At 38.6% G+C, this 288,358-nt stretch overlaps 3 protein-coding genes across 3 annotated transcripts; 2 read left to right on the top strand and 1 right to left on the bottom strand.

Moving 5' to 3' along the window:
• Positions 1 to 6,342: 6,342 nt before the first annotated feature.
• On the bottom strand, positions 6,343 to 178,611 carry MYOM1 (myomesin 1). Its single transcript, XM_078153487.1, is given in 39 exon segments — positions 6,343 to 7,188; positions 9,792 to 9,847; positions 12,502 to 12,524; positions 12,781 to 12,817; positions 16,034 to 16,197; positions 21,001 to 21,106; positions 21,205 to 21,243; positions 22,692 to 22,779; positions 26,316 to 26,429; positions 27,505 to 27,572; positions 27,860 to 27,919; positions 29,119 to 29,263; positions 31,142 to 31,278; positions 38,395 to 38,439; positions 39,157 to 39,263; positions 40,551 to 40,707; positions 60,407 to 60,521; positions 65,200 to 65,384; positions 67,607 to 67,733; positions 70,584 to 70,780; positions 73,502 to 73,909; positions 75,626 to 75,747; positions 77,874 to 78,048; positions 78,388 to 78,571; positions 91,146 to 91,270; positions 102,056 to 102,112; positions 103,373 to 103,572; positions 110,742 to 110,883; positions 123,100 to 123,149; positions 123,151 to 123,259; positions 126,705 to 126,869; positions 128,115 to 128,177; positions 128,355 to 128,443; positions 134,150 to 134,242; positions 145,529 to 145,686; positions 146,310 to 146,523; positions 152,998 to 153,138; positions 168,613 to 168,981; positions 178,272 to 178,611. Coding segments are annotated over 38 exon segments (5,058 nt in total). The 5' UTR covers positions 168,912 to 168,981; positions 178,272 to 178,611; the 3' UTR covers positions 6,343 to 6,894.
• Positions 178,612 to 221,166: 42,555 nt separating this feature from the next.
• Positions 221,167 to 233,226, top strand: MYL12B (myosin light chain 12B). Its single transcript, XM_020970696.2, has 4 exons — positions 221,167 to 221,340; positions 229,259 to 229,457; positions 230,185 to 230,346; positions 231,523 to 233,226. Exons 2-4 carry the CDS (start codon positions 229,274 to 229,276, stop codon positions 231,693 to 231,695), a joined length of 519 nt encoding a protein of 172 aa, XP_020826355.1. The 5' UTR covers positions 221,167 to 221,340; positions 229,259 to 229,273; the 3' UTR covers positions 231,696 to 233,226.
• A 10,781-nt stretch (positions 233,227 to 244,007) lies between these two features.
• On the top strand, positions 244,008 to 274,366 carry LOC110197071 (myosin regulatory light chain 12B-like). Its single transcript, XM_020970672.2, has 4 exons — positions 244,008 to 244,161; positions 256,285 to 256,480; positions 260,201 to 260,362; positions 272,086 to 274,366. Exons 2-4 carry the CDS (start codon positions 256,300 to 256,302, stop codon positions 272,256 to 272,258), a joined length of 516 nt encoding a protein of 171 aa, XP_020826331.1. The 5' UTR covers positions 244,008 to 244,161; positions 256,285 to 256,299; the 3' UTR covers positions 272,259 to 274,366.
• Positions 274,367 to 288,358: the final 13,992 nt, after the last annotated feature.

The raw sequence follows: 288,358 nt of genomic DNA on the forward strand, positions 1-288,358 counted from the left end.
AAAATCCATCATTGACTTTGTTGAGGTATATGCCTTGCAATGGGATTTCTCAATCAAAGGATATAAGCAGTTTAGCAATTTTTCTCTTAAAATTCCATTCCATCCAGAATGGTTGGATCCATTTACAGCCAACAGGTAGACTTCTTTGCTGTTGTTGTTTTTTTTTTTTTTTAACAGAGGACCATATCCTTATAGTCACACAATTGATGCTGAGATCTTGGGAATGTAAAATCCTGCTGTGTTTGTTGTTAATTTATTTTGAGAAAGAATCTGGCTCAGAACATCCTCCTCGGAAAAGCGTTTTAAAATCTGCACAACTGTGACAGGCAATGATCCGCTAAGTATTGATACCAAGCAAGGAATTAAACAGGGAGATAATATAACGTATTTGCTGTACCTGTTTGTTAGGTGTTGGTGGAAGATATTTTGTACAAGGCACAGACAAAGGATGATGACCTTCTCTGCTGTTATTTACAATGATAATTTCCAGGAAAACTCCAAAACCTCCTTGGAGAAATCCATAGTAACACAAAAGGGATTGGTCCAGCCACTCACAGTAGAAAATAAACTAGATGAAAAACATTTACGTGGCCAGGTTTGGCTGGATGAATAATGGGTTAAATTAGCTCATCAATATGTATGTCTTAGAGAGACACTGAAAATGGATAATTATCTGCACTCAGAATTGAGTAGGTGGAGAAGATTGGTCTGGATTACATTTAGGAGAATGGTAGGCACTGTCAATGATTCTCCTTCCTCAAATTTTCCTACAGAATTCTTGGCTGGATTTTTCCTAATATTTGTAAAGCACAGTGCTGCCATATAGTAAATAGTAAATACTTATTCCCTTCCCTTTTCTCTTTGCCCTTCCCAATGGGCTATATACTACATATCATTCATCTGTGTGTTCCTCCTATCTCCCTAAGGAGAAGGTAAACTCTCTGATGGCAGGAATGGTGTGGATTTTTAAAAATCTTTTTAGGCAATTGAGGTCAAGTGATTTGCCCAGGGTCACATATCTAGTAAGTGTCAAGTGTTTGGTCTGAGCCTAGATTTGAACTCAGGTCCTCCTGACTTCAGGGCCAGTGCTCTATCCACTGCTGTCACCTAGCTGCCCCAAGAACTGTGTTTTGTTTCTTCATATTCCTGGGGCTTAGCACAGGGCCTGGCACATTGCAAACACTTAAATGTTTGTAGAATTGAGCTGTTCTTTGCTGCAAACTCTGCCCCTACCCTTTTATACCAGTATTTTCTTGTTGGTGCATTAAGTCTGTGAATCAGAGGAAGTCACAGTATCAAAAGAATGAAAACGGTTCTAATAAAATGACCCACTTAAAGATGCATGTTAGGACCAATGATAACAGATTTGGGAGAAGGCTTTAAAAAAATAGTCAAGGATGTATTTGAGTGGAGAATGAGTCATAACAAGAATGAGAAGATGTAAGAGGAATCTAGATCCTCTATGGGGAAAGCCTGGACAAGAATCTCACAGGAGAAGGCATGGCTTTCATTTTGCATCAGAGACTGGAGTACCCATTACTGATGAAATCACTGATTCAGCAAAACAAAGCATAGTTGTGCTTAGGAGACAAATAGTTCACACTAGCAATCCTCAGAAAATCATCTGCATCTATGCCTAGATATGGTATATATGATTTCTGTAATTAATGCTGGTTTGATGTTTTCACAGTTGAATGTATCTGCCTTATCCATTACTCCTCTTCAAGCACAAGTATGATCCAGTCAAAATGATTTTATGGCTCTTCATCACAAATGATACTCATCTCTCATCTCAGGGCCTTTGCACTAGCTGTGCTCTATCCAGGAATGCACTCTCTCTTCATCTTTTAGAATCCTTTCTAGCACCTAGTAGGTGCCTAATAAATACTTATTGATTGATTGTATGTTTTGTATTTCTCTGTATTTGTGTACCTTTTATATTGCACATCCCCCTAAAACTGAGAGAACTTTAATTCTAAAGGCAATTAACTCTAAGGCAATTGATAATTTGATTTCCTATCTCCTGTTTCCGTATCTCTCTTTCTCCAATACATTCTCCAATACAAGTCAGTTTGGTGGACTATGTGTTAAATATTAGTGTTTCCATAAGGGAAGAATCTGGGGCATAGGGAAGTAAACAGTAATGTTTGTGATCACATAGAAAATCAATAGCGATCCCAGGACTAGAATCACAGAGCTGGAAAGGACCTCACTGAGAGGCCATATAGTCCAAATTCCTCATTTTACATATGAGGAAACTGAGGCCCAGAGAAGTTCAGTGTCTTGCCTACAACTGGTCACACAAGCAGTAAGTATCATAGCCAGAATTTGAACTCAGGTCTTCTGACTTCAAAGCCAGAACTCTCCTGCTATATACCCCACCCCCCACCATATATATGCTGTTTCAATCTGTTTCTGAGTCTACTCTAGCCATTAGACATGGATGAGAATAGCTTCAAGAATTTTATGGAAAAAAACCTAGTAAACTAAAATGTCAAGATACCTCCACCTCCATAGCCCCCCTAAGAGCTGACAATTCATCATTAGACATTCCTCTTACTGTGTGCATTTTCACTGGCTATTCCTTCATACTGAAATTCTCTCCTTCCTCATTGCCTCCTCCTGGGCCCCCTGGCTTCTCTGGCTTCCTTCAGGTCCTAGCAAAGTCCCACCTTCTACCATCTGTCCCAGTCCTTAGTGCTTATGCCTTCCCTCTGTTGATTATTTCCAGTTTATCCTGGGTGGATCTCATCTGTTCAGAGGTGTTACATGTTGTTTCCGCAATAAGACGTGAGCTCCCTGACAGCAGAGCTGGTTTTTGCCTTTTGATGTATCCCCCACACTTAGCACAGTGTCTGACACTTACTAATGGAACTCAAAGTCCTCCACTACCATCTTAAATTATGGCCAGCAGGTGCCAATCCTGAAGGTATTTTTTAAAAAGTTAATGAAATAAAGCAGCTTGAGGATTCTGGGTAAGAGTGAACATTTACCTCTTAGTTCTTCCTTCACATAGAAAGACAGACTCATCTAGAACATAAGCTGAGTGCTTAACCCAACTATCAACTATTAACAACCCTTTTCTTCATCTACTATTTCAACAATAATTTTTGGGAAATTTTGTATATAGAGTGACATATTTTCCCCACTCTCCCTATCTATAATTTTTGATAAAATCTATTTTTCAGCCCTCCATGACATCTTGATGATGATGATGGAATACCTGTTTATGTGAAATAAGAATAGGTGCTGGACTTGTGATTTTGTTGGCCTATGGAACTCCTCAAAGAGGAAACTCCCTTTACCAATGTAGGTCAGTACCTTCTATGAAGCTTATAGTCTTAGGGAGTTGCCTAGAGCACTGAAAGGGTCAAGTGACTTGTCCAGGGTCACATAGCCAGTATGATTCAGAAGCAGGATTTGAACCCAGGGCTTCTATGGCACCAAGGCTGATTTTATATCCAACTGTCATGCTGCCAATGAATGAAACTAAATGAGATGTTAATTTTTTTTTTTTTAGGCAATTGGGGTAAAGTGACTTGCCCAGGGTCACACAGCTAGTAGGTGTCAAGTGTTTGGTCTGAGGCCAGATTTGGGATGTTAATTCTTATAACAAATTGATGTCACAATAGGGCTTTGGTTACCTATAAAATGAAGGGGTTGGATTAGATGATCTTGAAGATACCTCCTCATTCTAAATCCATGATTCAAGAAGGTGCATGAATAATGTGAAGTGGTTCACTTCTATGGACTCACAAAATCAAATTTTGCCTTGACTTGAGTGTAATCCACTGATCCTTCTGCATCACAAAGGTGGTATAAGCTATGTTCCTATAAAGAGTCAGTAAATATTTTTTAACCTGTTCCTTGTAAAATTTGCAAAAATTTTGAATGCTGAGCATAATTAATTGAAGGGATGCACACAGTCAGGGGTACGTTGGATCTATATATGGGCTCAGGAGAGTCAATTATAAAATGTTCAAGTATGAGCATTTATACCTTGAATATCATTGCTATGAGTCAGGCCTTGATTTATTGTTTTTATGGTTATCTAGACTTAAGAAAGTGATGGAATAAATGTTTAAAATGAAGATTAAATTTAAAAGTGGGTCTTACATATGTTTTTTTCTTCTAGAGAGCTGGTGGTTTAAATATGTACCAGCACTCTGCTGTGACATAGCTCACTACTATTTCTAGGTTCTTTTCTTTTCTTTATTTGAGGCAAGGTGCAAATGATCATTAACTTCCAGAAACGGTTGAGTGTGTATGAGCATCAGTGATTAAAATACCTGATTGGCAAGCCCCTTCAGGAATGAGTCATGGGTTAGAAAGACAACTAATGTTGAACACACACCTGATTAGGACCTATAGGCCAGAACAATTTCCTTCTTAATCCTGAGGGACACAATAAAGACTACCACTTCAGGTCAGGTCAAATTATTTTTATTTTTAGTTGATATTGTTGACAGATTTCTACTTAGTGAATACTCTTTGAAATGGAAAGTGAGGAGAATGGAAAAGGATGAGATCTTCTATGTTGTGAGTTTAAATTGCACATCCCCAAGCAGAAGGGTCCCCCAACACCTCACAGCCTTGGCAGTGTGGATGGGACACTTTCATGGACTGCTCTGCAATTCTGGGGCCATTCGGTGTGTCCTTTAATCTGTGAATCTTATACCACAGCCTTAGGTTCGTTCTGTATACCTCGTAGAATGTTTGAATAGGAAAGAAACCTAGCAGAGAGCTAAACTAAGCTCTTCATTTTACAGATGATATAACTGAAGCTAAGAAAGGTAAGCTACTTTGCTCAGGGTCACAGAGCAAATTACTGGCCAAGCTAAGCTCCTAAGTCTCCAGACTTCCATTCTAGTACTTTATCCAACACACCACAGTGCAGTGCCTACAACTTGGGATTTAAAAAAAAATTTTATATAGGGCTATATAATTACAAAGCACAAAGCAAACATTTCACTTGAGTTTTACAACCCTGAGAGGAAAGTTGTACCATGTAAAATGCTAAATGTTAGCTATTAATAAAAGCAGCATAGTATAGAACATTGGACTTTGTTAATTCACTTGGGGTTAAGCTCAAGCCCTGACTCTTCCTACATATATGACCTCTATGAGCCCCAGCTTCTTCATCTGTAAAATGGGGATAATAATTCTTCTACCATTATTATCCCCACTTTATAGATGATGAAAACTAAGGGATGATAACACTTACATTATGGGTTTTATTGTTCAGTCATGTCCGACTCTTTATGACCCCATTTGGGGTTTCCTTGGCAAAAGCACTAGAGTGGTGTGCCATTTCCTTTTCCAGATCATTTTATAGATGAGGAAACTGAGGCAAACAGGGTTAAGTGACTTGCCCAGGGTCACACAGCTAGTAAGTATCTGGAGCCAAATTTCAGTTCAGGTCTTTCTGACTCTAGGTTTGGCTGTATCCACTGTGCTACCCAACTTCCTGCTTTATGGGTAGCATGGTGTCGTAGACAGGGACCTGAGCTTGGAATCAATGACATGAGCCCATATCCAGCCTCTGAAATTTACTACATCTGAAAACCTGAACAAGTGATTTAATCTCTAAGCACTTCAGGCAACTTTCTAGTATTTAAATACCAAGTCAGAGGGGAGTTGAAATCTGCACTGAGGCAGGCAGTTCCAAAGAGGGAGCTCTCTAGGCTGAGTAAATCACAGCTCCTTCCAGTATTCACACAACACTTGCATTACCTACTTCACAGGGTCATTGTAAGTTAAACACATTTCAAATCTTAAACTGCTATTTACATGTAAGTTGTTAAGTACAGGTGTTATTGCTATTTTTCATAACATCAGGTCCCTGAAGTTCAGAGACTAATTGACAAGCAATGGAACTAGGCCTCAGCTCTGTTTTCTGACTCCCAGGCAGTGCAGTGTGATGTTAACCAGTCATTCTACTGTTTGGAACACAGCTGATGTCCCTTCTCTGATCTGATGATCATTGCAAAGCAGATACAATTTGTCCACTAAAATGACCAAAATGACCTAATTGTCTACATTGTGGTTCAATTATTATAGATGCCTTATCAAGTGAATGAGTTTGACAGTGTGGTAAGTGGATGACTGTGTGGTGATTGGCCATTTCTGCTCCATCCATTTGCCTGCGAATGATGGAATTAGTTATTTCTCAAAGACACTGCCTTTAGTTGTATAATAAACCTCATGAGAACAATTATGAAGAGTGTTACTATATCATTAAAAGTCTTGAAGAATGAATTTTTATAAAAGAGATTATGTTGGATAAGTTCTATCATGGCCAACAAAACTAAGAAGGAATATTTCAAGAATCAGGGAAACAAATTGATGGTTAAAAAGAAAGGTACGTGAGCCTTTATTTGCCAGTGAGGAGGAGGTTTCAACATCAAAACAGTATTGACACAACTTACAAATCTCTACTAGGGCCACACATTGAAAACACCAGTTGGCTTAACACCTTATCTCAGTGAGCCATGCTATGCTACACTATGTTCTAATGGCACTCTCTAACACCTTCTGGGCTAATGACTCTCTCCAGATTCTCTAATGCTCTAGAAAGCATCTCTTTGACCCTGGCTTTTCTTCCCAACAAGCTCATCTTGTTTTTTCCTTAAAACTATATCTTGCTATTTATTTCCCGGGTCATCTGCTTAGGAAATTGTATTATGTGAAGGAAAACTGTGAGGATGGCCCTTGTCAGTAGGTTTTGTGGACACAGGGGAGATTTTACAATTATGCCTGTAGGGACAGCGCTGACATAAGAACTCAGTGGACAGTACAAAGACTGCTTCTTATCTTCGAATCAAACCACTTTCATTCCACCTATCACGGGCCATCTCATCTTCGCTCATATACCATTCTTCCTTAGTCTAAAGTTTACTTTGTCTTCCTAGTTTGTTTTGAGGTCTCAGAGGGAGCTTTTGCTGCCTCTTCCTCAGGGATGAACACACTGACAGTAAAGTCACTTGTCTCCGAGCCATATTTGTTTTTCACCACCAGGCTGTACTTTCCAGAGTCATTCGTTTGGACTGCAGTAATGGTGAAGTAGGCTGTCTTCCCAGCCTCTAGCTTCAGGATACAATGCTCATCTGAGGCCAACAGCTTTTCATTCTTCAGCCAGGAGATCTCGGGACTGGGATCACCCCAGAGGTTGCAAGTAAGATTCAAAGCCTAAAAAAGCCAATTGATGGAGGAGAGAAGGCATGAAAGAGATGATAATCTTAGTTAAATAATAATTTCCAGAAAAATCCATTGAGCCCTCTGTCATGGTCAGATGGGAAAGATAAGAATAGACATTGTGGACCAGTGGCTGTTGGCTGCTATGTACTTGTCTGAGTGCTGGATTTGGTTTTGAGTTAAACTTTTCACCCTAAGAATCCACTAAACAAATTAGGTTCTTGAGGACTGAAATCTGACTTTGGAAGATTTGGAGACTAACGGTTACCATTAGCTTCAAATGTCACAAGGAAGAATGGCTACTTCCACTCATACTCATCACCCTTTCTTTCATAAATGCCAACCGATCACATTTGCTGTAATGTAAAATTCTAATCCTGCCACAGTAGTGAAATCTCATTGCCACCATAACCCCCTCTGTACTTTTTCATCATATTCTCTGAATGGCAGGCAGCTGCTTTGGACAATCTAATTTATTTTCAATTTTATTTTCCTTTGTTTTCTACTTTTCCCCAAGCTTTACTCAATCTGTAAAAGTCACAAGGCTGTCCTGGCAAAATTGTTTCTAATTAGAACATTTCCCATTTGCTGCTTGCCATCTGTATCAAAACAGGTCTGCTGCTACATTGTATCCTAGGATTTTGAGTGCATAGAAGCCTTCAAGGTCATTTAGTCCACCCTTGTCCCCATTTTACAGATGAGCAAATTGAGGGTCAGAGAGGTTAAGTAATTTGTACTAAGTACCAGAACCAGGATTAGAGCCCTGATCTCCCAATTGGGTTCAGAAAATTAAGACCGGATCAAAAAGACCAGTCTCTTAGATGAAAATGTCACTATGCCTAACATTTCAAATTCTATTCCACCACTTTTCTTACCGATGTCCTGAATCAAAGACAAAGGAGCTACTTTGAGGGTAAAGGCTATTTTCCATTTTCTTCTCATATCCCTAGTGTCCAGTGCTGTGCATTATACACAATCAGCACTTAATAAATGTTTGTTGGTTTGTGTTGAATTAGATTGGGCTGAAAAGACCTTTGATCTTGTTCCACCTATGGAGAGACTAGCTACTATATCAAACCTCCCTCACACTAGAATGTTTAATTTGCCTTATTATAAATTGTTATGTATTATAAATCATTATTATAATAATTATTATATTATTATAAATTACATGTCATAGTGCTGTCTTGATTGTCCTTGAGGTGTTTCTATTGATATGGGAGTTTCCAGAAGCAACAGGAATGGCCTTGCTAATTTTGATTTTAGTGACACACCGATAGAAGTATATGTGGTCAAAGATGCCTATTCTTTGGTTTGATGATAGACTTGTAAAAAGCCTAAACATCTCCACATCCTGGCTTGCCTCTGTTTCTTCTAGTCCCAGCTAAAATTCTCCCTTGTACAGGAAGGCTTTCCTATTCCCTCTTAATCCTGGTGCCTTCTCTATTTTGATTATCTCCAATAATAATCCAATAATACTCTTTAGCCTATATATATAGCATGTTTGTGCATAGTGGTTTACACAATGCCTTTCCATCTTAGACTGTGAATTCCTTGAGACCAGCATCTGCTTTTTTTTCTTTTTATTGTATCCTACCTTTATTGTAAGCCCACCTCAGTTTCAAATACAACTTCAGTATGATTGAATAGAGGCAGAATAGTGGATAGAGATCTGGCTCTGGAGTCAGAAAAACTCAGGTTCAAGACCTACCCCTGACACATACTATGTGATATGTAGGAAGTCACTTTTAATGGTCCAGCCTATAGTCTAAGACCACATGTTATGAAAAGTTGTGGCTTTGCACTGGTGGAAGGAGTTCCCTAAACTGATGAAATCCCAAGTCTGGACCAAGAGGTGAAAGAGAGGAAACACTGAATGCTTTTGAACAGAGGGGTGACATGCACATAAAGAAGATTCATCTTGCAGTGGTGTGAGGGATGGATTGGAGGTGGAGATTGTGCGGGGGAGGGGGGGACCCTTTACAAGGTTACTGTACTAATACAAGTGGCTACCTATAGTAGAATGGTGACAGTGGAGATATATAGTAGGAGTTGGATCTGAAAAAAGGTTAGGAGGTAGAAATTGGCAGGACTTGAAAAGTGTCCTATAGTTGCTGTCGGACTGTGGAATTTCCCTCAGGGCCTCCTCACCTTGGAACACAGCTTTTCCAAGTGGGTCCCCTTCTCCCATTGATGAATTCATCCGAGGGCCTCTATTTTGGGGAAGGGCCTTTGTTGGCCAACCTGTAAACTCCTCATTATATTGTAAGGTCCTTGAAGACAGGTACAGGTACTGTCTTTTGCCTCTTTTTGTGTCCTCAGTGCTTAACCCAGAGCCTGGCACATAGCATATGCTTCATAAATGTTTATTGATTATTGATTGATTTTTCTTCTGGCTCAGCTTCTGACTCACTTTCCAATGTACATACCATGTCCCTGTGCACACCTTTCCCCATTCCCCCACCTGTTTTCAACTCCCTTTCATGTCTTGTCTTTCCCTGTTAGAAAGTAAGCTTTTTGAGGACAGCGACTGTCTATTTTTTGCTTGTATTTGAATTCCCAGTGCTTAGCACAGTACCTGGTGTTCTGTGACATACCTTGCCTTCCTGTATGGTGACCACATCTGGCAAACCTCCCAATACACGGGCACGGTCTGAAAACATACATATTTCTATTAAGTATCTGCAAAGTTATAAATGCTTATACTATAGCTAAAATCATGTCTATTAAATAATTTTCAGATTTCATTTCCCTCTCTCTTTTTAAAAATTACTTTTAAAAATCCACTCATTTCCAATATATGTAACAAAAAAATGATGTAGCTGGTGGTTTTGGACTTTCGCTTGCTAATACAAACACACACACACACACACACACACACACACACACATATTTTCCACCTCTCACAAACATCTTTGATGATTTTGCCCCAAATGAAACCCATTCTTGGCTTGACACTGTTCTCCTATATCAGAGAACTTTTGTCTGGAGCTGTCTGGCTCAGACAACTCCGGAGCTGAATGAACTTGCATCTGGAGTTTCATATGGCAGAGAGGGTTCATTTAAATGCCTTCCAGGGCCATCTGAAACTAATTTCTGGGCTTTCCCAGGATTAAAAATAGTTGAGTCATACAGGGGAATGTGTATCAGCCAGGCCTGGAGGCTAGCAACATATTGAACTTCTTTATAAACTTCTCTAAAGACATTGTCCATAGTTCCCCAGGAGCTGGCTAACAAGGCCCTGGCAGATGATTCCAACTCAAGCCTCACCCAGCCCCCAACTCCACTACATTTAGATGCACCTTCCATTTTCTATAGACTGCTTTCTGGACTTTGCACACATTCCCCCTCATTTTCCCTGAGTCAGGCTGTAAACATAAACAGGCACTTGCAGATAATACAATTTGGTCCTGTTCAAACTGTACCTTCATTTTTGTCCTGTGACCTAGTTCTAGATCCCTCTTTCCACATAGGGAATCATACCCTTTCCTGCTCTGCCCAGAGGGTGCTTGGGTGCTCTGCTCAAAGGAATATAAATTTTTATAACCTTGCAAGATATCTTGGGGTTTATAGGCTAGATTTCTTTTTTAAGGATCATGCCTTAAACCCAAACTACTCTGGCTCTCATTGATTGGCCAACACTAGGTCCCAGCCCAAGCTTCACTTTGGTCATTAGATTGGTGAAGTATTTCTGGAATGGATAATGTCTTTTTACACCTAAACAATCCATATTTATGCATACAGTTGATAGCTTTACAGATGGGGCTTGGACATCCCTAAAACGGGGGCAAACTCTTGCTAGGACCAAATATAGCTGGCCAGGTGAGGCTGGATTTGTCCTGGGGGTTGGGGTGGAGGTGGTAGTTTGTTAATTCTTGCTCTAAAGCACCAATGCTCCAATGCCCCTCCCACCTCCACACAACTCTCCCTTCCCTTTCTTTGATTAGGGCCCCTGCTTAGATAGAGGGAGGATTCTGAGCTCTCACCTCTCCTGGTAGGAGAACTAAATATAGCTCTCTAGAGTCTACGTGCCCTGAGACATCACCTAGAATGTTTGGGGATAGTGGTCAATCCCTTGTGAAGCATGGACAATTTGATTGTCCAGTGACTAAAAATTGGGAGACAATTGAGGGACCCTGCTAACCCCTGGGCAAACAGGTCAGAGTCCAGTTCTGCTAAAGGGAGGTTGGAGGGATGACAGGACTAGGAGTGGTTTTAGTTCCCCTACCTAAGAATGGAGCCAGTGCTAAGACTTAGAAAGCACAGAGCAGAAGGTACACACCAAAAGAAGGAGGGGAGACCATGTGCCTTTGGGAAGAGAAAGAATGACCAGACTTCTGGGTAATCCTTTGGCATTTATAGACAGCTAAATTTTACAATATCCAACACAGGAGAGACAAGTACCTCAAGAGGAGGGAGTCCTTGGCCTGCCTGCCACCTTTCTGCCAGAGCGGTGTGCTCTCTTAAAAGTTAAAATTACTAGCTAAATCAATGTCTAGAGTGCCCATGAAGAGCTGGAGGATGTTAGAGGCCCTCTAGGTTCTCAACTGTCAATCAAACTGAAGTTTGGATTCAGTCAAAGGGCTGTACTTGAGGATCTAGAGGGCCACATATGGCCTCAAGGCCATAGGTTCCCCACCCCTGGACTAGGAGAAGACCCCTGAATGGGAGGCAGGTAACCCCACTGGCAGAGAGACCAGAGGCTAACAACCTCAATATCACAGTACCTAAATTTTAGCTACAAGACAGCAGAGGTGACCCAATGGTCACTCCAGATGAGAGACAGCAGATGACACCTATACAGCGCCCATACCACTCAAGAGCAGACTATACCAGAAGAAAATGGTATATCCCAGTATCAAAAGATAAATCAAGAACTACAGGTAATTCCAGGTAACACTTCTTGTGGTCCATGGTGGGATTGTGGGAATTTAGGTTACTATGATTTGCCTAATGAAGAAGAATTTACAAGATTTTACCCCTCTTTTAAAAAAAATTAGAATTCCCTTCTAATAAATGCCTGCAAGTTGGCGTCAAATTACTAGCTTTTCCAGTAGAGAGATTCCTCTAGCTTTCTGGTTAGGATCTCTTCTTAGAGTACAACAATTCTCTAAAGTAACCTGGGTCCTTTCTTCATGCCATGCATGTCTGTGACACACAGATGGTAACAAGTACTTAAGACAAATAAGTCTGGGCAAAATGTCTGTTCAGACTATGCATTCTTTCTTCACAGACACGACAGTGAAGTAAAAGGTTATTCCAACTCTAAACTTTTTCTGCAGTCAAACGTGAAAGTTGTTCACTTACTTTTCTCTGCAATAGCAGCTTGTCTGGATTTGGAGGAACAAAAGAAAAAAGAAGAAGAAGAAGAAGAAGAATACATGTTAGTATTGATTCAAGGTAGCTAGCCGGGCCTGCCTCTAATTGCTTCAGAAAACCCTTGCTGCGCAATGCAGCAGCTGGAAGTCCTACTTTGTACGTGCAAAAAGACCCTTTTTAAAAAAGTGAAGATCAGCAGAAATAGTACACTGTGTTCCCATTTCAATTAGGGCACTTAAAATGATACTTGCAAGGACAAGGACTTACTTTAACCTCTGGAATTCAGCAAAAGCTTCATCGTAGGCTGCCAACAGAAGAAAAAAAAATGATAGTGTTTTCTCATGGAAAATCACGACCCACAGAGTTCCATTATAAAAGTTACCTTTACCTATGCTTTGCCTAGGACTGTGTCTTTGTCAGCCCTAAAACTTGAATTTACTTTAAAATGGAAAAAAAAAAGCTTTTGCTCCTCAGGTGGCAAATAGGAAATGTTAAATTTTCAGGTCTTTTGTGTAGGGAGACAGACATGTGCCAGGTGAAGAGAAAAGCAGTAACTAGTCTGTTAAAGGCAGCCAGTGTAAAAGTTGGGTGTGAGGTTCAGCAGTGGTGCTCGTTGTTGTCTAGGGAGGCTGAGGCTGGAGAATCTTGAGCTCAAGAATTCTGAGCTGCAGGGGGCTATGCCAGATGGATGTTTACAATAAATCTGACTTCTGGCGGGCAGAGTCTAGTAGGAAACTGAGCAGGTCAAAACTCCTGAGCCAATCAGAATGTGACTGGTCTGTGAGTAGCCCTTGTACTTCTAGCTTGAGAGAGACAGAGAGACCCAAGTCTCTAAAAACAACAAAAACTTACACAAAAACCCCCCAAACCCTGGTATCCCAACCTATAAGAGTTTCTAAAAAACCAACAAAAGTTTGGATCCCCATAATGAACTATCTTAGAACCCACATTCATCCAGTCTCCTTTATGTATAGTTTCCATGTGCTGGCCTGTGACAGAAAAGCACATTTGATTAATTTCCACGTATGCTTGGCTTGAACCAATATTTCCCAGGGGACTGGGACCTTGAGGAGGACTGGAGGTAGGGAGGCTGGAACAGAGGAGGTTAGTTCTGAGTGTAACTGTAAGGAAGGCAAATTTTAGTCTGCATAAGAAGGATTTTGTTATTCCTTTTTAGATAATATCTCCCGGATCTTAGATAATATTTCCCACAAATTATGGTTGAAAGCATCTCCACCACACTTGCGTGGTGAGATACAGGGATGACATAATGGACACCTGCACTGTACTAAGTCGCGACAATATTGCTAAAGTTAACCTGTGAGCTTAATGTCGGCAAGATGCCTTCTTTGTCTGTTGCCCTATAAAGCAAGTGGGCACTGGTCAGTGAGTGGGAAACCCATTTTGGGGATTTGGATAAGGCATAGAAGAATGCACATACCTGCCTTGATCAGCCCTCATCAAGGCTTAGGGGATCTTGAAGGAGTTATACTCCTATTCTCCCCCGCCTCTGTGAGTACTGTCATTAGGGAATGCTGTAGGAGTTGGTGCGCCCATTATCAGCAACCCTTTTAGAAGACCAGACTAGAATAAAGTAAGCTTATTTAACCTCTTCGAAGCTGTCTTCCTGTCTGACTGAATCAAAAGTGAATCTGCTAGAATACCTGTTAGTGTTAGGAGCTCTCCTGTGTTCTACTGCCCAACAAATGGTGTTACCTGTGTATTTACCTGTGAAACAGGAACCCAGGCTTCTCTGGGCATGCCCAGTTTGTCTGAGATGGAGGTGGCCCTGATCACCTAACACTGAGGCCTTTATCTGCTGCCACATGGATTGGAGTATTCTTTGATTGTCTACTTGTATCTTGAAAACTGGTGAGACTGAGCTGATCTCTTCCCACCATACTCTTTCTGCCAAGCCCTTTTTGGCAACTCTTTCAATGTTATAGCCAGTGCTTGGCAGTTGAAGGTACTAAAGCTGCCTCATTTTTTCTGGAGCTACCAACACTTTCTAATAAATGCAACAAACAGTGGCAGTTGCCAGGTATCAGGTACTCACAGAAGCATGAACCTGGAAGTTTGCTTAGAGAGAATCTCATTTACCAACCTTTCCTGTTCCCCTTCATTTTACAGATGAAGGGACAGAATTTCAAAAGGAAGGAGACCTAACTTGCCCAGGATCACCAGCCTAGTAACATGACCGACACTGAGAGTCTTCTGATGCAGACAAGTGTTCTCTCACTAGGCCAAGTGTCATTAATGCTACCTTCTGGGTAGGCTTGACTTCTCCCTTCTTATTCTTTAAGATCTTCTGTGATATTAGAATCATTGCATTTTAGAGTATACAGTGTTTATAGGGGAAACTGAATCATTGGAGCTGAATGAATGGGCTGGAGTCATAATGTGTATTTATGGAGTCATAGATCTAGAGATGAAAAGGTTCTCAAAGGCCCTATAGTCCAACTCCTCCATTTTATACATGAGGAAACTAAGGCCCAGGGAAGTTGTGTCTTGTCTAAGGTCATACAGATAACAAGCATCACAGATGTGTGGATGACTTTTTTTCAGAAATAGAAGTAATTAGCAGTCATTATGAACATGGGATTATATTTTTAAAAGTTTTTTTTTAATCCAGCATCAATAATTTTTAACAGTTTAGTCTGGAATAATATAGATATAAATAATAATTACTGGAATAATATAGATACAAACAAGACCATTTTGAAGACAGCTGTGTGGCACAGTGGATAGAGTACCAGAGTTGGAGTCAGGAAGACCTGAGTTCAAATCTAGCCTCAGAAACCTACTTAGCTGTCTAACCCAGGGCAAGTCATTTAACCTGTCTGCCTCTGTTTCCTCATCTATAAATTGGGGGTAATGATAGCACCTACCTTCCAAGATTATTGTGAGGATCAGATGACATAATAATTGTCAGGCAATTTATAATGTGCTGTATAAATGTGTGCCAGTATTATTATTTTTAGGCAAAACTCCTTCATTTAGTTATTAAGTCCTACCTGAAATACTTAGCTGAGTGACCCTAGGCAAGTAATTCAGTTTCTCATCTGCAAAGGGAGGGGGTTGGACTTAATGACCTTTGAGATTTCTTCCAGATCTAAATTTATGATTCTCTAAAGTGGAGGAGAATTTAGTGTTTTTAATTGCTGACCCTGAAACATAAAGGGAGGTAGATGGGAATGACTCAAGATGGAAAGGATTTTGGAGAAATAATAATGATGATGATGATAGAAGATGATGTTTATCACAACCACCCAGCAAGATTAGTAAGAGTATTTTACACCTACTTTAAGGTTTACAAATTACTTTTTCTTGCAACCCACCCTGTGAGGTAGGTAAGGGAAGAATTATTACCTCCATTTTGCAAATGAGGAAATTGAGATTTGGAGTAGTTAGATGACTTGGCTTGGATCACACGATTGATCAGCACCAGAGATGAGTCTTGAACCCAGGTCTCAAGGTTTCAAGTCTAATGCTTCCCCACCTCCCCCAGTACATTCCTTACCTTGTCCAGAAAGATCCAGTTTCCTCTCATGGTTAGTTTTGCCATCAAAGAGTTCCATTACATATTTTCCTTTGTCATTTGGAGTAGGCTCATTGATTTGTAACCAAATCTGCTCTCCAGTGACACCGGTCTTAACTCTGTCGCTATACCTAATAGCAGTTCCGCTTTGGGAAACAAAGGAAACATCATTAGTGCTTTCTTTGGGTTAGGAGTTCTTCTTCTCTTGAACTCTTCTTGCTAAGAAGAGGCCAACATAAAAGCACTAAAAGACTTTCAAAGGGCTGTTGGCCTTGCAGCAATTTTTCCTGTGTTTCAGTGAATATTTCCGGCTGTTGAAATAAGGCTCTACAATGAATGATCAGTCAGGGAAAGAACTTGACAAGAAGGTATGGGACTGTGTTTTAGGGTATGTCACCCCATGCAAACCTCTGACCTAACATGTCACCCCAAATAGTAGTCTGGAGGTCAGAAAGAAAAGCAACTATTTCAATTAGACCTACTCTGTACTCTCCCTAGTCCCCACTATGTGTTGTGATATTAATTATCATTATTTTTGCCATTCAGTCATTTTCAGTTGTGTCCAACTCTTCATGACCCCATTTAGGGATTTTCATGGCAAACATACTGGAGTGGTTCACCATTTCCTTCTCAGCTCATTTTACAGAAGAGGCAACTGAGGCAAACAGGGTTAAGTGACTTACTCCAGGTCACATAGCTAACAAGTGTCTGAAGCAGGATTTGAACTCAGGAAGATGAGTCTTCCTGACTCCAGACCTGGCACTCTATCCATTGCAACACCAAGCTGCCCATCAATCATAATTTTTAGTTGCAGACTTAGAAGGAATCACTAAGGCTAAAAGACCAAACTATAGGTTAGTTTATATTTCATCCTAGGGACAAAATGGTTGCTTCGTGGGTAGATTACACTTTGCAAGCTGGCAAAGGGCATGGGTTCATCTCTATGAGAAATCCATCTGTAAATGGTGTTGCCAAATAATCAGATACACGGGAGACTAGGGAAGCAGAGTAGGTGGGAGCAAGAACTAGAATCAGAGTTGTCTCAGAAATGAAGGAAGATTCTTCTGTACTAGGACACAATGTGCTCAATAGAATAATCAATCTCAAGGGCAAGGCCAGCATGAACAGCTACTGGTATTTATCTATCTGTAACAATGAGAATGTAGCAAGAATCATAATCCCTCATCTGGGATCTGCAAGTATAGAAATATTGTTTCTTTGGATAAATATGTGTTTGTGCAAGCCTTTTGAACATTACAACAGGGAAGAAAGCTACCAAAATGGAAGAATAGGAGGAAGCAGTACAGAGCTACATAGAAATTTTGAAATGCAAATGTTGGAGTAAAGAGAAACAAAAAAGTAAATACAAGCAAGTAATCAGTAAAGACTTCCTAAGTATTTTCATTCTAAAGGGGTGGGATGGAGGTAATATCAGCTAGATCCTAGAGGGAGTAAAGGAAATTGGAGGAGCTAGGAGTGATTTTTGTTATATTTGGGTGATCTTAAAAGATGAAAGAAATGGGGGTAGGGGGAAGATACACCAATGAAGAAAAGAGGAGAAATAAAAGGAGACTTTATATCTAATTATGTGAGATATGTAGAAGTCTCAAAGTCCTGTATAATCCTGACTTTAGTTCCACTATATTTGAACTGTTTCTTTCTGGCTGCTTGCAGGATTTTCTCCTTGACCTGATAATTCTATTATTTGGCTGCAATATTTCTTGGCATTTTCAATTTGGGATCTATTTCAGGAGATGATCCATGGATTCTTTTGATTACATAATTAGGGAGGAGGTGCAAAATCACCTTCAATTTACCTAGCATATATCTTGTTTATACATAATTGCTTGCGTGTCTCCTCTGTTAAGCTGTGAGCACCTTGAGGGCAAGGACTGTTTTTGCCGTTTTTAAGAATCCCAAGCACTTAACAAAGTGCCTGGTACATAGTAAGCACTTAATAAATGCTTGTTCATTGACTGACCTAACAATATACTCAGGACTTCCAATATTAGCCCCCTAGGAGAATAGGTTTTCCTTGATTTCCTATAATAATCACTTTAACTTTCCTGATGGTTTTAAAATAATGTCATGGCTTATGACAGCACTGAAGTCAGCCCTTTGACTTTGGAATTCCTAACAGGATCCAGAAATAAATGGAAAAATTTTTTATTTGAACAACTAGATAGAATCATTTAAGTGCTTGAGATTTACTAGCAAAATAGCCACAACAAAAAAAAGTTCAGCATTTAACAGGATTTCTCATGCTCCTTTGGTGGAAAAGACAGAGAGATGTGGGCTAGATGTTAAGTGGCTATGCAATTGTTTCAGTGGCCTTTAGTGCGATGCCCCAGGCATACGGTGCTTCACAAACAATTTCATCCTTTCTTCTTTCTTCCCCCCTTTCTTTTTTTCTCTCTCTTCCTTTCTTTCTTTTCCTTCCTCCCTTTTCTCCTTCCCTCCCTCCTTCCCTTCCATCCTTCCTTCTCCTTCCTTCCATCCTGCCTTCCTTTCTGATCCTTCCTTTCTTTCTTCTTTCATTTCTTTTTTCTTTCTTTCCAGATCAAATAGTAATTCATTGTTCTCTAACACCTTGGGAGGAGGTCTTTAGTAGAGTACCTCAGGAATCTGTGCTTGGCCTGTGCTGTTTACCATATTTGTCAATGATTAATGATTTGTATAAAGGGATAGATAGATAGATAGATAGCTGGCACCCTTAACAAGTTTTCAGAGTACACAAAGCTAAAAGAGAAGCTAACATCCTGACAGAGTCAGTGTTCAAAAGCGTCTTGATGGGCTACAACATTGAGTCAAATCTAATAAGGTGAAATTTAATAGAGGTAAATGGTAAAAAAGCATTTCATAAGAACAAGATGGGGCAGGCATGACAGGCAGCAGCGTATCTGAAAAAAAAATGGGTTTTTAGTGAATTAAAAGATTAATGATTAAGTAGTGTGATGTGGCAGCCCAGGGAGCTAATACAATCTTAGGCTGCATGAAGACAAGCATGGTGTCCAAGATGAGTTGATAGCTGTTTATTCCTGGCCAAACCATAGTATGGTGCCCATTCATCACTGGGTGGCACATTTTAGGAAGGACATTCTTTAAGGTGGAGAATATCCAGCAGAAGGCAATGAAAATAATATAGTGCATTGAAATCATGCCCTTTGAGGATCAAGGGAAGGACCTGGGCATGTTCAGCCTGGAGAAGAAGCTAGGAAGTTCTTTCACATGGGATTAAATTTGTTCTGCTTGGCTCCATAGATCAGAACAAGGAAGAGTGTGTGGACATTTCAAAGAAGCAAATTTTGGTTTAATGCAAAGAAGAACTTCTTAACAATTAAAAGTGCCCTCTAAGGCATTGAGCTGCCGTGGGATTCAGTGGATTCCCTTTCAGGGTGTTCAAGCAACAGCAAAGGCTGGACCTGCCTACGTTGTTTAGGTATATGTTGAATTAGGTGGCCACTTCTGTGTAACTTGGAAAGTTTGTGATTCACCGCCTTTCTCAAATAACATTCACATCCCCCAGCTTTCTTTCTTTCTTTTTTTAGGCATTTGGGGTTAAGTGACTTGCCCAGGGTCACACAGCTAGTGTCAAGTGTTTGGCCTGAGTCCAGATTTGAACTCAGGTCCTCCTGACTTCAGGGCCAGTGTTCTATCCACTGAGCCACCCAGCTGCCCCTCCCAGCTTTCTTGTTCAGCAGGTAACTATTATGCAGAAAACATAAAGCTGTCGGTTCCATAGCATATCCATTTGACTTATGTTTGCTTCTTACCACTTCCTTCAGGTTCATTCATTGGAAGGTACTAGATGTCACAGATAAGATTTCTGGAAACTTGGTGACCTAATTTTATCCATTTTAACTTAAAATAACTTCCAAAAATGTAGCCTGAGAGAAAAGTCAGAACAAAAGAAAGAAAAAAGCATTCTGTGCTGGCAGCCTGCTTTCTTTCATATTTGTTGTTGTGTTCAGTTGTTTCAGTTGTGTCCAACTCTTTGTAGCCCCATTTGGAGTTTTCTTGACAAAGATACTAGAGCGATTTGCCATTTCTTTCTTCAGCTCATTTTACAGATGAGGAAATTGAGAAAAACAGGCTTAGGTGACTTGCCTAGGCTCACACAGCCAGTAAGTGTCTGAGGCTGGATTTGAACTCAGGTCCTCTTGACCTCAGGCCTGGTGCTCTATCATGCCACTTAGCTGTCTTTCTTCCACATAAGACCCCTGGAAATCTTAACTAAACTAACAATTGAGGGAGCTGGGGAAGGGGGAAGAACTGGAGTAAATATTAGTACTGTAATTTATTAATATTACCTATTAAATTATTAATTAGTAATAATGGGGAAAAGTTTTAAAATATGAAATTAAGTTTTTATTTCTAAAAATAATTATAATAATAGTAATCACCAGAAGGCTAGGCTAGAGGTAGAATAAATTCCTTCAAGCTTGGATCAGTCCAAATTCATCCCCCAAACCTTAAAATCCTTCCTGAGATGTGGGCTGCAGGGTCTACAACATTTATTAGTGTGTAGTTTAGCCACAGTACACTTCAGAGGCTTATAGTTTCCTTGAAGAAAAAGACCATTAGTTCATATCTTGGGAAGTATAGGGCCCACTAAAAGATTTTGATTTGTTACAATATTAATCACTTACTTCTTCATCTTTCAATAATTTTTTTCTATATTTAAAGTTCAGACAGAATCAGAGGACCTTTGCCCAAATTCAGCCTCAACTACTACTTGGTATCTAATCCATTCCATCCCTGAAGGAAAAGTCTTTCTGAAAGAAGAGCCTGCCACAAATTCTTTGCTTCTGACTTCTAATCTTACATGTCCCAATCTGAGGGCCATTAATGTTGAAAGAAATCTCTACTTCCAAAAAGAATGTTGGGATTTTTGCTTTTCTTTAGGGAGGAAAAGTTCTCTGGAGGCCAGTAGGCTCCCATTTACTCACTTGTGGGTCCAGTTCACTTTCAGATCATCCAGGTAATAATTAACAAAGGAGTACAGCCTGATGCCCTCTGCTGTGCTCTGGATTTTCAGTTCTGTGGCAGACAAAGCTGAAAGGAGATGGCAGGTTATTTCATGCACATTTAAGTTCCTCCACAAAACAGAACAATGAGTGACTCATGCAGCTTCTGAAAAAATGAAAGCTTACCAATTGTCTTGCAGACTTCAGCCATCAGGTCTTTAAAAGCTGTGAAAATAGATGTAGAGAAAAAGTTCAGCAGAGAAAAAAACTGAAGTTTGCATTAAACGTAAAAACTTAGCTTCAAATTTCCCTGTTTGTTTGAGAGAATAAAAAAATTTAGATTTGGAAGTCTATTTTACAGATGAAGAAACTGAGATACACAAAGTTTAGATGATTTGTCCAAGGCAGCATAGGTAGCAAATGTCAGGATCAGGATTCAAACCCAGGTTTCCTGACTCCGTGCCCATTACACTATCCTTTGCCATACCCACCCGAGAGATCAAAGCCAAAATTCAAACCAATTACTTGTTAGTAATTCTGTTACAAGGTTTGGTGCAGGAAGAAGTTAAAGCATTGGGTATTGGCTTAATAATTATAATTTTGTTCATTTAATAATTACTGATAGCAATTATTAATTTAATACTGATAGCAATTAATAATAAAATCAAGATTTGCAAATTACTTTCTATAGATTATCTCATTTGATCCTCATAATAACCCTGCAAGATAAATAGAGAAAATATTCCTATTTTATAGATGAGGAAACTTAGGCTTAGGGAGTTTAACTGACCTCCCCACAGCCATATGAAGTTGGACCGAGGTCTCTCTTGACTGCAGGTCTGGTGCTACCATACCACAATATTTTATAAGTGACCAATATTACCAAGATATACCCATCCCCAAGAACCTCAGAGAAGCAAGGTTGCATTTAGGTGGGGCTTCTTACCTAGGTAGTATCTACATAGTTTGGAATTTCATACATAATCATCATAATCATTGTATTTGGGTGGGGTTTCTTACCCAGGTAATAGCTATATAGCTTAGAATTTCATACATAATCATCATAATCAATCACCATTTTTGTCTTCATTTGAGAATAGATTGGTTTTTCTAAACACATGTTTTATGTGTCTATATGTATATGTAAATATACATATATATGTATATATATATATATATACATATATATATATTTGGCATAATGGATAGAGTGCTGGACATGGAGTTAGGGATATCTGGGTTTAAATCCCACTTCTCTGAGCCTCAGTTCCATCAATGGTAAAATAGTGACAATCCTACCTGTGGTACCTATCTTATAGATTGTTGTAAGGATCAAATGAGATTGTCTGGGTATGGTTCTCTGAAAATCATATAGTTCCACATAAATGTCAATTCTAATAGTTAAGTTTTTGTACTAGGAAAATGTTTTAAAAGATAAAAATAATTATAGGAATTAGCCTATTAAACTTTCTATAAGTGTCTGAGAACACACATAGCTCAATTGGTATGTCTATGATTTCTAGGGAGATTTTCAAATAAAACAATCTCTCATCTACTGGAACTTCAGAGCAAATCTATGAATGGAGAGCCACGTGACTTCAGACACCATTCTGGTAACCTTACTATAGATTATATCAATGAACTGAAGCATGAACTCAGCAGGGAAGACTGACCTTCATCCACAAGCTTTAGTCTGCTCTTGTCTTTTCCTCGGTCATCTTTCAATATCACTTCGTAAAAACCAGCATCTTTCTTGGAAAACTAGAGGAAATGGGAAGGAAGAAAAAATACCCAACATCCCAATGAATAATAGTTTTGGTCAGGTTGAGAGAAGCTTTAAAAAGAAAAATTGGGTTTGAATTTTTAAGGCCCCATGACTTAATGTAAATCTGACATAAACGTAAGTTAAACAAGAAATTTCTTATCTGAGGGATGGAGGACAATTTCACAGAAGACCCTTCCCGTTATAATTTATCTAACCAGCAATCTTGGTTTGTCATCTTTGAGATACTTTAAATGATTTAAACAGTGAAGTCTGAGGCCCTTAGCTTGTACAATTTCATTATTAAAACCAAATTTCAAGACATTCAGAAGCATTGCTTTTTAAGCAGGATATACATTGAAAAATGTTTTTATAGTTTGATTTGCAGTATAGGGGGAAATGAGCTATCTTGAAGTTCAAATAAGGAAATCATAGAATCAACTGTCTTAACATGCCTCTCCCTCAATTTTGTCATGTATTCATAGAGTACAAAAACCGTGTTCCCTGCACTAGCCACTCTTCTTTTCCCCATCTTGACCCCTTGCTGAACCAATTCAATTCTACAATGTCCTCCTTTCTTGAATCCCAAACCCTCTAATCATTTTGGTGATTCCACCCTCCCAAACCTTGAATCATTCCCACCATTCCCCAACTTCATTCCTACTCACATGCTTCTGAAAGAAGGTGAGAAAAAAAAATCATGCAACCATTCTGGATCCACTGAATTCACTACAAATTTATGTTACCAACTTCAACTAGGCCCTCACTGATGCTAGGCAATTCTTCTATATCTGCCTCATTAACTTAGAAGTTGGTACACCAGGAATTCTTTTTAATTTCTCTACAAAACTCCTCTGGCTTCTCCTCCCTCCACTTTCTCAGTGGAGAACCTTGCCTTATATTTTGCAGAAATATTGAGTCTGTTTGCTATGAGCTCTTTCTTCTCCCCTTATTACCTCTTATCACTTGGATGCCTTCTGCCACTATGTCCTCCTTCACCCCTGTCTCTCATGATGAGATAGCATTACTCCTTACCAAGTATAATTCCCCTTAGGCAATCCTATTCCTTACCATCTCTCCCAACATATTGCCACCTCTATCATCCCTGCTTTAACACTTATTTCCAGTCTTTCCTTGTCTACTGACTGGTTCCCTACTGCCTACAAACATGCCTATGTCTCCCTTGTTCTGAAAAAACTATCATTTGCTCCTTCAGTCCCTACCATTGTTCTACATCTCTTCTCTGCTTTGGGGCTAAATTCCTTGAAAAGGTCACCTAGGTTAGGTGTCTCCACTGTCACTCCTTTCACTCCCTTCCTAACCCCTTATAATCTGGCTTCTGATCTTATTGGATCTAAATTGCTCTCTCCTTAAATACCAACAGTCTCTTAGTTGCCAAACCAATGGATCTTTTCTCCTCAACTTCTCTTCAGCTTTTGACACTGTTGATCACCCTTTCCTCCTCTATACTCTATTCGCTCTAGGTTTTTAGAACACCACTCTTTCCTGGCTCTCCTCCTCCCTATATGCTCCTTCTCAGTCTTCTTTGCTATATTCTCATTCAGATCATTCTCTGTAACTTTAGGCATCCCATAGGGCTCTGTCCTGGGTCCTCTTCTCTTCTCTCTCTATATGACTTCACTTAGTGATTTCATTGGCTTCCGTGGATTTAATTACCATCTCTGTGCTGATGATTCTCAAATATACCCTTCCTACCCCAATCTCTCTACTCATCTCCAATCACCAACTGCCTTTCAGATACCTCAAACTGGATGTCCAGTAGACATCTTAAACACATCATGTCTAAAATAGAACTTGTTATCTTTCCCCCTAAACCCTCTCCTCTTTTTATTTTCCCTATTATTGTAGAGGGCACAGTCCTTCCTGCCAGTTCCTCAGGTCCACAACCTAGGTATCATCCTGGATTCCGTACTATCTTTCACCCCATCACATCCTATTGATTGCTAAGGCCTGTTGATTTCCCTTTGCTACATCTTTTGCATATGCCCCCTTCTCTTCTTTGACACTGCCATCAGTCTACTTCAGGCCCTCAGCACTTCACATCTTGATTATTGTAATGGAATAATCCTGGAATAGTAACTTGCTGGTGGGTCTTCTTATTCAAGCCTCTCCCCATGTACATTGATGAATAAGTAAGACACATATAGAGTGAATACAAAGTAATTCCAGAGAGGTGGGGAGATCACTGCCAACCAAGCATCAGGAAAGGCTTTATGGAGGAGACAGAATATGAGCTGAGTATTGAAGGGAACTAACAAGTCTAATCCGTCTTCTACATGATAACCCTTCAAGCTCTTCATGTTTCCCATCTTCTCTTAACCAGGCTAAATATCTCCAGTTGCTTCCATTACTCCTTACATTAGATGACCTTGAGGTCTTCTTTTGACTTACTGGTTGACCTCTGTTGAGTGTTCTCCAGTTTATTCACGTCCATTAGACTGTAAACTCCTTGAGGTCAGGAACTGTCTTTTGCCTCTTTTTATATCTACCACACAGTGCCTGGCACATAAAAGGTATTTAATAAATGTTCATTGATTGATTAATTAATTGTTAAAACATAGTACTCAGAACTGAACACAATAGTCCAGATGTGGTCTGAGTACAGGCAGAGTACAGTGGGACTATGACCCCCCTAGTCCCTCTTAATTCAGCCTAAGATCTTTTTAGCTTATTTTGCTGCTGTGTCACACTGTTGACTCACACTGAGCTTGCATTTCCTTTAAACACTAATTCCTTATCAGAGTAACTGCTGTCTAGTCATCCCCCCTCTCCCCTACCCCGTTTAGCTTTGTGATGGAGAAGAGAGTCTATTCTTTTTTTATTTTTTATACCCCCTCCCCCACTGCAAGATGGCGTGCATTCTGAATACCCCTTCCCATAATCTGCCCTCCCTTCTATCACCCCCCCCTTCTCTTGTCCCCTTCCCCTTCTACTTTCCTGTGGAGCAGGATAGATTTCTATACCCCATTGCCTGTATATCTTATTTCCCAGTTGCATGTAGAAACAAATTTTAACATTTGTTTTTAAAACTTTGGGTTCCAAATTCTCTCCCTTCGTCCCTCCCCACCCACCTTCATGTTACACATGTGTAGTCATGCAAAACACTTCCATAGTAGTCATGTTGTGAAAAACTAACTATATTTCCCTTCATCCTATCCCACTCCGCATTTATCCTATTCTCTCTTTTGACCCTGTCCCTCCTTAGAAGTGTTTGCTTCTGATTACCCCTTCCCCCAATTTGCCCTCCCTTCTATCATTCCCCCCCTTCCTGCCCCACAGCCTATTCTAAGGGAACTGATATTTTCTTAAAAAGCATTTTTAGGGGAGAGCTAGGTGGAGCAGTGGACAGAGCACCAGCCCTGGAGTCAGGAGGACCTGAGTTCAAATCCAGCCTCAGACACACAACACTTACTAGCCATGTGACCCTGGGCAAGTCACTTAACCCCATTGCCTAGCCAAAAAAAACAAGCCCATATTTAACAGGTTAAGTTGTATATTTGTAAGAATTACCTACCTCTGTTATAAGCAGAGTACATATACCATCCTTAAAGTCATGCTTTTCATCCACTGTTATCTCCCTCTCATCTTTGTACCACACGATATGTGTTTCCTTCTTAATATTGGCCACCTAGCAAAGATGACAAAAGATAAGAGTAGTCAATGTTGGAGGAGTTATGGAAAGACAGGCATACTAATGCATTGTTGGTAGAGCTGCAAATTCTGCAAAACAGTTTGGAATTATGCAAATAAAGTGGCTAACAAATCCACACTTTTTTTACCTAGAGATTCTACTGCTAAGTATATACTCCCAAAGATATCACCGACAAAAAGAAAAGCCTCAGTCAACAAAATAGTGTTAATTAATAGTATTTGTAGATTTGAATTCTACTATTTATGGTGCAAAATACTATTTATGTATGTCATAGTCGCTATTCAGAACTAACCTGTGCTCCTCCCTCCTCCTTAGCACAAAATTCTGCACATAGTAGCTGTTAAATGAATATTTGGTGGAACATGTTTAGTTACTATCTCTAATTTATCTGCACACTCATTTATTTTTATAGGATGATAGGCAATGTTATTTATTTTTTTTGCAATAGGTTAGCCATTGTACCTACCTACCAAAGCAACAATACTCAGCAGCCTAATTGCAAAACTGTTCACTATTTGTGTGCAGGCACATCAGCTCAGCTGTTCCAGAGCCATCCCTCCTGTCCCAGTGGCATGACTGGCAGACAGTCAGAGGTGTAGAAGGTCATCATTATGTAAGCTGACCACAACTGACATGTTTAACTGCAAATTGTAGCACAGACAATTCCAGAATAGTCCTACAGCTAAGCCTGTAGATACAGCCTAAAACAAAGATAATACAAGACCCCCAGAGACTGAAAATGAATGAACCCACAGGTATAACTAAAGTAGGGGAAAATAACTAGTGTTTTTTCTCTTGGCAGCTTTATGTGATTTTATTTGAAGCATTTCACATTACTTAAGAGCTTAAATGTCATTCAACAGTTTATACATATACATAGATATACATACATCTTTGTATATGTATAAACTGTTGAATGACTTAAACATGTATATTCCATCACATTGGGTTCAACTTGAAGAGACGAATGCATTGATCTAATTTTTCATTTTCTGTCTGTCTTTATGTTTGATTCCTCTGCACTGTGTTTAAAAATTCAGATGTTTCTTACCTTGCATTTCAACAGCACATTGCATTCACCAGTCACTTCCCAGCTGAGATATTCAGCAAAATGAGGACCTGTAAAAATGATATTGGCCATGACCATATTCATCACAAGAGTAAAATTAAGTTTCATTTTCTTCACAAGGTGACAATATTGAATTAGATTTTGAAATGTTATATTTCTTCATTTAAAAATATTCCAAGTAGATATTTTTTTCAAATGTATATGCTGGACTGTAATATTTATTTAACATCACTTGAAAAAAAATGGTTTGTATTTTAAATCATTCTAGAAAAATCTATGTCCATATCTACTTAGAATTCAAAGAGATGGTACTTCTTTTCCTACTCTCTACTTTTACCTTGTTTCCTGATCCATTCTTGCCTCTGGAATTCAGCTTCTTTCTGAAGTTTTTTATAGACTAGGAACAAAATACAAAGAAGGCTATGAGATAAAACTGAGCACACAAGATGTGGCGATTGCAGTTACAGATACTTGACGTTCCCACCTTTCATTGTCTAATGCAAATATTCCATTCTAAAGATTTGTATTTTCCATGCTTACTTACATTGGCTGGATTAGCACTATCTAGATACAATTATTATTAATGTATTTCATATATGCCACAGTTTGCATTGATATCAACATGGCCTCCCCTATGCCCTATCATTGTTTTTAAGTGACACTGGGTTCTCAGAGCCTAAACTTGGGCAGTTCCAATCAGTGTGGAAAGACTTCCATGTACTATTTGTTGACCTGAGTACATTCAAGAAGCTCAATACTAGCAGGATAGCTGTCAAGTGATGAATTTTTCTGGCTCCTGCAACATATGAGACTTTGTACTCCTGCGTGGAATAGCCATGATCAACATGTGTCCGTGTCAGTGGAATTCCATGTTCTTTGAAGGACTGAAGCATATCACGGAATCACAGAATTCAAGTGTTAGAAGAGACGTTAGTAGCTATCCAATCCCACCCTTAAGAGACCCCCTCATAACACATGTGACAAATGGTTGTACAGCCTCTGCCTGAAGACTTTCAAGAAGGGGAGAACTTACAACCTCATGAGGCAGATATATCACTATGTAGAGAATTTTAAATTCTCTCAATTTAGCTTGTTTACAATAAATACCAATTAAAATATGGTGGAAATGTCAAGTTTTAGTTGGAAAACACTCGCACTCTTTTACCAAGGGAGGTTGTATAACAATGTCCTCTGGCAATTCTAGGAATAGGCTACTATGTTTATTGTGATAATTTAAGTGCATTTTTGCCTAGAGGAAGAAATATGGATTTAATGACCTCTTTAGAGTCCTGTCTGCCTTGTATTCCTATGGAAAGCATGAGTGTACACTCATATAGTGAATATGGAAAGCCGAGAAATCATTACTCTTACTTTTTTTTAAATAAATTTTTACTGCTATGTTTTGCTTTTACCTTGCCTAAATTTCTTCTTGTATTCCTCTCTCTCCCCTGTCCCAGACAGCCATTTCTTAGAACAAAGAATTCCATTCCCATTACTTCTAATAACATGTGGCTGGTTGCCTTTGTATTGTGGGATATTTTTGAGGAGAAAAGTAGGAAAACCTGAGGGCAAATTAAGACAAAGTGAAATTCTTACCATCCCCAATGAGAACGACAGTGGACTGGTTGGTTGCTTTCCCATCTTGGATCTGGAACGTATATGTTCCCTCATCCTCATCCTGAAGCTTCTCCATAATCATTTCAACTATTCCTGTGTTTCGGTCCATGTGCATCTTGTATTTCTTCAGCATGTATTGAAAAGCAGAGATGAAAAGAAGAATATGTTTAGCAGGGTCAATATAACTAAAGAAAATGATAATACTAAAATGAAAAAAAAAAGCTTGATTGAAATAGAGTAGTGATTTTAGTGAGATTTCTTTATAATTTTTTTTTCAGGTAATACTCTTCTAAGCATAAACCTAGGAAAATGGAATAGATTGTGGGGAATATAATAAACTTTCACTAATTCAGATGAATTGGTTAGAAAAGGCCAAACTGAATTAATAAAATGTCTGAATTTCAGAAATACAGCTTTATTACTTTCAAGCACATGCAGTCACAGGAATGAGGGGATAACAGGGTGTACTCAGTCCTTAACAGATAAGCATTATTTGTACTTAGCATATCATGTATACATTATAGCACATAGTGTCAAGGTTTGGTTGTATGATAGTTTCTGGACTTTGATCAGGTTATTGAAGGTCATTTTCTCAGCATAATTTTCTCAGTGATAGTCCTTGAAAATAGTTTGGTCTCTTAGATACTCATTAGTCTGTCAGATTTTTACATTATTGATTTGCTTAGGAAAGCTTTTTATTAAAAAAAATAGCACAAAGGTAAAATCTGGCCTATTTCCTGTCCAAATCATCATGAATTCCAAATCCGAAGGTCTGAAGAGGGAAGGCCAAGTGAGAAACAGTTTGTAGGAAGAACTAAGGAAGGCCTTTGGCACATTGGGTCAATCGTTTATGGAGAATTTATGAAAGAACACAGATAAGACTCACATAGGATGAGAAGGTACAGAGAGATGACTATCTGTACTGAGAAAGGGGGAACACCCATGTTGGTGAGAAATGGAGTCACTGAAGTAGATTCTTCATTATTTTTATGAGCCTTTATCATATCATGAAACTTTCTTCCACTGGGATTTTTTTTAAAGGAAATTATATATTAAATGAGGTGATGAGTTACTTTAATGATATTCCCTTGTGCAATCACATTCAAATGAACATATTCATAAATTTGAGATTGGCTTACAGCTAATTTCCACTAAACAAACCTAATTAGCATAAAATGTTAAATGCATGTGCAACATGTTAATTTTCTTTTTTTTATTTGAAGCAGTATAAGTCATGCGTGTATTCTTTGCTATACCCCTTCTTCATCTCTCTATCATCTTTATCCTCTTAAAAAAATCTTATCATTGCCACCATCTAGTCACTAGTGAGGTATATTGCCCACAAGTTGTCATGCTTGATGGCATCATCACATACTTATCCCCAGGGTGGTAGTTGGGTTGGAAAGGGTTGCTAGCAATAGTGGAAACTGGCCCTTCTTCCCTACTCTTTCTAAATCTGTTGGACTAGGGATGTGTGGTAGTAGACAGAAGTAGCTAACAGGGTAGTGGAGTTAGGCTAGGAGAACAAAACATGAATCCCCAACCCTTCCTCAGTCTCCCAAGTTTGCTCTGGTCTCAGTATGGATGATAACTGGGGTCACAAGAATGATAATTTTTAGAGGACAACACCTATATTCACCATTGTAATAGCTAATGGTAAAGAAAATGTGCCATAACTCCATTGTCATAAAATGATATTTTTCTGATGCGTGAAAGTCTGGGGAATTAGTTTTTCATAATTTGCAAAAGTCTCTATTCAATATTAAAAACTACTCATTTTAATTCATGTAATGATCCAGGTTCCCATAAGGCTTTCCCAGAAACAGGTCTTTTCTTTTCAATAGGGAAATTGTATTTTCCCAGCTCTTCCCTGTGTACATAACCTGAAATGTCCTCCCTCCATGATTTTGTAATAATTAATCCAGGTTACAATCAAACACCCTTCCCCACCACTTTCTGCTCTAATGACATCAAAAGAGACTAAAAAAAGAATGATACCTACCGGCCCATCAAAGATTTCCTTGTCATTAAATATGTAATTGGCCTTGGCATTGCCTGAGAGCTTTTCAGCCTGCATCCAGAACCGAACTTCCCCCTTCTCCATAATTTCTACAGCCAGCTCAGATTTAAGTGGGACGACTACAGAAGGAAAAAAATGACAATGGTAATAGTGATGACAACAAATTGAATTCATATAGTTTTTCTTCCAGTTGTTCCTTTCACAAAACACTACATCTCTTGATTCCACTGGCTATCCCCACGTCTGGAATGCTCTCACTCTCCATGACTCTCTTCAAGTCCTAGCCAACAACTCACCAGCCACAGGAAGCCTTTGTGGGTCCCCCTTAAAGCTAGTGCCTTCCCTCGGCGGATTATCTCCAGCTTATTTTGTCTGTGGCTTGTTTTCACAGAGTTCTTTGAATATTGTCTTCCATTAGAATGTGAACTCCTTGAGGGCAGGGACTGTGTTTTGTGATTTTTTTTTTGTATCCCCAGTGCTTTAATGTAGTGTGGGGCACATAGTTCAATTCAGTTGTTTTTCAGTTGCTCAGTTCTTCATGACCTCACATGGGATATTCTTGACAAAGATGCTGGAGTAGTTTGCCATTTCCTTCTCCAGCTCATTTTACAGATGAGGATACTGAGACAAACAGGTTTAAGTCACTTGCCCAAGGTCACACAGCTAATAAGTGTCTGAGGCCAGATTTGAACTCAGGAAGATGAGTCTTCCTGCCTCTAGGTCTGGTACTCTATCCACTGAGCCACTAGCTGTCCTGGCACAGAGTAGGCAATTATTAAATGTTTATTGACTATAAACTGTTGACAGCAAGTAGATAATGTTAAATGAAATGAAATTAGCTGGAATTTTTTTACTTCTTCATAGGTATGCATAAAATCTGAAGCAGCAGCTTGTGCCAAAAAAAAAAAAAAATTAAAAAACCAAGCCGGGGGGGTAGAAAACTTAGGTTCTAGTTTCAGTTCTGCCACTAAGTAACTATGTGATCTTGAGCAAGTCCTTTGACTTTACTGGGCTTAAACTTTCTTATCTCCAGTCTGAATGCAGATCGAAGCATACCATTTTTACCCTTCTTTTGTTTGTTTTTTCTTTCTCTTGGTTTTTGACTTTTGTTCTGATTCTTCTTTCACACCATGACTAATGTGGAATTACGTTTAATATGATTGTATATGTATAACCTATATCAGATTGCTTGACGTCTTGGGGAGTGGGGAAAGCAAGAAGGGAAGGGAAAAAAAGTTTGGAACTCAAAATCTTATAAAAGCACATGCTGAAAACTATCTTTACATGTAATTTCAAAAGGATAAAATATTATAAATTCTTTTCTCATCTCCAAAATTTTGGGGTTGAAATAGTTGCTCTCCTTTCCTGATCTAAATTTGTGATCCTCTGAGTTTAAAATTATACAGTTCTCTATTATTGTCTTTGCTTAAGGCTATGCTAGGAAAATACTGTTATTTCATGATTCTTTGAAAGAAGGTAAATTCTGCTCCCAGCTGTGCTTCTGATTCTAACGATTTTGCCACCATTTTGTTTTTGTTGTTCAGTTGTCTACAGTCATGTCCTACTCTTCCTGACCCCATTTGGGGTTTTCTTGGCAAAGGTACTGGAGTGGTTTGCCATTTCCTTCTCTAGCTCATTTTAAAGATGAGGAAACTGAGGTAAACAGATTAAGTGACTTACCCAGAGTCACACAGCTATTAAGTGTCTGAGGCCAGATTTGAACTCATGAAGATGAGTCTTCCAGACTCTAGGTCCTGCACTCTATCCACTGCACCCCCTAGCTGCCCCTTTTGTCGCTATTACCCAGCTGCTTTTTCAACCTGGAACATCCCTGACAGCCTGGGGCCTTCACACCCTGCAGTATCCTTTCACCCTGACAGCCCCCTTCTCATGTTAGTGAATTACTTTTTGGACTTTCATTTTGGAGAGTGGTCCAGACTTTCATTCCTCTCCCAGCAGAGCTTCTGACTCTAAGTATTTTGCCACCAGGCACCTATCCAGATATTCCTTATTACTACACACACACACACACACACACACACACACACACACACACATGTCATCTTCCCTAATTAGAATGTAAGGTCCTGGAGGGCAGGGAATATTTTTCTTCTTGCTTGTATTTGTATTTCCAGTGCTTAGGACAGGGCCTGGCACATACTAAACACTTAATAAATGCTGTGACAGCCTCAATTTCCATTAACAAGCTAAATTGTAGTGGCACATAGACTTTTTCTCCATGATCTTTTGTTTATATAAGGAAACAATTTTTTTCTTGAGCTGTATCTATGTACTTTACAGAAGAATTGTTCAACTGCTCTAGTGGAGAGAATCTCTACAGTGGGAGTTCCTGACATCAGTAAAATCAAGGGTTTATATTGAACTAAAAATCCAAAAATCTACACATATCATCTTTGATTTGCAACTGGGCTGGTTGACCGCTTCAGTTTCAGAGTGAAAGTTAAAGTGATCCCAGCTGGAGGAAAGATAACTTCAGGAGCTGTGATTGTAGGGTGAGGTCTCCTTGCTGTGTCACTGACAGATTCTCTCTGTTCCTTTGGTAGCTTATGGTATAAGACAAATGCGTGATTGTGGGAGAAGGGGAGGAAGGGAGGAAGAGGTGTATATGTGGCGGTGGTGGAGTTAGTGGTCAGGAAGACCACTTTGTAGAATTGCAGAGACTCCAGAGAAGTAAGGCTCCATAAGTCATAATGCTCACTCTAGGAAGTATACACAATTTCTCTTTTCCAGATACCCGAGTTCTATCATTACTAGGACAGTAGAGGTTGATGGGAAACACTATCATCTAGCAGCTATTGGGTGGGCAGCTAGGTGGCACAGTGGATAGAGTGCTGGGTCTGGAGTCAGGAAGACTCATCTTCCTGAGTTCTAATCAGGCTTCAGATATTTATTGGCTGTGTGATCCTGGACAAATCACTTAACCCTGTTTGCCTCAGTTTCCTCATCTGTAAAATAAGCTAGAGAAGGAAATGGCAAACCATTCCAGTATCTTTGCCAAGGAAACTCTGAATGGAGCCATGAAGAGTTATACACAACTGAAAATACTGAACAACAAGCATGGATTCATAGGATCATTGGGTTGTAGATTTATAGCTGTCAAATGTCACCTAGTTCAATCCCTTCATTTTACAGATGAATCACCTGAAGTCCAGATAGGTGAACTGATTTGCCCAAGATTACCCAGTCTGCAAGTGGTGGAGTCCAGATTTGAACTCTGATTCTAAATCCAGCATCTTTTCCACTGGGGTTACAATTTGTCTAATTTTATCCTTACAGGTTTGTTTTTTCCAGCTTGCTCTCAGCCCTACTTTTTCTAGCAACTCAGGCAGATTCTAATTTGGTCCACCACCACATCTGTTTGGCGACTGGCCAATGAGAGGGCATCAGTGTCTACAACTGCTCTATAGTTAGGCACTGACCACCAGTTCCACTTTCTGGGCTCCAGAATTCTTGTAAATGACACTGCTTTTACTTTCACTTCAGTGTTCTCAGCTTAAGGAGGAAGCACAAGCCTAAACTGAAAATAACATATTTTCCTAGGCTTTTCTACACATCTACATTCCCCAAGGATTGGTTTAGAGACTTCTGAATTGATTTAAAAATTTTTAGACTGAAGAATTTATTGAATAATTTCTTATCTTAGTGTAATGGAATGCTAGGCTTCATTAAACTCCAGGAGAAATGAAAACAACATCTAGCATTTAGATAATGCTTTAAGGTTTACAGAGTGTTTTACAAATATTATTTCATTTGATTCTCACATCAACCCTGGGAGGTAGATGCTATTATTATCCTCACTTTACAGATGAGGAAAGTGAGGCAAATAGTAGTCTAGTAACTTGTCCAGGGTCAAAAAGCTAATAAGTGTCTGAGGCAATACTCAAACTTAGACCTTCCTGATTCCAGACTCAGCATCTATCCACTGTGCCATCTATCTGCCATTTAACAACTAACCAAGTCTTTCTTTTTTTTTTTTTGCCAGGCAGTGGGGTGCAGTGACTTGCCCAGGGTCACACAGCCAATAACCAAATCTTTCAAAATAATTTAGTTACCACAAGTCAGCATTTGCAAGAGGAAGCAGATACAAACCAGGTGTGTCACTTATTCACTACCATCAGGTCTCTTGAAATACAAATGTATTAACCTAATTTCCATGCTCTAAGATTATTAAAGAAAGACTGTTATCCTAATATTAGAAACTAAAAAAAAAGCTTTCAAGCTTTTATGTAACAGAGGTTACTTTAAAAAGGGTTATCAAATAGTTTCCTTTGGATTGAGGAATTGGGGTTTGTCCTCCACAGATTTTTGGAGGGCCAGACCTGTGATTTCATTCTTATAGGGAGCTACAGATGAGGGCACTTCATTTACTATTGCAAATGGATGCATCCCTTGCAGCTTATATTCTTAGAGAGATGCATTAACTCTCCCTAGACTTAAAGATTAAAAATCATGATATTTAGTCCCCTGACCTATACAGTTTTCAAGTTCATTTCTTTGCCTACCCAAAACAACATATAAAAAGTAAAAAGTCACTTGAGCTCACTGCCTATTTTCTTAGAATCATAGGCCTCTTATCCATTCCTCCACAAAAAATAAAAACAAAAACCAAAACCTTGAGACCTCAAAATGACTTATTCCTTGATCAATTCTATTTTTAGTACCAATAATTGTAGTTGTGCTACCAAGTTCATCAGATGTATTTACAGATCCCTGACTCAGGACTGACTCTCTATTTGCTATGCCTTCGTTTTTGTTTTGTTTTTTTTTCTTTTCCATTGTAATAGTCAAATGTAAATGACATCACTATTCAGGAACTCAATCAGTGTTTATTGACTGATCATTTGGTTGACTGGTTGCTGCCCCCTCTGTTTCTACAAATAATTGAAAGTTCACTATCGCTATTTCTAGGGTTCTACTTCATTATTAACAAATTTAAGGTCTATTAGGATGGCTCATCCTCACTTGATTTAGTGTGAGATGGAAACCAAAGTACAAATTAACCATCTCCATGCATTTTCAGCCTTCCGACAAGGCTGCAGACTCCTGGGAATGAAAGAATGGGCTGGTAATAGCTATAGGGCTTTCTGACAGCTTTTCTCTCCCTAACAAGGGGAAGATTTGGATTCCTTTTCTTAAATTTACTCAGTATTTTTTTTAAACTAACAAACAATAGTGTGCTAATTCCTGTCAGGTCTTTATAAGGTATGTATGACCAATTATTATAAATCCTGCTTTGTAGACAAGGACACTCCGATGAAGAGAGGTCAGACGAGTTGCTTGATCCACCCTTGTTCATAGCGCTTTTCCTCTGTTGATTATCTCCATTGTATCCTGTAGATAGCTTTTCAATACCCAGTTTCTTTGAATGCTTTCTCCCCCATTAGACTGTGAGCTCCTCAAAAATGGGAACTGTCTTTTGCCTTTTTTTTGTATCCCGAACATAAGAGGTACTTAATAAATGCTTGTTTACTTGACTTAACCCAAGGTCACACAAGGAGTCAGTGGCAGAGGCCCAGTAAATAGTCTGACCCAATACTTTGAACTTCATTTGCAAACAAAAGGCAACTCTAAAACACTACTTTTTTTCTTTCAAATTTTACCTATGAAAAAACAGATAAGAAATTATTTTTCCAGTGGTTCATGGGAGGAGAATCAGAATTTCCTAAGTCTTGCTCATATTTTCTCACTATATAGTCATCTCACTGACATTAACGAAGCAGACAAATTGGAGTTCTTTAAGACTAGGCAGAGAGCTGGCCTTTAAAACGGGCAGCTATGATTTTAACATATGGAATTTAAAGAAACCTCTGAGTTATGCAAGGATCACATCTTTATAACAATATTGCATTAGTTCCTATTTTAGTGCTTTAAACACAGGCTGTGCGGGGGGGGGGGGGGGGACCTTTCCGCAGGTTTTTACTGTCTTAGCTAATGAATGTTAATGGCAAAAGATGCTTTCAGGTCAATGTAACTTCAGAGTCTCCTCACAGGCTTACACACTCCTAGCACTTAGCTGGGGCATCTCATCTTTCATGTAAGAGGGTTACTAGAGGAGAGTGCTAGAAAGCCCTAAAGGGGCTAGGTTATCTAGCAGATGAACCAACTGAATCTCTGCCCCTTTCCTTGACCAGTTCACCTTAATCAACTTTCCTTATCAGTAAGCTAGCAAAGACTAGTTTGAGCATCTGAAGTGATAAAACTCTTTCCCTGGGTTTGAATTTAGTACCACGGTCAGACTACTCAAAAAGAATTCAATTTGTTGTTTTGGCTCTGGCCTGTGATTTCATCAGCATGGGGAAATCCCAGCATGGAAACTTTCTCCTCTGATGAAACTTAGCAGTTCTATCTGTAAGCTATAGTTTGAAGAATTACCTGGGGCACTTAGGGTATAAGAAAATGATCATCTTCACATAGCTAGTTTGTGTTTCAGGTGGACTTGAAGGCAGGTCTTTCTTAAATTTATTTACTTTGTATACAGGGGAACAAGCCTTTATTAGGTGCTTAATAAAGATATGTGCCAGACACTGTGCTAAGTGCTTTATAATTACTATCTTACTTGATCCTCACAAAAACCCTGGGACGTTGATGCTATTATTATCCTCATTTTAGAGTTGAGGAAACTGAGGCAGAAAGCAGTTAAATGATTTGTCCAGGATCATAGACTAGTAAGTAGTTGAGTTAAATTTGAACCTAGGATCTACCTGAGTTCAGGCCTGGTGATCTATCCACTGGGCAACCTACCTGCTTGGCACACAGTAGGTATTGAATAAATGCTTACAGACCTACTGATTGCAGACTTCAAGGCCAGCCCTTTCACCATGACCTCATGCTGCCTCTCCATGGAAACATAAGAATGAATATATCTCAAGAAAGTATCAGAGACAGGACATCAAAATACTGAGATAAAAAAATTCATTCCATAATCTAGATCTTACAGTTCCATCAAAAAGAGCCACTTGGGTACTATGTAGACTAAAGGAAACTTTTACTACATCAACATCCTCAGTACATTTGGAGAACTAATTATGATAGTATCATATAAAAAAATGATAGCTTCATCTGATTTTGTAATTTACTAGGAAGTGCTACTAGAAAGACACAGGTTACTGCCAGAATGTGTGTTCCATCATGGTTCCTAAATTATCCATTTCTATCAGTGTCATCAATGTTACTAGCTCACCACACAGTGTGGTGACCATTTTTCTGATACTCACTTGGGAATTTGTGTTCTTGGCTGAGGGCGAGTAAACGTTTCATCTCTGGGAAAAGAAAGAAAAAAGAACTGTTAGTATTTAATAACAATATGAGTTAAAAGGTGTTTCACATACATTATCATAGAGCAAATTCTACTATATTCATTTTACAAATGATAGAATTTAGGTTTCAGAAAAGTTGCTTGTCCAGTCACACACAAAACAGCAGATATTGCTTAGGCCCAAGTGTACTGATTTTCCTTCCAGCATTCTTTTGTCTACATGAAATGTCTAATCTGGTCTTTCACATAATATAAAAATGGCAAATAATTATTAGAAACCATAGGATCTAGAACTGGAACAGACATTAGGGATCATTTAATCCAGGGGTATGCTGGTAAATGTTTAACAACCAGCTCTATGAAAAAAAATTATACTCACAACACACTTTTAAGCTCAATCTTCATTACTAACATTTATCCATCACTTTCTTAAGTCAAGACAATCAACAAAACAATAACTCAAGTTCTGTAGTGTCTGCCAATTTCTGAGGTACAAAGGATCATACCGAAAATTTAATAATCAGTTTTCTTACGCCAGTAGGAACAGTTTCCATCATGCCCCTGAATCCAACCCTGTCAATTTGCAATAAGACTCATAGAGCTTACATAACTTGCCAAGGTCACACATGGGTAGTAAATGGTAAAATTTCTTGAACTTCAAATCCAGCACTCTTTTCACTGTCTCATTTTTCCAGACATCAGTGGACTGACTTAAACTTACCCTCTTCGTCTATTAAATAGCTTGCAGCAATTCCGTCAGTGTCTGTGACATCACAGGAGTAAATTCCCAAGTCATCTATTCCAAGGTCTTTAAAAGTAGCTTTAGTCCTTGAAAATAAAATATTTGAATGGGAAAGGAAGTCATAAAAGCAGATCTTGAAAAATTAAGTACATTATATTTTCTAATTTTTAAAAAAGCCATAAATGTAAAATGTCATTGGGAATGTACACACACTTGGGGAAAAACATTTATAGTCAAATTAACTTTTTTTGGAAGATATATTGGGCTTTTTTCAAGTACTTTTAGATTTTATGATTGAAAAATATATTGCTGACCAGAGTGTATCATTTTGGCATCTCCCAACAAAAGGCCATGGGATACATATTTTAAAACTTGGATTTAGTTTTATTATTTTAAAAATCTAATTATATAATATTCATGGCCTCAAAGAATGTCAAAAGGTAGGCAAAATATAAAAAGCAAAATGGGAGATCATAGAATTTTAGACATGGAAAGGATCTTGGTGACTATCTTATTCAATCCACTCATTTTAAAGATTAAGAATTGAGGCCCAGAGAGTTTATGACTCGCTCAAGGTCACATAAAGAGTTATTGGGAGATTCAAGACCAATTATTCTACTATATTATGCTCTCCCTGATAGAGGATGGGGAAAATAGTCCCTTTCTGTCTCCTGAAATATTTATCTGCACCGAACTTTTTTATACTCAACATCCTTGGCATTAATGGGAGTCCTTAGAACCTCTTATTTAATAATAGCTGCCATTTATATAGCATTTTACAGTTGACAAGGTACCTTCTTCGCAATAATCTTGTGCAGTATTATTACCCTCATTTTACAGATAAGATAATGAAGTTTCAAAGAAATTAAGTGACTTATACATAGTACCACAGTTATTAAGTGGCAGTCGGGATTAGACTCCCAAGGCCACTGTTCTTTCAACACCAGTCAAAATTCTTCTGCTATCACTAATGAAAAAAAAATGTATATGGAAATACTTTGCAACACAAAAGCGAGCTATTTTTGTCATCAGCATCTTTCAGCATTTATTTTGGCTTTGAGCTCTTATGTTTTGAAACTCTTTGAGTTTCTTATGTTTTGAAAGGCTCATGACCAGAAAATGGCCAAGAGATGATGAATTTTTTCAGCCATAGCAACTCTGATAGAGTCTACTAAACTGTAGTCTATAGTAGTCTGAATTGGTGATGATTGTACCTAGGGCATTGAAATGATAAAATCCTTGAAATACTGAAGTATGAGCTTTGACAATTCTGTGAAAAGTGTATTGTCTCATATAAGTTTCAACCCTCCTGCCAAAGTCATCCCAATAGAAAGTAAAGAGGAAACTACTGCTGCTCATGAAACATTTCTTACTTATTGCCTTTGGTATCAACTTCTATTCGAGAAGAGTCTTCAACTGGTACGTAATCCTTTGACCAGATGAATTTAGAGTGTTTGGACATCTGATCACATTCGAAGTTCAGAGAAATGACTCCATCATCATCAACATTGATGACAATCTCTTTGGTTCCTGTAAGATAAAAAAAGGGGGAATACTGATACTTTCTAGTAGAATCAATCAAATGAGTGCCTTTTATTGTGAATTTGGGTTGGGGATGCCTCAGACTCTTTGATCATATGTAATAAAAGAGCCCCAACTTCTATTTCCTGCTGATTGGCTCTTCTGCTACCATCCCACCAAATTAAATTTAAGTAAATGCATTTTAAATAAACGTGTGTTTGTACTCTGAGATGACACTTCCAATAGTGGGGATGGTGGACTATCTATAATCTTACATTCAGGCCTCTTTGTGATCAACGTCATAGATTTACTTCTGGCCATGAAACAAAACAGAGCTGGTCTACAAAGGGACCAGATCTGTAACCTCAGTCTCATTAGCTTTGTGCTCTAATGAAAGAAAGAAAGAAAGAAGAAAGGAAGGAAAGAAGGAAGAAGGGAGAAAGAAGGAAAGATGGAAAGAAAAAGGAAAGATGGAAAGAAAGGAGAAAAGAAAAAAGAAGGAAGAAGGAAAGAAAGAAAAAGAAAAGATGGAAGAAAAGGAGGAAAGAAAGAAGGAAAGAAGAAAGGAAGGAAAGAAAGAAGCAAGGAAAGAAGGAAGAAAAAAGAAAGGAAAAAAGGAAGGAAAGAGAAAGATGGAAAGAATGAAAGAGGGAGCAAAGAAAAATGAAAGAAGGAAGGAAAGGAAGAAGAAAGGAAGGAAGAAAAGGAAAGAAAGAAAAGAAATATAAATAAGGGAACTAACTAGGAAATAAAAAAAAAACAGGAAAAAACTAGAGGTGAGTAGCAGGGGTGGAAAGAGGAGAGTCATAACGAGCTGTTCGGGCTCCAAGAGTGAGGACCATAAAATGCACATTTGGGCAAGGAGCAGGGAAAGTCCACTCAAATAAAATTTTTAAGAAAAATTCAGCTGAGGTTGAGAGAGAGAATATGGGCCTAAGGCTATAGAGAAAAAGAAGGGTGAAGCCATGCCGAGGAGGAGGGAGTGAGCTGTCTGTGTGCTTCCTATTTTAACTGATTATCTTCTTTAGCTAGTTTCTTCTTCTTCTTAACTAGTTCCTAAACTCAGTTATTTGTAGCTGGTGAAGAAGGACAAGTGCCATAACCATCCTCCAAATTTCAAGGTCCTGAGACAAACCACTGGTCACACCAACTCTTAGTTACAGTTTTGGGAGGGAGCTGTATTTTTATCTGTAACACCTTAAACAATTCAAGATCATAAAATATAGACAAACCTGTTCCGCTGATGGCTCAGACTTAAATAAACCATTTGGAAAAAAGCTTAGCTTCCAATTCTGAATTTACTATAGGAATAGTTCAGAGGAATGAAGAACCCAGATTTTGGGAGACTTCAAGCTCTATAGGTTCAACTATGCTATTTATTAGTTTGTAAATAGTTATAGCCTGAAATTTGATTTTTAAATTATCTAAATGCAATTAAAATATTTTAAAAATTTTAATCAGAGGTTTGGGGTGAAAGGAATAAAATTAGTTCGTGTTTGGAATTAGGTTTTTTTTTTAATACAATCAAATTCATTTGCCTCTAGAATGAACACAACATTTCAAGGAGATATATGTGCGATGTTTGTAGATCTGCGTCCACATTTTGGGGGGAAGTGAAAAAGTTATCCACACTAGGACACTGATTCAACAGCTAGAATAAGGCTATTTGAAAAACATATACCCAAGAATAAATTTAAGTCAAATGATTTAATCCTAGAAAGGTGCAATTCTATTGAAAGCATTGGAAACTTTCCTACACCTCATATTTTCCAAGGGGTTGAAAATTTTTCCTTTAGAGTGTTTTATAACAGGCAAGCATTTTGCTCGACTGTACAATAAAAGCCATTAACAGAAAGCAAATTGAAAAAGGGTACCCAGGGAAACGGCAGGAGGACATTAATATGAGGTTCATCATTCCTGGGGAGTGAAAGCAAAACAGGGGTCTTATTCAGGAATGTCCTTCCTGAGGCTGCTGTTGAGTAAGCACCAGAAACCTACAAACAATGGTTTTTGACACCTGCTAAAGCTTAGAGAAAGCCTGCAGCAGTGAGATGGGATGGAGAGAGGAGGGGTACAATCTTCTTTTTCTTCTTTTTTTAATAATTATTTTTGCAAACTAAAGTGAAGAATAATCAAGGTGGTGACTTAGTTTACTCCATTATACATTTGTTCCACATAGAATTTTTAAAAATAGCTCCAACCAGTGAGGCCAGCCTTCATTTTGTTCTTCATAGCTCACACTAACCCTCATCAGTAAACATTGGAACCTGCAACTAGAGCTTAAAGATTTTAAAATAGCTCACTCTTTGGCACACTGTGGTCCAGGAAGTGTTACCAGACACACTTAGCATGGTTAAGTCACAGAGCGAACGTACACTTTCATTCCACTGTACTCTGTGCTGTGAGATGATGGAAACAACAATGTCAAAAGCCAGACTAAATCCTTAATTAGCTATTTGTATATACTTCAGCTGGAAGCAGTGACAGCCTGTACATCCTAATCGCTTATTTGCTTAGCCAATATGTTGTGTAAGCCTATATAAGAAGGAACTAAATCAGTTGGATGTATCCTGCTTGTTACCCTAGGGGTTTGATTTAAAGTTTTAAAAGAAATACTGTTTAAGGTTCAGCAGCTTTTTTTTTTCTTTTTGGTAAGGCAATGGGGTTAAATGACTTTCTAGGAAGTGTCAAGTGTCTGAGGGCGCATTTGAACTCAGGTCCTCCTGACTCCAAGGTCAGAGCTCTATCTGAGAAGTGCCTGCTTATTCAACAACTAAGGGAGAACCACAACCAAAGGGATCAAAACATTCTAATTTACTTTCCTCCCTATTGACTAATTGTGTGTTTATTCTTTACCTGATCTATCTGGAACTGAGCTATTTGGCAATATCATCTACCTAGAACACAGTCAAGAAATAGGAAGTAAGAAAAATGGCCATTGAACGCTCAAGATAACACATTCGTGCTCCTAGGACCTCACCCAGAGGCATGTTATTCTTGATTTAGACACAATTCTGGAAGGTTTAGTCATTGGATTTCCAAGCCCACTAAAACCCAGAAACAGACAATTAGAAAAGGGCCTGCCTTAGGTAAGTATACCTTATAGCAGCAATAAAATGACAACTGACAAGGGAGGAAACAGGAAAAACAACCCACTACAAATCAAAATAACTCAAAAGTACAGCTATCTATGGCAATTTGATACAGATACAAGGAGCCCTACAACCTCAACTGGTCTCACAGCACAGAACAATAATTGGTGCCCATAATGATGCTATTGAGTCATAAGAAAAAGTTAAATCATGTTTTGTACTCTGTTTAAGAAGGCAGAAAAGTATAATACATTTTAAAGATGCTAACTTACATTCACAATGGTCAAAGTAAAAAAAAACAACTTTGGGTGCTTTAAGAGAACAGATAAATTCTCATCTCTGTAGAATACATAGCTATTCAGACTTTCTGGATACCTCCTCAACTCCCCCTTTCTTCCCCCCCCCCCGCACCACATGCTCTTTCTTGAAATTTCTTTATGTTTATTTTCTTTATGTTTTGTGTACATTTGTACAGGGCATGTTTTTTTTTCCTAATAGAATATAAGTTCCTGGAAGGCTGCTTCACTTTTGTTTTTGTATCCCTAGTGCCTAGCACAGTGCCTGGCACATAATAGCCCTCTAGTAAATGCTTCTTGGATGGTAGATTAACTTGTTTTTTTGAAATATGAAGATAGCTGAGATTTTACTGTATTAAAAAAAAAACTTTGAGAACTGTGTAGGAAAATACAAAGTTAAAAAAAAAACTGGGTTCTTATTGTAAGTCCCAATTATCATGTGCCTCTTTATCGTAACACAGGATGTCTTCCTCAAGAACATATAGAGAATTAATAATTATATAAAAAACATAGCCAGTATTAAAAAGCCTCTTAGAAAGTTAAACAAAATTTATTTTCATAGCAAATATGTCTGATAGTGTATGCAACCTTTCGCACTCATAGTCCTCCATCTCTCCACCAAGAAAAGGAAAAGCTACACTGTCATTTTGAAAAGGAAGCAAATGCAATAACAACTTTTAACTTTTGAAAAATTGTTCTGGCCAAAAATGTGCTAAACTTTAATCAGACATGGATAAATGCAAGCAAACAATTCTACATATTTTAGGGGAGACTTGTAAAGAATTTGAAACTCCAGTGTACAATCCTCCAATCAAGCTCATTACTGAATACTTCAAGTTGAGTGGAATGGGAAGCATCTACTTCAGGGACGTTATGAGTCATGGTATGTGCTGCGTCCTGAGGGACTAGTACTTAAAAAGAGGATAAGCTTGTTTCTTGGGTTATGTAGCCATCACAGCACTTTTGAGTTGCAATGGCTGAATACTAGCAATGTCTCAAAATCAACCCAAGTTCAGGTTTTGGTTAAAGAGTTTCAAATGTTGAATATGATAGGTTTCAACATATAAACTCTCTGTTCTGTGGGCTCCAGCACTGAAGCCTAACACTACAGAGTTCTTCATATTCATGCTTGTATCCTGCTGCTCCCTTCTTGAGTTTCTGTTTATTATTACAGGTAGTTTGGAGAGTGACATAGCTCATTAGAATATTTTACAGCAATTCTTGTCTTAATAGTGACAAATAAGCCAGGGAATATTTTATTTTTCAAATGTGACTCTAACCAATGTATTACACTGTCCTTTAGAAAGGAAGAAATAGTTTGACTAAATGCTTTGTGAAGGTAACTGGGAAAGCAACAGAGAGGATAGATCAACGAAAGTGGAATATTCTACTAAACTCTGAAGAAAAAGTCATCATTTCAGAGATGAAGTTCAAGCAAAATGGAATCAAGAAGTCTGGCTCTACTAAAAAATAATCCAAGAACTGAGAGAATAGCCAATTTACTCATGAGGGATGTCTGATCAGTGTTTAAAATCTTTACCATAGGCTAAAGAAGAAATCCCTCATTAGATAGTGCCCCTTAAGCTGAGCTTTGGCCATTCCATGTGACTAATCTAATAAGCCTCTCCACATTTAGCATGGAAGATCCTAGGAAAACAAACACACAGTATATTGCATTCAAAGTCTTTTCCAGCCTGGTAGAAACTATGGGAGTTTGGACTCTAGTGGTAGCTTTCTGGATCTTTTATATATCATTCTCCTCCTCATACTGTAAAATCCAGTAATGCTGGCCTCCTTACTCTTCCTTACACAGTACCCTCCATCTCTTGCCTTTTCACTGCATTTCTCCCATGCCTGGAATGCCTTCCCTCCTCACCTCTACCTCCTTGTCAGGCTTCTCTGACATCCTTCCATACTCAACCAAAAACCCATCTTCTTCGAGAGGTTTTTCCCAAATGATAAATGCTGGAAAAGGTGTGGGAAAATTGGAACACAGATGATTTGTTGATGGAGCTGTGAAATGATCTAACCATTCGGGAGAGCAATTTGGAACTATGCTCATATATAAAAATGTACATACTTCTTTGACCCAGCAATAGCACTTCTAGAGCTGAATCTTAAAGAGATCATACAAATGGGAAAAGGATCGATATGTACAAAAATATTTACAGCAGTTCTTTCTGTGGTGGCAAAGAAATGAAAATTGAGGGGATGCCCATTAATTGGGGAATGGTTGAACAAGTTGTAGTATAGGAAAGTAATGGAATACTATTGTGCTATAAGAAATGATGAGCAGGCAGACTACAGAAAAACCTGGAAAGACTTGTATGGTCTGATACTGAGTGAAGTGAGCAGGAGAACATTGTACACAGTAACAGCCATGTTGTGCAATGACTAACTTTGACAGACTTAGACCTTCTCAGCAATTCGAGGATCTAAGACATCTCCAAAAGTCTCATGATGGAAAATGCTATCCACATCCAGAGAAAGAACTATGGAGTTTGAATGCAGATGGAAGCACACTATTTGCTCTTTTTTTCTTCTGTATTGTTTTGTTTTTTTCTTTCTTGTAGTTCCTTCTATTGGTTCTAATTCTTCCTTACAACATGACTAATGTGAAAATATGTTTAATAGGAATGTATATGTAGAGCCTATATCAGATCGCACACCATCTTGGGGAGGGAGGGGGAGAAAAATGTAAAACTCAAAAGCATACGGAAGTGATTGTTGAAAACTAAAAATAGATAAGTAAATAAATAAATAAGTAAATAAATACATAAATAAATAAATGAACAAACAAATGAATGAATGAATAAAGAAACAAATAAACAAACAAATAAATGAATGAATAAGAGGTTTTTCCCAGTCCTCCTTAGATTTTAAAGCTTTCCATCTGAGATTATCTTGGCTTATGTTGTTGTTCAGTTCTGACCCCATTTGGGGTTTTCTTGGCAAAGATACTGGAGTGGTTTGTCATTTCCCTCTCCAGCTCATTACAGATGAGAAACTGAGGCAAACAGGGTTAAGCAATTTTGCCCAGGGTCACACAGCTAGTAAGTGTCTGGGACCATATTTGAACTCAGGAAGATGAATCTTCTTGGCTGCAGGCCTGGAGCTCTACCCACTGTACCACCTACATGCAGTAAATCTTACGGTTACTCTGTATACATCTTCTATGTACGTAGTTATTTACATGTTGTCTCCCCATTAAAACCGGAACTCCTTGAGGACATAGACTGTGACTTTGCCTTTCTTTATATTCCTAATTCTTGGTATGGTGCCTTTCACGTAGTAAAAGCTTTAATTAACACTTGTTCACTGACTCCCTGGTAGCTTTTGAGAATACATGGTGACACCAATAATGTGATGCAGTATCAGAATAGAACTTGAGTGGTAATCAGATATTTTTACTTCAACCTGGAAAGGCAAAGCAACAGGTTGGCAGAGTATGTTGGATTGTATGTACAGAAGTGACAAGAAGCTACTTTATGGTGTATTTTACCATAGTATGCTAAAGTATTAAGTATTGGCAATTTTTAAAAAATTGTAGTTTATATACCAGGATTAGTTGCTGAAGATGAAGTGGTGGAGAAATTCTACAAAGAACTTGATAAGATGCTACAGATCAAAACGGCATAAACTGATTCTTGGTGACATTAGTGCAAAGGTAGGAAAAGGTAAGAATAGAGAGGAGTATGGGAAAGTGTAGCTCAAAGAAGAAGGAATGAGAGAGGCCGAAGGCTTGTAGATTACACAGAAGCATCCTCAACATCATCATCATTGAAGGCATTTATATATTGTTTTATGGTTTGCAAAAAGCTTTATAAATATCATCTCATTTGATCCTCACAAGAAGTATGGGATGTAGGTGCTATTATTATTCCCATTTTGCAGATGAGGAAACCGAACCAGCAGTTAAGTGACTTGCCCAGTGTCACAGAGCTAGTAAGTATCTGAAACTGAATTTGAACTCAAGTGTTCTTAACACCAGGTCCAGTGCTCTATTCATTATATGTCCCAGCTGCCATCAAGAACATTATCTTTGAAAAAAGAAGTATTAGGTGGTGGACATGACAAGCACCAAACAACAGCATTAAGAACAAAACCGATTTGGTTTTAACTGATAGGAAAAGACTTTGTATTGATATAGGTCTTATCCCTTAGACAGTTGTATGCTTATAGTCAGACTCATCAGAGCTAAGATCAAAAGGTAAATAATGAGATAATAATAATGAGAAGAAAAAGACATAAGGGAAAAACAAAATGGCTTAACTCTGATACAAATAATTGAAAATTTAAAATGGAAAGTGGACAGCAGAAATAGCACTGACGTGGACCAGAATAATTTCATCCCAAAGTTTAGCCAATGTAAATTAGTTTCAAGGAACCCAGAAGTGTCAAACAACTGAAATACTTTAACAAAAGAGATGGTTGCCAAAGGTAACCCTGGGATAGGATACAAAATCATTTATAGGGGCAGCTAGGTGGTGCAGTGGATAGAGCACCAGCCCTGGAATCAGGAAGACCTGAGTTCAAATCTGGTCTAGACACATGATACTCATTAGCTGTGTGATCCTGGGCAAGTCACTTAACCCCAATTGCCTTGCAAAAGAAAAAAACAAAACAAAAAAAATCATTTGTAAAAATTTACAAAGAAAGATAATGGATGAATAGGAGCAATTTCAAGTTATAAAGCAGAGAGAAACAGTGGAGGCTAAAACTGGTTTTAAAAACATTCTTTTTTTTTTTGGTTTTGGCTAGGCAATGGGGTTAAGTGACTTGCTCAGGGTCACACAGCTAGTAGGTGTCAAGTGTCTGGTCTGAGACCGAATTTGAACTCAGGTCCTCCTGACTCCAGGGCCAGTGCTCTAATCCACTGCACCACCTACTTGCCCCTAAAAAAATTCCTTTCTTTATTAGGGATGATGTACCCATCACACTTGGACCGTAATATCACAATTTCAAATATGCTTGTAGAGGAGATTAAAATGACACAAAAACAAAAATAAAAACAGGAGAAGCAGCTGGAGTAGACCAAGTGAGTATAGAGGAGAGCCATGCCAGGTGATACAAGTTGTGGGGGAATTTAGAGATAGATACAAAAGATATCTGAAGGAAGGGGAAGATACCAAAAATATGAAAATAATTTTAGATCTCTTTAATAGTAAAAAAAAAAAAGATGACCAAGAGAATTTCTACAACTACTATATGCCTATTCTCTCATTTATACAAAATCTTTATGAGTCATTTATATATAATTTAAGGGCAACTTCAATGAGGCTATTAGTAGGGAACAAGTAGACTTTCCCAAATGATATTCAGCAATAGATCACATCTTTATCGTCTCAAAAATAAATGAAACAGGGAGAGAGTATAAGATACTATTGTGGTTATTGTTTGTTGATTTTTTTAAACATTTGATTTGGTAGACGAAAACTTACTTTTACAACAAGATGTTGTGCATCATGGGCAACTAGGTGGCACAGTGGATAGAGCACTGGACCTGGAGTTGGGAAGATCTGAGTTCAAATGTGACCTCAGACACTTACTAGTTGTGTGACCCTGGGCAAGTCACTTAATCCTGTTTGCCGCAGTTTCCTTATCTGTAAAATGAGCTGGAGAAGGAAATGGCAAACCACTCCAGTATCTTTGCCAAGAAAACCCCAAATGGGGTCACCAAGAGTTGGACATGATTGAAACGACTGAACAACAACAAGTCTCCCATCATATGTCAAGATCATTCAGATTCCTTGGAAGATGTATCAATAGAAATGCTTCTGTTCAATGACCCTGTGATAATAAATATTAAGTGAGGGATAAAACGGAGGCATAGATGATGATCCAGTGAAGGAGATGGAAAGCAGGAGTGATCAGACAGGTACAAGGAGGATCTAGAGAGCAGTCTTGGAAAAACCCTGAGAACAGAGGAGAGAGTCATCAGTAATGTCAAATGCTACAGAGAAGTCAAGAAGAGTGAAGACTGAGAAAAGGCCTCTGAATTTGGCTAATTAAGAGAGATCACTTGGTAACTTTGGAGAGAGCAGTTTCAATTGAGTGATGAGTTTGGAAGACAGATCGGAAAGCGCTGAGAAGTAAAAGAGAGGAGAAAGGGGAAGCAAGAAATGTAGATAGAGTTTGGCTATTATAGGGAGGAGAGATGTAGGATGAAAGTCTGAGGGGTTAGAAGAGCAAAGTAAGGAGGTTTTCAGTATAAAAGAGACCTGGACATCTTTGTAGGGAGCAGAGTACATAACAATAAATACCTAGAGAGATACTGAAGAGTATCAAGAAAGAGGAAATGATGGGTATGAAGAGAAGCGAAATCTAGCCTAAGAAGAAAGATAGGATCAAGGATAGGAATAAGAGGGTTGGTCCTAGTGAAGAAAAGAGCCACTTCTTCATCAGACTAGAATAACAAAAGAGAGAATGGGAGACGATGAAACATAGAATACATTAGATATAGTGTATTGAAATGTAGAATGTGGGAGAAGAAGAAATTTGTCCTGTCATTAGGATAAAGAGTATTTCTTTTCTCAGTAAAGCATAAGGCAGGTCCTCTGCTTTGAGGGTAGGGGGAGAGGTCATATGGGAAGCCTTGAGGAGAGAAGAAAAGGTTTGGCATAGACTCTGTGGAGAATACTATAGGGAATAAATTAGGGAAGAGTGAAAGGATTGTCCTGTGGCACCTATGGCCCAATTGAGATTAGAGAACATACATTTGCAGTGGACTCAGCAACCAAAGTTGTTTGGCTTTATCATGTAAATGTAGCATGTAAATAGGAGTGGAGGAGGTGAATAGTGGGTTGGGAATTGGCAAGGGACAAGTCCCAAACCAGGCACGTTTTGGTTTGTGAGCCATCATTATAACTCATCCAAGTGAAAAATCTAATCTTCCTTTTGACTACCTAAAATGACCTCTTAAACCACTCTCAGACCCCATACTCAGAGCCTTTTCATACACTTGTTGACTGATCAATCATTGACTGATTGGCTGATCAGGGGAGTTCTCTTATTAACCCAAGGAGATGCAGCATAGTAAGTCTTTGTTTGGGGCTTTTGATTGCATCCCATGGAGAGCATGGAGCTGCTTCCTAGAGGCTCCTGGAGAATAGGTCTTCATGTTCATGGATGAATTGATTGGTTCTGATGCCTTTGGTACAGAATGTATGTGTGTATGGAGCTGTCCCTTTGTTCTGGACTATAAAAAAAGGGTCCACTCAGAGATTCAGGTCTCTTTTCCCTTTCTGGGCATTATCATATTCCTGAGAGTAAGAGTAAGGGTATAATGGCTGCCTTGTGAAGCACACGAGAGATGTATATGCTCTGCTGGAACCATCTGAGTGAAGAATTCACAGACTCCATATTCCCGGAGAGGTACCAGTTTTGGGGAGGTAGTGGAGTAGCCTCTCAGTCCAATCAGTTGTAGAAAGGCGAACCACATGGCCAAGTGATAAGAGTTCCTGAATTCTAGCTTTACAAAAGATGCTCAAGAGCTCCTTATTTCAATCATCTGAGATAAAGGAGTGCTGAGTGCCCATCTCTTAAAGAACCATTACATGGCCCTTGAGGCTATAGAAACATCAGGGGAGCATAAACTGTGAGGAAAAGACCTGGAATTTGCCATACACTATTACCATAAGTTATTTGGACAGTAGAGGAACTGAAGAGACTCGTCTAGTAGTCCTAAATGTGTTTCCTTTCCAAAGGGAGTCTGAGCCCTTTAATGTAATGCCATAAGAATGTATGGGTTCCTGGGGTTTAAAGTAGGGCTCTCCAGAATGTCTGAGGGTTGCCAATCTAACAACCCCAAAGATAATTCCTCCCAGAAAATTCAAATCACTAGGTATGGATACCCCTATAGGTAAAGAAGGATTCACCAGAATGTCTTAGGAGCTGTACATAAGTAACTCAAAACTTTGTTTCCCGTCTACAGAAAACTCCAAACTATAGGGTAATGCAATGAATTTAGAATACCTTAAGATCCTTGGGGAAATTAGGTCTCAACCAGAGAAATAGAGGAATTGTATTGACCTGGGTTTCTGTTACTCTTTTTATGTGGATCTGCATTTTTGTGGGGTGGAATAAAGATTGTCTGTCCTATGCCTGATACATATTACACATTGTTACATTGAGTGCTTGCATGGGAAAGATGGACCCATTTACCCACATTTAAGAAGATTCAAGCATGAACCAAAGAGACTGAATGGTCTGGAGAGCAGTCCCAGAGAATGAACCTAGTCTACATAAAACAAACAAACAAAAATTAGAGCATGGGGTCCATGGGTTATACCCATTTTTAATGTACAGTTTCCCCAGCTGATTCAGCGCTTTCAATAAGTTTCTGCTTCTGTTTCATGTTCTGTAATCCTGTTGCTCACTTTATTTTTACTTCTTTATGCTGATTTTAAAGGCAATATAATAATATAGCTTTTAAAAAATTAATCATAAAGTAAACCATCTGTTTTATGTAAAGAGATCATGCTTGACAACTGTATAATATTTGTAACAGGCACTGATACTGCTTTTCTACTTTTATTTTTATGAACTCAGTAGCAAAGGAATGAATTAGAAAGTAAATTTACCTCCAAAATAATTTTAAAAATAAAGAAAATTCTGAATAAGGTATATGTTTAAATTGAATTGCTGGGCAGCCCAGTGTAGTGGCTAAAGAGTTAGCCTTAAAGAGAGCAAGGCATTCACTTCTCAGCTCTCTAGGCAAGGCTCTAAGACTATAATGTGCAGACAAGATGGCAGACCAGCACTGGCAGAAGGAGCATCCTCTTGCTCATACCAGTGAAATCCCAAGTCCAGTCTCTACTCCTTAAACTTAATTAACTTTCATGTACCTGTACTTTATGATTCTCATAAAGAATTATTTCTAATTTCTCTTTAAATTCAAAGAATTGTAAATTGTAAATCAATGGGACTATTGCTTCCCCCAAACCTTAGATTAGCATTTGCCTTTTTCCAGGGGAACTTTTGACAAATCTATAGAACTTTGGGGAAGGAAATCCTAACTGTAAAAACAAAATCTGAAAACAACTATCCAAAAGTGTGTGTATGTGTACACAGATGAAAAATTTTTTAAAAAATCTGAAAGAACATATGTGTATATGTATCCGTATATGTGTTTATATGTGTATGTGTGTATAAAGGACAGAGCTTGGTGGCTGATGCTGTGGAAATGGTACCCAGTGGGTAGGCACCAGAAAGTGGGGTATGTCCATATGGAGGAACACCTCTCACAATCTGGGAGAGACCAAAGCTTTGGCCACCCTACTCCCCAGCAAGTGGTTTTATAAATAACCTGTAGGATAGGTCCCTCTTTGCTGAGTACATTCTTGTCTGCTTGCTCCTGGCTTATTCTCCAGTGAACTGCATGGAACACTGACAGTATGGGTATTATTCATCCTATGGTACTCTCTCATCAAATGACTTGTTTTTTTTTCCATATATACATATACTATACAATATGCATATATATATATACATACACATACATACATATATGTGTACAGTTTATCTAATGGGTTGGCCCCTTTTCTCTAATGTACATGATCTTTAATGTCCAATCTAGGACTAAAGGCATTCCCTGGATGGGGATGCAATACTTTATGGGGCTCCATGGGTTTACTTCTAGTAAAAGGACAAGTAGATCAGTTCATTCAGAAACTTTGGAAACAGAACTCATGAATACCCATGAGTCTGGTGCTAGTACAGTGCCTGGCTCAAAGTTGGAGCTTAATAAATATTTATTGAATCATTCATTGGTACCTGATACCAACATCTGACGCACAGCCTCAGAAGGTTTCTTGGAATGTCTGAGTTTCACTGTAACAACCAGAGATGTTTATTGAGCTTCCCTACCACAGGTCCTCTGATATAGATACTACTACTGATTCATCATCACTAAGGGATACAAATCAAGCTGCAGAAAGAATACTGGATATATAATGAGATCAAATCCCATCTGTTTTACTTAATCAGTTGTGTTGTGTAACCTTAGGTATGTCATTTCATCTTTCTTGGTCTCAGTTTCCTCACCTGTAAAATCAAGGGGCTGGGCTCGATGATCTCCAGTTTCCTTGTTAGCTCTAAATCATTGGTCATGTTTTTCCCATAGTGGTCCATCCCTCTTCTTGGGCTCCAACAATGTCCTAATACCCAGTGGTATTAGGAGCCAGTAGGATCCCAAAGCCTGGGGTATGCTAAGTCACCACAAAATAGAGCAAACAAAGCTGGCCCACCCAGCAAGTCCAACTCAGGGTCATGTCTTAGACTCTCTGGGTTGTCCTATATCATGTGAGCTAATGAATGACAAATACTGTTTAAAAAAATCAGATAATAAGGGGCATTTCTGAAGCAGCACAAAATCATTTTTATCTTAGCTGTTGAATAATCTTTTCTAAGTAATACATTTCTTGCTAAAGCAGGACATTTTTCATCCTGCTATTTGGGATCTCCATTACTAGAATGATTAGTATCCATAGAAATGTTTGCGTTAAATCCTTTTGCACATTTCCTGACTAGACCAAAATCCAAAGTGCTACCAGCCACAACAGGTTCAGGTAACTTTCCACTTAATTAGAATTACAGTGTAGGTGTCATATGAGGTGTGTCTGAGGTTTGCTATTACATGATAAGGTTTGTTTTCAGTCTGAAATCTCAATAACAGTTCCCAAGAGACAATTCTTTTTAAATTGTAAAGTGAACTTTAAGGCAGGTCACTGACTTTCATTTTGGCATAGTCTTAAGATAAAATAACCAATTTATATATGAAAATTGTAGAATCAGGATCATGCCCCAAGAGATGGAAGGGGGAATGGCTGAACAAATTGTGGTATATGAATGTAATGGAGCTATAAGTAATGATGAGCAGGCAGACTTCAGAAAAACTTGCAAAGACTTGAATGAACTGATGCTAAGAGAAGTGAGCAGAACCAGGAGAACATTGTACACAGTAACAGCCACAATGTGCAGTGATTAACTTTGATAGACTCATCTCTTCTTAGCAATGCAAGGATCCAAGACAACTCCAAAGTACTCATGATGGAAAATGCTGTCCTCATCCAGAAAAAGAACTATGGAGTCTGAATGCAGATCAAAGCATATTATTTGCTTTCTCTCTTTTCTTTTTTTCTTTTTTTGTTTCTTCTTTCTCAGGATTTCTCCCATTGGTTCTAATTCTTCTTTACAACATGACTAATGTAAAAATAGGTTCGATATGAATATATATGTAGAGCCTGTATCAAATTTCATGCCATCTTGGGTTAGGGGGAGAGAGAGGGAGAAAATTTGGAACTCAAAATCTTCTGGAAGTGAATGTTGAAAACTAAAAATAAATAAACAAATTTTTAAAAAGATGATGCAAATAAGAAAAAAAAGAGATGGAAGGGAACTCAGAGGCCATCTACTCAGAGGCCAAGGATGCTAGAGATCATTGAACCCAGACCCCTTGATTTTACAGCTGAGGAAACTGAGGCCAAGAAAGATGAAATGACTTGTCCAAGATTACATAACTGGTTAAGTAAGGGATTTGATCCCAGGTCCTCTGATTATATAGCCAATATTCTTTGGCAGCTTAATATGTAAGTTCTCAAACTTTTTGGTCTCAGGACTTATTTATACTCTTAAAAATTATAGTTGTTGTTCAGTTGTTTCCAACTGTGACCCTATAGGGGATTTTCATGGCAAAGATATTGTAGTGGCTTGCCATTTCCTTCTCCAGCTCATTTTACAGATGAGGAAACTGAGGCAAACAGAGTTAAGTGACCTGCTCAGAGTCACACAGCTAGGAAGTGTCTTTGGCCAGATTTGAACCAGGAAGATGAGTTTTTCTGATTCCAGGTCTGGAGCTCTATGTGCCACCCAGCTGCCCTGAAAGAACTTTTATTTATATCTATGTATATATCTATTTATCAAATTAGAAAATCTAAATCCTAGTATTATTATGAAAACAGTTTTGACCTCATTGTCTCCTTGAAAGGGTCTGGGGAACTCTTAGGCATCCCCAGATTACTTTGATCACCATTCATATCTAATCTAATCCCTTCATTTTACAGATGAGGAAACTGAGGCCCAGAGAAGTCAAGTCACCTGACCAAGGCCACACAGACAACAAGAATAAGTGAGGAATCACTTTGTATTTCCCCAGTAAGATGAAGGCTAGGCTTCTACAACAGAAAATTTTTATACTAACTATAAGCTTCCTGCTTTGTAAATATCTTTGGAGTTAAAGCACTCCCTCCTCACCTTTGCATCTCACAATTACTTAACTTCTTTCCAGGCTCAATTCTGGAGCCACCTCCCATGGAAAATTTTTCCTGAGCCCCCTGAGAGGTTCAGTGATAGTCACAGAGCTGAATTCAAGTCTGACTCTTTATCCACTATGCACACTGCCCACATGTCAACGGTAACTCTTACCCAGAAGAAAGCTCCTAGCAGGCAGGGACCGTTTGTTTTATCTCCCTAACACAATATTTATCCATAGTAGGCACTTTACCAATGCTGTCATATTGAATTAAGTTGAATATAAATGGATCTTGCAACACACAATTCACAATTCCTTATGCCTATCCCATGTGGCTCTTGGAAGTCAGTGTGGTGTAATGAAAAGAGTGCTAAGTCTGGATTTAGACAACCTGGGTTCAAATCCTGGCTCTGCTACTCAATAACTGTGTGGCCCTGGGAAAGTTATTGCACCCCATGTGTCTCAGTTTCTTTATCTGTAAAATCGAAGGGTTGTACTGGATGACCTCAAAGATCCCTTCCAACTGCTTTTGTGAATCCCAGGGCCATTGTGTAGAGCAAGGGTTCTTAATCTGGGGTCTATGGCCCTCCCCCCAAGGATCTGTTGCTAGGCAATCTTTGAACTTGGTTGAGAAAAAAAATACATATTTATATCAGTATAATTAGTATCCTTTGTAATGTCTAGCATATAGCAAGTGCTTAATAGATGCTTGTTGACTTGTATTTTATTATATCAGTTAAATATTTTAAAACATTCTAAGAAAGGACTTCACCAGGTTGCCCAAGAGGACCATGATACGAAAAGACCAAGAACCCCTGAGTTCCAGTAAATTGTTTCTTGACAAAAACTAACACTTTAGTAAGCACTGTTAAAGGACTTTGGATCACAGATATTTAGAGCTGGAAGGGACCTTAGAGATTAACTAATCTAACTCTCTCATTTAACAGATGAAGAAGCAGGAATAAAGAGTTTACGTGACTTACCCAAAGTCACAGGGAGTTAAATGGCTGGGTTTGAATTTGAACTCAGACCTTCCGACTTCAAATTCAATATCTTTCCATGCACCGTCCAGTTTAGGAATTTTTTCTCTGTGTACCCTAACTTTCATTTCTAAGCTTTCAGTCAGGGGTAACCAAACAGGACTCTGTTGCCCTCTTTAGTGCTCCGTGATGTCTTCCCTCTATACTTTGTGAAACCATAGCTACAAACACTCTTGTGGAGTGGAGATATGGAGGAGACAAGAGATTCATCCATTTGCCAATGGGTGGATGCTGGTCCTGGAGTCAAGAAGACCTGATTTCAAATCCAGCTGTATGACCATGGGCAAGTATAACCCTGTTTGCCTGTTTCCTCATTTGTAAAATGAGCTGAAGAAGGAAATGGCAAACCACTCCACTATCTTTGCCAAGAAAACCCTAAATGGGAACACAAAGAGTTGGACACAACTGAAAGGACTGAACAATAACAAAAACTTGAGGGCAACCTCCTCCTTGTAATGAAGTGGCCTCAGGAAGGGCTTGGTTAGGTAATTTCAAAGTTGGGGCAACTCAAACCTTGCCAAGGAGCCTACTGGTGGTTGCCCCATTAAAAGGAGAGTTGCTACAGCGAGGAAGTCACTTGGGTCATCCTTAGCCTATATGCCATATAAGGGGACTGTGTAGCTAGCCAGCGGATTTCTCCTGCTGAATACATACATGAAAATGCATTTAGGCAATATTTACTATGCGCTGGGCACTATGCTAGGAGTACAAATAGAAAATGTGGGCTTTGATCTCAAGGAACACATGCTCTATGTGGAGGAGATAACAAATATTCAGCTGGGTGAGAAATTTTTAAAAATGCATTCTGATTATTCTTCAGATGAAAAAGTTTGGAACTCACTGCTCTAAGGAATTGTTTGCCTTATTGGATCATAGATTCAGTTTGCTTTTATTGGAATCTGTTGAAACCTTCAGTGATGGAATCTCTAACCTGATACCTTTGCTTTTAGATTTGACACCTAACTGTGTTCTGAGCATCTCTGGGGAGAAGAGACCTGATTAGTCAGAAAAGAGGAGGACGAAGTACTGGTCTACTGTCTGCAGTTGTTACCATTTGAACTTTTAGTAATGCTTGGTTTTGTTATATGTCAGGGAAATTTCATATTTGTTAGTCTCACAGTGGTATCATGTCCCCCTTTATCTCATACCATAATTCCATGGGGAATTAATTTACTTTTGGAGCAAAGCCACATCCAAGTTATACATCCGTATTAGAGAGCCATTTATGAAGGGGGTAGGAGAAAGAGGCAATTATTTCCCTGAAGGAGAAATTTCTTTATTCTACATTTTAATTTTTTTCTCAGGGAAAGGCAAAATGCATAGAGGCTAGAGAGCCAGGCTTGAAGTCAGGAAACTCTATGTTCATGTTGCCTCTGACAAAAACAGTGTGTATAATCCTGGGCAAATCCTTAACCTCACAGTGCTCTAGGCCAAAGGTGTCAAACCCACTATACCTACCAACACTCCAGAATATAGCAGGAACCAGGTTAAAATGTAACCGAGAAACATTTAACAAAATAAATGTAAGACATAGATAATGTTAACATGTGGTTTTCTTAGTATATTGGCAGCAGGGATCTTTATGTAAGATTTAGTGGCCTTGTTTCTGTCTGAGTTTTATAGCATTGCTCTAGGCAATTCTAAGAGTTCACTTCTAAGAGTTCACTTCTCCTAAGTTGTAGAGAAGGTGCCAACCTACAGGGGTGGAGGGAGCTTCCTTATCTGGAAAATCCATATACAGTACCAGTGAAATCACAGGTCCAGTTCCTAACTGATAAAACAGTTCATTTCAAAGAATACCTCTTGGTCTCTATCTCTCTTGTTGAGAAAGGCATTACATTGCATGTAAGCTCTGGAGTTTATATCTCAAGGACTGATAAACTTGTGTTCAGTCATTTTTCAGTTCTTGGCAAAGATGCTGTAGTGGTTTGCCATTTCCTTCTCCAGCTCATTTTACAGATGAGGAAATTGAGGCAAACAGGGTTAAGAGACTTGCTCAGGGTCATGTAGCTAATAAGTGTCTGAAGCCAGATTTAAACTCCGAAAGATGAATTTTCCTGACGCTAGGTACCCACTGCACCACCTAGCTGTCCCAGACTTGTACCATGGTTTAAAGTACACATAGGTTTAATGCAATTACCTGAATGCTGATTGTCTTGTTTTGTGGTGGTGGTTTTTTTCTATAATTTTATTTTATACTGTTAGGATGGCGAACAATATCTACTATTCTTCCAAAAATGTCTAGTTTGGGAGGGACTACTTAGGATTGTGTTTTTTACTCTACAATATTCAGTCTAAAAAAATGATAGCCAAATAAAACAAGAATGAAATACAAACCATGATTATATACTATTTAGAAGAAAAAGAAAAGCTTGATGTTTTCAAGTCCTGAACAGCTTCAAATGGCAAGAAAACACCCTTCTAATTGTCAAGCATTTATCTGGCAGAAACTGACCATATGTGCACTACAACAAATCTGTTGCTTTCACAGAATACCCAAAAAGGGAGATAATGTCTCTCCAGACTCTCCAAGGCATTACAATGACCTAGAGAATGAGTATTGCCTCAGCTCCTAGGTCGTTCATTGAGAGCAGCTGTTTGGAAAACTCAGCAGCTGCAAGTACTTAAACCCAGCTTTTCTGTATGGACTGGGCAGGCTATTTGGGCAGTCAGTTTGTCCTGTGATTGGGCAGGAATTTTGTGTGCCTTTGTGACCAGTTGGAGCATAGAACCTTCTGTGATGACAACAGCTGCTCCAGGGACCCTAAAAGGACCCCAGACTTTCCTTCAGGGAGATACAAACCCAGCACTGGGGCTTGGGACAGAGCCTCCCAAGCCTGGTTTGCACCTGCCCTGGGCAGAACTGTGTTCATGCATTTACTGACTTACAAGCAGACTTGTTAATTCTTCAATCAGCATTCATGCAACTAATAGTCATTATGGAGAGCACAGTAAGTTTTAAGTTCCCAATTATCTCATGCAAACATGGCTTTCTTAAAATTGGAAAAACAGAAAGAGCAGGTAGCAAACCTGGACGGGTTTCTGCCACAACGGGACCAGCAATATCAGAAGGTTTCCCGACACCTGCCTGGTTTAAGGCTCGGACACGGAATACATAACTGACACCTTCCTTGAGGTTTTTGACCTGGAAAAAAGCAAGAAGAGAAACAATATAAAATTTCATGCCATTTTAAATAACCTTTTCTCCATCCCTAGTAGTGATTCAAAGTCATTTGACTATTGATAGGTCCTCTTACTGTCTAGTAGCAGACTACTAAAGCCCCACTCCCTTCATTCTCCCCCACCCCCACCCCAACACACACTTGAGATCATAGATGTAGAGAACTGAACTTGGAGTCAGGAAAGTCTAAGTTCAAATCTGGACATAGTTTCTAGTTGTGTGACCTTAGGCAAGTCATTTAACCTTTCTCAGCCTGAGTTTCCTCATTTGTAAAATGCAGACAATAGCACCTATCTCCTAGGTTTGTCGTGAAGATAAAATGAGATAATATTTGTAAAGCGTATTGCAAACCTTAAAGTACTATATAAATGCAAGCTATTGTGATTGAACAAAGTCACATAAGTAATGTCACAGAGCTGTGATTAGAACTCAGATTCCCTGACTTCAGGGCAATGCTGTATCCACTGTACCACGTTGCTTCTTGCTTCCTTGTTAATCAAGGAGCAGTGGCAGCGATGATGGACAAATGTCTGCTTCCTTCTTCCTGAGTCATGAAGCCAAGGTACCATGTGGTTAGAGCGGCATTGATACTGGGTTTTCTTCCTACTTTTGAAATATTATGTGATTCATTTGTAAACTATTCTCAGCCAGCAAGGGAGAATTTAAAATGTAAGTATTTAATCTTTCCATTGTTTTACAAATTGTTGAATTAAAAACAAATGCTTTCATATTGATCCTTCAAAACTAATACAAATTCCCCTCTTTTAATCCACAAGGAGGATTATTCAGGCAGCAGCATGAAGAAGGGTGGATTAGAGGAGGGAAGAAGAGAGGAAGATTCACTGGAGACTACTGCACTAATCTAGGTGGAGGTTAAGAGGGGCCATGGGTGGTGGCAATGAGAGCCACGGGGGTAAGCGGAATTGTGAGAGAATGATGTCAAAATCAATGGGACCTGCTTAAATATGGAAGTGCAAGAATGCCAAATGTTTCAACTGCATGAATGATGGTGCCACAGAAATAAATTTGATGTTGGGTAGAAGGGCAGATTTTTAGAGGAAGGGAGATGATGAGCCTGGTTTGGGATATGATATGTTAGGTTTGAGTTGACAGTGAGACATCCAGGATCATAAATATACAGCTGGAAGCAACCTAAGAAGTCCACTCCCCTGGGTGCAATGAGGCAGTGCAATACATAGATTACTGGGCCTGGAGTCAGGAAGATCTAAGTTCAAATCCGGCCTCAGCCAGTTACTAGCTGTGTGACCCTGGGCAAGTCACTTAACACTGTTTGCCTCAGTTCTTAATCTGTAAAATGAGCTGGAGAAAGAAATGGCAAACCACTCTAGTATCTCTGCCAAGAAAACTCCAAAACAGGGTCACAAAGAATCGGACACGACTGAAAAATGACTCAACAATAACAAATAAAGCACTTTAAGGTAATATATCATCTCATTTGGTACAAACGACAACCCTGTATTATAGGTACTGCTATTATCATTTCCATTTTACAGATGAAATAATTGAGGTGGAGAGGCTAAGTTACTTACCCAGGGTCATATAGCTAGTAAGAGGGTGAGGCTGGATTTTAATTAAAATCTTCTGACTCCAGGTCCTACACTTTACCTACCGTGCTCCCCCACCCCCTGTTCCCAAGCTGCCCAAGAGATTGTGGTGTCTCTGACACCGAGAGAAGACAGAAGGGCGTGAATGCATGATAAATGTTGTGGAAAGGTTGAAGACTAAAAAGGATCTTTGAAGTGGATGATTAGGTGGTCATTGGTGACCTCTAAGAAGGCAATTTCAATAGAGCGGTAGTAGTTTCAGAAGACAGTTTGCAAGGGCTTGAGAGGGCAATTGGGTGGATGAGGAAGTGGACACAGATAAATTGTTCAAATAACTTAATAAAGAGGAGAATTATGAGCTGTTGGGTAGCTGAGGTCAAGGTCTTTGAGACTGAGGAGACTAGATCATGTTTGTGAGCAGATGTTAAGGAGCTAGAGTGAGAGACTGAAAATACATGAGGGTTGTATAACCTATATCAAATTGCTTACTGTCTAAGGGAAAGAGGAGGTAAGGAAGAGAGAAAATCTAGAACTCACTTTAAAAAAAATTGAATGTTAAAAATTGTGCTAAGTTCAAATCCAGCCTCAGACATGTACTAGCTGTATGATCCTAGCTAAGTCACTTAATCCTCTTTGCCTCAGTTCCTCAAAATGGCAAACCAGCCCAGTTATCTTTGCCGAGAAAATCCCAAATGGGATCACAAAGAGTTGGACACTACTGAACAACAAAGATAAGGAAAAAGCATTGTACATTCATGCTTAGGGTACTTAATGATATAAAAATTCATATATTTATATGGTGTTTTAAGGTTTATAAAGTACAGCACTCTGAGGTAGGTAGTCAGGAACTAAGTATTTTATGTAGCTCCTACTATGTGCCAGGCACTATCTTAAGCACTTTTGCAAATATTATCTTGTTTTATCATCACAACAACCCTGCTAGGTAGGTGCTTTTACTATCACCATTTTATAGTTGAAGAAACTGGGACCAAAAGGGTCAAGTGACTTGCCCAGGGACACACAACTAGTAAATATCTCTGGCTGGATTTGAACTTAGATCTTCCTGATTCCAGGCTCAGTGCTCCATCTACTCCACTACTTGGATACCCCATTTCCATATCATAGAAATCAATAGGAAAAAATAGAATTATTTATAAGGAATTTGTTTTAAAGAAAATATTCTTTAAAGTGTCCATTTGCTTAAGTGAAGACTACCATTAGCCACACACTTAAAAGTTTTTAAAATAAAATTACAATTTAAATTCTAACTTAAAATGTTCATTATGTGGTATAAACTGAATCAGGTTAGAACGGGTTTTAGCCCACCATTGAACCTGCATTTTGGTAGCGTTATATAAGTCAGTAAAAATGCCATAGAGATTTAATTCTCTATTTAGAAGAAATGCCAGCGAGCTATAGATTTACTTCACACAGTGCATAACAAACCAAAAAAGACCTGAAAGATTTCCTTGTTTGAGAAAAACAGACTTAAAATCACCTGATGCATCTGTGCCTGACACCTGAGTAATTTGTGGTTGATGCACCTCTTGGAGTCAGATTTTTACAACATGACCCATGAAGTATACATACATATAAATACATACAGCCTTGCATTTAGTCATGGAATAACAGACACACCCTCTTACGTTGAAGGTCAACAGCATGTCAATAACTACTCCGTTTAACAGTTCTAGAAATATTTATTTTCCCCTTTTGGATATTTCTCCTCCATAACTGTTTACAAAGCATTCACTTTTCTTCTTAAGAAACGTTTCTCCTATTAGGCAGCAGTATTTAATAACAGTATTTCTAAACCTCTGGTTGCTTGGCAAGGGCATTTGAGAAGCTTAAATGATTCTTGGTTAAACTCTGTTTGTTGAAAATAAATGGCAGAGTTAACCGGTAGCCAGCATTCCTTAACTATTCTTAACCAACACTCTTAAAGAGATTGCTGCTGTTTGTAGCTCTAGAAGTAGACTCAAGGAGACAATTATTCTCTGATAAAGCATTGGCTAGAGTTCACTAGTATTGGAGCATTATCATCACTTTCCCATATTACCACTACCAATCAACCAACTGATCAAGAAACAAGCAATTATAAAGCACTTTCTAGGTGCCAGGGACTATGCCAAAAAGTTTCTTTTCCCCCAAAAAGGAAAAAAAAATAGTTCCTGCCATCAAGGAGCTTACATTCTAATGGACTAAAATTTAGTGATAAAATATTCACAAAAGGGGATGACCCAATAAACTAAAATTCAGCAAGAAAAAAAAGGCCCTGCAGTATTCAATGCAAAGGAATAACTAACTGATGAAGAACTAAATATTAAATGAAATTAATCAGGGTTGACCCTAGGCATAATTGTGAATCAGGCAAAGTTTGCCTTTGGGATTCTATCAGTCTTTTGCCATTATCATCCTCCTTTGCCTTTTACTCTTCCTCTTTCTCCTCTCATATAAGGTTTTCAAAGATTACGGTCTCAGTGTCCTCCTTGGTACCTATGACAACCGCTCCTACTCTAGATTTTTCCTGATTTTTCTTATTCACCCCCATAAACACTTACTTGTCCTGTGTCCCACCCTTCAGGGCTTTGAGAGGAGGTGAATATCTAGATGGCTTTAAAGGCCAGGCAGAAGAGGCAATAGGGAGTATTCACAAATTTTTCCCCCAAATAGTGCTGTCACAATATTCTCTCCTTGGGGAAAAGCTATATGGTAAAACTCGAAAAGTCCTTTCTGAGAACCCCTATTAATATAAAGGGTTTGTTTGCATTTACTTATCCTTTTAAATGAAATTACATTTCATTCACAATTAATATCATTGGGGGCACTAGGTGGTGCAGCGGATAGAGAACCAACCCTGGATTCAGGAGGACCTGAGTTCAAATACGACCTCAGACGCATAACACTTTCTAGCTGTGTGACCCTAGGCAAGTCACTTAACCCCCACTGCACAACCAAAAAAAAAAAAAGGAAAAAAAATTAATATCATCATCAGAGCTTTTTAACATTTTAGATACCCTAAAAAAGAGGTAAAAAAAATAAAACAAAAGAAAATTAAAAAGTAGTAATGCTTATACCTTCAAGTATGCATTTGTTATTGGCTTCTCATTGATCCCTCGCCATTGATCGTCTTTAGCCTTTGTCTCTTTGATGTCAACAAAGAAACCAGTGACAGGAGTGCGACCAGAATGCACTGGGTGCTTCCAGTGGAGAACCAGGGAGGTTTTCCTGACTTCACTATACTTCAGATCCTGAGGTGGTCCTAGAGAAACCAAGAAATAAACGCTATGAGTACAGAGAAGATTAAATATGTACACAATCTTAAAACAACGTGCTTAAAGCTGTAGCAGTCACAGGAAAAATTCATATTTCTAAGCATATCATGCTCATTTTGAGGTCTCTTCCTGACAAACCTGACATGAATTATTAAGCCTCCCTTCACTGAGGCCACGAAACTAGGGCACCAGGAAGCTGTCTCTTGCTCAAGTCGACATGGTGGAGCTTACGTTAAGTGCTGTCTTTGGGCTAATTTTTGGTTCCTTGGCTGGTCTATCTCTTGCCAGAAAAATCTGATTTAGTTTTACTGGCTAATCATGTCTTAAATGCAAGTTGAAACTTCCCTCAAATCTCAGATAATAAGAAAACAACTGCCTTGACAGACCCATGAAGTGTGGTAGTTTAAAATGGGAAATGTGACTTTATAAGTATTTATATCTTTACACAATGGCAAAAATTGACCCTCAAGCTCTGTCCTGGTGAGTGTAGTTCCTTCAAAAGGCCACAGCAAGGCATGCTCCTCAGAAGAACATCACTAACTGGGCATTTGCTCATCTGTCCATGGTAGACTTTTGGATCCATGTATTTAATATGCTTGTTCTGACTACATCCTAGATGGGAGATGAGAGGACCTGGATTCAAATCCTAGTGCTTGACTCCTGTTGTTCTCAGTTTCCTCAGGTATAAAATAAGAGTGCTGGGTAGAATGCTGGGTCACCTCTTGATATACCTTCCAACTCCAAATCCATGATCCTGTGAATCAGGAACCCAGATGCTAATCCTGGCTCTGATATTCACTAGCTCTAAGACCCTAAACAAGTCACTTAATTCAACTCCATTCAAATTCAATAACTGTTCATTAAGTGTTTACCATGTGCCATGTTTCCTCACCAGTTAATATTTACCCATCTTCTCCAATTTTTTGTTTTAAGAAAAGTGCTCTGTAAACCTTAAATCCTTGTTCTCAGTATCATTTTGACATCATTAGCAAATTATTTCTCTTTCACTAATCAAATCAGCCTACAATGATGTGTATTAGCCTTGAAGAGAATTGCAAACAAAAAGTCAATCATGCTAGGCCATGGTGTTTCTCAATTGTTGCCAGAGCCTTTTATGGTTTATAAAGCACATTTCTAACAACCACCTGATGAGAAAGATAGTGCCAGTATTATCATTGTGGTCTTTTCAAATGAAGAAACACAGGGTCAGAACAGTGATGTAATTGGCCCTGAGTCACATGGTTAATCAATGTCAGAGCCTGGACTCAGACTCATGACTTCTGAGTCAAAGTCCAATAGGATTTCCGCATTATGCTGTCTCCAATATTTCTCTGATCTTAACAATTACAAACATGAATCATCCTTGCACACACACACACACACACACACACACACACACACACACACAGAGCACCTCATTCCTGAGGTTATTGCCTCTGTCCTCTATCTTTATGACCAACGAAGAAACAGAAAGTTGAAGTGGTAATGTGGTATTGGAGAAAAACACCAGCTGCGGACTCAGAAGACTTGGGTTCTAGGCTAGCGCCTGTATCTAAGTAATCCTATGACTTTGGTCAAGTCATGTCTCTTTAAGTGTCTTAATCAATAAAATGAGAAGTTGCATTGGATGATCTCTGAGGTGCCTTCCAAAGATGAGAATCTGTTCTCTATGACTATGTCATGTTGAACCAAGTCAAGAAGGGATAGGAGGGAGCAGGGGAATTTTCTTTCTCCCCTGTGTTACAGCATTTGCCCTACTGCCTCCTTCACCTACTCTCTCTACCTCTTTGCCCATATGAGAGTTCTAGGATTTTCCTGGTCCACCCCATTCTTTGGCTCTCTTCAGGGAATTGAAGTACTTGGTGACAGACTCACTGTTGTGTAATTAGCCAACAAATTCCTAAGTTGAAGGTCATTTCTATGCACAAGAGCACCTTCCACTGAAAGTCATACCAGGAGGCAGCTTCAGAACTAGCAACTGAAGATATAGAAAGTTACCGGTAAAGAAAGGTGAGCATGTTCTCTTGCTTGCTGGGTGTTTATGGATGGAAGTTGGTTTCACCTTGAGTTTCTTTTGTACCCTTTTATTTACTCTGCTTAAATTAATGATGAAACATTGAGCCAGGCTACAGATGCACTCCTGGCTACCAGATTACATGCATTTATAGAAGAAGCTAATCATGTAATGAATCTTAAATATTTTTTTTACCTGGAACAGCAATGGTCCATTCCTCACATTTAAAGGATGCACTAGCTTTAGAGGGAGTCCCCACCCCAGCAATGTTCACCGCAGCCACTTGGAACTGATAGACCACGTTTTCTTTCAAGTTGCTTATCTGCAAGAATAAGAAAATGATAGACCTCAAGTTTTTGTGGTTTAAAACTTTCATTTGACTATTGTGATAATAAACTGTGTAATCTAGGCAAACCACTTAATTTCTCTGAGCCTCAGTTCCCTCAACTGTAAAATGGGAGTAATAAGAGTACTTACCTCACAAAAGAGATAATGTGCTCACAAGGTTGTTGTGAGGAACAAATGAGATAATGTGGGTAAAGGGCTTTGCCAGCCTTTAAGGGCTAAAGGGTAAATATGAGTTATGATGATGATGATATCAGGCTGCTTCTTATTACTTGATTCTTACCTAAGAGTAATAATAATGAGCTAACATTTACATAGCACTTACTATGTGCCAGGCACTATGCTAAGCAATTTACTCATATCTCATCTGATCCTCAAAATAACCATATAAGGTAGGTGCTATTATAATCCCTACCTTACAGATGAGGAAACTGAGGTAGACAGAGGTGAAGCAACTTGCCCAGGGTCACACAGTTAGTAAGTGTCTGAGGTTGGGTTGGAACTCAGGTGTTCCTGACTCTAGCCCAGAATTCTATCCTTAGAGTTGCCTAGGTGCCTTAAAAATGGAAAGAATGCTAAAGTAAGATACAGAAGGCCCAGGCCAGAATCTCTAGGGTCGTTAAGAACACGAGATAATTTTGAGAAGGCACTTTGGAAAGAAAAGTGCTATAAATATGTCATTTATCAGAAAAGCCATGTAACATTAGTTACCTTGGACATAAAATAAATGGTTAATAAATGGAACACACTTAAGTATTTCTGATGATATTGAAGGAAATACTTAAGTTTAAAAGGTCCAGCTGCTTATGATATGCCTGGAAGCAATAAATGCACATCTATGATTTCAGTCCTCATTAGATTCAAATACCCTGGAAAGCAATAAGTGTATCTTGTGTAGGAAGTGGCTTGTAAGTAAGAAATAAGGGATACTGTATTCTAAATTAAATAGAGAGAATCTCAGTTTTCTCATCTGTAAAATGAAGGAGCTGGACTCAGTCATCTTCAAGGTACTCTTTAATGATAACGTGCTCAACATTATGATTCTCACCCTGTCGACCTACTCAAATAGCCAAAGGCAAACATTCCCAGTTCACTGGATCAGAGGATCATAGATTTAGAGCTGAAGAGGCCTTAGAAGACATCAAATTCAATCCCCTTATTTTACAGATGAGGAAATTGAGGTCCAGAGAGCTTAAGGTCACAGAATAGTAAGCATCAGAGCCATTATTCAAACTCAAGTCCTCTGACTCTAAATGCTGTCCTCATTTGAATAATGAGTAATATGAGAAACATTATACTGGTCAGTCATGATGATTGAACTTTAAATATATGTGGAGAAACACAAAGGCATAGAACTGATGAAATCCTGTGTCCTGGTATGTTCTGGTATGGAAGGATGTTACTAAACAACTTTGGTTGATTGCAGCCTTTATTCTTCAGGCCTCAAAACACATATGGGCGGAGGGGAGAAGGGAAACAGCAAAATGAAGGCAGTAAATTGCTTACTTGAGACAAGATATATTCACTCAGGCTGCTAGAATATAATACTAGAACCAAATTGTAAAAATATTTTCTAAATATCTGAAAGAAGTATCTTCTCTCAAAAGAAAGCAATGATCTTCCCTCTGAAGTACAGGAAACATTCTCCTCATCCTATAGAGACAAAGTGACCTGGTACGACATTATTCCATCTGTTCATTTCCCTGCACACATAATTCACCAAGAACCAATGACTTAAGAAGGAAGAGACAGCTAAAGTGGCTCCAGATGATGACTCAGTTTCCATAATCAGCAACCTAGCCCTCTGGGGAAGGGCACAGCCATGCTCAACTAAAAGTAGAGGTACTGGGTTGGTTGATTTGGTTTACCTGTTTTTATTTCTTAGTGGGAGAGTTGAATGGGAAAGGGAGGAGAGATCAGGAAATGACTGTGGCATGAGAAACCAATGTATGAATGAAACTTTAAAAAATAAATAAAATTAAGAACAGTAAGATTCCTTTCATGGCAGGGACATACATCTTAGTTTTTCACAGAATCACAGAATTCTAGGGTTGGGAGGGATTTCAGCAACCAAGTAGCCTAGTGCGTAGCCCAAAATCTCTATCTCTAATACAAAATACTTGTCAGTTAGACTGTGTTTGAAAACATCAGGAGAGAAGTAAACCATGACTTCCTAAGGCAACTCATTCTACTTTTTAACAGCACTAGTTGTTGGGAAGTTTTACCTTATATCAAGTCTAAATTTGTCTTACAAATATTTAAAGCAGTTATCACAACCCCTGAGTCTTCTCAAGGGATAAACTTCCCCGGTTCCTTCAAGTAATCCTTATATGGCATGGACTCTAGAACCTTCACCATGCTAGTTTCCTTGCAAACACTCTCCAGTTTTCTCCCAGAGAAGAGAATCTCAAAGGAAGAGGAAGAGAAAAGCTCTTCTTTCCTCTTTACCCAAGAAAGTTTATAGCTAGTACCCTTAGAAAACTGGGAGAGACTAGAGTTCCATGTGAATAGGGATTCCCATTAATATTTTGAGAACCAGCAAGCAGATATTAATTTGTACCTTATACATATAATTCACAATGGATGGTTTAATTAATGTAGCATTTTATGTATAAGTATATAAGAGGAAGTCGGAAAACAAAAGCAATTCCTGAATTTCCAAGCCACCTCTATTAAATTTGGTGCATTCCACACCATTCCTTCCAGTCATACTACAATACAATTCCTGGGCAATAATCCAAGGTTAGGAAAGGTACTGGATCATTAGAATATTGGGTAATTCTTATGACTAACTCCAAGTAAGATAATGTGAGATTGCCCTTCTTACCTTGTATGCCTGGTCACTGATGGCCTTAATGTTGGCCTCCTTCCATTTCCCAGGTACTCCACCAATAACCTCACGATAGTTCACATAATAGCCAGTAATTTCAGCTCCACCGGTCTTATCTGGTTGCTTCCATCCAAGAACCATTGAGTCACGGAAACTCTCAAGACAAGTGATGTCATAGGGTGGAGATGGAGTAGCTGTTGCAAGATGATGCCATATAAGTAGACAGAAATCAGTTTATTGGTCTATGGATATTGTATTTATTTAATTGGTGCTGTTCATAAAGACAATCAAGCCGGTAATATGAAATGTAAAATGTGATACATAAAAAAGTCATTTTTGTTTGGTTTAGTTTCCAGAAATCAAGCTGACACAATAGAAAACAGGTGTTGTAATTAGTTCTCAAAACAGAAAATCACTAATTTTTCTCTTCTCTGGATAGTGAAAACAGGCTAGGAACAGTAGGGGCAAAACAACAAAGCATTCTGAAAAATTGCTCAATTCTTCACCCTTAGGCTCATCATTTTTTGTCTGTTTTCATCTTTGTTAGAAATCAAACAAGAATAGGAGATAAACACCACCTTTCACCTCTAGTTGCTTATTTTGGTGTTCATGTATTTCCAAATGCATATTATTTCACTGTTCCATCATACTTACCTTTATGAAAGGTAGACATCACCATGGTGATCTGTCTGCAAGTAAAGGACAGCTGATACTAGAGCTTATTAAACCCTCATCAATAAGGTTTCCCCCTCTTCATGGGAAGCAACATTTTAAAACAAATATAATCACTGTAATTTCTTCGTGGCATGTAATGTTTCTTATAAAGGCAGCTAGGTTGTGCAGTGGATAGAGAGGGCTGGACCTATAGTCAGGAAGCCCTGAATTCAAATCTGGCCTTGTATACTTACTATCTGTGTGACCCTGGACAAGTCACTTAACCTCTGTGTGCCTCAGTTTCCTCAATTATAAAATGGAGATAATAATAGCACCTACCTCTCAGGGTTGCTGTGAGGAACAACATGAGTTAATACTTATAAAGTGCTTTTGCAAGCCTTAAAATGCTATAAGAACACTAGTGATTATAGTCTCTCTATCATAGTGGTGGAATCATTTTTAAATAGTTCCCATGATATTATTCAGCTGCTTGAACATACTTAATATTAAACCTGAATAAAATTCAGAGGGTATTTTAAGTCTTCCCTGATTCAGAGTGCCCTTTTCCATTAACTTATCAGTCAACGAAAATGTAATTTTAAATGATAGTACTTGAGGAAAAATCATCTAGATATGAAGGAGAATTTTCCTTATATTTAAAAGGACTATGGAAAGCACCCCCCACAAAAGTCTTATTCTGAATTCTAGAAGGCTGTAGCAGCAAAGCCCAAGTTCTTTCAGATTCTACAAGATGGGAAAAGTTTTCAACATACATCTAGCATCTACAATCCAAAGACCAGCCCATCTAAGTACGCAGAGGAACGCCACGAGTAACATAGTGATGTTGAATTTTCTGTTTGGCTACCATAACCCATGAAATTAACAAGAGCACCGAATGATCCTCATTCCTCCATGATGTGCCCCCTTCCACTTCTGCAGCGACGATGGTAAAGTAGCAGAGAATGGGATAGAAGGTCTTTAACACTACACAGTTCATCTACTGTTTATAAAGATTTATCTAACTATGGGTACTCTTAACGTGTGATCGCTGTCCAGTATCCCACAAGCTGACACCCTACTGAAACAACTGAATACATTGGCACCTCCTCGAGTATTCAAAGAACAAAGGAGAGGCCTCCATTGAGTAGAAGTGGATGGATCCTGTATGGGGGACTTCTGGAAAGACATGAATAAGAACTACACAAGATGAGATAGCGTGGAAGGGTTGTGACCTGCATCAGTGGAAAGTGTGTCCTCACTGGAGACATCACAAATCCACCAAAATTCTATAGTAGAGAAGGTAGAGGAGTAGGTCCATTTGGATAAAGCTTTTGGTATTCTGGGTAACTTTTGCCTAGCTAAACACCACATACTATTGAAATTTCCACTTTCTCCCAAGTACTATAAACAAACCAGTAGGATAATAACCAACTATTATAGCACTGGGATTTCAATTGCTAAAAAGTAGACTATCATATAAAGGGAAAACACATAAATTAAATGGGAAAATCATCTCATGTAACCCTTCTTTCTCAGTAGCTTTCCAGATTTTCAGCTTACTCTTCCAAGTTTAATACTGGAAAATGTCATATCACATCTTTGACATGATATAACAACATGACTGACTTTTAGCTGAAGTATGAGCATCAGTCATCAAAAGACAATTAATACCTAGGATGACAGGAAAACTTAATCTTATGTAATTATTCCTTTGTGAAAGCTTTCTCTTATACAATTAATAGAAATGTTATGTAAGAGCCCCATGTGGGCCATGAATGACAGTGAAGTAATTTCCATTAATGATCCCATAGAATACAAGGTTCTTGAGGGCAGAGACTGTTTTGATTTTGTCTCTTTGTACTCTAGTGCCCAGCATAGTGATTGACAGATAGGAGATATTTAATAAGTGCTTATTGAGTGACTCCTAATACAAATAAAGTTACCAAAGATGTTTCAAAACCACCAAATATTGGACAAAGAATTTATGTTGACCTCATTACCCAATGATATTAAATGTTTACTGTTAATAAATGTAATGCATAAGGTACAGGTGAAGGAAATGTATGAAATGGCTTTTCTGGCCCATGCATAAATGTGCTCTATATGGAGACCAAAAGATAGATAACCATCAGCCTGGAAGAAGAAATTAAACATCGATGAAAATGACACATGATTATGGCTCGAACAGTGAGATGAATAAACTGATGGAGACCACTGATGGATGGAGACTGGTGGAATGGCTTGACTTTATGGGCTCTCACCTACGGCCTTCTTCTTTTTCCCTTTTTCCAAAGTTGCAGGGGCTGCAGGATCAGACTTACTTTCCTCCTGGTCAGCCGCTTTCTCAGGTTCTGCTGATGGCATATGATCCTCCTGAACTGTTTCACTTACTTCTTTTACTTCTGGTTTCCCCTTAGCAGCTCCCTTCTTCGAGGCTGGAGCAGGTGCCTGATCATCCTGAACTTTTTCACTTACTTTACTGACTTCTGTTTTGTCCAGGCTATCAGAGCTACTGGGTGGTGGGTATTGGTTAAATGTATCACCGCTATCAAGCAAAGCAGCTTTCTTAAAGGTTGGCCGGGAGGCTTCATGCATGCCTCCCTTGGAGTCGGTTAGTCCGTCAGCTTTATCATTCAGTGCAGGCCACACACCTTGAGACACTCCTCCCCCTACAAGTGCCAGAAAACAACAGAAAACACTTTGAACCAGAAAAGGTTATGGATCTGTCATTCTGTAACAGACCGAAAAAGAAGAGCATTAATAACAGCAAGAGACAGAACAAGAGTAATCTCACTGTTACAGCAATCAGAATACATTTGGGCTGGCAAGAGATATGAATGCCATACGTCTCACACACTGTACACCAAAGAATATTCTAGCATCTCTATTAACCAAGCAAATGAAGAAATACAGAGAGAACCACAGACAGAACATGAACAATTTTGATTTTCCAAAAAACAAAGTGCTTTTTAAAATATGCAAAACATGTCTCATACATTACACGCAAGAAAACATTGAACTTTCTCTATTATTCAACAGGATGAAGAAATGAACATCAAGAACATAAGAGACAGAGCACAAGCAGAACTGTTTTATGGATGTTAGAATTCACATGTATGACAAAGAAGAGCACTTGGGTGTACCTCCCATTCTTAATGGGATCTAAAGAATGCAGTCTTGGGAGCTCACCAAAGGTAACTGATATTAAATAGGAGATAGGGACTGAACCTGTCATTTCATTGACATAGGGAACTCCCAGAAGAGGAAATTCTCTCTACCAATATGGCTGTCACTCTCTCAGCAACTTCAAGTCTTTGAGATTTGTCTGTAGCACTGAGACATTCAATGAATTGCCCAGGGTCACATAATAAGTATGTCAGAACATCAGAGGCCAGATCTTTAAAAGCTATACCATGCTGTCCATGATAATTAAATAATATTCCAAATATTTAATGCTTAGCTAGGTGGTATAGTGGATAGAGAGCACAGGAGTTAGAGTCAAAAAGAACCGTGTTTAAATCCTGACTGAGACACTTACTAGCTGTGTGGCCTTATGAGGTTAAATGAGACAACACGTATAGTATTTTTCAAACCTTCAAATGCTTTAGAAATGTAGACATTATTAATAACATACTAGCTAATATATCAATAACCAATAAGCATAAATATTTTGGTATAGCACCATAATATCCATTTTATATTCCTTTCACCTTTATAAAAATATATATAAGATTGGAGGTACATTCCAATAGGATTAGAATGAAGAAAGCATACTATGAGTGTCAGTAAACAGGTATTTTAGTTGCTTTAGACTAGAAATACAGATGGAGATGAAACAGGAATGAGCCAGTAGCTTTATATGACATGCGTGGAGTTTTAGAGGAGTTAGTGGAGATAACAGTATGTAAGATGAGTAGCATGGAACAAGATGTATGATGATAGTAGTAGGATAAGGGATGGAAACAGACCAGGATCTTGTGATGATGAAGTGATTTTTTTTAGGCAGCAAGGTGATGTGCATTATGGATGATATACCATGTCATGGAGTTTGACTGGCCCTCCACAGTTCCCAGGATGAGCATGAAGTTAGAATGGAGTTTCACACAAGGATTCATGAGAAACATCTTGGGGAAGCTTGGACTTGTCAAGATGAAAAGGCTACAGGTACATAGAAACTGGATAAGTGATGGAATGTCTGCTTAATGACAGCAATGAAGTGTTAGAAGTCACCTAGAACAAAGGATCCTCTGAGGGATGGTACCATTAGGCTATATAACAAGATTAAAACATCATTTCTGGAAGGGGAAAAAAAACACCTTACTTTATTCATTAGAAATACTGAAATTCATTTTTTCTACTGACTTAAACATGGATAGAAGACCTACCAATAGCAGCTTTCACTTCAATTGCTTCTGAAACCTGTGAATATTCACTAAGTCCAGCGGCATTCACAGCTCTGACTCGAAATATATAATTCTGACCATTAAGAAGTCCATGGCAGATAAACCTAAAAGAAGAAGCAACAAAAAAGAGGGATTTTTTTTTTTTTTTCCTCTAAGAAACTGATGGAGAAAAAAAGCTGAATTAGATGGGTTCCTAATCTAGCTTAATGCTTCTGATCTTGGGAAAAGTGTTATTTTTTTAACCAGGTTATGTTTGCGTTTGAGATACGGAGAAAATGAAGGCACTAGGTGGCACAGTGAATAGAGCACTGGGTCCAGCATCAAGAAGACCTGAGTTCAGAATCTGCCCTTAGACACTTAACTAGCCATGTGACCCTAGGCAAATCATTTAATCTCTGTTTGCTTCTCTTTCCCCATCTGCAAAATGGCAATAACAATAGCCCTTAAGCTGGGGGTTGTTGTAAGGATCACAACAGTGCCTAGCATATAGTATGTATTATAGAAATGTTAGTTATTATTATTATTAGTATCCTGACCCATTCAAAAACAAAGAAACCAACAGAAGATAGCAGCTGTTTGTTCATAACACTAAGGTACAGTATCTACATGTGAAGTCCAATAACCAGGGAAGTTACACTAAGGATTGAAAATATGATTTTAGAAAATGAATTCCAAAATGACAAGTTCTACTTTAGAGAAACATCTCTTGTGCTGACACTGTCTCAACTAAGGTAGAATAACAAGGGAAGCTCCACCAAGAAGTGAAAATAAGATGACCAAAAAATGGATTTCAGAATTGTAACTTTGACTTCACACTATCACTTTCTGTGACATTTAGATAAAGGAGTCAGTAATGAGCTACAAAGTCCTTGGGTAGCTTCACATTTATCACATTTCCACTCCATTAGGCTAGAAATAGTTATTCTATGAATCACTATAACATTCTATCCCATCGGTAAGGGCTGTCAAATCAGAGGAAATAACAGCTGTCTGCTAACAATCAGTACTATTAAGAATATCAGAGTTGTAAAATATTTATTACAAGAACCTAGAGCCTAGCCCTTGAGAGGCCAATGTGTCAAAATCTGACCAGGAATAGAATGCACCCAAAAAGGCACTGCCTGGGATGGTTATTTCAGCACAGATGCAGCAAAGTTTGGGAGAAGAGAATGAAAAAAACATAAGGAGGAAATAATGCCTTTGATCCAGGCTAAAGTGAATTCACTGCAAAAGTGTTAGTTAACAACTCTTGTCTTTTAACCCAATTTATTTCTATTCTCTAGTGCCTAGTGATCTGAAAAAGAACTAATCTATCCCTCCCTGATGGCACCCTCATTACTCAAAGCTGGTCCAAGACAGAAGTAGACCCTCTGAGAGAATGAAACATTTCTCAAGCCTATCTCAATTTAGCCCTGAACCTACAATTCTGATGGTTTTCTCTAGGAAACTGGAAGCATCGTTCATTGGTAAAACAGATGCAGTAATAATAGCTGATGGTAGTCTATTATAAACATTTTCTCATATGATTCTCAGAATAGTACTGTGAATAGGTCCCTCAGGTATCATCATCCTCATTCTACATATGGGTAAACTGAGGCTCGCAGCCGTTAAATAACTACCTAGAAAGTGTCAGAGGCAGGATTTGAACAAGCTCTCTTCTGACTAAAAATTGCTGTTCTCTTTCCACTACACCAACTGCCTCTGTAAGTCACAATAAAAAATATTTACACAGCACAGCAACTAACAAAAAGCTAAGTTATGCCATCCCAGTAGATGTTATTCCACTGGTTTTAATTGCTTTGATGTTTAGAATCTTAAAAATATTACTACTTTCCTTTTCTGTTCAAATTGTATATGTAATCCTGCATAATTTATATTATTTGGCACCAAATGTTCCAAAGACATATATTGGTTATTGTATAAAGCAATAGAATTTAAAAGGCAGATTAGAAGAGAGAGAGACAGAGAGACAGAGAGACAATTTTGATTGAGTCATCAGGCACTTGACGTTGTGGGTAAAAAAAGCATTGTTTACAACATTTCAAGGAGCCATAGTCCATTTATAAATAATTCATGATATTTTAAATATATTTTCTATTTCCCTTTGGATTTTTGTAGATGCCTAATAAGTTTAACAGTTTTATTTATTTTCCCCATTCTCACTTAGTGACAGAACTCTACTGCATGATCACTAGCGTCTGCTAGCACCCCACACCCTTTCTTCTGTTACCGTGAGCCTTTCACAGGGTTATTGTTGCAGGGTTCCCACTGATTAGATCCAACAATGCTCGACTCAATGTAGTACCCAACCAACTCTTTAGCATCTTTTGATTCCTCCCAAGAAACAACCACTGAAGTATCAGTATTCCTGCTGGGAATGATTCGGCCAGGGGCTTTGGGAATATCTGAGAAGAAGGAAAAATAGGTTATTGATTGTTTGAAATTAAGTCTATATTTCAGAAGCCAAAACAATGAAATACTTGTCTGATGCAGCGATAGGCATCATTTTGGATTTCATTTCATGAGAAATATGTGAATATCACTACCTCTGGTGAGTTAGAAATATCTTCTCAAATGACTCTTAAAATCAATGATCTGAACTCAAAATTTTAAAAAATGAATCTTAAAAAAATTGTATGTAATTTGGAAATATTTAATGAAATAAATAAAAAAATATATATTTTTTAAAAAATCAAATGCTATCTCGAAGTTGTCATAAAATGCATACTTGGCTTTGTACTTACCAAGTTTGTCCCCAACCACAGTAACATCAGTTGCCTCTGAGGGCTCACCAACTCCTGCTGAGTTAGAGCATCGAACTCGGAAACGGTAGGATTTCCCTTCAGCCAAATCAAACAGGGCAAAACGAGGAGATTTGACAGGGATCTCCGTGTTCACTCTCTGCCAGTTCTCCGTGTCTGCCACGCACTGCATTCAGAGGAACAAAAAGCCTTCAGAAAAAGGAAGATCTCAACTGAGACGCGAGGCCCAGGTTGGCTGTGCCACACAGCTTTACCATATGCTATTCATTGCTCATGGAAAATTGGAATAGGGATCTGGAAGGAGTGGATAGAACACTAGATTTGGAGTTACAAAGACCTGGGTCAGAATCCTGCTTCAGACAGTAACTGTGTTACCCCAAGAGGGTTTCTTATTCTCTAGGCCTATTTTCCTCACACCTGTAAAGTGAAGAGGTTGGATTTGATGAGCTCTTAGGTCCCTGGTAACTCTAAATTTGTGATCCTTTGATCCTCTGAAATGTCAGAGAGAGACAGAGGCAGAGACAGCGACAGAAAGAAACAGAGAGAGACACACAGAGGCAGAGAAACAGAGACAGCTGGATTGGAGGCAAACAAGGTCTTGACAGGCAGCATTCTTGACTTTGTTCTAGTAGCACAGTGCCCATCAGTAGGTACTTAATAAATACTTGTTGATTTGACTTCTTGACTGAAAAGATCACTATTAAACCTCTGGGATTCTGTAAGTCACTTCCTTGCTTCATAATGTCACAATAACTGGTACTCTCTCCATTGGCATAGATCATAAGATCCTTTGTCTTTTAATGGATGGTTTTATAAGTTGCTGTGGCTGGAAAAACTTGGTACCTCGAGGCCAGACTTGTTAGAATGAGCCTATTCCACCATACTTAGCTACATCAGCCCTTGGGTGACAATCATGAAATCCATTGCTGGGATTACAGCATACTTAAAGCCAGAGAAATAACTAAAGAATCCTAATACCTACATGCAGCTAGGTGGCTCAGTGGATAGAGTGTTGGGCCTGGAGTCAGGAAGGCCTGAAGTCAAATTTGTTCTCAGACACTTACTAGCTGTGTGACCCTGGGCAAGTCACTTAACCTCTGTTTGTCTCAGTTTCCTCAACTGTTAAATGGGAATAATAATAGCACCTACTTCCTAGGGTTGTGAGGCTTAAATAAGATAATAATTGTAAAACACTTTTTACCTAGCACAGTGCCTGGCACACAGTAAGCACTATATAAATGTTAGCTGTTATTATTAACATCTGAGCCAGATTTAGAGGCGGCTAGGTGGCTCAACAGAAAACAGCCCTGGGCTTGGAGTCAGGAAGACCTGAAGTCAAATCTAGTCTCAGACACTTAATGGCTGTGTGACCCTGAGCAAGTCGCTTAACCGCTGTTTGCCTTAATCCATTGAAAAAGGAAATGGCAAACCACTCCAGTATCTTTGTCGAGAAAATCCCATGGACAGTATTGGGCTGATATGGTCCGTGGGGTCACAAAGAGATGGACACGACTGAACAACTGAACAACAGGGCCAGATTCAGTTGGGGAGGCAGAGATAGCAAAGAGGACAGTCAAATTAGGGATACATGAGTGGGTGGTCCATCTCTCACAGAATCCAAGCATGGAAGACTGTGATGAAGGAAGAGGGATGGGTTCTTGGATGTTGGTGCTCTTTAAAGTAAATTAAAATAAAGCCCTGGTCATGTCATGTTTGTTATGGGTCTACCTGAAGCCTTTCTACTTCAGTAGGACTTACCAAAGCTTCTGCTCTACTGACATACTCTTTCACAACAATTATAAAATAACCTTAGGGAAGGTCTCTATGAATGTGTGTGTGTGTGTGTGTGTGTGTGTGTGTGTGTGTGTGTGTGTATTAGTATCTGTATCCTCATGAAGTGCTGAGATTTATTTTAAGGACAGAGCTGTGCTTTATACTTCCTTATATTCCCTTGGGCAACTAGGTGGTGCAGTGCATAGAGCACTGGGCCAGAATCAGGAAGACTCATGTTCATGAGTTAAAATGTGGCCTCAGGCACTTATAAGCAGTGATCCTGAGTAAGTCTCTTAACTTTGTTTCTCTCAGTTTCTCCTCTATAAAATAAGCTGGAGAAGGAAAATGAAAACCACTCCCCTATCTTTGACAAGAAAACCCAAATGGGATCACAAAGAACTGAATACCACTGAAAAATGACTGAACGACAACAAAATAGTCTCTTATTTTTCTCCAATCCCTACCCGTCCTCTAACATTTAACACAGTACTGAGCATGGATGGTTTATAATTATCTGTTGAATTGAATTGAACTGAACTGAATCATTAAGAATGTCCTACTTAAAGCAAGTTTCTATTAAGGATTCTATAGAAAGATTCTTAAGTTTCAGAATGAACCTAGGAGATTTAATGAGTGATTTTTATTTTAATCCTAGTTCACTTCGTTGTACTAAAAGAATGTTGAATGACCTAGAGATCTTTGGATGAAAAGTGCTGTATAAATTAAAAGAATTACCATTATTTATACTTTTATCAGTAATAAAAGGTACCTGAAAGGCTCACTATGCTCAGGTTTGCAAATACTAAAATTCAGTAAGATTTGGGTTTGGAATATTACAAGTAGTGTCAGTTTGATTCATAGGAAGAATGTATAACAATAAATAAGATGTGAGTTCAGACATCCCTATACCTTGAAAACTCTGGCCCCTAGTAGATGGTTGAGATCTAAAATTCTACACTTTAGAGCTTCTTATCGTCATTTTAAGCCTTTGATATCCCTGGGTAATATTTTATATTGTTATGAATCACTTATACCTTAGTGTGAATGGATGAGCTGAGCAAACATAGATTATAAAAAGTATGCTGCTTCATTGTACCTTTTGGGGGTTGGGATTATGATGGGGAGGTACAGACAGAGAAGCTGAGAAAATTAAGAGACTATTACAGAAAGCTTGGATATGTTAGCATTTACCTAGGACTTTTAGGTCGAAAAGCGCTTTAGACCCATTTAAACAGTTTGGCAATGGAAGAAACCTGTTTTTAAGATATAAATAACCCTTTCTGGAAAATTCTCAATTTCAATCAGTTCAAGAGTCTATAGTCAAAGCGTAGTGGATAAGCAGGTACCTGATTTGTGATCTTCTAGTAATGGCAAAGAAACAAAAGCTATTATTCTATGTACCTATTAAAAGTTCAGGTAAATGTTTGGCAGCTAGATGGTACAGTGGATAAAGTGCTATGCATGGAGTCAGGAAGACCAGAGTTCAAATCCAACCTTAGATATTTACTAGTTTTGTGACCTTAGGCAAGTCACCTCTCTGCCTCAGTTTCCTTATCTGTTAAATGAGCAGAAGAAGGAAATGGCAAATCACTCCAGTATCTTTGCCAAGAAAATCCCAAAGGGAGTCACAAAAAACTGGACATGACTAAAAATCACAACAACATGTTTTGTGAAGAAGATACGCAAATATGCTCAAGCTTTGTCCTATTCCTTAAAGAAGGGTCTGTGATCAAAACACTATACAGAGAAGTGAAATATGAGAGTTCATCTAGAAGACTCTTCCTCCCTCCCCCTAGCTTTTCACCTCCCATTCCTCCTAGTGAGTCAAGTTTACAAACAGAATATGTGTTGTAGAGCCTGAAGAACGTGCAGTTTCCTTTCCATTAAAAAAAAAAGTGTAGTCTAGTGTATGACAAAAACAAGTGAACTTGAAGTTAAGAGAAAAATGAGTTCAAATTCCATGTCTGACACTTATTAGTTGTGGGATCCTGGGCAAGTCTCTCTGGGCTTCAGTTTCCTCATCATTTGTAAAATGGAGGTAATAATAGTACTTACATTTTAGATTTGTTGTGCAAATCACAAATAGTGTGTAAATGAAGCACTTTATAAACCTCATAGCACTATATACATGTTAGCTATTATTATAAAATACATCTATATGCAATAACTAAAACGCAATACAACAGTAAGTCTATATATAGGGTGTTCTAAAAGATTCACTATTGTCTATTCACTCTTACACGCACTCTATCACTTGCTCACCAGAATGCAGTATGGCTACCCTGTGACCTTAAGCACTTATGCCCTATATCGATAACATCCTAGATCATCACCTCCATGACATCTTATTTGAATCTAGTCACCGGCCAGATAGTCTAGAGTCTTCTCCTATGACTTGTTGCCACTGCTGTGTGCTTTATTGCAATTTTATCTGTGATAGAAGAGCCGAATATTCTCTAGATGTCCCTAGATGTCTCTAGGCATTTATGAACCAAAATGTTGGGAGTAAGAGAAAGAGGGAAGGAAGAAGAATAATCTCTATTGATCAGATACAAAAACATTTTTCTTAAGAAAAGATCAAGAGTGTTCGTTGGAGCTGGTTTTAGACTCAGGGCTCAGGAAGATGAGCTGACATTTGGACAGTGCTAAGTAAACATACTCAAGAGCTATTCCTCTGTATTTTATCTCCCTTGATAAGTTATAAGAATCCTTAAAATTAGGGATCATCTCTTCTAATTCTGTTGCATTCTCCCCAAGACTAGTTCTGTGGCCATGATGTATTCCTCACAGATGTTGGTATTATCAACTGTCTTTTCTATCTCGATGTGTGTGTGGATAAAAGAACATTCTGATCTCCATCATGGGCTCAGCTATGTTTAGGCATTGGAAAATTATAAAACCAGATAGAGAAAATAGAGTAGATGTGGCCAAAGCTGATCAGAAGTCCAAGTTGAGTCACCTGAAAGAATGACTAAGTAGCAAATTAGTAACAGATTGTTACCAGCTTGCTCTTATAGAAAAAGAAGAAATGAAATATTGCTTTACCCATGGGTGTGTCAACAAGTGTGTCAGGGGTGCCAACTGATAACTTATCTCCAAAAAATTAATATTTTGTCTCATTTTTATTTGTATTTTAAAATAAAATGTAGTTGTTAATTTTAAAAATTGTTTAGTTAAGTTTTAGTGGGGCTTTTTTTTAGTTTAATGCGTAAAAATGACATCCTTTATGATTGAATAGCCTATAAATATTCACCTTTTAAAAATTCTCTTGGTTTATACTCTAATGAAATGTGCTTTCATGCCTATTACTATGCCATTAGAAACAATAAACACATTTTTGTACATTTAGAACTTTTTTCTCTTTGGTCTCTTTGGAGTAGAGTTCTGACAGAGATATAGCTGCATCAGAGGCTGTTCACTGTTTTGTAACTTTTTTGTGTATAATTCCAAATTGCTTTGCAGACTAGTTGGACCCATTCACAGCTTCACCAACAATGCATCAATGTACCTGTTTTCCCATAGCCCCTCCAACATTTGTCATTTTCTTTTTTTTTAAATTTTATCATATGAATGTAATAAAATACCATTGTGCTATAAGAAATGAGGAAAAAGATAGTTTCAAAGAGATGTGGAAAGACTTGTGTGAACTGATATAGAATGAAATGAGCAGAATCAAAAGAATTATTTAAATCATGACATCAATCTTACAAAAACAAACAATTTTGAAAGACCTAAGAACTCTGATCAACTAAATAATCAACCATGGTTCTAGAGTACTGATAAAGAATGATATACATCTCATGATAGAGAGATGATGGACTAATATTCAGAATAAGTAATATACTTTTGAACATGACCAATGTGGGAATATATTTTAACTATCTTTATGTTACAAGAGTCCCTTTCTCCCTTCCTTCCTTCCTTTTTTCCTTCCTTTCCTCTCTCCTTCCCTCCTTCCCTTCTTCCTTCTCTCCTTTCATTTCTCTTTTCTTCCTTCTTTTTTCCTTCCTTCTTTCCTTCCTTGTTTTCTTTTCAGTGGTTGAAAGGAGATGGGAGAGAAAAAAGGAATGCTTAATAATTGAAAAAATAATTTTAAAGGAAATAATCAGTATGAAAACTATAGCATTCAGAAAGTTTTATGTAAACTAATACAAAGTAAAGTAAACAGAATCAGAAAGACAATATTACATACAATATTACATACATATTGACTACAATCTCATAACTTACTCTCACAGAAATTTTCATCTAGTCTGTATATATCTTATTCCTAATAATTATTTACACATATTTCTTTGTATCACCAGTGCTTAGCATAGCGCCTAGCACATAGTAAGCACTTAATAAATGCTTGTTAACTGACTGAATATAAATTGAAAGAATAGAAAAGAAAGAAAGAAAGAAAGAAAGAAAGAAAGAAAGAAAGAAAGAAAGAAAGAAAGAAAGAAAGAAAGAAAGAAAGAAAGAAAGAAAGAAAGAAAGATGAGAAAGGATTAGGAGCTAAGCTTCCACAACAGAACAAGGGAATTCTGACAAGGACTTCTAAGATCTTGTAGATAGTCCCTCAACCAATCAGAAAGTGCCCCAAACATTCTGCAAACAACTAGCTCCTTAAGAGCCCGAGAAGTGTAATAAAGGCTTTCCTTCACTCACTCCTGTAGTAGATTTTTGTTTCAGATTTTTCTAACAGAGAGAAAGAAAGGAAGGAAGGAAGGAAGGAAGGAAGGAAGGAAGGAAGGAAGGAAGGAAGGAAGGAAGGAAGGAAGGAAGGAAGGAAGGAAGAAGAAAAGAAAAGCAAAGAAAGGCAAAGAAAAGCAAAGCAAAGAAAAGAAAAGAAAAGAAAAGCAAAGAAAAGAAAAGAAAGGAAGAAAGAAACTGAACTCTATATAAGTGTAATAATTAAGTCTGGCCCTGATGAAGACTTGAAAAGATGCACCGCTCTCTCTTCTTCACAAAGATGGGGGACTATGGATATGGACCATTACATATACTCTCCTGCTCTGTGATGTTTTGGATGATTTTGCTAGCCTGACTTTTTTTTTTCTTTTCTTCTCTGTATTGAGGTATGGCTTTCTGGAAAGGGGAGGAAGGAAAGGACATAGAGATATATTTGGAGGTGATTAAACACAAAAGATATCAATAATTACAAAAAAAAGATAGCAACGACCATCTTTGGGGTTTCTCAGAATTCTGTTCTTAAATAAAATTTGAAAGCAATTAGCAACTGATATCACTTGGAAGATGTATGTGATAGAGATCCCTCCCCACCATGGTTAAGGTAAAAGGAAGATGTACTTGCCAAAGAAAAGAGTTAATAAAGGGAAGCCTATGGCCCTAAAGTTTTATCTTCATTAACATGTGAAGGTGTATGGCAGTGAAGGACAGCTGAAAGAACATCTGTGTGTCAATAATGTATAATTGTCACCCAATTTGCATGTTTCCATACACCCATATAGACTGTTGCTACCCACTAGAGTTCTCACAGATTTAAATGACTGTGATAGATTCCTAAGAGCTGACTTGTGACTAGAGATGATAGTGGATAGAGTGCCAGGCCTGGAGTCAGGAAGACTCATCTTCCTGAGTTCAAATCCAGCCTCAGATACTTACTAGCTGTGTGACCCTGGGCAAGCCCTGTTTGCCTCAGTTTCCTCATATATAAAATGAGCTAGAGAAGGAAATAACAGACCACTGTCATATCTTTGCCATGAAAATTCCAGATAGGGTCACAAAGAGTTGGACACAACTAACTGAGTAAACCACACAACAGCCACAACAACAGATTCCTAACTGGTCGTCCTACCTACAGATTCCTAAATAACCCAATTCATTCTATACACTTCTAACATCATTTTCCCCAAAGTCCTATTTTCATTAAGCCCACTCAAGGACCTAAAATACCTCCTTATTTACTGCCTTTCAGAGCCAGTTCACACTCCTTTTGCTGGTACAGGTAATCTCTTTTAACCTTAGTTTTCTCATCTATAAAAAAAGGGAGTTAGATTAGATGACCTCTAAGATCTCTTCTAATTCTAAATGCTATAATCTTACGACTTTAAGTCCTGGCTTCACCTTTAGCATCCAACTTTTTCCCACCATTCCCTAAGATAGACAAACCCTTTGCTCCTGTCAGACCAGCCTCATGGCTACCTTGGGACACCTTAAGTAGTAAGACATGAATGTCCCATTGGCAGTTAGGTGGCACAGTGGGTAGAGCACCAGCCCTGGAGTCAGGAGGACCTGAGTTCAAATCTGGCCTCAGACACTTAGCACTTACTAGTTGTGTGACCCTGAGCAAGTCACTTAACCCCATTGCCTAGCCAAAAAAAAAAAGACATGAGTGTCCCCCAAACCTTCCATGCTCATTCCTACCCCTGTTCCTTTGCTATTACTTCTCCGTGACTGCAATTACTGTGAAGAAATAGCTCCCAAATGGGGATGAAATAGTACAGAAAGTGTTAACAAATGTTTGTGGAATTGAATTGAAATTGGAGAAAACACTGTATAGACTCAAGAAGTTAATAATCCCTTTGAGGAGACATTTCCCAAGCTTGTTCTCTATAAGAATACCCTGAGAGCTACAATCTTGGGCTGGGGACAGGATTTGGGGGAATGGATAGCATCACCCAGCAGCCATTGACACTCAGTCCTGATTCATCTGAGATTTTCAGAATTTCTTTAGGATTGTAGGTCTTGTATGAAAATATTATTTATTACCAACCCTGACCTAAGCATCAGTGCACAGGTGTGTATGTAGGTTCCTAGGTGTACCTAGGAACACACTAATCTCTCAAAAATGAATATTTTATTTCTCATTTTTAAAGTTTGTATTTTTAAGGTAAAGTTTAGTTATTTTTAAAAATTGAGTTTAGTTAAGTTCCATTTTTCTTTGAGCAATGAAAATAATGGACTTTATGATCGCATTTCTATAAATCTTCACTTTCTTAAAATAACAAAATTCCCTAAATGTACACCCTAATGAAATGTTCCATGTATATCTATACACTGGAGGGCAGTTAGTCAACAAGCATTTATTAAACACCTACCATGTGCAAGGCACTGCGTTAATCACTGAGCATATTGAGAAAGGCAAAAACAAAAACAACAAAATAGAGCCTTTTAAGAATAATAGAAACAACATAAGTGGAAAAAACAACAACAAATTTGAATATTGTACAATTAAAATGTCCAAAGTTGGCCCCAAAGAACAGATGAGAAAATGTACTTCGCTTGCTTCATTAGAGAGGTAGGGAACTGTGGATGTGGAACTCTGCATATGCTGTTATAGTTGGTTAATGTGTTGCTTAGATGTTTTTTTTTTCCTTTCTTTTTTATTCTTGATTACAAGGAATGGTCATAGGGTAAGAGATGAGGGAGGACATATTCAAAAATTCATGTGATGTAAAAACAAAAGATAGTATTAATAATCTAATAAAAAAAAAAAAGCAAGATGAAAAGGACTAGATGAAATACTACGTCATGTGAAGAAATGTCCTCAAATTAATCCTATATTTCTCAATGAAAGCTCTACTTCAGTGCCTCAGTTGTGGCCTGAGGTGGCCCTAGGCTTTTTAATGCTATGCTAATGAAGTGCAAAATCTGGTGGGTCCTAACAAGCCAGGAACACATCAAGTCTGGCATACAGTTGGTACTTAATAAATGCTCATTGATTCAAGTCTTGGAACTGTGCTGGACTAGGTGTTTATTATCTGAGAACCTAGCTAATTAAATTTGGACAGACTTTTCATCAGAAAATTGACCATCACATAATGAATCTTTTTGGCCACTCTAACACATAGAGACACCTCCTAAGACACAAAGGAGTTGCAATCTGCATTGGCAAAGGGAGTGCCTAAATGAATGAAATCATGGGTCCTTGAAGTATTGGAGGAATCCTATATTATTCTTACTTTATCCTTATACCTCAAAGCATAGTTTTTGTAATAAGTCTTAACTTTTCTTACTTTTCCCCATTTCCCCCACTCCTACCCCCACCACCTTCGAATGCCACTGGCTGCCCTTCCCTATACCAATTAGTCACAATGGTACAATGAGCTATTATTTATCTCAATCCTTTTTTCCCCAAAGGCCATCTATCAGAGCAAGCAATTACTCCTAGACATCCCTAACCATAATTCCAACTCATCTATGCTTTTCTTTAATTTCTGTTCCTTGCGCTCCTCAATCTTTTTCTAATCGTCATCAGAAGGTGCCCTAGCTGACTTTTTTCTTTCATTCAGCCTAGCCAGCCTCTTGATATCTGCAGAGAGAGAACAGTCACAGCCTCACCATACTGGCTGTTGTAGGAAGAGGCCAAAGAACAGGAGGCCAGAAAACTGTTATTTACCTCACTCTTCTTTCTCAAAGGCTGCCTATCAAAGCAAGAGATTACCCCCGGCCTTTGTTAACCCTAACCCCAACTCATCTATACGCATTTGTATCAGAGCTCACATTTTTTTTTACCTCCTCCACTAAAATGGAAGCTCTTTGAAGTCAAGGTGAACCTCAAGATGTATATACAAGGGACTCTAATAGTGTGATCAAGGACAGGTCATTTCACTTTCTGAGCCTCAGTTTCATCACATCAAAAAATCATTGGTGAAAGAGATCAGCCAGTCCAATTCTCAGATTTTATGGATTAGAGATTTAGAGCTAGAAGGGACCAAAAAACCCACTAGGTCCAATCTTCTAATTTTACAGATGAAGAAACTGAGATCCAGAGACGTTAAGTGCTTGCCTACGATCACAAAAATAGTAAGTGGCAGAACTAAGGGTAGAACCTGAATCCTCTGATTCCAAAGCCAGGACTCTTTCCAACTGAGTAAGTAAAATGAAAGGGTTTGACTAGATGATCTCTGAGTTCTTTCCAGCTTAACAGTTCATGATTCTATGATTCTAGCAACATGATGAAATATCAGGGCCCACACCAACACAAAATATCTCTCTTCCCCCATCTGCCCCTTTTCCAGAGAGCATGTTCTTTACCTTTGAGGCTATTAACTCCCTTAATATCTAACCCTCCTCCATTTCCACCCCTGACTTCCACCCTATGGGGATGAGGCCACAACATTCTTGTAACAACCTTTTCTCCAACTTTGGACAGTGGAAAAGCCATTGGCTTGCCCACACACCCCTCAAGCTGAAGGCTTTAGAGCTGTGAGGTCAGACCGAACATATGCTTCAGAAATAATTGGTCAGATTTCAGGACTGGCTATCCTCTGAGGGCCTTTAGGGACTAACAGGAATGAGTGAATAGTTTTAGAAGCAGGAATCAACTGTCCTGCCTAGGAGAAGCATAGTGAGTTTCCCAGATAGTCTGCAATAAGTGGTAGACCTCTCAGGATTTCTGGTAGAAATCAAATTGTTAATTCATGCTCATTCTCTGGGGAGTCTCCTTAGACTGGGCCAAGGTGGTCTTTGTGGAGGGGGTATGTTTCCTAAGATGTAGCTCCAGCTCTCTAAGTAACTTCTCCCCAGCAAATGCCATTACTGGAACATTCCCAGTATAGTCAAGAGTCTTCCCAGGATCACACAGTCATTATTCTCTGTCTCTTCCTGCTTCACTCCTGCTCTAACTTCCAACCTTGGAAGTCATTTACCTGCCTCTTTTGTTACTTGCTCCTAGCCAGCTGATCTGGACCATGTCACATGGGACATGTTTCAGTAATGAGGGCTGCTAGGGAAATATTTCCCAGGGTCTCTGAGGTTGCACCAGCAGTAGACATGTCTCCTACATCTATTGTGACCCAACTATCAGGATAAACTACAGGCTAGATTAACCCATTTCTCACTGGGAATAGATACCCTATTGGATAAAGTAGAGACATTCATCCAGGAACTCAAGGGAACTTTTGAAACAACTTCATGCTGGGAAATTTCTGGTCATTATTTTCACTGGCTTGTTGGTGGTGGTAGTTTCAGTCATATCCAACTCTTTTGTAGCTTTAGAATTAATGGTAAGAATTATATTAGCAATTTGTCTTTGTATCCCCAATACCTACCCCAGTGACCTGCATGTGGGTGGAGCTCATTAAAGGCTTCTTGAATCACATTGTATTATATTCTATTTACATTTTTATAATTAGAAAAGATGTTTTCCATGTGCTTATTATAATGAAGATACATGCTTATTCCATGTTCTGGTGCTTATTCAATTTCTCTTCCTTTCTCTTGAACAGAATTTATTATTTATTCACTAGAGTTTTAACCTGCCAATCATCCCATCAGGCTTTTTTTTAAAAACAGATTTTATATAGAAACTTGGGGAGTCCTCTTAATATTTCTGATGCAGAAAACTGGACAGTGATTGTCCTAGAATTTCTTTACAAAGCATAATTTAGAGGAAGCATTAATAGTACTCAGTGACACAGTAGATTTGTATGTAGGTGAGCAGAAATAAGTTGAGCAACTTCTCCACAGTCACAGCAAATATATCTCAAGACCAAGATTCAAATCCAGGTTTCTTGACTCCCAAGTCGAAGGTCTTTCCACTATAACTCCTGTGCCTGTGATCTCATTAACGTTAGGTTCTACTCTAGAGAGCTAACCAACCACAGACAGCAGGAGAAGTTTTACAGTTGGAGATTTAAATTAATAAATTAGAGAGGAGAAAGATATAGTTTAATTTCCATTGCACTCTATAGCTCCTAGAATCATGTTGAGCACGAAGTATACGTGAGTCTGTGTCATGCTTATTGAGCTGAACTGAACATTATTTTAACTCTAATTCCCTTTTCCTTTTTGCTCATCTATTGTTACTGATATAGATTCAATCTCCCAAAGTCTATGGCAGAAGAGTTAAAAACAAACAGATCTAAGGAAAGAGAGACTAGGGGAGAACCAATGAAAGGCTTTGCCAGGTAGCTAATGGCCTGGGAGACAATGAAAACCCTGAGGTTTGGAAAACTCTTTCCTTAGGGAAAGCCTTAGAAATATCATTAGGGTAGAGACTGACATGGCAGGTTTACCTTTTCCACAAAGTACATAATGCCCTCGTGACCACGCTGACCAGGTGGCTTCCAGCTAAGTACAACATAGCTTCTGGTGGCTTCTGTCACAGAGAGGTCAGTAGGCGGCCCGGGAACAACACCCTCTGAAGAACAAAAACAAAACTGACATGAATAGAAGGGCTCCACATCCTGGATGATACCAGTGTTCCCAAGAGGTCACATGATACTTCCAAAGAACAATGCATTTGTCCCCACAGAATGCACTTTAGCTTCAGAATCCTTTAAGAGTCATTTATTTAGTAAACACATATTTATTGAGCACTCATCTTGGTTATATCTATATACTGTGGAAGATGCAAAAAAAAGTATGTGAAATAGGATCCGCGCCTTAGGCAGCTTACAGGAGCTCCCCAACAGGAGAGGCAATCCATTTCTTTCTTGTTTATAAGAATGCTTGGGCATTTTGTAACCCTGATTCATAAGAACAGTATCAGCTATATAGAGAATATGATTTTGATTTTCAGAGACTATAAGCTCCTTGAGGGCAGGGATAGGGCTTCCTCTTGTCTTTGTATCCCTAGACTCAGTGCCTATCACATAATGGATATATAGCAAATGCTCCTTGATTCACAAATGTATTAGATTAGATTTTTTATACAGAGCTAGAATTTTCCCGTGAAAATGCATCTCTCTAAACCCAGTCTGACTAGAGAGATGATAGTCACATATGCACATGACAAATTTAAGAGAAGGCAATATATAATAGGTGGCAGATGAGTCAGGTAGATAACACATTGGATAGAATGAAGGACCTAGAGTCAGGCAGATATGAGTTTAAATCTGGCCTCAGATATTTGCTAGCTATGTAACCTTGGGAAAGTCACTTCACTGCTATCTGCTTCAGTGTCCTTATCTATAAAATGGGGATCATAATAGCACTACCTTCCAGGATTGTTGTAAGGATAGATATTATCTATAAAGCATTTTTCCAGCCTTAAATGCTATAGAAACGCTAGCTATTATTAAATGAGTAGAGCAGAAAATAAGCACCATATAAGTTTGGAGGAATGGAAAAATCACTGTGGACTGGAGGATTCAGGGAAGGATTAGAGCATTACAGATTTAAAGCTAGAAAGGACCCTAGAGGCCATTGAATACAAATGCCTCATTTTATAGATAAAGAACTGAAGCAACTTACCAGTCACACATGCAGTAAATTGCAGAGCTGGGATCTGAACCTGGGCCTTTTGACTCCAGTGTTCTTTCTGCTTCATAAAGAAAACTGAACTCATCCTATGCACCAGAGAACTATTCCTTTGCAGACTGGCCATGTCTTTAATTATTTCCTGCCCTTGCAAGAAGTTTATCATTAATCAACTGTTTTGTTGTTCAGTCTTTTCAGTAATACTCAACTCTTTGTAACCCCATTTGGGGTTTTCTTGGCAAAGATACTGGAGTGCTTTGCTATTTCCTTCTCCAGCTCATTTTATCAGATAAGGAAACTGAGGCAAACAGAGCTAAGTGACTTGTCCAGGTTCATACAGCTAGTAAGTGTCTGAAGCCATATCTGAGTCAAGGAGATGAATCTTCCTGACTCCAGGCCTGGCACTCAATCCACTGTACCACCTAGCTGCCCTAATTAATCAATTAATAAATATGTATTAAGCTCTTATGATGGGCCAGGCACAATGCTAAGGATACATAGATACTCTCAAGGACCATACATTCAAATGGGGAGTGGGGAAGAGAAAACACACACACACACACACACACACACACACACACACACACACACACACATGCTCAAGCATGCCCATAGTATATGCAGAATAAGGATGAAGGAGCTTGGGAAGCATCTGGGAACAGGAGAAGAAGCTTTCTGGCTCTGGCCCAAAATTTTCTCTGTATAAAGGTCTCCTTGTTGCTCCTGTCCCATGTGGGTTCTCCTAACTGCCTTGCTTTCCTTTCTCTTCAGCTTACTATGAATTTCCTGGTTCCTGATGATCATCTCCAGTCTTTGACCCACTTTCCTCTGAAGAATCTCTTTGTATTTCTAGTTTCCTCATTGGATGACTCTTTGCACTATTGCTGTGTTGAGAACACAGTCCATTGTGCCCTTTGACTCTTGCTCACCTATTGCATATGGGCTGGACTACTCACCTGGCTTCCCAGCTTTGCCAGTTTCTAAGTACTTTCTCAGGCCTGGGGTGCTCCCATTCCTGATTCCTACAAATATTTCCCACTTCTGCTCTGTTTCTACCAGCCCTTTCTTCCACCTTGAGCCTTCTAAGTGCACTACCACCCATATTCCCTGCACTGCCATTGGGTTTCAGAGAAAAGGTAGGATTCAAATAAGTGGGGAGGAAGGAGAAGGAATTCCAGGGATAAGAATAGGATGATCAAAAACCAAAGAGTTGGGAATTAGCAAGACATATTTAGAGGACAGTGTGATGGAATGATTGTCCCAATGCCTAGGAAGTCATTCAGATAGAACAGTCATCATTTTTCTGAGCACGGAATGGATCTATCTATCTTCTATCTATCTGTCTGTCTGTCTAATAACAGTAACAGCTAACATTTATGTATGCAAAGTGCTTTATATATATATTATCTCCTTTGATTCTCACAACAATCCTGTGAGATAAGTGCTATTATTATGCCCATCTTGGAGTTAAAGAAACTGAGGCTGAGAATTTGATTGACTTGTCCAAAGTCATACAACTAATAATCTGTATGTCGGTAGCTATATCCATATCTATTTATCTATCTACAGTTATATATAATACTGATGAGGCAGCCCTCCTTAGGATAAGTTATTGTGACATTTTAACATTTGAAAAGAATAATAGGGGCAGCTAGGTGGCACAGTGTATAGAGCTCTGGCCTTGGAGTTAGGAGGACCTGAGCTTAAATCCAGCCGCAGACACACAATACTTACCAGCTGTGTGACTCTAGGCAAGTCACTTAACCCCAATTGCCTCACAAAAAATAAAAAAAAAAGAAAAGAATAATATTCATGAACTAAAAGTTTCCAATTGCCTGGAATAACTTCACTTATAGAAGTTACAATGCTTGTTCCACCGTTGATGCTTGATAAATGTTTGCTTGCTTGATTGATTAGGGATGTGCATTTCCCGTTTCTACGTATCAGGTACCCTTCCATTAATTGATGGCACTCTAAATACCTTGAGAACATACTTATACAAAGATACATCAAATTCTTACTCTATTGAATTATGCAAAGAACCTGAAAAACTTAACATTGCCTCTCTTGATGACAAGCATTAGTTTGCCTGTCAATATAAGGAAGAGACAGGCACTGGGGAGAATTTAGCTCAGTAACAATGTCCTTCTGAAGACTACTGGCAAATGCCATTTATATGGTCATTCAGTAATTTTCATTTACCAATACTTGCATGACAGATACATAGATGGACAGTTACTTTATTAAGATCAATCTAAAAGGGATACATCAGGTTAAGAATGCACACAGGAAAAATAATTTGGTTCCCAGTTCAATATGCTGGCCTGGGGTTTCCATTATTTGATCTTAAATAGTGATAGTGAATGAATTATTTGTCTATGACTCTATGGTGACCCACGAAACAGAAAAATTTAAAATTGCCCTCAGTGCTATATACCCTTCTTCTGTTTCTGCTGTAACAGTGGCAATATTGCATAAAAAAGAACAGGGAGTATAAAAAGAAACCTATTTCTTAGACCATTTGCAAAAAAATAATTTAACTTCTGATGCTCTATATGTAGGATCCTTATCCAATGACCAACAAGCACATGTGCTCTTAGAGGAATTAAATCATCTCAATATTGAAACTCTCTCTTGAAAAGAAACCAACTAAAAGAAACATGCAAAGTCAAAGCCATTGCCAAGAGATAAATGGTCAAAGAATATTAGCCAACAATTCAAATATTAGCCAATTCAAAAGAATTATGAAACTATAAACAACCATAAGAAAGAATGCTCCAGATCACTAATAATAAAAGAAATGCAAATCAAAACAATTCTGAAATTTCACCTCACCCCCAGAAAATTGGCAAAGGTGACAAAAGATGGGAATAGTTCATGTTGAAGAGATTGTGGAAAGATAGACACACTCATGCATTGTTGGTGGAGCTGTGAATTAATGCAACCATTCTGAAAAGAAATCTGGAACTATGCAAATAAAGTGCCCAGAAGGTCTACACCCTTTGACCCAGAGATTCTACCATTAGGTAAATTACCTTCCAAGTAAGTAATTTATAAAAGAAAGGCCTCCTAAACACAAAATATTTGTAGGAGCACTTTTTTTGAGGTAGCAAAGAAGTAGAAACAAAGTAGATGCCCATCAATTGGGGAATGATTAAGCAAATTGTGGTAAATGAATTGTAATGGCCTGTTGCTATGCAGTAAGAAGTTATAAATATGACTAATACATAGAAGCATGGAAAGATCTACCTGAACTGATGCAGAATGAGGTAAGTAGAGCCTGAAAACAATACATGCAATGTAAGTGGAAAGAATAGCTACAAAACAATAAAAAATAAATGGTGCAAAATTTCAAAGAGCAAGTTTAAATTAACCCAAAGAAAAGATATAAGAAGACCTTTCCTCCTATTCCTTTGCAAAGGTGGCAGGATAGGGGTGAGGGTCTCTACAAGTATGGAACATTGCAAATATTGTTAGATTATTTCAATGGATTATTCAGTTTTGCTCATTCCCCCCCTTCATCTTTTTCTTTTAAAAAATTATGTGCTTTATAGGATGACTCTTTGGGAGGGATAAAAAAGAAGAATACAAGGGGAAATTTGTGGAGCATAAAAACAAAAGATATCAATAAAGTTTATTTTGAAGAAAAAAAAATCAAAAGAGATACAAAAGTCACAACCATGTGGGATATGGCCTATAGGCCAAATAAAGAAGGTGGCGGAATTGGTTTCATCATGCATCCCAGGATAGGTGTTATAATGGCACAGTAGCAATCTCCCCAGTAATGGTATAGAACTTTGCTCATAGGTCACTGGCATGAGAATGAAAGAATTAAAGCAGCATAGACAGTGGTTGGAAGGGGGTCACTTGCAACATGCTAGACAAAAGTTTCACATTAAATTCAAGATGCAGGAATTTTTGGAGAAGGGGTGGGATAAAAAGAGGAGAAGAAAAAGACAAAAACAGAAAGGAAAAGAAAAATGGATGTGGAATCAGGGGCCTTTCCCTGGACTATATCTCACTCCATTAGAGTTAGCATTTGACTTCTCCTCATTGCTGCTAAGGCTAGTACTTTCAGATATAGTAGCAATGGCACCTTTTAGACAATTCAGCTTTACCATTTCAGCATTCTTATACCAGGCAAATCCTCAGTAGTCTTTCTGTTCCTTATCTTGCCCTGCTGTGCTGATGAGAGAGTGAAAGGAGTGGAGATAAGTAGACTTACAGCCTCCCAGGACGGAAAATCTGGGAGGAGAGAGTTTTAGGAAATGAGTGATGGAGTACCTGCTGCTTATTTTAACTCTTTGTTTACCTTTCATTTGGTTTTGAGTAAAAGAACTTTTACCCTACTATGAAATAGTGTGCTTAATTCTGGCTTAATTGAAGATATTTAATGGGAAAATGGGGCTGATGAGCAGTAGCTTTGAATACAGGATGGGCCCAAACAGGTACTGGGAACTTGAATATGGCGGAGGAGGCAAGAAACATTTTTTTCTTGAGACACTTGGTTATCATGATGAGCATAAACAAAAAGTCTATTATGCAATTAATTGCAGGTTATATGCCATCTACTGTAGAAGATGAAGAGGTAGAGAAATTCTATAAACAATTAAATACAATGGACAGAGCACCAGCCCTGGAGTCAGGAGGACCTGAGTTCAAATCTGAGCTCAGACACATGATACTTACTAGCTATGTGACCCTGAGCAAGTCACTTAACCCCAATTGCCTCACCAAAAAAAAAAAAGAATTAAATACAACTTCCAAGTTAAATCACCATATACTTTTTAAGTTCATTGACTTGAATGAAAAGGTGAGACAATAAAAATATGCTGGAAACTGTGGTTCAGGATTCAGCAGCGAAATGTGAGTCCATCTACATCTTCTCATTCTTTGTGATTTGTGTCCTTGTTCTTTCACAAATGCTCCACAGAGAATCCACCCAATATTCTGGATGCCCTCCTCTAAGGTTTGCTACATTTCTTGAATATAAGTGGAGTATCTAGGCTGTCCATCCATTATCACCTACTCTCATTGGTCCATTTCCTTTTCTGATCATACGTTCCCTCAGCAATATCCCCATGTGACTGATTGAGTATAGGACATTATTGTTTATTAGTTGGGGAATGACTGAACAAGATGTGGTATATAATTGTGATGGAATATTATTGTGCTATATAAGAAATGATGAGGGGGATGGTCTCAGCAAAACCTTGGAAGACTTAAATGAAATGATGCAAAGTGAAGTGAGCAGAACCAGGAGAACACTGAACACAGTAATAGCAATACTGTATGATGATCAACTGTGAATAACTTAGACATTCTCAGCAATATAAGGATCTAAGACAACTCCAAAGGACTCACAATGAAAAATGCTATCATTCCAGAGAGAGAACTGATGAACTTTGAGTGCAGATTGAAGCATATTTTCTTCATTTACTTTTTCCTTGCTTTTTTTTTTTTTGCAACATGGCTACTATGGAAATATGTTTTACATGAATTTCCATGTATAATTGGTATCATATTGCTTGCCTTCTCAATAGGTGGAGGAAGTGCTGGGGGAGAGAAAGAATTTGGAACTCAAAATTTTTTAAATTAATGTTAATTTTAAAAAATAATAGTATTGGTCATCTTTGAAAATATTCTGCAGCCTAACAATACCAGTCATGCATTTCCCCATTGTCCTTTACATCATTCACAACTTTGATTCTTTGGAGATTATAGTGCTCTAAGATTCACAAGACATATGTGCTGTGAATCTTTGGTGATCATATAATTCCTTGTTTTATACCTTACTTGACTTTAATAATCATAGAGCTATTGAACAGAGAAGTACTTCTGTGGTTGTGTTTATCAAGGAATCTCATATAACCTTAGCATATAAATAAGAGATCCCTTATTGGAAGACAATGCTTAAAACTGCATCTTACTCAGCTGACTAAAATAATAGTGAACAAACAGTTAACACAGAGAAATGTTGTATTCTCTGTACCCTTCAATCAGGCAACTATAAAGATGTAGTCCGCTGAGGAAAATCATATGCAAAAGCCTACCTACAAAAGTCTTCTCACTTTCATCGAGCATACTTGTGTATAATGCATCCTTATAAAGATTATATGAATACGAGAAAGTATTTGGGGTGGGAGTATTTAGGTATATGGGGTGGGAGTTATTGATGCTTTCCCTCTCCCTCTTTTTAATTTTAGTCAATAGCAACCATGATTTTTAAAATATTTATTGGATCTGAGATATCCTGTAAAGTGATACCTAATGGATTTCCTTTGTGGACTTGGGCTGGTCCCAGCTTTGTCTTCCTAAGTACTATTTTTCCTTTTTCCTATGGCACATTGGACATTGAGGTATTAGAATCAAAATAAGGTGGTTCCTCCATCACTGATGATGAAAATAGGATGTTAGAGAAATATTGGCAATCTTCCTGCGCTTTTTATCTATTTGTCATCTCCCTGCTATTTTCTTCTGCAAATGCTCTTGGGATGATGTGATTTATTTGAGTCCTCACAGTAAGTTTTCTAGATTTTTTTCCCTTCCTTCTGCTGTTTCAGAAGACAATACGCCTCATAATCTTCTAGAATCTTCTGTAGTGCTTTATGAATAAGTTTGTATTCTAAAGTGGGTGCTGTCTTTGGCTGTCATTCTCTCTCTGCTTTGCAAGCAGATAAGTCATTGCTAACTAATGAGATTTCTGGACTCTTTAAGTCTCCTTGTTGTGGTAACTGTTTTATTTTGGTCATACTTCAGTTGTCATGAAGGTTGATATCTTTGCCTTTTGCACATCCCATGTTTTGGCACTGATAGTTTGACTATCAGGTTTGAAGCTGTTACGGCTTCACAGTGGAAAATATAGTTGAGGTTTGAGAAAAAAAAATGAGGCCAAAGGCCTGTAAATTACTCAGAATTTTCATGTCTATACATTATGAATAAAATGGAATCAGAAATTGCTAGAAAAGTCACAAAATTGACAAAATAAATTATGACAGACAGGAAATGACTGTTCACTTATGTGAAAGTCATTTATGAATCAGCCATCTGCATACAGTTAAACCACCAACTTGTTAGAACAGAGATCAAAATCACCAGCAAATTATTTGAAAAACATTACAGAGAAAGATAGTGAAAGATTATGAGCCATATCACCTCATCAAATAGTGAAAAGCTTTATAGGAAGAAAAAGAATTTACAGAAAGCTTAGTGTGAAGTTGATCTAATTGGTCCAGATTATCCCAAAAGCATCTAAAGATAAAACTGGAAAGACAACAAATAGAAAAAAAAGTGGAAAAGATCTGTCAACATTTCTGGAACAAATTATTTGCTGCATCAATGATAGTAGAACCCCCGTACATAGACTAATATATCTTTTTACCCTCCAATGTACTATACAAAGAAGGAGAAATTACTCTAAGGACAATGAAAATAGAAAGAACAAGTAGACTAGATTAGACAGAAGAGGACTATGCTGGAGGTGACATAATTTTGAGGGCTCTGAAATGTTATTAATTCTCAGGATTTTTGAAAAGATGGAAGATACTAAATGATTCCAAAAAATTACAGATGATATTGCTACCCAGAGGGGGAAATTAAGAAGATTGAACATAAATTAAATGATTCTGACCTACATGCTTATTTTCTCATGTCTACAAAATCTTTGTGAAGATTTTATATACATATATATATGCATATATATATATATGTATATATATATGCATATATATATGTATATATAAAAAGTACCCTTGATGAAAATATGAGAAAGGAACAGGCAGACATTCATAACTGATATTTCACAGGAGACTAGATCTTTGTAGTCACACAACTGACTTAAAGACAGAGCAAATATATGTTCCCACTGTACTTATTTTTTTGTTGCTGTTGACTATAAAATAATATTTGATTTGGTGGACCATAGTGTTGCTTTAAAGACTTTCTTCAAACAGGCTCCAGATAGATAAATATTTTTATAGATAGATAGGTAGCATGGTGGTGCAGTGGATAGAGCTCTGGATTTGGAGTTAGGAAGATCTGAGTTCAAATCCAGACATACACTTGCTAACTGTGTGACCTGGGCTAGTCACTGAACCTGTCTGCCTCAGTTTCCTCATCTGTAAAATGGGAATAATAATAGGCCCTACCCCCAAGGGTTATTGTGAGGATAAGATGGGATATTTGTAAAGCATTTTGCAAACCTTAAAATACTAGTTATATTATGATCAATAGATAATTTAAGATTCCTTCATGGATGCAAGATTAGAGACAACTTTGTCCAATGGTCCTCTAATTATTAACACCAAAAAGATATAAAATAAGAAAATGTGTCCCTTTCCTTGAGGAGCTCTTGTGCTCCTGAGCAAAACAACTTGTATACAACTAAAGATAAGGTGTACGCAAAGTAATGTCAAGAGGGAGCAGTGCTAATTACTACAGAAATCAGGAAAATCTTCCTATGGCAGGAAGCAGCCAAGCTGCACTTTGAAGAAAGCCAGGGTTTCAATAAGGCAGAGGTAAGAAGGGAGAGTATTCAACAAAGGCACAGCAATGGGAAAAGGAATGTTAAGGACAGGGAACAGTTAACAGGTCAGTTTTACTAGAATAGAGCATGCAAGAGCAGAGTAACATGAAGTAAAATTGGAAAAGTAGGCAGGAGCCAGATAGCAAAAGGCTTTAAATGCTATAGTGAAGAGTGCATTTTACCCGAGGTAATAGGAAGTCATTAGAGGTTTTTCAATGGGGAGTAATATAGGTAGATATGTTTTTTATATCAATTTGTTAACTGTAGGGAGGATGCATCTAGCCCAGCTAATGAGAAACTGAACTAGAGTAAAGGCAATGTGTATGGAGCCAAGCAGATCATAGGACAGAGATGTTACGGAAGTAGTATCACCAAGATTTAGCAACTGATTAGCTATGAGGTTTGAGGAAGAAGAAAGAGTCAAGGGTAACTTCATGGATGTGAATCTATGTGACCAGAAGAAAGACTGTCAGCAAAAGAGGAAGTTTGGAATCAATTACTCAACTAGCATTTATTAAGTACCTATTATTTCAAGAAACTAATAGTCTAATGGGAGAGACAACATGCAAACAGCTAATAAGAATAAGGTAGATTGATATGAAATGATATGATATGATATGATATGATATGGTATGATATGATATGATAAATGTGGGTGTGGTCTCAGAGGGAAGGCACTAAGATTAAAGAGGATTGGAAAGGGCTTTCTGTAGAAGGTAAGACCTTGGCTGAGATTTGAAGGAAGCCAGAGAGGAAGGATGGGTTTGGAGGGAAATATGAGTTCCACTGGGGACATGATGGACATACTGGGAGGCAGTATGGCATTGCGAAAAGATTTCTGACTCTGGACCTGCATTCAGATTGAGACTGATGCTTACTACCTTTATGATCTTGGGCAATTAATTCACTTAAATATCTTGAGCTTCAATTTCTTCATCTGTAAAATAAAAGAAATTAGACTAGATGGCCTCTGAGTGCCTTCCAGCTATACCTACAAAAACATCTTAATTTTGGATAGAGCAACAGCCCTGGAGTCAGGAAGACCTTAGTTCAAATCAGGCCTCTGACACTTATTATCTGTGTGACCTTGGGCAAGTCACTGAATCCCAACTGCCCCCTCTCCCCCTGCCAAAAAAACAAAAACAAAAACCCAAACATCTTAATTTGTTGCTATAACCCTTTGGAAATCATGGTCTTTACCTGCAGGTTCCTCTTCAGTGACAATGATCTGTCCAGTCCAGGGTGCAGAAGGTTGACCTAAATGAACCAAAAACTGAAAATTAGAAACGGCTCCATAATGAAGACTGGCTGCTATGTTCAATCACCTCAACTACTTTTACCATGTGGGTGACTCATTTGATCAATCTGATTAAAGAACTACTGGATTAATTTCCCTTCCCCACCTTCCACCCCCAAATTGTGACTAGTTCAGTCATTCCACACGACATTCAATGGGTCTCTTCTATGTGAAAGCCTCATGTTTGTAAAGAAAGCAGAAACTGGGAAATATCTAGGATACCTCACTGGCCTTCTAAGAGCTTAGCCTGGGAAGGGCAGTTAGATCTGAGCTCAGATAAATGGCCAAATGGATGATTTCCAATAATGTTGCCCTTGTGCTTTATATATCTATATGTAAACATATAAATATAGATATATGGAGCTAAGTGGCACAGTAAGTAGATAGAGTGCTGGACCTGGAGTCAGGAAACGCTGAATTCATATCTGGCTTCAGACATTTACTAGCTATGTGACCCTGGGCAAATTACTACTTCTATCTTCCTTAGTCTCCTCATTTGTAAAATGAGGATAACAATATTTCATCTCCCCAGCATTTATTTCCCAATGTGAAAATTTAATGAGAAAATATCTGTAAAGCACTTTGCAAACCTCAAAACTCTATGTAAATGCTATCTATCTATCTATTTCTCTATCGTCATCATTATTATTATTGGTATGCCATAGTTCAATGTCTCCCCAACCTGTAGGAGGCTAGGTGTGCTCTTTTCAAACAAACCTGGGGGCAAGATTTATGTACTAAGGCTTTATTTAATATTAAGGTTTAGCATATAAACAATAGAAATGTTTTTGATAGCTAAAACAGAATGGCCTCCAGCTAATTTTCAAAACTGTGTTGCTTGGAAATTAGGAAGTGCTACGGATAAGACCTTTGCCTCAAAGAGGCTACTTCAAGGTAAAGAATTTCTCTGTTAAAAAAACAAAGAAACCCAATACTTATTTTTGGAATGTGCTAGTATGAGCATCAGAAATAGTTTTCAGGTCCTTGGATTCCATGTCTTTGAGCAAAGTTAAGAAAATAAAACTTTCAAATGCAAACAAAACCAAATTTCATGAGAATGGGGAAGTCTGTGAACTGCAAGATTTCTTGGACATGCATTTGTCTAGAAAAGATGTCTTATTCCTACCTCCCTCTAGTGGATGTGTGGAGGAATGAACACAAATACAACCTCTTGTGGGCCACTGAGTTTGCTAAATCTCTGCCTTAAGGAAGATGCTTACTTTTAAACCTGGCTCTATCTACGGGGTCCAGTGCTGCCACAGGCTCAGAAACACGGGACGGGAGGCTTATTCCAGTTTTGTTCACCGCTCGGACACGAAATATGTAAGAACGACCTTCAATTAATCCAGTGACTGGGAAGCGAGCAAATTTGACAGGTGTGTCATTGCATTGGGACCAGGTGTCTGTGCCGACCTCACATCTGAAGGAAAGAGAGCAAGGATTAGGAGGAAGCAACAGAAAGTGGGAGTGGCAGCCCAGGCCTGCAGCCTGGGGCTCGATCTCCAGTGACCTGGCCAGCAGCAGCACACAACAGCATCATCTACCCAAACAATCCACTTGAACAGAGAGGTCAGGCATCTGGTGACTGCTGCCACTATGGCCTTCAGCTGTGTCCACACTTCTTTAACAAGGAGAAGGAAATTTGAGTCGATTCAGTGTACATTCATCTTCTCTGAACTCCTTCCCAGCAGACCTGCTGTTCTGTGCCACCTACATGTTATGCTTTGGGAGGCTGAGGTAGTCAGCAAGGTTGAAGTACCTGTGTAGGAGAGGCCTAAGGAGCAAAGGAGGGGAATGTGACCCTCCATAGCTCCAGGTGGGCTCTGGCAATGCCTTATCGGGAGCATCTGAGAAGAGCAAAGCAGAGCAAAGGAAGTATGAATCAGTGAAAAAGGCATTAAAGCTTTTCATAACCCAGTCCCCTCCTCTTTTCCAGTCTTCTTACATACCCCATCCCCAAGTACACTTAGAGCCTGTGACATTGGCCTCTTTGCTGTTTCTGGAGTAAGACACTCCATCTCCTGACTCAGGGCATTTTCTTTGGTTGTCCCCTATGCCTGGAATACTCTTCCTCCTCATCCTTGCCTCCTGGCTTCTTCCAAGTCCCAGCTAAAATCCCACCTTCTACAGGGAGCTTTTCCTGATCCCTCTAAATCGGGGGGGGGGGGGAAGCGGCCTCCAGGCCACATGTGCGGCCTTCTAGGTCCTCAAGTGTGGCCTTTTGCCTGAGTTCAAGTTTTATAGAACAAATCCTTTTATTAAGGACATTTGTTCTGTGAAGTCTAGATTCAGTCAAAGGGCTGCACTTGAGGACCTAGATGGCCACTTGAGACCTCGAGGCCAAAGTTCCCCACCCCTGCTCTAAATTCTAGTGACTTCCCTCTACTGATTATCTCTGATTTATCCTGCATACAGATTGTTTGTACATAGTTGTTTCCATGTTGTCTCTCCCATTAGATTGTGAGCCTCTTAAGGGCAGAGACTGTCTTTTGCCTTTCTTTGCATTGATGTACTAGAGCTTGAATCAGATGATCCAAGTTCAAATTAGACATGACCTTATGAAAATCATTTGACCTCTCTAGGCTTCAGTTTCTTTATTTATGATAGAGAGAGTTAGACTAGTAGATTTCTAAAGTCCTTTACAATTCTAAATCCTATGACCATGTTTCCAAATAACTCTCCACCACCATGATACTTTAAGTTGTACTCCTAGTATTTATTCCTTTATGTTTATCATTGTCCTTTCCTGTTCTCCTTTAAAGGTAGATAAATACTTTGAGTCCCTAACACTTTAGTGAGCTTGAAATTATTAAATAGTATTTCTCCGGAGAAAAGAAGGAACAGTATGAGAACTCCGTGTGCCAGAAATAGAAGAGAGTGAAATATAGAATAGTCTAAGGAAAGGGAAGGCCAGGTAACCACATATAAAATGAACCTATTTCACAATTTTGACTGAATAACAATCTTTTAGAATATTCAATATCAGATTTAAATATGTAGTATCAACATTATTGAGTGTTATTTCTCTGGGAACAATAGTCAGACAAAACATTTACAACCCACACCTAACAGCTTTTGTTGTTGTTATTCAGTATTGCAGTCATGTCTGACTCTTCATGACCCCATTTGGGGCTTTCGTGTCAAAGATACTGGAGTGGTTTGTCATTTCCTTCTCCAGCTCATTTTACAGATAAGGAAACTGAAGCACACAGTTAAGTGACGTGCTCTGGGTCACACAGCAAGTAAGTGTCTGAGATCAGATCTAACAGCTATAAGACCAAATTTTTTTATTTGGCTATAATAATAATAGCTCACATTTGTATTGTGCTTTAGGGTCTGTAAAATGTTCAACATACATTATCTCATTTGAACTTCATAACAATCCATGAGGTAAGCACTACTACTTATCATCCTCATTTTTGTATAGGAAAACTGGAGCTGAGAGAAAGTAAACAATTTGCTCAAGGTCACAGAGCTAGTAAATAGATGAGTCAGAATTCAAACTCAAGATCTTTTAGACTCCAAGTCTGGTGCTCTCTCCATTACACCAAGCTGCTTCTACAGAGACTTAGGTGTTATTCATTCGCAGACATTTTTCTCAATGTTCCTACAAATTCAAAAAAGAAAAAGAAAAACATAAGTCCTATGGGTACTGCCTCTTGTTCTGTCTTCCTCTGGAAACACAGTGATTTAAATTTAATCTCTCACACAGTCAGTTTTTACAAAGGCCTTTAAACTGCAGCAAGCTAAACTTCATTCAGTATTGGTCCTAAACCATCAGACATCTTGATTGATGTATGCTGTGCAACACAATTTCCCTGCCACCAGTAACTGAGATCTGGGGAATGGAGACAATATATAGGCACAGAAGGTAAAGTGGTGATTAATAACTTCTCTGTAGTTTCAAGAGGCCATGGGGTGTGGGTGGGTGGGTGGGTGGGGAGAGCTGAGGTCATCTTTGCTTTCATTTCACATAGTTTTGTAGTTTAGTAAAAGAACTGAGAAAACCAAAGAAATTAGGGGTCTTTTCCCATTCCCTGATGTCCAATCTGTGCAGCATTGGGGCTTGAGTAACAATGACAAAGTCCAAGCCAGAATGGAGTAGTGGCAAGATGATTGGATTTCTTGCCTGAATTTCTAGGTTTGAATCCTGGTTGTGCAGCCCTAAGTGAATCATTTAACTTCCCTGACCCTTAGTTTTCTCATCTGTAATATAAGGAGGGAGGATTGTTGTTGTTTAGTCATTTTTCAGTCATGTCTGATTCTTCAAGACCCCATTTGGGGTTTTCCTTGGCAAAGATGCTGGAGTAGTTTGCCCTTTCCTTCTCATTTTACAGGGTTGATTTGCCCAGGGTCACATGGCCAGTAAGTGCCTGAGGTCAGATTTGAACTCAGGAAGAGGAACCTTCCTGATTCCAGGCCCAGCACTCTACCCATGTGCCACCTACCTGCCCATAAGGGGGGAAGAATAGATGTTATTTGTGATCCCTTCCAGTTTTAGTTTCTGTGATCCTTATTCTAAGCCAGGCCATAATTAGGCTAATCTAGTAATTCAGCTTTGGGGGTTAAAATACAGTAATAGGTACTGGTGGATCATAAAATGCTATTGTGTTAAAACTGTTCTTCCCTGGCTCCCTGATTCCCTCCCCCGTCTCGTCAATATAGTATAAGTAGCCAGTATAAAGAGGATAATAGCTGGAAATAAAATTATAAATGGGAACCTGGAAGTCACAAACTGTCCCAAAGATCAGAGCATAATTTACAAATTATACCATATATTAACCAAAATTCATATCCTAATAGTATGTGCTGAATCAGCAGAAACCATCTAGGTGGTGCTGTCAGGGTTCTGATTCTATGATATGTAAGTTCCAGACAAATTCCAGACTTCTACAGCTCCAGACCAGCAAAACATCGAGAAGGTGCTGATAACTTTGAAATTTTACTGATAACTTTGAAATGATTTGGATATGTGAGATGAGTTGGAGAAGACAAACCACTCCAGTATCTTTGCCAAGAAAATCCTTAATAGGGTCACAAAGAGTTGGATATGACTGAAATCACTGTGCAACAACAAATGAACTAAATCCAAGGTGGCACAGATGAAAGTCAGTTGGTTCCCCCCCAAACCTGATAAAAATGAGACCTCAAACTCCTTCCCCCTCCCCAAGGACTCCTCCATTTCCATTGGGTCCATGCTGCCTGGTGCTACCAACTCTAATCCATGGTAATGTGAGTGATATTCTGTGCCTCTTCCCTTCCCCATCCTCCTCCTCACACTCCCTGCCTTCCTTCACCGTCCCATCCCCCTCTCTCACCACCTGCCTCTACATCCCTTTCACAGTTTCTCTCCATACCTTCTGTGTTTAAAGTGTGATTGCCGTCTCTCTTCCCACTGCCAATCACGGTCTTTCCCAGAGAGTATCCAAATAATCGGGTGTGCCTGCTCCCATTTCATAATTTTCTAAATTATCAATTTGTCCATTAAAGCCAACTTTACCAGTAAAAGATTAGAGGATTGATTTTTAAAGTGCACCCTGTCTCCAGAATCAGCACAGCAGACAGCTAGATCAGAAAGACATTTCCAGAGGGCAGCAAGAGCTGAGGTGGAGCTTCTGATCATCATTCCCCTTCTGCCTCTTTATGCCTCAAAGGGCAAAGTAGTCAAACAACTTCCCTACCTGTTGAAGGACATGCCATTGCAGCCAAGACCTGTTATAGAAAGCACCAAGTGGGGCTGCCAGAGAAGTGAAATAAAAGGGCGTAGGGGCGAAAAGGAAAAGTTCTTGGCCACCCCATGTCAGGGTGTGAGCACAGGCTCTCAATCTCTCAATAGGCATAGTGGGGCTGGCCATCCCTCCTCAGTGACAGCCAAAATCTTACTACAATCCCCGTGACAATTTCCTGCTTCTCTCTGAAAGGAAAAGGAAAGAGAACCTAGTCTTATCCGGAAGAGGACACTAGCCATAAACACCAGGCTCTAGGGGTGAGGAGAGACCCAGAGACTGGGGGATGATGAGTAGAAGAGAATTCCTGGCTAGAGATAGTTGTAAAGGCCAAGAAGATGCTGTGACTAAGGTAGCAGGAAGACAATGTGTATATAATGTCCCCAATTCATTAAGATAAAAGTTGGCAATTACCAACGAAGTCAGGCCAAAGGTTGCTAATACACAGTCCCTGCTATGTACCAGAGATTCTTAACTAACTTCAGTTAACTGACTTAACTAATTTAACTAACTTCAATTGTACATAGGTCCATAGGTTTCAGTGACAGCAGCACTTTTTGCACATTAAAATAAAGGCAGCATTTTATTTCCTTAGCACAAACCATGACATATTCCATACATTCCTAGTAGAAAAAAAAAGCCTGAATAATTATGGCTCTTAAAATTGCAAAAAGGGAGAAAAAGAGTCTTGTTAGTTCTAAGAATCCAGTTCTGCCATCTACATGAATCAAATTAATTAGACCATTTTTCAGGTCTTCACTTGCCCTGCATAAACACAGCTATTGTAAGATATAAGGTCTAGTAATAAACTTAAAGATATCTAAGCATTTTAGATAGTAGCAGTTTAACACTAACACATTTCCCCCTTAGGGTCAAATTAATACCACGTATTGTATCATGTATAGGGTTTTCTTAGTAACTATACAGTAATTATATTTAAACTACATGCATAATGTGAATATAGATTTATGTGCTTATTAAACTGAGATACAGAGAGGTCAGTGGCTTTCCATAGCCACACAGCAAATAATCCAGTTCCTCTGACACCCAATCCAGATATTTAATTTTCAAAACAGCCTCAATGAAATGTACAGATTTATAGAATGCTTGCCAGATTACACGTGCAGATGATGACATGTGATTAGATGGGCAGCCAACTGAGTTAGTCCATCAGTATACATGTCTTCGACATACACTACAGATGGACAATCAGCTGGGTCCAGAACTGAATAGGAGGAAAAAGGCGGTTTGCATTTCATCTGGGAAAGTACACAGCTCTCTCAATGACTCCAAACTGCTTCCTGAAACAAAAGCCCATCCTTTTGAATCAATATTATCCTGGGAATGTAATATGGATATGAAACATGGAAGACTATGCTATCTAAACAGTCAAAATTGAGGGTCACTTGAAAGACACTAGAGAGACCATGGATGTGAATTAGCAATTTATTATCAATAATGACTTTGTGTAAAATATAATATCCAAGAAATGTCTGATCAGAAAAAGAAAGCAGGCTAGTCATGTAGCAATAGTGAATAATGGGGAGCTGCTAGGTGGCACAGTGGATACAGCACTGGCCCTGGAGTCAGGAGGACCTGAGTTCAAATCCGGCCTCAGACACTCACTGGCTATGTGACCCTAGGCAAGTCACTTAACCCCAATTGCCTCACCAAAAAAAAAAATAATAGTGAATAATGGAGAGCCTGTGTGCTACACTGACGTGCATAGAATGTTTAAAAAAAAAGAAAAAGAAACAAAAAGACCTCAAGGAAGGCCTCCAGCATGTTGAATGGATTGTTTCTTGAGGATTTAAGGGAGGATGTGAATAAAGGTCACATAGGATGAGGACTTATGGATGGTTTGTGACTGGTACTCTTTGAGGAGAGTACATACACAGGTGAGACCACCGATCTATTAAAGCATGGGTTCTTGACCTCTTCTTGTGTCATGAGCCTCTTTAGCAGTCTGGTGAAGCCTAGGGACCCCGTCTCAGAATAATCTTTTAAAATTCACAATTTAAAGAAATATTAAATTTCAGTTAAAGGTTTGTGAAAATAAAGATACATGTATCTGTGCATATATGTGTGTATCCATGAGATATGTATGTATATATTTCTCATCTAAATTCATGGATCCCCTTGACATCTATCTGTAGACCATGGCAGCTAGGTGGTACAGTATGTCTTGAACCTTGGAGTCAGGAAGATGTCATTTCAAATCTTGTCTCAGGTGCTCTCTAACAAGGTGGCGCAGTGGACAAAGCGCTGGACCTGGAGTCACGAATGTGTGAACACAGATACAGCCTTAGACACTTACTAGCTATGTCACCCTGGGCAAGTCACTTGACCTCTGCCTCAGTTTCCTCAGCTTTAAAATGAGGATAATAATAGCACCTACCTTCCAGGGCTGTTGTGAGAATAAGATGAGACGATAATCATAAAATGCTTTACAAATCTTAAAAGCACTTAAAATACCATATAAATACTATTATTAGCATTGTTATTAATTATTATTATTATTGCTACGTGACCCAGGGCAAGTCATTTAACATCTCTGTGTCTCAGTTTCCTCACCTATAAAACAGGAGTAATAGCACCAACCTCACTGAGCTCAAATAAGTTAACATGTTAGCTATCATTATCAACCCTCAACCTTTGTATTCAAACACTGAAGTAATTTGAATTGGGAATCAGAGTCAAAGTCTGCCTTTAGAAAGCTTAACACCGGATGTTTGCATGACCAAGAGGTAGTCAAATAAAAATGCTTCACATGCAGATGGTAAAACCAATTAAACATGAATCTTCCTGCCTCTCCAAGTCCTTCAAAAGGCTATAAATGACTTCATACTGAACACTGACTTACTTGTCAATGAAATAGCCCAGTATTGGGCTCCCTCCATCTACAGCAGGCTGTTTCCAAGAGATGATGACATAATCTTTGTTGGCATCTAAGCAGACCACATCTAGGGGGGAAGCGGGAGCTCCTGCAATCTCAGCATCAGCATCTATATAGGAAAGGACATCATTTCTGTTAAAGTTCTCTCCAGGTTGCTCTAAATCTAACTAAAAGCATTAATTACAGATAGGTCCATTCATGTGAATAATGAAACCCCTGAAGCGTCACATTATTCTAACTCATACTACATATTTCCACTGCAATGGAACCGATGACCATATATTATATAATTATAGGACAAATTGGAATAATAATGACAATAATAATAACAGCTAACATTTATATGGTATTTACTATATGCTAGGCACTGTGCTGAGCACTTTACTATTATCTCATTTGGTCCTCACAACAAATGTGGGAAGTAGGTGTTATTATTATCCCCATTTTACAGGTGAGGAAACTTGAGGCAAGCAGGTTAAGTGACTTGCCTAGGATCACATAGCTAGTAAGTGTCGGGGGCTGGATTTGAACTCAGGTCTGCCTGACTCCAGACTTAGCTGCCTCTATATATGACCACTTCAGGGGAGTCATTATTCATACTAATTGAAACCTATCTGTAGTCAAAATGTTTCTTTTTATTATTGGCATTTTAATGCATTAACATACATACTGAAATTTCTTGTCCCCATCCTGTCCTATCAAGTTTTAGCCTTTTTACCTACAGTGGAGAGCATCTCAAAGTTAGAGCTTTTACCCTTCCTTTCCTAGGAGGAAATGCTTGCTTTAAATCAATTTAAATCAATTCTTTCTTACAATCAATCTTATATCTCTTGTAATCTTATGTCTTATAATCTCTCTTATAATCAATCAATAAACAAGCATTTATTAATCATCTACTGTGTGCCATGTAGTGGGGTTACAAAGACAAGAATGAAATGGCCTCTGCCCTCAAGGATCTTTCATTCTGTCAGCAGAAATATGTATATATACACATTCACATTATATGTATATATACATATATATTATATTGTATGTACTTACATATGTCATATATATTATATTGTATGCACACACATGTATTCAGAATATGTAAGGTATAGAAACATTGAAACAACAACCTGATGGTGGCTCTTTTCAACCAAGCCTTGCCTATCCAGGAAGCTTATTTTAATACTTAAATGAGCTATGAGTATGGAGAAGACACCTCCTTTCCAATTATATTTGGGATTTGCTGCATCTGAAAGAGTCACTGTGTGGTCAACCTTTGACAAGTTTCTTTGAACCTAACCAGCCTGGTTCTTATAAAACAGACCATGACCAGGCCATAATTGAAGCCTTTCCACCTTGGCAAAGCCCGCCAAATACTGTGCTTCTCTGGAATAACATTCAGTGCCTTATACTTACTGCTGTATTATAATAAGGTACCGTTGTAGGACTTCAGTGGAGTCCAGGAAGCATTCAAGTCAATGAAAGGAATTCCATTGGTCAATACAAGTCAAGGCATGCTCCAGAGTTGGACAATTTTGTAATTTTGAAAACTCAGATGACAGGAATTTTTAAAAAGGCAACTTGAACAAATAACCCTACTTTGCCTTCTGGAAGCATATGCAAACCAGGCTCTTGAACCCTGGAGTTTTGCCCATCCCTAAGGCTGACATTTTGATTTTGGAAGATAAAGGAAAATATATTTGCTGAAATAAAATGTTTCCAAGCCTAGCATGGTTAAGAAGGGAGTTCTGAAGCAATACCAACATCTGAGCTTATCTGATCTGATCATAGTAAAAGTCTAGGACTGTACTAGGGCCTGTGACTGTTCATGAAATAGGATACTCCTGCATAGGGACTTACTCAGTGCTGTGAGTCCTGGCTCAGTTAAGATTGTAAGCTAAGACTGTGTTTTCAGGAGAACAGGAAATAGAAATGAAAACTTTGTAATCTTTCCAGAGTCCATGCAAAAAGCTTTAAGACTTCAAGTCGTGGTTTCTCCAGGGGCCAGTTGCTCTTTTGCCAATGCCCTTTGACATTTGGCCATTCCCTTTTCAAGTTACAAGGAGCTAAGACACCAAGAAGCCACACACTGGAAGGAGAACAATATTAGCTAAGCAAATATTTTCTTTTCCTCAGATCTCTTTGCATCTGAGTGACTTTTTCTAAGTTGGGAAAATGTTTGATAACAATGCAGAGATGTTCAAACCACAGGATATTAGAGAGGGTTCTAGTGGAAAGATAGCAACGTGGAAAATTAGGAAAAAATAAATTCAACTTCTAGGCTGCAACTTGCCACTTTCTAATCATGTGACTGCAGGCAAATTGCTTAACTTCTCTGAGACTTAGTCCTCTCATCTGTAAAATAAGGAAGATGAGCTCTAAGATCCCTCCCATCTCTGAAAGTCTGTGATCTAGTCCAACCCCATCACCTTACACACGAAGAAAATAAAGCCCAGAGAAGTTAATGGCAGAATCAGGTCTGAAACCTCTGTCTCTTTCCTCCTAGTTCTTTGCTCTTTTTTCCTCCCCATGTTTCAGTATCATTCTAAGTTCAATACATCAGTATTCTAGTGCTTTGAAGATGGTAGGCATGCAACAAAAACCTGCCAAATGGATGAATTCAATCCATTTCATAGGAGATATGGTGCCTCTCTCTAGCTACTACATAAGTAAGACCTGGAGTGAAGTCTTGCCTCTAACTAACTAACTAACTAACTAACACTGGCCAAGTGTCCCAGAGCAAATCCCAACCTCTCAGTGCTTAACTAGAGAAGTCCATTTGACAGCCCACTTCAGGCCTAGAAACCTTTAATGTAACCAGCTCATTACCTTCAAAATCACCAGATCTGTGGCTTCTCTTTGTGTGTCTTTACACATACACTCTCACACTCACTCACACTCTCATACACCTTTCCTTCCCACACCCCATGTACTTGCTGCCCTCCTTGAATAAGTACCCCCCATTTATCATTTTTCCTCAGTATAATCAAATGCTAACGTCAAGTTTCTCGAATATACACCCTTCTTGTTCCTCTGTCTCAACAGCAAAGGCATAATACTCATTCACACACTCCAATTTATACTCAGTTATACATGCTAATACTTTTTAATTCAATTTTTATCTCAAATACCCTGTAATTATAAGACAGAGTATATATTATGTTAGGAGCTAACAATATTTTTGTAGGTAAGCTCAAAAATGAGTAGTTTGACCATAGGAGTACTGAGGTACTAACGGCATATTTTAGATTTCAGATAATTACACATAAATGTACATATTTCAAATATATGCAATTCAGATAACTTTACTCTCCATGAAAATATAAAAATGGTCATCTGAGACACAAAATATCTATTTTTTCACTCTAATATTCTGATTTGAAAATTTGACAATTTGTATTGGTAAAGGGAGTTTCTTCACCTGGGAATTACACCAATTAAATTACAGATATAATTTATAACCTTTAATGTTTCTTGCCCAGGGAATGTGCCAGAACTTGTCCCAGTCAAATTTCTCAAGGTTAAGGCTATAGTTAGATGACTGTGGTAGCAGTGGAGTTTAAATAATCTGCCAGAAAATAACCTCCCTGCAAAAGTGATAGTTCTTAATACCATAGATTAGGAGTATGCATTCTTCAGAAAGGAGAGCTATTTTTTCCCAAAATTTTGAGATTGCTGGAGGGTAGGGTAAGGATTGTTAAATTCTAGGTTCCTAATGTTACCACAGTCAGGAAGCCAAGTCAATTGATCTGTGGAACAGAAAGACATTAATAATTGCCAAAAGCACCAACAATATAGATGCAGATACAGGTATAGATGACATAGATATATCTGTATTAATATAGATATAGGTATAGATTTAGATTATATAGATATAATAGATATTGATCTAGGTATAGGTATAGATACAGACCTAGATACATAGATAGGTATAGATATAGATTATAAAGATATGATAGATATGGATATAGGTATCATTATAGATTCAGATATAGATATAGATACAGATGATATAGATATAGTTATATCTACATTGATATAGATGTAAATATGGATATAGATTTTATAAATATGATAGATATGGATATACACATAGATACAAATACAGACATAGATGCAAAATAGACAGAGATGATATAGATAGTATAGATAGGCTTCTGGGTTAAAGCTGCTATGGAGTTGACTAATTTGACAATAGGGGCAGGTGAATAGTAGTTAGGATAAGTATCCACAAAGTTTATATGGGTTAAAATTGCATCAATAATAACAGTATAGGAGAAACATTTCAAGTGGAAGAACTGGGTAATGAGGAACAATATAAATTAAGGATTCTAATTCTATTTTACTACAGCATGTCTAATTATTATGTCTGCTACTAATTATTATTATTATTATCATTATCATTATATAGTGCTTATGTATATTATTTCATTTGGTCCTCACTACAACTCTTATCAGGTAGCTGCTATTATTACATATGAGGAAACTACGGTTCAGAATGATTATTGACTTGCCCAAGGTCACATAGCTAGTAAGAAGCTAACATGGGATTCAAACTCAGGTCTTTTTGCTTCTAAGTCCATCATTGTAGCCACTCTGCCCAGAATTTATTTCCATTCACAAGGCTAGCTGTCTCTCCACCAACTTACTTCCTATCTGCCATAGACTACTATTAGTCCTTTAGTGTTGATATACTGCCACCAAATGGCTGGTGGTTCCAAGAGTATGGCCTTATGGTTTGAATGGCCAAGCTTCCCACAGGCATGATTAACAGAGATTAACATGCTCTGGAACAGTATCCTGCTTTCCCCATTAAAAAAAAAAAAGAATTTCAAGTGAAGGAATTGGATAACAATAGAATTAATTAAGAATTCTAATTCTATATCACTATTGCATATCTACTACTACCAATAACTAGCATTTATATAGTGCTTTATGTACGTTATCTCCAACACAGACTGGTTTCTTTTAAAATAATTTGTTATCCTCACTATTTAAAAAAAATGCTGGGAAAACTGGAAAATAGTATGGCAGAAACTAGATATAGACCAACATCTTACACCCTATACCAAGATAAAATCAAAATGTGTACATGATTTAGATATAAAGACGGATACTATAAGCAAACTAGGAGAGTAAGAAATAGTTTACCCATCAGATCTATGGAGAAGGGAAGAATTTATGGCCAAACAAGAGATAGAGAACATTATGAAATGCAAAATGGATGACTGACTACATTAAATTGAAAAGCTTTTGCACAAAGCCAATGCAACCAAGATTAGAAGGGATGCTGAAAGCTGGGAAACAATTTTTACAACCAGTGTCTCTGATAAAGGCCTCATTTCTAAAATACACAGAAAACTGAGTCGAATTTATAAGAATAGAAGTCATTTCCCAATTGATAAATGGTCAAAGGATATGAACAGGCAGTTCTCAGAGAAGAAATTAAAGCTATTTATAGTCATATGAAAAAAATGCTCTAAATCACTATTGATTTAGAGCATTGATGCAAATATTGATGCAAATCAAAATGACTCTGAGGTACCACATCACACCTATCAGATTGGCTAACATGACAAAACAGGAAAATGATAAATGTTGGGCAGCTGGCACAGTGGATAGAGCACCGGCCCTGGAGTCAGGAGGACCTGCGTTCAAATCTGACTTCAGACCAAACACTTGACACTTATTAGCTGTGTGACCCTGGGCAAGTCACTTAATCCCAATTACCTTAAAAAAAAAGAAAGAAAAGAAAATGATAAATGTTGGAGAAGATGTGGGAAAATTGGAATATGAATGCATTGTTGGTAGAGTTGTGAATTGATCCAACTATTCTGGAGAGAAATTTGGAACTATGCTCAAAGGGCTATAAAACTGTGTGTACTCTTTGACCCAGCAATACCACTTCTGGGGCTGTATCCCAAAAAGATCATAAAAACGGGAAAAAGACCCACTTATACAAAAATATTTATAGCAGCTCTTTTTGTGACGGCCAAGAACTGGAAATTGAGGGGATGCCCATCAACTTGGGAATGGCTGAACAAGCTGCGGTATATAAATGTAATAGAATACTATTGTGCTATAAGAAATGATGAGCAGTCAGACTTCAGAAAAACCTGGAAAGACTTATATGAATTGATGCTGAGTGAAGTGAGCAGAACCAGGAGAACATTGTACACAGTAACAGCCACATTGTGCAATGACCAACTGTGACAGACTTAGCTCTTCTCAGCAGTGTAAGGATCTAAGACAACTCCAAAAGACTCATGATTGAAAAAGCTATCCACATTCAGAGAAAGAACTATGGAATCTGAATGCAGATAGAAGCATACTATTTGCTCTCCTTTTCTTTTTTCTTTTTCTTTTTTTGGTTGTTTTGTTTCTTCTTTCTTATGGTTCTTCCCATTGGTTCTAATTCTTCTTTACATCATGACTAATGTGAAAATATGCTTACTATGAATGTACAAGTAAAGCCTATATCAGAATGCATACCATCTTGGGGAGGGGGGAGGAAAGGGAAGGGAACAAAATTTGAAACTCAAAATCTTATGGAAGTGAATGCTGAAAACTAAAAATTAATAAATAAATTGTTTAATAATAAAAAAATAAATAATTTATCCCTAAAATCTCATCCTATACCAGAATTTATCTATTTATAACACATTAAATAAAATACAAGGTTTTTAAACAAGCAAAACCCACCCCCAAAAAACATGATTTCAGCAGAGTGCCATATTCGTTTAAAGTCTTTCTCAAATTGTCTGGCTTTCAAAGGAGGCCCCTTCTGACTTTTCCAGTCTTCTTAATTCTTACTCTCCTCCATCTACTCTAACACCCAGTAACACTGGTCTCCTTGTGGTGTCTCACACAAGAAACTCCATGCCTGTAATCCTCTCACTTCTCATCGCTGCCTCCTGGCTTCTCTGACTTCCTTCAAGAATCAGATAAAATCTCCCCTTCTGTAAGAAGTCTTACATTAAGGTCCTCCTTAATATTAGTGCCTATTATCTCTGAGATTATTTCTAATTTGTCTGGTATATCTTGTTAGGACACAATTGCTTGCATTTTGTGCATTAGAATATAAACTCCTTAGGGGCACCTAGGTGGCGCAGTGGATAGAGCACCAGCCCTGGATTCAGGAGGACCTGAGTTCAAATCCAGCCTCAGACATATAACACTTGCTAGCTGTGTGACCCTGGGCAAGTCACTTAACCCCATTGCCTAGCCAAAAAAAAAGATTAAAAGTAGAATATAAACTCCTTGAGGGTAGGATTGCTTTTGTCTTTCTCTGTATCTTCTACCCTCCCTTTAACACAGTGCCTGGCATATAGTAAGCACTTAATAGATGCTTGTTGTTACTGCTCGAATGATTTGAGGACTCAGTGGAACTATGTTAAAAGGACAGATTGCAATTTGTCATCAGGTGACTTTTTGGACACAGTCTGAATCTGTTGTCAGTCAACAGGCCTCCAGCCCACAGGACTACATAGGGAGACTTCTTAACCTGAACCCCAGAGAACTTTTAGCTACCCTATGCTGTGAGTCCTGCCCCTGGATGGTGCAAGGATGGGCAGGTCTTTGTGTAGGGAGAAGAAATAATTGAAGATGTTTAGGTATTGCAGATGTGAATTTTAATTGCCCATGTGCATCTAGTCTTTTGACTTTTCCTTAAAAACCAATTGGTTAATGAGAAAGGAGAAGTAGTGTGCATAACCTCATGCTGCTGGCGCACACACTTATTGTACTGATGAATGTTAATCGCTTAAACTATAAGCAGCAAAACTTGCCTATGAGTAACATTAAAATTGTAAAATCTCAGCTAAGCAAATATCAAACAATTAGATATTCTTATATATTCAGTAGTTGAACAGGAATTTGCAGATACTGCTCATGGTAGCTCAGAAGCTATTTTGTAAGGGACAAAAATATGCAAGTTAAAAGCAAATTTAGTCAATAGATGCTGTCCCATTTTATGTCAGGGAGTGAATGATTTAAATAGATTGTCTCATGCAGATCATTAGATAGGAAGTTTTAGAAAATTAGCTAACTTTGAAAATAAATTCTATGTAGAGGAAAAACTTTTATCAAAGCCTTATTCTTTTTGCTAAATTTACAATTAACATGACTATTGAAATGTTGAGTTGTTTGTGCCTTGAGTTACTTATATTAGCAACTAGCAAAAATACGTAAGATACCCTTTTTTTGGAATCATTCTGGAGCCAATGAGTATATGATTGCTTCCATTTTTTCCTCTTTTGTGGGTTTGCAACTCATGTTCATGGCTTCACTTCAAATTTCCATGATTCCTGCCTTACTTTTATTTCACACACAGTGCAAGCCAGGCTGTTGTCAGTAACTTGTAAAGTTTGGCATACCTTGGCAAAGTGGCACCATTCTTGGTGTGGTCACAGATCCAAGAAAATAAGAGTATTTGGAATTAGCAACATAAGCCTCAGCTGTCTTAAACAGCTGAGCCAGATTTAGTATTGATGAAAAATAATAAGCTAGAATTTTTTTTGATTTATCAACTATCACTTCCATATGCTTTTGAGTTTAAAATTTTTCTATCCCTTCCTCCTCACCACCCTCCCCAAGACGGCACACAATCTGATACAGGCTATACATATACATTCCTATTAAACATACTTTCACATTAGTGATGTTGTAAGTAAGAATTAGAACCAATAGAAGGAACCACCAGAAAGAGAAAAAAAATAGCAAATAGTATGCTTCAATCTGCATTCAAATTCCATAGTTCTTTCTTTGGATATGGATAGCATTTTCCATCATGAGGCCTTTGGAGATGTCTTAGATCCTTGTTTTTCTGGGAAGGGTTAAGTTTATCAATATTAGTCATCGCACAACTTGGCTTGTTATTGTGTACAAAGTCCTCTTGGTTCTGCTCACTTCACTCAGCATCAGACCATATAAGTCTTTCCAGGTTTTTCTGAAGTCAGCCTGTTCATCATTTCTTACAGCAGAATAGTATTCCATTCATATGCCACAACTTGCTCAGCCATTCCCCAATTGATGGACATCCTCTCAAATTTCCAATTCTTTGCTACCACAAAAAGAGCTGCTATGAATATTTTTGTACATTGGGTCCTTTCCCATTTGTATGATCTCTTTGGGATATAGCCCTAGAAGTGCTATTGCTGGATCAAAGGGTATGCACATTTTTGTAGCCCTTTGGGCATAGTTCCAAATTTCTCTCCAAAATGGTTGGATCATTTCACAACTCCACCAACGATGCATTAGTGTTCCAATTTTCCCACATCTTCTCCAACATTTATGATTTTCTTGTTCTGTCATCTTGGCCAATCTGATAGGTGTGATGTGGTACCTCAGAGCTGTTTTGATTTGTATTTCTCTAATCAATAGTGATTTACAGCATTTTTTCATATGACTATAGATGGCTTTAATTTCTTCATCTGAGAACTGCCTATTCATATCCTTTGGCATTTATCAATTGGGGAATGACTTGTATTCTTACAAGTTTGACTTAATTTGCTAGAGTATTTTTTAAGGAAAGAAAAAATGTTTTTGGAACTATCCCAGGAAGCTAGAAGACAATTAGCTAGGTTTTTTGCAATCTAGGAAGATACTTTGGCATAAACTAAGCATTTTGGAGGAATACAGCAACTTTGGAGAAATAGCGAGGCTGGGAATTCTGGTAAGGCAGAGAAACAGAACATGATAAAAGTCCTGAAGTCTAAACAAGTAGAGGAAAGAAGAAAAAGGAAGGAGTGAGAGATGGCTGGAATTTGAATTTCCCTGTAAGACACCACCGCCCCGGGCAACAGCTGAGGACAGTTTCTCTTTGAAGTAAAGTTTTAGCGAGAATATGCTAATGAAGAATGCCATGCTGCCAAGCAAGCAAACAAGTAACATCATATGATGAAAAAGGATGGAAAAGCCTGCTTAGGATTAGTCCACCATTAGCCACAAGAGTCAACCACCAAGAGCTAACAGTCATAGAGAACTGAGAATCTCAGTTACAGCAATTATAAAAGACAAGTGGAATTTTCCACTGACCCATGTAGAGTAGACTCTGTTTTTATTTTTACCAATGTTAGAAATAATTCTGGTGAGGATGAAAAGGAGTTGTTAAAATATAATAACATGAATGAGCCCATAAGGAACTTGCCAAACAACTTAGATTTTCAAAATATATGTATAGAAGATGAAAACAGAATTGTTGAACTATTTGACAAGTGCACCACCAATGCAGAGCTGGGAACTGGTCCAACCATTCTGGAAAGCAATTTGGAATTATGCAAAGAAACTGACTAAAATGTCCACATCTTTGACCCAGTGATTGAGCGGGAAGAACAATGAATTATGTTTTGAACGGGTTGGATTTGAGATTCCTATAAAAACATCCAGCTTGAGATGTGGGACTAGCAAGTAGGATTGAATATTTAGATCAGGAAATCACCTGTACAGCCATGGTAATTGAACACACGGGAGCTGATGAAATCACCAAGCAAGATATAGAAGGAGAAGAGAATCGAGCCCAGGATAGCTCCTTGGGAGATAACCATGATTAGCAGGTATGACCCAGATGAAGATCTAGCAATGTAGATTGAGAAAGAATGACCAGATAGGTAGGAGAGAACCAAGGGGAAACAGGATCATGAAAACCTAGAGGGGACAATATCCAGGAGGAAAAAATGATTGACAGTTTCAAAGGCTCTAGAGATGTTAAGAACGATGAGGACTGAGAAACATTTTAAAGATATGACCACTCCTATGTGTGGCTGAGGTAGACTGGAGACAGAGTTCATGGGAGTTGAGCAAGTCAAGGAACTGGAAAGTCAGGTCATTAGAAGGGGTAGGACTATGATCCAGGTTATGAACTTTTTTGGAAGGAGGGGGAATGACCTGGAGGTCTACAGATGTCAGCAATAAGGATCTGGAAGTCAACTTTAAGGTTTCTGAGTGATGGTGGAAAAGGACAGTCTGAAAGTAACATTTTGAAGCCAGGAGGATACCAAATCCTTCTTCTAACTCTGTGTGTTAGGGGATGTGACAGAAATAGCAGTCAACCTTGGAGAGTACCAAGAGATATAGTGTCTTTAGAAGAAAACTAGATTTCAGGGAACCCCAGAAGGCAGAAGGAATGTGAGAGGTAGAGATCTAGGATCAATGGAAGATTAACAATAGAGGATTTCAAGAGGAAAGGGAAGAGAAAGGAGTCTAGGTACTAGTGAGGGCTACAGTTGAGTTTCTTTTGGGGCTGAGGTGGTAGCTACCAGAACCTACTGCCTTCCTTAGATGATCCTAAGTTTACTATGTGGAAAGAATGAGAAAGCAACATTGTTATGTGTCCTTGCCTTCTTTCTTTTTCCACTTCTTTCTTTTTAATTTTTAATTTATGGAATAATACAAGCATTTCCATAACATAGTATAATAAAAAGATGATTGCACAGGAAACTACAAATCTATTATGTATAACTTGCTATTCCTTTTACATATATAATTATATAAACACATAATTATATGAAGTTATTATATAAATTTTTTTTTCTTTTTTTACTTTTTTTTCTTCCCTGCCTCCCCTCCCTAGAGATGGCTACCATTAGACACAAATAGGTGTGTGTGTGTAAAATTATTCTATACTTCTATTTATCAGTTCTTTCTCTGGATTCTGACAGCGTCTTTCTTCATATATCCTTTATAGTTAATTTGGGTATTTATAATAGTCAAAATAACTTATTCACTCATAGTTGTTCTTAAAACAATATTGTTGTTACTGTATACAGTGGATAGATGGGACCCAGAAGAATAACAAGAAGGACATGAAACAGTGTTGGGTGGCAACTGGTCTGGTAAAGGTGAGGAAAGAAAAGTAAAGATGTGGTTCTGCTGGGAGGGGGGAGTGTAAAATCTAATCATGCCTCCTAGATGTTGGTACCTGGGGCAAAGATTCAGCTGTTCTATGTTAATTCTGGCTCAGGATGAAAGAATTTATTGTAGCATTTACAAACTAACACTTCTTTTTTCTCCTTAGTACTCATTATGTCTCCACTGAGCCTATAGAGAACTGAAGTAGTACTATAATTACTAGTTAGTTGGTGGATGAGGAAGGTCATGATAAAAGCCATAAGAATCTGTCCTTGGGCAATAACTCAATGGCTTTCCATAGGTGATAGTGTGTCAAGTAACTGTATTGGTGGTTTGCATTGCAAAAGTCTTTCCATCTTCCCCATGTTTACATGTCCTGGTAGTATTTTCAAAGAGCTCCTTAAAATAGACCATCATCTGAATTCTACTGTAGCTTTGAGCATAAGCACATTGCACTGACATTAGCAGCATTAACATTATCATCTCTTACCTCGGACAAAGACATATGCACTGTATTGCTCATAATATTCTCCCATCCGCACGGAGAGTGTAGAGCCCTTCATCCTCTTTATTGAGATGGGAAAAGGTCAATGTTGCTCGATCTCCACCCCATTGTGTTTGGACCCATTTTGATGGAGAGACAAGTGTCCCTGGAAAATAAAAATGCAGTCAGAAAAGCTGATTACTTTATGGTCACTCCCTATTGGGTTTGTACAAGAATTCCCTAGGGAGAAGAGGAAGAAGACTACAGGTTTGGAATATTGCATGTCCTATCAGACCTAGTTGATGCACTGCTGACTCATCTACCTGGGCTTTTCTCTATTATGCTATAGAAATCTCTTCACCGGAAAATTCACTGTACCAGAGAACCTTGGCTGGGAAAATGGTAAAATCTACCACATCCAGCCTTCAGGCAATGGCGACCAGGATGGTTAGCATTACATACTCTATGACAGTAGCTTCATTTATAATTCTCAATAAATGGTAGCTAATTGATTGATTGATTGATTGAGCGAGTCTTTAACATCCTTCTTTCCCAGCCAGAATAAGTTTCTGAGAATTTCACAGAAATCTCCAGAGGTAAGAAGTTTTCATGCTTTAAAGTTAGAGAAAATGGGCCAGCGTTTTGTTCTTCAGATCTACTATTTTCCATCGCTACCTTGATTTCTGAACATTCTGATTGGCTCAGAGTATCCATGGAATTCTCTCAGGTCTGCTGTCATCTACATGCAAATTGAACTGGGTAGGGAGTACATTTTCCTGAAAGCCAATAATATTTTTCTCCTCTAAACTGAAAGTAGAGAAGGCCAACATGAGCAGGTGGGGATTGTCCATTAGGTCCTTTCACTGACCAAGAAATATACATCCTCATGTATTTAAATATAATATGATCTAAGATTTGTGATATCTGTTTTAGACATTCATTCTGAAGTTTGAATTAAATCACCTACTTTGATAGCAATACTTTTCTATGTTTTTTTTTAGACTTTAAAGAATTTGTTATGAGGCAGCTAGGTGACAGTGGATAGAGCACAGGCCCTGGATTCAGGAGGACTTGAGTTCAAATCCTGCCTCAGAGACATAACACTTACTAGCTGTGCGACCCTGGGCAAATCACTTAACCCCATTGCCTAGCCAAAAACACCCAAAAAACAAAAAAACAAATTGTTATAAAATGATTTAGCAAAATGAAATCCTTATTTTCTTCTAGGCCTGAAACACTATGTCATTAAGTGATTATTTAAAGTAGTGGCATCAAACTCAAAATAGAAAGGATTCCTGAGAGCCCCATATTGACTTAGAAAATTACCAATTACCAATAGCTATATTGTATTGTATTTTTATTTATTTGTTAAACATTTTCCAATTACATTTTAATGTGGTTCAAGCCACACTAGGGAATTTTACTGGTTGCCTGTAGACCACTGCCTGCAAATTTGATGCCTCTGAAAAGGCATAGTTACAAGAAAACACTTGAAAGAGGTGGGTTTTTTTTCTTGTTTTTCTTATGGCCCAAAATATAATGTGAGCTGAAGGAAAAGACAGTTTTATATTTTTGCTGACCCTGACAGCAATTTTGTACATATATTGCACGCAAGGTGTAGGAATGATTCAGATACAATGACTATGAGTCTGGTAAATTTGAATAAAACTAAAACAGTCTGAAACATTTTCTTAATCTATCTTCATGCTGATTAATGTATCCCTCATTTTAATAATCCATAAAATCAGATTTTAAAAGCCAATTTCTTAAAATGACCTAAAAATAGGAAAAATACTTAAAGCAAAATATTACATTAAATCAAATTAAATTATAAAAAGAATACATTTATACTTTTAACTCATTACTTCTTTTCCCTCATCACTTGGAGATTTATAAAACTCCCCCCAAATTATAGAAATACATTATTAAAATGTTGATATTCAGCAATCCATACTATATAAGAGCTAGTTAGGGAACTCTAGACCACACTAATTTGGTTACGTCAATGCCTCAATGGATCTGCTACCTCATGTGGCAGCTAAACCATAACTTTGGCAATTCATTTTGTAATGTCTGCTTTATAGTTACTATAACTGCAAGAGCCAGCCTTCCTTTATAAATACAAATGAAGTGATATTACTTGCTGAGGGGGAAAGGGAGAGAGAGAGAAAGAGAGAGAAAGAGAGAGAGAGAGATTGAGAGATATGTGTATACATATATACATATACATATATATGTATATATATATGTATATGTATATGCATATGCACATCCTCATTCATAATTGCTTGCTGGCCTATCTCACAGATGCAAGATATTTCATTTCATAAATGTGAGGTATTCTAGAAGTACTAGACAAAGGAACATAAAGTAAATCTTTTTATTGTACCTCTAACATATTTTGGAGGCCGTCTGACTCAGGAGAAGGGGTTAAACCAGAAATTTAGGTCATGTAAAAACTTACTGCCACCCTTCATTTGTGTTTTATTATGAGGACTCTTAAGAACCTATGGCCACTTGTATAAGAGTTGATCCCCTAGATTCTGGGAAAGTTTTTCACAGTCCAGCCAAGGTGTTGAGAGCAGATTCCTAACTCTATAAGAATGGGGCTAGTGAATTAGCTACAGGGTGAGTAAAACTCTCTTTGCCTTTCCTTTTCCCCCTTCTTTGCTCCCTCAACCAATTACAATGCTCAAAGACTTCCAAGTATAGTCTGGAAGGAGGAGTAATAGAATCATTCTGTCCTACGTCCTGGGCAAATGAGGAAGATTGAGGAAAACACCACTGACACACATCAGAGGTGGGACCTTTGCCAAATAAAAAGAGAAAACTGGAAAGCCACAATTGGTGCAATCCCGTCACCAGGGGTGAGATTACCATTTTAGGGGGTACAACCTAACCCTAATTCTAAGCTTATTTCACTCAAAGGCCAGTGGTAAGGGTGACTCCTGGTCACACTAGGCTTGCACTCTATGTACACCTATGATTGTTTAACAAAGTTATTTCTGAAGCAGTATTTATCAAGGAGAGAGGTAACACAGTAAAGTGGATAGAAAACTGGCCTGAGAGTCAGAAGAACTGGATTCAAGTTCTGCCTTTCATGGGCAAGTCACTGTCTGTATCAGGAAGAAGTTTTCATACCAGGAGTTCCTTATACTGATGAAATCGCAGATTTGGACACCTCCTATAGACCTCACAAAAAAAATCTATCAAGGACTCTTATTTGATTTTAATAGAAAACACTTTGTTGGCAACTTAAAGAGATTTCTTATAGATGAAGGTGATTTTTTTTTTAAATTCTAAGAAAGACCGGGATTGTAAGTGGTAGGATGAGTTACTCACAGGAAAGGAGACAGGAGTAATTCCTTAAGTCTGTGACTCATTTATCAGACTTGTCAGGCCTACAAAATCCATGAGTTCAGACTTGGAGCTAAATTGGGTTGTTTGCAGCAAACACTCAGGCCATACTCTCACCCTGTCCATTCTTTATTTCAAGCTACTGCCTTTTCTCTGGGGCTGCTCTCATGCTATGGGGCCACGCCTTGGAAGCCAGCATTAATTTACCTTCTTATGAAGAAGTGCTAAAGAGAGATATCAGGATTTATACTCACCATTTCTGAGCCACTGAACTTCTGGCTGATAATGCTTAATGTCAGGGGTAATAACAACACGACAGCCCAGACTCATTGTCTCGCCTTCTCTTCCAAAAGATACATCGAACTTGTCATCAAAGTGGATCTCAAACTTGGAAGCAAAGCCATATGGGGTGACACCAACTGAGCCCAAAATAACAAGGAAAGCAACAAAAAACCTCAGTCATTTATTTTATCTTGTCCAAATGAAATCAAGAATTTTAATAGGAGAGGAATGAAGGAGTTAGGGCAGCCTTTGATAAGACTGATCAAATTACTTGTTTGGAGGGGGAGCAAATTTCAAAGGCTCACTAGACACCAACTTCCCAAAGATCAGAGGACCATAGATGTAGAGCCAGAAGGTATCTCAGAGGCCATCGAGTCCATCTTTTAACATTAAAACAAAATAAAGCAAAAAACCATCCAGCATTGGTCCAGAGGACAGCATGGCTCAATGGCTAGAGAGCTGGCCTCAAAGCCAAGAAGACTGAGCTCAAGGCCCATCTTTGGCATATTCTGGCTAAGTGACCCTGGGAAGTGACTTAACTTCTCAATGCCCTATACAACCCTCCAAAACTATACGTCACAAAGAAGATGCTGTTCTTCACTGATAGACGTAGTTTTCTTACCTGGGAGCTCCTGTATCAATAAAACCACAGATCCAGTTTCTATCTCTGTAAATCTAACTACAGGAGAATCCTTTAATAAAGTGTCACAGTATACCCTGCACTCAGATATACTATAGTTTGAATCATCACCACCACCCCCCATGTCTCTTTTTCTCTCTCTGTCTGGCTTTGTCTCTCTATTTGTCTGTCTCTCTCATCTGTTTCTGTCTCTATCTACCTGTCTTTTTCTCTCTGTCTCCCTCTTCCCCACACCTCAGGCTGGAAGTACAATAACTATTCAGTATTTTACCCCTCCTTAGGGAGCCTGGTGGCCCTCAGCTTCTGGGGGACTCCCCATATTGATGCCACATGGAATGTGGATACCCAACTGGCATAGTCCTACTGCCGCTCACAACTATTACACTCAAGTCATGCACCAGCCTCAGCCTTCTCAGTAAAAGTCACAGGGATTACAGGTGTGGGCCACTATGGCTGACCATCACTCTCACTATAAAGCAGCAAAGCTATGAAGGGGATGCTATTTTTGCCCTGCAACACTACCAGGGTTATAATGGAATTCTACTGCCCTTGGAGAAAGCAAGAAACCAACAAACAGAATCTCAACAAATAAAATAACCATAGATACCCGACGATAATGGTGCCAAGAGTGCAACTTAATGTGTGATTTAGCAATCATATACTTTTTGAAAACCCTGAGCTATCAGTTTACTTTTGGGGTTTTGGATGAATTTTAAATGAAGGAGAAATTGAGCAGACTTACAACTGAGGGGCATGGTGGAAGCTCCAGTATGGAAACAAGTCTCATCAAACTCTCCTTTGTATCCTGGAGGAGACAGGAGGAAAGAAGGAAAATGAGTCATGTTCTTTCACCGTCACCACCACCCACTTTTCATTTTAGCATCATGAAAAAAATGTAATGCATATATACACATGTACATGCATGCGTATAGACATATATGTTGATAAGCAACTGAAATTTAAAAAAATCTTGCAAACCTACTCTTTACCACGATGGAAGCGTAAGCTGAAACCTCTCCTTTAACATTCATAGCAGAAGCCTGATACTGAGCAGTGTCTTCAAAATCACATCTGAAAGAACATTATGCAAATGATTAGCCATAATATCAACACTCCTCTTAATTACTAGCTTTGAGATTAAAGAGCTTTTTGTTAACGTGGGGAAATTACAAATGGGAGTCTAACAAATGGCTGGTGGGGGGTGGGTGGGTGGGGTATTAAGGCTACTGTCTCAGATCCAACTAATTAGAAGACTTGATGAAGTTAAAAGGATGTTATAGTCACTGTAAGGGTGGTACCCAGGAGCAGGAAATGGGGGATGAACAGTCTTGCTCCAGCAGTTATCTATTATTGCTGCTTGAAGGCAAAATGGGACTGCCCCAGCATGCATTGGGCTCTTTGCCCAGTGGCCCCTGTGCATCCTCACATAGAAGCAGAAAGATAAAGCAGCAGCAACCAGAGCTAAGTCCAGCTAAGCCCGCAGTAAGTTCAACTTAGTCTTGAAGTCCTCCCATCCAGATTTCACCTCAATGTTGCACTTTATACTTTGTTGGGGTTTTTTGTTTTGTTTTGGGTTTTTTTTTGGCTAGGCAATGGGGCTGACTTGCCCAGGGTCACACAGCTAGTAAGTGTTATGTGCTTGAGGCCGGTTTTGAACTCAGGTCCTCCTGAATCCAGGGCCGGTGCTCTATCCACTGCACCATGTAGCTGCCCCACACTTTATGCCTTGTTAAAGGTACTGAGGTGAAAGAAGTTTTCTCTGTTTTTAACTGAACCACTAGAGATTTCATTTGGAAAGCTGAGACAGGCCCAAAGCCCAAAAGCCACACTCTGGCCCTGGGAGAATGTCAGAAAAGTCGGACTCTAATCCTAGCCTCTGCTACCCTAAGAATGACATTTTTCTTTTCCTCTATTCACGCCTAGCCATCTAAGCTGCCATCAGTTAGTCACCTTGAAAAGGCCTTTGATCCTCCTTACCTTCAGATGCCCCACCCCCAAAAAGTGAAGACCCTATGAGGAGGCTGGAAGGCCACAAGGAAAACAGCCAGCTACGCCCCCACATGCATTCTCCTGAGTTAGTATCTGTCACCCCTAGAAAAACTCTGGATTCTGCTTGGCCCAGATAAAACAGAGTATAAGGCAAGAGTCTGAAAGACAGTCCATGCTGAAGCCCAGGACGATGATACTCATGAGCCAACAGCAGCAGGGATGCCTTTCCTTTCCATCCAGTCCAGAGCTTGGACTAGAGGGCTCACCCCCTAGCCCTCAGGCTCCCCTTCCTCTGAGTAGCAGGGGAAAGAACACAGCACAGCCCAACTCAATTCTATCCCAACATTTCCGCATCCCTTCAGAGAAGCAGAACTTTGCAGCGCCTTGTGAATATTTAGGTGGAAGAAGAATGAACTGGTTCAGAAGCAAGTAAGAAATGAACTTATCTTTTGTGTCCTCTCACAGTGACCTGATGGGTTTTTCCTGGATCTGAATTAAGGCAGGTAATATATGCCTCTAGCAGGCCACCTCCCTCTTCAGTTAACATGATTGTTATTGCTTCTTTTTCCTTTCCTTTCCCTAACCTTTCAATAAACAAAGGGGATAGACACCCTACTTAGCCTGCACCAATCCTTGTATTGGACCACCTGTACTGACCAGACTCTCAGAAAAAGTCTCAGGACGGCGGTCTTTACGCAAACAGAAGCATTATGGGTTGCTTTGTGAACTTCTTGTTCAGCCTTGACTGACTCTTCGTGACCCCATTTAGGGTTTCCTGGGCAGAGATACTAGAGCAGTTTGCCATTTTCTTCGCCAGCTCATTTTACAGATGAGTAAATGGAGGCAAACAAGGTGAAATGACTTGCCCAGAGTCACACAGCTAGTAAATATCCAGAGGTTGGATTTGAACTCAGGAAGATAAGTCTTCCTGACTCCAGGCCCAGCACTGTGACACCTAGCAGCTTACTTTGTGAATAATCCTATCTAAGATAAGTGCTGGTAAAATAGTTGACAAAACATTTCCTTGACTTAGCACTTTATCAATAGCTTAAAGCCAGTTCCCAGCTAGGTAGCTCTGTGGCTGGACCTAGAGTCAGGAAGATCTGAGCTCAAATCTAGCTTCATACACTGACCAGCAGTGTTGCCCTGGGAAAGTCACTTTACTACTGTCTGCCTCAACTTCTTAAACTGTAAGATGGATATAATAGCACCTACTGCCCAAGCTTGTTGTGTGAATCAAATGAGAGAATATTTGTAAAGCACCCAGCACATAGAAGGTACTTAGTAAATACTTGTTTCCTCCCTTCACACTTTCTGTAGACAGGAAATCTAAGGAGCATTAGAGGTGAAGGAGATCACCAGAAACCCTTTCCACTGAGCTCTGCCTGGGAGCAGCAGAAGGGAAAGATATTCAATGTTCTTCTGCCCCCACAACCTCCTTACTTCTGCTCTTGCTCCACAGTGGCTGATCTAAAACATAGTTCCTCACGGGCATGGTTGCAACAGAATCTCAGTTCTGTTTCGTCTTTAATTACAGCTCTGGGGGGTTATAGACCAATGTTTCCCAGTCCAAACAATACTGTAGCCTGTGAAAATATCTAAATTCTCTACTCTATACTGTTTGCCTTCTATAGTTAAAGTCTTCTGAAAGTCTGGAGGGAGTGAAGGGGAAAGCAGGTAGCCTAAAAGAAAACATTGCAGTAGATGTCGCTATGGAATGTCCTTATCATTGTAGCCCCCAAGATTATTACTATACACACACACACACACACACACACACACACACACACACAGAGTTTTGATTTATCTCTGAGGAGGAATAAGAATAAGGGCAGCACATTTGTACACGTATACAAATACATACATGTGTGGGAATATTGCAATTTTATCAGTGCGGGAACTCCCTTTACCAAAATAGATGAAGGCCAACCAACTTAACTGAGGTTCCAGAGAATTGCCTGAGGGACATAAAGATTAAGCGACCTGCAGAGGTAGCGTCAGGGTGGAATTTGAACCCAAACCTTAGAGTCCATCATTCCTTCCTATAGACAGCCTGGCATAGTGTTTTGGGGCAGGATTTTTGTTAAGTCCTTCTTTGTGTCTTTAGCACTCAGCACAGTTCTTGGCACATAATGTGCATTTGTATAAGTGCTTTTTCGACTGATTAATACATCACGTTTTTCCTTATGTGCTCCTTTGCTCTTAGTTAAGTTTAGCCAGTATAGAACAGGCTGAGTACTTGATAGTTGACTAAAGCGAGTGTAGTTTCCTCTTTCCATTTATTCAATAGCCACAGAGGATCCAGCATGGACTGAGTGAGAGGTAACTAAAGCAGCCTTGGAGCTCAGCGGAGCCATAAAGGGCTGATCTAGCCATTCCAGATTTGTGATGACTTTGGGTCAGGATCAAGGCTGAGGTCAATCTCACAAGGTTCCATTTGGAGCCGCATCTGAAGCTTGCCAACTTATGCAAACTTGTTGATCTGAGAAAAAGACTACAACACTCTCCAGAGACTAGCCACATGCAAAATTTCTTTTGACAGCTCCAGATTTCCCGGGTTTATCTGAACTGAAAATGCCAGGACTTTGTTTAGCCTTTTTCATTTACCATGCCAAGCTGCTTTTTTGAAACTGCCTGAATAGAGGAAATGAACTTTGGGGGGGGCAAACCTCAAAAGATTGAAATGAATTCTGATTTCAAACTTTACATTGGGTTAGTACATGATTTGGGTCTCATTTTTCCTGAAATGAAAGAATCTTAGAGCTGGCAAAACCTTAGAGGACATCTTGTAAACCTTGTGCTCTTTATGAGGAAACTGAATGAAGCCTAATTAGTGAGATGAAATGTTTCATTGCATGGTACCATTGAATATATACAGATATGGTTAATTTCTCATGGTCATGATAAGGCTGAAGGAAAAAAAAAAAGAGAGAGAATCTGCCAACCAGCTGTTTATCTCCCAAGCAAGACATTACTGCTTTTTTTTTTAATTATTGACACGAAGGGAAGCAATGAAGCCATTCTGGAACCAAAGAGATATAATGAAATAAATGTAATTTACACAATAACAATTTAGAAACTATTTTTCTTGTTCATGCTTTTGAAAAAAACAAAGAGGTGGGGCAGCTAGGCTGGACAGTGGATAGAGCACCCACCCTGGAATCAGGAGGACGTGAGTTCAAATCTGGTCTCAGACACACCTAACACTCACTAGCTGTATGACTCTAGGCAAATCACTTAACCCCAATTGCCTCAAAAAAAAAAAAGGCAATGTGACATAACAGAAAAAAACACGAGAAGTCTGCAGAGTCAGAAGACTTGGGTTCCTGTCATAAATCACGTGACTTTGAGCAATGCAGAAATTGGGTCTGGGTTTCCTCTTGTCAAAAATGAGGGGTTGAGGCTAGATGGCCTCAAAGTTAGTTAGGTCCTAACTTCCTACAGCTCAATTCTATAAAATCTTCAAGGAATATCAGATTGCTTGCTGTCTTGGGGAAGGGGACAGGAAGGGAAGGAGGGAGAACAATTTGGAACTCCAAATCTTACAAAAATGAATGTTGAAAACTATCTTCACATGCAGTTGGAAAATAATATAAAATACTATCAAGGAAAAAATCTTCGGGCAACACATAAAGAAGAATAACTATGAACACATATCCTATACGCTTCAGAGTTTTGGGGTTATTTTTTGTCTCTTACATAAACAAAACCTGAGTAGTCTGTAGCATGAATTTGGTATTATTTATTTGGTATTATATATCTGGCACTAGTTCCATGTAATGGCAGGTATGTATCAAGAATATGAATCACTAATATTTATATTTTTAGATACCCTTTAAGAATTAGTAGAATTACATTTCTGAATGATTTTGCTTTGTATGTCTAAGTAAGAAATGAGAAAATAAGTATATGAAGGCAATGCAACTATGCATAGGCCCTTAGAGCTGGCTGAGGCTCGGAACCACAACTGGACCTAGGGGGAGGCAGGGTAAATGGCTGCCTAGGGTACAATTAGGGAGACCCAGTGCAAGACACTTCTTAATGAAACTTACTATCATTTTAAATGCCAGAAAATTCTACTCTCTTGTGGTCTATTGGTGTCAAATCATTTACGTTACAGTGAAAGCTCAAACCCTTCCTTCCTCCCTCCCCACCACACTCAAGGGTGGAAGGAGAGAATAGGGGAGGGAGAAGTGTCACAGTTTTGAAACCTTACCCAGAGCATTGTCCTAGTTCTGCTCAGAATTTACAAGAGTCTTAAGAAACTAGACCTTAGAAATCATCTGTCCAGCCCAATCATTTTATAAGCAGAGAAGAGGGTTCAGAGAGGTAAAGGAATTTGTTTGAAGTCACCCACCTCATATCCAACTTCAGCTCAAACAGAGAGCTTTTGTTCCATCTTCAAGTCAAAATGGAATGACTTAATTTATTCACATACTAGGACAAAAAACCCTGGACAACTGAAGTATCAGGTCTGCCACTAATAAGCTTTGTGATATTGGGTAAAGTCACTGATACTCTCTGAGCCTCAATTTCTTCCACTATAAAGCGAAAGGATTAGGCTGACATCTAAAATACCTTCCAGCTCAGACAGCTGAGGCACCATCTCCTTCAGATGACATTTGTTTATTTTAAACACCTCTCACTCAGGAACACACATATACACAGGACCACATACACATAGGACCACACAAATACACAACCACATACACATACACACCTCTCTACATACACACACATCACTAAGAAATTTTTCAAGGCCACACAAGGAAGTTTTGATTCTCTTACTCATTAATCTTCAGATAGTGCATTCCATATCGGCTCTCAATGGTGTACTTTTCAGGGTTAGCATGGACGTCAATGGGCACGTGGTTTTTGTACCTATGGGACATCAGAAATGGAATTAAGTACATGCTCAAATATGAATCACTTGATAGTCAAAAGAACAAAGTCCATAAGGACCTTGCAAAAAAAAAAATCTCTTCTGACTCTACCCCCATGGGTTGTCTCTCTGAGTGAAATATCACCTATTTTTAAATTAGAAGTTAACAGATTTTGTTATTGTTCAGTCACATCAAACTCTCCATGAGCCCATTTGGGTTTTCTTTGCAAAGATATTGGAGTGGCTTGCCATTTGCTTCTCCAGCTCATTTTACAAATGATGAAACTGAGGCAAACAGGATGAAGTGACTTGCCCAGGGTCACACAACTAGTAAGTGTCCAAGGCCTGATTTGAACTAAGGAAGATAAGTCTCTTTGACTCCACACCCAGTGCTCTATCCACTGCACCACCCAGCTGCCCCATGTCAACAATCCATTTGAAAAAATTTATGTTTGTTTGTTGCACAAGACTTTTATTGTCTCATCATGATTACATCTAAAAAATTGGACTGTATCGAGAGTGTGCACATGATGAAGTTGTGTCATTTCTCAGGCAGTCGACAAACATCTATTAAGCACCCACTGTGTTTAAGACAATAGAGATTTTGTTGTTGGCTGAGTTTAAGATAAAAATTTCTTTGTTGCTAAAATGATTGCATATTGTGACAAATTATGGTTAAGAATTAATTGATGAATAAATATTAATATGATTAGAAATCATTTATCGAATATCTACTGTGTATAAATTTATTGGACAGCAAGGTGATGTAGTCAGGAAGACTCATCTTTCTGAGTTCAAATCTGGCCTCAGACACTTAATAGCTGTGTGACCTGGGCAAGTCACTTCATCTTGTTTGCCTCAGTTTCCTCATCTGGAAAATGAGCTGGAGAAGGAAATGGCAAACCACTCCAGTAATCTTTGCCAAGAAAGCCCTAAATGGTGTTGCAAGGAGTTGGACACAACTGAAAACCAATCAAAAACAAGTTTGTTATAATCATTAATGATAACCATTATTATTTTGTGTTTTTATTTATAATTATAATAGCTACTTATTAATATAATAGATTGTTGTCCAACACAATGGCATGACTTTTGTTGTTGAAGACTTCATAATCTAAGCACATAAAAGACTTCTAAATAAACACAAAAGACTTCTTTCTTCTAGGCAGCCATGGTCTGGTCAAGGAAGAGCAAGTAAATGGTATTAAGAATCTGATCTTTGATCATCACTTCTGGCTAAGGTCTAAATTATTCCTCTTAGGCACTGGAATTATAAGTGGTGGTGGTCTTCAAATAGGATAGGCTTTTCCTTTTATATATTTTCTGCACATGATATTTGACTTTCAAATACTGAAGATAAGGGATTCATATGTTATTTGTAAGTTGCTTCGTAAGTTATTCATACTTGTGTCGTAATTCCATTGGTTCTCAATTTCTTATGTTTTAGTTCTTTGGGAGCTTCACAAACATGATGGAGGAGCAACACTATTGGGGTCACTTAGTGACCTTAAACAAATAATTTCTCTCCTTTGGGCTTCAATTTCTTCATCTGCAAAACAAAGACATTGAACTACACAATTCCTAAGTTCCCTCAGAGTTCTAAAAGCCACAATTTTATAATATAGGAAAGTGAAGAGAGAGAATCAGAAGCAAGAGTGTGCTGGTAAATGTTTAACAACCAGCTGTCGTGGTGGGGAGAGGTGGGGAGGTGTGTACATACAACACACGTTTAAATTTAATATGCATTATTAACATTTTCCCTATCATTTTCTTAAGTCTAAATCAACACAACAATAAACCAAACCTTAATTTGTAGTGTTTGCTAATTTTTGAGGTATAAATGCTCACACTGAAAAATTAGCAATCTGCTTGGGCAAGCTAGTTCGAGCCAGCTCTGGCAAACCCCTGAGTAGGCTTGGGTTTTCATCTCAGCTCTCCCACTGATTTGCTGTATGACCTTGGACAAATCACTCCATCTTTCTGAGACACAAATCTCTCTGCTATACAATGGGAAAGTCGAACAAGTTTGTCTTAAAGGCCCCCCTTTCCTCTCATATTCTATGATTTTATTTATGCATATCACAAAAAGAAGCAGCAAGAGCCTTTCTCCGGCCCTAATATAAACACTAATGCAAAACAGAAGCCATCTGTTCAATTCAAGTACTCCCTACCACTTCTTGGGGTTGTCGTAAGACTGAATAATAAATTGTGAATACGATATTTTCAGCTCCCTGGAAGAAAGGCTATATAAATCCAAAGTGCTGTATTAGTATTTTCAGTATTATTATACAGTGATATCTAATCTAGCAAATACAGAGAAACAGGGGATTCTGGTTAACTATGGGTTAATGCGACAACTGTTTTGTTTCTCCACCTGTTACTGAAAATCTTTCCTAAGTCTATTAGTTCATATTGCTGCCTCACTACTTACAATAGGCTATAGGTGAGATGATTATTTTTGAAGGCTAGAGATCTAATCCAATCTCAGGATCATCCTGCTGAATATGAGTTCTGATTGTATTGTACTAAACATATTGTCAGCGTAGGAGATGTGGCTAGCAACTAAAGATCGTATCCTGAAAATTATGGGGGTTTTGGTTTGACTTTGTTTTCTTTTACTTAATTCCTGATGTCAATCTGTTTTCCTGCTTTTCTTATAAATGAAATTTAGTGTGGTGGGTGTGTGTGTGTGTGTGTGTGTGTGTGTGTGTGTGTGCGCGTGCTCGTGCACATGCATTCCATTTATCCTTCCTTCTTGAAGAGGACCATGGCATCAGGAAGGTGATACCATGACTTGCAAGTGAATTGGATTTAAGTGAGGGAAGGCTGTGCAAAGTCACCAGCCTCACTTTCTCCTCTGGAGCCATCTGGGTCCAGCGGCAAGATATAGATCAGGACAACTGGAGTTGGCCCAGTGGTGATAATTAGTGTGTGTGTGTGTGTGTGTGTGTGTGTGTGTGTGTGTGTGTGTGTGCGTGCGCACAGTTTACTGAGAATTGCATTTAGTTAGGTTCCAGCTTTTGGTTATCCACAATAAAGGCTTTACTCTGATACATGTGCCATCTAATTTAAAGTTCTACATGATATGCCTCTTGATTTCATAATAAAAAATTGCTGGGCAGCAAAGCTAGCTACAATACAACATTTTTGGAAATACATAGAATCCTGACAAGTCTGTTCTATAAGAAACAGGCTGCTTACTAAATGAATGACCATGCAAAAGAGAAAACAAAATTCCCTGCTTTACTGGCCTGGGATATTTCATATGTGATAGAGGAGTTCCCTGACTTACTTTAGTTTTTTCCAAGTGCAGGAATGTCAAGTGTTCCCTTTGGGATCAGGAGAGACTGTAAGTGGTCAGCCTCCCATGAAGTTCTGGCCTCATCAGGGTTTGTTAGTTCCTCACATTCCCTCACCATAGGCCTTTCTTTTCTGTTTGGCTCGTTGATTTAATGCCATCTCCACAGCTGGGAGTTCCTGCCTTTTCAATAGTGATCTCATGGAGAATCAAAGCTGATTTTTTAAAAACCGAAGACGCAAAAGAGGAGGCAAGGCTCTTGCTGAGCCCTGAGGGTCTTTTCCTCAGGTATTCTGTTTACCAAGAAAAGAAATCTTCCTGTTTTAAAGTGGCAGAAGTCAGGGAACCATTCAGTTACACACTGTAGGGAATCTATCAGGGAACATTTTACAGAGCAGCTAAACCCAGCCATTCAAGTTGGGTTGGGGGTGGGGTCTAGGTGCTGTCAGTGACTAGGAAGCTGAGAATAAAAGGATTTTTACCTCATTTGTAATACTTATTGATAGAAAGAATATACCCCACAGTTTGTTATTCTGGAAAGTGAAATTCTAAGCCAGCCTAGTCATCAGCTAATGTTGGAGAGTGAACTGCCATCCCGATGGTACGTGCCAAAAGGTTTCTTAAATCCCCCTAAAGGTCTCTGATGTCCAAAGTCCTCCACATTTGTTTTATCCATTGCCTACAAAATATTATTATGAATGAGAATAAGAATTTCTAAAAGGAAAACCTCAAGAGGCCATTTATGCTGATCACAACCCAGTTCTTTGTGGCTTACAGAAATGTCTTTTTGGACCTAATTCATATTACAGAGAATCAGACCTAGAAGAAGCCATCTAGTCCAACTCCCTCATGTTACAAATAAGGAAACTGAGGACAAAAGTAATTTGCCCAGGGAGGAGAAAAGTAGGCTAATCCTGATAACTAAATAAAAGTTTCCAGCACTAAGAAACATGATTAAGAGAATAAAATTCTACACTTTTTTTTGGTATCATCAGAGAATTCCAGGCAAACCATCTTTCAACTCAGATTAACAGATGTTGGAATTCCCCGATCCCCTAATTTGACTGCTTCTTGTCATTAAACTCATGCAGTAATTCTGTTCTCATGTTTGAGTGGGTAGCTGTTACTGACAAGTCCTAATTCTCGGGGGGACACATGTCACACTAAAATATATTTTGGTACTAAGTGAATAGCAACGATCTAAGAAGAACATCAAAACATCTATTTGGAGGAAGTTATTATAAAATGTAAGTAATTGCTTGTAATCCTATTTTTAAAATAATTATTTCTCTAGTGTGACAGAATTGTAACTGAATTGGACAATATAGTAAATGACTCTAATATAGTAAAGAAATATAATGATGATGATTTCCAACTTTAGTAGGATAGAATTTTTCCAAATGAGATACTGTCTCTTCCAAAGATTGGTGTTCCTGTAATAGTCACATAATCATACATTGTGTCATTAGCAGGGTTTGACATCAACTTCCTTTCTGTTTCTATTTTCCAATGCCTTGGAGCTAACAGGAACCACTCCATATTTGGAAAGAGAAAGAAAAGCATGTATTTAAAACACTTTGATTAAGCCCATCCAGTACCCCCAATAATCATCCTGGTGAGGAAATGTGTCATTACTTACAGAGTGCAATCAAGATTTTCCATTTATAAAAATTATTCAGACCTGCAAACCTAGGAATCTGATTAGGTCTGGTAATAGTATGCTTTTCAGGGATAATCAATAGCATTTGTTTTCTTTATTTACAAAAAACTTTTAGTATTAGGCAGCTAGGTGGTACAACAGATAGAGCTCTCTGGCCTGGAGTCAGGAAGGCCTGTGTTCAAATCCAGCCTCAGACACTTATTAGCTGTGTAACTCTGAGCAAGTCACTTCACCCTGCTTGCCTCAGTTTCCTGATCTGTAAAATGAGCTGGAAAAGGAAATGGCAAACCACTCTTTGTTAGGACAAACCCAAATGGGGCCATGAAGAGTCAGTCAGACGTGAGAGAAATGACTGAACAACAACAGCAAGAATATTAGAATTGGATGGGATCATGTCATCCTTTCCTACCCCTTTTTACAGATTCAGGAAACTGAGGCCCAGAGGGAAGAAAGTATCCTTATATTAAAATAAACCACCTCCTCATTTTTACTGACATCAGTGTTGCATTTGCAACCACGCTCAGATTTTTGCAGTCAGGAAGAGGCCCATGTAGGTTTCACAATTTGTGGAGTACATAGAATACACAGGTACTTAACAAAGACATATTTGATTATTCTGAAGGGGATACTTTTTGCATTCCAATCAATCATACCTGCCATCTGGTCTTGAGGAATAATGGTTATTAGTTTCACTTAGCAATTGCAGGATAAGCCCTGGACTTGATTGAAATCGATTTAATGGGCAGTGGATGACCGGCAGGAAAACAGCTGTTCTACAGCCATGCCATCTGCTAAGACCATGGGGACGCCTGAATTCTGATGATGCCTAGTGGAAACTATGAACCACCCTATTCAGGAAGGCCAACTATGCAAGCCTGCATGCTTGTGAAGGATAACAGAGAATCTGGTGGTGTTGAGTAATTAGGACCAGAAATAATTGCAGCAAAATATTATGTATACAGGAGCACTAGACAAAAGTGTGGTGTCCCAGAGAGTTCATTGGACTGGAAATTCAATTTCCGGCCCCTATATACATACATAGATACATAGATACACACACACACACACACACACACACACACACACACACACACACACACACACACACATATATACATATATATATATATGTATATATATATATATATATATGTACCTGTTCATCCCTAGGAAAGTCACTTACTCCCTCTAAATTTGAATTTCTTTATCTGTACAATGGAGATAATAGAATTTGCCCTTCTTGGCTCTTAGGGATGCTGAGACCTAAAGTGCTACAAAAATGAGTTATTATTATCAGTTATGTTTGCTGAGAACTGAATTACATGACTTGGGCCAGTCACTTGACCTCTGAAATCCCTAGTTTCTTCATCTTTAAAATTAGAGGGTTGGATCTGATGAAAAATTGCTAAGGTCTCTTCCAGATCAGACTAGAATTCCATGGCTCACTGCAGAACTGGGGCATCCCTCTATGTAGGTTCATAGATCTCTACCTGGAAGGAGTTTCAGAGGCCATCTAGAGCAACCTCCTAATTTTATAGATGAGGGAGCTGAAGTCCAAGTAGAGATTAAGTGACTTGTCCCAGGTAACGCCAGCAGCAAGTATCAGAAGCAGAATTTGAATCCAGGTCCTCTGATGATAGGACCAGTGCTCTTTCCACCATAACATTTCCATCTCCATTCTGCGCAGGTGGTGCCTCTATTTCCTTCACCATTTTATATTTTCCTTGTCAGCCAAAAGAGAACAGGAGCTGGTGGTGAAAATGAAGAGGAGCGGCAGCACCCCCCCCCCCCAAAAGGAAACTTTTTTCTATGTGTGATACTGTATTTAGGTACTCCACCTGTAAAGCTTATTGCTGAGATGCTAATTCCAAGACAGATAGGCTTTCTTAAGAAAAGCAATGTATTTGGAATAAGAGGGCCTGAGTTTAAATAGTGTCTCTTTTGCCACCTAGATGAATTTGAGGTCTATGGGTCTGTTTTCTTATTGGTAAAACGAGGAGGTTGGACTATATGGTGTCTATATCATCAGATTTGCTTTGTCAGTCAGAAAGGGAACAAGCATTTTATTAAGTGCCTGCTATGCACCAGGCACTGTGCTAAGTTTTTTGCGAATAATATTTCATTTGATTCTCACAACAACCCTGGACAGTAGATCCTATTATAATCCCTATTTGACAGTTGAGGTAACTTAGGTAAACCAGGGTAAAGTGACTTGCTCAGGGTCACGTGACTAGTAAGTGTCTGAGGCCAAATTTTGGTCTCATCTTGAAGCCAGGACTTCCTGACTCCAGGCTCAGAGCTCTACTCACTGGGCAACCTACCCACCTGTTACTTAAGCTTAAATTCTGTAATTGGGAATAATCTGTGAACATATCAGGAAATAACTGTGATTTTTCTTTTTAAAAGGTAGTAATATTTAAATGGGGCTTTAAAAAATCAGCTAATCATAAACTCTAAATTTCCTTTGCTATTGTAAGGGAATGACATTTTTCTGAAAACTGTATTTTCTATACTTGAATTGAAATTATCTAGGGCATTTTTATAGTTTCTAAAAAGTGCTCAGTCCAGGAAATCTAGGAATCCCATTCCAGGGAATCCAGGGAATTTGGAACTATACTTTATCATAGTTGAATACTATAGTCAATTATTAATTATGCTCCAGGGGATTATTCACATTTTGGTTTATCAGAGGAAAATCTTTCAGATTTATTGATACTATCTATAATAGTTATGAAATAGTTACTTGTTTTGTTGACAACTGGCTCTTCATTTTAGTTTTCCATGAAGTTTTCATATCAGTAGGTAAGACCTATGAAAACCAAATACTTAGCTATCATTCTGACTCAAGGGAAAATTTCACAGAAGGTATCATAGTTTCACTTAGCTTGGTGCTAATTCCAGCATAGAGTAGGCTTTAGGGATAAATTAAGAAGGAGTTATGATGGAGAAATTTGTTACCTCCAGAGACAGATTTTCACTGTCTGATTGCCAAAATAAGTTTCCTAAAACATGTCCACCATGTCAGTCTCCTACTCAAGAATCTTCAATGGCTCCCTATTATGTATGAGATAAAATACCTCTTTAACTTGGCAATCAAGGACTGTTGAAATTTAGCTGTGACTTACTTTCTCAACTTTATTTCATATGACTCTTTTTCTACATTCAATCTTCTAGCAAAACTGAAAAATTCTTCCCTCTATTTTATCTTGTACCCTCTTATCTCAGCAAATTCACAAAGGCCTGGAAGATACTTCTTCCTCATATCAACCTGTTGAAATCCTTCTATTGTTTGAGGACTAAAAGGGGAACTGCCTTTTCTAAGAGGCTTTCCCTGATACCCAACCTAGCAGTGGCTCTCTTTCTCTATTTTTTTAGATAATTTTGTCTTTATCTCTCATTTTCTCCTGTCACCCAGAGAGTCAAGAAACCTAGGTTTTCAGATGCTGGTTCTGACCCTAATTAGCTGTGTGACCTTTGACTATACTCTTTACCTCTCTGAGACTGTTTCCTCACCTTTAAAATCGGAAGAATAATTCTTGGTCTGCCTAGCTCACGGGATTACTGCAAGGAAATATGTAATCCTACAAGAAATATGTGGGCATTAATATCGCTGTCACCCTGTATCAATACAACTAGGCAGCTAGGTGGCATAGTGGATAGCGTTCTGGACTTGGAGTATGGAACACCTGATTTCAAATCCTGCCTCAGACATTTACAAGTAGTGTGTTAGTGGACAAGTCACATAACTCCTCTCAGTCTCAGGTTCCTCATCTGTAAAATGGGATAATAATAGTACCTACCTCTTGGGGTTGTGAGGATCAAATGAAATACCATACATAGAGTGTTTTGCAAACCTTAAAGCATAATATAAATGCCAGTTATTATCACTATTATCACTGTGATAATACACAAATTTTGTATCTCTCACCCCTCAACCCCCTCTCTATTGGAGCAAAAGTACTTAAGGCCAAAGACATTTTGGTTTTTCACCTTTATTTCCTCACACAAAGCCTTAATCCTAATATGTATGTAACAAATGTTTGATTGAATTGTTTGAAGGTCATGAGCCACATTTGTATTCAAATGTGGGTGAAATAAGCATACCAAATGCCAAAGTGAAGGTTTAAGATGCCCACACCTCTACTAGATTTGATTCATATGCCTAAAAAGAGGCTGACAATATTCTTATTCCTAATATGGTTGAAATTCTATCATGGGCAGGTGTGTCGGGCAGTTCTGCTCTTGACAATTTCTAGATTTCCATCTCTACTTGAACTTATTTTGATTTTTTACTGGCAATCTGTATGGAACCTAAATGTAATTTAGGGAGATCAGTATGCATCGTTGCTTATTGTTCCCCAAAAACAATTATCCCATTTGTCCTCACTCAATCTTAAATATAGCTGGTATGTTGCAAAAAAGGTTTCTATTCCATTTGAGGAATAGCCATTAGCAAAATATCAACTTTGACAAAACGTATACTTAAATCACGAAGATCATTTGGGGCATGGTAAACCATTACTAGTTCCAACAAGAGTGTGGAAACACATAGAACACTGTGCAGTAAGTCCATCTCTCTGTAAGGGACCCCAGATATGCCATGTATTGATACATATTTTAGACTTTTTATGCTGCTGTATATGCGTGGTAGAGGGAAGCTTTTTATTAGCAATAGAGCACTTTTGAGATAAAAATGTGCCAAAAGTCACCTCCTCATGGCTTTTAATGAGAAAGACTAAAAATGCTTATGATTGAATAGTCATTAATTTAAGAACATAGTAAGAACTTAAATTCTCTCTCTCTCTCTCTCTCTCTCTCTCTCTCTCTCTCTCTCTCTCTCTCTCTCTCTCTCTCTCTCTCTCTCTCTCTCTCTCTCTCTCTCTCTCTCTCTCTCTCTCTGTCTTTCTCTTTCCCTCTCTCTCTGTCATTTCAGTGACTACTATCTTCTTCACCAAAACGTCTTCCTCTAGTCCCCTCCACTGGAAAAACTCAACATTCAACAGGAAATGACTGTAATCTATACCAAATAATCTGAAGAGTTATCAATTTCCATGAGAAATGGAAGTGGTTTTGATTGTGTACCTTGCTACAACAATGGGGAAGGATGAAGCATAAGGAGAATTTGTTCCTAACCATAGCTAGGGCCTTTTATGAACTAAAGCCTGATGATTGAAAAAGTTTTTTGCTGCACTAGATGATGTCACTAAACATCTAATCTCTGATTGATCTCACTATTATTTGCATTGATAATTGATAACTGACTTTAGTTTCCATTCTCTGGGTTTCCAGCTTACGAGGCTAATGAAATGGTTTATACAAAAGTAAGAAAAACCAGTATGTAACCAATTACAGATGCTTTCACAAATGGATTTGTGTGTGTGTGTATGTGTGTATAATTACAAAATTGCTCCTAAAATATGAATGATTTCATCCATCTTCATTATTAGTGGTCAGAAGTGTTGACTATCATAGGAATGAAAGGAAGAAATTCCACGGGTGAATATTCACTTTCATGTATCTTTTATTCTTTCAGCATGCATTGTTCTCCACATCACGTGTGAGGACAAAGGAAACACCACACAAAACACACATGTCACTGGTGTCAAAGGATTAAAAAGAAAAAGCTTCTTTTTAAATTGGCTTAATTCTTTCCAGAGCCTGCTGGCTGTGGCCAGAGCCCGAATGCCTATTGTAGGTTGTTTTGCAATGTAGGGCTCAGAAAGACATTAGACAACTATAGAAGAACACTAAAGAGAAAAAGACCATTTTCTTTTGTTGGGGGCAAAAAGGATGATTTTGCTGGCCCCTTTAATAAGTGATATTTTCAAACCTAATTTTTTTTCTGGTGCATATGAGAAGGCACAGTGGGGTCAGAGATGGCACATAGGAGTAGGCATAGGTAGCTATCTTTTTTAAGATTTATATTTTCTTTTAAAGGAAAAACAGTAGAGCATCACTTCTGGTCAAAATGATTACGTATTTGCAAACCTTGTCAGGAAAGGGTAAAGGGATTTTATTAGAGTTCTCAGGTTCTCCCTCTATTCTGGTTGTGGCCATAGATTTTTATTTTATTTAAGAGGCTTTCAATAACTTTCAAGTATGTAAGATGTGGAAACAGTAATGTCATCATCATTAAAGCATTCTCTTTCTCTTGCATAAGGTACACAGTCCAGCATCATAATCCCTCCTGACAATCCTTCAAACCAAAAACTGTCTTCATTGATTTTTACACACTGGTAGTCCTATTCGAGTCCACTGTTGGTAACAGCTAGATTAGAAGTCATGTCTATTGTTTCTATCAATAATTCTTACAAAGGTGCAACCTACCATGTGAGCCGTGGTTCTGGCCAGCCTGACACAGAGCAGTGTAATCTGACATTCTGTTTCTCCCAGACAGTGTGGGAACGAGGCTTGATGACAAAATCAGGAGCATGGAGGAGACTGTCTTCATTCAACTTTCTATGAAATTCCTCAGTCTCTTCTAACTGAAAAAAACATGTCAATAAAACAATTCCAAAAGCAAAATATTCTATCTCCCTAAAAAAAAATGATGAATAAACCACAATTTTAAACCATTATGTTTGACTTTCATTCTGAGCCTCAAGTTTGCTCCTAAAAGATGATAATTTGTTCTGATGATCTTTCATAGCTTTGGCAAATGGTTTCTGCGAGGCTTTAAAGCTCATTAAGGTTTTCTTAACCCTAATCAAGAGAAAGGGATTCTCCCTCCCTTAAGTGGATTTTTTTTTTTTGCTGAGGCAATCGGGGTTAAGTGACTTGCCCAGGGTCACACAGCTAGTTAAGTGTCAAGTGTCTGAGGTTAGATTTGAGCTCAGGTCCTCCTGACTCCAAGACTGGAGCTCTATGCACTGTACCACCTAGCTGCCCCCTTAAATGGATTTCTTAATGATCTTTAAAGTGTTTCAGAGTTTAACATGAGGTTGAGAAATGTTTAACTTATCTCCTTTGATTTTCTATTTTGTTTTCACTCCTACTTCCCTTAACCCCTGCAGTTTCATGTGTTTTAGCATTTGAGGGAAATTGAATACCTAAAACAGATTACATGCATGTTCTCCTTCGGCAACATGACCTATTTGTATGCTCTTACTGTTTTTCTCAGTGCCAGGCGTTCTGCCTTCTCTCGTATGGCCACTTTCCTAGATTTCTTCTCAAAAAGCTCCTCCTGCTGTGAAGACATCGTGGACTGCTTGGTGGTGGTGATGCCTTCACCAGTGGCCAATAGATTTCTCCTGGCAACATAGGCAGCAGCTTCTTTAATTCTTTCTTCTTCTGTATCAGTGATTCCATTGACGTTTACCTGGCTAAAATTTAAATTAAAAAATACAAATTCAATGAATGAGCATCCAAATCCCCATTTTTGCCCTTTGTACCAAATTCCATATGCATACCACACAGAAGTATTCATTTGAAAAACATATAGTTGGGTCAGCTAGGTAGGGCAGTGGGTAGAGCACCAGCCTTGGAATCAGGAGGACCTGAGTTCAAATCCGATCTCAGACATGACATTTAATTAGCTGTGTGACACTGGGCAAGTCACGTAACCCCAACTTCCTCGACCAAAAAAAACAAACAAACCATAGTTATTTCCATTATGCAAAGATTTTTTTTCACCTTTCAAAGGGACACATGAATGTTTTTGTTTTTCAGTCACGTCGGACTCCATTTGGGATCTTCTTAGCAAAGATACTGGAGTGGTTTGCCATTTCCTTCTCCAGCTCATTTTACAAATGAAGAAATAAAGATTAAATGATTTGCCCAGGGTCACATACCTAACAAGTGTCTGAGGCTGGATTTGAACTCAGGTCTTCCTGACTCCAGCCCTGGTATTCTATCCACTAGGCAACCTCGATACCCATATACCAATGTCTTCAGCTAAAAAAGTATGCTTCCTTGGTTTGTTTAAATGTAATTTTATACGTAAATAAATAAATTTTCAAGAATATTAAAGTTAGGCAGCTAGGTGGTGGAGTGGATAGAATACTGGACCTGGAGTTAGGAAGACTTGTGTTCAAATTTGACTTCAGATCCTTACTAGCTCTGTGACCCTGGACAAGTCACTTGATTTTCATTTGCCTCAGTTTCTTCATCTGTAAAATGAGAATAATAATAACCTTTACTTCCCAGGGTTATCCAGGATTAAATGATATAGTATTTGTAAAGTGCTTTGCAAACCTTAAAGTTCCATATAAATACTCACTGTTATTATTATTATCAAATCTGCATTCCGTTTGAAGCCTAAACTCCTGATCCATAGTTTGATGGAGTTGGATTCTTAAAAACAAGCAGGTACAATATTCAGAGCAATTACATGGAGAAATAAGTAACGGACTTTACGCTAACTAAATCAGCCACGAGGCTCAGTCTAACTCTCTGAGACAATGCAATGTGTGTACATTTTCAACTTAATAACTTTGTTTAGGTGGCTGAGCTCTGGCCTTGGAGTCAGGAGGACCTGAGTTCAAATCCCATCTCAGACACTTAACACTTACTGGCTGTATGACCCTGGGCAAGTCCCTTAACCCCAATTGCCTCACCAAAAAACTCAAAACAACTCTATTGGATTTATTCGGTTCTTGTTTGGGAAACTGATCAGCTCTGTAATAGCCAGTCTTGGTCAGGGAGGATAGACAGTAAAAGGCATGCAAGCTGTTGTAGAGCATGTTGAGCTATCTCCTGGAGGTAAGGTTTTAGCATAATTTCTTGAAGGAAAAATTGAATAAAGTTCCTAGATTATCAAGACACTAAAAGAATTTCTGTATTCCTAGACAAGTAGTCATTGCGCATGCTTCCTTCATGCCCTTAAAAGCTGCTCCTCAAACACTCCCCACAAGAGGGCGCTGAAGTGTCAAATTGACAATGCTGCCTTACTGCCAGCGAAGTAGCAGGAAACCGCAGAGACAAAACATTTCCGAAATTGTCAGACAGGGCCAGTGTTCAGTTACTTTTGCTAAACAGCTTTCCATTACTGGTAATGGAAAAGACCAGATCTCCAACCAGGAATGAATAAAACCCCTAAAGCATCAACAAAACTTTTTTTTTTCCAATGGATATATTTAGAACAAAAAATAATCATTCAATTTACTGATAGCAAGGTCATTTCTAATTAATTGCATCCTGTCAGAATGTTTTTGTTTGTTAGTGGATGGTTGTGGAAAGAGGAGAAAAACAAAGTTCCATAAGAAGCACTGACCCCTTAAGATATGCATTTTGTAAAGCTATCATCAGGAATAATGGATACCATTAAGTGGTCACATTATTTGAATTCACACTATTTGAAGTTATAATTAGTTGCATGTAAAATAAGTATGGTACTGGTTCCAGCCCAATGGAAGTATGCACTGTGAATTCAAATAATACAACCATTTCACAGGAGTCATTATTTGCATTAATCACGGTGGCCTCAAAATTATTTTTAAAATAAAAAAAAAGTTTTATTTTTAGAATGTTTCTCAGTCTCTTTTCTGCAACTTCCTTGGGTGTTTCTTCTAGACAGGATGCAGCCAATTTTAGTTACACTAAAAAGTCAGGGTTTCAGAATTTAGAGTTGCTTCAGCCCTATTATAGTGAATAAGTAACACAGATCCGCCTGCTTTGTTATCCCTTTCTGAGGGAGGATTAGCACCATGAACAGAGCACATGCAGATATTATATTTATATATTCTTGACATCTAATTCTATAACATAGGTAATGTATGCATGCATTGGCTGAATGTTGAAGAGAAAAGATCCAACTTTTCTTCACTGTCCTAGAATTTAACAAACCCAAATTGTGGCCTTGGTGGACCTTACCTCTTATAAATTCAAAGGATATACTTTCATGGATTTCCCCTTAGCTCTCACCCACCTCTACAACTGATTCACTGAATCTGCTCAGGCAAGTCAGTCAACTAGCATTCATTAAGTGCCTTTATGTGCCAGGCACTTCATTTTTCTCCATTTCAGTTGTCTCATCTTCAAAATGGGGACCTGGTCTCAATACTTCCTATAATCTTTTGCAATTATAATATTCTATGATTCTAATTTCTGAAGAAAATCAGAGAGAGACACACAGAGAGAAAAGAGACAGAGACAGAGACAGAGAGACTGAAAGGAAAGGAGAAGGGAGATATTGTCACTAGAAACTTAACCTACTGTCAAACATTGTGGAAATTTGCCTGGTTTACTCTATGGAAGCCTGTCTCAGTTTCCTCAACTATAAAATGGAGATTATAATAGCACCTACCTTGCAGCATCCTTGTGAAAATAAAATGAAATAATATTTGTAGGGCTTTGCAAATCTTAAAGCACTACTTTTTTTTTATTATTGTTGTTTGTGTTATTATACCCGTTAGGGGTTATATGAATAGATACTTCTTTGGTGTGTGTTAATAATTGATAATAATAGCTATCATTTCTATAGTGCTTTCTGTGTGTCAGGCATGGTGTAAAGTGCTTTAAAATTCATATCTCATTTCATCCTCAAAACAAAAACAAAAATCCTGCTATGTAAGTGATGTCATTATCCCCATTTTACAGATGAGGAAAGTAAGGCAATCAGAGGTTAAGTGATTTGCCCAGTCACACAGCTAGTGTGGGAGGTTGTAGTTGAACTCATGTTTTCAGGAATCCAGGTCCAGAGCTCTAGCCAGTGCACCACCTAGCTGCCAAGAAAGGCACATTGCCCTTGGAGGAAAGTCTGAAAGGAAAGACAGCCTGCTCCATTCAATAGAACAAAAAGCAGTGGTGTTTTGAGATGCCTTCCAAAAAAAGGTGTTTTTTTTAAAGGACAATAAAATTGCACATGAATTTTTGGAGATTTTGGAACATTTTAAAGATTATTTAGGCTTTGATTACCTTGTGGTATGCTTTAATTGGATTATTGAATAGAAATTAAAGGATTTAACATATCTCAGTCCATGGCAAAATATGGAAAAAAAAAAGAAACCAAACCTTGCATAACCGCTTTTTGGATTCTGCCTAACCATGCACACATTGCTTAGAAAGTCAATCCTGGAGTCTCCTTTTCCATTATTATTTTTTTTTTATGTGAGGTATGCTATTTAAGAGATGCGATGCAATAGAGCTGAAAGAGCAAGGAAAGCAGACTTAATGTAAGACACTTGGGACCTCTATTGTGAGACATTTCACTAAATGCGATACAAATGTGGGATAGTTTTAAAGTCTGCTGCTGATGATTTGCAGAGAAAGAAAAAATGCAACGGAGTGAAAAAAATCCAAGCCTTTTTTTGGGGGGGGGAGGTATAACAAGATACATACCATATTAAATCCATATGTACTTTAGGTTGTAAGAAGTTCTATTAAATAAGAATATCTATTAAATTATCTTAGGTAGGCAGTAACATATTTAGAGAAAGAAATGTGACTGTTAACCCAAAAAGTTCACTTTAAAAAAGCAGAGAGTTGAAGTAATAAGCTAAAAATAACATCTTACACAGAAGGAAGTGAAGGAAAGGATTTTATTTGTTCCCCGAGTCCCACCCCAGGCACAGTTCCATTAGACTGTGGAACACTTCAAAAAGCAGGCCCCCTGTCAGAACAGGAAAGAACAACACAGAAGTACAAATCAGGGACTGAAAGAATTCCTACTGACTTTCATCTAGGCTCTGCTTTTCCATGACATTTCTTGATGTCATTTGGCCTAAGAGAATGACATTTGGTCAGCCACCTTAAGATCATGAATCATTGGCCCAGCAAAGAAAAACAAACAGGAAAGGACACGAGGATTCCTTTAGCCTTTGATCTCTGATCCATGGTCAAGTTCCTTTCAAGCTTCCTTAGAATATTATTGGAGTTCAAATGAAAATTACCACAAAAGTAATGAATAATACACTGAGCTGGAAGTTGATCTGTTTCTCCTGGTTTTTTTTGCTTGCCTTCATGAAATAAAAGGAAACAATTTGTTTTCCATCAAAACCCAAACCTTTGATGCTAAGGTTAAATGATAAAGTAAATTTTTCCATGATAAAAATCTATGAAATTATTAGCTCATGTTTGCAGCTGTCTTTTTTCTTCTTAATAAATAATAATTAAACAACCAAAACATCACCCAACAAAGCAGTTTTCAGGATAACTAAATAGTGTTGTGTCATCTGACCCTTCCCATTCTCCTCATTTTTGGAGTATTTTACTTAAATATTCCTTTCCTCTATTCCGTTTCTAGCAGTCAGATCAGTATCATCTCAAGCATGCTGTCCTTCCAAGTTCTAAGAAATTCCATAGGAGAAATACGTTTTTTAAAAAATTCTTCCATATAGCATCTCCCTGTCTTTCTGAGATGACTAGTTTCAGAGAAAGCTCTTAAAGTCCCTTACATGACAGCTTTCAAAAATGGTTTTTAGAAAAACAATTTCCTTGATTTTTGCTCCTAGGAAGGATGCTATGTCCAGAATAACAGGAGAGCATAAAAAACAGTAAAACAAAAGACAAGAAAAGATTATACAAATCATGAAAGAAAATAAGAACCTATTAATGATATAAGTTCAGGTTCACAGTATCATAGACTAGGGCTGGCAGGGATGTCAAAGGCCATTCGGTATCATGACCTCTTTTACAGATAAGGAAACTGAGGCCTAGAGAGCCTAAGGTCACACAGCATCAGAGGTGGGTTTTGAACTCAGGTTCTCTGGCTCTTGAGCGTGCATACTTTTCTACAATACCAGATTTCAGAAATGTCCCCCCACCTTTCCTATCCCCTCTTATAAGCTCCAAAAATACAAAAATAATGCAATGGTGGAAAGGGCGGGGGGGGGCAAGCAGAAGGAGGGGGAGGGTCTGGTGAACACATGCAATTTTCTTGGTTGATGCAGTCTCCATGTGGAAGAGACTGGGAGGCCTCCTTCGACATGTAATGGAAAGGCCCTGCTCCTTCATTTGGAGCCTGAGCAGACATTCTGGACTGGTTCTGCTCAGCTGCCCTTGAAGTGAAGAGACAGACTTTTCCTTGACTATGGAGCCAGAACTGGGATGCATTCAAAAGGCACCACAAGCCACAGTGAGGCTCTTCCTCTGTCCATTTCTCTTTCCTGGGGGCTTCTGTTCAGCTCAGAGAGATATTCTAGAAGCCTCTAGTGTAAATGAGGAAAGGCATCAGGCTCTCCTCACCAGAGGTCCACATGTGACCCCTGAATAAGTGCCTCTGCTGTTTCCTGCTTTTAGGTGAAGTTTTGGAGACGGTTCTGACCTTACGAGTTTCCAAAGGTTAAGATGACTGCCATGCTGGATTTGTCCATCAGAAGTGAGCCCAAGGAGAGACCTTTGGGGCACAGACTAACAGTGGCTGAGACAGATTCATTCAGCAGCTGTGTCACATTTAGAGGTGAACTTGATGGGGTAAACACTGGGTAACAACTTCTTTGGGTTTGGACCCACTCTCTATAGGAACCAGGGTAGTTTGAGGAGAGTGTGCCCCCAGGTGTGTGTATGTGTGTGTTGTGTGTGTGTGTGTGTGTGTGTGTGTGTGTGTGTGTGTATGCGTGCAGTGTTTATGCTTCTGTTCTTGCTGTATCTTGGTGGTGGGTATCCTTTTGCAAAGGCTAATCAATGTTGATTGGTTGGATGGAGCTAGGATGCTGATCCCTGGAAATCTGCAGTCAAGAGTGCACCAGAATGGGGAGGGGGGGGAGGTTTGAATTGGTAGCATCCAAAGATGACCACTCCCACAGCCTCGGGGTACTCCTGGAAACCTGAGGAGGTGGTGTGACCAATTTCATTCTGCAAGAATGAGTTCAGAGTCTCACTACAATAACGATAATAACAAAAAGAGAAAACATACATACCGCCCTGAGAAGATAGGTACCACGTAGTCTTGTGACTGGTTTTCCTTCTCCTCTCTAGAGACCAGGCTCTTTTTGGCCCTTTTGGTTTGTGGACTCAACTTGGAGGAATAATCTTCTACCATTAGAGAGGAATCTGTCAGTCTGAAATAAAATCCCTGAGGTTAGATTTTAACAATATGGGAAGATATATTTAGAACATACACGTAAAAGGTGAGATTTAACTTGGAAAACATTTCATAGGATCTTGGATCTTGAATAATTTTCTTTCCAATCCAGAGCCCATTAAATGTGGGCACATACAGAAGGAAATGAAAATAATGTTTCCATGTGTATATGAAGAAAGGATTTAGGCTATATTTAAAACCAATAAGAGAATATCTTAGAAGAAGGTTTGAAGGTTAAAAAACAAGCCTTTTATAATAATTCCTTTTGCTTATTGCTCTCATAGTCAATGTTCAACATTTTTCTTTTTAATTCAATATTTTATTTTTTCCCAATTACATGTAAAAATAAGTTTAACATTCTTTTTTTTTTTAAATTTTGAGTTCCAAATTCTCTCCCTTCTTCCTTCTCCTGCCCATCCCTCCCCCTATTTTCTCTTTTTAAACAAAAGAGTCTATATCTCAGTCTAGACTGCATTTATTTACATGGCTTCAGCTTCCTTCATCATCCTAACCAATAATGCAGGGGTTTGATGACTTGACAAAGAAATTCAATTTAATTAATATTAATTGAATGCTTTGAATATAGCAGACACTTTGGGAGATCCAAAGAATAAGGCACATTTGCTGCTCTCACTGAGCCTGCAGTCTAAAAGAATCTCTTGTTCCCTTCCAAACTCAGCTCAGCTGCCATCTTCTACATGAAGCCTTTCCCTAGCTCCCACAGATCTCTTCCCATAAACGTATTTTGTGAGAGGCCATATTCATGCAACATGTGGCTTAGTGCAATTAGAGTCAGTCTCAGAGTCAGGAAAACCTGGGTTCAAATTCTATCCCTGACACATGCTGGTGGTATAACCCTGGACAAGTGGCTGAACCTCTCCATGCCCCAGGCAACTTTCTAAAACTATATTAAGTTACAGAGGAGGTACTGATCTGCATTGGTGAGAGTGAGTTTCCTCACTTGGAGGTCCTATGATGAAATCACAGGTGTAGTCCTCCCCAAAAAATTTATTTTGTATATATCTATTTGTGTGTGTGTGTGTGTGTGTGTGTGTGTGTTTTGTCTCCTCCCACAAATAAAATGGAAGCTCCTTAGGAGGAGAGACTGTTTGATTTTGGCTTTTGTATCGCTGGCACTTAATATGGTAACTGGTACAGCCTGAGCATCTGCTCTAGAAATGTTGGTTGGTCAGCTGATTGGTTGATTGATGAAAGTAGGAACCATATTGTGAAGGGTATTGACTGCTATTCTGTAGTGCCTGGAACAGTGAAGGTTTCTGAGCAGGGGACTGATGTGTACAAAGCGGGAAGATGAATCTAGAAGTGATAATAGGATGGATTTGGGCATAGACATAGGAAGAAGACTAGAAAGAGCCCTGTTTGCGTCTCCCTAGATACATGTTACATACAAGGCACTCAACTGATTTTCATTGAATTGAATCTATAGATTGTTGTTGTTTGTCCTTTATGCTCAAAAAGGACCAAAATAACATCATAATATCAGGGTCAACGTACAGTGTGTCTGACTTTGGCTGATCATACCAAGAGGAGCTTAGAAAGCCCTACCATAGGCTGGGCACAAATAGTTCATATGACTATTTGGGAGGAAGATATCTCTAACTTTTCACACCTCACATTTCTTGTAAGCTACCACAATTCTGCTTTGCTCATAGACCACAACACCTTCTTTGAGGAATAACTTTAGGCCCCTACATCGTCCTAACCAGTAATGAAGGCATAGATGACTTGACAAAGAAATTCAATTTAATTCACTTCTGTAGATAAGAGTTATCAGCAAAGGAATGATTGCAATTTTCCAGGTGTGAAGTGGTGAGAGCAGTTATTAAGATGATGGAAGTAGGAATTTCCTTTTCTTCTGTTACCAGAGACAGAAAACAGTAATGTTCCCCATTTCTTAATCCAAGAATGGAAATTAGAAAGTTTTTCCAAGCATTAGAGGCCTTTAAAGTAGAAGCTATGTAATGGAATTATTTCTAACAATGAAGATCTAAGAGAGTGCTTGCAGTGAAAATAAAGAGGAGAGAACAGATGTGACAGGAGGTTAGGGAAAAGAAAGTGTCAAAGGCAATACCACTCATGGGTGATTGAGTGAATGATGGTGCCATTGACAGCTGTTAAGAAATCAGGAGAGGGGCAGCGAGGTGTCGCAGTGGATAGAGCACCAGCCCTGGATTCAGGAGGAGCTGAGTTCAAATCTGATCTCAGATACATAAAACGTTTACTGGCTGTGTGACCCTGGGCAAGTCACTTAATCCCATTGCCTAGCCCCCCCCCAAAAAAAAAAGAAATCAGGAGGAAAAGTAGATTTAGGGGAAAGATAATAGGTTACATTTTGGATATTTGAGTTTGTAGTGCTAATAGCATACCCAGGTGGCGATGTCTAGTAGGCAGTAATCTTTCCAGTGTAAAGTCTAGAGTGGCAACATGACAGCAGATTGAGTGTTGGGCTTTGTGTCAGAAAGAGCTCATCTCTGATGGTTATTGGGTGCAACCCGGGGCAAGTCCAATAACCTCTATCTGATTGAGGCTCTAACACTTATCTTTTGGACTTCAGTTCCCATCACTAAAAGGAGGGAGTTGATTAGATGTCCTTTAAGGTCCCTTCCAGCTGTGATCCTATAATCTATTAAGTCACGAGTTTCCTATGTTGAGGAAATCACAGATACTTCACACATTTGTGCGCTCATAAATCTGATCATGCACACTTCTTTAAAAAACTCTTTTCTGGCTTCTTAGTAAGTATCAAATAAAATCCAAACTCATTATTTGGGTATTTCACATTCTAGTACCACCATAATTTTCCAGATTCATCTCTTAACACTTTTTCTTTCATGTACTCTATGCTCTAACCAAGCTCAATTACTTACTATACTTCCACTCTCCTTTCTCCTTGTCCTTGTCTATGCCATTCCCTAATGCTAGGATGCCAATTCCTCTCTGAAATCAGTCACCAATGAAAATCTTCTTTTTTTCTTGAGCCTCTTATAATTTTCATTATTATATTATTGTTTATATATTATTTTATTTATATTTACATTTATTATAATATATTATATATATCATTATATTATTATATTATAATGTTTTGCTCAGTGGTTTATATTCTTTTTTTCTTAATTTATTTTTAGTTTTCAACATTCACTTCCATAAGCTTTTGAGTTTTAAATTTTCTCCCCCTCCCCAAAATGGCATGCAATCTGATACAGGCTCTACATATACATTCCTATTAACCTATTTTCACATTAGTCATGTTGTAAAGAAGAATTAGAATCAATAGGAGGAATGATGAGAAAGAAGAAACAAAACAAAAGAGGAAAAAAAAAGAGCAAATAGTATGCTTCAATCTGTATTTAGACTGCATAGTTCCTTCTCTGGATGTGGATAGCATTTTCCATCATGAGACTTTTGGAGATGTCTTAGATTCTTGCATTGCTGAGAAGAGCTAAGTCTATTGAAGTTAGTCATCGCACAATGTGGCTGTTACTGTGTACAATGTTCTCCTAGTTCTGCTCACTTCACTCAGTATCAGTTCATATATGTCTTTCCTGGTTTTTCTGAAGTCTGACTGCTCATCATTTCTTATAGCACAATAGTATTCCATTACATTCATATATCACAACTTGTTCAGTCATTCCTCAGTTGATTGCATCCCCTCAATTTCCAATTCTTTGCCATTACAGAAAGAGCTGCTATAAATATTTTTGTACATATGGGTCCTTTTCCTATTTTTATGATCTCTTTGGGATACAGACCCAGAAGTGGTATTGCTGGGTCAAAGGGTATGCACATTTTTATAGCCCTTTGGGCATAGTTCCAAATTGCTTTCCAAAATGGTTAGATCAGTTCACAACTCCACCAACAATGCATTAATTTTCCAATTTTCCTTCATCTTCTCCAACATTTATTATTTTCCTGTTTTTTCATGTTAGCCAACCTGACAGGTGGGATGTGGTATATGGCTTGTATTCTATTATAACTATTTGTCAATACTTCCTACATACACACACCCACTCAGACAGATCATAAGCTCTAGACAGGAGTTTCATGTCTCATTTTAAACTTTCTATTACCCCAGAGTCTCCTACAGTGCTTCAAACATAGCAAGTGCTTTTAAAAAGTTTTGTTGAATTGAATGGTAAGTCTAATTTTAATGATTCATTATGAATCATTATGAATATAAAGATGTAGGATAGATAGTATTATTTGTTTATACCTCATACATGCCCCCCATCTCCGCACCCCCTCCCCACTGCATCCTGGGCCATCTCCAGTAGTCCTGATCTATCTCTGTCGACTGGACCCAGGTGGCTCTGGAGGAGAAAGAGAGGCTGGTGACTTTGCACAGCTCTCCCTCACTTAAATCATAGCAAGTCATAGCATCACTTTCCTGATGTCATGATCCTCTTTAAGAATAAAGGACAAACAACAACAACCTCATAGTTCCAGCATAACAGCATGTGTTTAACACGCTGCCTGGAATATAGTAAGTGCTTTATCCAGCCACCCAACAATCTATTGCTATCTTTTTTTCAGCATTTATATGACACTTTAAGGTTTGCAAAGCAATGTAAAATTATTATCACATTTTATCCTTGCAACAACCCTGGAAGATATTATATCCATTTTACAGATGACAAAACTGAGGCAGATGGAAATGAAGTGAGTTGTAGAGGGTCACACAGCTATTTCATTTGAACTAGGTTTTAACTCATTTTCCTGACTCTGAGTCTGACACTTTATCCATTGTACCACCTAGCTGCCTATGGTACCATCTCAAAATGCTCTCTAGAAAATGTAAGTGATAAAACATGATCATGTTCTCAAATTTTTCTTCAAGCATTTAAATCCTAAAAAAGAAAAAAATTTAAGATGTATTTTAATAGGAAAAGTTTATTACCAGGAGACTTAAAATTTTTATGCTTTCAGAACATTCAAACTAGTTCTTTGGAAGTCTTTTACCAAAGTATAAACAAATAAATAAACAACCACCACAACAAAAACAGAATACAAGTTTCCAAAGAAGCACATGAAAGACCTTGGGGTCAAGGATTTAAGATCTGAAGTTAAAGAACAATCAATAAGAGAAAAAACTCCAACCCAGTAGCCCTGGAGAAGCTGCCATTTTGACAACACTGACAGTTTTATAATGATATGGTACTGATTATTTTAAAGAAAGCAAATTATTGACTATATAATACCATGTTCAATAAAATATGAAATTTGATGACTACTAATGTTTAAGGTTTAGTTTTTTAGAATAATTAAAAATTCTATACACATTTCAAATTCCTTTAAATTTTAATTCTTCTTAGAGCCATCTGAGATCTTGGAAACAAATTAGGCTTTTAGTATGAGACACTTTAAAATGAAAACAACACACACACAAACAGAAAACTCTGACAAAAAACCTTTTCATCTAACAGTAAGTTTTTTCCCCCAGTGGATTCTAACCCTTATGAAATGCTTCATTGAAGTTTTATATAGGATGTTTAATTTTTTTAAAAGCTATATGCAGTGTTATTTCTGCCTCACTTAAGTTGGTTTTTTTTTTTAATCTTTATCCTTTATGAGTTCTAGTTGTCACAGACAATATGACTCTAGGGACTAAATATAGGATGGGGGATTAGGGATTGTAGGAGTACCTATGTGCCTCTGACTCTGTGTGTGTGTGTTTGTGTGTGTGTGTGTGTGTACATGTGTATATGTATGTGTATGTGTATATATATTACATGTATTTTTTTCTGCACTATCATACTGCTTATGGTTCTGCTTCCTACATTGTAAATTCCGCAGTTGGTGTGCACATGTTTGTTTTAAACAATGATGATCATGTTACATTATCCCTGCCTGGGACATGCTATGCCAATAGCAGTCAAATGGAAAATACAGAAAAGCTATGGCTAATACCCCATGGAGTCTCTCTTGATCTTTCCAGGCAGAAGGAAGTTTTTCCTTCTCTGAACTTTTATGACACTCATTGTATCTCTGTTAGGCATATAACTACAAGACAAAATTGAATACTACTTAAACTGAACTTTCTGAATATAGACCTTTATCTTTTTAAAAATCTCCCTCAGTACTAAGTACAGTGCTTTTCATGTAGTAGATGCTTAATAAGTATTAACTAAATCATATTTGCTGAAATTGCTTAAGGATCCTATATAGTTATAATAGCCAATCAAACAATTTGTAGTATAGTAGTAGTAGTAGTAACAATATTTACATAATGCTTTAAGGTTTGCAAAGGACTTTACATACATTATTTCCATTTGATCCTCACAACAAATATGTGAGTTAATGCTACCGTTATCCCATTTTGCAGATCAGAAAGTAGCAGAAAGCCTCCCAGGCTGTGGGTAGAGTTAAGGATCTTCTCCTTGCTAGCTCCTTGACCTTAGGAAGGTCACTTAACCTCAGAGATCTTCAATTATCTCACCAAGGTACTGGGGACTGGCATGAGCAAAGAGCACCTCTAATAGAGTCTCCCCAAATGGAAGGCACTGAGGGACTTACTTTTGGGAAAGACACAATAACGCGTAATAGAATTGCCCTGGAGTGGCATTGGAATATGCAGAGTGATTCTATAACTGGTGCTACTTTGCTAACCACAGCATTAGGGGAACACTTTTTCAATATGCCAGGACAAGGGGAGCCTTCAAATAGGCAGTAGGCACCAGAATCTCAGCCAATTTCTCTTTGGTTGCATTCTCTCTTCGGCTCTTCTGTCTTGATAGATCTCAGATGTGGTTTGACTCCTTCACTGATAATAAGAAACAATGCTGTAAAGGGAGAGGCCTGGGGCTTGGCTATCAAGGCCAATATGTGGCCCTGTGAAAAGACATTGGTTGTTTTGCCTCTAAATTTGACCTTTTCCGTTTTAGGTAAGGGAGATTAATCTGGAAGCTCCAACTTGTGGGCTTGGAAAGGTCAAGAGGTTGAGCTTCCAGGAGTCTGGGAATCTGAGTACGTGCTGGCTTTTATAGACAGCCCAGCCTTGATGCTCTGAGGAGCAAGGAGTGACCTTCAGGGCCCAGCCTAGCAGAGGCTGAAAGAAGTCATCCAGAAGATGACTGCTACATCTGGAAGTGAATACCGATATTACACAGGAAGTATGCTAAGAGTGGATCTGCTCCAAGAGACCAAGGTCAGATAAGGGGAGAGCACGCCCTCAAAATATAAAGGGGAAATTGTTATATTTTTGTTATTACTTTATCTTAGAAGTAAATATCCTGCTGTAGAAGTTTGTTGATATTGAGTGGATAAAAGGAATTGGGGGTGCTAGTCACTGGCACCTAACAGTGGGAGGAATGCAACTTGTTTGGGGCTTGAACTGATGGCATTAGACAAGAGATACCAGGCAAACCTTTCTGAGTACCACTACAACCACGAGGGGCATATGTAGTGGGCCTGATACTATAATAGCATTCCAGATTACAATGACCATGTGCGGGGCCTCATCCAAGACAGAATTAGGCCCTTCACATTGGGGGGCTTTCAAGTTTGGATACCCTCCTTGGTCAAATCATAGAAGAAACTGGGGAGAAATGTTTCTATCTTTGTTTTAGGCTGTAATTCTGCAATTAGTTTTTTCCAGTGTGTGTTTCCATTTGAAAGTTCCTTTTGCAGACTTTGGGCAGCTAGGTGGTACAGTGGATAGACCTGAATTCAAATCCTGCCTCAGACACTTACTAGTTATATGACCCTGGGCAAGTCACTTAACCTTGTTTGTCTCAGTTTCCTCACCTGTAAAATGAGCTGGAGAAGGAAATGGCAAACCACTCTAGTATCTTTACCACGAAAACCCCAAAAGTGGGGTCATGAAGAGTCAGACAGGACTGAACAATAACAAGCAATAAATTTGCAGACTTTTGCATTTGTTGCTTCGTTGAGTGTCTAAGTATTCGTGTTTACTTTATTACTGAATCTTGAATAAGTATTGGTATAAAAATTAATATGAGAAGTATATAATTCCCATTCTTAAAATGCTGGTGCCCAGATGAGATATGCTCATATTTTCTTTTTGCATTTAAAACAGAGCTAGACTGCTCGCCTTATTGCAAGATCCTTATGGACTACAATTCCATAGGGTACAGTTGGCCTGTGGGCCTAGGAGCCCCAAGTAAGCAACTCTTAGTGCTAAGTTACTTTCCTTGGCAACTTCAAGATTCTTCTGGGCTTATTTGACCTCATTTGATCCTATCTATTGTTTCTGAGCCTCAGTTTCCTCATTTAAAATTTGGGAAAAATAATAGCTTCTATCTCACAATATGGTTGTGAGGATCATACATAATGTATGGAAACTCCTTTACTGCAAACCTTAGAACATTATTTGTCAGCTTTTATATGAAGATTTTGCCATAGTCTGTGGTCACTGTGGTGGTTTTGCCAGTGGCCACTGCATTTTCAGCATCTGAGTCGGCTTTTCCTTCTCTTGTTTCCTCCAGAAAAAGTGTTATAGAAAAGGTCAAAGACCCTGTAGAGACTGCTTCAGATCTTAAAGAGGCCCTGGGCCCCTGTGGGAAAGCTGTTACCCTGTGCTGTTGCCTAGCCAGCAGGAAGGTGCAGACACCACAGACAGGGCCTCTAGCCTTACAAAAATGGACCTGACATTTTAACTGAGAGGCACTGGAAAACACCAGCCCTGCTTCTCCTGGACCTTCAGCTGATTCAATTCATATCACATAAAAGGAAATGCATTCCTTCTCTAGCACGGTTCACTTACCTAAGCAAGGCTGCAATCACCCTCTGGCCTCCTCATATTATCTCAACCTAAATCAAGCATGAATTTAACATACAAGAGGCAGCTAAGAAATAAGGATACTTTTTATATACAAGGCAACCCAAAATGCAAAGAATAATTGCCAATTAATTTTACAGAATGAAAAGAGTCCACTGACTGCTACCTTTCTCTTCCAACAAACAAATTCAGAGACATATCAGGTTAGAGTAGTGGGGGAGGGTGGAAAGGGGGGTTGGGACCATTCTTATATTTTTCTTCCCGTATAAAGGATTTAGGTCTTTGTGATCCTTCATGCATTTTAATGACTTTTAAGGAGGAAGTGTTAACTTTCTGTCCTCATTAGATTTTCCTCTAGCCTCTCATCTTCCTAACAGGGTCACCATTCATCATTTTGGTGGGCTTGATGATCTGTAGTTTAAGGAAAATCCTGGTATCTCAAGTTAATTCTTCATTACACAGTGACCAGGTTGTAGTTTGGGTTTATTTGGTTTTTATACCAACACATGAATTTTCTTGGAGTAGAAGTTAAAAGATACAATTCCCCCTCAGCCAGCAACTCTTGCAAAGGAGGCAATAAATCATGACCTTGACTTCTTAGTCATTTTCAGACAAATCCAATTTTCCATAAAATCCTAGTTCAGTTTGGTTTTTGCCAGTAATATTTAACCACTTATGGCTTCGAATCAGTGTATAGATTTCAAGATTTATACAATTTCTGCACTAATTATTATGCAAAAAGTTATAATAAAGCAAAGGACTTCATAGAATCTACCTGCAGTCTGCTGGAAAGATTAATCTACTAGATTTATGATCCTCTAAAGTACATCTCCAAAGTCAATGGTTCTGGAACCCATCATTGACTAAGAGGACAAGAAAGGAAAATGACAAATGCTGGAAGAGCTGTGGGAAAATAGGTACACTAATGCACTGCTGGCAGAACTGTGAACTGGTCTAACTGTTCTGGAAAGTAATTTGGGACTATGCTCTAAAAGCTACTACACTCTGCTTACCTTTTGAACCAGAGATACTTAAACAAGGTCTATACTCCAAAAAGGTCAAAGAGAAAGGAAAAGGACCCATACATATGAAAATATTTATAGCAGCTCTTTTTGTGGTAGCTAAGAAGTTTGGATGCTGAAAGAATGCTCATTAACTGGAGAATGGCTAAACATGTTGTAATATATGAATGTGATGGAATACTATTGTACTGTAAAAAAATGATGAAGGCGATGGTTTCAGAAAAACCTGGGAAGACTTGTATGAACTAATGCAGAGTGAAGTGAGCAGAACCAGGAGAATAATTGATTCAATAACAACATTATAAAGACAATCAACTTTGAAAGACTCTCACTTTGATGAACACAATGAACAAGGACTCAGGAAGAAACATGCTATCCACCCCCAGAGAGTGCTGATAGATTCAAAGTGCAAATGGAAGCTTATTTTCTCCTCTTTTTCTTTCTTTCTTTTTTTTCTTTTGACAGGCTAAAGTGGAAATTTTTTTCATTATTGCATATTTGTGATGGATTTTATTTTTCTTTCTCAATGAGTGGAGGAGGGAAATGAAGGAGAAAGAGAATCTGGAAGTGGGAAAAAAATAAATTAAAAAAAAAGTCAGTTTGTTCAGAAATGAATGAGCCTCTGCCTCTAAGCTTGATTGAGGGACATTAAGGACTGAGATCTGTCTCCCTGAGAGTGCAAAACAACACTGTAGAGATTCTGGGAGAATTGAACAAAGCTGGAGGAATAAGGTTTTGCCCTAGGACTCCAACATCTGTGCTTCCTTCGAAGGAAGGCATGCTTCTTCCAACAGGAATTGTGGCACCTCATGATCCTTTGTGACAGGGCTAGATTTGGATTTAGGCACACCAGGAGAGGATGTGGTCCAGCTCTCACTTCAGCAGGGGGTTGGGGTAGGCAGGATGCAGGAGAACTCATTATCTTTCCCTGAAACTCTTCCTTATTCACAACTTTCTGATTACTGCCAAGAGCATCACTGTCCTCCCAGGCACCCAGGCTCACAACTGTGATGTCATCCTTGACTCCTCCCTCTCACATACCATCCCCCATTTCCAATCTATTGTCAAGTCTTGTTTCTACCTCTGCAGCATCTCTTGCAGCCATCTCCTTCTTTCCATTCACATAGCAACCATCCCAGAAAGGCTCTTACCACCTCATACCTAGACTATTTAGAATAATCTTCCAACTGGTCTCTCTGACTTAAGACTTGTTTCTACCTTTACAACATTTGTGACTTTCTTTCCTTTGTAACTACCTCCAGCCCAGTGCAGGGCTTCATCACCTCATACTTTGAGTATTATAATTCCCTTGCCTCCAGTCTCTTCCCACTCCAATCCATCATCCACCCACTCAGCTGCTAAAGTGGTTTTCCTATAGAACAAGTCTGACGATGCCACCCCCTACTCAATAAACTCCAAGGGCTCCCTATTATTTTGGAGATCAAATCTAAAATTCTGTTTGTCCTTTAAAGTCTTTACAATCTAGTCCCTTCCTATCTTCACTTTACAAAATTACACTAGGTAGCTTGCTATTCCTCACACATACCCCTCCAACTCACAACACCATACATTTGCATTGACTGTCCCTCATGCTAAAATTCTTTCCTCCCCACCTCTGCCTCCTGGCTTCCCTAGATTCCCTCCAGACTCGGCTCATGTCCAGTCTCCTTCAGGAGTCTTTACCTAGTCATCCCCCTTCCTCCAAGCCCCTCTCCTTCCAAATTACTTTCCATTTACAGTATATATGTGTGTGCTTTGTTATTTGCATGGTGTCCACCAATTAGAATGTGAACACCTTGAGAGCAAAGAATGTGTTTTTGCCTTTCTTTGTTTAGCCAGAGCTAATCACGTTTCCTGGCATCTATTAAGTACTTAGTAAATGCTGATTGGTTGACTGATTGACTGAAAAGACTCTTATCCCCAGAGTCCTGTACTAGTGGAGGTCCCCCTGCACTCCTCCCTCTAAATCCTAGGAGGAGGAGAGGGGTGACCTCCTAAAGCTGGACTACCCTCCATGTCACTCCCATCTCACTCTTAGCCCCTATTCAATTATTTTTGACTGATGAGAAAAAAATTCCTAGTTATAACTCTGGAATCTGGTTTTCCTAACTTAGAGAAACAAAGGGGAAAAGATTGAACCACGTGACCTCTAAGACCTCTTCCAGCTCTAATAGTCTATAATTCTAAGAAATAGATGGTGGGAAATATATTCCAAGGTGACTATCTGGGATGAATACAGGAAATGCCAGCAAGGCACCTGACTCCTTTTGGGAGAGAAGGTGAGGAAGGGCTCAGCCCTGACATTAATTAGCTTAAGGTCCTTTCAGGCCAAATTCCAGCCATGCCCAATGTTAGAATTTGACGTGGAGGCTTCCTGATCAGTTGTTGTTCTGTGCCCAGAAACTTCAGTAAACCTACATAACTGATGGTATGAATACAGGTTGGGAACTGGGTATTGCTTTTCACAAAAGAGTCATTCCGAAAAGTCAGATATACCTTTTTACTATCATTCTACCATAACAGGCTGCTTAAAAAACAACAACAGAAAAAGATAAGTAGGAATGGAAAGAGCTGTAAGGGTTATCTTTGAAAAAGAATTCTCATTTCCCATGAGGTTTCTTATCTGGGTTTTGGAAATGGCTAAGAATTCCAGAAGCTGCTTACTTCCGAAAGGCTTTTTTTTTTAAAATAAAAGAGAAACATGCCAAAGGCACATTATTCATGTCTAAGATAATAGCTAAACTGACAGATAAATATTATCTACTAGGTTTTCTCATAGAACTTACATTTTTACATGATATTAGGAACCAAATTAGGAAAACATGCAATTTCATGAATGTCTAATACATAATATTCTTTGGGAATTCTTCAATGGCCGAGAAAGCAAATAAATCTTCTGAGTTACAGCTCTAATCTGACTTTCACATTAATGATTAATGGTTACATGTTATGGAAAATACCTGTCTTCTTCAGGCTCCTTTAGCACAGGCAGTACGGGAAAATGGATATCTATGGTGCCTTCCTCCTTTAGCACTCAACAGCTGTTTTCCTTATCAAGGGGAACCTTCTGTGTTTGGGCTTTTTTTGACCACAGTCACAGGACATTTTTTAGGCAAAAAAAAAGCATGTCACTAATTCTTCCCCAATTTTTTTTTTCAAAGTGGTGAGTATTGTCAGCCAAGCCACTTGAAACCACTGAAGATGGTTCCAAATTTGCGGCCAACACTTACGCATATGCCAAGGCAGAATCTGACCCTGTGAAAAGAAGCCTGTAAAATGATCCTGCTCCATTTAACACTGGAATTCCAGAACTACCACCTCATAAATTCCAGGTCTACACTAACAGATCCTGGCTGAACATATCAGCAGCTGCCAAGCGTTCAGTGACTGAACTAAGAAAATGGCAGCCCTGCATCCTGGGCCATATTCCAACAGCAAAGAGATTTCTACCCTCGAGCATTCCAGCAAGTGCCTTTATCAAACCAATTTTTTTCTTTCCAGAACATGTTTTAACTTCCCAGATACATGTGGCACTATGTGTTATGGGGTCAGATTTTGAAGGAGTTAAGTTTTGTGAGAATTAAAATGACAGGACAAGGGGGCTTGGTTTGGCTACCCTTCCCCTATTTCAGTAACAAATGCAGCCTATACAAAAAAGGGTTTTTTTTATTTTATTCACTTTAATTCTGAAATTTTACTTTATAATGTATATGTATTATTTCTGTTAAATGAAGATTTTCAGCATAGTCTGTATCTATTTATGGGCAAAACTAAAACTAAACCATGAAACCATAAGGCCAAACTCCTTAGTCTGGAATTTAAGGTCCTTCACAATTGGACCCCAGCCTATCCCATTAGCCTCATCTCACAGCAACCTCTTCAGCTCCCTATGCTCTAGTCAATCAGGACTGTTCATCATTCTCTGAATTCACCCTATGCTCTTCTGCCCTCATGCCTTGGCTCAGGCTGTCTGATCCCCAAGAATGCCTCATCCCTGCAGGCTCTACCTTGCCCATCCAATTCCTACTCATCCTGCAAGTCCCAATTCCAAGGCTGAGACTCACTCACCATTCCATGAGGCCTTCTCTGATCGGGCTGTCAGAAAGCATCTCCATTTTCTGAATTTTCTAAAGCTTGGTTGGTACCTTGCTTAATTGTGCTTTCACATTCAGCTGGTTATTAGAGTTATTTGTAGAACATGATGAACTCCTTGGGGACAAGGACTACCTTCTTTTTGTCTTTGTATGCTCAGCACCTAGCACAGTGCCTTGCTGGGAAATCACAGTTAACATTTATATAGTATTTTAAGGTTTGCAAAGCACTTTACATACATCATATCATTTGATTTAATCCTCAAAACAATTGAGGGTGGTAGGTACAATTATTATCCCCATTTTACAGATGGGGAAACTGAAGTTGAGAGTTTAAAAGTTAAATGACCTTCCCCCGGTCACATAGAGTATGTGAGGGAAGATTTGAACACAGGCCTTCCTAACTCTAATGCCAGGTCTCTAGCCACCAAACCACCTAATTGCCAACTTAAACAACAACAACAACAACACACTTATTTGAATTGTTTGATATGCTAAAAAGAGTACTGATCTGTAGTCATTCTACTTGGGATAAAATCCTGGCTGTGCCACTTACTAGCTGTGTGGCCTTGGGTAATTTACTTCATCCTCTGAATCATCAATTTGTTCATCTATAAAATGAGAGTTAAACTAGAAGACCTTTAAGGTCCCTTCTAGATAGAAATCTTTCTATTTGTTCTACTATCTATGAATTGAATTGATTTTGTGTTATTGTATTGTCCCCTATCCTAAAAGTCTGGAATATCTAACTTATCTTTGTATGTCTTTTATGTCTTTCAAAATTCTGTTAACATGGCAGGTTGGAGCTAATTTCTAAGGTCCTCATAATGGGACCCAGATGTACCATTAAGCCTCATCTCCTAGTACCCTCTTCATCCCTTTGTGCTCTAGTCAATCTGGACTAGTCATCATTTCCTGAATTCACTCTATGATTATACTCTCTTAGAACTTTTGTTGAGTGACTGAATATTAAAAAAAAAAAAAAGGAAACACAAGTTTTTAAATCTAAAGGAAATGAGATGTGATACCTGTAACTTGAATAAAGCCAGAGGAATCTCCAGATTGCCTCTCCACTGATAAATGGAATAAAGACAGCTACACTCCCTCCTTTCTCTTACCAAGTGATTGTTCTAAGTGCTGTGCTGGACCTTGATTTAGACAGTAGCATTTCTAAAGCCAGAAAGCCTATTATGAGAGTTCAAGCCATGTTTTCTTTGTCTACCACTGCTGCTCTTCTAACATCTGGCAAAGCTTCCCTGCTAAGAGAAATATCACAGTTTACAACTCAAACAAGATCTCAGCACACGAACACGGAAGACGTTGCACATCATGACCACAAAGGGAAAGAGACAGACAGGAGCAGAGGTCCAGCCACCTCCAGCATGTCCCTGACTCTCCACCCCAGGAGGCCGAGCCTTTGACAGGTTGATGTAGTCAGGCTTTGCAGAGAAAAGAGCCCCCATCTCTATTCCATGTACCAAATAGCTACGATAACTAGGAAGGACAGAAATCATTATTTCAGAGAGTTATTTGAAATGACAAATCTTTTCCCCATTCCCTAAAATTCTGTTTTTACCTACCCAAGATTGTAGCCATAATCATAGGCTGAAGAGGCTTTACTACTGACTTCAGATCCTAAGGAATAGGCTGCAGATCCACGATTGTAGGCCTGGGAGCCCTGCCTATAGGCCGAGGAGCCATAGGCTTCAGAGGCCTGGTGCTGGGCCGAGGACATGTGACTGTAGGCTGTTGAGCCATGAGTATAGATAGCAGAGCTCTTCTTCGCCTGTTGGTACTGGCTCATGGTGGACCGAAGATCTTTGTTGCGATACTCTCGGTCGTAGTGCTCATGGTACTTCTGGTAGAAAGGCAAAGACATAGTGGGCCCCTAATTTGTACAGTTCTTTATGGAGGTCTGGTTTAATCAGGAATCTCAGGGGACAGATGATCTACAAAAATAAAAAGAAAAAGAAAAGAAAAAGAAAATGAAAACCATTTTAATAAATAGATGAGAAGCTAAATCCAGGCAGCAACATTTTCATTTTGGCTGGGATATTATTCTTTCTTAGATTCTCCTCCAATAAAAGAGGAAATCACCCCATTCATATTAGACATGGAAGATGATACTCTTCTTAGAGTATTTCACTTCCTGTTATGGGATAATTGAAGTGGTCACATCTAAGGAAACTCTCTAAATGGTCTTCTGAATGACTACCCTTTTGTCACAGGGACAGAGGCAAAACCAAAACAGGGTAGTCATTTATGGAGTTAAATTTTATCAATAAGAGGAGCAGCTAGGTAGCTCAGTGAATAGAGCACTGGCCCTGGAGTCAGGAGGACCTCAGTTCAAATCTAGCCTCAGACACTTGACGCTTACTACCTATGTGACCCTGGACAAGTCACTTAACCCCTATTGCTTCACAAAAAAACAAAACAAACAAAAAAACAACCAATAAATTTCATCAAGAAAAGGTCACCTAACTTTACCTCATTAAAAAACAGCTCCTCAAAACTTGATAAATCTCATGGTTATGCAACAATTCTCAGCTAGATGGCACATTAGATAGAGCTTGGAGTTAGGAAGACCACAATTCTAATCCCGCCTCAGCTACTGGCTGTGTGAATCTGAGCATGTGACTTAACCTCTCTCAACCTCAGTTTCCTCATCTGGAAAACATTGCTAATGATGGCACCTACCTTCCAGGGTTGTTGTGAGGATCAAATGAGATGAGATATGTTAAAGACTTTTGCAAACCTTAAAAGGCTATATAACTGCTGACTATTATTATCCATAGTAGCTAAAAGGTTGTACTTTTTATACCCAATTCAAAATACTGAGATTAAGGTTATAGGAACAAATATCACTATGCAGCATTCAGTGTTGATTGTAATCTCCAGTATATTCTTTTCAATGTGGAAAAATTAGCCCAGAAGCAAAGAAGCTAACTGGTAGAGTTAGAAAGGACCGTAAAATCCTTTCTAGAGCTTAGCACAGTGCCCAGCACTATGCAGGTGCTTGATAAATGTTTATTGATTACTAGCTAGTGCAGTGACTCTGGGCCTGGAGTTAAGAAGACTCATCTGCCTGAGTTAAAAAATCCAGCCTCAAGACACTTACTAGCTGTGTGACCCTGGCTAAGTCACTTAACCCTGTTTGCCTCAGTTTCCCCATCTGGAAAATGAGCTAGAGGAGGAAATGGCAAACCACTCCAGTATCTTTGCCAAGAAAACCCCAAATGAGGGACACAAAGAGTTGGACACAACTGAAATGACTCAACAACGATCTTACTTCTCTACGGAAAACTACATCAAGATTGTAAAATAAGACTTGGTCAGTGGAAGTTAAAAGGAAAAATAAGATGACCAAGCAAAACTTTCCAATTGGGTGTAAATCGGAATATTTCAGAGCACTGTTGAGCACTAATGAGAATGCCAGTCAGTCAAAAGACATTTATTATGTCCTTAAAATGTGCCAGGGAACCATGCTAAGCTCTGAGGATACAAATAAGAAAAAGACAGTGCCTGCCCTCAAAGAGCTTACAATCTAATGGGGGAAGACAACATACAAACAGAAGCTGAAAAGTGGGGGAGAGGGCAGAGATGGGGTAAGGGGATATGATGAAGTTCAAAGAAGGGCAGCAAGGTGGGAAATGAAGAGAGTGTACTTGGGTTTGACAGCATTTAGATGGTCAGGAGACCTGGATTCTAGTTAGAGCTCTGCCAGAAATTAGATGCATGACTTAGAGAAAGTTAGAGTTGGAAGGAAACTCCAAAAGCATTTAATCCAACTGGTTCATAAATATCCCCTCCATGTCATTCCCTGACAAACCGTCATCCAGCTTCCACTTGGAAGATTTCTAGGGTTGTCAAAATATCTCCTAATTCTGCCTGCTCCACTTTTGGACCATTATCTTCTGTCCCTTCCCAACTCCATTTCCTTTTATATCAGTGGTTTTTTTGTTTTGTTTTGTTTTTGCAAGGCAATTGGGGTTAAGTGGCCTGCCCAGGGTCACACAGCTAGTGTCAAGTGTCTGGTCTGAGATGAGATTTGAACTCAGGTCCTCCTGACTCCAAGGCCAGTGCTCTATCCACTGCGCCACCTAGCTGCCCCCTCCAATTCCTTTTAGCAAGGAACAGGAATAGATCACAGGTTGGAAACTAGAAGGGATCTTAGGGATTATTTAGTTTAATGCCCCATTTTACAAATGAAGAAACTAAGACTGATATAGGTAGTGCAGTGGATAGAGTATCAGGCCTACAGTCAGGAAGACTCCTCTTCCTCAGTTCAGATATGGCCTAGCACTAGGTAGGTACTTGCTTTATTGACTATTTATTGACTAAACAATAGTTTATTGACTATTAGCTAGTGCAGTGACTCCAGGCCTAGAGTCAGGAAGATTCATCTGCCTGAGTTAAAAAAATCTGGCCTCAGAGACTTACTAGCTGTGTGACCCTGTGCAAGTCACTCAACCCAGTTTGCCTCAGTTTCCTCATCTGTAAAATGATCTGGAGAGGGAAGTGGCAAACCACGTCAATATCTTCACCAAGAAAACCCCAAATGGAGTCACACAACTGAAATGACTGAACAACATAGAAGGTTTAATAAAATTTTTAACTGCTGCAATGCTTTCCATGATGTCCTTCTTTGGAGCAAGCCCCAGGGCTGTTCCCTTTAGCATTGGTCAAGCTAGTTGAAGACTATATTTCTTTCTTTCTTTCTTTTTTTTGGCTAGGCAATGGGGTCAAGTGACTTGCCCAAGGTCACACAGCTAATATGTGTTATGTGTCTGAGGTTGGATTTGAACTCAGGTCCTCCTGAATCCAAGGCTGTTACTCTATCCACTGCGCCACCTAGCTGCCCCTAAGACTATATTTCTTAAGATGATTTAATTGTTTTTTTTTCTGCTTAGTTTCACTATTTTGTCTTCTGTCCCTAATTGCTGGGAAATTTTCTCCTTGTTTCCAAAATTGTGAAAATTTTCAATTCAGTCCAAGTGAAGTAATTTTTTATAGAACAATGTTCTTACAAAGGGAAAATTTCATCTCCTAAGCAGAGATAAGAGCTCAAATCCTATCACTGTCATTTTCTACCTATGTAGCCTTCAAAAAGTCAATTAACCTCTCTTGATCTCAGTTTCCTCATTTGTAAAATGTTAGACAAGATAATCTCTAAGAGTCTATTGAGTTCTAAAGCCTATGATCCTATTCACCTTATATTGAATGTATTTTAGCTTATGTATCAATGTTCGTCCTTAAATGTAGTGCCCAGACCTTAATACAATGAATGCTCCATGAAAATTGGTAAGTGATTTATAAACCTTAACTCTATATAGATGTGTTATTAATACTAGTATTTTGGATTTGTCATTGTTCAGTTGTTTCAGCCATGTCTGACTCTTTGTAGCCCCATCTGGGTTTTTTTTGGCAAAGGTACTGAAGTGGTTTGCCATTTCCATCTCCAGCTCATTTTGCAGATGAGGAAACTGAAGCAAACAAGGTTAAGTGACTTGCCCAGGGTCACAAAACTAGTAAATGTCTGAAGATAGACAGGAAAATGAGTGTTACTGACTCTAGGCCTGGCACTCTATCTACTGTGCTACTTAGCTGCCATATAATAATATTTAAAAAAAAAAAAGCTGTAGTACTCTGTAACAGGAAGAAGCTTTCCAAATACTCCATCCTAGCAGATAGAAGCAGAGAGCAGCACATTAACTGCCTTGAAGAGTCTCTACAGCTCAAGCCTTGCAGATGATATCAAAGAACAGCTTAGCAATCATGACACCAATAGAGATAACTAGATGAGCCAATACACTAGAGAATGGAGGTGATGTAACACCTAGTGGAAATGATGCCACCCCAGCAATTTGTTGACATCACCAGATAATATGGATGGCTCCTCAGAATCAGGCATGTGAATTGCCCTTGCTATGTGTGCACCCTGGTTACAAGTGTCCATAACTTTGTGTTCTCCACATGTATGATCTGGCCACAGAGTCTCCTTTCATGCGTGTTACCTGTCTACTAGTCTACCCTTCTGGTGTTATGGAAACCTATGGGAGAACGTATACGACTTGTGCTAGAGGCGGACCTTTTCTTTTCATATTACTTGTTATTATGTTTGAGAATCATCAGCGAAGAGGTGGAAGTTGAAATCATAGATATGCACGATTTTACCAAAGAACAGAGAAGAGACAACAAATAGAAAATGAACATTCAATTAGCACTTTTAAATCTGTAAGACACTTGAATATGTTATCTTATTTGAATTTTATATCAACTAGTGAGGTAAATATTGTTATATTCATTTTGCAGATTTAGAAACACTCAGAAAGGTAACTTGTTCATAGTCACACAAACTATGACAGCTGTTGAGTATATCCAGCAAGGTCTTCCTGACACCAGACTAAATATTTGGGACCCTATGCCGTGCTGCCTATGTAAATAAGGTTACATCTTTGAAGAATACTCATATCAAGGTGTCAGGAAGAGGAGGAGTCAACAAATGAGAAAGAGGGTGTACAGTAAACAGGTAGGAGATTCAAAAGAACCAAGGGAGGAGCCTATCACAGAGGAGTCAGTAGCGTCAAGAGTGCCAGAGAAGTAAAGGAGGATTGGGTATGTTAAAAGAAGAAGAAGAAGAAGAAGAAGAAGAAGAAGAAGAAGAAGAAGAAGAAGAAGAAGAAGAAGAAGAAGAAGAAGAAGAGAAGAAGGAGAAGAAGGAGAAGAAGGAGAAGAAGAGAAGAAGAAGGAGAAGAAGGAGAAGAAGGAGAAGAAGGAGAAGGAGAAGAAGGAGAGAAGGAGAAGAAGAAGAAGAAGACCATTTATTTCCTTAGAGGCGTAATTTTAAGCAACTGAGGAAAGAATTAGTGGGATTGTAAAGCTGGAAGAGACCTTGGTACTCATCTAGTTCAACTCCCAGAGGTAGTGTAATACTGAGAAAGGGATAGACAGAGACAGAGATAGAGACAGAGAAAGAGAAAGCTTGAGAGACAGAGAGAGAAAAGAGAGAGGTAGAGAGAGACTGAGAGACAGAGATTAAGAGAGAGAAACAGAGATTGAGAGATGCAGAGAGATACACAGAGACAGAGAGATTGAAAGACAGAGAGAAAAGAGAGGCAGAAAAAGACTGAGAGACAAAGAGAGATAGAGACAGGCAGAGACAGAGACTGAGAGACACAGAGAGAGAGAGAGGGGAGAGGAGGAGGAGGAGGTCTAAAATATGACCATGCTGGTGTGTGCCTGGAGTAGATGAGTAGGTTTGTAGAGTTCAGGATGTTGAAGAATTAAGAGATCAGGATTTTACAGAGACTGTTGGAATGAATATTGATGTTCCTAAAGATGATGCCAATGGATGTTATGGAAAATAAGGCCATGAACTAAATGTAAAGGCTTTGAAAAAGTTGAATGACCTGGAAGATAGTGCATGACTCCAATAAGAATGAGGAGAGGATGATACAAGCAAACTGCATGTACTTTAAAAGAGGAAAGGTCGTTAAGGAGAAAAGGGAGGTAAAGGAATAGTCTAGAAATAGAAGTGAGGAGCAAGGATGCCTGTCTATATCCCCCTAACACCGTAAGTCAAGTGGCAGTAGCAAAGATTGCAAGGGACACAGTACAGTGTCTTCAGGTTAGAGTCAGGTTTCAGTTAGAGTGAGAAGGTAAAAGGAATATTGATCACACTTAGATAGCTTAGTGGATAGAGCTCTGGGCTTAGAGTCAGGAAGACCTGAGTTCAAATTTGACCTCAGATACTTCCCAGCTGTGTGAGCCTGGGCAAATCATTTGACCTCTGTTTGTTTCAGTTTCCTCAACTGTAAAATCAGGATAATAATAGCACTATCTACCATGGTTGTTATGAGGATTAAATGAGATAATATTTGTAAAGTGCCTGGCACACAGTAGGCACTATATAAATGCTAACTATTATTATTGTTATATGGTCCAGAATGAAAGGAAGTTTGCTGATAATAGAATGAAGTTTCTACTGGAGGTAGTGGAACGGGCTAGAATCTAGCCCCTTAATAAAAGGATTTGTTCTGTGAAATTTGGATTCAGTCAAAGGACTGCTCTTGAGGACCTAGAGGGCCACATGTGGCCTCAAGGCCACAGATTCCCCACCCCTAGGCTAGATGATATCACCCATCCATGTCCACCCCACCAGAGTGGAACTAGAAAGTCATAGTAACTATCCGAAAGGAGGTGAGGTTTTGGGAAGAAAGAGCATGGGCAATGCACTTACCCCTAAGGGTATGAGATTGGATGACTGAGATTAAGGAGCTGAGACATTTGCAGAGTTCATTTGCCTGGAGTTTATAAGAGCATATGTTACTACATGCTATATGTTAAAAGCCAGAGACCAACTAACGAAAGGAGGTGTTAAGAACTTATATCCTGCAGAAGTTGTTTTAATATGCATATATCTGTGAAACATTTTGGCCCTAGTCTATTTTTAGTGCTTCTTTTTACACCAAAAGATCATTTTTATTTTTCATATTTAAGGACACATGGTATAGTAATAGAAGGGAAACATGGTCTTATGGATATAATGCTGGATTTGGAGTTAGGAAGACTTGGGTTCAGATTCTACCTCTGAGTTATTGGCTGTATGACCCTGGACAAGTCATTTAACCTGTATGAGCTTCAGTTTCCTCATCTATAAAAAATGGAAATGATAACAAAGGCACCTACCTCACAGCATATTAGGAGTATCAAATTAGGCAATGAATACGCAGCACTTTGTAAACCTTAAAGTATGAGCTGTACATCCTTTACCATGGGAAACTGAGACTCTGAGAGGTTGACTGGCTCAGGATCCCACAGCCACTGAGTGTCTATTGGAATGAATGTTGATGTTCCTAAAGATGATGCCAATGGATGTTATGGAAAATAAGGCCATGAATGAAATTGTAAAGGCTTTGAAAAAGGTCCAACTCTCTATTCCCTATTGTATGTTGTCCCCCAAAGCAGTCATCCTTTAAAGCATAGACATATTTAACCTACATTATTCTATTACAATGGGCAGCTACTGATGCAGTTGGGCCTGGAGTCAAGAAGACTCATCTTCATGAGTTCAAATCTGGCCTTAGACACTTACTAGCTGTGTGACCCTGGCCAAGTCACTCAACCCTGTTTGCCTCAGTTTCTTCACCTGTAAAATGAACTGGAGAGGGAAATGGCAAACAACTCCAGTATCTCTGCCAGGTAAACCCCAAATGGGGTCACAGAGATGGATGTGACTGAAATGACTGAATAACAAATTCTATTACAACTAAATCCAGCATATGATTTTTTTTAAAAGTTGTTTTCATGGTCTGAAACCAAACCAAACACTCATCATCTTTATTTTCTAAATCTACTAAAGAATATCTGAGGAGTTGCTAGTAAGAAAAATGTCTATATTACCTGCTAAGGCATGACTACCTTAATTACTTCTTAATAACGTTTATCAAGCACCTACTACTTGCCAGGCATTGTGCTAAGCATTTTTACAAAAATTATGTCTTTTGATTGTCACACCACCCTGAGAGGTAGGTGCTATTATTATCTCCAGTTTTATGATTGAGGAAATGGAGGCAAATAGAAGTGACTTGCCCAGGGTCACTAGTGTGGCTAGAAAGTATCTGAAACCCACATGTATAAAAATATGTATAGCAGCTGTTGCCGTGATGGCAAAGAATTGGAAATTGAGGGGATGCCTATCAATTGGGGAATGGCTGAACAAGTTGTGGCATATGAATATAATGGAATACTATTGTGCTATAAAAAATGATGAGCAGGCATACTTCAGAAAAACCTGGAAAGACTTATATGAACTGATGCTGAGTGAAGTGAGCAGAACCAGGAGAACGTTGTACACAGTAACAGCTACTATGTGATGACTAACTTTGGTAGACTTAGCTCTTCTCAGCAATGAAAGGATCTAAGACAACTCCAAAACTCATGATAGAAAATGCTGTCCACATCCAGAGAAAGAACTATGGAGTCTGAATGCAGATGGAAACATACTATTTGCTCTTCTTTTCTTTCGTTGTTTTGTTTTGTTTCTTCTTTCTTGTCCCTCCTATTGGTTCTAATTGTTCTTTACATCATGACTAATGTGAAAATATGCTTAATATGAATGTATAAGTAGAGCCTATATCAGATTGCACATCATCTAGGGTAGGGGGGAGGAGAGGAAGGGGGGAGAAAATTTAAAATTCAAAATCTTACAAAAGTGAATGTTGAAAACTAAAAATAAATAATTTTTTTTAAAAAAGTAGCTGAAGTCACATTTGAACTCATTCCTTCCTGACTTAAGGCTTAGCACGCTATCTACTGCACAACCCAGCTGCCTCTGATAAGATAGTGCTTAAGGAGATATATTAACTCTGAGGCCAGAATGTCTTTTTAAGTGTGCAGACTAACAATGTTTCTGCAGGTGTAAATGGCTAATGGACAGACTGGCAGAAGTTGTTAATTTTACCATTGTTACAGTGAAAGCAGCCCTGGATTTGGAAAGAGAGAAAGGCCCTGGTTTTGAGTCTGAGATCTCTGCTGGTTACTCTCTCTAAGTACTTGAGAAAATCACTTCTCTGAACCCTCAGTTTCTAATTCTGCAAAACAATAGAGTTAAATTTAAATGATACCAGAGGTCCCATCTGGTTCTAAACCTGTGATCATGATTGTAACTCTTTGGTATGATTTACTGTCTTGGAAGAATCATTATAAGACATCCTGCTCTCTTGCAGCAATATCAGGAAAAATTTCTGACAGTGCCTTCAGAGAGTTAATCTGCCTCTCTGTGTGCCTGACCACAGAGAATGAAGCCTAGGGATTTCAGTTTCCCTTATCATTTCAGACTCTATATAATTCCAACCCCCCCCCCCAAGACTACTCTGTTTTAAACGGTAAAAGTACAATTAGCTTAGATTTACATTGCTCAGACAGAAAGGTATTTCTATCTCCCTGTAGTTCCAGCAATAGATTATTTTAAAACTAGCACAATGAAAACAAAACAAACAATGTTCAGTAAGAATAACTGCCAGAATAAAATAAAATAAAATAAAATAAAATAAAACTGGCCCCCTGCGCCACTCTCCTCTTTCCCAATAGCTTCACCTTTCTATTTCTCTGCTGTTTCCACAAGTTCCTCAACAAACTGCTGATCTTGGAAGACAGAAGGAGCTACAATCAATCCAAGTTTGTTAAACTTACACACAAAATAAGCACATTCTTCCATGAAAATGTCACACTTACTTACCAGAGTCCAAATGAGTAATGATGGTGGAAAGGTTCCGATGTAATGGTGGAACTGAATGACAGAATGCAGAATCCACCCAAGTTGAATCGAAGAAAAAAAAAAAAAGGCAGGGCTAAAGACTGGACCCCGGAGGCCAGTACAAAAATAATGCCTGTAGTCAGGAGAAAGTCAGGGCCATGGACCTGGCCTTTTATGGCCAAGAAGGCAGATAAATTTAGCAACCAAGGGGTGGGGTAGGGGGGAGATCAAACAGAACAGACACAGATGACAGCTACAGCTATCAGGAATTCAGGCAAGTAAGTCCTCGAGACTACCCTTTGGCGAGGCCTCACCTCACCTAACCAAAAAGGAAAGCTTCATTTTGCTACAAGAGAGAGTGCAATGGTTTTTGGTCAGCAGAATTTTTTAAAGCGTGTGAAAGTTCCCAGGGAAAGAACAGCCAATGTTTGGGAGTGAAAATGAAGCCAAGTAATTTGAATCTCAGAACATAATTGGAATGTTCACAGCAAGCTACAGGCCTCGGTGTTCTGTTAATAGTACATGTACAGTAGAGATAAATGAATAGACAATGAAGGAAGAACAAGGCGAAAACTGGAGACAAATGTGGTTAAGAAAGGAGTTAGAGGTGACAGGACTACTGGTGGTGGATTGGCTGGCACAACCTTCTCTCACTTAATACACATTCAAAAGGAGGGTCACAGGCTCGTTGAAAGGACTGATTCATTATACTTTGAACACACTGTCCTGTGAAGCAACATACTTTACTTCTCCTAATGCAGAAACTGTAGGGCAGCTGGGTGGCACTGTGAGTGCTGAGTCTGGAGTTTGCAACACCTAAGTTCAAACCTGGCCTCAGACACTAGCTGTGTGACCCGGGGCAAGTCACCTAACCCTCAGTTTCCTCATCTGTAAAATGATCTGGAGACGGAAATGGCAAACTATTCCAGTATATTTGCCAAAAACCAAACAAACAAACAAACAAAAAACCCAAACGGAGTCATGAAAAGTCAGACATGAGTGAAATGAATAACAACACTGTCCGTGGAAAAGAAAAACTATTACTAAGTTATTGGATTAAAGTTATGCTTGTATATCCACTATTTTGTAGCATAAGTGAGGTAGTTCTACGCTTTGATTAGGTGCGTGTGTGCGTGTGTGTGTGTGTGTGTGTGTGTGTGTGTGTGTGTGTAGAACCAAGAAAACGTTGTATACAGTAACAGCAATGTTGTGTGAAGAATAACTATGAATGATTAAGCTATTCCAAGTATTATAAAAATTCAAATCAACTACAAAGGACCAATGAAGGAAGATGCTATCCAGTGCCAAAGAAAGAACTGATTAAAAAGAAAGTATTTGAAGTATGGTTTTCTTTGTGTGTGTGTGTGTGTGTGTGTGTGTGTGTGTTGGGAGAGGAAGATTTCTCATCATCTGTAATACATTAACTGAGCTGGGTGGGGAGGGAATCAAATCTTCCTTCACTCTAATTCAAACATGAATATGTAGTGCTAGGAAGCTCACTTAACTTTCTGAGCCTTGTTTTCCACATTGGTAAAATAAGAGATTTGGAACAAGAAGTATAGGACAGTGAAAAGAATGATTGATTTGGAGTCATAAGAGCTCAGATGAAACACCAGCTTTGCTACTTGCTATCTGTGTAGCCCTTGGCAATCAAGCTACTTCATTTTTTCCATGCTGCTATGACCTCATCTATAAAGTGAGAGTATTGAGCTAATGACTTCTGTGGTACCTTCCAACTCTAAACCAATAATTATCTAGAATTTTTTATTCAATATTGGTGCAGGATGTTTCTGTGAAATTAAAAAACATTTGTGGAAATTTAAACATTTCTGCACAAGACTTTAATGAAGCCAGTAATTGATTGATTGATTCAACCTTTTCAAAAAAAACATATGACTTGGGTAAGGAGTGAATTCTTAAACAAGGAACAGAAGTGCAGAAAATAAAACAAGTAATTTTCAGTGCAAGGAACTGAAACATTTTTATACAAATAAAATTAACACATCTAAAGTAATAAAGGAAGTACTATACTTTATCAAAGGGAATAAGTCTTCATGTAAAATAGTTTTCATAACAACCAAAAGCCCTTCCCAAGAGATAAGCGGTCAAAGAATTTGAACAAACAGTTCTCAAGAGAGTTCCAAACCATTAACAGACATATGAAAGGATGCCTCCAATCACTAATGCTAAAAGAAATAAAAATCAAAACAACACTGAGGTTGTTTGAAGTCTCACTTCACTGAATCCTCATTCCTAGCAAAATGGTAAAGATGCCTCCAAAATGGGAGTATTCAATGTTGAAGTGGTTATGAAAAGATTCATACATTAATGTATCATTGATAGAGCTCAGAACTGATACAACCACTCTGCAAAACAATTGGGAATTATGCAAATAAAGTGACTAAAATGTATGTACCCTCTAACTCAGAGATTCCACTGCAGGTATATACCTCAAGGAGATTACTGACAAAAAGAAAGGTCCTACATACACAAAAATACTTATAATAGCACTTTCTGTTGTGGCAAGAACTAAAACAAAGAAGGCCATCAATAACTAAAAAATTGTGGCACATGAATGTAATAGAATATCATTGTGCTATAAAAATTATGAACATGAAAAATACAGAGAAGCATGGAAAAATCTCTGTGAGTTGATGCAAAATGAAGTAGTCAAGAAAACAGTATACACAATGACTACGATAATATAAATGAAAAAAACAACCACAAACCAACAGAAACTGAGTGTCACAAAATTATAGAGAACAATTTCTCTAGCTAGTGTAATTTCAAGCTTCATCCAGCAGATGGGAGAGGATTTTTGAGAGGTGGGAAGTAGAGACCAGACCTTTAAAATCACATAAGTAGACAGTCACCTACTTGGCTTATGAGTAAGACTAGACTTGGACAGTCAACTTTTGTGCAAAACACCAAATTTTAATACAAGGATGACACAGAAACAGCAACTTTATTAAAAAAAAAGTTCAAAACCTGACCATGGGTAAAATTTAAAATGTAGACATAGTCCATATGTATATAAGTCTCAGTATCCTCATCTGTAAAATGAGCTGGAGAAGGAAATGGAAAACTACTTCAGTATCTTTGCCAAGAAAATCCAAAATAGGGTCACAAAGAGTTGGACATGACTGAATCAACTGAACAACAAAGAACAATGGTACATACTATCCTGGATTTAATCTTTATATGTTATAGAAACTAGAGAGTTTATAGTAATATTTTAAACAGACCCTCAGTGTTTTAGGGTTTTTTCTTTCTTTGTTTTATTTTGTTTTCTCATAGCTGCCTTGTGAATTAGTAGTACAAGCATTATCCCCATTTTATAGAGGAGGAAACAGAGGATCAGAGAAGTGATTTTTCCCTGGTCATACAGCCAGTAAATATAGGTAGTAAGATTCAGACAAGGTCTCCAGAGTCCAAATGCAATGTACTCTCTATTCTATTTCCCTGTACCGTTGCCTCACCAGACCTACGTGTATGTCTGTATATTCCATATGGAAGCATCCTACATAACAAAATCAACATTTCAAGAGACAAATTCAGCTTGAATCTTTCGAATGAATTTTCCTGACTTCATACTCTGATAAAATTAGATTCCCTCAGGGTATATAATCTCCACCCTGCCCAAGAAGCAAAGGGAGACTAATCAGGTGTTAATTTTAGACAGTTCAATTTCCATAGCGCTATCTAAATAGCTAATGCAAAGTATTTGGAGCGATTATATTTTTAGAAAAGGCCTAGAAACTCCTGCAAAGGGTTTGTCTCTAGTGCTATAGTTAGCTTTGGATGTAGGAGAACAGATGTCACTGTCTTCCATGTTCACTATTTCACATCTCATAGGTATGAAAGGGATCAGTTTCACTACCAGTAAGATCATTATGAAGCCATAATATGTTTGCAAAATATACATATGGTGCCATTTAGCTTTTTCTTTTTAACTTTCCAAGTAGAAGTCATCATATCCTAGTAGCAGAATAGGATGTGATTGGGAGCAAAGTCATGTATATGTATATGGGGAGAAACAATTTGAGACATTCTGTAGAAATTGATTTTTTTTTAACAAAAAGACAGGTTGTTTCTAACCATGATCAGGGAAATGTATTTGTAAGAGTGGCTGACTTTAGCTGTCCAATAAAGAAAACCCATACAAGACATTGCTGGGGGAAACCATTAATATGCAAAGAGAAAAAGATCCTATAAAAGGTCAGTGCTTTCACAAAACCCTAACCATTCTTTTTTTTTTAGATGAAAGTAAAGGGAATAAATCTGGTATGACACTCACTAACCATAGCATGTAAATAATTGACTAAGATTATTAACAGCAATCTTATGAGGTGGAAGCTTCCCTTATCCTATGGAGAAAAAAATTAGGCACAAATATATTAAAGTTTTGAAAAAAGTAGGATCCAAGTGGGACTTATTGGTTGGAGCATAACTAAATAATTGTAGTATGTGAATGTAATGGAATATTGCCTTAAGAAGTTATGAATAGAAGAGGTCAGAAAAACACAGAAATATTGTCAAAGTGAAATAAGAAAATCAGGAGATTAATAAGCATGGTTACAATAACACACCCCACACACCCACACCCACACACACACACACACATATACACACACACACAAAACCCTGGCATAAAATGAAACAAAATGCTGAGTAATTATAATAACCAATCTTGACTTTGGAGGAGAGAAGAGGAAACACTTCTTTTTATCCTTCTTTTGGTAAAGAGGTGGGGTACTACAAGCATAGGATGCTACATGCACTGCGCGTGTTTTTCTTATTAGGAGACAGTCATTTGGGGTGGGAAACGTATATCTGGAAATGATTGTACATTAAATATTACATATTCATACTTACTTATATACATATGGACTATGTCTACATTTTAAATTTTACCCATGGTCAGGTTTTGAACTTTTTTTTTTAATAAAGTTGCTGTTTCTGTGTCATCCTTGTATTAAAATTTGGTGTTTTGCACAAAAGTTGACTGTCCAAGTCTAGTCTTACTCATAAGCCAAGTAGGTGACTGCCTACTTATGTGATTTTAAAGGTCTGGCCTCTACTTCCCACCTCTCGAAAATCCTCTCCCATCTGCTGGATGAAGCTTGAAATTACACTAGCTAGAGAAATTGTTTGCATGATTCTGGATCTGCAATGTTTCTGGTCTTGGTACAATTAGCGTCTACAAACAGCTAACTGGAGGAACAATCTATCTTTAGGGAACCTGACTTTCACTTGGACTGTGTGTCAAATATTTCCTATAATGGTGAGAATGACCTTTGTCAAGTATACTTCTTTCTGGTTTATTCTTTGCTTGATATTAATGTAGCAAAACTTGGGGCAGACCATATTCATTTGTAGGTTACCACTCAAAATCTTGACCTGCAACTTAATTAGTTTCAATAGTTGATCTTATTATCCTAAGCTTTACAGAGGGAGGCATGTTTGGGCTTTTTCTTTCTAATTAATAAAATTACAATCTTTCTTACTAATTAATCAGGTGACTCAAACCCTGACCCTAATTGATTAAATATTATTTATTGAATAAAGTGGAAGAATCTCCACTCCCAAAAAGCCGTTAACATGTTAAATCCTTTAATCTTCTATGATTAAACGTGTTAAACTTAGTGAATATATAATCTTTTACAAATGAAATCAATAATAAAAAACATTAACTATTTATAGTTATTATTACTATAGGATTTATTATTTATATGCATCACATAATTTATTATTAATACACATTTATTACATAAATAATTATTTAAATTATCTGTTCTATACTCCTTAGTGTGAATAAAAGATTAAAGAACAGGTTTTGCTATGTGAGACAGAATGGAAAATATACTTAAAATTGGGAACCTAGGATTTAAGGGTGAAAGGAAAGAGAAACAACACGAAGGAAAAGGATTAAAGAATGGAAGAGGATTCTTGTAGAGCTTGCTTAGTTTCTATTATTAAAAATTGCCCCTACACTTATTTCCTGCCTCCCAGACTTTATACTCCATTCTTTATCTCTACTTAGAATAAATACTCAGCTTCCTTCAAAGGACAGCTAGGGGACCTTGGCAGAGGGAGAATATTATTAATTCTTCTGCTCAAAGTTTTCCCTCCCTCACCTAAACTACCCAAAGACTCTGAAAGGAGTCTACTACCAAATCAAAATCCTAGTAGCTATTGTCTACAAATCTTAAGGACACACTCCCCTTCATTCCTCAATGAATTCAGTACTTGGCTCAAGATCTTTCTCTCCTCCCCAACTCCTGCCTTCATACTAGGGGACTTCAATACATACATTGATACTTCCTCAAGTACCTTGACCTTCTAGTTCATCAACTTAATCATTTCTACCACCCCATCTTAGCCATACTCAGAAATAATCATACTCTTGACCTTGCCATCACCCATAAATGCACCACTTCCATGTTCATAGACTCTGAAATTCCCTTATCACAATCTATTAGATTTCTACCTATCCCTCTGCCTTCCAATAACAAATTGTGCCCTTTGTCTACACCAGCGACCACTTATAGCTTCCAGGATCAAATACAAAATCCTCAGTTCGATGTTTAAAGCCCTTCATAACCTCACCCCCTCCAACCTTTCCAGTCTTTTTACACCTTACTCCCTACCACATACTCCAGTGACAGTGGCTTCCTTGCTATTCCAAGAACAAGACATTCCATCTTTCAGTTCTGGGCCTTTTCTCTGGCTGTCCCCCATGCCTGGAAGATTCTCCCTCCTCATCTCTTCCTACTGGCTTCCCAGGCTTCCTTTAAATCCCAACTAAAATCCTTTCTTCTACAGGCAGCTTTTGCTGATCCTTCTTAATTCAAGGCCTTCCCTCTGTTAATTATTTTCTATTTATCCCATATATAGCTTGTTTGTACATATTTGCTTGAAATGGTTGTCTCCCCCATTAGATTGTGAGCTCTTTGAGGGCAGGAACTGTCTTTTGTTTCTTTTTGTTTCCCCAGTGCTTATCATGGTGTCTGGCACATAGCAGGCACTTAATAAATTTTTTCTTGATTGATTGAACAGGACATTCAGTCCCTTGACCCCTCAATTCTCTCCTAGGCCATCACCCCTGCATAAGCCACACTCTCCTTTTTTCCTCATCTTTACCCTTTACCAAGTATAGAGTTCAGATCTATACTGTCATCTTCTCTTGAGTCCCTTGCCCACTTATTGTGTTAACTGATGGCAGTCTGCCAAGCCTTAACATTGGATCACTCCTACCATCTGCTGTCTTTGCTCCTACATGTGTGCTGCTGAGCAAAGCTGAAGAAAATCACTCAACCATGCTGACTAGATTCACTATAAATTTAGTTTACATAACCTCAGCTAGGTTCTCATTGCTGCTAGGTAATTTCTTTTACATCTCCCTAAATAATTCACCATCCCATTGACTACAGAGGCTCTTCTAAACTTTTTCATTCCTTCTCAAACCTCCCATGGCTTCCCCTTCTCTCACCCTCTCAACTCTCAGCTGATAATTTTGCCTCATATTTTACTGAAAAAAGGTGAAGCCATACGCCAAGACCTCCTTGTTCTCCTCTCTTCTTTATCTTACATCACCCAGATGCTTTCTGTGATTATTACTTTTTCACTCCTGTGTCACATGATAAGGTGTCCCTTCTCCTTGCCAAGGCCAACATTCTACATGCCCAAGTGATCCCATTCCATAATGTCTCCTCCACCACATCGCCCCCTCTTTCATCCCACTCTTTCGCTTAACTTCAACCTCTCCCTATCCAATGACTGAATCCCTACTGCCTATAAACATGCCCACGTCTCCCACATCCTCAAAAAACCACTTCCGTCCCTCACCCTTGTCTTATATTTCTCCTGCCTTAAACTCCTTGAGGAGGCCGTGTACAATAGGCACCTCCACTTCTCTTTTCACGGTATTTTTAACTCTCTACAATCTGGCTTTCAACATCATTCAAACGAAACTGATCTCTCTGAAGTTACTAATGACCTCTTAATTGCCAAACAGCTTTTTCTCAGTCCTCATCCTCGACCTCTCTGCAATCTTTAACACTGTTGATCACCCTCTTCTCCTTGATATTCTCTTCTCTCTAAGTTTTCAAGACATTATTCTCTCTTGGTTCTTCTCTTACCTGACTGCTCCTTCTTTCCTTCCTTCCTTCTTTCCTTCCTTCCTTTCTTCCTTCCTTCCTTCCTTCCTCGCATTATCTAACATAATGACTTATACTTAGTAGGTGCTTTAAAAATTTTTTTAATAAGGGCAGCTGGGTGGCATAGTGGATACAGCACCAGCCCTGAAATCAGGAGGACGGACCTGAGTTCAAATCCAGTCTCAGACCAAACACTTGACACTTGTTAGCAGTGTGACCCTGGGCAAGTCACTTAACCCCAATTGCCTACAAAAAAATTTTTTTTATTAAATTGACTCTTAATTAGAGATTTTTAAGCCATGTGAGAAAGAGAAGGTTTTCTACTTTTAAGGTATGCCATGGCTAATGAACATTTGGGGCCACTCAAGAAAGACCAAGCAGAATATTCATTAATTTGGGTCATTAATTTTGCTTTTCATACTTCTGCTATCATCATTTCTTGTTTGTTTGAACTGTAGTCTTTTTTCTTTCTTTAGCTGGATTTTCTCAGATAATAATGGTATTTAAATTCCAGATGGTATGATTTGTTTTGTAGCAGGAAGAAGGATGAATCAATAGTGATTTTGCAATTGAATTATCTTTCAAAGGGAACTCAAAAGGAACAATCATTTGCTACATTTCTAATGTTTTTAGACATATTAGTAACTCAGATTTACATCCTTTTTTACTGTTGCAAAGCATTTTCATATATTGTACTAGATGATTCTTGCCCCATGAGATTGTTGGTGCAAATATGCTTATCTCATTTCACAGATGAATAAACTAAGGGTTAGGGAAGTTAAATCATTTGCTCAGAGTCACACAACTTGTGCTAGAACAAGGACTTGAACCAAGGTCATGGATGCCTGGTCCAACATTCATTTCACCACCACATGATACCCTTCCAAAGTGATTAGCCAATAATTCTTAGCAGGAATGAACATCATGAATGTAATTTAATGCATACCTCTGTACATGTTGTTATAGGCGAGGTCTGATTCTTGAATGTCTAATGTTCCTTTTAGCCTCACCAATTTCTTCTCCTTCCAAAAATCACTCATGGATATCCAAATGAAAGAAGACACTTTCAAATGTATCAGCATGGAAACCTTAGCAGGTTCGGGGACATTATTTTAAATTTCCATGTCCATAAGTGGTCAAAGAATATGTACAAATAGTTCTCCTAAGAAGAATCACCAATTATTAAATATTATATGAAATATTTATTCAAATCACTAATAAGAGAACCAAAACTCAGTTCTCTCAGAGGTTTTACTTGCACTAAATAAAATGTCAAAGGTGACCAAAAGATGGAAATTGTCAATTTTGGAAGGATTGTGGAAAGACAGGCACACTAAACCACTGTTGGTATATCTATGAATTCATCTAAGCATTCTGGAAAGCACTTGGAACTATTCTAAAACTAAATTGACCAAAATGTCCCTACCCTTTGGCCCAGAGATTCCACTGCTTGGCATATACTCTAAGAAGGTCAAAGATAAAAATATCTCATACATATTAAAATATTTATAGTAGCACTTTTTGTATTATCAAAGAATTGAAAACAAAGTAGATACCTGTCAATCAGGGAATAGCTCATCAAATTGTGTTACATGAATATAATGGAATATTACTGTGCTATAAGAAATGATAATATGAAGAGTACAGAGAATTATGGGAAGACATATGAATCAATGCAATGTAAAATAAGCAGAATTAGGAAAATATATATAATGACAACAACAATGTAAACAGAAAGAAAAAAAATGACACAATGCAGTGTAATTATAATGATCAAGGTTGGCCCTGAAGAAGAGGTAAATGTACTATCCTTCCTCTGCAGAAGGATGGATATGGATGTGGAACATGGCATATGCTGTCAGACTCAGCTGATATGTTTGGTTTTGCTATGTTGGTTTTTTTTCCCTTTCTTTTTCCTTTGTTTTACAAGAGATGCCTCTCTGGAGAGAGAATGGAGGAAGAATATATTTCAAAATTAAGGTAATATAAAAACAAAAGACAGCAATAAAAATTTGGAAATAATATGAAATTTTTAAGAAAATAAAATTTCCTTCCCCCCTAATGGAATAGCTGAAAAGATATCTGAAGTTAATTGGTCCTACCCCAGAACTCAAAGGATCTCCTGTCATTCTTTTTGCTGGTTTGATTCATTATTCTATCATAACAGTAATCAGAATTCAGGGCAGTTAGGTGGATAGAGTGGTGGGACTGGAGTCAGGAAGACACCTTGTCCTGAGTTCAAATTGGGCCTCAGATACTTACTAGCTATGTCACCCGGGGTAATTTACTGAATGCTGTTTGCCTCAATTTTCTTATCTGTAAAATGAACTGGAGAAGGAAATACAAACCATTCTATATCCAAGAAAATTCCAAATGGAGTCACAAAGAGTCAGACAGGACTAAAATGACTAAATAACAATTTTAAAAAAATCAGAATTCACTCAACTCAGCTTCTTTTAATTATAAATTCACTAAAAACAACTTACTTTGACCTACAGTCCTTATAACACAGGATTGAGGGGAGAGATATCAGAACTAATGAAAAGGATGAAACACATTGTCATTTAGATTGTTTCATGATAGGTGAGTTACTTTCAAGTGTATTCATAAAGAATGTGGCCTAGTTATTTATTAATCCAGGGTAATAGAAATATCCTGTTACATTATTTATCATTGCAGAGAGTTCTTCTACCATTAATTATATCAATTTCATCAAATGTCATCATTGGTCAGTCCAGCTATCTTTTCCTTTATGTTCTTGTGATGTGTCTGTCACTTGAAAGAGATTGGGGGTTTAGAGTAAGTATTGGGTGGGTTTTTTCATTATTCCCAGAATTTTCTTCCATTATCTCTGGGAGCTGGCTATCACAGAAAGCTATAATAGATGTTTGTAATAGATGTTACAGGCACAGCTAACTGAGAAAACCAGAGACATTGCTCTTAATAGACTCCCTTGTGCTTTAAATAAAACAAAAATAAAATTTCATTAAGAAATTGGCCAAAACCACATGTGTCTCCACACATGCTATATCCACACAAGCATAGATATACACATCACTGTTATAGTGACCAAAGAATTGAATTAGTAAAAGAATCAGTCTTGGAAAAGCGATTCAAGTCCAAGGAAACAAAGTCTGATAATGCCCCTGATGGCATTCTTTAAGGAAAGTTGTGAGGGCTATTTTCCATTCCTTAATCCTTGCTTGGTACCTTGTTGATGGCAGTCTAAGGACTGATGACTGATCATATGAAAAGTCTTAGACTTAAGACTTAAGAAGGTCAAAGCCAAGAAGTGATAATGAAGAATTTATAGGTGCTGCCAGGACATAAAAGACAGCAGGCCCTAAATGTGAATCCAAGGATGAAATGTGGCTACGTGGAGTTAATTTTGCCCAGTGATGAGAACAGAAGCTATACTGTTGTATGAGGATAAATAGCAAAGACAGGGAATCTAGAAGTGTTGATTGAGTGACTTTCTGGGAGTGACAGGGGAGGAGTTCTGCTTACATGTGTCAAGAAAGAGGGATATGTCTTAATATAATTCAATGAATATAATAGCTCATGATAATCAGATGATAAGTAAGAATCAGGCTATACAGATTCTGCGAACTAATATCCACAGTAACTAGTTGGAGCTATGTGAAGCCAATAACTGCATAAATGCTTGCCATCTTGACCTTGCCTTTCACTGGTCATCTGAGGTTGGTGGTTTGTAAAGGCCAAGGTTGAAAGAGAAGGGAGAAAATGTTTTTCTTATGACTCTGAGTTCATGCCCCTTTCTTAGGCAAGGTAGGGCTTTATTCATCTCTAAGTCTGGAAGTCACCATAGTGGTCCCCAAGAAGATGGAGCTCTTTGAACATGAGGATCTTCTAGTGACTCTAAGAGCTTTCTCCTCATAGGAGGGAAGAAAACATCTCAAAGGCAGCATCATATTTCTGGGAGACAGTTACAGTATTTTGGGGGACAAGGATATCACCAAAGAGGGACACAAGAATGGTTTTGACCATTGATGGACTCAGGTACGTGTCTGCACTTTTTGTCAGGCTGAATAAACCTGTGTTATATTCCATTTTCCTTTGCTGGACTGTGCTTGCATGAGAACTCAGCACCTTTTACCTTTTCTTCAGAGACCTGGAAATGAGCCAAATTCTGAAGTTCCCAGAGAAAAACAGATGGGGTCATGAGCCATTTCAGAGATTTGTGAGAAGTCCCCAAGATTGAACCTGGTCTCTATAAATCCAAAGACACAGCTCTGGGCCACAGGTTTCCATGACTCTTTGATGCTGGGGTTGGAAATATAGACATGTCAGAATCCAAAAGGCAAAAAACAAGTTAATTTTTCCTAATGTCAGACAGGAATCCAAGGAAGCAAGTATCCAATCAATTTGGAGTTCATATAGCGTTTCCTAATTTGACTCATTTCATGCAAATGCTGTGCTCCTCCCCTTTTAAGCTAATCTTAGACCTTCACTGGATCTTTGGCATGGGCTTCAGTTGGTAACAGCTCTTAACTGCTATTTTCCCCTGTTGAGAAATAAAGGAGTTCACATAGCAGTGGACACCATTGTTTCCCCTAGGGAGCCATTTTGGCTATCTACAATTGGGCTTATTAGGAACGCTGGCATCCGGGGGAAACATCTGCTCATTCAAGGCTGTGGAGATGGTAGAGAAGCTTTCAGTTCATAATGTAGTCTCTATCTGTTGTGTGGGAATTTGTGGTCTGTCAGTTCATGAAAGATAGCAAGCTTTTGATGTATAATCCTATTTATCAGATCAGATCCTCCTTCGTGGTTTGTCCTTCATTCTTGAAAAGGACTATGACATCAAGAAGGTGATGCCATTACATACAAGTGAATTGGATTTAATTGAGGGAGGGCAGTACAAAGTCATCAGCCTCACTCTCTCCTCCAGAGCCATCTGGGTCAGAGCAAGATATAAATAAGGATGACTGGAGATGACCCTGGACGCAGTGGGAGACCTTGGCCTTTTTAAGCTAAATTCTTTCCTAAGTTTCAGTTTGACTGAGGCAACACCCTTTCAGTGATTAAGGCTAGGTAAAAAATTAGGCAAAGAATGACCTCTTTTACCTAGTCCAAAAAACAAAGGACAAAAACATAATCTAGGAGGAGAAGACCTTCAGGGTTCCTGGCCAAAGCCAAAGCAATTGCTATTTACTCACTCTGAGCCATCCTAGGCCAAACAATGCCCAAATGAGACTTGGGCTTCAACCTAATGTTGGCAAATTAATGAGAGCCAGAGTGATTTGGGTTTAAGGCATGGTCCTTAGAAAAGAAATCTAGCCTGTAAACCCTAAGATATCTCTAGAGGCTCGCAGTAGGGTAGCTCCTACTAATCACAGCTTGTTGTTTGTCCTTAGTTCTCAAAGAGGACCATGACATCAGGAAGGTGATGCCATGGCATGCATGTGAATTGGATTTAAGTGGAGGGCTATGCAAAGTCACCAGCTTCACTCTGTCCTCTGGAGCCATCTGGGTCCAGTGGCAAGATATTGATCAAGACGACTGGAGACGGCCCCCTCATGTCCTCCTAAGAAGTATTTGGTAAATGCTATAGCCAGCAGTGATGTTTTACATAGTTCCTACTCTTTCCTTGCATGATTTGCCTCTTTATGAGATGTGGTAGAAAAAAAAAGAGTTGGGAGGGGGCACTGTGAAAAAGGATTGTGAAGTTAACCTCAAGAATCATGAGGGCAATGACTGTGTTATTAAACTATGTATGTTCTTTGGCCCTTAATACAGTGCTATGTACATGACAGGTGCTTAATAATCGTTTGTCAAATGAAGGATTGATTGACTGATGTTGCCTGAAGAAACCTGTAAAGAATCCTTAAGGATTGGGCAGAAAGACTAAGAATACAGGTAGTGTTTTCATCACTGTTACTTACTGAAAGTGTGGATTTAAAACAAAGTAGGATATAGGAAGTTTTTCTATTACTGTTGTTTTTGTTATACCACAAAGCTAGAAAGATGTTAGAATATAATTGAAATGTGGGACTTTAACTATCCAAGTATCTGCAAAAAGGTCATTCTCTCATAAAACTGCTGATAAATTCTTAACTTGCCTCATTGCCAATTTCATCTTTCATAAAATGGAAGATGCAGATCAGGGAATTATTATTCTAGACCTGATTCTGACAAATTAGGAGAAGCCTGGAGAAGTGAAAATGACAGGAACCCCGGGAAGCAGTGAGTGAGCCATCTTAGAGTTTCTGATACTGGTCATAATCTGATAGAGACTTTAGGACAGAAGATGTTTTAAAAATATAGAGCTATGAAACAAGGGGAAAGGCCAATGAAGACTCATTCCAGAGCATTTGCAGTGTGCTCTACATGTTGCCAGCCTAGGTGGAAGGAGCTGGGGAGCCTGCTTCCAGGAAGATGTGATGAATTATCAATGGCCTTGATTCAGAGAATGTACAGATATTCCATTTCTGGTTCACTAACCTTGTGGTGAGGAATGGCTTTTTTGGGTTGGGTGCTGAACCTGAACTAGGAAGTAAATAAAAGACTCCCATGGAGGCAACTTAGCGCTCCTTCTTGTCTGGCTACTCCGAGTGAGGGATACTTGCAATAGACCTCTTAATGAGGAGAGGTCTTGGGCCCTCCCTACCTAGATGAACATGAATACAGGCTCTGTTCTCTGTTTCTTTGTGTTTGGTCTATCCTGCTCTTAGTAAAGGAGTATCAGACTAGGCTGGAACTTTGTCAGCTTCAAAGGTTTGGGAGAATGATTCATGAGAAATCTGGGAGCTAAGTCCTTGACATAGTCTTCTACCAACTGAGGTAGGTGAGTCACCGTTATTAACTAGAGTCCATATTTCAGCTCCTACTTTCACTGACTAGTCAGGTCCCCAAGCAAAGTTCCTGGCTTTGTCTCCCTCTGAGGGTCAGTGAGGCTCTTCTCTAATGCTATTGGCTAAAAACACCCATTCTGATGTGTTCTCTCCAATATTATCTGCCAGTTAAAATTAGTATATAATAACAACAACATTATTAATAACTAGCATTTATATAACACTCATATGACAGGCACTTTGCCAAGTAGTTTATAATTATTATATCATTTGATCTTTACAATAACCCTGGGAGGTAGGTACTATTATTATCCCCCTTTTACAGTTGAGGAAACTGAGTTGTGACTTGCCCAGGGTCACACAGCTAGTCATTATCTAAGGCCAGATTTGAAGTTAGGTCTTACTGACTCTATGCCCAACGCTCTATCCACCGTATCAACTAACAGCCTAGAACAAAAATAGTTAAAAGAGAATGGAAGCCCAAGATATGTAAGAAAAAAAAAGGGGGGGACAGCTAGGTGGTGCAGTGGATAGAGCACCAGCCCTGAAGTCAGGAGGACTTGAGTTCAAATGTGGCCTCACACTAAACACTTGGCACTTACTAGCTGTGTGACCCTGGGCAAGTCACTTAATCCCAATTGCCTAAAAAAATAATAATAACAATAATAAGAGGGTACTTAGTTTTCCTTAATGAATATAAGTCACCAGGACTACACAAACTACATCTCAGTACTAAAAATATGACTTCTGGGCCACTATATGTGATCATCAAAAGGTCATGGAGTATGGAAGAAGTGTTACAAAACTAAAGAATAATAAATGTGGTCCCCATTTTCATAAAAATTAGTCTACAAATTTGGCTAACAAGCTTGATTTTGATCACTAAGAATATTCTTGAATGTATTATTATTATTATTGTCATTAAAAACATGGTTTGTGAACATTAGGAAAGGAAATGTTAACTAAGCCAGTATCAAAACAGATCATGGCAGACTGACATTGTTTTCTTTTTTTGAGTATGTTACTGCACTGGTATATCAAGGGAATGCCATAGACATAGTAGGCCTAGATTTCCCCAAGGTGTCTAAGGCTCTCATGTCATCCTCATAGAGAAGATGAAGAGATGTTGACTAGATGATGAAACAGTTAAGTTGATTCAAAATCAGTTGAATGGCTTGGATCCATAATAGTCATTAATTATTACTGAGAGAGTCTTTAGCAGAGTGCTCCACAGATGTACCCTTGGTCCTGTTCTACTTACTATTTTTATCAGTGTCTCAATTAAAGGCATATATGACATACTTATAAAATTTGCAGATGACATGAAGTTGGGAAGGATAGCTAACATGTTGGGTGATGTAATAAGGATCCCAAAAGGCTTTGATAGGCTAGAATAACAAATTAACCATAATAAAATGAAGTCTAGTAGAGAGAAAAATAGATGTTTAGTTTCAAAAATGGTACAAGTACAAGATAAAGGAAACATGGCTAAACAATAGTTGATGCAAAAAAAAAAAAAGACCTGAAATTCTTGCATATAGATGTGTAACCAGGGGTTAAATATCTCTGCCCCATCTGATGACTGAAGTAAGGGCCTTTCTCCTAAAGGCAAAAAGATGAGAAGTGCTAAAATAACAGAGGGAGCGGTGGTGCACTTCTTAGCATTTGGCAATGGGAACTAAAATCTCAAGGGCAGAGACAAGAGGGCAAAATGGTAGCATGTGTTGATTGCTAAATTACTTCATAATTAACTGTCTTTGATTGCATTTATTAAATGGTACTGTCAGCGATTTGCTCCTATGCCCTATTCTGCTGCTTCATCCTGATGGGTGACTGAATTCTTTAAGTTTGGTAACTTAGCCCAAAATGGAAAAACTTAAAGTATGGGCCTAACAGTGAGGATTCTACATACCTTCTGAGTACTAGCCAAGCTAAGTAGGAAAAGATTGCTAAGAGGTTGGCCAAAGAGTGATGACTTTTTCTCCAAAGCTTCCCTGACATTGCTCTTTCCTTGGTTCTCTTCCTCTCTATCTAACCAACTATACTAGATCATCATTGCCTATCTCCGTCTCCCTTAGTGTTAGTGTTTCCTCTGGGAAACACTCTTGGAAATTATCCTACCATTCTTTCTACAGTTTTTTCTCTTTGTTATCTCTAAGTTCCCATGGGTTAAATTATCGTCTCTACATAGATGAGTCCCAAATCTATATATCCATTACTAATCTCTCTCAGGTCTCATATCAACAACAGCCTTCTGGATATCCCCACCATCAGCATCTCAAACTCAAATATTTCCAAAGCAGTACCCTTATCTTCCCTTCTAAACATTTACTACACCTCCCCCAGACTTTATTCTTTCTATCATCCCTCTAGGCACCCAGGGTAAAAACCTGAGATCCTCCCTCATTACCCCTCATATCCAATAGGTTGCCAAGTCTCAATTCTAACTCTACAATATCTCTTGTATCCTTTCTCTTTTCTCCACTCATGGAGCCACAGCTCTGGTTTAGACCTTTATTACCTCTTGCCTAGAATTCTGTAATTTAGTAAAGTGCATTTAGTTTGAATGCTAAGTGAGTGATTTCTTTTAGGGCTACAGTGAGAAGAGAAAGCAAGACTGGAAAAGTCAAATGGGAATGAAGGCCAGACCTTTTTTGATAAGTGTGATTTTTTTTTTTTGATGAGACAATCAAGGTTAAATGGCTTGCCCAGGGTCAGGCAGGTAGTGAGTATCATGTGTCTGAGGTCAGATTTGAACTCAGGTCCTCCTGACTCCAGTGCTGCTACTCTATCCACTGCGCCATCTAGCCGCCCCTGAAAGGTGTGATTTTGAGGAAATTAATGAATAGCCTTAGATTTACACCTGAATCTTGTTAGGAAGTATAAAGAAGCCAGCTGGGGTGGAAAGTGCACCAGATTGTTTGCAGTAACATGGTGTAGGTCAAGTTTCAAGTGCCATCTGGTGGATAGTACGGTTGTAGACACTGTCTCCCTTCATGCCCAGCAAATGTTCTAGCCTTAATTTCTAAGGGGGAAAACATGCCTATGCATGGGTGGTCCATGGGTGTCACACATGGAACGTGTTTTAAATACAAACATACATGAAACAAAAGAGAACAAATTAAGATAAGTTAAAACTGTAACTAATGCAACCTCTTTATCAAAAGTGAGTTATTTTAGACTTCCCACTGGGAAAGATATCCCTCTTCTTGTTTTCCATTTAGGGAAACTTTAATAATATTTGATTTGTATTTGACCCCACCCACAGGTCATCTGTGGGAACATCCAAATTTGGGTTATCTATAGCTCTCCCCATGCAAGCAACAAGCTCCTAATAAACATTTGAACATAAAGCATTTTTATTACAATATGAAAGAACAGAAATAAGATCTGTACTTGAGCCCATTAGGAAAGGAATGGTATTCCAATTCCTCCTCAACTGGGTTGAAAGTTCCTACAACTATTCAACACCATTTAATTAAAAGCTTGCTTGCAAGTAGATGTGTAAAGATCTCAGCAAAAGGTTGAGTCTGTATCTTATCTGCTTGCTCCTTTGGGCATTTATATGCCCAGTTTATATGCCCATCTCCACCATCAGCATCTCAAACTCAAATATTTCCAAAGCAGTACCCTTATCTTCCCCTCTAACATTTACTACACCTCTTCCAGACTTTATTATTTCTGTCGAGAATGCAAATCATTTATTTTTTCCTTATAGATTTGAGAGCTCTATGCAGATTGAGGTAGCTTCTGCAGTTCCCCTTTATAGGGGAGTGATTTCTTTTAGGGCTACAGTGAGAAGAGAAAGCAAGACTGGAAAAGTCAAATGGAAATGGAGGCCAGACCTTTTTTGATAAGTTTGATGGCTTTTCCAGTAGTAATATGTGGCTGTGAGATTTGGACCATAAGGAGAGTTGAAAGCCTCAGGGTTGACGTTTTCAAATTGTGGTGCTGGAGAAGACTTTTGAGAGTCTCTTGGACAGCAAAGAGATAAAATCAGCAAATACTAAAATAAATTAATTTAGACTATTCATTGGAAGGACAGAAGCTGAACCTTAAATACTTTGGCCACAGGAGAAGACAGGAGTCATTAGGAAAGACTCTGATATTGGGAAAGATTGAAGGCAAAAAGAAAAAGGGAAGGCAGAGGATGAGATGGACAGATAGTGTCATGGAAGAAACAAAACATGAGCTTAGATAGACTTTGAGAGACAGTGAAGGACAGAAAGGCCTGGCATGCTATGGTCCATGGGGTCACGAAGAGTTGGATTCTAAATGACTGGACAACAACAACAATTTCCCCTGTTTGGTTGAAGAACATTGTATACTTGCCTAACAGCCAGTACTTTCTCTCTCTCTCTCTCTCTCCACTCAGTCATCTTCACACGTCTCTGGACTGCTTCCTCCCAGCAATCTCTGCTCTCCTCCAATCCATGCCTGTGCCTCATGCCCATGATATTATGAGAAATCAGTTCTTATCTATGGGGGCATATCTGTTTGTTTGGTTTTTTTTAAGTTAGGTGATATAAATTCTAAGTTCCTTAGGGATTCAGAGAAATGAAAAATGGGAGATAAATATAAAACTGAGGAGTAGCCTCATAAAGGTGGAGACATTTGACCAGGGCCTTGAAAGATGGCTATGATCTGGAATGACAGAAAAGAAAGAGAAAGAGAAAGAGAAAGAGAGAGAGAGAGAGAGAGAGAGAGAGAGAGAGAGAGAGAGAGAGAGAGAGAGAGAGAGAGAGAGAAAGAGAGAAAGAATATTCCAATATTCCAAAGAAAGCAGGAATAATGAAAACACAAGTACAAAGGAATAAATGTATCCAAACTATTTTGGATGATAATGTGACAATCAGGTAAAACCGAGGTATTATGCTGGAGATTAATGAAAAATAGCTCATATATGAGTGGGGCTGATTATAGAAGGGCTTTGAAAATCAGGCTGAGGAGTTTGAAATTGATTTGATAAGCAAGAGGGAATCACATTAGGTCTTTTAGTTTAAGGAAGATCAATTTAGCAATTTAGGTTAATAAAAAATCTTTCATAATCAAAATAATAGCAAAAATATTTTTCAAAAAATAGAATCAAAGATTAGAAGAAAACATAGACATGACACCATTGGTGACATAGACGTGCATTCCACTGTTGTTAGCAATTGGTGTATATGGTACCTTTCTTAAGCCTACAGATGATAACATGTTACTGCATTTTATCTATGCAGGGAATGCAATATATGAGCTATCTACTTGATATGTAAGTGCCATCTAGTGGTGTGTCTCTGAAACCACCTGCCCAACAGCCATCTTAGTGCCTTTATGGTACCTCAGAGTTATTGTGGGTTCATTTCCAGACTACTGCAATAAAGCAAATATCAAAATAAAGCAAGTTACATGAATTTTGAGGTTTCTCAGTACATACAAAAATTATGTTTACACTATACTGTGTTCTATTAAGTGTGCAATAGTATTATGTCTAAAAAAATGTACATGACTAAATTAAAAAAACTTCATCACTAAAAAATGCTAACCATCATCTGAGCCTTCAGCACATAGTCTTTTTGTGGGTGGAGGTTCTTGCCTTGATGTTGACAGCTGCTGACTGATCAGGGTGGTGGTTACTGAAGTTTGGGGTAGCTGTGTCAATTTCTTAAAATAAGAGATGTTTGCCACATTGATTGACTCTTCCTTTCACAAAAGATTTCTCTATATTGCGTATTGCTATTTGACAGCATTTTACTCACAGTAGAACTTCTTTCAGAACTGAAGCCAATCCTCTCAAACCATACCGCTGCTTTATCAACTAAGTTTATGTAATATTCTTCAATGCGGTTGTGTCTCAGAGAACAGGGAGGCCCAAAACAGGGAAAGAGACAGGGAATGGCTGGTTGGTGGAGTAGTCATAAGACATACAATATTTATCAATTAAGTTCATTGTCTTATACTGGCACTGTTTGTGCCAAAATATTCATTAGAGACCACTGATCACAGAAAAAGATTGAAAAATTGTGAACATTACCAAAATGTGACAGAGACATGACATGAGCACATGCTGTTGGAAAAAAACACACTGATAAGACTTGTTCAATACAGGGTTGCCACAAACCTTCAATTTGTTTTTTTAAAAAAAAAAGCAGTATCTGCAAAATGCAATAAAATGAGGTATGCCTATGCACATGTGAGCTAGCTTCCTGAAAGACTGAAGTGTCCTCCTTGGCCTCCAGAGGATATGCTGCCTGTAGCCAGACACCTAGGCTGTTTTCTACTCCTTCTTTCCCATCCTTTGCCAGATATGTAACTTCAACTCAGCACTGATCAGTTTAAACACACACTGTCCAGGTTCAGAATTTAGGTAGGCCATGATATGGAGCACTGCTCAAATAATAGAAAATATGAAAGCTATAGCTTTTGGGCCCCTGTCTCATAACTGGACTCTCCCCTCTAGGGTCACAACCTCATCATCCACAGGACTCAGATACCAAACATATTGTGGCCACAAAATGTATTGCACACAGTAAAAATGTTGGGGAAAAAGTTAAGCTCTCCTATGTATCTGCTTCCAGTCACCTACCCAAACCTCTTCTTTCTTATCCTTTCAGTTCTTGAGGATGGTGGGAAGAAATGACCAAACTACCCATACCTGTACCTTCTGGGAAAGGGAATAGTAGGGAATTGTTTGTCTAGAGGGCGTTAGCTCCAGGTAATTCAACTATACCTGGGAGAGAATGATGAGAAAACAGTTCTCAGTCTCACTCATTCATCGACATAATTCTCAATAATTGCCAGTTTTGAAATAAGTTCCCCATGAGTCCTTGTGCTCTGATCTCCCCGGTCTCTGTCCTGGGGTCTAGGTTGTCTCCACAGAGACTCAGCGAATAGGTAGTTCCTTTCTGCTCCCTTTCTCTCACACGGCATATTGGAAATATGACTCACAAAGTCAATGGCTTCTCACTCACAGTAATCAAGGCCTGCTCTGACAGCAGCTGCCAATTGCTGCTATCGCTGTATGGTGGTCAAGAAATACAAAAATGTGATTCCATAAATAGAAAGATATAAAAGATACAATCAGTCCTTGCCCTTAAGGAGCTTACAATGTAGAAGAACAGTTGTCTCCACAAACAAGTAAGAAATAAAGTAGTTTTTGGTAGGTGCTTTTATTGGGGAAGGAAAGGGGAAATCAGGATCTGTGATTTCATTGTGTAAAAAATTGGTGAGGAAATTCCTTCTACAAACACATATCAGTAACTGTTCTGTAACTAGAGAGTTGCCTGGGTGGGCAGGGAGAGGGGCACTGAAAAGTTAAGTGACTTGTCAGATATGAGACCTGAATCATAGGTTCCCAAAGTGGGAGATACCATCCCCTATGGGGAGCTGGAATGATCCAGGGGGTGGTAATAGTTTGATATGACACAATTTAAAAAAAAGTTAAAGGGTTAAAGAAAGTAGATTTCTGGGGATGTGCTGAGTAATTTTTTTTGAAGGAGGTGGTAGGCCAAATAAATTTGGGAACCTCTAGGCTTTCCAGACTCCAAGAATAGCTCTTTATCTACTATAACACACTCCTATACTTGAGATAAAAATATTCATTACAGGTTACAATGGAAAGAGTTACTTCTGACCAGAACAATCAGGAGGGGCTCCAGTGAACCACTATTCTACATTTCATCTTCTAAATTCCATGCAATCTGTTTTTATTACCCCTTTCCCCAACTTGTTCCCACCATCCAACAACTTCTAGGTCATCTTTCCAATTTTCTTAATTACCTGTCTTAGGCTTGCACTCTAATCCAACCCCTGACATCATTCTTAGAATCATCATTTTGATGACCTCTCTAAGAACCTGATTTCAATTCATCAAAATCTTCAATTCCAATGATGTCCTTTTCCAACCACTTCAGTTACACACTAGCACGACCACACATTGGAAATTCTGCTCTCTGACCCTCAACCTCATGCTCTTCTACCTCTTCTGCTCTTTCACTCACATTAAACCACTTCTTCACCCTGATGACCTCTAGTCGTTTGACCCATATCTATTATCCCGGTTTGTATTCTCAACTCTAGCATAACTGGCCTCCACATCTAGTCTTGATCTCTTCTACTTTAATTTTTTACTAGCTGCTACACCTAGAATCACTTAAGCCTTTAATCTTCCATTTTCAACATGCAAAAATCCTCATCACTGGACAGTCCCCACAATTCAATTTCTCTGATTCTGCTCCAGGGCCAATAAGTAAGTGGTCACTGGAGAATATTGGGAAATCAAGTTCATTTCACCGACTTCAAATTTATGTTTCCCAACCTCAGCTGAGCCCCCTCTGTTGATTGACAAACTTCCCACTCTAATTAAACTCCCTGTCTCATTACCCACAGCAACTGTTCCTAACCTGTTCTCTCTCCTCTTGATGCCAACTCTGCTCCCTTTTGTCATACACAGCAGATGACTTACTTATCTGCTTCATTAAGATAGAGAAACCATATGTCATGAGTTCCCAAACTCATCTTTCTTATTCCTCAAAAATTTTCAGCAGCATCATCTACTTTTCCCTCCCATCTGCTCATATGATCAGTTATCACAACTACTCTACCTTGATTCTATTTCCTCCCATCACAGCAAGTACTTCTCTCATGTATATTCAATTTCTTTTCACCGGCTGGTTCCTTTCCATCTTCATATAAACTCTTCTCCTCAATCCTAAAAAAGCCTTTTCCTTGTTCTTCTAGCCCACTTAGATACTGTTTTATCTCTTTCCTCCCCTTTATTGCTAAACCCCTTGAAAAAGTTGTCTGCTACCAAGCCCCTCACTTCCTCATTGACAGTTGCTGCATCAAAACTCACCAAATTCTAAATCGGATTCTAATCACCAAATCCAATTGTGTATCTTCACTCTGAATGCTCCTTGACCTCTCTGTAGGCTTTGACACTGTTGATCACTCCATATTGTTGTATACTCTTTCTTTCCTTGGTTTCAAAGAAATGACACTTTGTTTTCTTTCTACCTCTCTAGCAACTCCTTTTGTTTATACTCTAAATGTGGATTTTTTTTATTAAGGATTTGTCTTCAGTCTTTTTCTTTTTATATGCCTCTTTACCAATCTCATTCACTTTCATGGCTTCACCACTATGTGCATAATTCCCAAATCTTTATCTCCAGACCTGATCTCTCCTCAGAATTCCAGACACATCTCCAGCTGCCTGCAAGACACCTACAAGACTACAGTTGGATGCCTGACTAGCACCTCACACTCAACATGTCCAAAACTGAAATTAATATCTTTCTGCCATAACCTCTGACTTCACTACTGCTTATGGCACCAACATTTGCTATCTCTTAACTCTGAAGTTGACTTTTCTTACTCCCTCTCCTCTAATAGTTGATCATTTATCAAATACAATCAATTTTAGCTGCACAACACCTCTTACATTTATCCGCTCTACTTTATTCCTGCTTATACCACCCTGATATAGGCTTTAATGATCAACCATCTGGATGATTATAGTAGTCTACTTCCTGGCTCCACCTTCTCCCCTTTCCAAACTCTCTTGCATCCTGAAGCCAAAATGATTTATGTCACTCCCCAACTCAAAAATCTTCACTTGTAACCTGTTTCATCCTGATTAAGGTCTAAACTCCTTTGCCTGATATTTAAGACCCTATGCAATGTGGCATCACCCCACCTTTCTAGTCTAATCACATATTATTCTACATATTTTATATTCCCATCAAACCAAACTAGTCACTTTTAAAATATACTCCATGTTTTCCTGTATCCTTCTTTTCCTCGGTATAACAACCTCTCTTTCCTTATTCTTTTTTTGAATTCCTAGGTATTCTTTAAAACCTAATTTAAGTGCCATCTTCTCCTTGAAGCCTCTCCTGGTCCCCTCAGTAGAATCCCCTGTGACCTTTAATAGCTTTTTTCTCCTGTTAACCAATGCATTTATCATGTTATGTTGCTAATTATAGCATGTGGGCATCTTTTGCCTGATGAACTAAAGCCAGCAAAGCAGAGATTGTGTCTTATCTCACCTTCATATTTCTCCCAGAGCCAGCACATGATAGGCACGTAATAAATGTTTGTTGGGTGTTGAACATTGAAAGAATAAGGTGAATTTGATTCGGGATCTTGAAATATTAATGTGATTTCAAGACAGAGATGAGAGAAAGCCAAGGAAACAAAAGGAGGGAACTTATGATGTTCTAAGGATGAAAACTCATGAGGAATAGCAAATGAGTTAAATTGTTTTGTCTAGAAGGTTTATACATGGAAGTAACGAGCAGCAAAGCTAATATAACCTGGCTTCCCTTCAAGCCTGAAATAGTTTTGTGTATTGTTGCATATGTGGAAGGAAACACGACTCCTAATTAGTGGAAAGAATGTTGAGTGTAACACTATGTATCTACCTAAGGGACTTACTGAGTTGGTTCTTCATATTCTATGAAATGAAAAGGGTGAACAGAAATTCAGATCAATGCACTGATGAAATCAAAGATAAAATCAAAGCAACTGTAAGGAGTCATTTTGCCCAAATATATGCCAATAAATTTAACAATTTAAGTGAAACAAAGAATATTTACAGAAAATAAACTGCTTAGATTAGCAGAAAAGGAAAGAGGACATATAAAAGGAGTATATGTAGACAGAAGGTGTGGGTATAAATTGACTTTGATGTGATGATAAAAAATCTAATTAAGTGGTGAAAAGAGATTGTTCTGGGAGAAGAGGAAAGTAGGAGGCAGACAAGAGTAAATTACATCACATGAAAAGGCATAAAAACTTATTACAGTAAAGTGAAAGAAGGGAGAGAGATGAGCAGTATTTGAACCTTGCTCTCATCAAATTTGACTCAAAGAGAGAATAATATGATCAGTTAGGTAGAGAAATCTAATTTACCCTATAGGAAGTAGGAGGGGAAAGGGGAAAGAAAAGGGAAAGGGTGGATAGAAGGGAGGGAAGAAGTAGTAAGAGTAAAGGGGAAGAAAAGGGAGAAGGCTGATAGAAGGGAGGGCAGAGGTTGAAAGCAAAACTCTAGTGAGGAGGGAAAGGGAGAAAGAGAGAGAAAAGTATAAACTGAGGGTGGGGTGGGGGGGAATAGGATGGAGAGAAAGACACAGATAGTAGTCATAACTGTAAATATGAATGGGATGAACTCTCCCATAAAATGGAAGCAGACAGCAGAATAGACCATAATCTTGCAATATGTTGTTTAAAAACATGGAAAAACTTATACGAACTGATGCTGAGTGAACTGAGCAGAACCAGGAGAACATTATACATAGTAACAGCCACATTGTGCGATGACTAATGTTGATAGACTTAGCTCTTCTCCACAATGCAAGGATCATAGACAACTCCAAAAGACTTACAATGGAAGAAAATGCTATCTACATCCAGAAAAAGGATTTTGGAATCTGAATGAAGATGGAAGCATACTATTTTCTCTCCTTTTCTTTTGTTGTTTTGTTTTGTTTCTTCTTTCTTGTGGTTCCTCCCATTTTCTTTACATCATGACTAATGTGAAAATATGTTTAGTATGAATGTATAAGTAGAGTCTATATCAGATTGCACACCATCTTGGGGGAGGAGGGAGAAGAGGAAGGGGAAGAAAATTTAAAATTTAAAATCTTATGGAAGTGAATGTTGGAAACTAAAAATAAATAAATTAATTGTTAAAAAAAAAACTAGAGGAAAGTAAATAACAGAAGCCAGACATGGAAAGAAAAAAAAAAGACCTTTGTTAGAAGGTCTTAAATCATAATTAAATTGATTGTGGTTACAAAAAAAAAACCCAAGATGAAATCAAAGCAATTAAAAGGAGTTATTTTGCCCAATTTATGCCAATATATTTAGCAATTTAAGTGAAATGGAAGAATAGTTATAAAAAATAAACTGCCTAGATTAGCAGAAGAGGAAATATAATATCTAAATAGACCATTTTAGAAAAAAAATTGCACAGTTCATAAATGAACTTCCTAAGAAAAAAGCACAAGGACCAGATGGATTTGCAAGTGAATTCTATCAGACATTTAAAGACCAACTAATTCCAATATTAAACAAATTATTTAGAATAATAGGCAAAGAAGGGGTCCTACAAAGCTCCTCTTATGAAACAAATATGATACTGTTAGCTAAATCAGAAAGAGTAAAAAGAGAGAAAGAAAATTATGGATCAATTTCAATAAGGAATATGGGTATAAAAATTCCAAATAAAATACTAAGAGATTACAATAATATATCATAAAGATTATATATTATGACCAAGTAGGACTTATATTAGGAATTCAGGGATGGTTTAACACAAGGAAAAGTATTAATATAATTAATTATATCAATAATAAAAGTAACAAAAATCATGATTATATCAATAGATGCAGAAAAAACTTCTGATAAAGTACAATACTTATTTCCATTAAAACACTTGAAAGTATAGGTATAAATGTATTTTTCCTTAAATTGATAAAACGTATTTACCTAAAACCATTAGCAACATTATTTGTAATGGGGATAACCTGGAAGCCTTCTCAGTAAGATGAGGTATGAAACAAGGATACCCACTGTTACCAATATTATTCAATATTGTATTGGAAATTCTAGCAATAGCAATAAGAGAAGAAAAAGAAATAGAAGGAATTAGAATAGGAAATGAGGTAATAAAACTATTTCAAAGACAACTAAAAAGTTAGCTGAAACAATAATTTTAGCAAACTAGCACAATATAAAGTAAATCTACATAAATCAGAATTACTACATATCACAAATGACAGGTAGTAAGAGATATCCATTTAAAATAACTCTAGACAGTATAAAATACGGGAGAGTACACCTGCTGAAGCAAACCCAAGAACTACATGAACAAAATTATAAGACTTTTTATACAAATATTTAAATAATTAGAGAAATATTAGTTGTTCATGGGTAGGCAGGGCCAATATGATGAAAATGACAATTTTACTTAAACTAATTTTTATATTAAATGCCATCCCAATTAAATTACCAAAAAATTGTTTTACTGAGTTAGAAAAAAATAATAACAAAATGCATTTGGGAGAACAAAAGGTCAAGAACATAAAAGGAACTAATTAATGAAAAATGTAAAGGAAGTAAGTTTATCAGTAACAAATCTTAAACTATATTATAAGGCACTAATTATCAAAACTATCTGGTACTGGCTTAAAAACAGATAGGTAAATCAGTGGAGCAGAGTAGACATACAATTTACAGCAGCAAATGACTATAGTAACCTTGTGTTTGATAAGTATAAAGACAATTTCTCAGATAAAAGTCTCATATCTCAAACATACAAAGAACTTTTTTCAAATCTATAAGAATACAAATCATTCCCCAATTGATAAATGGTCAAAGGATATGAACAGGCAGTTTTCTGATGAAGAAATCAAAACAATTTATAGTCATATAAAATGCTCTCATTATTGATTAGAGAAATGCAAATTAAAACAACCTCAAGATATCATTTTACATCTATCAAACTGGCTAAAATGATTCAAGAGGAAAGTGACAAATGCTAGAAGGGATATGGAAAAATTGGGGCACTAATTTACAGTTGGTGAAACTGTGAACTGATCCAACCATTTTGGAGAGCAATCAGGTATTACGCCCAAAGAGTTATTAAACTTCCTATACCCTTTGAGCCAACAATATCACCACTTGGTCTCTTTCCAAAGATGATTAGGGAAAAAATAAAAGAACCTGTATGTTCTAAAATATTTATAGCAGCTCCCTTTGTGGTGGTAAAGAATTGGAAATTGTGGAAATGCTCATCAATTAAGGAATGGCTGAACAAGTTGTGTTATATGATCATGATGGAATATTATTGTGCTACAAGAAATTATGAGCTCAATGATTTTAGAAAAACATGGATAGACTTGCACAAAATAATGAAGAGTGAAATGAACAGAACCAAGAGAAAGTTGTATATAGTAACAACAATATTGTTTTAAGAACAAGTTTGAGTGACTAAGTCATTTTGCCTATTAGAAATACCCAAATTAACTACAAAGGACCTATGAAGGAAGATGTTATTTGCATTGAGAGAAAGATCTGATAGGGGCAGCTAGGTGGCACAGTGGATAGAGCACCAGCCCTGGGCAAGTCACTTGACCTCAATTGCCTCACCCCCCCAAAAAAAAACCCACAGAGAAAGATCTGATAAATAGAAGTATGTATAGAATGATTTTACATGTGTGTGTATTTGCCTAATAGTAGCCATTTCTAGGGGTGGAGGGAGGGAAGAAAAAAGTTACATGATAACTTTATTATATATTTTTTAAAAATTAGTGAGTCATGCATAATTAGATTTACAGTTTCATGTGCAATCATCTTTTCCCCCCTATTCTATTATGTAATGGAAATGCTTATTTGATTTCTTAAGTTCAGAATAAAACAAATTTTAAAAATAGTCTATAGGAGAGATACATAGATGAGGAATCCAGGAAAGCGATAGAGAGGAAGACGTTGAAATGGCAGACATGTGTAGGAAGCTGCATCCATTATATCCTTGGACTTACTTGAAGTTCTAGAGACTGATGAGAACCTTTGAGTGAAATTACTCTCTCTTTCTTGGTTTGAGGTGAAATCTTATCTCACTCCTAGCCAAAGAGCTCTTGGGGATATTTTGATGCATTCTTATCTGTATAAATTCTCCAATTTCAGTTTGCTGTTTTGCTCAGATATATGGGTTGGCTCAATATTTGCTATTTATAATGATCTTCTGTGTAACCAGCATTTGATAGGAAGGAACTAAGTTGGTGAGTGTGAGCTATGGGCTACCTTCTCCATTAAGAGTAATCAGGGAATCAACTACCCCTTCCTCACCACCCCACCAAATTTTTTATCTCTTAGATTACCATTATTTGGGAAAGGTCAGGAAGAGATATATTTTTAGCTCGATACCCTTCTCAAACTAAAGGAAAGAATGTCTAGTGTCATCCTTTCTTCTGGAGTGTGCCTGCCCCTCCCAGTGCCCATCTCCACCAGCTAGCATAGTCCTTGGTTCTCATCCAGGGCCATCTCCAGTTGCCCTGATCTTGCCACTGGATCCAGATGGCTCCAGAGTAGAAAGTGAGGCATAGCCCTCCCTCCCTTAAATCCAATTCATTTGCATGTCATGGCATCATCTCTCTGATGTCATGGTCCTCTTCAAGAATGAAGGACAAACAATAACTTCTGTGAATAGTAGCAGGAGCTGTCCCACTGGGGACGCAACTGGAACTGGCCAGTTGGGCAACACAGTTCCTTCCTTCTTTCCTTCCTTCCTTCCTCCCTTCCTTCCTTCTTTCCTTCCTTCTTTTCTTTCCTTCTTTCTTTCTTCTTCCTTCCTTCCTTCCTTTGTTTGTTTGTTTGTTTGTTTGTTTTTCTTTCTTTCTTTCTTTCTTTCTTTCCTCTTCCTTCCTTTCTTTCTTTCTTTCTTTCTTCTTCTTCTTCCTTCTTCTTCTTCTTCTTCTTTTCTTTCTTTCTTTCTTTCTTTCTTTCTTTCTTTCTTTCTTTCTTTCTTTCTTTCTTTCTTTCTTTCTTTCTTTCTTTTTCTTTCTTTCTTTCTTTCCCTTTGTCCACATAGGGTATCATACTCTTGCCTGCAGTGTTCTACCCAAAGGATGTAAATTTTGATTGCTGAAACCTCTGGAGTTTACAGGGTAGATTATTTGCTTAACAATTTGGGGCTATGCCCAAAGGGCTATAAAACTGTGAAATTGTGCAAACCCTTTGACCCAGCAATAGCACTTCTAGGTCTGTATCCCAAAGAGATCAAACAAATGGTAAAAAGACCCACATGTACAAAAATATTTATAGCAGCTCTTTTTGTGGAGGCAAAGAATTGAAAATTGAGGGGATGCCCAAAAATTGGGGAATGGCTGAACAAGTTGTGGTATATGAATGTAATGGAATACTATTGTGCTATATAAGAAATGATGAGCAGTCAGACTTGAGAAAAACTTGGAAAGAGTTACATGAACTGATGCAGAGTGAAATGAGCATAACTAGGAAAGCATTGTACACAGTAACAGCCACATTATGGGATGATTGACTTCAATAGACTTAGCTCTTCACAGCAACCCAAGAATTTAAGACAGCTCCAAAAGATTCATGAAAGAAATTGCTATCCACACCCAAAGAAAGAAATATGGAATCTGAATGAGGATGGAAGTATACTATTTGCTCTCCTTTTCCTTACTTGTTTTGTTTTATTGCTTCATTTTCATGGCTCCTCCCATTAGAAGTAATTGTTCTTTACATCATGACTAATGGGAAAATACGCTTAACATGGATGTATATGTAGAGTCTATATCAGAATGTATGCCGTCTATGGCGGGGGTGAGGTGGGGGGGGAAGAAATGGGAGGGAGAGAAAATTTAAAACTAAGTGGAAGTGAATGTTGAAAACTAAAAATAAACAAATGGCTTAATGTCTGTGCCTTAACCCAAAGCACTCTGGCTCTTATTGATTGGCCAACAACAGGTCCCAGGCCAAGCCCCACTTGGTCATTGTTTGAGACCTGATTGGCTCAGACTGAATGTAAATAGCAATTGTTTCTGTTTTGGCCAGAAACCCTGAGGGTCTTTCCCATCCAGACTGATTTATTTTTATTTTTGACTAAGTAAAGAGGCCATTCTCTGCTTCATTTCTTACCTAGTCTTAATCATTGAATGGGCATTACCTCAGTCAAACTAAGACTTGTTAAAGACCTTAGCTTAAAACACCAAGGTTTCCCACTGCATCCATCTCTGGTCATACTACTCCAGATCTTGCCACTGGACCCAGATGAATCTGGAGGAGAAAGTGAGGCTGGTGATTTTGCACAGTCCTCCCTCTCTTAAATCCAATTCACTTGTGTGGCATCACCTCCCTGATGTCATGGTTTTCTTCGAGAAGGAAGGATAAAAAATCCAAAAAACAAACTAAAGTAAGTTACTTATTTCACCCCAGAGCTGCTTAGTCAGTCAGAAGCTGGACAGCAATAGGAAAAGGGAGTCACAAGCAAAGCCCATACCAGCTCAGGGCAGCTTCCCAGCTTGACCAGAGCCTAGGAAGAGACATGTAACCTGCAGAACTCTGTGTCCAAAGGCAGCAATAATGGAGGGCCCCTCAAGAAATCCCCAAGGGGGTCAGAAGGCCCCCAAGGTTGGGACATTAGAATGTCTGAGAGTGGAAGAAGACAGTAACCAAAATGGATCCGCAGAGGCTTGATCTGAATAGCCCATATGAGGGGCTCTGAAGTCCCTAACACTCTGTCCTAAGAGGGCCCTGTTTCAGTACTCTGAACCTCAAAGATGGAGGATACTAAACATAGGAGAAGGTGGTCATTGTAAGAACTCGTGGGACCCCAGGTAAGACCAAGCAGGATGAACTGTCCCACCCCAAATTGTATTGAGGGAAACCCTGGCACTAGGTTCAAAGAAACTAAAGCCTTAATTCAGGAATTAAAGAAAATGCTAGCCAGTATAATAAATTATTACAAATCTAGAGTTCTCCAAAGAAAAGGAGCAAGTAACTTCATAACAACTGAAAGCAGGGATTAAAAAAAAAGACTTTCTAAGAACTATATAAATACACCGGAAAAATTAAGTAAGAGAAAAAAATAAAATAAAGGCCTTGGAGTAAAAAATTATGTGGGTTGTTGTATTTGTGTGGTTTGTCCTTTGTACTTGAAGAAGACTATGACATCAGGGAGGTGATGACATGACTTGCAATTGACTTTGATTTGAGGGAGGGAGGGCTGTGCAAAGTCACCAGCCTCACTTTCTTCTCCTAAGCCATCTGGGTCTAGTGGCCAGATATTGATCACGAGATGGCCCAAGATGAAGTAGGAGACCTTGGCCCTTTTAACCTAAGGTCTTTTCAGGTTCTCACTTTGAGTGAGGCAATGCCCATTCAATGAATAGGCCTCTTTAAAACGTGAGTCAAGGGATGGCCCCTTTAATAAAAAAACAACAACAACAACAACAAAAAACCTGGGAGGGGAAGAACCCTCAGGGTTGCTGGCCAAAAGAGAAACAGTTACTATTTACATTCACTCAGAACTAGGAGGGCCCAAAAAATAACAATTAAGTAGTGCTTGGGCAGGGACCTATTGTCCAATCTCCACTTGTCCTGATCGACCCTGATGGCCACTGGACCCAGATATCTCAGGAGCAGAAAGTGAGGCTGGTGGCTTTGCACAGCCTTCCCTTACTTAAATCAAAGTCACTTGCAAGTCATGTCACCGTTGCCCTGATGTTATGGGCCTCTTCAAGTACGAAGGACAAACCACAACCTGGGAGTAGTCTGAGCTGCCTGAATGGGGACCCAGCTGGTCAGTTCCAGTTGGGTTACTCAGCTTTTCTTTCCTCTGCTTTCCTCCGCTTTCCTCATGTTTTGCCCAAAGAAAGGTAAATTTTGATGGCTGAAAGCTACCTAGTTAACTTGGGCTTTACTAGCTAGATTTCTTTCTCAAAGACCAAGCCTTAAACCCAATTCACTCTGGAGTAAAGAATTAGAAGGAAAATAGCTTAGAAGAGAAAGTGGTAACAAACTTTGCAAATCAAAATAGACAAGCAAAAATCAGTGGCTCCATGAAACAGCAAGAAATATTAGAACAAAATCAGAAGACTGAAAAATAGAGGAACATATAAGCTCTCTGATATCAGAAACAACTGAAATAGGTCACATAAAGATAATTCAAGAATCATTGGACTCCCTGAAATCTAACCCAAGGTACTACATTTTAAGAAATCATAAAAGAAAACCATCCAGATTTATAAGAATAATGGAAAAAAAGTGCTAATAAAAAGAACACATTGATTACCTCCTGAAAGATGCACCAAAAGGAAAAGTTCTAGGACTATCACAGCCAAAATGCAGAGCTCCCACATTAAAGATAAAATTCTGCAAGCATTCAGAAGGAAAAAGTTCAAGTATCAAGGGACTATAGTCAAGATCATAAAGGACTTGTCAGTTTTTACTATAACGAGAAGAGTTTTAAAATATAATTTTCCAAAAGGCAAAAGATAATAGGCTTAAAACCAAGAATATTTTACCCTGCAAACATGAGTATAATTCAAGAAAGGAAGGACGGCAGGAAGAATGGGAACGGATCTTTAATGGAATAAAGGGCTTTCAAGCATTTCTGACGAAAAGACAGAGCTGAGTAGGAACTTTGAAATATAAATATAATTCATTAAATATAAATAATAAATGTAATTTACAAGAAACCTGGAAAAATAAATTTGGGCAATTGGGAGGAGCTATGTAATTTTAGGGCTAACGTTAGTAGCACTAACATTCCAATAAGAGGAAAAGAAATGTGTCCATTCTGGACTTTAGTATCTTCAAAGAGCATTTAGGGAGTTTTATAAGAAAAACAGAGGTCCTGTGAGTAGATTGGTTCTGTTCTTAAGGTCTGAAGAAGGGAAAGAAAAGGGAGGGCAAAAGGAATACACTAATGTAGAAAGGATAAAGATGTAAGTGGATCTCATAATTGGGATGAATGAGAAGAAGAATATTTAAATGTCCAGGAAGGGGTAGAGGAGTGGACAGCCAATGAACCTTACTCTTACCTGAAACAAGACAGTTCAACATGCACACACATGCACATATACACACCCAAAGAGTTTGGCATAGAAATACATCAAATTCAACAGGAAAATAAGTGGGGATGAGGTTTTGATAGATTTAAAAGGAGGATAATCTTGGAGAAGGAAGAGCTGCAAGCAAACAAATTTCCTGATCCTAAAGAGGTGAGTAAAAAGTAAAACAAAAGAATTAGAATTGAAGGGGAGGCCTTAGATTGGCTCTTGGGTCATTAGAGAATGACTGGACAAATTCTAATTTATGAATGTAATGGAATATTATTGCACTGTATGGAACGACAAAAGATGGTTTTAGAGAAACCTGAGTAGTATGAACTGATTCAGAACTAAGTGAGTTGAACCAGGAGGACAATTTATATGAGGTCAGAACATTGTAAAGAAAAATAACTTTGACAGACTTAAGAAATCTGATCAAAGACTGTGCCTCCAGAGGACCTATGATAAAGCATGTCACTTACCTTCTGATAAAGACCTGATGGACAAAGGTACAGAAAGTAATATATATTTTTGACATGGCCATTGTATAGATTTATTTTTTTGCTTGATTATGTTTATTTTGATAATTTAAAATTTTTATTCTATGGTTTTTAATGGGAAGAGGTTAAAGAGCAGGGGTTCACTATAGTGATGCTCTCCAAAAAGGAGGACCATTGAAACATTTTATAAAATGTATAGAAAAGAACAGCAGGAAACACAGACAAGCAGGACGGTTTGGGAAATAATATATATATATATATATAATTTATGTACTTTTTAAAAAAGCCGTATGATTAAGAGATTCACAGTTTCATAGAGAATCTTTTTTATATATTCTGCTGTGTGCATGGAAATGTTCTTTTTTTGTGTGTTTAAGTTCAGAAATTTAAAAAGAAAAAAATTCCAACTCTTCCGAGACTTCTTAGCCTCTGGTACTCTAATCTGTAGGTCTTTCATGGAGGATCTACCCAATGTGCTGAAAGCTTTCCTCTATTCTCTTATAGTTTAAGACTTCCATTTACCATACCAATGATCCATCTCTTCTCTCTCATTCTCAATCGAACTCCTCATCCATTCCTCAAAAATGTCTTTTACTAGGAGTCTCACATGTAAATCATGATTGATAATATGCCTTAGCCCACTCTTTTCCTTTGCCCCTTGAGTTGTCTGGATTTTAGTTCTACATTCATTATGTTCCATGACTCACAACCACATAACATTCTGAGGAGAATACTGGTGTTAAAGAAATGGGCTTTTGAGCGGTTTGGGATTATTAAAGGGACTGATAATCTAGCTGGATATCTTTTCCACATATTATGCTTCTTGAAGAAAACACATGTATTGATGAACTAATAAAACAGGTTGCTCATCTAGTTGCATATCATAATCTAGATAGGATGTGCTCATTGTTACATGCAAAGTCACAAAAGCTGGTCTTGGGTTCACATCTACTCAGATTAAAGCTCTAAGCCTTTATTTCTTCTGAGTTTCTTCTCTATGAGCAACTAGTAGCTGAGGCAGTTAGGTGGCACAGTATGGGTCCTGGAGTCAGGAAGACGAGTTCATATCCTGCCTTAGACACTTATTAGCTGTGTGATCCCTGGGCAAACTTCACTTATGAATGCCTCAGTTTCCTCAACTGTAAAATGGGGATCATAATAGCACCTACTTCCCAGAATTGTTGTAAGGATGAAATGAGATAATATTTGTAAAGCTTTTAACACTGAGCCTAGCACATATTGGGTGCTTAATAAAGGCTTGTTTCCTTCCTTCTATTATATTAATAATAGATATTACATTGTAGTAATAAAAAGGACAACCAATGAATAATTTTTTTAAAAAAATATTAAGTGTGCCAAGCATTGTGCAAAGCATTGGAGATATGAATGGAAAAATGCAAGCAGTCTCCAAAAGCTTACAATCTAATTGGAAGAGATAATACAGAAAAAAAGTTCTGGGACAGGCAGGAGGCACAGTAGATAGAGCACCGGCCCTGGAGTCAGGAAGACCTGAGTTCAAATCCAAAGTCAGACACTTGATACTTACTAGCTGTGTGAACCCTGAGCAAATCACTTAACCCCATTGCCTAGCCAAAAAAAAGCAAAACAAAAACCTGAAAGAAAGTTCAGCTGCAGGGCAGATGTTATTGTTCAGTCATGTCTGCCCCATTTGGGTTTTCTTGGCAAAGATACTGGAGTGGTTTGCCATTGCCTTCTCCAGTTCGTTTTACAGATGAAGAACTGAGGCAAATAGCAAGGCAAATGGAAAGACCAAGAAGTTCTAAGGATGCAGTGGTAGGAATGGCAAGACCCTTATATAAGTAAGCTGGATGACAGTGACTGGGGGATCATAAAGCAGAGAAGCAGGATAGATGCTGAGACCTAGTCGTCCTCCATCTCATTGGAAGAAATATCGTTTTTGATTTCCATCTGATCCAAACCCAGTGAGAAGTGGGCTTGGGTGTGGGTTTACCTTCCAGTTCAGGCAAGGGAGAAAACAAAGGGGATATAGCCCCCAGTGATAGCAAGTGTTCTAGCTTCTCACCAATCTGGAATGGTTTCTTGGGCCTGGGGAGGGGAAGGGACATAGAAATGGAGGGAGTTTGCTCGGAATTTACATTTGCAGGATAAAATCAGGAATGTGCATTAACGGCAAACATTCTCACTATTGTCTACGAACAGAAGTTATTGAGTCTAGGTTTGTCCCTGGTCCTACTCTACTGTCTGCCCAGTGCCCACTCTAGGAGAGCAGGACACAATAGGTTAATAATTTGTCCCTAGGATTAGCCATTGCTACTTGTAACCCCTGCTTTGAAGCCCATTGGTATGAGACTCTCTCCTTATTGGTAGAGCAGAGGACTGAGAGAAATGATTACCAAATAATTCATTGTATGAGGAGATCCAGGATTTTTTCCCTTCCTATTTCCTCATTTGGGGATTAGGTCAAAGTTTAGTTCTCAAAAGGGCAGGGCTAATGATGAAATGAAATCTTGGGGGAGACTTATCCAGTTGGGAAAGCTTAGAACTGATCAAAAGTTAAAGAGATTATAGCCTATGTGAATTCTGGCCCATTGTGTTCTAATCAGACAGGTCTGAGTGGAGATGGATACCCTTTGTCTAGACTGCTCTAGGTGGGGGTGGTCTGGGCAGAGATAAATCTCTTTGTCCAAGACTGAGTGATCACAGTCAAGTCCCCCAGCCCCTCATTAGAATAGGTCTACTTCTCATTATAATATTCATTCCTTCATGAATTGTTAACCAATCAGAGTTGATTGCCACCTCTTGGGAACACCCATTCTTCCAAGGGTATATAAGAGTCAAGAGGCCTCCAGGAAAGGCCTTTGGTTTAGGACAGAAGGCCAGATGACCATCCTTTTGTTAACTAATCACTAGCTATAATTAATAAAAATGATTAATTACCCAGAAATTATGTCTCTCAAACTTTTCATACATCACAAGAAGCTGCCCTGCATGAACATTCAATAGTTTCTTTTGGGACCCTCCAAGTGAGAGTTCCCTTTGTGTCCCTCTTCAGAACTCTTCAGGGCCAGTCCTCCTTTGGAACTGGTCAAACTTCAAGTTTCCTTTCAATTGGCTTCCAGCTTCAAGAGAAAAGGCAAAAGAAGCCAATTCCACTTCAGGTTATTGAAGGAAAAGACTCTGGGAAACTATGAGAAGAGCAGGCAGTCTCCATCATACCCCTATTCCCAGCTTGCTACTCTAAAGGCTTGGGAGTTTCTCCTTCGGTGAGATCCAGAATCCTCTCTCTAGCACTGAGCTATCTAGCTTCCAATGGGAGAGGTCCTTGATTCGGTATTGTCTAGTATATGTTCTCCTATTTATACCTTCTCTGATTTTGCTACTATTTGGATAAATGGATTTCTTTGCTATTTTCTATTTATATTCATTATGAAAGTGGTATTAGGTTGAAAAGGGGTAAGCCTTGGATATAGAGCTTAGGGTCCCCCTTACCTCCAAAATGACAAAGTGATCAGAAGTTAGATGAAACCCAATCATATCCCCTGGACTAATAATATTTAAGGGAATAGATGGATATACTTCTAGTGTGGTACCATCTTCTCCTCTGAGGAGGTAACCCTTGGTCCCAACTTCCTGCTTCCTCTCCTGGCCGGAATAAATATCTTGCCTCAGAAATATCCCTAAGCTTCTTACTTACATTCCATCTCTATGCAGAACTGAAGCACTGTGGGAATAGCCGTCCTCTTTCCTAATGCTTCCCACTGTTAGTATCTGCCTTCCTAGGATGACTGCTTAATTTCTGTGTAGTTCACATCTACTTATCTAGGCACATATTGTTTCCCATATTTCATTGTTGTCATTATATCTCAGCACCTGGTAAAGAACCTATAACAAAGTAGATAATTAGTAAATGCTTATCAACTGTGAGACATGATATCCTTCAACATAGCTTATTTACTTTACTTATCAACTTTATGTAAGCCTTGGCCCTCTGGACTCACATGAACCACGTCTGATTTTAGGGGTTGCCCTAAAGGATCAACACCTCTTTGGCATATTTGGTATATTTGGTATATTATCCTTCCCCCGGACACAAAACAAAGCTCTATCCCTTTTCACTGTCTGTCCTTCAAGCCCGAAATGCTCCTTCCTCTCATCCTGTTGGTTTTCCTGGCTTCCTTCCGCACTCATCTCAAGTCCCACCTTCAGCAGGAAGCCTTTTCTTGTCTCCCCCTTGCAGTAGCAGTGTATCTACTCAATCAAGGTCTAAGGCATGTCTCAAGAAAAGCTCTGCTCTTCCCTGACTTCCTATTCCATGACCTGTTTAACAAAAAACTACTATAACATAATCTGTTATTTCATTTCAATCTCAGTGGTCCCTCAGTCAAAAAGAGGTGAAGGGTTAACTAGAGATTAATTATAAATGTACATTAAGAGAGTCCAACCTCATCCTAAATGTTAGGAATTTCTAATCCTAACTTCCTATTCCAGGACTGGAGCAATTATAATTGTGATAAACTTCCTAAAGCCAAAGAAGAGGGGACCATTGGACCTTAGCAGCTATTATATTGCCTCTTGGCGTAAAACAAGTTAATTATTAACAGGATGTTAACACTATATCATTCAGAAAGAGTATCTTGCTTTTAATTTTAATACATTTATATAAAATGTTCCTAATTAATCAAGATGAGGGAAAGTTGTCCTCCCCTTCTCTGCCCCACCCCATATTTCAAAGCAACGGCCCTTAGAAAAATAAATAACCTTTATGCTTTAATAACTTAAAGCTGCACTAAGACTTTTTGGGACACCCTGTACTGCTATTGCTCTGTATTTAAGTGCAATATTTGGATGTACATATATACATATAGATACTATGTATATATAATATGCATTTATTAAACATTATTAGGGGTTTGGTTTTATTTTAATTGGGGCTAAAGTGTATCTTCACCCTTACTACTTGGGTTGGGAGCTATGATAGAATTAAATGTCCACCAAAGGTACAGGTGAGGTCAATACTAGGGAATAAATCAGTTCAGGGCAGAGATCTTTTAGGGTAGCAAAGTGAAGAGATCTCAGGAAAGTAGATGTTTGAGTAAAGAGATGAGGCTTAGGGCTGGGACAGGGTAGTGATGTTGCCTTATCATCACATATCAAGAGGTTTCCTGGATGTTGCAACTTATGGGGCCAGCCTGAAAAATGATCTGAATATAAGGGTCAGGTTACCAACAACAATTGCTTCTCCTGGTACTTCTTATTATAACTCACAGGAACCAAGGCATTCTATTACCTTTTTTCCTTAGCTTTGAGCCAACAAGGGAGTTGTCCTGGGTTGTATAGTATTGGGGTTGAACAAGATTCTTTTTTTTTCCTTTGCTGCCACCTTGGACTTTGTGAAGAAACTACACTCTTCCTTTTTAAAATGTATCTTACCACAGGTCCAGTCCATATAGCAAGTTTGCCATTAGAGTACTCTGTAGTATGTCGCCACTCAGTGGAGACATATGTGCATTGCGTTGTTCAAATATTGCTTGTCCATTCCACCAAATTAAATTCCTAGAAAATGCTGCTTCCTCCTCATTTGTTTTTGGCTTATCTTTGACTTTTTTTTTCTTTTACTAGGTAAAAGAGGCCATTCTTTGTTTCATTTCTTATTCAGCCTTAATCACTGACTGGGCATTGACTCAGTCAAACTGAAATCTGTCTCCCACTGCATGGGGCCATCTCCAGTTATCTTGATCTATATCTTGCCACTGAACCCAGTTGACTGGAGGAGAAAGTGAGGCTAGTAACTTTGCATAGTCCTTTCTCACTTAAATCTAATTCACTTGCAAACCGTGGCATCACCTTCCTGATCCTCTTCAAGATCTCTCTGAGAATAAAGACAAACATCTTTGGTTTATCTGCCATTTCTCAAAATCCCCAAACTATGGTGTGATTGCAATCACTACAGGATAGTCAGGGAATGGCATTTGCTTCCTTCCTTTTGATTTTGGCCTGAATTTAAGTATTACAATTTAATATCAGAACATTTAGAAAGAAAATTTCTTGGAAGAAGGTTCTGGGAAGGTGTATTTTTCCCTCTGGCATCTAGCATAGTGCCCTGGATTCGTTCACTTTCCTGACAGTGAGCATTTATTAAATACTTACTACATGCAAGGCACTGTGCAAAATGCTAGGGACACTGAGAAAAGCAAAAAAGAGTCAGCCTCAAGAAGCTCACATTCTATTTGGAGGGGAGAGAAGATGCAAACAACTATGTACATTCAAGATATATACGGGGTAAACTGGCAGTAATCTAGGAGAAGGGAGGTGACTGAGAAACCCACCTTGGAGAAGAAATTTGAGCTTTGTTTTGAAAAAGAGCTAGGCTTGGGGCAGCTAGGTGGCACAGCAGACAGAGCACCGGTCCTGGGTTCAGGAGGACCTGAGTTCAAATGCGACCTCAGACACTAACACTTAACTAGCTGTGTGACCCTGGGCAAGTCACTTAACCCCACTGCCTAACCAAAAGAAAAAAAAGCAAAAAAGCTAGGCTTGGGAAACTGGAGGTGAGGAGGGAGTTCTTAGGCTTGGGGGTCAGCCTGTGAAAAGGCACGGAGAAAAGCCAGCACAAGACAGAATTCTCAGTTATGCTTCAGCCCTGAGCCCATATTCCCTGACCTCTGGAAAAGCTGATAGATGCACAGCGATAAAAATCAAGTTCAATCCGTTTATTGTTGTTCTTGACAGAAACGCAGCTTGGTATGGTAAGAAAAAGCATTTCATCAAGACCTAAGTTCAAATCCAAACTCCCATACTCACTGTGTGACCCTAAGGCAAGTCCCAACTCCTCAGGGTTGAAAGAAAACTTGGAGTTAGCTGTGACCTAAGGTCGTTAAACCAACAGACTAATAGAAGAGGAATCCTGTTTCCTGGAAGCCACCCTGACGTCATTTAGTACGGGGAGGTCCAGGGTGACTCAGAGGATGTAGGTGGGACTTTCTGGAGTTTTAGAGGGAAGGGTGGAGGGAGGGGGTTGGTAAAGGTGACAGCCTCCACCTGCCAGCCAGGGGACCGCATTTCCTCCTTGTAAAGGAGAAGCCTTCTAGCTTTCTAAAAGCAACGAGAACCAAAAACTAAAGGGAAATTAAACTATTCATGAAAACTGCCCTTACCGTGATAGCTCTTCTTTTTCTAAGGAAAGAGACAAGTAAACTGCGGTTAGTAATTAATTGACAAAGAAGTACTACTAGCAGCCGAGGTATGCAATAGTGTTTTAAGGCTGGCAAAGGTTTTATTTACATAGATGAGCTAATTGGAGTTAGAGTAAAGAAGTGTGACAGACAATTCAGAGGTGCAAGAGCTTTTCTGCCCCAAGCACTGGCACTAGGAGGCTTAAAGGCAGGTGGGTGGGGGTGGGGGTGGGGGAGGGGGAGGGGGAGAGAAGGAGAGAGAAAGAAAGGCAGCTCTGCGCTTGCGCAAGACCACCTATGAGGTAATAGAACGAGACTTAGAGGAGGATCACGTGTATCTCTATTCAAACATTCTCTTCTACTTCCCTACAAGGACATAGACTGCGAGGCCCTGCCCTTTGTTGAGCTTTGGAATGTGAGGTAAGGCCAATGCCTGGGGCCAGACTCGACCATCTTTCCAAACAACTAGGGGAGAACAAGAACTAAATTACGACGGCTAACCCCGGGGAACCAAAGAATTTCACTTAAAGTAATATCACCAAGCACCGTCATTCATTTCTCTGCATAGTATGCCATTGTTATTACTCTTCCTCAATCCACTGGTTCTCTTTATAGCTTGAAGCTGTCTATCCTTCCCCTCCTTTTCTCATTAGAAGGGCCCCACTATTGGGCAGAAAATGGAGCCCAGCCCGAAGTTCCTTCCGGTTTGTGCGTCGGGGCCGGAAGTGCCGGGGTCGGTGGCTGATTCCTGGGCAGTAGTGAGCTGGGTGGATCGTAGCGCCGAGTAGCCGCCGTCTCCAGCCTTGTTGCGGGTCGCGTTGTCGTTTGTCGCCACTGTTGTTCTCGGGTTTTCAGCCGCCGCAGGTGAGTGGTGCTCGCGACGCCGATAGCGCCTGCGTCCCGCCAGAGCCCTTATTCCCCACCCCCCCAAGTCTGACCCCGCGGGGTCCAGGGAAGGGGTTGGTCGGGAACCCCGCCCGGCACCTTCCTCTGGGAAGACTGCAGCCGGAAGCTAGGCTCGGCTCGCCCCATTCCTAACTTGGTGCTGAGAGGGCTCAGCCCTGAGGGAGTGGATGGTAGGAGGGGGTCCTGAGAAGCCCGAACCCCTTCCTCCATGGGACTCCTTGCGGTGGCCTGCCCGAGCTCCCTTCTCGGCTGCAGACCTGCGCGTGAACTCGGAGGTTCTGTACCTGTCTGGGAACTGTTAAAAACACTTTCGTTAATTGCATTTCAGTGTAGTTGTTTTCACTTGGAACTTTGTGTACTGTATTTTGTGCATTTGCACACATTCTGAGGAGGGGTCCTTGGGCCAAAGCGGCAGGGGCGAGAGGGAGGTGGTTTTTGAAACAAAAAAGGTTAAGACTCCTGAATAATTATTCCACTTCGGGATGTTTTGCCTTCTGTTCCAAAGCCTATTCTATAGTTGGCGTGCTTTTAGGCACATAGTTAATCGAGGGCTTTCCGCAGATTGTGACTCAGTGCGACTTTTTGAGCACGTAAAGTTACGGTTGTGTCTGCGATTTCTGACAGATCCAATATTCAACAAATGTTTGTTATAGGCTAAATTGTTTGCTTTAAAAAATTAAGCTGGGAGTTAGTTACATATTTTAAAAAGCTGATTTGCAGGAACCTAGAAGGGGATATACAAGAGGGACTTGGTTTCTTTTTCTCATCTCTTAAACGCACAAGGAACAGGGTAAAACTGCAGTAGAATGGAGATTTTTCTTAAAGTTGCTAGTCTGTGTGAGATTTATTTTTTTAAAAAAATCCTGGACGTGGGCACATTTATTAGCAAACTTACTTTTTAAAGGTGGTGTTAAAGGTTAACGCCTTTTGCTGCAGGAACAGTCCCAGTTCTGCAAACTGCACCCCAACTACTTTAGATAAAACTTAACCACTGGTGGGGTGTGGCAGTCAAATTAATCCTGCTTTCAAAACAGGAAGTTAAAATAGAGTAGCACTGTTGGAAGCCAAGCAGGTATTTAACTTTTGGAAAATGGGACTTAAAAAAATATTAGCACAGCCAAGTTGGAAAACTAGTCAGCAGTAAAGTAAGAACATATGTAGACTAGTTTGAAACGTTACAGATGATCTAAAAACTGTCTCAAAGTATATTTAACACACTTCGTTACTGTACAAAATAAAAGTTTCTCGTTTTCTAACATAAATTTTTTAAAAGTTATCCAACTTTCTAGATTTTGTGTACAATCATAATAATTATCATGGTGTAGCAAAAGAAACACTAATTTTTTCTTAATACTACTTTAAGAAGATGCATTTTGTACCTTGGAAAATAATGCTATCTATAGAAAATATAATTTTAAGTGGGCCATTTTCCATTTATATATTGCAGCTTGTAACCACTTCATAGTTCCGTGGTTACTTATGGCAGACTGTTGAAAAAAGTGGCTTAAATATTACTTTAGGGATGAAATGGCTTGTGATTACTTGAGTAGTTCAGGTAGATGCCCTGTACCTTGTTAGACTCTGGATTCTCTAACATCCTAAATAATGTCATGATACCTTTAGGATTTAGAGATTGGAGATCGAGTCCAGATCCCTCATTTTATAGATGAAACCTCAGAGAGGTTTGTTGACTTGCCCAGGAGTTTCACACGTAAGAGCTTTGATTCAGGCACAAGTCCTCCATCAAAGCTAGTGTTCTTACTACACAATGCCAACCTTTCTTAAAAAGTTTTTATCTTAGTGACTCCTAGTTTTCATGTCAGATTTGAAAACTCAGATCAGTTACCTTTTCTCAGTCTCTCTTGAACCCATTTTAAATCAGCCTGTGCTCTATGGATTACTCTATGGATTACCTGGAGATTGATGTATTTCCACTAACATCCCTCGATTCAATGAGGGTGACATGGAAGCCCCTGGGTAAGGGGGGAAAGCTTGTAAAAGTTCCTTAATCTTACTGCTTCTAGTTATACCTGACCTAGAATGTCTCCATTAAAAGCTCTTTTAAAATGTTCAAAATTAACCCGTATGAATTGTACAAAAAGATTCTGTACTTCAGCTTAGGGTAGGGGAGCAATATGTTCAAAATTTGGGGATGCTAGGTGGCACAGTGGTTAGAGCACTGGACCTGGAGTCAGGAACACCTGAGTTCAAATACTAGCTTAAGACACTTGAGAATTGTGTGACCTTAAGCAGGTCTTTTTGTGTGTGACCCTAAACCTCTTTTTGCCTCAACTTTCCTCACCTGTGAAATGGGAATAGTAATAGCAGCTATCTCCCAGGGTTATGAGGATCAAATGGGTGTGAAGGGCTTGCTTAGCACCAGACCTGGCGAGTAGTAAGCACCATTTAAATGTTAAATGTTGTTATTAGTCAACTTTCTGTTTATTTTTAATTAACTTTTCATTATTCGTAACTTTTAAGCAAAGTATGGCTAATACTCAAGCAGTCCTTTGTATTATAGTTGTGGCTTGTTGAACTTCCCCTATCCCATCCCACCAGAAAAGGAATGCTTGCAGATTATGTGAGGCCTTTAAAGCTATGTTTACAAATGGTGGGGAAGCTACGTGGCATAGTGGATAACATTCTCAGACACTTACTGGTAGTGTGACCCTGGGCAAGTCACTTCACCTGTTTGTTTCAGGTTCCTCATCTGTAAAATGAGAATGGTAATAGTACTTACTTTAAAACGGGTCTGACGAATATCAGATGAGATAATGATTAGCACATTGTCTAGCACAGTAGTGCTATATAAGTGTTAGTTATTATTAATAACTTTCTCTAGCCAAATTTATACTTGCTTGTTGAAGTTTAGTTAGCTTAACTTGCACAGGGTTATGCCTATGAAAGAATGGCAGGAAGCTCCCAGAGAATATAGACTGGATTTTAAAATGAAATCCAGAGGGGTAGGGGGAAAGGCAATTGATCTGAGCTTTTCAACTTGATATAAGAGGCATTTAGGAGCCATTTACTTTGTTGGAGGTAAATATGAGGCTCTGATTGGCATGGGGAGGCTAAACAGGGCAAGAGAAAACAAATTAAAGGCAGTGAAAGAAAACAGTCCTTGTCAGCTGTCTCCTTTTTTTTTCCCCCCCTTCATACATGAACACCACTCAGGTATCTTTAGAGAAAAATGTTTATTGATAAATATGACTGCAAAGTTTTTTCTTTAATTTTTGCTTAGAGCTCCAAAAAGTTCTGAAGTTGTGTTTTTAATTTCAGTATCAAGTGTACTTATTTGCATGTGAGCATAAAAAATACATTCCAATTCAGGTACAGATAGCCTTTTCTGAATTTTTAAAATTTTGGCTTAGACATACAATTCTGTCCTAATATGACAAGGAGAGAATTTATTCTTTTTTACTACACTAGTAGAAATCCTTGCTAAACTTTCAGGTCTACACAAGAAAGAAGTTTCTGACTACATTTGTACAACATAGTAAGCATTCTTCTTTGTGAAATTATTAGTTATTGGATATAGTCAAGCATTAGTTAAAAGGATTTTAGAGCAAGAAAGAGCCTTTAGCAATATACCCCCTTTAGTTCATAGAAGAGATTGTATTCAAAGAGGTTGTTAAGTGACTTAATGAAAGTCTAAATAGCTAGTCTGTTGTAGAGTTGGAACTAGGACCAAGAACTTTTCACTATACTACAATAGACAGAAAGTACTGTCTCTTCCAACTCTGAAATATTTTGTTTCTCAATTAAGAACCATTTGAAGCCCCTATACCATAAAGCTTTTCTCGTTCAAGGTGACTTCTCTCTCTCCTCTAAACTAAGTACCATTCATTTGACCAAAAAGCATGTACTCCCCTGTGATATCTCTTGTGTTTTTGTCACCTTTAAATTTTTCACATAATTAGTATGATTATAAAGTAATACAAAAATAGCATTCTTTTATAATTACATCTAAATTTACACCTTTGTTTCAGTAGCTGTTCGGTAAATTTCTTGATTCTAATGCCATGTCTTAGAATTGTTAATTATACATAGTATGTGAATGAGGATTCTATGGGAGGTCAAAAAAACCCTTTTCATGTGAAACTTGCTCAGTTTTTGTAGTTTTCAAACTGCTTAAGTTTATCACTTGTCCTTGGAGTAGCAGACTAAAATAGAGGTATAAAGTAAAAACTTAATTACTATTCCATTATCAACAGGTAGCAAGTTGTATTCCACTAAATTTGTTCATATCTAGACTTATATACAAAAGATCACTCAATTTTGAGAACAGTGTTTTGGTTTTAGTTTTTCATTATTTTCATCTTTATTTTAAAATAATTTTTAGTTTTAAAACAGGCAGCTAGGTGGCACAGTGGATAGAGTGCGTGGGCAAGTCATTTAACCTGTTTTCTCATCTGTAAAATGGGTAATAATAGCACCTACCTTCCAAGATTGTTGTGAGGATCAAATGAAATAATAATTGTAAAGTGTTTATCACAGTGTCTGGTAACATAGTAAGTGCTATGTAAATGTTAGCTATTATATTGATACTTTGTGTTTTTACAACACCTGCATTTCCCAGTACAACTCTTCCTTAAACCTCAGATAGCAATCTCTTCTAATAAGAAAGAAAAAGAGAGAGGGAAATTTAACAGTTCAGGAAAACTAACCAAATATAGAAAATATCTGACATTACATGTACTACATTCCCTTACTTTTAAGCTCCACTTCAGTATCTCATGTGGAGGTAACCCTTATGCCAGAAGAGCAGGAATGTATGTCTAGAAACACTCTAGTTAATTTAATGTCTCCAAAAATTGATATATATTTTTTAAATTTTAAAGGTTTTTTAAAATTAAGCTTAGTTAAGTTTTAGGATTTTGTTTGAATAAAACTAGTGTCCTTTGTGATCAAATATTTCATAAACATTTCTCTTAGAAAATACAAATGAAATCCCTTGAGTGCATACCCTAATGAAATGTGCTGCTTACCCCTGTGGGCTGGTATTAATTAGATTATATATCTCTTGTCAAAGTGGCAGCATAACTAAATTCAGGGACGTAAAAAAAACTGGTATTGAAACACTTTTTGGTCTAGAGGTGGAGTGGGGAACCTTCAGCCTCGTGGTCACATCCCTTAATAAAAAGGATGTGTTCTGTAAAACTTGGACTTAGTCAAAAGGCTGCACATGGAAGACCTAGAAGGCCACAGGTTCCCCATCTTTGGTGTAGAAAGAATGCTGTGCATACTTTGAAAAGCATGATGGTTATGGATTAAATATACAGATAAATCTTGGAATATTTGAAACTGGAGGTCCCCCTTAAGGCTTCAAATAAGCAAAATTAAGATAGATAATATTGCTTCAGTACAGAGGGGTGTAAAAAGTAAGAACAAGTACTGGTTGAAGCTACAGCTTAATTATAGATAAATTCTTTGAACAGATTAGGACAACTAGAGGTCTGGGGATGATGAGTAATGGATATATTTAGCACTTAGCTTTTCAGCCTGTCATAGCAAATACCATACTTTACCACAACATTGACCCTTGGTATGTGTGGTGTTTTGTTTTATGACATTTTTGTGTTAAGACTGAAATGAGACTCTACGAAGACAGTGAGGGTTATACTTTTATGAATGTAGTGATACAACTGTAATAGGGAATGTAAGTAACCAAAAAGAGAGGAATAATTGATGAGTCAGTCTTGGGAGCCATCTGTTCAAAGCTAATATAATAAATAAAAATTTTTCATTGCTATACTAAACACTTCATTTATAGAAGGAAATTTATGGCACAGAGATCTAGGTGATAGTTCATTCTTTGGAGTCCAGGGATTTATTTTTAGTACAGAGGATAGTGTTTTTCAGTGTCATAGATGAATGTTGTATATGGAACGTAAGTTTTAAAATTGTTATACTGGTCAGTGGATGAAATCAGTAGTGGCTATTTGTAGATGTAGCTAGAAGAATATAACTCATTACAGAGTCCCATTCTTTTTAGCTGGAGCTTCTGCAGATTACTAACCGGATCTCAGCTCAGCCATGGTATAGTAAAATATTTTACTGTTAAATGGTTATGGGGTTTGTAATAACTATATGAGCCAGTTTTAGGTTCTTTGAGAGGCAGAATATTTTAAAGGAATCATTGCTTTTGTTGTTAAAGATCAAACATTTATCTATTTTATTCCTGGATACTTAAATTTTAGTTATAATATTTCACAGCGTATTTCAGTTAAGATAGGTAATTATTTTCATATCTTTATCGATAATTTGTATAAAATTTCTTTTACCATGTGTGCATTTTTTTAAAAAATCAACTACTTAGTTATAAGTGATTTCTTGTACTACAAGTTAAACTCCATTGGCAATTGACGCTTGAGGGTATTTGGCAGTAGGAAGTACTAGGTGAAAAATCTATTCCCGTAATTCTATTTCACAGCTACTCTATACGCTTACCTTTCTTCCTGCTCTATAAAGCAGCAGCTATATTAAAGAAAGAGAAGAGAAGGCTCAAGAGATAGGAAGAACACCTTATAATAATTAACATTACTACTACTCCATGTCCTGTGAAAGCTTAACTTTTAAAGTGTAAAACTGGCATTGATGTCCTAGTAATTAGGTAACATTTCTTTACAGCCATTGTACAGTTTATTTGTTGAGTTTTTCACTCTGGTGGCTTGTTAAATGTTTGGTGGGTGGTGTTTTTTTGTTTTTTAATTCAGGAAATTGGGATATCATTGCTATTAAAAGTCCACAGTAGTGCTGTGCATGTCTCTTTAGTTTGATGTCAGCTTTGAATTTATCACTTTGGTGGATGTGAATTATAAAGCCAAGGCCTTTTGGAACCTACCTAGAAGCCCGGTCAAAAAAACCCCCAAAACATCCACATCTTTTTTTCAATTCTTTACCATTTTTATTTAAAGTTTTGAGTTCCAAATTCTATCCCTCCCTTCCCTCTCTCCTTCTTGAGACAGTAAGCAATCAGATATAAGGTATAGATGTATAATTATATAAAACGTTTCCTTATTAGTCATTTCAAAAAACTTTCTTAAATATTAAGGGTAACTGGTCTCAGTATGAATTCTGGTTTCTCCCTCAGCACAAATGCATAACTAAATAAAAGAAGTGTATGGGTTGTAGAAGAAAAGAGCCCTAGTGATGACTTCAAGTAAAGATATCTTGCTAATCAAGGCATGAATAGAATGGTATATTCATATCCTTTACTTTTTGGAAGTTCCTTATTTGTCATACGTTGCAACCTGTTCACACCAACCACCAGGTGCTTCTTCATTGCCCTTTCCATGATTTGTAGAATAGTAATGATTAAAAAAAAAAAAAAAGGTCGTAGGGACATAAATTTAGAACTGGAAGGGACCAGAGGCCATCTAGTCCAACTCCCTCCTCCCCCCATCTCCCCCACCCCATTTACAAGTCATTAAAGGGGCTTTGCAATAACCTAAACATACGTAATCCAGCCTGCCAATCCTCCTATTTAGTTCTGCAGCCAACAGTGTACTTATTCATTTATGTAAGAGAATGTATGATAATACATATAAATTTTAAAAAGATGGACAGGTTATGTATGTGGTGAAGGATTACATGTGAGCTACTCATGTACTCCTCTGTTAAGAAGGCCTTCCTCCTGATCCTTTCCTGATCTTCCCAGTTTATGAGAGAACATGGACAAGAGTCACAAAATGGACAGGTATGGATGGGTTGCAGTCTTTATCACTGGAAAAAATAATCAGAATCAATGAGATCACAGATCCATTTGCGTCTTGATCAGCTTACCAGTAAAGTGGCTTAACTTTTAAATTCTTTTAATTTAGGTTGTTTTCCTGCAATTTTAATTTTTTTTTTTTAATTTCTTTTTCCTCACTAGGACTTAACAGTCAACATGTCAAGCAAAAGGGCAAAGACAAAGACCACCAAGAAGCGCCCTCAGCGTGCAACTTCAAATGTATTTGCTATGTTTGATCAATCACAGATTCAGGAATTCAAAGAGGCCTTCAATATGATTGATCAGAACCGGGATGGTTTTATTGACAAGGAAGATTTACATGATATGCTTGCTTCCTTAGGTAACCATGGATTATTTTTTTTTTTTGCCATTTTACATATACACATTATAGAATATCTTAGAACATTTTGTATAATAAGTTTTAAAATACTAAAACCATTTCAGTACAGTAGTAGCCACTGAGGGTCAAACCAGGGCTTAGAAGCTTGGAACAACCAAAAGCAGCTTTTGGAACTGTTTTGTAGAACCTCGTGATTAAAGTAAGCTTATTTAGCAAAATTTTAAGATGGACCTAGCCACTAGCTAGGTCCACTTTATTTGAGATACACACTTTTATATTCTAAAATTGCATTTGTTGATTTTTTTAAAATTAAGCACCTACCTAGTTTAAGTGTTCAATAAATGCTCCATACTAGATGCTAGGAGTGCAAAGATAAAAAATGACAGTCTTACTGTCAAGGAATTTACATATTAGTAGGAGATAAGACATATACGTAAACTATAAATTAGAATGTGATAAATGCAGAGGTTCAACTTGAGGATGGCTAGGAACACTGAATAAACCCAAGAGATCTGAGGTATTTAATAAAAAGCTGAGATTCAACTCATGTCTAGACTTATAATCAGATGTTCAGTACACTCAGAATACCAACTATTAAAAATTTTTGGCATTTTAAAGCCAAAGATGTGGGGAAATAGCCAGTATTGTTTTTAAAAAGATTTATATTTTATTTGAAAGGGCTTCATAAACGTGAGTTAATTCTTTTTAAATGTGGACATCATTATAGGAAAGAATCCAACTGATGAATACCTAGATGCCATGATGAATGAAGCTCCAGGTCCTATAAATTTTACTATGTTCCTTACAATGTTTGGGGAAAAGCTAAATGGAACAGATCCAGAAGATGTCATCAGAAATGCTTTTGCTTGCTTTGATGAAGAAGCTACAGGTGAGAGATGCCTTTTAAGATAGCTGTACAGAAGTCTACATTGTAATCCTTTCATAGAATAACTTTTCAGTGGATATTTCTTGAATGACTATCATATTTCCCAGTAATTATGGCAAGACAATATAAAGTGCTCTAAATTCTGACACATCCTCTGTTTCTACAGTAAATGTAGCCCACTTATTTTAAAAATTATAAAGCAGTTACTGGTATCCCCACATGTATAAGAAGCAAAAGAAGAAGAACACACTTATATTGTAGTGGCATTAAGAGGACAAAAGTGTGCTTGCTAACTATTGGCCACCAGACAAAAAGTGTATTCTTAGAAGAGCAATTTAAACTGGTGGTGGCTTTTATTATTAATAGCAAAAATAGTATCACTATATGAACTCTCGTTTTCATTTTGATGATGTGGAAACCCTTCAATTTTTACTATCTTGAATTCTTTGTGTAATTATAGGGAACTCAATTTTCAGTGGAAATTTTTTAACCCTTTTTCTTTTACTACATAACATATTTCTTGGCCTCCTTACCCACACTCAGCCTATGTAGTTTCTGACTTTTAGGGTCATTCAAGCAAAATAATCGGCCTTCAAATTTTATCATTTCAAAGCCATTTTTAAAAATTATTTTTTGGATTATCCTTACTGTTCATTGACTCTAGTGTTAATTTTCACCTTCCCCATTTAGCCAAAGAATGAGAAGTTTAGAGCATGCCTACAGAAATAGGTTAGTAAAATTGGAGGACATTGAAAACAGAAATGATGTCAGGCAGCTCTTAGGTCTTCTAAGTACCACGAACCTCACACAGACCTTTTTGTTTTGTTTTGTTTTGTTTTTTAAGGCAATTGGGGTTAAATGACTTTGCCAAGGTCACACAGCTAGTAAGTGTCATGTGTTTGGTCTGAGACCAGATTTGAACTCGGTCATCCTGACTTCAGGGCCGGTGCTCTATCCACTGCACCAGGACCTAGCTCCCCCTCAGTTTGCCCATTTTTGATGGATGATGAAGGTATCTTAAATTTCTAGAAATAGAATTCCAGAAGTATGTTATCTTTTTGTGTTTAGTAAGATATGCTTATTTAACCCATCACAGACATTTTGCTTGTTAAAAAGATTCTCAGAATAACTTTTTCTCATCCCCCATCCCCCCTGATCTTTTTGTCTTGTATTTCATAGGCACCATTCAGGAAGATTACTTGAGAGAATTGCTGACAACAATGGGAGACAGGTTCACAGATGAAGAAGTAGATGAGCTGTATAGAGAAGCACCTATTGACAAAAAGGGAAATTTCAATTATATTGAGTTCACACGCATCCTTAAACATGGAGCAAAAGACAAAGATGACTGAAAGAAAATGTCAGATTCATGCCAACAGTTGTTATTTTTACTTTGTTTATTTCTGAGACTTTCTGATACTGTTTGCATGTATTCAGCTTTATAGCTTTTGCCTCTTATGTATTTATTCCAAGCCATTTGGGGTACACTTGCACCTCTGTAATCAGACTGGAAAAAAGGGGTTATCACTTTTTTAAACTGAAGTAAAATAAGAATTAAAATAGAATTGAAGAAATTATCATTGACTTGTGAAAGCCTAAAGGAAAAAAATCTCAGATTTCTGGTTTAGCTGGATTTTTTACACTTTTTGTAATAAATACTTTTAAAATAAAGGTTGTGAACAAAGTATTTCCACTAAACACAGGTATTAGGTGTATTTAAGTGAATTCTGAAAATAAAAAAATCTAGATTATTTTTTTTTCCCCTCAGTGGCCAAACACTAAGTTATAGCTTATGCATAAATCAGAAATTTCTTCCTCGGGAAGAGGTGTTAACTCCTCTACTCTTTATTCTTGTGCCAGATTAAAAACGTTTCAGTTCTTGTTCAAAACTTTTAGCTCAACAAAAACTAATCGGCTGATGGCAGCTTGGGCATTTATTTAGTGCTGTTCACTGTTTCCACCAAATATATAAAGTGCAGGAAAAATGGGAGTTATCCACTTGTTTTGCCACCATCTTCGTATTTCCAGTGCCTCTTAGCGTCCCAGACACTGAATAACTAACTGTTGAACCAAAAGGTAAATGAGTGCCATACATGCCATAACCTCATTTGTATCAGGTTTCCTTTGCTCTCTTCTAATTTCTGATTTACATTCGCATTGTTAATCTGTAGTTCTTGGGTAGCTTTAATCCTAACCAAATTATGCCTTCCATTATGTATTTTGAACATTTGAGCACTGCTTAAGTTCATAAAACAAGATTATTCCATGTTTAATTCCAAATTTGTAAATTTTTGTTAGAATAGTTGCCTAAATTTATAAAATTATTTCAATAGAGGGTGATTCTAAGTGCCTTAAAATTGGAATTTTGTCTTTTTTAAAAAAATTATTGTTTATGGGTATTAGATTTCTTAAGAGGAACTTCCATGTATATCTTTATTGAAGTATCTGTGCCTTTTGAATGGAAAGCCTTTAAAGGTGTATTACATTTTATCTAATACTGCACAAGACATTGCACTGAATTATATAATGAATCCTAGACCTTACATGGTCCCTTCTTCATCTCTACTGCACTGAGCAAAATACATATCCCTTAGGAAAAAATTATATAAAAGTTTTTTAGCTCTAGCGTATTGCAAGGTATAGCATAGTCCTGTTTAAGTGTTGCATAAACCATAGTTTGTTTTTAGAGATATTGCTTCATAATTGAATTTGGCATGTTATATATACCACAGGTGTGTTCTATTTAAGCACAAATATTTGTATTTTGATAAAATGAGGATTCTTTAAAGCCAGTGAGTTTGAAGCAAACAAGTCTCTGTGTCTACTCCTAAGTTTTGCTTTAAACTTTTGAAATCATGAAATAAATTTATCTATTAGAAGAAATGGGCCTGGGTGTTGTGCACTCCTGTAATCCTTACTCCTGAAGGAGGCTAAGACAGGTGGCTCCTTTGAGCTGGAAGTTCTGGTCAGGTGGTCCCAATATGTTCTTTGCCAATGTGGTGAGCCCTCTGGCAGCATGCCAGGGTGCCTAAGGAGGAGTGAACTAGCCTAGGTCATAAAAAACAGCTGTTTAACACTTTATGCCAATCATTAATGTCCATGAGTGGCTGCTGCACTTGTAGCCGTTAAAATTAAAATAGGGAGTTCCAGTCTTCCCTCCCCAAAACAAAAAAATACCATTCCAACCTCACAGGATCAAGATCATGTGTGAAAAGGCTTTTTTTCTATCCTAGTCTTTGATGGAAGTGGGGTCCTTTACTTGCCTCAGTATCCTGACGTTTTGCACTTAATTTGAATAGTGTATAAGTGGAATCCTTTTTAATAACCAAGTTATATCAAGCAAAGTTGGATAAAAACCATGGAATTCTAGATGAGACTAATCACATTGGGACATAATTTCTTTAGATTACAGATGCATATTTTTGAGCCATATCACCATGCCTTGGTGATCACTCAGGGTTGTGCAAAACAGGGAACTGAAGGACTGGCAAGAGGGGCTAATTTGTAAGATTCTGCTGTTAGTATCTGTATACTCAGTATTCTGCTTGGTAGAAGTTTGATGCTTAAACATTCCTTGAATTCTCTGCTCATAAAATCCAGAGCCAATAAAGTGTGTTTAAGTGGAGGATGTTAAGAATGATAATCAAATGAAAAAAAAAAGTCCTCCCTTAACAAACCAGTGGCTTACCTGCTTTGGTAAATTTCCTGAAAGACTAACAACAGTATTAGTCTCTGTAAGGAGGGGTGGGAAGGTTGGGAGGTATGCCAGCTTTATCTACAATAACTGTCTATAGCAAAAGCTCCTTTGCCTCCATCAGTGGTCTCCATTTCAGAAAACTCCATTAAAGAACTAAATCTTTGGTTTAACAACAGTGCTCACTGAATAAAACAGCAGCTCCAAATTTAGCAACTACAATCACTACAGAGAATTCAATTTGACTGACAACCGACAGCTTCCACGGGAGATTCCAAACCTTCTTTAGTAACAATCTCCAGTGGAAAATCAGCATCAGCTTTAAAAAAATTCCATTGGAAGAGACAAGCTTTCTTAGTCAAATGAAGCACCCAACATAACGAACCTTTAGGGTATCAGTCTCACGTGCCTGGCTACAAATATAACAGCTTAGATTCTGCACAGGCATCAACTTTTGCCTGATAAACCTGATGAGTCCTTGACACCTGAAATTAAGTGGTATTAAGAAGATGAAAACCAGCTAAGTGGCTCAGTGGATAGAGTACTGGGCCAAATCAGGAAGTTGAGTTGTTTCAGTCATTTCTGTGACCCCATTTGGGGTTTTCTTGGCAAAGATAGTGTAGAATGGTTTGCCATTTCCTTCTCCAGCTCATTTTATAGATGAGGAACTGAGGCAAACAAGGTTAAGTGACTTGCCCAGAGTCACACAGCTAGAACTGTCTGAGGCCAAATTTGAATTTAGGTCCTCTAGACTCTGGGCTGGTGTTCTATCGTGGTACCTAGCTGACCCATGGACTCGGGTCAGGAAGACCTGAATTCAAATAAATTGGAGAGGGAAATAATAAACTACTTCATTATCTTCGCCAAGAAAATGACAAGGTCACAAAGGGTCAGGACACAACTGAACAACCACCACAAAAGAGGTGAAGTTAAGTTTTGAGTGGGGGCCTAGGAGGAAGTAAAATCCAATGAGTTCTCTACACAGAAAAGGAAAAAAGCCATGGAATGTTGACAAATTTGGAAAGAAGAGAAACAGATGTGGGTGGGAAGAGGAAAGAAAAGGAAGATAAAATGAGAAATGGAGTCAGCTGTGGTAGGGCTTTTGTCATCTTGGAAAGAAATCTGGGAAGAGTGTCAAATGAGCAATGATGTTAAATATGCTATGCAAGATGAGAAGGGGAAAAGCCTTAAGATAAATCATAAGACTCATTTTTGACACATTCCTCACATATCTTCATTAACCCTTACATACTTGTTTATGGACTCCAATTCAGCCTAGTTCACTTCCCTAAATGGTCAATAGATATGAACAGGCAGTTCTCTGGGGTAGAAACCCCAGCTATCAATAACCACATGAAAAAAAAAACACTCCAAATCACTAAAAAGAGTTGTTTAGTTGAGTCAGACTCTTCACGACCCCCTGCATCATACTGTCCATGGGGTTTTCTTGGCAAAGATACTGGAGTGGTTTGCCATTTACTTCTCCAGTGGATTGAGGCAAACAGGTTATATGATTTGCCCAGGGTCACACAGCTAATGAATGTCTGAGGCCACATTTGAACTTAGGCCTTCTTGACTTCAGGCTCAGTACTCTATCCACTGAGCCACCTAGCTGCCTCCTCACTAAAAATAAACTACAGAGTCAGAGTGGCCAAATAAATTTGGATAGATTAATGTTAATAGAATATTATGCTGTAAGAAACAATAAAAGGGATGGATTCAGAGAAACAGGAATTGTATGAACTGATGCAGAATGAAAATGAGCAGATAGCTCTGCTAGCAAAGTACAACCCATATACCATGACATCATTGTAAATAAAAACAACTTTGTAAGATAAAAGAACTCGATGGCCAATTTTACTTCAAAGGAACAATGAAGCATTCTACTGATACAGAATGAGGAGCACTTTTAGATGTGTGGAATAGTTTTGCTTCATAAGGTTATTTGACAAAAGGGAGGGTTTTTTGTTTTTATTGCTTTTTGTTTTTTTTAATTGTAGGAGGGGGCTAGAGGTGGAGTGACAAGCAAATGATAATGATGAAACATTTTTTTTAAAAACAACAAAAGGAGGCTCCTAATGAGACAAATAGGCAGGACAATTTTGAAACTAACTTGTTAAATCCATTATATTTTTTTTAAAAAAAGGTCAGTTTGGTAGAGATTCAGTTTAATATGCAATCCCCTTTATTATATTCTTTGTATGCAGAAAAAAAACCTCATGTTAATTGGTGTTTAAGTACAGAATAACAAAAAATTATTTTAAAATTATTTAATATTAAAAATTTAAACTTTCTTTAAATTGTTCATTTATCATCAGTGGTGATAATGGAAGCGGTGCTCTCCTCCCCTAACTAGTTCTTCTTTCTCTGTTCTCAGCTTCCAAGCTCATATCTAGGCTCTCCTCTGATCTTCAGGTGCTTTGGATTCCTGACTAATGCATATTCCCAGGCATTTCTTCCTACCCTATTTACTCTAAGTTCTAGATATTAATATAGCAGAGATGAACATTGGCACAGATACAAGAAGGTAGCAGCCTGTCCCTCTACACTTATTGAGTGCTTTTTCTCAGGTTCAATAAAGGTTACTTGCAAGCCTCACATGCTTTCAGTTAATGTTTTTTTTCCTACAAAAAAAGTAACCAGGATTCTTCTGTGCTACCTCCAAACAACCTCTCTCCCTCCCTACCATAACCTGTAGATTCTCTGCTATGACAAAATTGATTTCTGGTCTTCTGCTTTCTAATTTTGCTATTTCCAAATCCAAAGGAGCTGCTGACCTGGGGTACTATAGTAGCAAAGAATTCAGCTTTCTGTATTGCCTCACAAGGAATCATATTTTCTCAACCTCAATGAAGCCCAGTCCGGAGAGAAGCAAGTTAATGTCCCAGTTCTGCATGTAACTGAATCTGTCCCTGAACCAAGTGGTGCTATACCAAGCCACATAATGTCCATAACTACTATAGGTACACCTAGAGGCAATTGGAGTAATACCAAGCCACCCCCTTGAGGCAGAGTTCCAGAGATGCTAAAGCAGCTTTCTCCCCAGGAGGTAGCCTGAGAATTAAGTGCCCCAATTATTGTTGGAACCAGTTTGAAAAATGGCTTTTAGTGACAGTTCCAGAGTTGGAGCCACAAATGAGTGTGACTGTTGGTCCTGGGGACACAAATTATGACAGCTCAAATTCACATACTGTGGCAGTTCTTGAGTTCACACTACCTGAAATCAAAGTCACCCCCCCCACACACACACACATCAATACTGGAATAATGTGAATCATTTCAAGGGGCCAATCAACATCAAATTGAGAAGGCGGATTCTCAGGTTCTTATCGTTTGACTAAAGCTGTTCTCTTCAATTCTTAGCTACTAAATCCAACAACACCTTCTCAGTCTTTATACTTCTTGCCCTCTCCACAGTATTTGACAGTTTCATTCTCTTCTGAAGAGACCACTCTTTCCTCCATGTATTTTCATGACTGCTGTTTCCTGTTTCTCCTACCCATTTGATTATTTTTCGGTCTCCTTTATTAGACTATGAGCCATGTCCCAACCCTTCTGTGTAGGTGTATTCCAACTCTTTGTCCTGGGCTCTCACCTCTTTTCTTCCTACATTTTTTCAGTGAGTTCATCAGCTCCTAGAGTTCAACTATCATCTCCATACAGATGACTCAAAATTTTATATCCAGTCCTCACCTCTTTCTTGAACTTCCATCCCAAATCAGAATCACCAAGCACTTGCTGGATGTCTCTACGCAGATGTCCCACAAGCATCTCCAAAACAGTACTCATTTTTCATCCTAAGGTCACTCCTTTTCCAAACTTCTCTATGTTTAGGGCACTAGTAGCCTTCTAATCACAGGTCTGGAAACTCCTTAACTCTTTATTCTCTCTCAACTCCATTATCAAATCACTGGCCAAGTCTACCTCCATATCTCTCCCATTCATCCCTTTCCACCATCACCCTAGGTCAGGCCATCATCACCTCTTTGCTTACGCTGTTCAAGAATCTGTAATGGCACGCAATAATCTCTAGGATTAAATACCAACTTCTTTATTTGACGTTTAAAGCCTTTCATAACCTGATTCCAACTGATCTTTCCAGGATGCTTTTACATTACTTCCTCTTGCATTCTACACTACAGTCAAACTGGCAGCCATTCCCACTTCCATATCCTTGCATAAGCTGACCCTTTCCATGACTCCATTAGAATGTAAGCTCATTTCTAGTAGGGGTAGTTTCAGTCTACGATCTAGTATCCTCAGCTCTCAGCTAAGTGCCTGGCACACAGTAAGCACATAATAAATGTTTGTTGACTCAATTGCATTTGTATACTGATAACTATATATGGTAACTTGCCTGGAATGTCCTCCCTTACCTCTGCTTCTTGGAGTCCCTATTTCCATTCACAGCCTAGCTGATGTGCCACCTCCTATTCAAGTCCTTTCCTGACATCCCAGGTTGTCAGCATCCCAGATACTACTTTGTTTATATGCACATATGTAGCACGATGGAAAGAGGGCTAAACTTGGAATACTTCAATCCAGTTTGAATTCCTGCTCTGCCACTTATCAGTTACTCAACAAGTATTTTTTAAGGGCCTACTACGTGCCAGGCACTGTGCTAGATGCTAGGGATACAAGTACAAAGAATGAAACAATCCCAACTCTGAATTTGTTGTTGTTGAGACATTTTTCAGTTGTGTCCAATTCTTCATGATCCCATTTGGAGTTTACTTGACAAAGACACTGAAGTGGTTTGACATCTTTTTCAGCTCATTTTGCAGATGAGGAAACTGAGGCAAACAGGGTTAACCAGTCACACAGCTAGTGTCTGAGGCCAGATTTGAACTCGGGATGAAGGGTCCCTCTGACTCCAGGGCTGGCTGGCACTCTATGCATTGCTCAAAACATATCCTAATGGAGAAGACAAGTACATCTGAAAGGATTTCAGCACAGTACAAGGTTAATAAACACATTGCACAAAGTGGTTGAACACAAGGTAGTTTAGAAGGGAAAGCACTAGCAGTTGTGGGAGGGTGGGAAGGTAAGGAAGGTGTAAATCAGGAAAGGCTTCATGCAGCAGGTGGTGCCTGAACTGCATCTTAAAGGAAAAGAACTCTTTAAGTCCTTAATAAGAAGGGAGTGCATTCCAGGCCTGAGGGGTGGCCAATACAAATGCAAAGCCAGAGTGCCGAGACAGCATGTCAGGACGAATGGCATTATGACACTGAACAAGGCACAAGCTCTCTGGACTTTAGCTTCCTAGCTGGGAAAGGAGGGGCTTGGATTAAGTGACTTCTAAGGCTCCTTCAAGCTCTAGATCCATGATCTTACTCTGCCAGGTGACTGTGATGACAGAGGCGTTTTTTCTTTCTGTCTTCACATAGCTAATCATCTAGCACACTGCCAGGCAGGAAGCAGATACTTAACAAATGCTTGCTGAATTGAACTGAATTATATTTGCTAAAGATGACTACTGTAAATATTCACAAAGTTCAGCCATGGAGAGGTAAATATACTGTGTTTGGACTTGGGCCTCTCTGTGAGATGTTCAAAAGTTGCTTCCAAGCTGAAGTTCCTTGGATCTTTTTCCTCGTAGACCCTCCCATGATAATTGAAGCCACAAGGCACTCACTCCATGTGCTCAGTATATAATCTTCTGGACTGAACAAAAGGAGCTGGCAGGGCCACTGATTCATTAAAACAGGCTCTGTGGGAGTTTTTCTTGTTTGTCCAATTTTCCTTCTGGGACACTGCCAGGATGATAGAGATGGTCAGCATCACAAACAGGAGAATGAATTATTGGGCCAACTTCATAAATGGTTTTGAAGTTGATCATGAACTACGTCAATGAGAGAGAATATTCATTATTAAACATTCATTCAATGCCTATTATATACAAGGCATTATGCTAGGGATGTTTTTGGACCAGAACCATAATTTCATTGGTATAGGGAACTCCTATCAAGGAAACTCCTCTGTCAATGCAGAGTGGCATCTACTTGGCAACTGAGTCTTAGGGACTTGCCCTGAATCACACAGCTAGCAAGTGTGAGAGGCAGCACTCAAATCCAGATCTTCCTGACTTCAAGGCCAGTTCTCTGCCCAATATTCTTCACTGCTCCTCTGTGCTAGGAATATCCAGACAAATAAAAAAAAAATCTATGCCTTAAAGGAGTTTACCTTCTATTGGGGAACTAAAACACATAAACTGTCTAATAAATATCAAGTAATTTGGAAGAGGGAGAGAGAGCACAAATACGCTGAGGGGGGATCAATGGCTTCCCAGAGGAGATGGAACCTTTGGAGAACCTTGAGAGAAGATAAGGGGAAGGGTAATAGGATGGGGACAGATTAATTTTTTTAAAAAGACTAATGGCACCCAGGAACTATATGTAAGAACACAATTACAAAACACTTTTCACACCAATAAAGTCAGATCTAAATAACTGGAAAAACATCAGTTGCTCATGGGTAGGCCAAGTAAATATAATCAAAATGACAATTCTACTTAAGCTAATTTACTTGTTCAATGCCATACCAAACTACCAAAAATTATTTTATAGAATTAGAAAAATAATAACAAGATTCATTTGGAAAAACAAGGTCCAGAATATCAAGAGAACTAATGAAAAGAAATGCAGGGGAAGGTGGCCTAGCCATTCCAGATCTTAAATATTATTATAGAGCAGCAATCATCAAAATTGCTTGGTATTGGCTAAGAAATAGAGTGGTGGATCAGTGGAATAGGTTAAGTATGCAAAACACAGTAGTCAATGACTATAGTAATCTATTATTTGATAAACCCAAAGACCCCAGCTTCTGGGATAAGAACCCACTCTTTGAAAAAAAAAACTGCTAGGAAAACTGGAAAAGAGTGTGGCAGAAACTAGGCATTGATCAAAATGTCACACCATATACCAAAATAAAGTCAAAATGGGTTCATGATTTAGATATAAAGGCTGATACTATAAGCAAACTGGGAGAGCAAGGAATAGTTTACCCTACCAGATTTATGGAGAACAGAAGAATTCATGACCAAACAGGAGATAGAGAACATTATGAAAAGCAAAATGGACAATTTTGATTACATTAAATTGAAAAGTTTTTGTACAAAGCCAATGCAACTAAGATTAGAAGGAAGGTAGAAAATTGGGAAAGAATTTTTACAACCAGTCTCTCTGGTAAAAGCCTCATTTCTAAAATATATAGAGAATTAAGTCAAATTTATAAGAATACAAGTCATTCCCCAACTGATAAGTGGTCAAAGGATATGAATAGGCAGTTCTCAGAGGAAGAAATTAAAGCCATCTATAGTCATATGAAAAAATGCTCTAAATTACTATTGATTAGAGAGATACAAATCAAAACAACTCTGAGGTACCACATTGCTGCTATCAGATTGGCCAATATGACAAAATAAGAAAATGATAAATGTTGGAGAAGACGTGGGATAACTGGAACACTAATGCATTGTTGGTGGAGTCGTGAAATGATCCAACCATTTTGTAGAGCAATTTGGAACCATGCCCAAAGGGCTATGAAAATGTGCTCTAGGGCTATATCCCAAAGAGATCATACAAATGGGAAAAGGACCCACATGTACAAAAATATTCATAGCAGCTCTTTTTGTGGTGGCAAAGAATTGGAAATTGAGAGGATGCCCATCAATTGGGGAATGGCTGAACAAGGTGTGGTATATGAATGTAATGGAATACTATTGGGGCTATAAGAAATGATGAACAGGCTGACTTCAGAAAAACCTGGAAAGACTTGTATGGTCTGATGCTGAGTGAAATGAGCAGAATCAGAAGAACATTGTACACAATAACAGCCATGTTGTGCGATGACTAATATTGATAAACTTAACCCTTCCCAGCAATACAGGGATGTAAGACATCTCCAAAGGCCTCGTGATGGAAAATGCTGTCCACATCCAAAGAAAGAAGTATGGAATTTGAATGCAGGTTAAAGCATACTATTTGCTATTTTTTTTCTCTTCTGTCGAGTTTTGTTTCTTCTTTCTGGGGGTTCCTCCTATTGGTTCTAATTCTTACTTACAACATGACTAATGTGAAAATATGTTTAATAGGAAGGTATAAGTACAGCCTATATCAGATTGTGCACCCTCTTGGGCAGGTTGGTGGGGAAGAAAGGGGAGAAAAATTTTAAACTCAAAAGCATATGGAAGTGATTGTTGATAAGATCAAAATAAATTAATTTTAAAATTTTTTTTAAAAAAGACTAATGGCTAAACAAGTTGTGGTTAATGATTGTGATGGAATATTACCATGCTGTAAGAAATGATGACCTGGTTGATTTTAGAAAAAAAAACATGGAAAGATTTCTATGAAATAATGAAGTGAAATGAACAGAACCAAGAGAACCTTGTATACAGTAACATTATTTGAAGAATAAGTTATTATAAGTACTCAAATCAATTGCAAAACACCTGTGAAGGGAGATACTATCCATCTCCAGGGAAAAAACTGAAAAATGGAAGCATATGTAGTATGGTTTTACATGTATTTATATATCTGTGTCAAATGGTGGCCTTCTCTAGTGTGGGCTGGGGAGGGAGCAAAGAAGACAGTTTGGAACTTAAAACATAACAAAAAACAAAAAAAATTTAAAAAAAAACAGCAAAGCATGTCTCTGAAGACATGGGAGAAACCACAGGTGTGGAATGAGGTATACATTTTCAGTAATGACCAATGTGTTGATGTGCTTGCTTTATTATATTTATTTGTTGGGAGGTTTGGGGGAAGGTCTATGGCAGTGAAATGATGCATCTAAAACATTAAAAACCATGTGTGGGAAATCAGCACCATCTTAAGGCATTTATTATGCAATGATGTTGTTAACAAGAAATTATGCACAGATTTTATAGGATTCGATGCTAGAAGCAACAATTTGCTCATTTTTCAGATGAGGAAACTGAGGCCCAGAAAGGGTAAGCAATTTTTCGAAAATCATACAGATACTAAGTAGCAGAACCTAATCATAAATCCAGGTCTACAGACTATTTTACAACACCTGCTCCCTATCTCCTATGATCTAACTCATATTCTCTCCTGCACCTTGCATATTAAATTATTTTGAGAAAAATATCGTCCTGTTATTATGATCACCATACAAATAGAAAAATTTTAATTTTTAAAAATTTTAGTTTTTTAACTAAAATTTTCAAATAAAAAATAAAATTAAATGGCCGTGTTTTCTTTGGGAGTTCTCTTTCATCAATGCCTGAAATCGATGCCCATGACATATAATCCTTTAGTCTCAAGGAGAAAAAGGAAGCTTGATTTTTTTAAGTCAAAACCAACCGGGTTCCGGGCCGAGAGGCCAGCACGTAACTTCCTCTGTAACGCTACCTACCAGACGAAGGTAAGACAACTAAAGGAAACCAGAGGAGGGCAGCGGGGGCCAGCGGGTGAAGGCGTCCGTGCACGGCCGGTGTCCCAAGCGGCAGCTGTCCCGGCTGGCAGCTCGGACTCTTACCTTCCCAGTGGCAATAGCAGCCAGCCGGCTTCTGAGGCCAGAGCAGGTGGAGGAAGGCGCCACTACCGGCGCCTAACGTTTTTTCCCTCCATTCCCACTGGACCCAGTTTCCAGAATTCCCGGCTGCTTGGGCCCCGCCCTGCCCAGGGTCCAGATTCCGCGCTCGCCCAGCTCGGCCCGGCTCTGCATTGCCCCTTCCCTCTTTCCCGATCAGAGTCAGTGCCAAGAACCGGCAAGCTTGGAATGCGGAACAGCCACTGGAATCTACCACCTTACGGAACGTAGGGGGTGGTTATCCAGAGAGTAAGAATGACACCTGCCAAATCCAAAGTGACAAAATGCCACGAGGGAGTGGCCAAAAAGCACAGAAGACGGTCTTCTCCTTTCTTCGGTGTGGAAGCGTTCCCTAATTTTATCCATTTGCCTGGGGGCGGAGAGACAACTTTTCTCCACCCCCCAGTCGCTCCGACTTGGACGCGGTCACTTCCGGAAGCGGCGGAGTCCGGACGCCGAGCCGCTTTTCCAGTGCAGCGGGTGGGCTGGTCGCTGTCACCTGGGCGGTGGTCCGCTCTGGTCTCGCGCAGGGAAAGCCCTGCATTTCTTTTGGTTCTTGGTGGCAGCGGGTGAGTGGCGCCCGCGCCGTTAGAGCGTGACATCGTCCGTCTCGCAGTTCCCGAGCTCCCGGCGCAGCTTCCGGGCGGACCCCGCCCCGTTGTGGGGGAGGGAAGGCGGCCGTGGCGGGGTGGGGGGGAGAGAAGGGGACGGGCTGGGTGACGGAGGCAGAGTGGAGGGTCAGGGTCTCTCCGGGAGAGGCGGAGGCAGGGAGTGGAGATCCGTTGTCTATGGTGCCCCTGCCCCTGGTGGGCTTTCCGGGGGGGGGGGATGGATGGGATGGGATGGGAACCCGAGCCCTGGCTGGGATGGAGAGAGGGCTGCTGCCCTCGGACCCACCCTGGAAACCTTGGCCGGGTGGGGCCTGGCGGGGGATTGGAATGGGAGAAAGTAGACCAGGATGCCCAGCCTCGGAGCCCAGGGGTGCCGCCCCGGGCACTCTGCCTCCGAACCCGCCACCCCCGGCTTGTAAGGGCAGAACCGATGCCTGGGTCCAGCGGTTGAGCTGCAGCTTCAGGTGCGCGTAACTTAGGTCCAAGGAAGTATTCATTGAGCATCACTGTGTATGTACCCCAGGGTTTGGAAGCATGAGGAGAGGTACGTGAAGGGATAGGAATCCCAAAGAAATAATATCTTGGCCGGAGGCAAGGGGAGGGCAAGACAAAATAATAAATACAAAATATTTACATTTTTGTGTATAAAAATAATAGATGTAAAATATAAGAATAATCAAAAAGATGAAGCTACGAATCTGAGGGTTTGGACTTGGAAGAAAAGGAGTAAATAAGGTTGGGTAGAGTGTGACTAGTTTATGGCAGGTTTTTTAAAGCTGGATTACAGGAGTTTTGAATTTGATATAGAAAGCATTAAGGGACCGTTGTAAATTGTTGAACATTGGAGTAGCATGAGAAAAGCCCGTTTTAAGATGGTTAGTCTGGCAGCATTTATGTAGGATGGTTTGGAGGAGGGGAGAGATAAAGATCAGTTTGTTATAATTATAGAGCTTAGAGTGTAGAATTTAAGGACCTAGTCCACCCCACCCCCATTTTATACATGAGGAAACTGGGACGTGGAGTGAAATGACTTTTGCAACATGACCCAGCTATCAAGTAGTAAAGCAAGTTGCCGAGTCTCTAGGTTCCTGTGCTGTATTCTAGTCTGCCTAGTTTGTCTAGTGCAGTCCTCTTGTTTTACTGGAGAGGCGTCTGACACTTAAGTATCTTGCTTACAGTGATGTAAAGAATTTTAGGGCCCTCAATATTTCAGCAAGTTGAATAGCTTTTGATTGTCTAGGAAAAGTAGGTGGACAGTTTTTCAGTCCTGGGCAAAATTGTGAAGTAAACAAAATTTTAGTCATCTCAGCCTCTTTTTTCTATACTTTCCCCCCAGTAGTTTAAACTTTAGTGTAAATGTGTTTCCAAGATGGGAAGGGTGTCAGTCTTGTGAGTTATTGGGGAAAAATAACAGTGCCTCTTAGTTACAATTTCATATGGAACCAGCTTTCTCCCTTTGCCCTCCAGTTCCCTTCCCTAATGAACCACAAAATCTGTTTTATCCCCCCCCCCCATTCCTAGAGGCCAGGATCCAGTCTAAAGTAAAATAATAACTGACAGATATTTTATAGTGCTCAAGGTTTGCCACTGTCCTTTGTTGGAGTCTCTCCCTTTACTTTTCTCCTTGCAATGTAATGATCATGCTTTTTGTCCTCTGGGTCATCCATCTCTTCACAATTTTGCCTAGGAATAAAACAGCTGTTACTGAGACACAAAATGCCCATCTCTGTGGCTTTTCAGTGGCTGTCCTCCAGGACTGGAATACTCATTTCTCATTCTAATCCCTAATTTCCTTAAAGATCAATTCAAACATCACTTCTGGAAAAGCCTTTCCTGATTTTTTCAACTCCTGATGCCCTTCCTCCCTAACTACCTTCTGTTTATTATGTTACAAAGAACTTTAAAAGCCAGAGGAGTTTGTATTTGATCCTTTAGGCAATAGGGAACCACTGGAGTTTATTGAATAAGGGAGTTACAGGGTCAAGGCTGACGGTTCAGGATAGCTGTGTATCATAAATGGCTAATTATTGTGAGATCCAAGAACAATTATGAATATGATTAAGTGTGTTAGATCTGCTTTGTTATAAGTTTTATTTGATTATAACACTAAATTCTGTTTGTGTGCAGTGTTCATAGTTTATTGCTCAATGTGATCATCTGGTAACTTTTAAAATGTAGAGAAAACATTGGTCTTGACCACTGTAGTAAGGAGTGGAAGTAAAGAGAAATAGGGAATATGTGGGAAACATTTCAAAGAACTGAGAGGAAAATTGACATTCATTCTTTTCCTCAATTTCTCCCATATTCAAAAGTTTTAGGTGAGGGCATTATTCCTCTTGACTCTCTTTACTCTATGTTGCTGTCTAGGAAATCTCATTCTTTTAAATGGTGTCAGCTTTCATGTCTAGGCTGCTCTGAACTCATGTCCCATGTTTACAAACCACCTTCACTTAAATGAGAGACAGTGTGAGGTCATGGAAAGGGCACTAGATTTTGGAGTTAGAAGACCTGGGTTTAAATTCTTTCTGTGTTCCATATGCTGTGTGCCTTTGAGGAGGCATTTCATTTTTCTGGCTTCATTTTTTTCCTTTACAAAATTAAGAAATTGATGTGGATGTTCTCAAAGGTCTTTTTCATATTTTAGTTCAATGATCCTATGTGCCATTGTTGCCTCAGATTTATCATGTTTAAAATAATTGGTTTTCCAAGTCATTTCTCAACCCACCTCATTCCCAACTCCTCTCCACCAAAAAAAAAAAGAAAATCATCTTTTTACAACTATCTCATTTCTTTCAGATATATCACTGTTCTTTCAGCAACTAACATAGTGCCTGACACATAGGAGTTTATTTCCACCCCAGATCTTACTTACATGTGCAAAGCACATAAAACATGGGTAATATTTGAATTAAATTGGACCATTCAAGAACAAAAGACCAAGAAAAGAGCCTTCAATTTAATTAAACAAGCATTTATTGAACATCTATGCCCAGCAAGACACTGTGCTAGGTGCTGAAAGAGTTGTGCTACCCTGATGGTAATGAAATAGTTGCAAAGAGAAGCTGAGTTTTCTTTTGTTTTTTGGAGATAGAAGAGAAGAGGGGGCGAAAAATAATGTGCTGTGTAGGTGCTTGAAATTAAAAGACATAAACTAAACATTTCTTCAAGGAGCTTACATTGCATTGGGGGATACAAATGTATGCTATAAGTAAATGAAAATTTTGTACAAAGTAAATTCCTGAGTGGTAAATTGGTGGAGCAGGAGTAAGCAGTATTTAGCTGAGCCTTGAAAGTGGCCAAGTATTCCAAAGGTGGAGGTGAGGAAGAAGAGTATTCTACCAATGAAGGACAACCTGTGCAAAAGTATGGAAGTGAGAGATAGAATATCATGTACAGGCTACAGCAAGTTGTAAATTATGAGAGGGAGAGTAATATGAACCCAATTTGAAAGTTAGATTGGAGCCCTATTATGAAGAATTTTTAACTACTCAGCAAAAGAATTTGTATTTTATCCTTTGGGCGATGGGGAGTCAGTGATATAGCCAAACCTATGCTTTAGTAATATCAATTTGACAGCTATATTTAGGATGGATTGCAAAGGGGAAAGACTGGAAGTAGTAGACCAGAGGTTCCCAAACTTATTTGACCTACTGCCCCCTTTAAAAAAAATTTACTCATCACCTCCCTGGAAATCTTTAACCCTTTAATGGTTTTTTTAAAAAAATTTGCATCATTTCAAAAAATAAGTATTTTTTAAAAAGATGATACGTCTTAAATTTAATAATTTATTTTAAATGTCATTTTTCCTGCATTGAAATTTTGATAACACCATATTGCATCATGTAACCATATAGTATCGTATTGTAAACTGGCTTAAGACCTGTCTTCGAATTTGATTGGTTATAATTTGCATTTTGTGTGTTTATTTGGAAAATAATGTAATCACTAGGACTTTAACTCTGTTACACAACAAATGAAACATATATGAATGGTTTTTCAGAATTTTCTAATCTTCTTTCCTTATGCTTCCACGGCCCCCTTATTTTTATTCAGTGCCCTTTAATTGTAACCGAGGCTGCTACCACTGCTCAGCCCCCCCCCCATTGTTCCAGTGCCCCCCAGGGGACAGTATCACCCACTTTGGGAACCTCTGAGTTAGACCAATTAGGAGGCTGTTGTAGTATAGGTGAGATGTGATAAGGCCTTGAACTGGGGAAGAGAAAGTGAGTAGATAGGAGAAATGTTAAAGAAGTTGAATTGACAGCACTTGACAGCTAATTGGATATAAAGGTTGAGGGAAAGTAAGGTATTGAGGATGAATCTGAGGTTTCAAACTTGGGCAACTGGACAGAAATGGAATTAGGAAGAGAATTAGATTGAGGGAAAGATAGTGAGTTCTGCCTATGAAGCATCTCAGCAAGGTAGTTGATATTTGGGACTGGAGTTCTGGAGAGAAATGAGGGCTGGCTGGGGAACTGATGAGATCACCAAGGGAGAAGTGTAGAAAGAGAAAGGGCTTTAGGACATAGCCCTGGGAGACACCTACTTATAGCATGCAAGACTTTGATGATGAAATCTGCAGAAGAGAGTTAAGAAGGAATGGTCTGGAGGAATACTAGGATTGAGCAGTATCAGGAAAACCCAGAAAGGAAATCATCTTCTTTGGGGGAAACCTATTTATTGCAGATGGGGAGAGCCAGCAAAGGAAGGCAAAATCATTCACCAGCACTCAGGTAGAAGGAAGGAAAGGGTATAATAAATTTAAGACACATTGTGAAATAATAAGCTATAGGATGGATTGAAAGTTTGTGGGAAGTGATAAAGAGAGGAGGAATCAAAAGTGACTCCCAAGAAATCTAGGTTATAAGAGGAAAATTGCTTTCCATGGTAAATCAGTTGCTACTTGGCAGGGAAACAAAATATCTTGTATCTAGTTTTACCCATTAGTGTTAATAAAGTGCAAGCAGTTCCTTTGTTCAGTTGTGTCTGACTCTTTGTGACCTCATTTGGGGTTTCATTGGCAGAGATACTGGCATGGTTTTCCGTTTCCTTCTCCAGCTCATTTTACAGATGAGGAAACTGAGGCAAACAGGGTCAAGTGACTTGCCTAGGGTCAACACAGCTAGCAAGTGTCTGAGGCTATATATGAACTCACAAAGAGAAATCTTCCTGACTCCAGCCCTGGTGCTCTATCCACTGAGCCTTGTAGCTGCCCTGTAATTCCACTGACTTAAAAATCAAAGTAGACTGGATGTTTAACTAGCGACAGTCTTAAGTAAGTGACTGCTTTGCATGGAAGCACCAGAACTGCTTGCCAGATGATTGTAGGGCCTTAATAAATTAAGAATCATTCCCCAACAAGGGAAGGTTAGGATAAAGAAGCATTGGCATAATTTATTTTCAGTCATCTTTCCCAGGGACCGTAGAGTCACACAAGCCAGATTCAGTTCACATTCAACTACTTGACAATTCTTGATTATACAAGAATATGTTACCTCTGCAGTGGAGCTACATGCATATAAAGCAGGTCACTTAATAAATGTTAAAGTATTTGGTATTCCACTGGATTAAAAATGTATACCAAACTGCCATACTTTTTAAAGAATATTAGACTAAGTCTAGAATTCGTGGTTAAAACTAGCAAAAAATGTGGCAACCTGATTGATATTACCAAGAGAACATATCATATGATTCCCCTTATGCACCTGGTCTTTATACATTATTTGAAATCTCTTTGGTTACCTTCATCTGAATTAAGTGGTATTCAGTTACTCCAATATCAGCATACTATTTTATTGGTAGCATTTTTTTCTTAAAATTCAAAGGGCCTGGGAGAAACATCTATGCAAAAGTATAGAACTGGTGACAGAACAGGAGTAGAATAAAAGGAGTTAAGAGGCTGTTGCATTTGCTTCTTTTATAAGTCTGTCTTGGCTCCAGTTAAAATCCCTGAATTATAAAGCGTCTTTAGGACTAATTAAAATGCTGTTCAGCCTGATTTTTCTTATTCTCTTTAATATAGCTGATTGGAAAATATTCATCTCAAATGCTCTCTGGTCTTTGGCAGAATACTTTCCCACTTTTCACCTAATAACATAAATATCCCTGATAACTTTCTAGTAAAACTTATCAAATTTTATTTAACCTGACATTTTAAAATATTTAGGGGATAGCTCTTTATCTAAAACAAAACTAAAAAGATAGAACTTAGTTCCTCCCCCCCAAAGGAAATAAGGAAATTAACCACTTTATCAGTTTCTGTCCTTGAGAACAATACATTGTATAAAGACTAATGAACTTTTCTTGGTTCTATATATGTACTTTAAAAGTATACTTCTGCATTGTTTCAGTGGATCTTTGATCTCATCAGTGTTTTTAATCTTGGTAACAAATAGAAAGCTGTCTGTACCTTCTGATCCTGCATAGCTCTTGGTCATTCTTCTATAATTATAGGTTATTTATCCAATGTGTGAATCTGGGGGAGTTATAGGAATATCTCTGGATTCATGTTAAATGTAGATAATTGTAATTGTTAATTTGTGATAGCCATACTGAGAACAGAAAGAAAAATAAGAGGTGCTAGAGAACATAGAAAGAGAATCTTGGGGGGCAGAGTCAAGATGGTGGAGTAAAACTGACTTGCTTGAGCTCTCCCCCAAACACCTCCAAATATCTATAAAAAATTACTCCAAACAAATTCTAGAGCAGCAGAACCCACAAAAAGACATAGTGAAACAAATGTCCAGCCCAAGACAACCCGGATGGTTGATAGAAAAAGTTGTTGCACTGGTCTGAGAAAGGAGCACAGTTCAGCGTGGACTGTATAGGCAGAATGGGGCTAGAGGAAACCTAGAACAGGCCTTAGGGGATTGAATCACAGGTAGCTGCAGTGGTTTCCAGCCTTCTCAACCCACAAATGCCAAAGACAATTTAGAAGGTCAGTGGAAAAGGTCTGTCAGACCTGGGTGAGAGAGGAGCTCAGTGCAGCCCTGGCACTAGCGCAGCCTTGGGGTGGCAGCCGCAGCAGCAGCAGTCGTTTCTAGAGTTCTCAGCCCACAGATGGTGGGGGGATCCAGTGGCTGATCAGAGGGGGATTGCAGGGATCTCTTGTTTTGTCTATGCTTAGATTTGGATTGCAGTCTGAGGTAGTGGTCCTGGGGCAAGGAGGAGCGCTGTCAAGGCGATGCTTGTGGTGCAGTGAAGAGAGAATCCTCCTTACAGTGCCAAGGCAGAAAAGCGTGCTTGTGGTCACTCATAGACCAGAGCACAGGCCAGGAAAGGAGTGAATACCTTGGCCTTTGATCATACCATCTTGGAAGAACTGAAAATTTACAAGTCCTAGAATTATCTCTGAAAACAGTTGCACGAAACCCCTGAAGCTTGGGACAGTACACCTGGAAGCAGAGCCTACCATAACAAAGAGTTAAAAAGTTAAATAATTGGCTGGGAACATGAGCAAACAGAGGCAAAAGACTCAGACTATAGAATCTTACTTTGGTGACAAAGAAGATCAAAATGTACGACCAGAAGACAACAAAGCTCCTACATCCAAAGCCTCCAAGAAAAATATGAATTGATATCAGGCCATGGAAAAGCTCAAAAAGGATTTTGAAAAGCAAGAGAAGTAGAGGAAAAATTGGGAAGAGAAATGAGAGTAATGCAAGAAAATCATAAAAATGAGTCAACAGCTTGCTAAAGGAGACCCCAAAAAATACTGAAGAAAATAACACCTTAAAAAATAGCCTAACCCAAATGGCAAAAGAGGTCCAAAAAGCCAATGAGAAGAAGAATGTCTTAAAAAGCAGAATTAGCCAAATGGAAAAGGAGATCCAAAAGATCACTTAAGAAAATAATTCCTTTAAAAATTAGAATAGAGGAAATAGAAGCTAATGAGTCTATGAGAAATCAAGAAATTATAAAACAAAACCAAAAGAATGAAAAAAATAGAAAACAATGTTAAATATCTCATTGAAACAACAACTGACCTGGAAAATAGATCCAGGAGAGATAACTTAAAAATTATTGCATTATCTGAAAGCCATGACCAAAAAAAGAGCCTAGACATAATTTTTCAAGAAATCATCACGGAAAACTGCCCTGATATTCTAGAACCAGAGGGCAAAATAGAAATGGAAAGAATCCATCGATCACCTCCTGAAAGAGATTCCCAAAGATAAACTCCTAGGAATATTGTAGCCAAATTCCAGAGTTCCCAGGTCAAGGAGAAAATATTGCAAGCAGCCAGAAAGAAGCAATCCAAGTATTGTGGAAACACAATAAGGATAACACAAGATTTAGCAGCTTCTACATTAAGGGAACAGAGGGTTTGGAATATGATATTCCAGAGGTCAAAGGAGCTAGAATTAAAACTAAGAATTACCTACCCAGCAAAACTGAGTATAATCCTTCAGGGGGGGAAATGGAAATTCAATGAAATAGAGAACTTTCAAGTATTCTTGATGAAAAGACCAGAGCGAAAAAAAAAATAACAAAGGGGCAGCTGGGTGGTGCAGTGGATAGAGCACTGGCCCTGCATCATGAGGATCTGAATTCAAATCTGGCCTCAGACACATAACACTTTCTAGCTGTGTGACCCTGGACAAGTCACTTAACCCCATTGCCTAGCCCCCCCCCAAAAAAAAAGCCACCAAAAAAAACAAACAGAAAAGATCAGAGCTGAATAGAAAATTTGACTTTCAAATACAACAGGGAAGAGAAATCATAAGGGACTTATTAAAGTTGAAGCTTTTATATTCCTAGATGGAAAGATGATATTTGTAACTCATGAGACCTTTGTCAGTACTAAGGTAGTTAGAGGGAATATAAATACATATAGACAGAGGGCACAGGGTGAGTTGAATATAAAGGGATGATATCTAAAAAATAAAATTAAGGGGTCAGAGGATTGTACTGGGAGGAGAAAGGGAGAGGTAGAATGGGGTAAATTATCTCACATAAAAGAGGCAAGAAAAAGCTTTTACAGTGGAGAGGAAGGTGAAAGGGAATGAGTGAATCTTACTCTCATCAGATTTGGCTTAAGGAGGGAATAACACACTCGGGTATGGAAATCTATCTTACCCTACAGGAAAATTGAGGGGAAGGGGAAAAGGGGAGGGGGAAATGGTAGAAAGGAGGGCAGATTGGGGGAGGGGTAGTCAGAAGCAAACACTTGAGGAGGGACAGGGTCAAAGGAGAGAATAGAATAAACGGGATGAGATAGGATGGAGGGAAATATAGTTAGTCTTTAGCAAGATGACTGGAGGTGTTTTGCATGACTACATATGTGTAGCCTGTGTTGAATTGATTGCCTTCCTAGTGAGAGTGGGTGGGAAGGGAGGAAGGGAGAGAATTTGGAACTCAAAGTTTTAAGAATGAATGTTAAAAATTGTTTTTACATGCAACTGGGAAATAAGATATAAAGGTAAAGGGGTATAGAAACCTATCCTGTCCTACAGGAAAATAGAAGGGGAAGGGAATAAAGGGGAGGGGGTGATAGAAGGGAGGGCATATTGGGGGAAGGGGTATTTAGAATGCATGCCATCTTGGGTTGGGGGGAGGGGAGAGATGGGGAGAAAATTTGGAACTCAAAATCTTGTGGAAGTGAATATTGAAAACTGAAAATAATTCATTAAAAAGTAAAAAGAAATAGTATCTTGAACTTTAGAAGTCATTAAGTCCAAATTCTTCATTTAAAAGATGATGAAATGGAATCCAGAAAAAAAATTAAATGACTTGCTCAAGGTCACATGAATAGTGGCAGAGTCAGGAGCAGAACTCAGCTCTACCCAGTTGGTAGAAGCCGCCTTCTGGACCTTTTGACCAGTGCAACTTTTGGGCTATCCATTTGTTATCCTTCTTACTTTACCTGACTAGCCCACTTCTTTTTCCTTGTCATATTTTTTCTATCTTCTAATTTAATAACATTCAATGTAAATTGATTGTATTTCTAAAATTTATGAGTGTAGTTTGTGGGTATATCCCTTCATTAAAAGAAAACTAGCCATTTTCCCCCTCCATTTAATCTTCTCAGATTTGGGGAGATAAAGTGAAGCTCTGTTATAGGAATGGGAACTGGACTTGTCATATCGTTTCACTATTGTAGAGGACTCCCTCTAGCTATACAAGTCAGCACTTTCTCTGCTAATTTTATATAGTCTTAGAGACTTGGCTAGAGTTGTTCAGTTGTCCAACTCTCCATAACCCCGTTTGAAGTTCTCTTGGCAAAGATGCTGGACTGGTTTACTATATTCTTCTGTAGCTTATTTTACAAGTGAGGAAACTGAGACAAACAGGGTGAAGTAAGCTGTCCAGGGTCCCACAGTTTAGTAAGTGTCTGAGGCCAGATTTGAACTCATGAAGATGAATCTTCCTGACTCCAGGCCAATTACTTAATCCACCAAGTCCCCTAGCTGCCCCTTGCCGAAAGGTGAAATGAGTTATCTGGGGCTAACACAGCTAGTTTGTGTCAGAGCAGTATTTGAACCTAAGGCTTCCTGGGTTTCGAGGCACGCTGTCTATCCACTGGACCAGGTTACCTCTCAGCCCTGTTATACCATAAATTAAATCAAATGACTCTCATCCCACCGCAGTTGTAATGATTACATGTGATAAAAAAACTGTTTGACGTTATTATTCCACAACATTATCATTAAGAAGTTGTTTATAGTTTATGGTTTTTAGATCACTTAATTGAAAAGAATGGAAAACCTTTGTTTACAGGGTTGTTGTTTTTTTTAATTAAGTTACAATATATCAAATTTTTATAGGAGTAATAAATTTTTAGGGCTGTTTGGGGCCTTGGGAATGTTACTGCTGTGAATGCTAGGCATTTGTGCAGGGGCAAGGAGAGGCGGAGTTTAAATGAGACAGGGTCCCTGCTGTCCTGGATATATAATTAAGCCTCTGTTTCACAGATGAGGAGTCAGGCCCAAGGAAGGTAAGTGGTTTGCCCAATGATAGCTACAAGCATTTATTAAGCATTTACTATGTGCTAGTCCTGTACTAAGTTCTAGGGATAGAAAGAAGGCAAACACTAGTCTCTGCCCTCATGGAGCATACATTCTAATTGGGGAAACAATGTGGGTAACAAGGTATAGGCAAGATATATACAGAGTAGATGGAACAGTAATCTGAAATGGGAGTCATTAGCATCTGGGGAGACCAGGAGAGGCCCACAAAAGGTAGGTTTTGAATTGATTCTCAAAGTCGACGTGAGGGAACAAAGCATTTTGAGCATAGAATATAGCCAGTGCAAAGGCAAGGAAAAGAGAAATGGAGGAATTGCAAGTAGGGTGATATAGCTGGATCGTAGAATGCCTTGTAGGAGTGAGAATAAAATATAGGAAAGGGCCAGGTTGGTAATAGGAAACCCCTGAAGCTCATTAGAGCTTCAGCCCAACACAAGGAAAATCACCTTGGCAGCTGTTTGGAGGATGGATTGGATTGGAGAAGGTTGAGACAGGAAGACCAATTAAAAAGCATTTGCAGTAGTCTAAATAAGTGGTGATGAGGGCATGAGCTAAGGTTGTGGCTGTATGAGGGGAAAGAAGAGAACATATATGAGGGATGTTGTGAAGGTAGAAATGAAAAGATTTGTAGCAGATTAGATATGGGAGGTGAATAAGAGTTAAGGAGTTGAGCATGACACTGAGGTTGTTAACATAGGTAATTGGCAGGTTGGTAGTGCCCTTGATGCTAATAGGAAAATTCAGAAGGTCATAGATCTTGTTAGATGTACATAATTTCTTCTAGAACATGCTGCCTCTAGAGTATGATCTATGATATGATCAAATCTATACAATAAGTTGTAATGGGATTTTACTGAATTTTTTGAAATGATTTCATACTTATTAAAATTTTATCCAGCGTAAGTTAAAAGGAGAAAGAATGAAAACATCTATTTCTTAATCTTAAACTACATATGTTTCTTTGGAGTTACTTTATTTTCATCTTACAGGTATGGTTTATTTTGCGATTACCTTTACTCAGTGTAAATAGCAACTCTTCAATGAGGTTTTTCTGCTTACTGATTTTAGATTCTATAAATTTTATTTTAGTCTATAAATTTTTTTTCTCTGCTAGAATCCACTATCCAACATGTCGAGCAAAAAGGCAAAGAAGACCACAAAGAAGCGTCCTCAACGAGCAACTTCCAATGTATTTGCCATGTTTGACCAGTCACAGATTCAAGAATTCAAGGAGGCTTTTAACATGATTGATCAGAACAGAGATGGTTTCATCGACAAAGAAGATTTGCATGATATGCTTGCTTCCTTGGGTAAATTTTAGGGGCTCATTTTTTTTTCCTGAAAAAAATTATTTTGTGAACCAGGGAGATCACAAGAGTACTCCCCTTAATCAGGTTAAATGCAATTGCTAATTTGTGATAGTCTAACTGAGAACAGAACAATAAGAGGAGCTAGAGAACATAGAAGTATAGAATCTTTGAGTTGGAATGGACCTCAGAAGTCACTAAGTCCAACTTTCTCATTTTAAAGGTAATGAAATGGAATTGAGAAAAACATTAAATGATTTAAATCTAAGATCGAGTGGATAATATCAGAGCCAGGAGTAGAATTCAGAGTCTAGCACTTTCTAGTGAAACAGGACAAGGAAAAGCAGTCAAAGCAAGTAACCTTAAGTTCATAGGGGAAAGGATTGAATTAATTGATTAGGAGCTAACTGCTATTTGAGAAGTTGAGCCTGGCTTAAGACTAATGCAAAGAGATTTCTAAGTGTGGAAATAAGAATGATTTCATACCTAAACTTGAGCAGCAAAAGGACAGGACAAATGTGAAAAGGCCAAGAACAGGAGTTCACCTAGATCAGAGGTTCTCAAGCTTTTTTTGTAGATTGGTACCCTAGCTTAAGAAAAGCAAGAAGTCAGGCAGGATCTAGTTATTTGAGTACCTAGTCAGAGACTAGGCAACAAAGGGTCAGGATTTGTACAAGGGAATTAAAATAACAGGTAAGGGAATTATTAGCAAGACTGGAGTTTGATACTAATCCTAGGGGTTTATGATTCACAGTTACAGGTACTCCTCTCCTGCCCAGAACCAAAACTGGTTTCATCATATGGGCAGGTTTAAGCCCAATCAAATTGGCAGATCTGGCCAGGCTGGGAGGCAGGGTGCAGTTTCTGGGAGCAAGGCAGATTCCAACAGAAAGATAGAACAGCTAGCTAGGAATGTCAGGTTTGAGCGATTTAGATCAGAACCCTGGGTTTGTGCCAGGAGAACAAGGCAGAGAAGATCTAATTTTTTGAAGGACGAAGAGAATACTTCTAGAGCTTGGAGCTAGAATGTGGCAGAGCACTGAAACAAGAAACCAGGATATATTATTCTGGATTCTATAGCTAATCCTGTATTCTGTGTGTCTAATGAATTTTATAATAGAAAATAAACATACAGACGGACATCAAGAGGATCATGTAAATAACTTAACACTGATCTCTTAAGAACCTTATGTTTGTACATTCAGGGTTTTTGGTTTTTTGTTTTTAAACGTAATGGTCAATGTTCATATGATAGGCCTAGTTCAATGTAATAATTTTTTGCATTCTAAATGACTGGAAAATTGTAGTATTTTAGATGTCTCACTTCAGAAAAGAGGTGTTGAGGAGAATTAAGGGGTAAGCCTGCATTTCCAAGGTTGACCTCTTCAAAAAAAGAAAAAAAGAATGCCTGTTTTATTTCTTAACGAGTTTAAGACTAGGGCAGACTCAGGAAACTTTTCAGGTGACCCTGATTTATGTCATACAGTTGTAGCACATTGTGAACCTTTTAAATCATTTTCTGGTTTCACTTACTTCCATACTTAGTCCGAGCACTTTGATCTCCATAAATGGAGACTGTGGCATGACCCAAGAGATCAGTCACAGGGTAACTTGAGGGTGGGTTCTGCACCCTAAGGTAGTAGTGACCTTTGGGGGAGAGCCTCCTTTTCATTTTTGTTTTAGACTGGTAGGAGTAAGTGTCATAGTAATACATATTTATAATTAGAGGTATTTGCTAAAGAAAAAAAAAACTTTTTCCCAATAGAGATGTGCAGTCCAAAAAGCTTGGAGATCACTGGTCTAAATAATGCCCATGGTCAGCCATCCCCACCATATACCAACTACCTGCTACCCATAGGGTAGCTTTGCTGGACTCAAAGGGAGAGACAGGAGGCAATATGTGCCATGCAAGTCAAACCACCATTGATCATTTTCTCCTCCCAGATCCTGATGGAGACTGCCCAGGACTCTGAACCTAAGAGCCTTGGGATTGATGTTGTCTGTCATTCCCTCCCCCGCCCCAACCACCTGACCTACTTCTAGCTCAGTCCCAAAACCATCATGGAGGATCCAGTGGCATCAGCTGGCCAGTTGCCAGTAGTGGATGTGCAGATAGGCATAGAGATCTGGAAATAGCAGAACACAGTAGGTCACTGGTTCTGCTCCCAACCACCCACCCTTACAGCCTTTATCTGGGAGGCCCAGGACCCTCAACCCAAGAGCCTATAGAAAAGCATATGTGTGCTTTCTTCTAGCCCACTACCCTTAGCCATCATCCTGGAATCCAACCCTTACAGAAAAGATGGAACTACCTGCTCCTGCAGGTAGTGCTACAACTACATTTATTGAAGACCCAGAAAAGAAAGTTCTTGGCACTATCAAATGGTTAGACCTCAGAAAATTGTGATTTTATCAATGAAAAAGATGTTTTAAAAGATACATTACCATCTATTTTGCTTCTGCACTCTGAGGCCATAGTATCTTTCCATATATGTTGTCTCCTCCATTAGAATGTGAGCTGTTTACAACCTGTCTTTTCTATTTGTATCCCTAGCATTTAGCACAGTGCTTTGCATGTAGTAAACATTTAATACTTTATTCGTTCATCAGTCGTCCTTTCTTTGCCTCATAGCTTTCATTTCTACCTCTCCATTGCCTACTTCTCCTCTATAAAAATGCTTGTCTCCCCATTCTAAAAAACCCCTCAAACCTTCAGACTTGCTACCCTCTCATATTTCTCTTTTTTACTGCCAAATTTCTAGAAAAAGTAATCTACACTCACAACCTTCATTTCCTTACTACCCACCTAATCCTTAATCCCTTGTGATAATGGCTTCCTTCCCTTCCACTCTATCTAAACTGCTTTCTTTAAGATCACCAGTAACCCTCCAGTTGCAAAATGAGTCCTCAGGTTTTGAACATTCTGAGAACCAAATCACTTTTTCTATCTCAAGTGGCAGTCAATGTAGGAGAGCCTTTTACCTCTAGAGCCAGAGCAGGAAAGTTTCCTCAGAACTATGTGGCTTGAAGAGATAGTTCCCAGTTGGAACTCAGAATTCGTTTTCTGATAGAAATAATAAGAAATTAAAATATGATAGTATAATTCAGACCCTTTTATGGTCAAAACTAAGAATCTAAACAATACTTTTAATCTCTGCCTGAGAAAATGTGTTTTCTAATCATTGATTTATTAGCAGACTGGGAAAACAATCCATTTGCAAGGTGGAGACTAAATGTGTAAAATAATGATAGTAACTTAACGTTTATATAATATTTTATGATTACAAGGCACCTGTATAAGCATCATCTTACTTGATCTCTCCAAAACTTTATGAAGTAAATTGTGCCAGTAATATTCTCCCTAATTTAGAGATGAAGGAATTCATCTGTAGAGAGAGATTTGTGACTTTCTAAGGTCAAATGGTCAGTGATAGAGCTGAGACTGGAACCCAGATTTTCTGATTCTCAAACCAGTTCTTTTCCTTTTACTTCACCTCCCATATGCAAATTTAGCAATACTAGATTTAAACATGTTCTCATGTTGGTGGTTACCTTTGTTGTTCTTTACTCAAAATAACTTTTGTTTAAATCTGCTTTCTAAGCTTTAATATTACAATATTGCATATTGAATAATAATTTAGTAAGGTAATGATTATTATCATACTAGAAATAACTGCATCATAGTTACCAACTTTACATTTTTTTTCATGTGAATTCTTTTAGGGAAGAATCCAACTGATGCATACCTAGATGCTATGATGAGTGAGGCTCTAGGTCCAATAAACTTCACCATGTTTCTTACTATGTTTGGTGAGAAATTAAATGGAACAGATCCAGAAGATGTAATTCGAAATGCTTTTGCTTGCTTTGATGAAGAGGCAACAGGTGGGTGCTAATCATGAAATAGTATCACATAGTTTTCAAATCAACTGCAAAATTAAGATATATCTAGCTAAGTATGTTAATGTGAAGTTTAGGTACCACAGTAAAACTGAAGATTCTGGTTGCAGAAGTGGCCTTCTCAAATAGCTGACAGCAGGAATTAAAATCTTTATTTGGCTTTGTGAAACATCAGAAAGGATATTTTTAATTCTTATGTTCATATCCACATCTGTTATTTTATTGATATATGTACAACTTCTACCAATACAAAGTATGACCCCAATTATAATTTAGTAGATAATCTATGAGAGTTAATGGTGCCCCAGAAAAAAATCACTACCCTGCTGCTAGTCTGGTGATGAGCTTCTGATTGATGACATTAGTTTCTCCTGATGCTTTATCTAATTCTACCTCTTGTTGACCTCATTAGCTCCCATAGGTGTCATTGTTTTCTCTGTGCAGATAACTCACAGAACTATACAGGATGGTCCAAGCATTAACAGCTTAAAATTGCAATAAGACTTTTGGAATACCCTGTATATCCAACCCTAGCCTCTCCCCTGAGCTGCAGTCCCTCATCCCCAGCTGCCTAGTGGATGTTTCAAACTAGATATCCCATAGGCATCTCAGATGTATCTAAAAAAGAACTCTCTCTTTTTCCTCAAATCCACCCCCTTTTCTGAATTTCCTTATTTCGGTAGTAAACACCACCATCTTTTTAATCATTTAAGTTTACAACCTTAGAGCTATCTTAACTCCACAGTCTCTCTTATCCCGCGTAGCTAGTCACTCACCAAATCTTGTCATTCTTGCTTCTTCGATATCTCTCTGTATTCAGCTTCTCCTCACATGGACACCACCGTAGTGCAGACGCTCCTCACCTCAGACCTGGACTATTGCAGTAGCTTCCTAATAGATCTCTCTTGTCTCTTGGTTCTTCCCACTCCATCATCTACATAGCTACCAAAGTGATATTCCTAAAGCACAGGTCTCACTATGTCACTCCTCTACTCAGTAAAGTCCAGTGGCTCTCTATTATTTCTAGGATCAATTACAGACTCTTCTGTTAAGCATTTAAAACCCTAAATAAGATGACCCTAAACTACCTTTCCAGCTTTAATATATTTTCCTTCCTATCATGCACTCTATGATCTAGTCAGACTGGCCTTTTTGATGTTCTTTACATACAACATTACATTTCCTTGCCTTTATTTGGCTGTCCTCCACAGTTCCTATACACTCATTTGTGTATGTTGCCTTAACCTATGGAACACAAGTGCCTTGAGGTCCAGGACTGTTTCATTTTTGGTTTTGTATCCCTAGCTGCCTAGCACAGTGCCTGAAATATAGTAGGTGCTTAATAAATGCTTATTGATTGTTAATTTAATGGTCTTTGGACTGTAGACAGATAGTCAGTTGGCCCATACTGGAAGCCTTTCAAGTTTAGAAGGAAGTGCTAAAAATTAGCATTTTTCTGGCATAGTCTTTGAGAACCTAGAGTCACTAATGCGACAAGAAGGGATCAGAAGAGACCTTAACGAATTCCTTATTAAAAGTTATGTAAGATCCTATTTAGTACAAAACAGAATTGTTGAACTGAGAAAACTTCATGAGTCTGGTCCATGCTTGCCCTTATTTTTAGTTGTATTCCCCTCTCAATTAAATGTAACTTCTGCTTTCTCCAGTATGCCTTTGCTTATGCCATTATATCTCAACCACTCTCCTCTTTATTTTCTATCTTCTCTAGGCCAAGATCTGTTATGTAATTTTTAGGCAAGTCATTTAATAAGCCCTTCTATGTTCTGTGCACTTTGCTAAGTGCTAGGGATACAAAAGTAAAAATGAAAGTCTCAGAGAGCTTACATACTGTCAAGGAAGATGTAAGTATATGCAAAAATATGAGGTAATTTTACAGAGGGAAAAGCCTCATACAGAAGGTAATGTTTAAGCTGAATTTTAAAGGAAGCAAGGGATTCTGAGAAGTAGATATGGGGAGAGTATGTAGTTCAGGCAGAGGGACAAGTAGTATAGAATCACAGAGGTAGGAGAACTAATGTTGTGAAAGGCCTGTTTGGTTGGACCATAGAGTGTCTAAAGAGGAGTATTACATAGACTGCAAGAGTGGGTTGGAGCCAGCTGGGAAGGACTTTGAATGTTAAGCAGAGGAGTTTGTATTTGATCCTAAAGATAATAGGGGAAAACTAGAGTTTAGTAAGCAGAGAATTGACATAGTTAGACTTTTGTTTTAGGAATATCACTTTGATAGCTATGTGGAAGATGGATTGGAGAGGGAAGAGACTTGAAGCAGAGACACATTACATTACAGGGTATTACAGGAGTCTACGTATCAGATGAATAAGGCCTGTACTAAGGTGTAGTCCTGTGAAATGGCAAAAGGGGGATGAATTTGAGAGATATGAAAGTAAAATTGGCAAGATTTGGCAACTGATTGGATATATGAGGTGATTGAGAGTGAGGAGTTGAGGTTGGCACAGTGGTTATCATCTAAGTGACTGGAAGGATGGTAGTTTCCCTGACAAAATAGGAAAGTTCAGAAGTGGGTTTGAAGGGGAGAAGGTTTTTTTTTAATATCTTTAGTTTAAGATGCCTACCTAACATCCAATTTGAAATGTCCAATAGGCAGTTGGTCATGAAGGACTGGAACTCAGGGTTGGATGATGATGATGATGATGATATGTGTGTGTGTGTGTGTGTGTGTACAGGTAGGTAGGTAGATAGATAGATAGATAGATAGATAGATAGATAGATAGATAGATAGATATAGATATGGGGAGAGCGAGTTCTGTGAGTCATTTGTATAGAGATGATCATTAAACCCACAGTAACTAATGAGATCACCAAGAATGAGAGTATAGATTGAGAAGAGGAGGCTGCAGGACAGAGTGTTCAGTCAGCAGTCACCCAGCATTTATTAAGCACACTTAATGTGAGCCAGGCACTAAGTGCTAAGGATAAAATGAAAGGCAAAATATACCTGCCCTTGAGCTTGCATTCTAATGGGGAAAACAACATATAAATAATTAGGTTCATACGAGGTAAATATAGAGTAAATGGAAGGCAATTTTAGAAGGCATTATGGGAGGGGGTGGGAGGTGGGAGGACAGCACTGGAAAAGGCTTCCTGCAGAAGATGAGACTTAAGCTGAGTCTTAAAGGAAGCCAGAAGGCCTCTGTGAGGAGGGAGGGAATTGCAGGCATGGGGAGCAGCCAGTGAAAAGGCATGGATGGAGGCGGGAGATGCAAGTTGTGTTTGAGGAACAGCAAGAAGGTCAGTGTGGTTGGATTGTAGAGAGGATGGAGAAGAGTGAGGGGTAACAAGACTGGAAATGCAGAAAAGGGCCAGATTAAGAGCTTAAAGTGCCAAACAGCATTTTTACATTTGTCTTGGAAGTAATAGGAAGCCACTGGAGTTTATTGAGCAGGGAGGTGAGATACATGATGATAAAAAACTGGATGGGAAATAGACAGGTCAAGAAGTATGGCTGAGAAAAGATCATCAGATTTAGGGCTTAAGAGATTGTTGGTAACTTTAGAGAGAGAAGTTTAAGTTGCATGAGGTTAGAAGCTAGATTACAGAGAGATTAGAAGAGAGGGAGAGGAGAGGTGGTGGAGTGAGTTAGCAAGTGTAAACAAGTTTTTTTTAGGAGTCTGGCAGAGAAGGGAGAAGATATAGGATCATAGGGTCTAGTGAAGGTTTTGATTTTTATTTTAAGGATGGGGAAGACTTGGGCATGTTTAAAGGCAGCAGGAAAAGAATCAGTAGATAGGGTGAAGTTAAAGATTAGAGAAAGAGAGGGGTGATTGTCATTCTTCTAGAGAAAATGAAAGGAGTTGAGATCAAAGGCCCATGTAGACGTTGACTGTGGCAAAGAAAAGGGCTACCTCATCATCAGAGACTTGAGAAAAGAAAGAGAGAGAGTCAGGAGTAAAAAAGAGAGAAGAGGGTATTCAAGTCAAATGCCAGTTTCCTTTGTTAAGTTAAAAACAAGTTCATTTGTTAGGAGGATGGGGAGATGTGGGACACTTTGAGAAGAGAAGAGGAGGTTTGGAATAGCTTCTCTGAGTAGTGAGAGAGGGAAATAGGAAATAATAAAATAATTACCTTGCTCTGGTGAAGTGGTGAGTAAAGGTAATGACAATACTGACGAATGGCCAGGGACACACCATCTGGAAGAAAGCAGGTATCAGATCCCATTAAATGGAAGGCATATGAGGGAGGAAGGATCCAGAATGAAGGGACGTTTGTTCATTGTGGAACAGGAATTCCATTGGGCACAGCGGAGGGTGAGTAGAGTTGAAGTAGGGCGTGAGTAATGTGGCATTGAGAGTGAGGATAAAAGAAAAGGGTTTGGAGTTAGTTTATTCTTAGGCTGCTGTGATTAAGTGATGCAGGGATAAAAAGAGTAACATCTAGTGCAGGTTTGCTAGCCATGGGGTAGAAGTTTTCCTCCTACCTGACTGCTCCTTCTGTCTGCTTTACTGTCACCCAGGCTCAAAAACCTAGGTGTCATCTTTTGTTCCTCACTATCTCTCACCCCCTCCCCTTCCCATATCCAATCTGTTGCCACACCCTTTTGATTTTATCTTTGTAGTATCTGTTGAATATGCCCACTTCTCTCCTCTTACACTGCCACCACCCTGGTGCAAGCCCTCTTCAAATTGTGCCTGGACTATAGCAATAGCTGACTTATTTATCTACCTGCCACAGGTCTCCTCACTCCACTACACTCTTCAGTCAGCTATCAAAGTGATCTTTCTAAAGCATAGGTCTTATCGTGTCACCCCACACCCACTCCTAACCCCATCAATAACCTTCCGTTTACTCCCAGTCACCTCCAGAATCAAGTATAAAATCTTGTTTGGCATTCAAGCCCTTCATAACCTGTCCCCCTTTCTCAGTCTCCTTACATCTTACATCTCCACATATTCTTTAATGCAGCGAAGAAGTCACTTCATCTCCCAACTCTGGACATTTTCATTGACTTGAAATTCTCTCCCTCATCATCTCCACCTTCCTGCCTTCTCTGGATTACTTCAAGTCCCAGCTAAAATCCTACTTCCTAGGAAGCTTTTCCTCATTCCTCTGAATTCTGCTGCCTTCCATCTATTAATTATTTCATATTTATCCTGTATATAGCTTGTTTATACATAGTTGTTTATCTGTTATCTCCCCAGTTAGACTGTGAGCTTCTTGAGAACAAGGGCTGTCTTTTGCCTTTCTGTGTATCCCCAGTGCTTGGCATGTAGTGGGTGCTTAATAAATATTTGTTGATCGACTGATATGAAATATAATTTTAAATTTCATTTTTTTAATTTAAAAAGTTTTTATTGCCCCCTGCACTACTTCCCTCTAAAAGAAAAACAAAGACTTTGTCCTTAGTCAAGCAAAAGAAGTTCCCTAATTGGGCATGTATAATAAAAACTATGCGTCCTTTGCATCCTGAATCCATCACCCTGTTTATCAGGAGAGATAAATAACGTGCCTCATCATTGGTTCTCTGGAATCATGGTTGGTCTTTATGTTGATCAGAATTTTTATGGCTTTCAGAGTTGTTTGTTTTTTACAATGCTGTTGTTATTATATAAATTGTTCTTGTTTTGCCCACTTCAGTGCTGTCATTACAAGTCTAGCCAAGTTTCACTGAAACTGTCTCATCCTTTCTTCACATGTATCTTGCAAATGCACAGTAATATCCCATTATTCATATACTATGATTTGTTTGGCCATTTCCCATTTGATGGGCACTCTCTTGGTTTACATTTCTTGCCTACTATCAAAAATGCTGCTATAAATATTTTTGTATATATGGGTCCTTCCTCTTTTATCTCTTTGATGTATAGGCCTAGCAGTAGCATTGCTGGGTCAAAGGATATACACAGTTTAGCAGCTTATTAGACATAGTTCCAAATTGCTTTCCGAAAAGGCTGACCCAATTCATAACTTTACTAGCTGTGTGTTGTGCACCAATTGTAATATCTCTCCTCTCCTGCCCCCCCCTTGCCTGGATGTATGTTTTAGAGTTACCTGGACTGCTCTTCTTCACTGGCTGGGTGGAATGTGATGTGTTTGGCCTTGATCTACCCTGATACCTAAGAGGCATACTGTGCGCAGAGGTACTGAACTAGGCACAGGAGAAAATACTAAGGTTAAATAAGACATAATACCTGCCTTCTTGGAACTTATGGTCTAGTAAGGAAATAGGATACAAACATAGTATAATAGACAGTATTGATCATAAAAGCATTAAAGAATTGCAAACCAGAGTGCTCTGTGAGGCCTGATGTTTCTTGGAGTTAATGGAATTTGAGATAGGCTTTACAGGACAGGTAGTAATTTACTTGAGAAAGATCGACATTCCCGCATTTGAAGCAATGTGAAAAAGAGATAGGAAAGTGTAGAGTATATTCTGGAGTAGAACCCTATTAGAATGGAGTGTTTAGAATGGAGTGTAAAATCCATGTAGTTAGGCTAGAAATCAGGCAAAAAACATTTGTTGTCTACTCTGTGCATTGTGCTTTGTGCTGGGGATATGAAGATGAAAATGAACATATCTTACCTTCAAGGAGCTTACATCCCCAAATTGTGGAGGGCCTTGATTTCTAGGCAAAGGAGTTTGACATTTAATTGGTAACTCTTGGGGAGCCACTGGAGACTTTTGAGCAGAGGCATTCTGGAAAGCAGTTTGGAGCTGTGCCCCAAAAGTTACTAAACTCTAAACCCTTCAACCTAGCAAAAGAAGTGGGACGATACTAAGCTGCTGGTAATAGCATTTTACAGCAGGGTGGTGATAGTGGAAGGTGAAAGAACAGTAGTTGTGAAATGTTAGTGGAGGTCTCTGGTCCAGTCCATTCTCCACATAAGCTACCAAAGTGATTTTCCTTAGGAGGGTATCTGACCTTTTGCTCTCCCATTTAATACACTCCTGGGGTTCCCTGTTGTCTCTAGGTTAAAATAAAATCTTGTCTGTTTGACTTTAAAGGCCTTTCACAACTTGCCTACAGCCTATATTTTAGGTTCATTATATGTTACTACCTTTCCAGTACTCTGGTCCAGCACCACTGACACTATCTCTGCCTTTGCCTTGGCCGTCCCTTATACATGAAATTCACTTTCTCCCTGTCTCTGACTCTTAGAACTTTTTTCTTTTTCTTTTTTAATTTTATTAATTTATTTTGATTTATCAACAATCACTTCCATATGCTTTTGAGTTGAAAATTTTTCTCCCCCTACCCCCCCACCTTCCCCAAGACAGCACACAATCTGATATAGACTTTACATTTACATACCCATTAAACATAATCTCACATTAGTGAAGTTGTAAGTAAAAATTAAAACCAATGGGAGGAACCATCAGAAAGATGAAACAAAACTCAGCAGAAGGTAGAAATAAGTGATAGCAGCATTTTCTATCCCGAGGCCTCTGGAGATGTCTTAGATCCTTGTAATGTTGAGAAGGGTTCAGTTTAACAATCTTAGTCATTGTATAATGTGGCTGTTATTGTGTACAAAGTCCTTTTGGTTCTGCTCACTTCACTCAGCATCAGACCACATAAGTCTTCCCAGGTTTTTCTGAAGTCAGCCTGTTCATCATTTCTTATAGCACAATTGTATTCCATTACATTCATATACCACAACTTGCTGAGCCATTCCCCAATTGATGGGCCTCCTCTCAATTTCCCATTCTTTGCCACCACAAAAAGAGCTGCTATGAATATTTTTGTACATGTGGGTCCTTTTCCCATTTGTATGATCTCTTTGGGATATAGCCCTATAAGTGCTATTGCTGGATCAAAGGGTATGCACATTTTTGTAGCCCTTTGGGCATAAGAACTTTTTTCAAGATACAGTTCAAGCACCATTTTCTATAGATAGTTGATTTTCCTGATTCCCTGTTACTGTTCTTTTCTCTGTAACTTGTATATATTCTGCATATACTTTATATACATATATATACATGTTGTCTATTCTAATAAAATATATGTTCCTTGAGTATTTTTCATTTTTATCTTTGTAAAGGGCATAACACATGGTAGACATTTAATAAAAGCTTATTGATTGATTGATATAGTAACTGACCATAAGAGGTGAGGAAGAGGGGTCAAAGGTAACTTCAGTATTATGAAGATAGGAAACAGGATTAATGGGGCCATAAACAAAAATAATGAAGTCATATCAAAGAGCAGGTCTGAAGAAACCTGTCAAGAAGTCTCCTCTTCATGAGTTCAAATCCACCCTCAGACACTTGCTAACTGTGTGACCCTTGGCAAACCACTCCACTATCTTTGCCAAGAAAACCCCAAATGGGGTCACAGAGAGTCAGACATGATTGAAATGACTCAACAACAGGTAGAACATCCATATGGAGATGGCCTCTAGGTAGCTGGAGGTGGAGATCTGTACATCAGAGAAGTGGTCAGAACCGAATTTAAAAGTTTGGAAGTCATCTGCTTAAAAGGTGGTAGTTGAATCTATGGAAGTGAATGGACTGAGCAAGGGAGATAGCATAGAGGGAAGGCACATAAGGTCAAGGACCATTCCTGGGGGAAACTTGGATAAGGAGTTTAGAAGAGAATGAGAAGTATCATCACCAGATGTAGGAAGAATAGTTAGTAAAGCACCGGAAGAATGTGATGCCTTTGAAGGTTAAAGAAGGAGAAGAAGATACAGCAGAAAATAAGCACTCACATGTCACAGGCTGCAGAAAGAGTTGTAAAGGCTGTAAAGGAGTATGAGGACTGAAAAAAGGCATATTAGATTTGCCAATTAGCAAAAAAAAAAAAGGAACAGGTAAGTGGAGGTGTAGGTATGAGAGGAAGCAAAAGCATTGGGTGTATATCACTGCTGAACTTCTTGGCAAAGTTAAGGGAAGGAGGGAAATACAACTATTGCTAAATGAGATAAACAGGTCCCATGACTAGGTAGGAGTTTTAAGAGTAGAGATTTTGTTGAATACAGTTTGCTGAGACAATTCTTGTTCTCTTGAACATATTAACATTCCATTTATGTTTTATCTCCTAATCCAACAGCTCCTTTTATAATGCCAAACAAATCCCTAGGATTTGTGTCATTGAGCTTAATTCTTTTGGCTCTTTCCATTGGGAAACTACTTCTAAAAGCAGATACTTTTTTTTCCTCCCCTCTCTCCCCTTCTCTAGAGACTTAGGGTATTATTCAGTTCTTCCCCTAACTTCCTAAGCATCCCTCTTCCTCACCCAAATGATTGATTTTCAGTTTTCCTGTTTCTTTGAATGTTTTACAGTTTTCAGTTTAACAAAGTGTTTTTTAACAGTTCATCTCTCATGGAAGGGAAAAATGTTGATCTATTAAATGAATATATTTTTTTCTTTTGGTCTTTTTGTTATTGTTACAGCTATGGTAGCCTATATCCTTTACCTTAGCAACTTACCTGCAAATTTTTGCTGTATATCTACATAGCAGATACTTTTCTCTTTCACATTGAAGATTGTATGTCACTTGAGTTAGTTAGTGCCATATTTTATTTGGTGATTTTAACACAATTTCTACTTTAGTCAATCCAATTTAAAGGCCCATGATAAAATTAGTTGCCAGCTGCTCCTAAAAGGGAAATATTTTTTGAAATGGCCTAGAATGCAGTAGAAGTGAAATCTTATCTATTTGTAGTAGTTTAAAATTTTTTTTTACACAATTTATATTACTGCTTTAAAAATTCATTATAACATTTGAAACAAATATAATATTCACTAGCTAATGTCCAAGATTAAGAGAAGTATTATTGCCTGATGAAAATAGTATTTTTGTTCCTGTAAAAGCTAAGAACTTTCATTTCAGATTATTGGAATACTTAGGTCTTTTGTTGTACTTTATGCTTCCAAGAAAACTCCTGTCATAGTATGTAATTGCCTTTAGTATCTAATTATTTACTAAGCTTTTTTTTATTGCTGCTATATTACATTCAGTTCCAAATATATCCCTCTTTTACTACATGTGACAGAGTAGGCAGTATTCCATTACCCATAGGCCTCTACCTCTGAAGCAGTCAAGGAAGATGCACCCACCTTAACAGCAAAAGCAAAGAAACGCAATTTACAATTTTAAAATACAATTCAGCACACATTTAGCTGCCTACTATGTGCCAGGCACTATAGAAAAAGAAATTTCTGCATGTATATCCATAAAAGCTTATTATTTGTGTCTCCCTTTCAGTTTTTTTGTTCATGTCAATATTTATATCAAAATCATAGATTTGGGGTTAAATTATCTTAGAAGCCATTGAGTCCAGCAACAACAACCCCCCTCATTTTACAGATAAGGAAACTGAGATACAGAAATAAAGTGCTTGCTCAGAGTCACAAAGCCAGTAATTGAGGTGGGATTTGAATCCTATTCTTCTTTACTCCCAAGTCTGATGCCCAGTCCACTAAGTCAGTTTATCTCTCTATATACACAATTTTCTTTTTATACAGTCATAGGGTTTGGTAAGTTCTGTTTTCTTCTCTTCTCATCCCTTCAGATAGACCTTTGCAAGTTTCTTTATATGCTGCATATTTATCATTTTAATGGCATTATATATATATATAAATACCAGAGTTTTATCCAGTTGTTTACCAACCATTTTGTAGTTTGATTTTCAGTTCTTTGACTTATAGATAGTGCTGATGTTTATATTGGCAAACTTTTTTCCCCATTTACAATAACTCTGTTAAAGTATAATTCTAATGGTGGGCTTATCAAGTTAAAACCTGTAATTATTTTTATGACTCATACTGTATGCTGTCAGATTGTCCTCTAAAAATTTGGTACCACTTTTACAATTCCATATGCTTGTTTCTTTACAACTCTACCGGCTTTGAGTTTTGCTACAAGTTATTTTTTGTCAATTTAGTGGGAGTAAAGCAGTTGTTTCTGTTTGCATTTCTCTGTAAGGTGGTTGAAAATATATTTAAAGTTGTTTACAGTAAGTGTACCCCCTTGAAAATTCTTTGACCAATGTTTGTTCCATTGGTGGTTGAGTTTTTCCTTCAATTTTCATATCGATTCCTTATAGATCAGTAGTGAAATTTTAATCTTAACTACAATCCATGATTACATTAAAATAATTTTATCATAATTTCATTTAATCATCACCCAAATTGTATGTTTTCAGATAATGGTAAACATTAGTGAAAAAAAATAGAAGTCATTGGAAAATTATTTCTGTAGAGAGATATTAACTTCAGAGGCTCAAAGTAAAGTGGAGAACCGTGGTTCTTTGTTTCAGTTTTCCATTTTCCATTTGTAGATGACAGCCTTGTTTGTACCTATATCTGCAGTTTCTATTTTTGGTTTCCTTGTCTATAAATGAGGGGTTGGACTAGATGGGGGAGGAGGGGGAAGAAGGGACCCTGCGGCCTGGAGGCAGCATGTGGCCTTCTAAGGTCCTTGGATGCAGCCTTTTGACGGAGTCCAAGTTTTACAGAACAAATCCTTTTATTAAGGGGATTTGTTCTGTGAAGTTTGGATTCAGTCAAAGGGCCGTACTTGAGGACCTACAGGGCCACATCGTGTCCTTGAGGCTGAAGGTTCCTCACCCCTGGACTAGATAATCTCTGAAATTCCCTTCCAGATTTAGTGATCCTATAGATATTTGAAATATTTTGTGATGCGTGTCCTAAGGAATTTGAAGTTGCAGGAAAATTGAAGAAAATACTTCCTCCCTCAAACGCACTATTTTTCCTTTTTCATAGGCACCATTCAGGAGGATTACCTGAGAGAACTACTGACAACAATGGGGGACCGATTTACAGATGAAGAAGTAGATGAGCTGTATAGAGAAGCACCTATTGACAAAAAGGGAAATTTCAATTATATTGAGTTCACACGCATCCTTAAACATGGAGCAAAAGACAAAGATGACTGAAAGGCATCTCCCATCTGTCAGTTATTCCTGTTTCACTTATGAATCATTCCATTCCCAAGACTCCTTTTTTCTCCCTGGTAGAACCTGCTGCATATACTTAGCTTCACAGCCTTGGCTTTTCTTTATGTATTTATTCTAGGCCCTTCTACCATAATGTGTTTGTGTAATCAGACTGGAAATGGGGATGATGTAAATTGTTTTGAAAAGAGAGAATTGAAAAAAAAATCAATGAATGTGAAAGCCCAGAAAAAAAGAATCTCAATATTTCTGGTTTTGCTGGATTTTTACATTTTTATAATATAAATGCTATTTTGAAATAAAGATTATGTCAATTCAAAGTAAAATATCATGGCAAGTTAAACAGATGTGTAGGGGTTTTGGGAACTATTTTGGGGAGATTTTCAACTTGGTTCAAATCACATGGTCAAGCTGGTTTGCCAATGTGAATATTGAACAGTGTATATCTGGACTTTATTTAACATTAATGTGAAGTAAAAACTGTTATACCTACTTGGACTTTTGTTATGCTTTTAGTAAGTTCAGAATGTTAGATTATCAATTACATAATTAGTTAAATTTTTCAGAAGATTTTTTTTACTTAGCATTTTACCATTTAAGTTTAATCCCAGAACATAAGGAAAATATCCTCCATTTGCCCACAAGCCCTAAATGACTAAAATTCATATCCACTGAAATGAGAGCTCTTTCAGGGCCTGTATGGCCAATCCTAATTTAAGTAAAGAATATATGGGTCATTGCTCATGGCACCACTGATTTATTCCTAGATGTCTGGGAGCTGAAGCAGCTGCAGATTATCCCATGTATGTTTAGAAATGATATTGACCAGGTTATGGCAAGAAAAATATGCTGCTTTTTAGGTAGCTTCTAAGGTGCTGAAAGTATAAGTTGAAATAATGTTATTTAAGGGGAAAACTGGAAAATCAAGACCAAAGAACTTGATTACTAGCATTTTTACACCAAATAACCCTTGTGATATAATGAATTAAATTTTATTAACATTTCCTTATGAACCTTCAATCAGTACTGCTCAGCTTTCTCAAAGGGATTGTTTTATGTTTTAATTATGACGATATACAACTGCATCTGATAAAGTAATTGCATTTATTCAAGGGAAGGGGCATCACTCATTTCCATTGCCTTAGGCAATAATATTGTAGCACGGTTCTGCTTTTAGACCTGAGTGTCCTTGGCAATTCATATTAGACTTAGGAAGAGACTTTGATTCAGCCCAGCAGAAGAGGCATGGGATTCCAGACAATAGTATTGTCGTCGGATCTGCTATGCTCATTTGTAATTTGTAGAGAAATGTATACAGATGTTAAAAATGCACAACATCCATGGCACAAGCCTACTAAGAACACATATCAAATACCTCTCAAGTCATAGGGCAATCTTGACCACATAGAGCATTGATAAGTCAGAGCCATCCAGAGGAAGGGAGTCACAGGATATGAGAGTATGACAGTGGGGACTTTTGATAGTTACCATATGTTCATGTTTTACAATCTTTACTTCTTCCTAAGAATGTTATTACTTCTTTTTATTAAAGCCATAGTTTTGTTAACATCAATTTACGATTGTTTCACTGTTTACAAATCACTTTTGTATAAACTAATCCTCATAACTGAGGCTAGGATAGACAAGTATTATCGAGTAATACTTTTCACAAAGTTATTGTTATTAAATGGCAAACCACTTTTAGTTCCATACGTAATCGATTTCATTCCTTAAATGCTTACATTCCCGACTGCCACTTACTAGCTGTGTGACTTGAGCAAGTCATTTCACATCTCTGGGTCTCAGTTTCTTCATCTGTCAAGCAAATTGACTAGATGATTCTTAAGATCTCATGCTGTAACATTCTAATTCTATTAATGTTTAAGAAGAAAAAAAAACCCCTCGAACTACCCTTGACTTAAAGGGGAAATACCTTGCCTTCCTGTTAACAGTTAGCCCTGTCACCTTCCTCCCACAGTTGTGACTTCATTCTTGCCGTCTCTGCAACTTGGAGTCAAATATGCAATAACTCAAAATGTAAAAACTCAGCAAAACCTGTTAACGTGAAAAATTAAAAAAGAAACACAGCATCTGTCTTGTAATGCTTTGTTACTGCGTTTGCTTCACGGCCCTTACAAGTGGTGTGTGGGGGGAGGTGTGATGGAGGGGAAGCTGATTAAAATCAAACACTATATATTCATTACCTGCCACAGAATCTTGTGTATTTTAGGTGTGTAATAAATGTTACTGGCGTGAGAGTAGGAGTGTTGCCTTTAGTACTGTGCTTCTCCCTCTCATTTTAACCCTGACCCTTTTGTGACAACCATACAGGCCTCTTTGTACTGTTGAATCCCCAGAGCAATCACCCCCTTTGTTTCTATTGACCACCTTCATGAGGGTATTGGTTCTTAATGCCTAATATGTGTGTAGAGTTATAGTTACTAAACTTCACATTGTGTTTGGAAGCACGGTAGTGTATTGCATAGAGTACTGGACTTGGAATAACGCTGTCCAGGATGCAGATCCTTCCTTTGACAGTAGCTGTGTAACTAGGCAGTCTTGACCTCAGTTTCCTCATCTCTAAAAACAGGGTGATAATCCCTCTATCAGCACTAGACGGTGAGAGAAAGCATATTGTAAACTTTCAGGAGCTACAGTGATATCAGCCGTTATGTTTTGATTCTCACAAATCCCCTTTGAGATGGTCAGGTATCATCTCCATTAAATAAAAAAAGGAAACTCCAGTCTGTAGAGGTTAAATGTCTCGCTCAGGGTTGATTTACACCTCTAATAAATGCTGAAGCCAGCTGATCCAGTTGGTTAGCACAGTAGCTAACCATTTATACCACACCATCACCACCAACCTTGGAAATACCTTGAGAGGGAGTCTGGAATTTAATCAGATGCCAGCATTTAGTCTGAAGCCCAACAGTGTCCTTGGCAACAAATGGCATAAACCACATATCCCTGTTGCCATGTCCTCTATACTTCACTTCCTAGGGTGGCATTACCTATAAAACTGGGTGGTTTTACAAAGCCTGGAAAATGGCCACTGGGTGGCAGTATTATTCCTAATACAGTCACAGTCATACCCCTCTATTTAGTGGCCATTCCTTTGCAGAAAGGTCTCATATCACTTCCAGACAATATTATGCCTTCAAAATGTTTAATTTGTTCCTCAGATGAAGCAAAGGATGGTACAAGATGCCTCGATGGTTTTCACAATGTGGAACTCTAAGAAAAATTATCAATGGCAGAAGTTGACTGTATATTGTGATCTGATGATAATGTCATTCAGTCATGTCTGACTCGGTGACCTCTTTAGGGTTTTCTTGGCAAAGATACTGGAGTAGTTCGCCATTTCCTTAAATAGCTCATTTTACAGATGAGAAAACTGAGGCAAACAGGGTTAAGTGACTTGCCCAGGGTCACACAGCTAGTTGAATTCAGAAAGATGAGTCTTCCTGACCCCAGGACTGGCATTCTGTCCACTGCTTCACCTAGCAGCCCCTGTCATAGAAGGCACCATGTTACAGTAGGACATATGGCCTCTGTCCTCTGAGCTTCAACTTCTGTGAAATGAAGGAGCTGAACTAGCAGCACCTGGAGGTCCTTTCCAGTTCTAGATCTCTGACCCTATAAAGTGTCATGATACCATACCAAGAAATGAAACACTCGTTCACTGAAGTTACCGACAAAAGCAGAAAGTGCTTTAAAGAGTTCAAGAGCTTGGGGGTTGGTTTTATAAAATACTGTAACCTTCTCTAGGGGATTCATTTTCGAGCCTCTATTGAGAGCAAGTGCAGGTGTCCTTTAACTGCTTCCTGTTGGTGATGCAATGAAAAGAACACTTGGAGCCAGGAAACCCCTCGTTCAAATCTAGCCTCAGGTGCTAGCTGTATGACCCTGGACAAGTCACTTAACTTCAGTTTCCTCATCGGCAAAATGGGGATAATAATAACTCCTACACCTCTCCCCACCTCCACCATCACCTTGGATTATTGTGAGGATAAAATGAGATAATATTTGTAAAGAACTCTGCAAAGCTTTTAATTAGCTACTAAGCCAAGACTCTACTTTGCATCTGCTCAGCCTAGTTTCAATTCCACTGAACAAGATGCTCCTCCGGGATAAACTCATCACTTCTAATCTCACCATCATGCTGCTTACTCGAGCCTTGATTGACATCCCCTCCCTCAGCCTCCTCTTCCCTCTGATTGGAGGACTTGGAGGGCAGAGTACCAAACTCCTCCCAATGCCTTCCTTTACAGAAGACAGAGATTGAATCCTCTCAGCTCACTCCATTTTGCATCTGTTGCTCTGCCTGAGTTCAACTCCGTGGAACAAAATGCCCCCACAATAGTTCTCCCCAGTTCCCCCTTCCTTTCCTCCCTCTATTTGTTGTGTCCCCCTTTAGATTATTCTTCTAGGTTACCCTTGTGGGTCGGGACTGTCTTTTTATTGATCTTATCCGCAGTGCTTACTACGGTGCCTGGCACATAATAGGTGCTTAATGTTTATTGGACTGGATTAGAAGCTGAAATTTTCAGTATGTATACTAAAGGAACAATCATTATCCCTCAGGCCTCTTCCTCCTGCCTGCCTCCGGTTAGAAGGATGATTCTGTCCTCTGGATGGTTGGCAGAACCATGTCCTTTCCCCCACACAGGCTGCAAGCTCCTGGCCCCCTAGACAAGGGTTGGGATGGGGTGGTTTCCTCATTGTGTCTTCTTTCCTTTGGTGCAGGGCCTTGTGAAATCTCAAAAGACAGCTGGCATTTTCCCCCTTCCTGGGAAACTCAGCTGCTGGAGCAGTTGCATTGGAAACAGTGACAGAAACAGACTAGCCCAGAGGAGGGAAAGGATTACCCACAGAGAGAGGGAGAAACCGCTGAACAAAGGGCCTGCTTGGTATTGATTGGCAGGACTTAGTGGAGGGGAAATAGAAAAATTAGTAAGAAGTAGCTCTGTCAGAGAAGTTGCTTGCAAATATCCAAACTGGGCTTGAATATTAGCCTCCCAATGGATTTTAATCATTCTATGATTTTTTTTGAATCACTTAGCCTTCTCTTTTCTGTGTGTGAGAACAAAACTGCCTGTTTCATACCTAATTCATGTTTGTACCCTGGGTACCTTTTTTACTTTCTCCTCCCTGACAGGAGAGAATCCCTTAGAACTGAGCCAAAAACTGAACTGTTCCTCAGGAATGAGGAATGAACCCCTGGCAAACAGGTCAGATCTCTAGGAAAGGGATTGGTGAAGGTCACCAGTCTATGACCTCAGCCTAGAGGTGAGCCATAGTTTTATAATAGCATTCAATTTTAAAGCTGGAGGGGAATTTAGAGAGCCTCTAGTTCAATCCTCACATTTTACATGTCAGGAATATGAAGCCCCTTATTTTACAGATAAGACATCCCAAAGTCACCAGTGCACTAGTGGCCAGCCCAGGACTAATCTCCAGTTCTTTTGATTCCCAGATAAGTGCCCTTACCAACTACACACCTAATGCCTTGTCATTCATCTCCACTTTCACTTATCTTCAATCTGTCTCTGTTTCCCACCACCTACAAAAATGCCCATGGTCTCCCTTATCCTCAAAAACCCCTCACTTGATCAATCCATCCCTACTACTACTTGGTCTGCCTGCCCACAAGTCTCTGCTTTCCAGTAAATCTTCCACTCAACTATCAGAGCGATCTTTGTGAATTGCAGGTCTGATCATGTCATCCCCCACCACTTCCCACTCAGTAAACTCTAGCAGTTCCCTCTCACTTCTAGGATCAAATATGAAATCCTCTGCTTGCCACTCAAAGATCTTTACAACCTGCCCTACCCCCACCCCCATACACACCTTTCCAGTCTTCTTATACCATATATCTCTCCACTCCCATCTCCTTACATGCTGTGAGATCCAGTGACATTGACCTTCTTTCTATTTCTCAGACAAGTGCTCCATCTCCCTACTGAGGGCATTTGGCTGTCCTGGAATGCTCTCCTTCTTAATTGCTGCCTCCTGGTTCCCCTGACTTCCTTCAAGTCCCAGCATAATATCTTCTCTAGGAAGCCTTTTCTGGTGTCTCTTAATTCTAGTGCTTTCCTTCTATTGATTATTTCCTATTTTTCCTGAATATAGCTTGTTTGTACATAGTTATTTGCATGTTGTCTTCCCCTTTTCATATATACAATATATATATATATACACACACATGTGTATATGTATACACATGTATTATATATGTATGTATGTACACACACATATATACAATATATATATACACACATGTGTATATGTATACACATGTATTATATATGTATGTATGTACACACACATTATATATATAGGTATATATGTACACACATTTTATATATTATATATATACACACACACATATATATATATATATGCATATATATGTATATATATATACATTGCTGTTTGTCTTTCCTTCACAAAGAGGACCATGACATCACAGAGGTGATGCCATGACATGCAAGTGAATTGGATTTAAGTGAGGAAGGGCTGTGCAAAGCCACCATCCTTACTTTCTCCTCCAGAGCCATCTGGGTCCAGTGGCCAGATATGGAGCAGGACAACTGGAGATAGCCCAGGATGCAGTGGGGACCTTGCCTTTTTCAAGCTAAGGTCTTCAGCAGATCTCAATTTGAGGCAGCACCCATTCAGTGATTAAGGCTTATTTAAAAAAAAAATGAGGCAAAGAATGGCCTCTTTAAAAAAAAGATCTAGGAGGCGAACATGCTCAGGGTTTCTGGCTAAAACAGAAATAATTGTGATTTGCATTCACTCTGAGCCAAGCAGGGCCCAAACAGTGACCAAATAGGGCTTGGTCTAGGTTAGGGTTGAGATTGTGGGTGAGGTGTCAAGAAGGAACATGAGTATCCAAAGTATCAGAAGTCAGGCAGTTGATTACTTACAGCCATGAAAGTTTGTGACTCCCTAGCCCTTCAGTCCCATAGATAAGTATGTATGTGAGGCATGGATGAGATGGGTACCCTCACTGAGAGCCCAAAGCTCTTTGCCATCATATCTGATTGTTGATTCTGGTCAGATTCACAGGGACGGGGTGACTCAGGGATCTTAGGGAATGTCAATTAGCAGCTGGCCGGGACAGTGACATCCTCCACCACCACCAGCCCCCCTTATCAATCACAAGAGCATTGGGATTTTGAAAGTTTGCTAACAGTGTATATTTGGATTATTAAAGTTTCCTGAAATGATTATGATCAGGAAAACCTCGTACTTCTTGCCTAAAAGAAGATGACTAAGCCAGCATTGTGTACAGAGCAACTTTGAGGTGCATGGGCGAGTGATCAAACATGGAGTTATTTCTGTCTACTAGAACCTTGCAGTACGTTCATCCTGAGGCCTCTGCAGGCAGGAAGGGTGTCCTGCAATCAAGGAGTGGCCAGGGCAAGCCCAGGAGATCAGTGTCTGAGGCAATGTTGTCTCTCTGAGTTCCTCCAGCAGGAAGGGGCTAGGTCAGGAGACCTATCTATACTCAGTGGAATAGAGTCTCTTTGGCCCCCTCCATCTTCTGTTGTGAAAACAGAGTGTGTTAGGGATAGAAGAGGAGGGGGGAAGAAATAGCCTACAAAGCTACAATAATACAGTACAAGATCTGGCAATTTCTAATAAACAGAAAAACTTGAAGTAGTTCAGTTAACTAAATGCAACAAGCATTTACCAAGTGCCTACTATGTACCAGCTTTATATGAATGGGGCAATAGGGAATAATGGTTTGAAATTTAGCTCTGAAGTCCAAAAGATCTGGGCTCAAGCCTCCCCTCTGACATGTATTGACTGTATGACCCTGAGTACCTCTTGGTGCCACAGACAACTCTCTATTATCTACATTGCACTGCAGGTGCCAAGTTGCACCGATGAAGAGAATCCCACAGATGGAGCTCCCTATATGACAGAATCACAGATGCAGATTTTTTTTTTAAATGCACTAGAGATACAAAGGCAAAAATGAAAACAGACCCTGAAACCAAGGAGCAGACATAGTTCTCCATGGGCAGAGAGGGTACAAGGACAAGTACTCAGATAAGTAAATACAAAATATATTTAACAAATCTATTGTGGAGGACCCATTTTGCTAAGCTTGGAAAAGCTCCTCCCCAGAAGGCTAGTCACTAGATAATGACATTTTTTTGGTCTCAGCAACTCATGCTGACCTTCTGCTAAATGATGTAGGGATTGCAGTTTGCACTGAAGGAGGGAGTATCCACACGAATGAAATCCTGTATTTTCATGCTTAGCAGAGTTGAGGGTTAGTGTGGTGATCAAGGTTGTTTTGCCACTCCTTTTGTCCTCCACCCTACTGCTGACTTGTTGCCCAGCTGGGTTTCCTGGTATAAATATTCCTTCTCCACTTTGGAAAGTTGTATCAAAGGAGCTGTAATTCTCTTTATCTTTTCATTTGTTCTGAGCCCCCCACCAAAGATAGTACTTCAGGAAAAACATCTCCAGCTCTCTCTCTTCTCCAGGGATGTTTTCCTTCAGTTGCTTCCTCCCAGCTCTATTCCCAGTAATTATACCCTGTTGGAGGGCAGGAAGAGGGTTGAGTTCAGCAACATACCTCCTTCAGGATCATCCCAAGCAACTTTGCTCACGTCCTGGCTTCTTTATTGGGTTGTCTTTGCCTATGCTTCTTTTTTCTCATCTCCATATACTTCTTTCTTTCTTTCTTTCTTTCTTTCTTTCTTTCTTTCTTTCTTTCTTTCTTTCTTTCTTTCTTTCTTTCTTTCTTTCTTTCTTTCTTTCTTTCTTTCTTTCTTTCTTTCTTTCTTTCTTTCCAATTGGGGTTAAGTGACTTGCCCAGAGTCTCACAGCTAGTAAGTGTTATGTGTCTGAGGCCACATTTGAACTCAGACCCCAGAGCCAGTGCTCTATCCACTGTGCCACTTAGCTGCCCCCTCCATATAGTTTCTTACAGTTTCCATTTTCCAACTCCATGCTTTTTCTGTCTGTCCTGTTAAGAGCTGAGTTCCCCTTTGATTTCAAGTACCTGTCCCTTACTTTCTCACCCACCCCAAGTTAAACATTTGCTTTCCCCAGAAAACCAACCAGAGTGTATTTAGGCATTTGTCCATAGTCCCAAATTTAAAGCTCCCTAGAGACTACAAGTCTAAATTACACACATATTACATGTATGTATCACATGCATGTCCAAATATGCATTAAAAACAATGCAATAATAAAATCAGTAAGTCTGCATAATGATAGCATAAACATAGTTGCAAGCATATTTTTAAATAGACAAACAAAAATTATTCACAGCTAATAGACAAATGTATCCATGGTACACAAATAGGCAGTAATTATCACGTGCATCTATGAACATATGCAGTTTGCAAGGCACAGCTTATAGAGGTAGACACTAGTACTGCTTAACTCCAAGGGCAGCTACTTCTCCAGTTTCCCCTGTAGCATCCATAGGTTAGTCTGATCACAGGTTGTATAGACAAGGTCTCCTGCTCATCTATCTGCCCCTACTCCTCCATAGAGCTATAGTCCTGTATCCCTGAACCTGAACCTGCATAGCAGGCAGGGTTCAGGCTGGCTAATAGTGTTTCTGTGTTCCATTCTGGGTGTCTCTACACTTGAAGTTCTAGGTGGGAAAGGGGGTGCTTCAGGGTCCTCTATTTGAACTGGTGGTGGGGTCACTGAGCTTTCTTCATTTGAAATATCTATTACTAAGCCATTGTTTGGTCCAGATGCTCTTTGAAAAGTTGGCAGTTATTCTCGTTGCTCAGTCTACTGAGATGAGTCCATCAGTCTCCTACTGCTCATTGGGGAGTGGTTTTGGTGAATTGTTTTTATGGGGCTCCTTCCAGGTTCTGGGGAAATTCTGTAAATAGGCAAGTTGGCTGGTCTCTCCACAACTAGGTTTGAAGTAGCTTTTCAAGGGATCCATTAACTAACGTATGTGTCCCATAAACACCAAGATTTGTCTCCTTACCACAACTAGGTTTGAAGTAGCTTGCCAACAATTCTCTAACTTATATGTCCCATAAACACCAAGATTTCTCAGCAAAACTTGTCTCCTTAATCAAAGTCTTAAGCATTGAAGTAAATTATGACATACTATTCTTTGAGCTGTGAGAATTTACTTTCTATGAAGCTCTTCCTAACTCTATGGTCAATTTTCTTCCTCTCTTCCCTTTGCTCCCCCACTCTGCCATCCCCATCACAGGAACTACAAGATGCAGGGCTGTCTCATCAAGAGGCCCGCTCCTGAACAAAGAGCCTTTCTGAGAATCACCTCTCTTGCATACACTTATGCCAGGAAACATTTTTTTTTATTAATTTGTTTTGATTTATCAACAAAATTTATCACTTCCATAAGCATTTGAGTTTTAAATTTTCCCCCCTCCCTCTTCACCTCCCTCCTCAAGGCAGTGTGCAACCTGATATAGGCTATATATATACACATTCCTATTAAACATATTTTCACATTAGTGATGTTGTAAGAAAGAATTAGAACCAATAGGAGGAACCACAAGAAAGAGAAAACAAAACAAAACAGAAGAAAAAAAATACCAAATAGTATGCTTCGATCTGCATTCAAACTCCATAGTTCGTTCTTTGGATGTGGATAGCATTTTCCATCATGAGACTTTTGGAGATGTCTTAGATCCTTGCATTGCTGAGAAGGGCTAAGTCTATCAACATTTGTCATGGCACAACGTGGCTATTACTGTGTACAACTTTCTCCTGGTTCTGTTCACTTCACTCAGCATCAGACCATACAAGTCTTCCCAGGTTTTTCTGGAGTCAGCCTGTTCATCATTTCTTATAGCACAATAGAATTCCATTACATTCATGTACCACAACTTGCTCAGCCATTCCCCAGTTGATGGGCATCCTCTCAATTTCCAATTCTTTGCCACCACAAAAAGAGCTGCTATGAATATTTTTATACATGTGGGTCCTTTTCCCATTTGTATGATCTCTTTGGGATATAGCCCTAGAAGTGGTATTGCTGGGTCAAAGGGTATGCACATTTTCATAGCCCTTTGGGCATAGTTCCAAATTGTTCTCCAAAATGGTTGGATCATTTCACAATTCCACCAACAATGCATTAGTGTTCCAATTTTCCCACGTCTTCTCCAACATTTATCATTTTCCTGCTTTGTCATGTTGGCCAATCTCATAGGTGTGATGTGGTACCTCAGAGTTGTTTTGATGTGCATTTCTCTAATCAGTAATGATTTAGAGCATTTTTTCATATGACTATAGATGGTTTTAATTTCTTCATCTGAGAACTGTCTGTTCATATCCTTTGACCATTTACCAATTGGGGAATGGCTTGTATTCTTATAAATTTGACTTAATTATCTATATATTTTACAAATGAAGCCCTAATCAGAGAGACTGGTTGTAAAAATTCTTTCTCAGTTTTCTACCTTCCTTCTAATCTTGGTTGCATTGGCTTTGTGCAAAAACTTTTCAATTTAATGTAATCAAAATTATCCATTTTGCTTTTTGTAATGTTCACTGTCTCCTGTTTGGTCATGAATTCTTCTGTTCTCCATAGATCTGATAGGTAAACTATTCCTTGCTCTCCCAGTTTGCTTATAGTATCAGCCTTTATAACTAAATCATGAACCCATTTTGACTTTATTTTGGTATATGGTGTGAGATTTTGGTCTATGCCTAGTTTCTGCTGTACTCTTTTCCAGTTTTCCCAGCAGTTTTTTTCAAAGAGTGGGTTCTTATCCCAGAAGCTGGGGGTCTTTGGGTTTATCAAATAATAGATTACTATAGTCATTGACTACTGTGTCTTGCATATTTAACCTATTCCACTGATCCACCACTGTATTTCTTAGCTAGTACCAAGTAGTTTTGATAATTGCTACTTTATAATACAATTTAAGATCTGGAATAGCTAGGCCACCTTCCCCTGCATTTCTTTTCATTAGTTCCCTTGATATTCTGGACCTTTTGTTCTTCCAAATGAATCTTGTTATTATTTTTTCTAACTGTATAAAATAATTTTTTGGTAGTTTGGTATGGCACTGAATAAATAAATTAGCTTAGGTAGAATTGTCATTTTTATATATTTACTTGGCCCACCTATGAGCTACTGATGTTTTTCCCAATTATTTAGATCTGATTTTATTTGTTTGAAAAGTATACCAAGAAACTTAACAGTGCCAGTGGTATACAGAACACAGAAAGAGACATGGCTTCCACATGAGCCTTTCACCAAGGCTCTGAGACAAATGCTGTCACGAAGATACCTTTTGTCATTTAGTTTTGGTTTTTTTATTTTTTATTTTTTCACAAAACTCAGATCATTTTGTCTGCAAGTATCTGTGATATGGGAGCAGCTAGCTGGTACAGTGGACAGAAGGCTGGGCCTGGAGTCATGGAATATCTGAATTCAAATCCAGCCTCAGATATTTAATAGCTGTGTGACCCTGGGCAAGTCACAACCCCAATTTGCCTCAGTTTCTCATCTGTAAAATGGAGACACGATGAAGAAGGAAATGGCAAACCATTCCAGTATCTTTACCAAGAAAACCCCATTGACAGCATCCAAGGGGTCATCTAGAGTCAGACATGACTGAACAACAGCAACAATCTGTGAGATGATACTTACTATCCATACCACCTTTATATTTTCCACTTAGTTACAAGCTCTTACTCTCATCTTCTACGTACACCATTTTAAAATCTGGGCTCCCAGAATACTTGGGGAGTCACCTCCGGCTCAGTTAGATACTTCTGACTTGTCCCCATCTGGATCATTTATTATTTACTATCAGAATTTTTTTTTAAGAGCCTCCTTTCCTTCTTAGGCTGTTTTGCCTTTGAGTGAGGCCAGGGAATCATCACTATCTTCTGTCTGAGTTTTGTGAAATCCATCTTCCTATGATCTGGGATACATTTCTGAGAAAGAGCCAAAATAAGCCTCCTTAGTCATCATGGACTTCCATTATCCTTAAAAAATGTTCACTTGATCCATTCATCTCTTTAAGCCCCTCTCTCAAACTTCTCCTTTTCACTGACAAACACCTAGAGGAATTTCACTGACAAATACCAGCCTGAGGGATTGCCTCAAAGGTCTTCCCAAGGTCCAGGGTTGCCAAGTTCTAGAGATGGGAGACCCGGCGTTGTAAAGGGAGGAGAGATACTGAACAGGGTACTTACTTCTCAGAAAAGGAAGAAAATCATCCACATGCTTTTTAGGCTTGGAGGAACTGGGAAGGGACCCAAAACTAGGGGAAGCAAGGGGCCTGTGTTTGGCCATCCTCCCTGTTACAGTGAGTGATTCAGGCAGTTCAGGTCTGATGGAAAGGAATGTTATTTGTTCAGTAGCCCCAGAATATGATCACTTTCTGGGGAGGAGTTTAAGGGCTCTCTGATTGCTTCATGTGTTTTCTGTATCTGTTTATGGGCTCCTGCGAGTCCATTTCATCTTCTGTATTTTCTATGGTATGAAATAAAACTGTCCCTTACCTGATCAGAATTTTGTTATCTTGAGAGCTTATATGGAAGCTGAAGACCCTATAATTATATTTTTTTGGGGAAAAAGTTATACCTAAGCTGTATTTGGGGATTTTCATGGAATAAACTCCAGGTGGGGGTAATGAGACAAAAGAAAAAGACCTGACCCTTTTGTAATAAGCCCCTGATACTGGACTAGGTCCACATAAGACTAAAATAGACAAACAGAAAAATTATTCATAGCTAATAGGCAAATGTATCAATGGTACACAAATATGCAGTAATTATCACGTGCATCTATGAACATATGCAGTTTGCAAGGCACAGCTTATAGAGGTAGACACTAGTACTGCTTAACTCCAAGGGCAGCTACTTTTCCAGTTTCTTCTCTGGCATCCATAGGGTTAGTCTGATCACAGGTTATATAGAATAGGTGTCCTTGGACCTGCTGACCTATCTGCCCCTAAACCTGAACTAGTTAATGGAATGTGCTGACCATAGTCCTCATTAAAACTATGGTCCTGCATCCCTGAACTTGAACCTGTGTGGGAGGGGGGATTCAAGCTGGCTAATAGTGTTTCTATGCTCAGTGGAGTGTCTGTGTCCCTAGGTACTTTTATAGGTGGGAAAGGTGATGAAGCAGGAGTCAGTAGACCTGAATTCAAGTTCTAACTCTGTTACTAAGACTCACCTCAAGTGTCACTTTCTGCAGAAGATCTTTCCTGGGCCCAACAGTTAGCTTGCTGTCTCCTCTAAGGTTATTCTGTGCACTTATATACATGTTGTTTTTTTCCATGAGAATGGAAACTCCTTGAGGGTAAGGATTGTCTTGCTTTTGTCTTTTTTCTTTAGCACTTAGTGAGATGTGTGGTACACAGCATATTCAAAATGGAATTATAATCTCCTCCTTTCAGGGATGGCAGATCACATAACACAAATGCTCATTCTCTCTGACTTGTCTATGTCCTTCCAAGAGTTCACCATAGAGGCTCCATCCAACTTTCTGGTGCCCTTCCTGATATCCTGGTAACATTCTGAAAATACCAGGGGATCACTCTGGCCGTCCCCATGTCTTCTGTTGTTCTTCCCATGTGCCTAGCACATCTTTATGCCTTGATGATGTCACACCACAAATGCTTAATGCTTGTTTATAAATTGAATTTGCAACCTTGGGACACCTCTCTGGACCTTAGTTGCCTCATATATAAAAAGAGAGTTGGTGGGGCAGCTAGGTGGCGCAGTGGATAGAGCACCAGCCCTGAAGTCAGGAGTACCTGAGTTCAAATCCGGCCTCAGACACATAACACTCACTAGCTGTGTGACTCTGGGCAAGTCACTTAACCCCAATTGCCTCACTAAAAAAAAATAAATAAAAAGAGAGTGGTAATGATTGCAAAGGTCTTGTCCACCTCTAAATACTATGATATCTTCCTAAGGTATGGGTCTGACCACTTTACTCTCTTGCTCAAAATTTTTCATGGTTCTCTATTACTTATAAGGATATATTACAAATTTCTTAGCCTGGCATTTAAGGACATCTACAATCTAGCACCCATCTGCCTTTCCAGCTTTCTGTCATACTATTCCCTTTTTCAATAATCTGTGTCTACCCAAAGTGGAGTAGTCCTTTCCCAAACTAAACATTCAATCTCCAGCCTCTAGGCTTTTGCGCAAGCTATCCCATATGCACTCCCTCCTCATCTCTGATTCTAAGAATCCTAATCTTCCTTTGAGCTCCAACAGAATAGCTATCTCTCCCTGATTACTCCCTCCCCCAGCTATTGTCACTCTCACCAGCCTAAACTATCCTTGCATACTTGCATACATGTGTAAGGGAGTAAACCCATAGCAATTCACTCATCTAGCATAAATCTTTTTTTTCAGTTTCTGAGAGAGTTAATGAGTTTGAGTTAAGTCTGCCTTGACAATTCACTTGTATGGAACATAGATCTGCCTTAGAGCTCTAAAAGAAGCAAGTTGAATTGTCTGACTCAGTTCTGAAATAGCAGTTTGCTCATTTGCAGAGAATAGACTAAGGAGGCAGCTAGGTAGCTCAGGGGAGACAGTGCTGGGCCTGAAGTCAGAAAGACCCGAGTTTCAAATCTGGCCTCAGACACTCCCTAGCTGTGAATTGTGTGACCCCGGGCAAGTCACGCAACCTCTGTTTGCCTTAATCCACTGGAGAAGGAAATGGCAAACCACTCCAGTGTTTTTGCCAAGAAAACCTCCTGGACAGTATTGGTGTGCTACAGTCTGTGGGGCCACAAATGAATGACTGAACAACAACAGAATCTTGGAGCAAACAGAACATAATGTGCATCAGTGTAGATGCAGAATCAGAGAATGTTTAGGTCAACAAATGGGGAAATATGGATGCCAGAACTCTTCTACAATTACAGGACAAATATAATTTGCCTGGTAAACAGAAGATGAGAATTTGATTACTAACCAGAAACTAAGGTGGGGTCATTTATGGAAAGGACCCAGCCTCAGGCACTTGACACTTACTAGCTGTGTGACCCTGGGCAAGTCACTTAACCCCAAAGCAAAAAAAAAAAAAGACCCAGTTGCTGATCCAAGAAGTTAGAACAAGGGACAGGAGAGAG

The sequence above is a fragment of the Phascolarctos cinereus genome, unplaced genomic scaffold (assembly GCF_003287225.1).
Source record: "Phascolarctos cinereus isolate Bilbo 61053 unplaced genomic scaffold, phaCin_HiC Scaffold_4;HRSCAF=312, whole genome shotgun sequence".
Lineage (NCBI taxonomy): Eukaryota > Metazoa > Chordata > Mammalia > Diprotodontia > Phascolarctidae > Phascolarctos > Phascolarctos cinereus.

Excerpts from the sequence above, each read along its gene's own strand:
- MYL12B (XM_020970696.2), top strand. The coding sequence starts at position 229,274 with ATGTCAAGCAAAAGGGCAAAGACAAAGACCACCAAGAAGCGCCCTCAG. Across the intron at positions 229,458-230,184 it reads TGATATGCTTGCTTCCTTAG|GAAAGAATCCAACTGATGAA; the intron begins GTAACCATGGAT and ends ACATCATTATAG. Across the intron at positions 230,347-231,522 it reads CTTTGATGAAGAAGCTACAG|GCACCATTCAGGAAGATTAC; the intron begins GTGAGAGATGCC and ends TGTATTTCATAG.
- LOC110197071 (XM_020970672.2), top strand. The coding sequence starts at position 256,300 with ATGTCGAGCAAAAAGGCAAAGAAGACCACAAAGAAGCGTCCTCAACGA. Across the intron at positions 256,481-260,200 it reads TGATATGCTTGCTTCCTTGG|GGAAGAATCCAACTGATGCA; the intron begins GTAAATTTTAGG and ends GAATTCTTTTAG. Across the intron at positions 260,363-272,085 it reads CTTTGATGAAGAGGCAACAG|GCACCATTCAGGAGGATTAC; the intron begins GTGGGTGCTAAT and ends CCTTTTTCATAG.